General features: G+C 44.0%; 1 protein-coding gene across 2 annotated transcripts; it reads right to left on the minus strand.

The window, feature by feature from the left end:
• Nucleotides 1-123364: 123364 nt before the first annotated feature.
• On the minus strand, nucleotides 123365-243431 carry ST8SIA5 (ST8 alpha-N-acetyl-neuraminide alpha-2,8-sialyltransferase 5). 2 transcript variants are annotated; one of them, XM_089662528.1, is made up of 8 exons: nucleotides 242734-243431; nucleotides 197619-197726; nucleotides 159984-160076; nucleotides 150617-150703; nucleotides 148265-148409; nucleotides 148022-148134; nucleotides 144532-144624; nucleotides 123365-138409 (listed from the first exon to the last, which is right to left on the minus strand). In XM_089662528.1, exons 1-8 carry the CDS (start codon nucleotides 242862-242864, stop codon nucleotides 137947-137949), a joined length of 1233 nt encoding a protein of 410 aa, XP_089518654.1. In that variant the 5' UTR covers nucleotides 242865-243431; the 3' UTR covers nucleotides 123365-137946. The 2 variants fall into 2 exon arrangements, with proteins under 2 accessions (XP_089518654.1, XP_089518655.1); XM_089662529.1 differs by lacking the exon at nucleotides 197619-197726.
• Between the last annotated feature and the right edge of the window lie 36592 nt (nucleotides 243432-280023).

Genomic DNA, 280023 nt, shown 5'->3' on the forward strand with positions numbered 1-280023 from the left:
TAACGATCTATCGCCCTCAGTCTAGAGCTCCATGCAAGGTTTCTCCTCATGGGGTAAGGATGATTATGAGAAAAGTGAGGGATCAGCCCAGAACTACGCGGGAGGAGCTTGTGAATGATCTCAATACAGTTGGGACCACAGTCCCCAAACAAACCATTGGTACCAAAATACACCACCATGGATTGAAATCTTGCAGAACCCACAAGTCCCCCTCCTCAGGAATTCACATGTACAGGCCTGTCTGAAGTTTGCCAATGAACATCTAAAATGATTCCGAGAAGGATTGGTAGAAAATGTTGTGGTCAGATGAGACCAAAATTGAGCTCTTTGGCATTAACTCGACTCGAGGTTTGGAGGAAGAAGAATGCTGTCTATGACCCTAAGAAAACCATCCCTACAGTCAAGCACGGAGGAGGAAATGTTATGCTTTGGGGCTGTTTCTCTGCTAAAGGTACAGGCAGACTTTGCCGCATTGAGGGGCCAATGGACGGGGCCGTGTATTGTGTTGGATGAGAACCTTCTTCCTTCAGCCAGAACACTGATGAAGGGTTGTGGTTGGCTCTTCCAGCATGACAATGACCCAAAACATACCGCCAAGGCAACAAAGGAGTGGTTGAAGAAGAAGCACATTAACTGCTTCCCGACTGCCCTATATATATGCGCAATATCACGTATATATATGTGATTTTGTATTTTACGGGTATCACCAGGTCCTGGCCGGTGATTGCTCGTCAGCACCCGGTGATTACCGAGGATCTCTGACGGGGAGGACTGTTTTGTTTATTAACAGTTCTTCTCCCTGTCAGCTCAGGCACACTGCTTTGGATGGCTGTGCACAGCACAGCCATCCAAAGCAGTGTGATTACAGACACTGTCCCCTAGTAAAGCACTCCCTGCACACAGTTAACCCTTTGATCACCCCACATGTTAACCCCTTCCTGCCCAGTGCCATTAGTACAGTTTCAGTGCTTTTTATTAGCACTGATCACTGTATTGGTGTCACTGGGTATGTTAGTGACACCAAGTCAGTCCCCCTCCCCAGTGTCAGAATGTCCACCACAGTCCTGCTATAAGTCGCTAATCGCTGCCATTACTAGTAAAAATAAACAAACAAAAAAAAATCCCAGTATATATACCACCATTTGTAAATGCTATAACTTTCACTTAAACCAATTAATTTACATGTATTGGGATTTCCTTTTAGCAGACATGGAGCAGAATACATTTTGGACTAAATTTATGATGAAATTAGATTTTTTAAAATTTTTTACTGGACAGGTTTAATAGCAAAAATTCAAAAAATATTGTTTTTTTTTCTCAAAATTGTCAGTCTTTTTTTTTAGCGCAAAAAATAAAAAATGCACAGGCAATCAAATACCACCGAAAGAAAGCTCAATTCGTGGGAAAAAAAGGATGTAAATTTAATTTGGGTGCAGGGTTGCATGACCGCGCAATTGTCAGTTACGCAGCGCCGTAATGCAAAACATGGTCTGGTCAGGAAGGGGGAGAAATCCTCTGGAGGGCAAGTCCTTGCAATGTGCATAGATCAGCCAGAGGGAATTGTTTTTTTTCTCAACAAAAGCGGAGTCACTTTAATTCGAAAACATTTGTTATTTATTATTATTTATTAGTATTTTTTTTAATTATAAGTGGGGGGGGGGTCACATAGAGGTTGGTTCCCAATGGCAGTAATGGAGAAACTAGAAGGAGAGAGATGGAAAATGTTTCTCAAATGCACACATTTCCAACACTTATGCAGGCCATAGATGGGTCGAAAATCGGCAGATTTTTCGGCCGAAAAAAAAATCGGCCAATTTTTGCACTGTTAATGGGTTAATTGGTCGGCCGTTTTTCTGGATTTTCGCACATTTTTTTGATCGGTAAAGTTGGAAATAAATCGGCCGATTTTCGCGGCAATGATGGGCAAATCGGCCAATCTTTTTACCGATAAAAAATCTACGAATGAGCCGTGACCTGCAAGAAGAACAAAAAGAAGAAAAAGAAGAATTCCAGTCCGCTATTACATTTGACATGAAAAAGTATTGTGGTTGCAACATTGTATCTATTTGTATCCGAATAAAAACATCTGTATCCGAAATGGATACAAATAGATACAATATTGCAGCCGCAATACTTTTTCATGTCAAATATAATAGCAGAGCTGTAGATGGGCCGAAAATTGGCTGATTTTTTTTACCGTTGGTGGTAACGTCGGCCTATTGAACGACAGATTTTTCTTTTTTTGTTAAAAAAACGGCCGGTTTTCGACCAATCTATGGCCTGCATTAGACTAGGTTCACTCAATTGCGATATATCGCATGGGATTCACACAGGAAACGCATACCTGTGCCAATCACATGCGATTTGTGTGCGGTACGATCAGAGCCGTACATTTTGTATGTCTCTAATCGCACCGCACCCACACCAAAAAGGTGCACAACCCTTTTTTGGGTCCGCGCTAGAATCGGATCACACAGGTATTCACACTCGCAGCGGTTCACATGAACAGGGTGCGATTCTGATGCGTTGCCGAATTCACACAGAAAATGCTGAGAATTCCGCACCGCATCAGTGTGAACCCGGGCTAAAAGTGGTTTTAATACAGTGGCAGGGCGGCACTCAGGCGCAAAACCATGTTTTAAAACGGGTTCCGCGCTCCCTACGCTTTCGCCAGCAGTGGGCGCGCGCGCGTGCTCCCGCCGACCCCCGGGTGACATCATTCGATCCCGGAGGGATCAATCATTAGATTTCAGCCAGTGATGTCTGGCTGAACTCAGATGATCGGTCCCTGTCCTATCCTGTCCTTTGTTGACATTTACACAGGACAGGATATGATGTCATTCTTCTCTGCCTGGACACATTCCGTTCCAGACAGAGAAGAAGACACAGTAAAAGTGAGTACAAAGCACTACACTAACAGAACACACCTAGGACACATTTAACCCCCTGATCGCCCCCACCCCCAGTTAACCCCTTCACTGCCCTGTCACCAGTGTCACTGATCAGTGAACCGATTTTTACTGATCACTGTATCAGTGTCGCTGGCGACTTCTGATAGTGTTAGTGCCCCTCCCAGATAGCGCCAGTTTGCCCGCCAGTACACCAGTATTCCCGTTTAACCCCTTAATCCCCCCCCCCAGTTAACCCCTTCACTGCCCTGTCACCAGTGTCACTGATCAGTGAACCGACTTTTACTGATCACTGTATCAGTGTCGCTGGCGACTTCCGATAGGGTTAGCGCCCCTCCCAGATAGCGCAAGATTTCCTGCCAGTACACCAGTAATCCCGTTTAACCCCTTGATCGCCCCCCCCCCCCAGTTAACCCCTTGACTGCCCTGTCACCAGTGTCACTGATCAGTGAACCGATTTTTACTGATCACTGTATCAGTGTCGCTGGCGACTTTCGATAGGGTTAGCGCCCCTCCCAGATAGCACCAGTTTGCCCGCTAGTACACCAGTAATCCCATTTAACCCCTTAATCTCTCCCACCCCCCCCAAGTTAACCCTTTCACTGCCCTGTCACCAGTGTCACTGATCAGTGAACCGATTTTTACTGATCACTGTATCAGTGTCGCTGGCGACTTCCGATAGTGTTAGCGCCCCTCCCAGATAGCGCCAGATTTCCCGCTAATACACCAGTAATCCCGTCTAAACCCTTGATCGCCCCCCCCCGAGTTAACCCCTTCACTGCCCTGTCACCAGTGTCATTGATCAGTGAACAGATTTTTACTGATCACTGTATCAGTGTCGCTGGCGACTTTCAATAGTGTTAGCGCCCCTCCCAGATAGCGCCAGTTTGCCCGCCAGTACACCAGTAATCCCATTTAACCCCTTGATCACCCCCCACCCCCCCCCCCCCAGTTAACCCCTTCACTGCCCTGTCACCAGTATCATTGATTACAGTGAACAGATTTTTACTGATCACTGTATTAGTGTCACTGGTGACTTCCGATAGTGCCCTTCCCAGATAGCACCAGTTTGCCTGCTAATGCACGGGATTTTTTTTACCAAAAACATGTAGCAGAATACATTTTGGCTTAAATTTATGACTAACTTTGAGTTTACGATATATTTTTTATAGCTGAAAGTAGAAAATATTGTTTTTTTTTTCAAAATTTTTGTGTTTTTTTTGTTTATAGCGCAAAAAAAAAAGAGCGCACAGCTGATAAAATACCACCAAAAGAAAACTCTATTTGTGTAAAAAAAAGGACGTAAATTTCGTTTGGGTGCAGCATTGCATGACCGCGCAATTATCAGTTGAATTAGTGCAGCGCCAAACAGCAAAAAAAGGCCTGGTCATTAAGGGGGGTAAATCCTCAGGAGCTCAAGTGGTTAATTTGGGAGTTTATATTCATTCCAAACAGCGAGGGTTGAAAGCTAATAAAAATGTTGAATGGCATTCGCCAAATCATCGACTGTCCAGATGAGAATTTTTAAATGTTCTCAAAAATTCGTACACATTCATCTGAATGTTCCTACAAACGTTCGTTCAGAAATCTACTAGGATATGGCTGGTTTAAGAAGGAGTCCTAAATGCAGTTTTTTTCCAGTTTTGGATAGAGTAAAGGTGCAACTCGTGGGTCTGTATCTCATTGGGGGGGATTTCCCTACACTTCCTGTTTTGGCTCTGGGACAGAAGAAATCCCTTCAAAGTGAGGGAATCCAAGGTGGCACCAGAACTAGTGTTCCCATTGGAAGGCTTCTCCCTCTATTCCTGCTCTGGGGACAACACAAAATGTTGAAATTTCTTTCACTTTCACTCTCGGTGATAATGGTCACCAGGACAAATAGAGCGAATCTCCCCAACAGGGGGCACAGAATGAAGACCTAAAGAACTGAAAAGACGGGAGTGCCATACTGGTTGGTATAGTCCATAAAAGATTTGATTTGACAAAGGCCAACGTGTTTCAGGGGATCGGCATTCCCTCTTCATCAGGGCTTGTAGAATAACAAGCATAGGGTGAGGGATACCATCCTGGACTGTAAGTTGGAGCCAAAGTAGGTGATAAAGTCCAACGCCACACAGCTAAAAGAAGATATCTCTGGTTTAGGTCTCCAAACTTTCTAAATAAGAAGCCAGTTTACTGTCCTTCAGAAAATGCCCCATCAATGGTGTCAGTAGGAGAAACAGTGCCCCAATAATGGTGTCAGTGGGAGAAATAGTGCCCCATAAATGGTGTCAGTCGGAGAAATAGAGCCCCATTGATGATGTTAGCGGAAAGAATTGTGCACAATTGATGGTGTCAGTGGAAGGAATAATGCCCCATCAATGGTGTCAGTGGGAGGAATAGTGCCCCATCATTGGTGTCAGTGGGAGGAATAGTGACCCATCAATAGTGTCAGTGGAAGAAATACTGCCTCATTAATGGTGTCAGTGGGAGGAATAGTGCCCCATCAATGGTGTCAGTGGGAGGAATGGTGCCCCATCAATAGTGTCAGTGGGAAGAATAGTGCCCCATCACTGGTGTCAGTGGGAAAAATAGTAGTGCCCCACTGATGGTTTTAGCGGGAAGAATAGTGCCCCATCTATGGTGTCAGTGGGAAGAATAGTAGTGCCCCATTGATGGTTCTAGTGGGAGGAATAGTGCCCCATCTATGGTGTCAGTGGGAAGAATAGTTCACCATCACTAGTGTCAGTGGGAGGAACAGTGCCCTAAGGGCTGGATAGAGGCAAGCAGAGGGCCACATCCAGCCCCTGGGCCACAGTTTGGAGACCACCAGTCTAGGGGAACAATAAAAGGAGATTTATTTACCTGTTCCCTGGATGTGAGAATGCCAAAGGACAGTCCACCGGCAGAAAGTGGGGGAGAGAAAGCTGTCTGAGAAAACGTAGGGAACAATAAAAAGATGTACTTACCTTATCTCCTGATCCTGCCCGCTGCTAGACCAGACCCTGCGGCATCTTCTCCCCAAGCTCCAGTGGTCTAGGCGCCTGATGTCATCAAGACCAAAGCAGGGTTCATAGCCCTGCACAGGATGTGATGACACTGAGGGACAGTCCACCACCAGAGGATGGGGAGGGGGGAGCCATCTGCCGGGGAAGGGGTGCAGGATTGGCTAAGTAAAAGTGTTTCTCCTTCAATTAACTCTTGCAGTGCAGATGTAGTCCTCCTGCAAGGGATCATTTCCATGTTTCCTGGAGTCGGGCTGCAGCTGGATGCCATGACCCCAGTACTAACATTTACAGCAGCTAAAAGTGATCCGAAGGGGCTGATTAGCCACTGGATCACTTTTAGAAGCGGTGGGAGGGGTTGCCCCCTCCCAACTCTTTCCAGTGAAACCGAACCGGTGATCGCAGCAGCAGGCCATAGAGATTAGCTGAGGAGAGATGGCCTCAGCTAATCTCTATGACCTAGGAGGACTGGAGCAACGTGATGATGTCACTTCCATTTCCGGCTGAATGTAAAAAAGGCCATTTTTTGGGGGGGGGGGGGGAGCATTAGATAAATGGAGGTTTTTTTCTGATCTAATACTTTCCATTGTAGAGGAGAGATGTGGGTTCTTATCCCCTTGGCGCTGACGTCACACAAATACGCGACCTCACAGAACTGGGCTTTTTCCCGTGGGGGCCGCATATTTGCGTACCTGTCTTTCTGCTGGGAGTGCGCCACACGGCGCGCTTCCAGCACAAAGAACGCAGTGTCCCTGAGAGCACCGCGGTGTTCTAACAATCGGTACCCGGGACTCCCGATTCCAGGTCACATGATTGCTGTGATAGCCTCTGATTGGTTATCACAGTGATCAGTCACTGACAGCCCGGCCCCCTTGTTTTTTTTCTCTCTCTCTATGAATGGAGCAGAGAGATACAGTGTATCTCTCTAACTCCTGGCATAGAGGAGAAAAAAATGTTTGTAAAAAAAAAAAGAAATCAATAAATAAATATTAAAAAATAAAATAAAAAATAAAGAAAGAATACCTAGATCAAGGTTTGATCTAGTTCAGTACCAGGGTTAGTGTTTGGGTCAAGGTCAGGGTCAAAGTCAAAAGGTCAGGGTCAAATGTCAGGATTTAAAAAAAAATTTGGTATCAGTGTCAGTTAGTGTCAGTGTGTAAAAAAAAAGACAAAAACAAAATGCGCACTATTGTTTCTGGGTTGTACTCCGGGTACAAACAACAAATAACATACACATATATGGCATTGCTGCGATTGTCAAGAGCTGGAGAATTTATTTTGGGTTGTTTTTTGGTGGTAGGTTATGGTAGTAACAAGAAACACACAGCTAAATGAAAAAAATGATTTTTTTTTTACTATTTTGGGCCAGTTTTCCTTTAATAATAAAAAAAATTCAGGAGATATCCATTACCATTTACCACCAAATGAAAGCCCAATTTGACCTGAAAATGCGGTATAATTCACCTGAATGTACAAAGTAGTTGTGATGATATGTATGGATTTACTAACACATGTCAACGTTGCAAAATTGTGCTTAGGTGTTAAGATTTATTTTACCCTTAGGCGTGAAGGGGTTAAAGACCCCAGATCCCTCCAAAAAGAGGACCTGTCATGATTTATTGTTATAGCGAAGGGAGGTTTACAATTGCTGCAATAGCAATAAAAGTGATATCAAACTTCCAATTTATTGAAATATTGAAAAATCTGAAGAATATATTTAAAAATATATATATTTTTAAAAATATTTTTCATAGATTTTGTAACATAAAATATGCATTTCAACATGCAGTATATATATTTATATGTGTTTAATTATAGCTTGAAATATATTGAATACGGCCACAATTGTAGCATTTCAAATATATGTCAATATATTTGTCAAATAATATATTTTGGGAAGAATGTTTTTAAAATATATTTCAAATATATATTTTTTCCATGTGGGTAAGTAATTTTCTAGCAAAAAACTCCTCGAAAAAACTGATTGTTACGTGCAAACATAAAGTGCCAGAAAAAGTCGAGTCCTTAAGTGGTTAAAGAGGAGGTATGAGAACAAAAAGGTACATATGTTACATACACTATTATAAAATAAAAATAAATAAAATATTATAAAATTGTAAAATTACTATTTTACAATTTTATAATATTTTTTTTTTTTTTATCTTTTTGTTTTATAATGGTGTATATAACATATGTACCTTTTTGTTCTCATACCTCCTCTTAACTTATACCATGTAGTAAACAAACAACCCCCTCCCCAAAAAAACAAAAAACATTAAAAAAAAAAAAAAAAAGAAAAAATCACGGCATAAGTCCGCTTTAAACATCGAGTAGAACTAGGAGGTTAGATTTGAGGAGGTTAGGTTGTGACTATATATTACTATTTTACAATTTTATATTATTTTATATATATTTTTTTTTATTTTATAATAGTATATATAACATATGTACCTTTTTGTTCTCATACCTCCTCTTTAACTTATACTGTGTAGTAAACAAGCAACCCTCCCCCCCAAAAAATAAACAAAAAACATTGAAAAAAAAACCCAAAAAAAGAAAAAAACACTGTATAAGTCCGCTTTAAACATCGAGTAAAACTAGGAGGTTCGATTTGAGGAGGTTAGGTTGTGACTATATACAGTTGCAAGAAAAAGTATGTGAACCCCTTGGGATTACGTGGAGTTTTGCATGAATTGCTGCCTCAGGGCATTCTGCGTTGTGCTCTTGCAGTCATTTTTACAGGACGACCGCGCCTAGGGAGAGTAGCAACAGTGCTAAACTTTCTCCATTTGTAGACGGTCTGTCTTACCGTGGACACATGAACATCAAGGCTTTTGGAGATACTTTTGTAACCCTTTCCAGCTTCATGCAAGTCAACAATTCTTGATCGTAGGTCTTCTGAGAGCTCTTTTCTGCGAGGCATGGTTCACATCAGACAGTGCTTCTTGAAACCAGTAAACCCAAAACAGGTGTGTGTTTTTTAAGGGCAGGACAGCTGTCAGCAACACATCCAATATCATCACACTGATTGGAGTCAAGGTTGGCTCACTCCTGGCTCCAATTAGCTCTGGGAGAAGTCATTAAGCTAGGGCCTCACATACTTTTTCCTCCCTGCACTGTGAATGTTTACATGTTATGTGCAATTAAACCATGGCAACATCTAATGTTTGTGTAGTATTATGTTCAGCAGACTGTGTTCTTCTATTGTTGTGACTTAGATGACATTCAGAGCACAGTTTATGCCCAATTCATGCAAAACTCCACGTAATCCCAAGGGGTTCACATACTTTTTCTAGCAACCGTATTACTATTTTACAATTTTATATTATTTTATATATTTTTTTTATTTTATAATAGTGTATATAACATATGTACCGTTTTGTTCTCATACCTCCTTTTTAACTTATACCATGTAGTAAACAAACAACCCCCCCCAAAAAAAAACATAAAAAAAAAAACAAAAAAAGAAAAAAACACGGTATAAGTCCGCTTTAAACATCAAGTAGAACTAGGAGGTTAGGTTTGAGGAGGTTAGGTTGTGACTATATATTACTATTTTACAATTTTATATATTTTTTTCTTATAATAGTGTATATAACATGTGTACCTTTTTGTTCTCATACCTTCTCTTTAACTTATACCATGTAGTAAACAAACAACCCCCCCCCCCAAAAAACCAAAAAACATTGAAAAATAAACCCCAAAAAAAGAAAAAAACACGGTATAAGTCCGCTTTAAACATCAAGTAGAACTAGGAGGTTGGGTTTGAGAAGGTTAGGTTGTGACTATATATTACTATTTTACAATTTTATATTCTTTTATATATTTTTTTAAATTTTATAATGGTATATATAACATATGTACCTTTTTGTTCTCATACCTCCTCTTTAACTTATACTGTGTAATAAACAAACAACCCCCCCCCCCCAAAGAAAAAAAAAAACATTATTAAAAAAACCCAAAAAAAGAAAAAAAACACAGCATAAGTCCGCTTTAAACATCGAGTAGAACTAGGAGGTTAGGTTTGAGGAGGTTAGGTTGTGACCATCTATGATGTGCTAAGTTCCTAGGAAGTTAGGTCGAGCTTCCTGGAGCAGGCATGTACTGAACAGCCCAACATATAGAAATGCTCCATTCACCGTCCTGATGACGTGTCTGCTTCCAGGGTTCTCCCTCTGAAATCAGAGACGACATGTCAGCGCAGCAAGCTGAATCTGTTGACATGGAACGGAAAAGACGCGCTCCCTCTCCTCGCCTCTATAAATAACAGTCAGGGCCACATCCAGCGCGTCACATGCGCACTGCCTACGCTATTTTCTGGGCAGATGGCTGATAACAAAAGGAGGTATTGGAGCATAGAGGAAAACTGGGAAATGGACCAAGACGCTGGTGGGAGACGGTAGTTACACTTGTCAAGTGTATTTATATCCGCTTATTATCTTGTTATTGTTGATGATAACAGGTGTGCGGTGCCTACTCAGCAAATTGTGCCAAGGTCTACCCTGCCGAACGGCGGGGACTGATTCCAGCACCGCGCAAACCACACGCCCCCGCCCATTCAGTCCCATTGCCTGCCGCTTGAAGGACGCGTATTTAAAGTAGGTGTGAACCCGTTCCATTTAAAATAGAAATAAAAGGTAAAACATTTGTGTATCAAATACATTTTTCCCTCTTTTTTAAATATGTGATCACATACAGTCATTTCTCAGCTGCTTAAGGAACTAGGGGAGGAGAAACAGTGGCACATTGATCTTCCCAGTGAATGGCTGCGCAAGGGCGGGAGGGGGGTGGCATGTCAGTAGAAGTCTGATCGTTGGAGGAGAGCAGGTTGAGTTCTCAGTCCAGCCAGAGAACTGACCACGCTGTGCTCTCCTGCCTAGTGTGGTCAGTTTTTAATAGGAAAGCAGAGGGACTGGCAGGAGCTCTGGGGATTTCACACAAAGGAAGCAATACAAAGGGAACAGGATAACTTTTCTCTCATGCTGTGCTCTCCTGACTAGTGTGGTCAGTTTTTAATAGGAAAGCAGAGAGACTGGCAGGAACTCTGGGGATTTCACACAAAAGGAAGCAATACAAAGGGAACAGGATAACGTATCTCTCACGCTGTGCTCTCCTGACTAGTGTGGTCAGTTTTTAATAGGAAAGCAGAGGGACTGGCAGGAACTCCAGGGATTTCGCACAAAGGAAGCAATACAAAGGGAACAGGATAACCTTTCTCTCACACTGTGCTCTCCTGACTAGTGTGGTCAGTTTTTATTAGGAAAGCAGAGGGACTGGCAGAAACTCCAGGGATTTCACACAAAGGAAGCAATACAAAGAGAACAGGATAGATTTTCAGGCAGATATCAGGAATATAAAATGTTAACATAGAAAAGTGACGGCAGAAAAAGACCAAGTGGTCCATCAAGTCTGCCCATTTTTTGTTTTTTTCGTTTTTTAATGTTTTTTTTTTGGGGGGGGGGGGGTTGTTATTGTTTTGTTTGTTTGTTTTTTGGGGGGGTGTGTTTGTTTTTTTTTTGTTAACATTTTATCAGGAATATGAAAGGTTAACATAGAAACATAGAAAAGTGACAGCAGAAAAAGACCAAGTGGTCCATCGAGCCTGCCCGGTTTTCTTTTTTGGGTTTTTTTTTTTTTTATGTTTTGGAGTTTTTTTGTTTTTGTTTGTTTTTTGGGGGGGGGGTGGTTTTTTTTTGTTAACATTTTATCAGGAATATGAAAGGTTAACATAGAAACAGAAAAGTGAAGGAAGAAAAAGACCAAGTGGTCCATCGAGTCTGCCCGGTTTTTGTTTTTTTTTTCTTTTTCAGGGTTATTTTTTATGTTTTGGAGTTTTTTTGTTTTTGTTTTGTTTGTTTTTTGGGGGGTGTGGTTTTTTTTTGTTAACATTTTATCAGGAATATGAAAGGTTAACATAGAAACATAGAAAAGTGAAGGAAGAAAAAGACCAAGTGGTCCATCGAGTCTGCCCGGTTTTTGTTTTTTTTTTTCTTTTTCAGGGTTATTTTTTATGTTTTGGGGTTTTTTTTGTTTTTGTATTGTTTTTTTTGGGGGGGGGCGTGTTTGTTTTTTTTTGTTAACATTTTATCAGGAATATGAAAGGTTAACATAGAAACATAGAAAAGTGAAGGAAGAAAAAGACCAAGTGGTCCATCGAGCCTGCCCGGTTTTCTTTTTTGGGGTTTTTTTTTTTTATGTTTTGGAGTTTTTTTGTTTTTGTTTGTTTTTTTGGGGGGTGTGGTTTTTTTTTGTTAACATTTTATCAGGAATATGAAAGGTTAACATAGAAACAGAAAAGTGAAGGAAGAAAAAGACCAAGTGGTCCATCGAGTCTGCCCGGTTTTTGTTTTTTTTTTCTTTTTCAGGGTTATTTTTTATGTTTTGGAGTTTTTTGTTTTTGTTTTGTTTGTTTTTTGGGGGGGTGTGGTTTTTTTTTGTTAACATTTTATCAGGAATATGAAAGGTTAACATAGAAACATAGAAAAGTGAAGGAAGAAAAAGACCAAGTGGTCCATCGAGTCTGCCCGGTTTTTGTTTTTTTTTTCTTTTTCAGGGTTATTTTTTATGTTTTGGGGTTTTTTTTGTTTTTGTATTGTTTTTTTTGGGGGGGGGCGTGTTTGTTTTTTTTTGTTAACATTTTATCAGGAATATGAAAGGTTAACATAAAACCATAGAAAAGTGACGGCAGAAAAAGACCGAGTGGTCCATCGAGTCTGCCCATTTTTTTTTTGTTTCTTTCCTTTTTTGTTTTTTTTTTTTTAATGTTTTGGGGGTTTTTTGTTTTTGTTTTTTTTTTTTGTTTTTTTGGGGGGGCATGTTTGTTTTTTTTTTGTTAACATTTTATCAGCAATATGAAAGGTTAACATAGAAACATAGAAAAGTGACGGCAGAAAAAGTCCGAGTGGTCCATCGAGTCTGCCCATTTTTTGTTTAGTTTTTTTTGGGGTTTTTTTTTTTTAATGTTTTGGAGGGTTTTTTTTGTTTTTTGTTTTTTTTTTGGGGGGGGGGGTGTTTGTTTTTTTTGTTAACATTTTATCAGTAATATGAAAGGTTAACATAGAACCATAGAAAAGTGACGGCAGAAAAAGATCGAGTGGTACATCGAGTCTGCTCGTTTTTTGTTTTTTGTTTTTCTTTTTTGGGTTTTTTTTTTAATGTTTTGGGGGGTTTTCTGTTTTTGTTTAGTTTTTTTTGTTTTTTTTGGGGGGGCGTGTTTGTTTGTTTTTTGTTAACATTTTATCAGCAATATGAAAGGTTAACATAGAAACATAGAAAAGTGACAGCAGAAAAAGATCGAGTGGTACACCGAGTCTGCCCATTTTTTTTCTTTTTTGGGTTTTTTTTTAATGTTGTGGGGGGTTTTTTGTTTTTGTTTTGTTTGTTTTTTTTGGGGGGGGGGCGTTTGTTTTTTTTTTGTTAACATTTTATCAGGAATATGAAAGGTTAACATAGAAACATAGAAAACTGACGACAGAAAAAGACCGAGTGGCCCATCAAGTCTGCCTGTGGTTTTTTTTTATGTGATGTTTTTTTTTTTTTTTGTTCTGTTTTCTTTGGGGGGGGGTTGTTTGTTTTTTTTTGGGGGGGACGTGTTTGTTTTTTTGGGGGGGAACGTGTTTGTTTTTTCTTTTGTTAATTTTTTATCAGGAATATGAAATGTCAACATAGCAACATAGAAAAGTGATGGCAGAAAAAGATCGAGTGGTCCATCAAGTCTGCCTGTTTTTTCTTTTTTTTTTATGTTTTGTTCTTTGGGGGGGGTTTGGTTTTTTTTGTTTGTTTTTTTTTGGGGCGGGGGAATGTTTGTTTTTTTGTTAACTTTTTATCAGGAATATGAAATGGTAACATAGAAAAGTGACAGCAGAAAAAGACCGAGTAGTTCATCGAGTCTACCCATTTTTTAAAATTTTTTTTTTTTTTTTGGTAAAAGAAAAAAAAATCCCAATAAGGCGTACCTCAGTTTACGAACACCTCAGTTAATGTAATTTTCGGTTTACAAATGAAAATCCATTGAAAATAATGACTCAGTTTACAATTTTTTTTCGCTATATGAAGCAAGTTTCCCCAGGATGCATTGCGCCTGGGGGGCTTATAGCGCTGGCCCCATGCATGCTGGAGTCTGAGGGTAGCATTGAGTTTTGGAGTCATTCTGAAAATTTTCAATCACATCCCTGTACAGTATTTATGCCTTTAAAGTGCACTTTATAAAGAGTTTTGAACAGATAAAAAACTGTTTTAAAACTTTTTTCTGACCTCCGGAACGGATTAATTGGTTTTCAATACATTTCTATGGGAAACCGCGTTTCGGTTTACAAATTTTTCGCAATATGAAACGTCCCGCTTGTATACTGATTGGTCTACATCACGGGTGTCAAACTGCCAGCCCTCCAGCTGCTGCCAAACTACAAGTCCCATGAGGCATTGCAAGATTGGCAGTTACAAGCATGACTCCTAAAGCAGAGGCATGATGGGACTTGTAGTTTCGCAACAGCTGGAGGGCCGCCAGTTTGACACCCCTGCTCTACATGAAAGTTACAGTGTCTACAAACTATGGGATATATACTGGATTTTTTTTATACTACAAATGGCGGTGATCAGCGAATTATAATGGGACTGTGATAGTGCAGCGGGCAATCCGACACTAACTGACGCTGGGGGGGAACTGACTAACTGCTACTGACATCACCAGTGACATGATTACAGTACAGTAATCAGCGATGATGCTATACACTGTCACTGTATGACACTGGCTGGGAAGGGGTTAATATCTAGGGTGACCAAGGGGTTAAATATGTGCCTGGCAATGTGTGCTGCTTTTACAGTCCAGGTTCACACCTATGCAGGTTGCGTTTGAGCCGTTTCTGCATTGCGTTTTGCACCTGCATTTTGACGCGTTTTGAAGCTTTGTTTTTTCTAAAATGAGATAAAGTGATTAGAGCCCATTTCCAGCAGCTTCTTTATCTTTGAGGGCCGGTTCACACCATAGAAACGCAGTCCAGGTGCGTGCCGGATGTGTTTCCACATGTGCAGTTTATGTGCACTCCAATGTGTTTCGGTTCATTTTCATCCCTCTCTTTTTCTTCAATTTAAATAGGGACATGTGCGTTCCAGTGCGTTTTTGGTGTGTTTTGGTGCATTCTGATGCATTTTTGATGCATTTTTGATTTGTTCCAGTGCACTTTTGATACATTCTGGTTCATGTTTTACCCTTCTTTTTCTTCAATTCAAATAGGGACATGTGTTTTCCAGTGCATTCTGGTGCGTTACGGTGCGATTTTGGTGTGTTATGGTGCATTCTGGTGCGTTACGGTGCATTTTGGTGCGTTACGGTGCGATTTTGGTGTGTTATGGTGCATTCTGGTGCGTTACGGTGCGATTTTGGTGTGTTATGGTGCATTCCGGTGCGTTTTTGGTGTCTTCCAGTGCATTTTTGATGCGTTCCAGTGCACTTTTGATGTGTTCTGGTTAATTTTTTACCCCTCTCTTTTTCTTCAATTCAAATAGGGACATGTGTGTTCCAGTGCGTTACGGTGCGATTTTGGTGTGTTATGGTGCATTCCGGTGCATTTTTGGTGTGTTATGGTGCGTTCCAGTGCGTTTTTGGTGCGTTTTGGTGCATTTTTGATGTGTTCCAGTGCACTTTTGATACGTTCCAGGTTTTACCCCTCTCTTTTTCTTCAATTTAAATAGGGACATGTGTGTTCCAGTGCGTTTTTGGTGTCTTCCAGTGCACTTTTGATGTGTTCCGGTTAATTTTTCCCCCTCTCTTTTTCTTCAATTTAAATAGGAACATGTGCATTTTGGTGCACTCCAGTGCGTTTTTGATGAGTGTTTGATGTGTTCCTGTTCATTTTTTCTCCTCTTTTTTTTTCAATTTAATTAGGGACATGTGAATTCCAGTGCATTTTCGGTGCGTTTTTGTGCATTCCAGTGCGTTTTGGGTGCGTTTTGGTGCATTCAGGTGCATTTTTGGTGCGTTTTTGGTGTGTTCCAGTTCATTTTTCCCCCCTCTCTTTTTCTTCAATTTAAATAGGAACATGTGTGTTCCAGTGCGTTTTGGTGCACTCCAGCGCGTTTTTGATGAGTGTTTGATGTGTTCCAGTGCACTTTTGATGTGTTCCGGTTCATTTTTTCCCCTCTCTTTTTTTTTCAATTTAAATAGGGACATGTGCATTCCAGTGCATTTTCGGTGCGTTTTTGTGCATTCCAGTGTGTTTTGGGTGCGTTTTGGTGCATTTTTGTTGCGTTTTTGATGTGTTCCAGTGCATTTTTCATGTGTTCCGGTTCATTTTTCCCCCTCTCTTTTTATTCAATTTAAATAGGGACATGTGCATTCCAGTGCGTTTTTGGTGCATTTTGGTGCATTCAGGTGCATTTTTGTTGCACTTTTGATGTGTTCCGGTTCATTTTTTCCGCTCTCTTTTTATTCAATTAAATAGGGACATGTGCGTTCTGGTGGGTTTTTGGTGCGTTCCGGTGCATTTTTGGTGCGTTCCGGTGGGTTTTTGATGTGTTCCGGTTCATTTTTCCCCTCTCTTTTTCCTCAATTTAAATAGGACATGTGCGTTCCAGTGTGTTTTTGCATTTTTGATACGTTCCAGTGCACTTTTGATGTGTTCCGGTTAATTTTCCCCCCTCTCTTTTTCTTCAATTTAAATAGGGACATGTGCATTCCAGTGCGTTTTTGTTGCGTTTTTGATGTGTTCCAGTGCACTTTTGATGTGTTCCAGTTCATTGTTTTAGTTATGTTGTGTGAATGGGAACATATAACAAATAGGAAATAGTTCGGCTGCCAATTTGGCTGCCAAAGTGGAAATGCACTTTAAATGAATCCTCTATCTAGTTTTACAATTAGCCCCTTTGTGACCTGATACAAGAGCAGAGATCCAGGAATGGCACCTTATCTATGAATCCAATACCTGGGGCTGGACCCTTTGTAGAGGTGTATTTCCAGGATGGCAGAGCTGTGATGTGACCAGGACTCCCTCTGCTGGCCGATCGACAATTACACTCTATAGGGCCTGATACATCGAGCGTTCTGAAGCGCCACCGGTGCATTATTGTGTGCACTACGGAGCCGTGCTGTGCTGCAGTGTGCTGGGTACATCATTGTACTGCTTCCTTTTTTAAACTTCTCAAGATATTAATATACATTTTTGCATCTCCATAAACCCTCCATGTATGAAGATACTTATTTATCTATTGATTTTACATTCCTACATTCAAATATCATGGTTAAAATACTACACTATGGGTATTATAATTCTTGCTCTGCATTGAGCACTTAAATCCCCCAGAGCTCCCCCTGGTGACCTTCCCAATCTACTGAAGAGGCTGCACCCGAGTCCTTAAAGAGGACCTCCGGTTGAATTACTACCCTGACAATATCCATTCACTCTGGGCAGACTCCGATTCCATCCTGAGAGGGATTCCCTGGCAGACCTCCATTTATTTACACTGCGCAATATCTTTGTGCATCTGGTGAGTGCGCATTTTATCTGTTTCCTGCCTCTCACCGAATTTTACCGATTGATGAAATTGGGAATATCGAAGTCACCTTGAGCTTTTATACGGACTGCAATTATATTTCTGAGATATATGTTTTATATACTTTAGGATAATATATATACTTTAGCATTGCACAAATATTTTATTATGAGGAGGAAACCGCACAAAAGCCATAAATTGGAAATAATTTGTTCAATACACACCAACAACGTGTGAACTGGAACCACAAAACATCATGCAAATAGACTTGTGCTTGTCTTAGGCAATAGCCACAGAGGATATATATATATATGTATCTATATTGGTGCAGCGCTACCCTGGTTATTGCCATAATAATAAACTAGCTAAACCAAAATTCCAATTGTGTGATAAAGGCAACTTATGAGTGACTAATCATAACCTATAGTGTATACAGTGGATAAATATACCACATATCACCATCATGAAGTGAACTGATCCAATAAGGGATCTAAAGTGAGACAAAGAAGTGAATAAACATGGCAACGAAAAAGGAACCAGTGAGAACAATATAAAAGTCCAATTTGGACTTTTCTATTGTTCTCACTGGTTCCTTTTTCCCCCTCCATTCTATGTCATTGTTTATTTAGTTCTTGCCTGAGGAACATTCGGCCCATTGGAATGGTGTAATTTTAGTATAGGAACAGTCTCTATATTGTTCACTGAATTTGGGAAGAGGCATCATTATGGAGAAACCAGAGCATTCATATATATACACTATATTGCCAAAAGTATTGGGCCAGCCTTCCAAATCATGTGATTCAGGTGTTCCAATCACCTCCATGGCCACAGGTGTATAAAATCATCACCTAGGCATGCAGACTGCTTCTACAAACATTGGTGAAATAATGGGTCGCTCTCAGGAGCTCAGTGACTCCAAGCGTGGTCCCGTGATCCGTGACATTTCCTGGCTACTAAATATTCCACACTCAACTGTTAGTGGGATTATAACAAAGTGGAAGCAACTGGGAACACCAGCAACTCAGCCACCAAGTGGTAGGCCACGTCACATGACAGAGCGGGGGCAGCGCATGCTGAAGCGCACAGTGCGCAGAAGTCACCAACTGTCTGCAGAGTCAATAGCTAAAGACCTCCAAACTTGGTGTGGCCTTCAGATTAGCACAACAGCAGTGTGTAGAGAGCTTCATGGAATGGGTGTCCATGGCCCAGCAGCTGCATCTAAGCCTTACATCACCAAGTGCCATGCAAAGCGTCGGATGCCATGGTGTAAAGCATGCCGCCACTGGACTCTAGAGCAGTGGAGACGTGTTCTCAGCAGTGACCAATCACTCTTCTCTGTCTGGCAATCCAATTGACATGTCTGGGTTTGGCGGTTGCCAGGAGAAAAGAACTTGCCTGACTGCAATGTGCCAAGTGTAAAGTTTGGTGGAGGGGGGATTATCGTGTAGGGTTGTTTTTCAGGGGTTGGGCTTGGCCCCTTAGTTCCAGTGAAGGGAACTCTTAAGGCATCAGCATACCAAGACATTTTGGACAATTTCATGCTCCCAACTTTGTGGGAAGAGTTTGGGGATGGCCCCTTCCTGTCCCAACATGACTGCATACCAGTGCACAAAGCAAGGTCCATAAAGACATGGAGGAGCCAGTTTGGGGTGGAGGAACTTGACTGTCCTGCACAGAGTCCTGACTTCAACCCCATAGAACACCTTTGGGATGAATTAGAGTGGAGACTGTGAGCCAGGCCTCCTCCCCCGACATCAGTGCCTGACCTCACAAATGTGCTTCTGGAAGAATGGTCCAACCTTCCCATAGACACCCTCCTAAACCTTGTGGACGGCCTTCCCAGAAGAGTTGAAGCTGTTATAGCTGCAAAGGGTGGGGCCAACTCAATATTGAACCCTACGGACTAAGATTGGGAGGCCATTAAAGTTCATGTGTGTGGAAAGGCCGGCGGACCAATACTTTTGGCAATATAATGTAAATGTTTTCTGTAAACCAAATGTCTTTAAAAACCTACATATTATTTTTTAAAAGTACAAGTGACATCATCAGAGAGCAAAGCTGTGGGAGGGGCCCAGAAGGCCCCACCTACTACAGCCTGCCTACAGAAAACTACAGGACAGGGCAGAGACAAGACCAGTCACCCTGCACAAGGATTGAGAGTAGCAGTGACTGGTCTTTATTACAGGAAGCAACAGCACAGGTCTCACTGGATTACTTCACTGATCTGGAAGACATACACAAAGCACACCAAGATTCATGGACGAATATACAAAACAAATGTATTTAGGCTGCTAAATAATGCTAAAAGTAAAAAAAAATACTATAATACTGGTTAACACATAACTTGAAGTCCAACTTTGGGCTCCCCTTGCAGAGGACCCCGTCTACACATCAATGCCCCCATCAGCAGTATGTTATGCTTTAATGGTTAGCATTTCCACCTAGCAGTACAAGGGTCATTAGTTCCAATCCTGTTTTCCCTGTGCCTGCGTGGGTTTCCTCCGGGTACTCCGGTTTCCTCCCACACTCCAAAGACATGCTGGTAGGTGAATTGACTCCTGTCTTAATTGTCCCTAGTATGTGTATGTATGAATGTGAGTTAGGGACCTTAGATTATATATCCCTTGAGGGTTAGGGACTGATGTGAATGTACAATATATATGTAAAGTGCTGCGTAAATTGACGCGCTATGTAAGGACCTGAAATAAATTGATTAATTAAATAAATAAATATATTTTTCTTCCATATGGATAATATTGTATTTTCCACATTCAAACATTGAGACTGTGGAGAATATAACCTGAGAACATTCGATTTTGCATTATTCGCACTGAACAAATTTTCATGTCATTTTGATAGACAAACAGCTATACAATATTTTTTACACCCCTCAGTATTTGCAAGCCAATATTTCCAAATAAATAATAAATAAATGACGTCCTCAGTATTTCCAAGCCAATATTTCCAAATAAATAATAAATAAATGACGTCCTGCACACTCAGTCTGTCCTCAGTCTACCAAATGAAAATGGGATGTCATGCAACCTAGAAGACTGAGGACATCTTGTGGTGGAAAACAAGTACTGCAACAGACAGCTCTGGATTATTGTAGTAACAGATATTTGTTTATAGCCTGTAGTTGGGCATTAAAGGGTAACTCCACTTTCTTGGAAAAAAAAATAGCAAATATATGATAAAATATAGCATATACACCTGTGACACAAGTTATGTTGTAATTGAATGTTATTAAAAATCACATTTCCTTTTCAGTCTTTAATTTTCTGTAAATTGAAAAATGGCAACCTGGAGGTGTTCCTGTACACAGATGGGATACAGAACACCCCCCCCTAGAAATGTAATTCCCTGTTTGCGTGATTGGCTTACTGTGTTTTCTCATAAGTCCACAGTAAGTTACAAATCAGATTTTGAGCCTCCCCTGCAACAAAAATGTCATTTTTGGTGAGATACTCCCAATGGGAAATCCCATCTGCTGGGATGCAGACCCTGCCACTTTCCATTTTGGGAATGTGTTAGATTTGACTTTTTGTTTGTTTGTGTGTCATACCAAGACAAATAAAAGTAATAAACATGAGAATGCTGAACCATTTGTAATTTCAACAATTTTCTGGGTGAAGTGGTGCATTATCTGCCAGAAATGCCGAGGTGCCAATATTTTTGGCCATCACTGTATGCCATAGAGAAGTTCCATTTTTTTTAAATGACTGAGCTGAGATCTGTGCATGTCTATTAGCTCTGTATACAGTAAGTAAAGCCCATCACAAAAAAATGTTCTCCCAATGCAATGCGGTGAGGCTGTGCCCATACTGCACGGGTCAACGGCTTGCTTTGTCTAGGGATGAGTAAAAAGCTCATACTCTCCCGAGCGGTGCACTGTTCCTGGTCTATGGACCCTGCACTGGGCGTGATGACATCAGGAACCGTCCACAAGAACGCTGGAGCACGAGGGTGCTGGATCAGTCTTCTTCTGGGAGGACCGTAGAAAGAGGTAAGTATATCTCTCCTCTCCCATAGCAAAAAATGAACAGTTACCGTGTGCAGTGTGGGCACAACCCACATTACATGGGAATTTTTTTTTTTTTTTGCCAGAAGTTGGGCTTTAGGTATTTGAAAGGGTTGGACAGTCTAATGCCACAGATGGGAACATGAGGTAAGTCTTGGAATAGTCTAAGGACTCACAGAAGACCATGAGGCAGGTCAGCCTCAACACAGCCAACCATAAAGAGAAACCTTCGGCCCATTCATATTGAAATCCTGCTGTGGCTCATTCATATGCAAAACGGAGGGAAGCTCCTCCTTGGCTCCAGTCACATTATATAGCTGAAAGGAGGACTTCCTGCTGCCACAGCAGCTGTCCATTGCATCTGGTGAGTGAGCTCCAGGGATTGAGAGGGGTCTGCACTAGTGCAGGGGGAGGGGGGGTTGTATTGGAGTAAGGAGGTCTGTACTGGTGAGAAGGAGAGAGGTCTACAATGGAGGGGAGGGGTGGTCTGTACTGGTGAGAAGGTAGGGTGTCTATACTGAAGGGAGGAGGTCTGTACTGGTGGGAAGGAGAGAGGTCTACAATGGAGGGGAGGGGGGGTCTGTACTGGTGAGAAGGTAGGGTGTCTATACTGAAGGGAGGAGGTCTGTACTGGTGGGGAGGAGGGAGGTGTATAATGGAGGGGGGGAGTCCTGTACTGGTGAGAAGGTAAAGTGTCTATACTGAAGGGAGGAGGACTGTACTGGTGGGGAGGACGGAGGATTATAATGGAGGGGGGGAGTCCTGTACTGGTGAGAAGGTAAAGTGTCTATACTGACGGGATGAGGACTGTACTGGTGGGGAGGAGGGAGGTCTATAATGGAGGGGGGTTCTGTACTGGTGAGAAGGTAAGGTGTCTATACTGAAGGGAGGAGGACTGTACTGGTGGGGAGGACGGAGGACTATAATGGAGGGGGGTTCTGTACTGGTGAGAAGTTAGGGTGTCTATACTGAAGGGAGGAGAACTGTACTGGTGGGGAGGAGGGAGGTCTATAATAGAGGGGGGGGGGGTTCTGTACTGGTGAGAAGTTAGGGTGTCTATACTGAAGGGAGGAGGTATGTACTAGAAGAGAGGATCTGTACTTCTGGGGAAGGAAAGGGGTCTGTACTAGAGGGAGGGTCTGTAGTGGTGGAGGGGTATTCTGTACTGTGAAGGAGGGGGTAGGTACTGAAAAAAGTCTGGGGAAGGTGGAGGGGGGGGGGGGATCTAAGCTAAGGGAAGTTTAAGGCTGTGGGAAGAAATGTGTACTGGAAGTGAGATTTCGGGCTGTCAGGGTTGATCTGTACTGGGAGCATATGGGCTTGGGGTAGAGGAGGGATTTGTACTGGGAGGAAGGGGTGATGCTTTGGTTGTACTCTGTACACTGGTCTGTAAATTATATATTTATAACCTCTGTATTCCACATTCCTCTTTACTCTACAGTGCTCAGTATAAATGAGTACACTCCAACAGATTTGCCAGAAAACCTTTCCTTTCCTTTCAGAATCAACCTTTTCTATGGGACACCATACTACAAAATACTCCCACAAATGCCGGGTATTGATTGCAAACAAGATTTGATAATTTGCACATATAAAAAAGTATTTTTCCTAATAAATTCATTCAAGACATTGTTGCAGAAATGAATACACCCCAATGAAAGTCTAGGAGCAAAGCGAAATTTTAGACAACAAAAACCTAATTAACAAAAATTCAGCTACAGGTGAGCCTAATCATTCATTAAACAGGTGCCCAGCAGACAGTTGATTATAAAAGGGCGTTACTTAACAAAGAAAAGGACTGAGAAAGAAAATTATTTCTTTACACAAGAAAGGTGAAGACTACAAGAAGATTAGCAAAGCTTTACTTATCAGTCAGAATACTATAGTTTTAAGTGATACAAAAATTTAACAAAGATGGAATTGCAACCATCTCACAGAGACGTCCAGGCCATCCACAGACGTTAACACCTTGACAGGAGTGTCTTCTGATGAGAAGGGTTGAAGAAAATCACCATGCAAGTTCACTGCAGTTAGTTAAGAAGTAGAAAGCTAAACTGGGGTGACTGTTTCCCAAGACACTGCAGAGGAATGGCATGCATGGGTGTCGTTCACAAAGGAAGCCTCTCCTAAGCCCATGCACAAAAAAGCCCGCCTAGAATTTGCCAGGGCCCGTGCTGAAAAAAAAGAAGACTACTGGGACTCTGTACTGTGCTGCTGGTGTCGGGAGCTGCATTTTATTGATGGTATCATGAATTCACACATGTTATGCTCTATATTGAAAGAGAAGATGCTCCCATCACTCCATGCCCTTGGTTGTCGTGCACTTTTCCAACATGACAATGATCCAAAACACACATCTAAGGCCACTGTTGCATTTGTGAAGAACAGGGTGAAAGTGATTCAGTGGCCAAATATGTCTCCTGTTATGAACCCAATCGAACACCTATGGAGAATTCTGAAGAGACAAGTTGAGCATCACTCTCCATCCAGCATCCAGGCTCTAAAATAGGTCATTCTTGAAGAATGGAAAGAGATCAATGTTGCAATAGGTCACCAACATGTTCATTCCATGCCTAGAAGACTTTGTCCTGTCCTTACAAATCATTGAGGTCATACAAAATACTAGATTTAGTAATTTTTGTTGTGGGGTGTATTAATTTTTGCATCAACTAATTTGAGTAAAAAAAAAGTTATATTATTAACATTATTGTCATGATATGAGCTAAACAAATATTCTATAACATTCAGTTTTGTCAAAATTTTGGAAATTGTTCTTGTGTTCATTGAGATATGGATTAAAATCTTACTTTCAAAAAGGGGTGTACTCATTTATGCTGAGCACTGTACATGATAACCACTCCTGAGCCCTGCACTTGGTGCATTTTGCATTCCTGAGCCCTGCACTCTGTGCAATAACCAGTCTAATCCCTGCACTCTATGTGTTACACACCTCTGGCCCCTGAATTCTGCACACTCCTGACCCCTGTATTTTATGCATTAGGCACTCCAGGCCCCTGCACCCTGGGCAATTCGCACTTACGACAGACAAGTTGTACATTTAATGAGAATCTCCCGGTCATAGCACTCTATGTACATTATATACTCCAGAAGTTCATCTTTAAGGTAGGATGCTTGCAGAAAACAATATGTGATGGAAGAGTTTCATTTTAAAAAAAATACGTTTTCTGAGGTTTAAATGTTTCTGTTAGACTGTCACTTATATTGTGTTTAAAGGGACTGTGGCATACAGGGCTCAGCATAAGTCCATGGGATGTGGTTGTGGAATGGGATCATTTATATAATTTAGGGTTCAGGACTAGACAGGGGCGGACTGACCATTTGGAAACTCGGGCACTGCCCGAGGGCCCGGGGTCAGTAGGGGGCCCCATGAGATGCCCCTGGTACCTTTTTCATAGGCTTTTTTGAGTTTGGGCAAGGACACAGGGGCCCCATGATCCCCTATTGCCCGGGGGCCCCATGAGTTGTCAGTCCGCCCCTGGGACTAGACAACTTTTACAGCTATGAGATCTTTCTAGGTATCACTACATGGTCTATTCTAAAGAATATATTATGGCGTGCGGAGTAGTATGCAGAGCCTAGCAAGGTTGGGTTAAGTTCCACTGGAGCATCCATATTACTATATTTACGCAGTGGTTCTTTAAAGCATTGAGACTCTCCATGAGATGTGGTTGTGGAATGGGTTAATTTATATAATTTAGGGTTCAGGACTACACAACTTTCATAGCTATGAGATCTTTCTAGGTATCACTACATGGTCTAATCTAAAGAATATATTATGGCGTGTGGAGTAGTATGTAGAGTTGTGCTTGGTTGGGTTAAGTTCCACAGGGGAATCCATATTACTATTGTTATGCGGTGGTTCTATAAAGCATTGAGAATCTCCATGGGACATGGTTGTGGAATGGGATCATTTATACACTGCTCAAAAAAATTAAAGGAACACTTTGAAAACACATCAGATCTCAATAGGGAAAAATCTCCTGCTGGATATCTATACTGATATGGACTGGGTAATGTGTTAGGAACATAAGGATGCCCCATCGGTCAGTGCAGGGCTCAGGAGTGGTTATCATATGCAGTGCTCAGCATTAATAAGTACTCCCCTTTTGAAAAGTAAGATTTTAATCAATATCTCAAAGAATACAGGAACAATATCCAAAATGTTGACAAAGCTGAGTTTTATAGAACATTTGTTTCGCTCATTACATGAAAGTAAGGTTAACAATATAACTTAGATTACAAAATCTTTCGTTTTACTCAAATTAGTTGATGCAAAAATGAATCCACCCCACAACAAAAACTACTCCATCTTTTGTATGACCTCCATGATTTGTAAGGACAGGACCAAGTCTTCTAAGCATGGAATGAGCAAGTTGGCGACATTTTGCAACATTGCATGTCACATGCTGCCCCTTTAAAAATTGCCTCTCTTTGTCAAGTTCAAGAGTTGTATTTAGCTGTTTGCTTGAAATTCGGCTTTTAATGCAGTACGATGAATGGGCATGTGTGTAGCAAGTTAGCGCAACAGGTCTGGGGTCTGAGAAAATATATTACATAAACAGTGATTGCTACTGAAAATAACAATGGCAAGAAATTAGATGAAGGAATAACGATTGTGGTCACTAGATGGTGCACTCTATTTGTTTAGAAATGAGTTCTTCCACCTACATACTGAAAGTAATGCTGATAGGATTCTACGTCGCAATACAACCTTGTATGCTGCCCAAAGGGTTGTGGGAGAAGGGACTGATCCAGTGTTAAGACCAGGGGCGGACTGACCATTTGGAAACTTGGGCACTGCCCGAGGGCCTGGGGTCAGTAGGGGGCCCCATGAGATGCCCCTGGTACCTTTTTCATAGGCTTTTTTGAGTTTGGGCAAGGACCCAGGGGCCCCATGATCCCCTATTGCCCGGGGGCCCCATGAGTTGTCAGTCCGCCCCTGCATGGGACTGTAAATATGAAGGTGGTGGAAATGAACTATAAATGTTTAGCAAGGTGGTATATTACACTGAGCGTAGCACATAGACAAGGTTGAGATAATTCACCTTTGTGTTGGCGTGGATGTGGGGAAAGGGGCACAATGGCACATATCTGGGGGGAATGTCCTAAAATCCAGGAGTACTGGGAGGGAATAATTCACCAGATTCAGGAGATAACTGGGATTAAAATTCCAAAAGACCCAGGGGTCTGTCTTCTTCATGGAACTGAGCTTACAGTGGAAAAATATGAAAACTCTGGGCTATTTTATTTTATGAATGCAGCAAAAGGTTTGATACCCAAATTCTGGAAGGAACAAGAGGTACCAAAAATAAAGGACTGGATAGGAAGGGTGGACTATATGTATAGAATGGAGGAACTTTATCATATAGACGAAGATAAAATGGAGAGATTCTGTAAAAGGTGGGAAAAATGGGATGATTTTAAGAGATCTAATCAATATGCGGAAATTAGAGAAATAGAGATGAAAGGATGTGTATAATTAAAGGTAGAAAGTAAGTGGGGGAAGGAGGGAAAGGGAAGGAAAGGGAAAGAGAAATGAAGAAAAGAAAAAAAAAAGAGGAAAAGTGGAAGAGGAAATCCTGAGGACTTCCATGAGGGGTGAAGAACGTGGAGCTAGGAAAAAAGAGAAAGGAAACAGAGAATGGGGGAGGAGGGAGTTGGGGGAGTGGTGAGGGTTGGGATGGGTTTTATATGGGGGGAAGATAAAATTGTATTTTGATTGTGTATTTGTATGTTAATAATGTGATTTAATGATATGAGAGCTTATTTTTATTGTATGAAATAGCTGAAATTGGAACACTAATAAAATATTAAAAAAAAAAAAATCAAGTCAAGATTTTGTTGGAGGATATAGCTGGGAGATCGTTCCTATATATTACTACATGGTCTATTTTCAAAGAATACATTGTGACGTGAAGAGTAGTATGTGGGCTCATGCATGACTGGGTTTAGTTCCATTGGGGTATCCACATGACCATATTTACACAATGGTTCTTTAAAGCGCTGAGAATCTCTATGGAACATGGTTGCAGAATGGGATCATTTATCTAATTTAGGGTTCAGAACTAGATTTGAGTCTCAATACAGAAATACCAAGCTTTTTTTTATGTGTAGAAATTCCATAATACTGGGGGAAAAGGGTGTTTTTTTCTTTTTCCTCTGTTCTGGGCATGATAGGTGATTTCAGAACCCTGCGGAAGATCTGATAGAACAGGAGAGTCTGCTGTTTATTGCATTGGAAGGACATTAGTATTGGAACAACTATGTACTTCATCAGGGCGGGTGTTAGGAGGACCTATAAGGACATGGGGGAAAAAATAGGCTGGGGTGGAAGTAAGTACCTGCGTGGAGTTTGCGTGCTCTCCCTGTGCCTGCGTGGGTTTCCTCCGAGTACTCCGGTTTCCTTCCACACTCCAAAGAAATGCTGGTAGGTTAATTGGCTCCTGTCTAAATTGTCCCTAGTATGTGTATGTATGTATGTGAGTTAGGGACCTTAGATTGTACACCCCTTGAGGGTTAGGGACTGATGTGAATGTACAATATATGTAAAGTTATCGGCGCTATATAAGTACCTGAAAAAATAAGAAGAAGAAGAAAAATGAAAAACGTGTTTCCTGCAGACAGGCAACATCTGCTTTTTTAGAGCACAGAAATTTGAACTCGGTGTTACATTTGGCTGAGGAGTTCCATCGCTGCGTGTTAAGCCAATAAACTGAGCAGCATGTTGGAGGGGTCGGGGTAACTGGCTATTGTTTGAGGGTCATGATTGCCCATATGATCTATAAGATATTGGGGAATGTTCATCCTGAGGGTCGCACCAAGGGGTGAGGATGGAGAAGGTGGGTAGAAAAGAGAGTAAAAAAACTAAGAGTGGGGAAAGTGTTACATAAGAACACGTATGTAGGTGTAACATTATGGATTCTGTCACCTTTGATATGATGTGGGAGTTTGTCTGCACTGCAATATGCGGTGTATTCCAGGTACATGGAGACGTAGATTGCATCTGCTCAGGACACAAAGAATGGTATAATAAGCACATAAATAAAAGCTGAGAGATAAGGTAGGCTATCCAGGTATAGGAAGGGATCATCAATAATGAAATATCTGCTCATGAGAGATGATGTAAGGGTTGGCAAAGTATCAACTGCAGATACTGTATCAACAGGTCAAAAGCATGATTTGTTTTGGTTCCCTGAGCTATGAGTGCTACTCAGGGCTTTTTTTCGGGGTAACGTGGGGGAACGCAGTTCCGGCACTTCCAGCACCGAATGTATGCAATGGAAAGAGGTGCTGTAGGGTCTATTGTTGCTGGGTTTTGGGGGATCTATTGTCCCTGAAGGGGATCTATTTTTGTGTGATGGTCTATTGTTGCTGGGGAGATCTATTGTTGCTGGTGGGGGGTCTATTATTGCTGGTGGGGAGGTCTATTGTTGATGGTGGGGGGTCTATTGCTGCTGGTGGGGGGGTCTATTGTTGATGGGGGTCAATTGCTGCAGGAAGGGATCTACTGCTCAGGGAGGGGCGGACTGACAACTCATGGGGCCCCCGGGCAATAGGGGATCATGGGGCCCCTGTGTCCTTGCCCAAACTCAAAAAAGCCTAAGAAAAAGATACCAGGGGCATCTCATGGGGCCCCCTACTGACCCAGGGCCCTTGGGCAGTCCCCGAGTTTCCAAATGGTCAGTCCGCCCCTGGTGAGGTGTCTATTGTCTATTGTTGCTAGCTGCTGGAGAGTCTATTGATGCTGGCTTCCGGGAGATTTGTTGTACTTGCTGGGGGTCTAATTTTGCTGGAGTAGTATTTTGTTTTGGGGGTCCATTGTTGCTGGAGGAATCTATTGTTGTTGGGGGAGGGGGATCTATCTGCTTGTCTTATCATTAACAAATTCCATATAAATTATTTGGCACCACAAAATTATACTTGGCTCTGTATTCTCTAAAATGGGCAGCACGGTGGCTAAATGGTTAGCACTTCAGCTTGGCAGTACTAGGGTCATTGGTTTGAGTCCCAACCATGGCACCAACCTGCCTGGAGTTTGCATGTTCTCCCCGTGCCTGCGTGGGTTTCCTCCGGGTCATCTCTGGTTTCCTTCCACACTCCAAAGACATGCTGGTAGGTGAATTGGCTCCCGTCTAAATTGTCCCTAGTATGTGTATGTATGAATGTGAGTTAGGGACCTTAGATTGTACGCCACTTGAGGGTTAGGGACTGATGTGAATGTACAATATATATGTAAAGCGCTACGTAAACTGATGGCGCTATATAAGTACCTGCAAAAAGAGCCCTACTGGGAATTAAGTAGGGGGGGCGGAGACATAAAGTGACTCAGAAGGGGGGAGTTCCTGCACCCAGGGAAAAAAAGCCCAGGTGCTACTATATAAACACACGTTAAGGGTTGGTAATGGGTAAGGCTACATTCACACCAGCGACTTAGGCCACTGCAAATTGTAGCTGCTCTAAGCGGGTAGGTGCGGCCGCTGGCCCCCGTTGACAGGTCGCCGGCAGTGGCAGGTATTCGCGGCTGTCTGTACAACCAGACATTATCTGCCGTGATCGCTGCTGGACACACACAAAGTGCATCCAGCATCGGTCATCACAGGTAATCCAGGCTGTGTAGAGAGCCGCGAATACAGTGGGGCAAAAAAGTATTTAGTCAGCCACCAATTGTGCAAGTTCTCCCACTTACAAAGATGAGAGAGGCCTGTAATTGGCATCATAGGTAGACCTCAACTATGAGAGACAAAATGAGAAAAAAAATCCAGACAATCACATTGGCTGATTTGGAAAGAATTTATTTGCAAATTATGGTGGAAAATAAGTATTTGGTCAATATCAAAAGTTCATCTCAATACTTTGTTATATATCCTTTGTTGGCAATGACAGAGGTCAAACGTTTCCTGTAAGTCTTCCCAAGGTTGGCACACACTGTTGCTGGTATGTTGGCCCATCCTCCATGCAGATCTCCTCTAGAGCAGTGATGTTTTGGGGCTGTCGCTGGGCAACACGGACTTTCAACTCCCTCCAAAGGTTTTCTATGGGATTGAGATCTGGAGACTGGCTAGGCTACTCCAGGACCTTGAAATGCTTCTTACGAAGCCACTCCTTCGTTGCCCGGGCGGTATGTTTGGGATCATTGTCATGTTGGAAGACCCAGCCACATTTCATCTTCAATGCCCTTGCTGATGGAAGGGGGTTTGCACTCAAAATCTCACGATACATGGTCCCATTCATTCTGTCCTGTACATGGATCAGTCGTCCTGGTCCCTTTGCGGAGAAACAGCCCCAAAGCATGATGTTGCCACCCCCATGCTTACAGTAGGTATGGTGTTCTTTGGATGCAACTCAGCATTCTCTACCCTCCAAACACGTAACCAAACAGTTCTATTTTGGTTTCATCTGACCATATGACATTCTCCCAATCCTCTTCTGGATCATCCAAATGCTCTCTAGCAAACTTCAGATGGGCCCGGACATGTACTGGCTTAAGCAGGGGGACACATCTGGCACTGCAGGATCTGAGTCCCTGGCGGCGTAGTGTGTTACTGATGGTAGCCTTTGTTACATTGGTCCCAGCTCTCTGCAGGTCATTCACTAGGTCCCCCCGTGTGGTCCTGGGATTTTTGCTCATCGTTCTTGTGATCATTTTGACCCCACAGGGTGAGATCTTGCGTGGAGCCCCAGATCGAGGGAGATTATCAGTGGTCTTGTATGTCTTCCATTTTCTAATTATTGCTCCCACAGTTGATTTGTTCACACCAAGCTGCTTGCCTATTGTAGATTCAGTCTTCCCAGCCTGGTGCAGGTCTACAATTTTGCTTCTGGTGTCCTTCAACAGCTCTTTGGTCTTCACCATAGTGGAGTTTGGAGTGTGACTGTTTGAGGTTGTGGACAGGTGTCTTTTATACTGATAACAATTTCAAACAGGTGCCATTGATACAGGTAATGAGTGCAGGACAGAGGAGCCTCTTAAAGAAGAAGGTACAGGTCTGTGAGAGCCAGAAATCTTGCTTGTTTGTAGGTGACCAAATACTTATTTTCCACCATAATTTGCAAATAAATTCTTTCCAAATCAGCCAATGTGATTGTCTGGATTTGTTTTCTCATTTTGTCTCTCATAGTTGAGGTCTACCTATGATGCCAATTACAGGCCTCTCTCATCTTTTTAAGTGGGAGAACTTGTACAATTGGTGGCTGACTAAATACTTTTTTACCCCACTGTAGTTGTGACCACCGGCAACCTGTCATTATAATGTATGGGGCCGGCAGCCTCCCTTACCCGCTCAGAGCCGGAGCGGGAATCAGAAGATTCCGGCTGCTACAAGTTACATTGGCCTAAATCGCTGGTATGAATGGAGCCTAGGGCACACAAGTTACATCTTCCAGCTGGCAGGGAGAACATAAGCATTACGTTGTTAAAGACAATGTTACAAGAATGGTAAAATAAGGGACTCCAACATCTGCAATAGGGGGTCACATGGAGAGCCAAGAGAATGAGACCTTAGGAAAAACTTAGACAGACAGTGAGGACACAGCTGGACCGAGGAGCCGGTAGGACCAAGGAGCAGGTAGGACTGAGGAGCAGGTAGGATGGAGGAGCAGGTAGGATGGAGGAGCAGGTTCTGCTGCACAGAAGAGCCAAGCGGCCGGCTTGGTATTCTAACACATCGGTGGCGGGAATACCGGGACGGTCACTCCATATTCGCTCTATAAGACGCACAAACATTTTCCCCCATTTTTTGGGGGGAAAAAAGTGCATCGTATGGAGTGAAAAATACGGTAATTAAAATGAAAAAAGATAAAGAATACATTGCACTGTATAGTGTACAATGATGGCGATTCACCCATGTCCAGACCTCAAGGATTCCAGCATGTCATCGGATCATATCACACCAGGATATGCGCTGCAACACAAGCTCCCTCTGTATAGTGATCATCACTTACTAGACAGATCTCCATTCTTCCTACATTTCACATTACCTGACAATGGCCATAGATCCATCCTCCATCATCCCTGTACTTATGCCCCATACCTGCTGTACACACAGCCAATGCATTGACTATGGTCAGTGAACCTGAATACAGAACAGCATCTGGTACTGAAATTCTTCGTATCCAGTGTCAAGAAAAGGCAAACCGGTATGGAGAAAAAGGAAAGAATTGCCTGTATCCTTCTGCTTGTTCCTGCCAAGCTTCAGAATCGTGCAGTGTGGTCAGTGTCATAGTGTATGAATGCATTATTCATCATGGCCCACACCTAGGCTGTAAATGTACACCGAGCATCACCCACAGCCATATACCATTTGTAATCATCAGACAGTTAAACAATGCTGGATACATGCTTTACTAAGCTATGACATTTATGAAAGCAGTACTGCATCACAGTGATTGAACTTAGCAGTGCGCACGCCATTGTAACCCACACAGCCACCCCCCATTCATCTATGCATGAGCTAATCATCTATGTCAGGGGTGTCAAACTGGCAGCCCTCCAGGTGTTGCGCAACTACAAGTCCCATCATGCCTCTGCCTTTGGGAGTCATGCTTGTAACTGTCAATCTTGCTATGCCTCATGGGACTTGTAGTTTGGCAACAGCTGGAGGGCCGCCAGTTTGACACCCATGCTCTAGACCAGGGGCGGACTGACAACTCATGGGGCCCCCGGGCAATAGGGGATCATGGGGCCCCTGTGTCTTTGCCCAAACTCAAAAAAGCCTATGGAAAAGGTACCAGGGGCATCTCATGGGGCCCCCTACTGACCCCGGGCCCTCGGGCGGCGCCCGAGTTTCCAAATGGTCAGTCCACCCCTGCTCTAGACCAGGGGTGTCAAACTGGCAGCCCTCCAGGTGTTGCGCAACTACAAGTCCCATCATGCCTCTTGCCTTTGGGAGTCATGCTTGTAACTGTCAATCTTGCAATGCCTCATGAGACTTATAGTTTGGCAACAGCTGGAGGGCCGCCAGTTTGACACCCATGCTCTAGGCCAGGGGTGTCAAACTGGCAGCCTTCCAGGTGTTGCGCAACTATAAGTCCCATCATGCCTCTGCCTTTTGGAGTCATGCTTGTCAATCTTGCAATGCCTCATGGGACTTGTAGTTTGGCAACAGCTGGAGGGCCACCAGTTTGACACTTGTGATCTATGTAATGTGTTTTAGGGACAGACATTAGAGGATGCAGGACCAGGGATGATCTCCCATGTGCAGCCTCTACACACCTCCTATGATCCCAGTGATATCCATGCAATGCGCCATGCAGGCTACACATGTAGTAAATATCGTAAAAAAAAAAAAAAAAAAAATCAATGAAAAAAAAAAAAGAATATTTTTTAATTATTAAATTTCTTTTCTTTTTTTTTTACAAAGTGTCATCAGTCAGTGTCCCTGCTCACTGCCACACCAGTTTTATGATGTATTGCGCTGGTGACAGTATGTAAAAAAAAAAAATTATACAAAATTATAGAAAACATTTTTTTTTTAATTTATTCATTTTCTAAAAAATTGTGACAAAAAAATTACAACTTCCAAAAACCCACATCCGTGCATGTAGGCCCGCAACATTTGTATAATCTCAGTTTGCAGGAGTCAGGAATGTCAGCTCAGGCTGTGTCAGTCTGACTGATAAATGTGGCCCTGTCCTCTTCCAGCCTCCGTTTGACTGAACCGCGCTCTACCACTGCTGGTTACGTAACGACAGTCGCCCTGCTGGCCAAACAAAGGAAGCTGTGGGTGAGAGGAGACTCAGGAGGAGCCTGTCTGTTACATAGTTATGCAGGCCATAGACGGGTCGAAAATCGGCTGATTTTTCGGCCGAAAAAAAAAAAACCCAGATTTTCGCACCATTAGTGGGTTAATTTTTCGGGATTTTGGCACATTTTTTTATCAGTGAAGTTGGAAAAAAATTGGCCGATTTTGCTGGCAATGATGGGCAAATCGGCTGACCTTTTTACTGATAAAAAATCTGCGCATGAGCTGTGACCTGCAAGAAGAAGAAAAAGAAGAAGGAAAAGAAGAAAAAGAAGAATTCCAGTCCGCCATTATATTTGACATGAAAAAGTATTGCGGTTGCAACATTGTATCTATTTGTATCCAAATAAAACCATCTGGATATGGATACAAATGGATACATTGTTGCAACCGCAATACTTTTTCATGTCAAATATAATAGCGGAGCTCTCTGTAGGGACAGAAGTAATTAAATGCCAGCCGTAGACGGGACGAAAATCGGCTGATTTATTTTACCGTTGGTGGTAACGTCGGCCTATTGAATGACCGATTTTTCGTTTTTTTGTTAAAAAAACGGCTGGTTTTCGACCAATCTATGGCCTGCATTAGACTAGGTTCACTCAATTGTGATTCACACAGGAACCGCATACCTGTGCCAATCGCATGCGATTTGTGTGCGGTACAATCGGAGCAGTACTTTTTTTTTTTTAAAGAATGGCCGGTTTTTGACCCGTTTATGGCCTGCATAAGTCTGGCTGAAAAAAGACAAAATTCCATCCAGTTCAACCATTAAAAAAAAAAAAAAATGTATAATCCTACACCCACAGTTGATCCAGAGGAAAGCAAAAAAAACCCAGCAAAGCATGATCCAATTTGCTCCTGCTGGGAAAAAATTCCTTCCTGATCCCCCGAGAGGCAATCGGATATTCCCTGGATCAACTTTACCTGGATCAACTTTACCTGTTGAGCTAAGTTCTCCCTATTCTAGTGAAAGAAAATACAGCGGAGCAGGCAGTTCGGTACGCCCGCACCCCCTACGTGTGTATGGGACCGTCTGCCTCCCCTATGCTGATGCTGAGCTCTCCCCTCCAACCATTAGGCATATTAGGTGGCCACGAAGCCCCTGTGAACTTGAGGCCTTAGGCGACTGCCTAATTCGCCTAATTAAAGAGCAGCCTCTGCAAGGCAATATTATGTATGTACTCAAAGGAATGATTGGGGGGGGGGGGGGGTACAGTAGGGTAATAAAGTGCATATGAAGTTTTGAGATTTCGAACACATACAACCTATTTGTGTTTGGGATTAGGATTCACTTTACTGAAGTATGATGAGCGATTAGATCATCGCGTTCGATCAGCTTTGTGGCTTACACCATTAACCACTTATTTAATAGTTTCCTTTTTCACTATGTGCACTATATGTGTTTTTTCTGTTAGGTTTATAGCCACTACTAGTTGGCACACAGTATACCTGAAGGTATATTTTCACATCACAGCAGTATTTTAGTGCATATTTAGCACTGTTGTGGTGGGATCCTATTTTTGGTATTATCACATTTATCACATTTATGTTGGCACCATTTATGGTTAATAAGGATTGTCGCCTACAGTGGTTAATAAAAAAATAAATAAATAAAACCAAAGTGTTAATTATGGCCCAAATTAAACATACATACATGATTCAGCTTGTCAGTAGCATTAACACAGAAGTATTGGTTATTTTCTGAGTTCCCCTGTAACAATGTTTTATTACCTGGTGAGCCAGCCAGTAAGTCTGTTGTTTTTCAGCTTCCTTTAACAGCCCAAGTTGGCCAGCAAAGGTGGCAGTTAGAGAGTTGAGACAAATCATTTAAAACTGATAGGTGTGCTTACAAAGGTCAGCTGTTAATTATTTATGTAAAACCATTATCCCTAAGGGAAAACAAAAACTATTGATGTAACTGCGTATACAGTGTTAGCTGGAGCTGGGCTCTGCATTGTTAGCCAATGTAAAAGTTCATCTCCTGTTCCAGGGGTAGGCAACCTGAGAGCCGCAGGACTACAAGTTCCATCATGCCTCTGCAAGTCATAGCTGTAGCTGTTAGTTTTGTAATCTTTGCAATGCCTCATGGGAAATGTAGTTCCACAACAGATAGCGAGCCGCAGGTTGCCTACCCCTGTAGTCTATCCAAACACTACCCTCTCCACTGACTGACAACGCTGCTGTCCAAGGATATGCTGCTCCTCCATAGATGCAGTGGAGTGGATGTAGCCAAGAGGTGTGTTACCAGGTGAAAATAAATAGAAAAAAGCCAGAAAAAAAAACTAATGCAGCCAATATTTAGTAAGCCACAATACGTAAACTTTTTGTTTTTAGGTTTAGTTATACTTAGGTTGCACACTAGCATTTATTTTAAACTGAAAAAATGGTGGATGAAAACCGCTGGTAATAGCGTTTTTAGTAGCATTTTATTAGCGCTTTTATGTGAAGGAAAAATTTCTGATACTGTATGTGCCTGCTGGTACTTATATATATATATATACAGTATACACAAATGTTTTGCCTTTCATTTCTTCCTTAAACTGAATGGGTTGTTTTACAAGGTGAGGGTTTATGTATACTTTAAAGTGTTACTAAACCCCCAACAGTACAATCAGTCTGTAGATGCAGTAAAGCATGCTTGTTATACTCACTGTGGAACCTAAGGGGTTAATACTCTGCATTGTGTAAAAAGGTTGTTTGATCCTATCTTCTCTGATCCTCCCCTTTTTCCATGGTCCCTGACTCATCTCCTGATAGAACAGAGCCTTGGCATCATTTTGCACATGCTCAGTTTGGTGTGTATTGCTAGAGAGTTTTTTATTTTCTTCTGAGAGTACATGTGATCAGCACAGGGCCAATCAGCACTGTCCAGACAGAGGGTCAGGGGTTATGCAGTCTGTCCTGCAGTCTCACAGGACAGTGAGCAGAGAATGAAAACTCCTCCTACAAGCTTTAACCAGTGCTCTGCTGGACACTAATAGAAGTCACAAGACTGCTAAATGCTGATGAGAAAAGGTATTTAGCAGTTTATATTTACTAAACTAATTGCATTTTTATGTTGTGTGTACTGTGAGAGACCAGATATAGTGAATGCAGGGTCCGGCGAGACCGGATATAGTGAATGCAGGGTCCTGGGAGCCCGGATATAGTGAATGCAGGGTCCGAGGAGAGCGGATATAGTGAATGCAGGGTCCGGGGAGAGCGGATATAGTGAATGCAGGGTCCGGGGAGACCAGATATAGTGAATGCAGGGTCCGGGGAGAGCGGATATAGTGAATGCAGGGTCCGGGGAGACCAGATATAGTGAATGCAGGGTCCTGGGAGCCCGGATATAGTGAATGCAGGGTCCGAGGAGAGCGGATATAGTGAATGCAGGGTCCGGGGAGAGCGGATATAGTGAATGCAGGGTCCGGGGAGACCAGATATAGTGAATGCAGGGTCCGGGGAGAGCGGATATAGTGAATGCAGGGTCCGGGGAGACCGGATATAGTGAATGCAGGGTCCTGGGAGCCCGGATATAGTGAATGCAGGGTCCGAGGAGAGCGGATATAGTGAATGCGGGGTCCGGGGAGACCGGCTATAGTGAATGCAGGGTCCTGGGAGAGCGGATATAGTGAATGCAGGGTCCGGGGAGAGCGGATATAGTGAATGCAGGGTCCAGGGAGAGCGGATATAGTGAATGCAGGGTCCGGGGAGACCGGATATAGTGAATGCAGGGTCCGGGAAGACCAGCTATAGTGAATGCAGGGTCCGGGGAGAGCGGATATAGTGAATGCAGGGTCTGGGATTTAGTAACACTTTAAGTGGTTGCACTGTTCCATACCTACCATGGTGTGGTTGTATGTTTATAATCTTGTCACCAGTGAATATTAGCGCTGCACTCTCTAATTTCTGACGTTATGTAATTTGTTGGTTGCATTGTGCTAGCTGCTTTTATTCTCTATAATTTAGTATTTTGTGCCTTAGCGCATATATTATCTGTGTTTTAGACACATACAACAACCTGCACTAAACACAAGCAACATACGTTGTAACCCTCCCCTTCCTATTAGAAAAATTGCCCAAAAGAGAGAGAGGTTTTTTTTATTACTTCCTGTTTTTGTGACACCCTGGACAGGAAGTAAGCAGAAATATCTTCAGGGGGGACACAGCAATAAAAAAACTGAGAGGTTCTCACCCTATCCCTACTCCATCTAAAACTTAGAAAAAAGTGTTGCTTGAAGCTGGGCTTTAACATGTGGTGTGCTTGCTGAAAATATATTATAGCTTTCCTTCACAGTGTACAGTATATGTGTCAAAAACACTTTCCTAGACACACAGTAGAAAGTGAAAGTAAATCTCTATGAAATGAGGGGAAATCTCCCTTTGGACAGTTGTCACTGAAACAGGTGACCTCAATGAAGGATTCCCCCTCACCTCTTGTTTCACTGACAACTATAATATTTTGGATGTCCAGGGGTGGACTGACCATTTGGAAACTCGGGCACTGCCCGAGGACCCGGGGTCAGTAGGGGGCCCCATGAGATGCCCCTGGTACCTTTTTCATAGGCTTTTTTTAGTTTGGGCAAGGACACAGGGGCCCCATGATCCCCTATTGCCCGGGGGCCCCATGAGTTGTCAGTCCGCCCCTGTGGATGTCCCATCACTTTTTATCTCAATGGCAGTGGTGACAATGGCAAATAGATGGGACAATCCCCCCCAGTGGGGACAGACAACGATAAAGAAAGCTTCATAGTGGCTCTAATCCTATACTACTCCAAAATCTACAAACAATTGGCTAGACTCCTATGAATGGAAATAGGACTGGATGCTACGGTCTAAGTCCCACCACTGCCTTTATGGAAGAAGCCCGTTCCTGCTCTCAGAAGGTTTCCAAGAACAACTCAAGGCAACAACACATCTCCTACCGGTCTCCCGACTTTGGTGTCTCTTCTTCCACCACATCACAGGTGTCAGTAACGTACGTCCTACTGTCAATTGATCAGGTGTCAGGGATATTGTCAGATCAGACTGACTGAAGGCAGCCCATGACTTTTAAAGTCTCCTTGCGCATGGATTTCTAGGCACGGCAATCCATGAAGCCAGGGAGGAGAAAGGTACCCAAGCTGTCACATATGGTATTTAGCTACGCTGCCTTGCTAAATGAGAAGCCTCTCAAGTTTAATGAGTTCTTTAAAAAAATATGAAGCTTGAAGGGAGCGAAGGAACCTCGGGAGAGCGTGACGGATGGAAGGATGCCGAGAGGCCAACGTGACTTAGAAATGACTTTCTATTGCCCGGTTTCCATCTATTGACATATTTCCACTCCTACTACGGCGCCGGCTCCCTTTCCCGTCTCAAAGGCTTACGTTACCTTTTGTTTACACATCTTAACAAAACGACGGCGCTCGGCTAAGGTTCCTTGCATGGATTAAATTCTTTTCCAGAGACACTGCCATTAGGAAGCCACTAGTGTTTTTAAAGTAGATGGAAACTCTAATTGGATGACATTTGGTTTGCTAAAGCAATGTGTACACTCAACGGCCACTTTATTAGGTCCACCTTGCTAGTGTCCAGAAAATATCACCCACACCATGACACCACCACCACCCCCAGCCTGAACCGTTGATACAAGGCAGGATGGATCCTCCACACCATGACACCACCACCACCCCCAACCTGAACCATTGATACAAGGCAGGATGGATGCACCACACCATGACACCACCACAACCACCACCACCAGCCTGAACCGTTGATACAAGGCAGGATGGATCCTCCACACTATGACACCACCACCACCACCAGCCTGAACCACTGATACAAGGCAGGATGGATCCACCAAACCATGACACCACCACCAGCCTGAACCGTTGATACAAAGCAGGATGGATCCACCACACCATGACACCACTACCACCAGCCTGAAACGTTGATACAAAGCAGGATGGATCCACCACACCATGACACCACTACCACCAGCCTGAAACGTTGATACAAAGCAGGATGGATCCACCACACCATGACACCACCACCACCAGCCTGAAACATTGATACAAAGCAGGATGGATCCCCCACACCATGACACCACCACCACCAGCCTGAACCGTTGATACAAGGCAGGATGGATCCACCAAAACATGACACCACCACCACCAGCCTGAAACATTGATACAAAGCAGGATGGATCCACCACACCATGACACCACTACCACCAGCCTGAACTGTTGATACAAGGCAGGATGGATCCATGTTTTCATCAAATTCTGACCCTACCATCTGAATGTCGCAGCTGAAATCCAGACTCATCAGATCAGGCAACGTTTGTCCAATCTTCTATTGTCCAATTTTAGTGAGCCTTTCCAAATTGTAGCCTCCGTTTCCTGTTTTCAGCTGACAGGAGTGGCACCCGGTGTGGTCTTCTTTATCTGTAGCCCATCTGATTCAAGGTTGGACGTGTTGTGCGTTCAGAGATCGTATTCTGCATACCTTGGCTGTAACGAGTGGTTATTTGAGTTACTGTTGCCTTTCTATCATCTCGAACCAGTCTGCCCATTCTCCTCTGACCTCTGACATCAAGAAGGCATTTTCATCTACACAACTGCCCCTCACTGGATATTTACTCTTTTTTGGACCATTCCTTGTAAACCCTAGAGATAGCTGTGCGTGAAAATCCCAGTAGATCAGCAGTTTTTGAAATACTCAGACCAGCCCGTCTGGCGCCAACAACCATGCCACCTTCAAAGTCACTTAAATCCAGGGGCGTCCCTAGGGTTGGTGTCACCTGGTGCGGTAACACTTGGTGTCAGCCCTCCGAGGATCCCAGCAGGATGGATTGGATCTGCGGATTAAGCATAATGGATCGGAGTCCGCACACCGCGTTCACTATATCCGCTCTCCCCGTACCCTGCATTCACTATATCTTGATCCCCGGACCCTGCATTCACTATATCTGCTCTCCCCGCACCCCGCGTTCACTATATCCGCTCTCCCTGTACCCTGCATTCACTATATCTTGATCCCCGGACCCTGAATTCACTATATCCGCTCTCCCTGGACCCTGCATTCAATATATCCGCTCTCCCCATACCCTGCATTCAATGTATCTGGTCTCCTCAGACCCTGCATTCACTATATCTGGTCTCCGAGGACCCTGCATTCACTATATCCGCTCTCCCAGGACCCTGCATTCACTATATCCGCTCTCCCCGAACCCTGCATTCACTATATGCGCTCTCCTCGGTCCCTGCATTCACTATATGCGGTCTCCCCGGACCCTGCATTCACTATATCCGTTCTCCCCGGACCCCTGTATTAGAGCGCCCCCACTCTGAATGAAGGAACACAGGGGACATATTTGGACAGCAGCCTTGTCAGTCTGGAAGGAGAGAGTGTTTGATGATCTAACAAATTTAAATACAGTAATAAATCGACGCTAAACTCCAGCTAACACTTTATAATCAGTTACAGCAACCTGTTTTTTTTTTACTTTGGGGATAAAGGTTTACCATAAATAAATAAAAGCTGATAATTTTAAGCACCCCTGCCAGTAAACGGTTTGTCTCAAAACAAAAGACTTATTGGCTGGATCACCAGAAGAAAGTAGAAGAAAGAAAGCCTAAAAAAGGAAACGAATGCAGGCATCACATTTAAGAATTGGTAAGCTGCAATATAATAAATGTTTGCTTTTGGGTTTAATACAGCTTTAATAAAAGTGATAACGATTTTATAAATTGTTTGCATCATAGAGATATATATATATATATACTGTATATGTATATACACACTGTATTGCCAAAAGTATTGTCCCCGCCCTCCAAATCATGTGATTCAGGTGTTCCAATCCCCTCCATGGCCACAGGTGTATACAATCAAGCCCCTAGGCATGCAGACTGCTTCTACAAACATTGGTGAAAGAATGGGTCGCTCTCAGGAGCTCAGTGACTCCAAGCGTGGTCCCGTGATAGGTGGCCACCTGGGCAATAAGTCCATCTGGGACATTTCCTGGCTACTAAATATTCCACGCTCAACTGTTAGTGGGATTATAACAAAGTGGAAGCAACTGGGAACAACAGCAACTCAGCCACCAAGTGGTAGGCCATGTCACATGACAGAGCGGGGTCAGCGCATGCTGAAGCGCACAGTGCGCAGAAGTCACCAACTGTCTGCAGAGTCAATAGCTAAAGACCTCCAAACTTGGTGTGGCCTTCAGATGAGCCCAACAACAGTGCGTAGAGAGCTTCGTGGAATGGGTTTCCATGGCCGAGCAGCTGCATCCAAGCCTTACATCACCAAGTGCAATGCAAAGCGTCAGATGCCATGGTGTAAAGCACGCTGCCACTGGACTCTAGAGCAGTAGAGACGTGTTCTCTGGAGTGACCAATCGCGCTTCTCTGGCTGGCAATCCGATGGAAATTTCTGGGTTTGGCGGTTACCAGGAGAACGGTACTTACCTGACTGCATTGTGCCAAGTGTAACATTTGGTGGAATGGGAATTATGGTGTGGGGTTGTTTTTCAGGGGTTGGGCTTGGCCCCCTAGTTCCAGTGAAGGGAACTCTTAAGGTGTTGGCATACCAAGACATTTTGGACAATTTCATGCTCCCAACTTTGTGGGAACAGTTTGGGGATGGCCCCTTCCTGTCCCAACATGACTGCACACCAGTGCACAAAGCAAGGCCCATAAAGACATGGAGGAGCCAGTTTGGGGTGGAGGAACTTGCCTGTCCTGCACAGAGTCCTGACCTCAACCCCATAGAACACCTTTGGGATGAATTAGAGCGGAGACTGTGAGCCAGGCCTCCTCCCCCAATATCAGTGCCTGACCTCACAAATGTGCTTCTGGAAGAATGGTCCAACCTTCCCATAGACACCCTCCTAAACCTTGTGGACGGCCTTCCCAGAAGAGTTGAAGCTGTTATAGCTGCAAAGGGCGGGGCCAACTCAATATTGAACCCTACAGACTAAGACTGGGGGGCCATTAAAGGTCATGTGCGTGGAAAGGCCGGCCGACCAATACTTTTGGCAATAGTGTATATAGATAGACAGTATATATGTGTGTGTGTATATACACTTTCATTTTTTTATGTAAATTCAGCAGCAATAAAGCGATACATTTCCCCAAGGCAACAATTTGCAGCTTTGATAACGCACTCCTACAGTTTTTCTTTATGACATATAGTAACGACGGCGTATTTTACACACTACATATTTATTTTCCTAGATTGTAAGCTCCCAGGATCAGGGCCCTCCTATCCAGGGGCGGACTGAAAACTCATGGGGCCCCCCGGGCAATAGGAGATCATGGGGCCCCTGTGTCCTTGCCCAAACTCAAAAAAGCCTATGAAAAAGGTACCAGGGGCATCTCATGGGGCCCCCTACTGACCCCGGGCTCTCGGGCAGTGCCCGAGTTTCCAAATGGTCAGTCCGCCCCTGCTCCTATCCCTCTTGTATTGAACTGTATTGTTGCTGTATTGTCTCCTGTTATATTGTAAAGTGCTGAGCAAACTGTTGGCGCCATATAAATCCTGTATAATAATAATAATAATATAAATCCTGTATAATAATAATAATAATAATATAAATCCTGTATAATAGTAATAATATATAAATCCTGTATAATAATAATATATATAAATCCTGTATAATAATAATATATAAATCCTGTATAATAATAATAATAATAATATAAATCCTGTATAATAATAATAATAATATATAAATCCTGTATAATAATAATATATATAAATCCTGTATAATAATAATATATATAAATCCTGTATAATAATAATATATAAATCCTGTATAATAATAATAATAATAATATAAATCCTGTATAATAATAATAATAATATATAAATCCTGTATAATAATAATAATAATATATAAATCCTGTATAATAATAATATATATAAATCCTGTATAATAATAATATATAAATCCTGTATAATAATAATATATAAATCCTGTATAATAATAATAATGTATAAATCCTGTATAATAATAATAATATATAAATCCTGTATAATAATAATAATATATAAATCCTGTATAATAATAATATGTATTCTTCTTCCCCAGCCATAGTTATGATGGATGTTCCAGATTTGAAAATACAGCACAGGAAAAATCTGTTAGAGAAGGAGACGTGGAGAAGAGTAATGTGTCCGGGACTTGGACATTTCTGGACGGTAACGTGATCTGCAGCTTGGCGTCTTGCTGTTATCCGTGTAACAACGGCGGTCATGTTACAGGTGCAATGTGCAACACAGATGTAGATTGGAGCACAGCACTGACAGATAACCGTGCCGCTCATACACTCCTATGTACTGATACATAATAGTACAGCCATCTGCATTATGTCAGGAGATGTTTATTGTCAGGAAATCACCTAGGTAGGCATTCGTCCACATTGTGGCTGGCTGTCTTAAGCAGGCCATACACTATACAATCAGATTGTACAATCTCTGCACAATCTTCTTTAATTCTGACTCTAGCCCATGCAGTTTACATCTTTCAATGCTGCTGGCTGTTTCTCTCTCAGTGCTGCTTCCCTGAACTTCCAGTCTTTACAGGAAAGGGATCAGTGGACAGTGCAGTCTGGAGCTGGTCAGTTATTTATTTATTTCAGGTACTTATATAGCGCCGTCAATTTATGCAGCACTTTACATATATATTGTACATTCACATCAGTCCCTAACCCTCAAGGGGTGTACAATCTAAGGTCCCTAACTCACATTCATACATACACATACTGGGCCAATTTAGACAGGAGCCAATTCACCTACCAGCATGTCTTTGGAGTGTGGGAGGAAACCGGAGTACCTGGAAGAAACTCACACAGGCACAGGGAGAACATGCAAACTCCAGGCAGGTGGTGCCGTGGCTGGGATTCGAACCAACGACCCGAGTACTGCCAGGCAGAAGTGCTAACCATTTAGCCACTGTGCTGCCCACTTATGCAAGCCATAGACGGTTAGTTTATCGGCCGATTTTTCGTATGAAAGAATAATTGGCCGCTTTTCGCACCGTTAGTGGGGCAATGTCATCGGGCGATTTTCGCAGTTCCTCCTCATTTCTTCTATCGGTCATGCTGGAAAATATGCGAAAAACGGCTGATTTTTGCAATCATTGGTGGCAACAGAGCGACCGATGTTTCATTTTTCATCCAAAAAATCAGCCAATAAATGAACCGTCTATTGCAGGCCATAGAGGAGTCAATTATCGGCCGAATTTTCATCCGCACGAAAAATTGGCCGATATTCACGCCGTTAGTGGGGCCAGCCTGTCGGACGTTTTTTCGCGGATCTTCTCGTTTAGTTTTATTGGTCATGCTGGAAAATCCACAAAAAACGTCTATTTTTCATGGACATGGGTGGCAGCATTGTCAACGGGGCCGACCGATTTTTCGTTTATCGTCTGGGCCTGCCTATGGCCTGCATTAGTTTGGAGGAGGAGCTAGACAGTGCTTTGTCATCTTAGATTATGGGGCTGTGTGTTTCTATTGATGTACACAGTGTAGGGAGACACAACTCCCTGCATGTAAGAGTAAAGCTGCCCATTTACATGTAGATTTTCGGATGAGAATATTCCTGAGAAAAGTTGTACGAAAATTCTTTGAACAGTCGATGAATGACAAATGACAGTCAAAAAATTGTCTTTTGATTTTAAAATGAATTTAATTTCTGAACGATAACCACATACACTGGTGGAAAATCCGTTTGATCCAGAAAAGCTTTCCTTCCTGCCCCTTTGAATTTTCCCGTCACTGCTGTCGAAAACGAACATCGATTTGACCCCACTAGTGATTAGAAGTTCAAACGAATATTCTTGAAATGAAAATTCTCGAAAGAAAATCTATACGTGTATGGCCAACTTAATTACATAGAATGCTGCAGGAAGAAAGCCACCCTGAAACAGGAAACCTGGGGCAGCGGCCATGGCACCAGCCTGAAATGGAACATAGGCAAAGAGTAAAGCCAGGTTCACACCTATGCAGTTTGTGTTTGATCCGTTTCTGCAGTGTGTTTTGTGTTTTTGCCACGTTTTACTTTTTTTTTTGAACTTGCTGGGCAGATTAAAAAGCAAAACGTAACAAAAACGTACTACATGCTTTTCTGCAGAGTCTTCATTGAAGTCTATAGAACCAAAGTTTTGTGTTTAAAAAAGTCCCTGACCCTTTCCAAAAAACGCACCGGGTGAAAACGCGGAGATGTGAACCTGTCCTATAGGAAATCATGTTAAATGGACTGCTGGTGTGTCCGCAAAACGCAGCGGAAAATGCATAGGTGTGAACCTAGACTTAAAGATGAAAACAATAAAATATTTTTTGGGGGGGGTCATTAAAGTGTTAGCAAACCCCGGACCCTGCATTCACTACATCCGGTCTCCCCGGACCCTGCACTCACTACATCCGGTCTCCCCGGACCCTGCATTCACTACATCCGCTCTCCCCGGACCCTGCATTCACTATATCCGGTCTCCCCGGACCCTGCATTCACTATATCTGGTCTCCCCGGACCCTGCATTCACTATATCTGGTCTCCCCGGACCCTGCATTCACTATATCTGGTCTCCCCGGACCCTGCATTCACTATATCCGCTCTCCCCGGACCCTGCATTCACTACATCCGGTCTCCCCGGACCCTGCATTCACTACATCCGCTCTCCCCGGACCCTGCATTCACTATATCTGGTCTCCCCAGACCCTGCATTCACTATATCCGCTCTCCCCGGACCCTACATTCACTATATCCGGTCTCCCCGGACCCTGCATTCACTATATCTGGTCTCCCCAGACTCTGCATTCACTATATCCGGTCTCCCCGGACCCTGCGTTCACTATATCTGGTCTCCCACAGTACACAGAACATGGAAATGCAATTATTTTAGTAAATACAAACTACTAAATACTTTTTCTCATCAGCAATTTTGTGACTTCTATCAGTGTCCGTTGAGCACTGGTTAATCTTGTAGGAGGAGTTTTCATTCTCCTCTGACTGTTCTATGAGGCTGCATAACCCCTGACCCTCTGTCTGGCCAGTACTGTTTGGCCCTGTGCTGATCACAAGCACCCTCCCAAAGAAAAAAAAACTCTCTAGCAATACACACCAAACTGAGCATGTGCAGGCTTGGCACTGTTGCTTTGTACTGTCAGCTCAGCAGATGGATTGGAGACAGTAGAAGAAGGGGAGGATCAGACAAGACAGCCTTTTTACACAGCGAAGAGGATTAACCCCTTAGTTTCCACAGTGAGTATAACAAGCATGCTTTACTGCATCTACAGACTGATTGTACTGCTGTGGGTTTGGTAACACTTTAACACCTAGGTGTTGCAGTAATGCATGTTACCAAAACGCGTGTCAATGCAGAGCTCTATGTGCAGTACATTATAAATTGTAAATGGCACCCCAATGCACTTTACAGCTGCTGCTAATGCACAGCAGCACACCACCAACCATACAACGCACTTACCATACAATGAACATACTATGCAGCGTAGGGAGTTGCAGTGTGGTGCCAAAAAGGTGCAAGTCCATTAATGTTTCCTTGGAGGGTGTTAGGATCCCATTCAGAATGCATGGACTGCCTTAACTATATAGATGTTAAAGCTCAATCATTATCATTTTTATTTTAGTTTTTTTCCCTATGGGGCAAAGTACATATGGTATTTGTCTCAAGTTTATAAGTGATTTCTAACCCTAGTTATGAGGTCAGATCTGCACCCCCTCCTCCTTTTATAGCTGATCCGACAACTGCTCTGAAGGAGATGGCTGATTCATAGCTGCAGTGAGCATTCTACAGAGACAAGCAATGGTAAGAAGAATGTAGAGGGAGGGGGGACTTGTCATTTCTCCTGCCATTGCTTGTCTGGGGAAAATGTCAGAACAGAGACAACCTGTAGCTATGAATCAGCCATCTCCTTCACAGCTGTTTGCCAGATCGGCTGCAGCAAGAAGGGGGGGGGGCAAGTCAGTCTTCATAAGTAGGGTTAGAAAGAACTAAGAAACCTGGGTTTCATACTGTACCCCAATTGTCTGCTCCCAATGGGACAAAGTACATATAGTATTTGTCTATAGTTATGAGGTTGGACCTGCACTCGCCCGCATGTCGTAGCCGATCTGACAACTGCTCTGAAGAAGATGGCTGATTCATAGCTTCAGTGAGCTTTCTACAGAGACAAGCAATGGCAAGAAGGAAGGGGAGACGTGTCAGCCTTTGCATTTCTCTTACCATTGCTTGTCTCGAGAAAATGCTCACTGCAGCTATGAATCAGCCATCTCCATTAGAGCAGTTGTCAGATCGGCTACGACAGCAGGGCAAGTTCAGGTCCAGTCTAATAACTAGGGTTAGAAAGCACTTAGAAACCATAGACAATGACAAAAATGCAGGGGGGGAGCCTTTGCATTTCTCTTGCCATTGTTTTTCTTGGGAAATATTAAGAGAGGAAACCAGCTACAGTGATGAATCAGCCGTCTCCTTCACAGCTGTTGTAGGATCGGCTGCAGCAGGAGGGGAGGGGGGGGCAGGTCAGTCCTCATAAGTAGGGTTAGAAAGCACTAATAAACCTTGGTTTCATACCCAAACTGTCTGCTCCCAATGGCACAATGTACATGAAGTATTTGTCTATAGTTTCTAAGTGCTTTCCAACCCTAGTTATGAGGTTGGACCTGCACTCGCCCGCATGTCGTAGCCGATCTGACAACTGCTCTGAAGAAGATGGCTGATTCATAGCTGCAGTGAGCTTTCTACAGAGACAAGCAATGGCAAGAAGGAAGGGGAGACGGGTCAACCTTTGCATTTCTCTTACCAGTGCTTGTCTCAAGAAAATGCTCACTGCAGCTATGAATCAGCCATCTCCATTAGAGCAGTTGTCACATCGGCTACGACAGCAGGGCAAGTTCACGTACAGTCTCATAACTAGGGTTAGAAAGCACTTAGAAACCATAGACAATGACAAAAATGCAGAGAGGGAGCCTTTGCATTTCTCTTGTAATTGTTTTTCTTGGGAAATATTAAGATAGGAAACCAGCTACAGTGATGAATCAGCCGTCTCCTTCACAGTTGTTGTAGGATCGGCTGAAGCAGGAGGGGAGGGGGGGGCAGGTCAGTCCTCATAAGTAGGGTTAGAAAGCACTAATAAACCTTGGTTTCATACCCAAACTGTCTGCTCCCAATGGCACAATGTACATGAAGTATTTGTCTATAGTTTCTAAGTGCTTTCCAACCCTAGTTATGAGGTTGGACCTGCACTCGCCCGCATGTCGTAGCCGATCTGACAACTGCTCTGAAGAAGATGGCTGATTCATAGCTGCAGTGAGCTTTCTACAGAGACAAGCAATGGCAAGAAGGAAGGGGAGACGGGTCAGCCTTTGCATTTCTCTTACCATTGCTTGTCTCAAGAAAATGCTCACTGCAGCTATGAATCAGCCATCTCCATTAGAGCAGTTGTCACATCGGCTACGACAGCAGGGCAAGTTCAGGTCCAGTCTAATAACTAGGGTTAGAAAGCACTTAGAAACCATAGACAATGACAAAAATGCAGGGGGGAGCCTTTGCATTTCTCTTACCATTGCTTGTCTCGAGAAAATGCTCACTGCAGCTATGAATCAGCCATCTCCATTAGAGCAGTTGTCAGATCGGCTACGACAGCAGGGCAAGTTCAGGTCCAGTCTAATAACTAGGGTTAGAAAGCACTTAGAAACCATAAACAATGACAAAAATGCAGGGGGGGAGCCTTTGCATTTCTCTTGCCATTGCTTGTCTTGGGAAATATTAAGAGAGGAAACCAGCTACAGTGATGAATCAGCCATCTCCTTCACAGCTGTTGTAGGATCGGCTGAAGCAGGAGGGGAGGGGGGGGCAGGTCAGTCCTCATAAGTAGGGTTAGAAAGCACTAATAAACCTTGGTTTCATACCCCAACTGTCTGCTCCCAATGGGACAATGTACATGAAGTATTTGTCTATAGTTTCTAAGTGCTTTCCAACCCTAGTTATCAGGTTGGACCTGAACTCGCCTTAATGTTGCAGTCGATCAGATAACTACTAATTTATTTATTTATAATTTGGGATGAAAGCTGTGTACTAATGGTCAGGTTATCATATGATGGATTTTTCGATGACGATTTTCTGATCGTGTGTACTAGGCTTATGTCTCTGACTTGGAACAAAGTATGCAGGTTAGGAGTTTTGTCTAGACTTTTGCTTGAAGCCAGAGAGATCCAGGCAGTTGGCATTCACTGTAGGCCAGCAATGGCAGATTACGAACTTTTCTCAGCACAGAAACCATTTAAAGTGTATTGAACTGTCAGTTTTGGATCCAGGTACATTTAGAAGGACAGGCTCTGCCTCTTACCAGTATGGTCGGCCGCTTTCCCATCCAGCTGGTGCTGAGAAGTTTTACTGCCGGGCGTTAGGGTTCGGCTGAGCTGGCAGTCGGTATGGTACAGGGAGAACCATCGGCGGCACGGGAAGTGCCATGACTTGTCTCGGTTTGTGTTGGCGACGACGACTTCATCCACATACCAGGCGTGTTGTTGTTCCAAGCCGTCATGCTGTGCAAAAAAAAACAAGAACGAACTTTATAATCCTTCGCGCCATCTTAATAAAGATGCAGCGCATCCAGATTTGACAACTGAATTGTTCTATGCTTTTACATTTGGCCTCATACGTTTTTGTACATTAGAGTATGTTTTTACATAGTTAGTCTGGCTGAAAAAAGACAAAAGTCCATCCAGTTCAACCATAAAAAAAAAAAAAAGTTATAATCCTACACCCACAGTTGATCCAGAGGAAGGCAAAAAACCCAGCAAAGCACGATCCAATTTGCTCCTGCAGGGGAAAAAATTCCTTCCTGATCCCCCGAGAGGCAATCGGATATTCCCTGGATCAACTTCACCTATAAATGTTATATCCAGTTATATTCTGTGTATCCAAGAAACAATCCAGGACTTTTTTAACCCCTTGCCCACCAGGCACTTCTACCCCCTTCCTGCCCAGGCCACTTTTCAGCTTTCAGCACTGTCGCACTTTGAATAACAATTGCGCGGTCATGCAACATTGTACGCATATGACATTTTTATTGTTTTTTTTTTAGACAGATAGAGTTTTCTTTTGGTGGTATTTAATCACCTCTGGGTTTTTTATTTTTTTGCTAAACAAACCATAAACTACTGAAAATTTGGAAAAAAAAAGTTTTTTCTTAGTTTCTGTTATAAAATTTTGTAAATAAGTGACTTTCTCCTTCAATGATGTGCGCTAATGAGGCTGCAGTGATGGGCACTGATAGGCTGCACTGATGGCTGATGAGGAGGCACTGGTAGGTGGCACTGATGGGCATTGACAGGCATCACTGATGGGCACTGAAAGGCAGCACTCGCATATGGCACTGTTAGGCAGCACTGACGGGCACTGATAGGTGACACTGATAGGTGTCACTGACTGGCACTGATAGGCGGCACTGATAGGTGGCACTGAAAAGCAGCTCAGATGGGCACTGAAATGTGGCACTGATGTGGCACTGATGGGCACTGGCAGGTGGCATTGATGAGCACCGACATCTGGCATTGATGGACACTGACAGGTGTCACTGCTGGGGCTACACTGATCATCAGTGCCCTGAAGATCAGTGTAGATGTCCCCTCCGAGGAATGCCGATTACCTGCTCTCCTCTCGAGCTGTCAGCGTGACCGATAACCGGCATTTCCTTATTTACATGTGATCATCTGTCATTGGACACAGCTGATCACATGACCGAGCAGACGTCATCGGCTCTTTCCATTGATCGGTGATCCGCTGTGACCCAGGAACACAGCACGCCCCCCGGGGGAGCGCATGTGTGCTTAGAGTGGGAGGACGTCATGTGAAGTCCTCCCAGAACGAGAAAACCACCTTGCGCCCGTCATTACCTTATATGGTGGGCAGGAGGCGGTTAAAGCAATCCACTGGGCTGGCCAGAACCAACTCTTGAGGGAGTCTATTCCACATTTTCACAGCTTTTACTGTGAAGAAACCTTTCCGTGTTTGGAGATTAATTTTTTTTTCCTCCAGATGTAAAGAGTGCCCCCTTGTCCTCTGTGATTTACCTTTTATTAATTTTGCTACTACACATTTATAGGTAATAACACCGGAGATTGTTGATCCAGAGAATATCGGATAACTTTCAGGGGATCAGGAAGGAACTTTTTCCCCCACTGGAGAATACTGGATCAAGCTTTACATGTACCCAGTGAAGTGACTGGCCTCAGGTGATACACAGAGATCAAACAAATCCTCCTACATAAGTTGTACTTGTTTATCTGCAGTAATCTCTTCTCTATGTCCATTCAAAGTTGAGAATTTATATAGCTTGTCTGAGCTTTCAGAAAGCAGGGGGCGGTGAGCTGAAGTTACACTCTGCAGAGCTCAGTGAGAGCCGATTGGAGGAAAGGGACACACCTCCCTTCACACAGCACCCAGGAACAGAGCTGAGGCTGTCAATCACAGGCTGTGTGCTGGAGCTCCCTCCCCTGTCACCTTTTATCTCTTGGTGTCAGGAAAACTTGTCAGAATTCATGCAGCTAACAGAGGAATGAAGCAGCAGACAGAAATGGCACTTAGTGCTCTGGATTGAGACAAGTACACACTATATGATTTGTTGTTGGCAGTTTATAACCACTTTAAAGTATTATTATTATACAGGATTTATATATTATTATTATTATACAGGATTTATATATTATTATTATACAGGATTTATATATTATTATTATTATACAGGATTTATATATTATTATTATACAGGATTTATATGGCGCCAACAGTTTGTGCAGTGCTTTACAATATAAGGGAGACAGTACAATTACAATACATTTCAGTACAAAAGGAATAGGAGGGCCCGGCTCGTGCAGCTTCCAATCTAAAGGAAGTATGAGGCTTGGTTCACACTGCCGTGACTTGGGGTCCGACTTGTGAGACCCCAGGTCACATGCAGGGGTGGACTGACAACTCATGGGGCCCCCGGGAAATAGGGGATCATAGGGCCCCTGTGTCCTTGCCCAAACTCAAAAAAGCCTATGAAAAAGGTACCAGGGGCATCTCATGGGGCCCCCTACTGACCGTGGGCCCTTGGGCAGCGCCCGGGTTTCCAAATGTTCAGTCCGCCCCTGGTCACATGACATGTGAAATCCCATGTTAGTCAATGAGAGCGGTCCTAATCAGCGCTACTGAAGTCGCTCCGACTTTAGAAAAGGTTCCTGTACTACTTCAAGGCGACTTCTATCCGACTTGTGCCCATAGACTTCAATGGAAGTCGCCTCCAATTTGGATCCTCATCTATATTGATGTGATTTGGATCCGACACACCTTTTTTTTTGACCAATTGGAAAAATATCAGTTTTCTTATTAAATTTCATTGCATTTATTGAATTTCTAACGAAATCCTAATTTTCAGAATGAATGGAAGTCATATTCTGTGTAAAGAATACCTAGTTGCTAAGAGGAGCGGGAAGCCTCTGGCTGTGGGTGTAGGATTATAACTTTTCTTTTTATGGTTGAACTGGATGGACTTTTGTCTTTTTTCAGCCAGACTAAGTCCTCATGATGTTTTTACAGCGGCTGTTTTTGGTTTTTGACATTTTTTTCTACAGCCAGTAACCCCCCGGCATGTTATCCTATGTGTCCATCCCCGGCATGTTATCCTATGTGTCCATCCCCGGCATGTTATCCTCTGTGTCCATCCCCGGCATGTTATCCTATGTGTCCATCCCCGGCATGTTCTCCTATGTGTCCATCCCCGGCATGTTATCCTGTGTGTCCATCCCCGGCATGTTCTCCTATGTGTCCATCCCCGGCATGTTCTCCTATGTGTCCATCCCCGGCATGTTATCCTGTGTGTCCATCCCCGGCATGTTATCCTGTGTGTCCATCCCCGGCATGTTATCCTGTGTGTCCATCCCCGGCATGTTCTCCTGTGTGTCCATCCCCGCCATGTTATCCCGTGTGTCCATCCCCGGCATGTTATCCCGTGTGTCCATCCCCGGCATGTTATCCCGTGTGTCCATCCCCGGCATGTTATCCCGTGTGTCCATCCCCGGCATGTTATCCCGTGTGTCCATCCCCGGCATGTTATCCCGTGTGTCCATCCCCGGCATGTTATCCCGTGTGTCCATCCCCGGCATGTTATCCCGTGTGTCCATCCCCGGCATGTTATCCCGTGTGTCCATCCCCGGCATGTTATCCCGTGTGTCCATCCCCGGCATGTTATCCCGTGTGTCCATCCCCGGCATGTTATCCCGTGTGTCCATCCCCGGCATGTTATCCCGTGTGTCCATCCCCGGCATGTTATCCCGTGTGTCCATCCCCGGCATGTTATCTCGTGTGTCCATCCCCGGCATGTTATCCCGTGTGTCCATCCCCGGCATGTTATCCCGTGTGTCCATCCCCGGCATGTTATCCCGTGTGTCCATCCCCGGCATGTTATCCCGTGTGTCCATCCCCGGCATGTTATCCCGTGTGTCCATCCCCGGCATGTTATCCCGTGTGTCCATCCCCGGCATGTTATCCCGTGTGTCCATCCCCGGCATGTTATCCCATGTGTCCATCCCCGGCATGTTATCCTATGTGTGTCCATCTCCGGCATGTTATCCCATGTGTCCATCCCCGGCATGTTATCCCATGTGTCCATCCCCGGCATGTTATCCCATGTGTCCATCCCCAGCATGTTATCCCATGTGTCCATCCCCGGCATGTTCTCCCATGCGTCCATCCCCGGCATGTTATCCTATGTGTGTCCATCCCCAGCATGTTATCCCATGTGTCCATCCCCGGCATGTTCTCCTATGTGTCCATCCCCGGCATGTTCTCCTATGTGTCCATCCCCGGCATGTTCTCCTATGCGTCCATCCCCGGCATGTTATCCTATGTGTGTCCATCCCCGGCATGTTATCCCATGTGTCCATCCCCGGCATGTTCTCCTACGTGCCCATCCCCGGCATGTTATCCTATGTGTGTCCATCCCCGGCATGTTATCCCATGCGTCCATCCCCGGCATGTTCTCCCATGCGTCCATCCCCGGCATGTTATCCTATGTGTGTCCATCCCCGGCATGTTATCCCATGCGTCCATCCCCGGCATGTTCTCCCATGCGTCCATCCCCGGCATGTTATCCTATGTGTGTCCATCCCCGGCATGTTATCCCATGTGTCCATCCCCGGCATGTTCTTCTATGTGTCCATCCCCGGCATGTTATCCCATGTGTCCATCCCCGGCATGTCATCCCATGTGTCCATCCCCAGCATGTTATCCCATGTGTCCATCCCCAGCATGTTCTCCTATGTGTCCATCCCCGGCATGTTATCCCATGTGTCCATCCCCGGCATGTTCTCCCATGTGTCCATCCCCGGCATGTTCTCCCATGTGTCCATCCCCGGCATGTTATCCTATGTGTCCATCTCCGGCATGTTATCCTATGTGTCCATCCCCGGCATGTTCTCCCATGTGTCCATCCCCGGCATGTTCTCCTATGTGTCCATCCCCGGCATGTTATCCTATGTGTCCATCCCCGGCATGTTATCCTATGTGTCCATCCCCGGCATGTTATCCTATGTGTCCATCCCCGGCATGTTATCCCATGTGTCCATCCACGGCATGTTATCCTATGTGTCCTTACACACATACATAGACTGGAATCAACGGTTTTTGGCTGGAAAAAAAAAACAGAACTAGTGGGTTTCTAGAGTTTTTTTTCAGTAAAAACGATCTGATGCTGAAAAACCCAATAAAACGCCGCAAACCGGTGTTTCTGGACTTTTTTCACCAAAAAAAATATTTTTTTGGTCGAAAAAAAAAATGCTAAAAACTGCAAACGCGGAAAAATGCGTGAAAACGAAAACATTGCTAAACGCTAACACAAAAACACTTAAAAACTCACATTTTTAATATGGCTTTACACAGCTAACGTTACAAAGCTCTGCAAAAAAAATCGGGTTGATTTACTAAAACTGCATGCTGCAAAATCTGGTGCAACTATGTACAGAAACCAATCAGCTTCCAGGTTTTATTGCCAAAGCTTCAGCCCTCATGCACACGGGGCGTTTTGAGAACGCTGGTAATGTTAGCTGTGTAAAGTCACTAGAGATGAGCGAATTTCTCAAAAATTCGATTCGGCTGATTCGGCGAATTCCAGTATGAAATTCGATTCGATGCGAATTAATTCGCTACGAAGTTAACTTATTAAAAGGGTTTCTAGGCTTCAGAGAGCCTTTAAATTAGTGCAGAACACTGTACCTTTAATTTAAATGCCCTTGGAGATGAGGAAGGAGAAGGAGAAGGATGAGAAGAAGGAGAAGGAGAAGGATGAGAAGAAGGAGAAGGAGAAGGATGAGAAGAAGGAGAAGGAGAAGGAGAAGGATGAGAAGAAGGAGAAGGATGAGAAGAAGGAGAAGGAGAAGGAGAAGGATGAGAAGAAGGAGAAGGAGAAGGATGAGAAGATGGAGAAGGAGAAGGATGAGAAGAAGGAGAAGGATGAGAAGAAGGAGAAGGAGAAGGATGAGAAGAAGGAGAAGGAGAAGGATGAGAAGAAGGAGAAGGATGAGAAGAAGGAGAAGGAGAAGGAGAAGGATGAGAAGAAGGAGAAGGATGAGAAGAAGGAGAAGGAGAAGGATGAGAAGAAGGAGAAGGATGAGAAGAAGGATGAGAAGAAGGATGAGAAGAAGGAGAAGGATGAGAAGAAGGAGAAGGAGAAGGATGAGAAGAAGGAGAAGGATGAGAAGAAGGAGAAGGATGAGAAGAAGGAGAAGGAGAAGGATGAGAAGAAGGAGAAGGATGAGAAGAAGGAGAAGGAGAAGGAGAAGGAGTAGGAGAAGGAGAAGGATGAGAAGAAGGAGAAGGATGAGAAGATGGAGAAGGAGAAGGATGAGAAGGATGAGAAGGATGAGAAGAAGGAGAAGGATGAGAAGAAGGAGAAGGAGAAGGATGAGAAGAAGGAGAAGGAGAAGGATGAGAAGAAGGAGAAGGATGAGAAGAAGGAGAAGGAGAAGGATGAGAAGAAGGAGAAGGATGAGAAGAAGGAGAAGGATGAGAAGAAGGAGAAGGATGAGAAGAAGAAGAAGGATGAGAAGAAGGATAAGGATGAGAAGAAGGATGAGAAGAAGGAGAAGGATGAGAAGAAGGAGAAGGAGAAGGATGAGAAGAAGGAGAAGGATGAGAAGAAGGAGAAGGATGAGAAGAAGGAGAAGGAGAAGGATGAGAAGAAGGAGAAGGAGAAGGATGAGAAGAAGGAGAAGGATGAGAAGAAGGAGAAGGATGAGAAGAAGGAGAAGGATGAGAAGAAGGAGAAGGATGAGAAGAAAGAGAAGGAGAAGGAGAAGGAGAAGGATGAGAAGAAGGAGAAGGAGAAGGATGAGAAGAAGGAGAAGGAGAAGGATGAGAAGAAGGAGAAGGAGAAGGATGAGAAGAAGGAGAAGGATGAGAAGAAGGAGAAGGATGAGAAGAAGGAGAAGGAGAAGGAGAAGGATGAGAAGAAGGAGAAGGAGAAGGATGAGAAGATGGAGAAGGAGAAGGATGAGAAGAAGGAGAAGGATGAGAAGAAGGAGAAGGAGAAGGATGAGAAGAAGGAGAAGGAGAAGGATGAGAAGAAGGAGAAGGAGAAGGATGAGAAGAAGGAGAAGGATGAGAAGAAGGAGAAGGAGAAGGATGAGAAGAAGGAGAAGGATGAGAAGAAGAAGGATGAGAAGAAGGAGAAGGATGAGAAGAAGGATGAGAAGAAGGAGAAGGATGAGAAGAAGGAGAAGGAGAAGGATGAGAAGAAGGAGAAGGATGAGAAGAAGGAGAAGGATGAGAAGAAGGAGAAGGAGAAGGAGAAGGATGAGAAGAAGGAGAAGGATGAGAAGAAGGAGAAGGAGAAGGAGAAGGATGAGAAGAAGGAGAAGGATGAGAAGAAGGAGAAGGATGAGAAGAAAGAGAAGGAGAAGGAGAAGGAGAAGGATGAGAAGAAGGAGAAGGAGAATGATGAGAAGATGGAGAAGGAGAAGGATGAGAAGAAGGAGAAGGATGAGAAGAAGGAGAAAGATGAGAAGAAGGAGAAGGATGAGAAGAAGGATGAGAAGAAGGATGAGAAGAAGGAGAAGGATGAGAAGAAGGACAGTTCTGTGACAGTTTCTGTCTATTTCTGACAGTTCTGGGACATTCACTCCATACAGCGGTTGAAACATTGTATCTATTTGTTTCCATAAATGGATCCATTTATGGAAACAAATAGATACAATGTTTCAACCGCTGTATGGAAGGAATGTCCCAGAACTGTCAGAAACAGTCTATTTCTGACAGTTCTGGGACATTCCCTCCATACAGCGGTTTCCGGCAAAAAGTGTATGTGCAGAGTTCCTCTATTCTGCAGATACACTTAGAGGAGCTCTGCAGATACACTTTTTGCCGGCTTGGAATTATTCTTATTTTCATCCTACTTCTTCTTCTTCTTCATCCTCATCCTCAACCTCTTCTTCTTCTTCTGAGGATGAGGATGAAGAAGAAGAAGAAGAAGTAGGATGAAAATAAGATTAATTCCAAGCCGGCAAAAAGTGTATGTGCAGAGCTCCTCTAAGTGTATGTGCAGAGCTCCTCTAAGTGTATGTGCAGAGCTCCTCTAAGTGTATCTGCAGAATAGAGGAACTCTGCACATACACTTTTTGCCGGCTTGGAATTATTCTTATTTTCATCCTACTTCTTCTTCTTCTTCTTCTTCATCCTCATCCTCTTCTTCTTCTTCTGAGGATGAGGATGAAGAAGAAGAAGAAGTAGGATGAAAATAAGATTAATTCCAAGCCGGCAAAAAGTGTATGTGCAGAGCTCCTCTAAGTGTATCTGCAGAGCTCCTCTAAGTGTATCTGCAGAATAGAGGAGCGCTGCACATACACTTTTTGCCGGCTTGGAATTATTCTTATTTTCATCCTACTTCTTCTTCTTCATCCTCATCCTCAGAAGAAGAGGATGAGGATGAGGATGAAGAAGAAGAAGAAGAAGAAGAAGTAGGATGAAAATAAGAATAATTCCAAGCCGGCAAGAAGTGTATGTGCAGAGTTCCTCTATTTCTGACAGTTCTCTGACAGCTTCTTCACATGTACAGCGGTTGAAACATCTGTATCCTAAATGGAAACTAATAGATACAATGTTTCAACCGCTAAACATGTGTTCCTTCTGTCAGAGAACTGTCAGAAATAGCGGAGCTCACTGCAGGGACACTTTTGCCGGCTGATCGGGAAATATTCGATTCGCGCACCCGAAGTAGGCAAAATTTTGGATTCGACGCGAATCGAATATTTCCTGAAATTCGACTCGAATTCCGGTTCGCCTGGTTCGATTCGCTCATCTCTAAAAGTCACGTTAAAAACAGGAGTTTTTCAGCATTTTTATAGCATTTTTTCATTAGCAATTTTTCTTTACCAAAAAAGAAAATTTTTTTTGGTAAAAAAAAGTCCAAAAACTCCGGTTTGTGGCATTTTCCCACATTTTCTGCGTTTGCTTTTTTAACATTTTTTTTTACCAAAGAAAAATCCAAAAACTCCGGTTTGCTGCGTCTTGCCGCGTTTAGAGTGTTTTTAAAGCTAAAAAACTCCTCTAGAAACCCACTAGTTCTGGGGTTTTTTTCCAGCCAAAAAACGTTGATTCCAGTCTGTGTGCGTATGGACACATGGGATAACATGTTGGGGGGTTTACTGACTGTAGAAAAAAACATCAAAAGCCAAAAACAGTCGCTGTAAAAATGTCCCGTGTGCATGAGGGCTACATCCCAACTGGGTTGTCACCAGAACAGGAATAGAGGAGAATCTTTCCAATAAGGACACTAGTTCTGGTGACAACCAGAGATGTCCTCACTTTGGAGGGATTTCCTCCTCTTCCTTTTAGCTATGGGACAGGAAGTAAAGGGAAATTTCTCCAATGGGGACAAAAAAAACTGACGGGGGTCAGTTACTCTATTCAAAATGAAACAGGCGGTTAAGCAGTGACAAAGCAAAATCCCCTCCCCATCATGTTCAGTGGGAAGTACCACTGCTGCATGCAACCTATTTGAGTGAATGGGGCCATGATGTAACCAGAAGCTTTTTGCTTGTGGTTGCAGTGCGCCCAATTCACTCGTACGATTTGGCGATCATTGCGGCGAAAATCGGTCGTTTTCCACGAATTTAACAACATGACTGATAATCCAAACGTGCAAAAACCTGAAAACCGGCCAACCAAGTAACCCGCTAACAGTGCGAAAATCGGCCGATTTTGGAACCGTCTATGGCCGGCATTAGTGTTAGTTTTTTTATTTCCCAACAAAAAGGTTTTATTGAAAGCACATAAAATAACAATTACATAGTAACATACATAGGACACTACCCTGCACCTTTCCAGAAAACGCTGCCCACACTGGGAACCGCACTACAGTGGATGGCTGGAGCTGCGGGACGGAGCTGCGGGACGGTGCTGCGGGACGGAGTGCAGGGCGGAGTGCGGGATGGAGCTGCGGGATGGAGCTGCGGGATGGAGCTGCGGGACGGAGCTGCGGGATGGAGTGCGGGACGGAGTGCGGGACGGAGTGCGGGTCCCGCAGCGGCTTCCATCCGCACTAGTGTGAACAGAACCTACATACATACACTGATTTCTTTCCCAGCAAAACAGTGCTGCTGCCTTGACTTGAAAATCAGGAAAATGCAGGTGGCCATTAGGCCCCATTTATATCTGCGCATTTAACACATGTCACTTCACTTGAACGGGCTGCCCTACGACAAACGCCCCAAAGAAGTTCCTGTATTTTTTTTTGTGCATTTGCAGCTCGTTGTTGCACAAGAAAACATGCCTCCACTACCCGCGCTAGGGGGGCCATTAACATTTAAAGTGTTACTAAACCCACAACAGTACATTCAGTCTGTAGATGCAGTAAAGCATGCTTGTTATACTCACTGTGGAAATAAGGGGTTAATCCTCTGCATTGTGTAAAAAGGCTGTTTGATCCTGTCTTCCCTGATCCTTCCCTTCTTCCAGTGTCTCCGTCTTATCTCTTGATAGGACATATGGTGTGGAGTCACTCTGCACATGCTCAGTTTGGTGTGTATTGATATAGAGGGGTTTTTTTTTTCTTGGGAGAATGCATGTGATCAGCACAGGGCCAATAAGCACTGCCCAGACAGAGGTCAGGGGTTCTGCATCCTCCTACAGTAGAATGAAAACTCCTCCTACAAGCTATAATCAGTACACAGCTGAAGTCACAAGACTGTTCTAACTGATGATGAGAAAAGATATTTAGTAGTTTATATTTACTAAATAATTGGATTTCCATGTTGTGTGTACTGTGGGAGACCAGATATAGTGAATGAAGGGTCCAGGGAGACCGGATATAGTGAATGCAGGGTCCAGGGAGACCGGATATAGTGAATGCAGGGTCCAGGGAGACCGGATATAGTGAATGCAGGGTCCAGGGAGACCGGATATAGTGAATGCAGGGTCCAGGGAGACCGGATATAGTGAATGCAGGGTCCAGGGAGACCAGATATAGTGAATGCAGGGTCCGGGGAGACCAGATATAGTGAATGCAGGGTCCGGGGAGAGCGGATATAGTGAATGCAGGGTCCGGGGAGAGCGGATATAGTGAATGCAGGGTCCGGGGAGAGCGGATATAGTGAATGCAGGGTCCGGGGAGACCGGATATAGTGAATGCAGGGTCCGGGGAGAGCAGATATAGTGAATGCAGGGTCCGGGGAGACCAGATGTAGTGAATGCAGGGTCCGGGGAGAGCGGATGTAGTGAATGCAGGGTCCGGGGAGAGCGGATGTAGTGAATGCAGGGTCCGGGGAGAGCGGATGTAATGAATGCAGGGTCCTGGGAGAGCAGATGTAGTGAATGCAGGGTCCGGGGAGAGCAGATGTAGTGAATGCAGGGTCCTGGGAGACCAGATATAGTGAATGCAGGGTCCGGGGAGACCAGATATAGTGAATGCAGGGTCCAGGGAGACCGGATATAGTGAATGCAGGGTCCAGGGAGACCAGATATAGTGAATGCAGGGTCCGGGGAGACCAGATATAGTGAATGCAGGGTCCGGGGAGAGCGGATATAGTGAATGCAGGGTCCGGGGAGAGCGGATATAGTGAATGCAGGGTCCGGGGAGAGCGGATATAGTGAATGCAGGGTCCGGGGAGACCGGATATAGTGAATGCAGGGTCCGGGGAGAGCAGATATAGTGAATGCAGGGTCCGGGGAGACCAGATGTAGTGAATGCAGGGTCCGGGGAGAGCGGATGTAGTGAATGCAGGGTCCGGGGAGAGCGGATGTAGTGAATGCAGGGTCCGGGGAGAGCGGATGTAATGAATGCAGGGTCCTGGGAGAGCAGATGTAGTGAATGCAGGGTCCGGGGAGAGCAGATGTAGTGAATGCAGGGTCCTGGGAGACCAGATATAGTGAATGCAGGGTCCGGGGAGACCGTATATAGTGAATGCAGGGTCCGGGGAGAGCGGATATAGTGAATGCAGGGTCCGGGGAGACCAGATATAGTGAATGCGGGGTTCGGGAGACCAGATATAGTGAATGTAGGGTCCGGGGAGAGCGGATATAGTGAGTGCAGAGTCCGGGGAGAGCGGATATAGTGAATGCAGGGTCCGGGAGAGCGGATATAGTGAATGCAGGGTCCGGGGAGAGCGGATATAGTGAATGCAGGGTCCGGGGAGAGCGGATATAGTGAATGTGGGGTCCGGGGAGACAGATATAGTGAATGCGGGGTCCGGGGAGAGCAGATATAATGAATGCAGTGTCCGGGGAGACCGGATATAGTGAATGCAGGGTCCGGGGAGACTGGATATAGTGAATGCAGGGTCCGGGGAGAGCGGATATAGTGAATGCGGGGTCTGGGGAGAGCGGATATAGTGAATGCGGGGTCCGGGGAGAGCGGATATAGTGAATGCAGGGTCCGGGGAGAGCGGATATAGTGAATGCAGGGTCCTGGGAGAGCAGATATAGTGAATGCAGGGTCCGGGGAGAGCGGATATAGTGAATGCAGGGTCCGGGGAGAGCGGATATAGTGAATGCAGGGTCCGGGGAGACCGGATATAGTGAATGCAGGGTCCAAGGAGACCGGATATAGTGAATGCAGGGTCCGGGGAGACCAGATATAGTGAATGCAGGGTCCGGAGAGACCAGATATAATGAATGCGGGGTCCGGAGAGACCAGATATAGTGAATGCGGGGTCCGGGGAGACCGGATATAGTGAATGCAGGGTCCGGGGAGACCGGATATAGTGAATGCAGGGTCCGGGGAGACCAGATATAGTGAATGCAGGGTCCGGGGAGACCAGATATAGTGAATGCAGGGTCCGGGGAGACCAGATGTAGTGAATGCAGGGTCCGGGGAGACCGGATGTAGTGAATGCAGGGTCCGGGGAGAGCAGATATAGTTAATGCAGGGTCACACTTTAATGGCACTGTAAGCTCAATGCGCGTTCGCACTGCATTTCTGAATGCAGGGTCCGGGGAGAGCGGATATAGTGAATGTGGGGTCTGGGGAGAGCGGATATAGTGAATGCGGGGTCCGCGGAGAGCGGATATAGTGAATGCAGGGTCCGGGGAGAGCGGATATAGTGAATGCAGGGTCCGGGGAGAGCGGATGTAGTGAATGCAGGGTCCTGGGAGAGCAGATATAGTGAATGCAGGGTCCGGGGAGAGCGGATATAGTGAATGCAGGGTCCAGGGAGAGCGGATATAGTGAATGCAGGGTCCGGGGAGACCGGATATAGTGAATGCAGGGTCCAAGGAGACCGGATATAGTGAATGCAGGGTCCGGGGAGACCAGATATAGTGAATGCAGGGTCCGGGGAGACCAGATATAATGAATGCGGGGTCCGGGGAGACCAGATATAGTGAATGCAGGGTCCGGGGAGACCGGATATAGTGAATGCAGGGTCCGGGGAGACCGGATATAGTGAATGCAGGGTCCGGGGAGACCGGATATAGTGAATGCAGGGTCCGGGGAGATCGGATATAGTGAATGCAGGGTCCGGGGAGACCGGATGTAGTGAATGCAGGGTCCGGGGAGACCGGATATAGTGAATGCAGGGTCCGGGGAGACCGGATGTAGTGAATGCAGGGTCCGGGGAGACCGGATGTAGTGAATGCAGGGTCCGGGGAGAGCAGATATAGTTAATGCAGGGTCACACTTTAATGGCACTGTAAGCTCAATGCGCGTTCGCACTGCATTTCTGAAGCACTCAGCAAAGTGTGTGTTTTCTGTGCAGTTTGCTGTGGGTTCGGAAACACATAGATGTGAACATGGACTCAGGTCAGTTGAGTGTTTCCTCCTGTAAGTACCTACCTCCAGAGTTATGCTCTTCATGTCCCCGATCTCTGGCCCGTATACTTTGAAGGTGTGAGTTGAACCTTTGCTGAATGTAAATTCGGAGCCTGGAGTGGATTTTTTATACAACTGGGTCTTGTTCACCTTCCCTTTGCTTCCTTTCATCTGTATGTAGACCTGGGCAAACAATATCATAAAACACAATGTAAGGTGGACCTAGCATCGGATATATTTGTATGGCAGTGTAGTGATAATGATAGATGTGGTATATATGGTACCAGGGGCGGACTGACAACTCATGGGGCCCCCGGGCAATAGGGGATCATGGGGCCCCTGTGTCTTTGCCAAAACTCAAAAAAGCCTATTAAAAAGGTACCAGGGGCATCTCATGGGGCTCCCTACTGACCCCGGGCCCTCAGGCAGTGCCCGAGTTTCCAAACGGTCAGTCCGCCCCTGTATGGTAGTACATGCATACTAACGCATGAGATGGTATCAAAAGGTTTCAAGACCAGTTTTGTAACACGCCAACAGATGGCAGCATAAGGCTGCACACGCAGTCACAGGGAGCATCGACCTTCTTAAGTCAGTGTGCCAAAAGACATCGTCCTGTGTACATCGGGAGCTGTGCAACTGGTGCTATTCTTACCACATCTGCTATTTCATCATGGGCCCCAAGTTAGAACAAAAAGCAAACGTGAAATTCTGCGTGAAACTGGGAAGATCTGCCACAGAGAAGTTTGACATGAATCTGCAACTTTACGGCGATGCTGCAATGAGTTGTTCGAGGTGTTTTGAGCAGCACACGCACTTCAAGAGCGGAAGAACACCACTGGAAGACAACGAGAGATCAGGAAGACCTTCAACGAGCTCAACCCCCCCAAAATTTCCCTCTTCCTGAAGATGAAGATCCAGCTCAAAGGTCGTCACTTCAACAACATTGCGGAGACCCAGCGATTTTTCCATGTTTCATGTTTGCTCTTTGTTGTAACTTGCTGTCCATGATGAAATAGCAGACGTGGTAACGCACGTGGTCAGAATAGCACCAGTCGCACAGCTCCCGATGTACACAGGAGGATGTCTTTTGGCACACTGACGTACGAAGGTCGGTGCTCCCTGTGAATGTGCGTGCAGCCTTGTGCTGTCATCTCTTGGCGTGTTACATGTCTTGAAACTTTTTGATAACGCCTCCGATCGGTATAGCACTCCCATCTTTGTTCAGGTGCCATCTTTGTTCAGGCATCATACATGGTCACCATCTACTTGGGATGGGATAACAAATAAACAAATGTTAATATTAAAGAATACATATATAAATATTAATAAACAAGAAAAAGAGCGAGGTCTTCTTTCTGCCGTCACTCTTCTATGTTTGTAAATTGACGCTGGTATGGGGCAACCTGTAAGTTGGTGCAAAATGCGCAAAGGCCAAAAATTTCTTTGGTAGTCTTCAGAAAAAAAAAAAAGTTTTCTTTGAATTGTAAAACTAGAATAAAAAAGTGAGTGTGCTAAAAGGTAACAGCTACAGCACTAAAGGTAAACAATATAAAAACCTCATCAATACTTGAAATAAATAAATAAGTGCAGCGCTAATAATGATAAATATAATAGTCCATTTATAGAAATATGCTAAATGAAGCAATCCAAAAGTGACAGTCTGTGCAGGTCTAGGTGAAAATAATAACAAGATCCAGTGTCGGTGCTCCAAGACAGTGTGGTAGGAATACGCACTCACCAGATGCGTAATGTAAACACGCAGTAGAGGTCCCCTTTAGGAGTCGGATATGATCCTGAGAAAGGATAATCCTCCCTCTGGGCAAAGGTGGTGCTGTCAGAGCTCACAGGTGGTAAGGGATCCAGTCAGCCAGAGTTCCCCTTAAGGGATGGGTGGGTGTAGATGCCTGTATGCCAGGAACTCCCTTCTCTGGATACTGCAGTGGGCTGGATCAGGTGGGCTCTACAAATGAATTGCTCCGCATGGGAAGCCATAAAAAGTGCCCATAGTGTAGAAGGTAAAATCAATAAAATGTATTAATTAATCGAATTTACAAATTCCATAAAACAAGTGTCATCAGAGTACATGAATGTAAGCAGCTAATGAAGCATGGACTAACCGTCCAGAAAGCAAGATGGCCGCCGGGCCTCCATGTGGCTCCGGCAGCATGACATCACGGTATATTGGCTCCTCCTAACGTGTTTCATGCGCACGCACTTCCTTCCATTTATTTATTTCAAGTTTTCTTTGAATTACTTGAACCACATCTCATTATATAAAAAAATGATATAAAAGCTCATCAAGGTGAATAGAGCTAAAATTATTAACTACGAGGAAGGGGGTTCCTCAGGGGAAATTCAAAGAAAAAAATGCGACTACTCAACCCCCACCACTACCTGTCCCTAAAAATTCTTGGGCAGGGCGATGTCTGCCATGCTGGCTTTGTTCCCGTGTTCCCAAATCCAACACAACCCCTCCCCCACCCCCCACGGATGTGGCTTTGTGGCTCACCCTTGCGCTGGTGCCGCATCTCTTCTTCTCTCCCGTCTTCACCGCTACTTTGTAGAGGACCTTATTGGTTGATGCAGAATGGGGGCGGAGCCCAGATCTGCTGGCGGGAGCACTGCTTGCACGCTTCTACAAAACAAATTCAACATTTATGAAATCAATATTTCCAAACTCCTTAAGGTGGACGCAGCCGGTTGTGGAAAACATTTACTATTTTTAGATTTTAAAAGACTTCCCAAGATAGAAACACATTGTTGTGGAAATGCTAGTTGCCTGGCTGTCATAATGAGCCTCTGGCAGACTTTCTGATTCAGCGGTCTTGGAATGAATATTCATCAAGTCAGGATGGACAATTAAATTAATAAAAACGGATGGAAAATCCTGTTTTTAACTTTTTTTTTTCTTCCTTTATTGCATCTCTGTGCAGCTCGGCAGACTGATCAGCTCTGGCACTCTGCTCTCTCCCCCTATCAGCATTTTTGCTTGTTAATACATAAGCGCTGTGGCACATCTGACGGATTTATTGTGCTTTGTTGTACAGTGGACTGCAAAAGACTGATCCCCAGTCAAATTCAGGGACTTGGAGCTTCAGCCTGGGTTCACACTGATGCAGTGCGGCATATCGCATGTGATTCACACAGGAACTGCACCGCGTTCCTGTGCAAATCACATGCGATTTGTGCGCGGTGCAATTTAAACTCAAATCGCACCGCATTCTCACCAAAATAATGCAGGACCCTTTTTTTTGTCCGCACCAGAATTGGATCGCATGGGTATTCACACCTATGTGATCCAATTCATCACATCGCACTGTTTTGCAAACCGATTTTGGGGTGCTGTTAACTTAAAAAACACCCCCACAGCGGGTCGCATGAACGGGATGCGATTATGATGCGGTGCGGAAATCACACAGAAACCGGTGCAAATTCCGCACAGCAACAGTGTCAACCTGGGCTCACTCGCCAAAACGTCTTTACCTCACTGCAACCCCCTCCCTCTTCTCCATTACAGAAAAAGGGTATATTATATTTCATATTTGTTAACTTTTTACTTTTTTTTTTATCCAGCCTGCCCTGAACAGAGCTGGTGCACGTCATCAGGGGCTGGCTGCCTGAACCTAGAAGAAGCAACTGGCTTCCAATGATAGAAGAGGACCAAAATGGTGGTATGTGGACCCCAGCTGTAGTACCTGAGCAGCAGAACACAGCAGGACCTTGATGGATTTGTTGGGCAGGTAAGTATCTGAAACAAGGACAACCCAGCATAACAGGCAGGGGATTAAACAAAAGAAAAAAAGAAAAGAAATGCCTCTTTAACTTTGCATGCATTAAAAAAAATACGCTTAACCTCCCTGGCGGTATGATTATTTCAGATTTTTGGTGCTGAAAGCGGTACATTATTTTGCATGGAAATATGTTGTTTTTTTATTGTAGGCTGTAATTTTTAGGAATAACTCACTGAAATCTGTCCGAACAAGAGTCCAGTAAACATCCCGGGTATGATAAAATTTGAAACACAAAATCATAAATTATAATTTAATAAATAATCATAAAAAATAATAATATAATAATAATACATTTAATTCAATAATATAATCAAACCAAAAACACTGAAATGTGAAATAGAGCGCCAAGTTCGCACATCACTGAGCAAAGTCGCAGAATCGTTTTCAGTGTCTGATGAGGAATTTCCCCCACGAATCATTATCACTCAATTCTGCAAGTGGTTCTGATTTACTATCGCTGTTCTCTAGCCGGTCTAAAACCGCTTTTGACCTAAAGGGACACTTTTTGGACGCCATGGACGTTTCTCAGTTTCCAGGCAGAAAGGACAGACAAAATGCAGGCAGGGCGCCGGACAAAGCACTCGGGACAAAATGTATGTGACATGGGTTGAAACAGCAATGTTTTACTATGAAAAATTTGTTTTGAAAAAAATGACATTTTTTAAAATTTTCAAATTTCCCGCCGGCGGCGCCCGTACATCCCGACGTCACAGGGACCGGAACACAGAAGCCGGATGCCGGCATTGGCCGGAGGAGATGGCCGGGGACACTGCAGGGGACACATCGCGGGAGCGAAGGACAAGGTAAGCTCTGCAGGGACTCCCTATGCAGCGCCGCATGGTAACCCCGAGGGTAGCTCGGGGTTACCACTTTTGGTACTGACATTTTACCCCGAGCAACACTCGGGAATACCGCCAGGGAGGTTAATGATGCATTCATGATTGCAGAGCTGCATTAATTTGATTGTTAACCTCTTCCCGCCGGCACCTCCCGGCCCTTTAAGAGTTTCAGAAGCCGGGAGGTGGGATGGGGTTTAAGAATCATGTGACCGCCGTGACGCATCGTCACGGCGGTCACATGATCGTTAAAGGTCCCGATCGAAAGAGCAGACCAGGACCTTTCCGTGAGTACCGGACACGTGTGCTGGGAGTGCGCAGGGCGCACGCTCTCAGCACATATGTTTTTTGTTAATTGCACGCAAATGTGCGGCCGCTCGGCGTCTAGGCCCAGACGCTGGGTGGCCGCACATTTGTGTGCGGCTGGCGTGAAGAGGTTAAATGTATTAGCAGATTTCAATACACTAACTAACTGAAGCAAAAGTCCAGCTCACATTTTATAATCAGCAAATGTTTTTTTCCTTTTGGGATAAATAAAAGCTGATCATTTTACTCACCCCTGCCAGTATTAAATGGTTTATCTTATCCATGTAAACTGATACATTCTGCTGGACAGCCTGAGCGTTTGAAAAGCAACAGACTTACTGGCTGGATCTCCAAATGAAATTATCAGAAAGAAAGAAGTGTCTGCCATCCTTCTCTGCCAACCCCTCCACTGGCTTCCGCTCACCCAGCGAATTAAATTCAAGATACTTACAACTTATAAAGCCATCCACAACTCAGCCCCTAGCTGCATCACTTACCTGGTTTCAAAATACCGACCAAATCATTCTCTTCGTTCCTCCCAGGACCTCCTGCTCTCTAGCTCCCTTGTCACCTCCTTCCATGCCTGCCTCCAGGACTTCTCCAGAGCTGCTCCTGTCCTCTGGAACTCCCTTCCCCAATGTGTCTGACCATTTCCTACTCTGTCCACTCTTAGACGATCCCTAAAAACTCATCTCTCCAGAGAGGCCTATCCTGCCCCCACCTAGCAACTGTACAGCTGTTTTCTTCATCAGTCCATCCCCCACAGTTATTACCTTTTGTAACAACTGACCCTCCCTCTTAGATTTTAAGCTTTTACTAGCCGGGCCCTCTGATCCCCCCGTATTGATTTGTAGTGTAATTGTACTGTCTGCCCTTATGTTGTAAAGTGCTACGTAAACTGTTAGCGCTATATAAATCCTGTATAATAATAAAAACAAAAAAGAAAATAAATGCAGTCATCACATCTAAGAACTAGTAAGCTGCAAATAAATGTTTGCTTTGGGGTTTAATACTGCTTCAATACGTTGGATCCAACTCAATTTTGCTTTACCTAATTGTAGTACAAAGGATGTTTTTCCAGTCCTTGGAAGTGTAAGAAGACAATGGCTTTCCTAAGCCCCATCTCTGCGAATAAAAAACACCAACTGAGGGAGCAAGAAAGAAGTGGGGAGGGTCTAGCCAGCACTAAACTAACTAGCACTAAACAGGAAGGGAGGACAGAGGGAGAAACCCAAATCACATGTAGTGGCTAAAAGCCACCACCAGATGTCAGCAGTACAAAAAATGTTTATCTAATCTTTTGAAAAGTAAGAAGACAATGGCTTTCCTAAGCCCCATCTCTGTGAATAAAATACACCAACTGAGGGAGCAAGAAAGAAGTGGGGAGGATCTAGCTAGGACTAAACTAACTAGCACTAAAAAGGAGGGGGAGAAACCCAAATCACATGTAGTGGCTAAAAGCCACCACTAGATGTCAGCAGTACAAAAATGTTTATCCAGTCTTTTGAAAAGTAAGAAGACAATGACTTTCCTAAGCCCCATCTCTGCGAATAAAAAACACAGACTGAGGGAGCAAGAAAGAAGTGGGGAGGGTCTAGCTAGGACTAAACTAACTAGCATTAAACAGGAGGGGGAGAAACCCGAATCATATGTAGTGGCTAAAAGCCACCACTAGATGTCAGCATACAAAAGATGTTTATCCAGTCTTTTGAAAAGTAAGAAGACAATGACTTTCCTAAGCCCCATCTCTGCGAATAAAAAACACCGACTGGGGGAGCAAGAAAGAAGCGGGGAGGGTCTAGCTTGGACTAAACTAACTAGCATTAAACAGGAGGGGAGGACAGAGGGAGAAACCCAAATTACATGTAGTGACTAAATGCCACCACTAGATGTCAGCATACTACAGAACAATGATAACTTCATGCAGTACTAAGACAGGGAAGTGGGACAGAACAACCCACGATTTTCTTTTGCTTTCAGTGACAACAGTGAACAGGACCAATATAGAGGGTGAATCTCCCCAATGGGGGGCACAGACAGCAATAAAAACCCAGCAGGGGTTCTAATCCCTCTCAATTCTATCAAAAACTAAAAAAAAAAAAAAAAAAAAAAGGTTTTGCCTTTAGTTATACTTTAGTAGACTAGACTGAATGGACGGTTCCTCCGGATCAGAGACTTTCCTTCTCCCGTATTGTGGGTCAAAGCTGCCGGTGTTTGGAAGAGGTCCCGTGTGATGGACACGTGTCTTTTTTCAACCTTATTAGCTATGTAAGCGTGTAGGTCAGAAGCGCTCATCTGTGTACTCGTCTCGGGTCACTGACTCAGAAAGTACCGGGAGATGGTCCAGTGCTTACACAGCTCAGCTCATTGCACTGGGAGATAATATAGGAAAGTACAGCAGGGCAGACTGACATTCTCAGGAAGCTTTCAGGGACTCCTCATCCTAGAACAGACATTTCACAAAGCTGGACAATTTTGTACCGACATAATACACTATATTGCCAAAAGTATTGGGCCCGCCCTTCAAATTATTATTATTATTATAATAGACAATACAGCAACAATACAGTTCAATGCAAGAGGGATAGGAGGGCCCTGATCCTGGGAGCTTACAATCTAAGAGGGAGGGGCTAGTGTTACAAAAGGTAGTAACTGAGGGGGATGGACTGGTAGGAAGAGTAGAAGATTCCATTATTAGCTGAGGGCAGGATAGGTTTCCCTGAAGAGAGAGGTTGTCAGAGATCGCCTAAAAGTGAGCAGAGTAGGCGATAGTCTGATAAATTGGGGTAGAGAGTTCCAGAGGATGGAGGAAGCTCTGGAGAAGTCCTGGGGATGAGCATGGGAGGAGGAGACAAGGGAGCTAGAGAGCAGGAGGTCGTGGGAGAAGCGGAGAGGACGGTTTGGGTGATATTTGGAGACAAGATTGGTGATGTAATTTGGGGCAGAGTTATAAATGGCTTTATATCATGTGATTCAGATGTTCCAATCCCCTCCATGGCCACAGGTGTATACAATCAAGCCCCTAGGCACGCAGACTGCTTCTACAAACATTGGTGAAAGAATGGGTCGCTCTCAGGAGCCCAGTGACTCCAAGCGTGGTCCCGTGATAGGTGGCCACCTGTGTAATAAGTCCACCTGTGACATTTCCTGGCTACTAAATATTCCACGCTCAACTGTTAGTGGGATTATAACAAAGTGGAAGCAACTGGGAACAACAGCAACTCAGCCACCAAGTGGTAGGCCATGTCACATGACAGAGCGGGGTCAGCGCATGCTGAAGCGCACAGTGCGCAGAAGTCACCAACTGTCTGCAGAGTCAACAGCTAAAGACCTCCAAACTGGGTGTGGCCTTCAGATGAGCCCAACAACAGTGTGTAGAGAGCTTCATGGAATGGGTTTCCATGGCCGAGCAGCTGCATCCAAGCCTTACATCACCAAGTGCAATGCAAAGCGTCGGATGTCGTGGTGTAAAGCACGCCACCACTGGACTCTAGAGCAGTGGAACGTGTTCTCTGGAGTGACCAATCACGCTTCTCTGTCTGGCAATCTGATGGACGTGTCTGGGTTTGGTGGTTGCCCGGAGAGTGGTACTTGCTTGACTGCATTGTGCCAAGTGTAAAGTTTGGTGGAGGGGGGATTATGGTGTGGGGTTGTTTGTCAGTCTCCCTAGGTCTGGTGCACCATACAAGATCTCACCTCATGGAGTGTCAATGTTCATGAGAACAGTGAGGAATCATCCCAGAACTACACGTGAGGATCTTGTCAATGATCTCCAGGCAGCTGGGACCACAGTCACCAAGAAAACAATTGGTAACACACTACGCCAACAAGGATTGAAATCCTGCAGTGCCCGCAAGGTCCCTCTGCTCAGGAAGGCACATGTCCAGGCCCATCTGAAGTTTGCCACTGAACATCTGAATGATGCAGAGGAGGACTGATTGGAAGTGTTGAGGTCAGATGAGAACAAAATCGAGCTCTTTGGCATCAACTCAACTCGCCGTGTTTGGAGGAGGAGGAATGCTGCCTATGACCCCAAGAACACCATCCCAACTGTCAAACATGGTGGTGGAAACATTCTGCTTTGGGGGTGTTTTTCTGCTAAGGGGACAGGACAACTGCACTGCATCAAAGGGATGATGGACGGGGCAATGTACCATCAAATCTTGGGCGAGAACCTTCTTCCCTCAGCCAGGGCATTGAAAATGGGTGGTGGATGGGTGTTCCAGCATGACAATGACCCAAAACACACGGCCAAGGCAACAAAGGAGTGGCTCAAGAAGAAGCACATTAACCCCTTCACGCCGGCTGCGCACAAATGTGCGGCCTCCTGGCATCTGGGCCTAGACGCCGAGCGGCCGCACATTTGCATTCAGGTAAGAAAAAACATGTGCTGAGAGCGCACGCCCTGCGCACTCCCAGCACACATGTCCGGTACTCACAGAAAGGTCCCGGTCTGTTCTTTCGATCGGAACCTTTCCCGATCTTGTGACCGCCGTGGCTGTGGCGGTCACATGATCGCTAAACCAAGCCCCGCCTGCCCCGCCTCCCAGCTTCTTAAACTCTTAAAGGGCCGGGAGGCGCCGGCGGGAAGGGGTTAAGGTCCTGGAGTGGCCTAGCCAGTTTCCAGACCTTAATCCGATTGAAAATCTGTGGAGGGAGCTGAAAGTTGGCAAATGTCAGCCACCAAACCTTAATGACTTGGAGAGGATCTGCCAAGAGGAGTGGGCCAAAATCCCTCCTGAGATGTGTGCGAACCTGGGGGCCAACTCCAGGAAACGTCTGACCTCTGTGATTGCCAACAAGGGATTTGCCACCAAGTACTAAGTCATGTTTTGTGAAGGGGATCAAATACTTATTTCCCTCATGAACATGCAAATCAGTCATCATTTGGTAGACATGAATTTCTTTTTAATTTTTTGTTGCTATTCTGTCTCAGTGTTACAATACACCAAACATTCCATTTATAGACTGATCATTTCTTTGTGAGGGGCAAACATTCAAAATCAGCAGGGGAGCAAATACGCATTTCCTTCACTGTGTATATATATATCATTTTTTTTAAATATATTGAATACGGCCAAAATTGTAGTATTTCACATATATGTCAATATATTTGGGAAGAATATTTTTAAAATATATTTCAAATATATTTTTCTTCCATGTGGGGTGGTACATGTCTGTTCCTGTGGTAGGCTCACATAGTGTCAGCTTTCTGTCTCCATTCGGTGTGCAGCAAAGAATATATCATGAAAGAGTTTACTTTTTTCAAAATAGTTGATTTGTTTTATTGGGCTGCCCTACAAGTGACAAACGCGTCAAAAAAAAGGCTCAGCTATAATTTTGTGCTTTGCGCGTTTTTTTTTTAGCCGTGCGTTTTGCTGTGTCTTACTTGGGGTTTCATTGACAATGAATGGCACCGCAAGTGCGACAAATGTTATGCGTTTTGTGAAAGAGCACAAAATCCCCGATGTTGTTCACATGCTAGCGCAAATCAAATCTTACCAGAGTGTAGGGTCTGGGGTCAGTCTGCAGCCCAAACTTCTTGGCATAGTAGTCATACAAATGGGGGTCGTTCATGGGGCTATAAGATGGCAGGGTGTCCATGTGCCCGTTTCTATACCGATACCCCCCGGGATTGGCACTCATGGTCCGAGCTGGGAACACAGAACAACATAATAATGAATGAAAAGAATACATTCCACATAAAGGTGAACAACTACAATCAGTGAACTTACTAAGGTATCAATATTATTATTATTATACAGGATTTATATAGCGCCAACAGTTTGCTCAGCACTTTACAATATAATGGGAGACAATACAAGAGGGATAGGAGGGCCCTAATCCTTGGAGCTTACAATCTAAGAGGGAGGGGCTGGTGGTACAAAAGGTAATACCTGTGGGGGATGGACTGGTAGAAGAAATAGATGATTCCATTATTAGCTGACGCCAGGATAGGCTTCCCTGAAGAGATAGGTTTTCAGAGATCGCCTAAACGTGAGCAGAGTAGGTGATAGTCTGATAAATTGGGGTAGAGAATTCCAGAGGATGGGGGAAGCTCTGAAGCTTGTCCTGGAGACAAGTATGGGAGGAGGAGACAAGGGAGCCAGAGAGCGGGAGGTCTTGCGAGGAGCGGAGAGGAAAGTTTGGCTAATATTTGGAGACAAGATTGGTGATGTCATTTGGGGCGGAGTTATAAATGGCTTATTAAAATATATATAAGTGCTGCATCCCTAATATTGTATCTTTGAACTTGAAAAAAGACCTAAGAATGGGGACTTTTGAGGCACAACACAGGCATAAAAACATCATTTATTATATATCAAAATCCAACATATGTGACATCATTCTGTTTCACATCAACAATACTGAATCGTATAAAAAGTAAACGTTCACAACATTGAGGATCAGCATATCTCTTCTCACACGATCCGATTCCTTGCAAACTTTAGGCTCGTTCTTTTATAGGCTTACGCTCGACGCGTTTCATGGACTTGATCCACTTCTTTTTTATGCCTATGTTGTACCTCAAAAGTCCCCATTAATAGGTCTTAATAAGGTATTGGTTTAGGGCAGGGGTCTCCAAACTTTATAAACAAAGGACCAGTTTACTGTCCTGATTTTGAGGGGGCCGGACCACAGCCAGCGTAAGGAGAAAATGCCTTTGTGTCAATGGGAGTAAAAAATGCCCCATCATTGGTGTCAATGGGAGTAAAAAATGCCCCATCATTGGTGTCAATGGGAGTAAAAAATGCCCCATCATTGGCATTAATGGGAACAATAAAGCCCATTGTTGGTGTCAGTGGGAGGAATAGTGCCCCATCATTGGTGTCAGTGGGAGGAATAGTGCCCCATCATTGGTGTCAGTGGGAGGAATAGTGCCCCATCATTGGTGTCAGTGGGAGGAATAGTGCCCCATCATTGGTATCGGTGGGAGAAATAGTGCCCCATCATTGGTGTCAGAGGGAGGAATAGTTCCCCATCATTGGTGTCAGTGGGAGGATTAGTGCCCCATCATTGGTGTCGGAGGGAGGAATAGTTCCCCATCATTGGTGTCAGTGGGAGGAATAGTGCCCCATCATTGGTGTCAGTGGGAGGAATAGTGCCCCATCATTGGTGTCAGAGGGAGGAATAGTACCCCATCATTGGTATCAGTGGGAGGAATAGTGCCCCATCATTGGTGTCAGAGGGAGGAATAGTACCCCATCACTGATGTCAGTGGGAGGAATAGTACCCCATCATTGGTGTCAGTGGGAGGAATAGTTCCCCATCATTGGTATCAGTGGGAGGAATAGTGCCCCATCATTGGTGTCAGAGGGAGGAATAGTACCCCATCACTGATGTCAGTGGGAGGAATAGTACCCCATCATTGGTGTCAGTGGGAGGAATAGTACCCCATCATTGGTGTCAGTGGGAGGATTAGTGCCCCATCATTGGTGTCAGAGGGAGGAATAGTGCCCCATCATTGGTATCAGTGGGAGGAATAGTTCCCCGTTATTGGTGTCAGTAGGAGGAATAGTTCCCCATCAATGGTGTCAGTGGAAGGAATAGTACCCCATCATTGGTGTCAGTGGGAGGAATAGTGCCCCATCCTTGGTGTCAGAGGGAGGAATAGAGCCCCATCATTGATGTCAGTGGGAGGGATAGTGCCCCATCATCAATGTCAAAGGAAGGAGTAGTTCCCCATCATTGGTATCAGTGGGAGGAATAGTGCCCCATCATTGGTGTCAGTGGGAGGAATAGTGCCCCATCATCGATGTCAAAGGAAGGAGTATTGCCCCATCATTGGTGTCAGTATGAGGAATAGTGCCCCATCATTGGTGTCAGTGAGAGGAATAGTGTTCCATTATTGGTATCAGTGGGAGGAATAGTGCCCCATCATTGGTGTCAGTGGGAGGAATAGTGCCCCATCATTGGTGTCAGAGGGAGGAATAGTGCCCCATCATTGGTTTCAGAGGGAGGAATAGTGCCCCATCCTTGGTGTCAGAGGGAGGAATAGTGCCCCATCATTGGTGTCAGAGAGAGGAATAGTGCCCCATCATTGGTGTCAGAGAGAGGAATAGTGCCCCATCATTGATGTCAGTGGGAGGAATAGTGCCCCATCATTGGTATCAGTGGGAGGAATAGTGTCCCATCATTGGTATCAGTGGGAGGAATAGTGCTCCATCATTGATGTCAGTGGGAGGAATAGTGCCCCCTCATTGGTGTCAGTGGGAGGAATAGTGCCCCATCATTGATGTCAGTGGGAGGAATAGTGCCCCCTCATTGGTGTCAGTGGGAGGAATAGTGCCCCATTCATGGTGTCAGTGGGAGGAATAGTGCTCTGAGGGCCAGATAAAAGCAATCCCCCGGGCCGCAGTTTGGAGACCCCTGGTTTGGGGGATGGGTTACTTTGGTGTTAGTATCAGGGGTTAAGGTGTTTCATTTTATGTGTATCTACACCCAAGAGCAAATATGTAATTAATTGCAGCTCACAAGCCCCTAGGGGTGGTGGTTTGCCTTTGTTTTTCTTTTTCAGGCATCCTTTCCTTTATGGGGGGGATAATGCCACTACCTGTCCTAGGGTGACCGTGTTCACTCACCGTATTCTATCTATTGCCAACCCTGGACAGGACTACAGAACATCTGCCCCTCTTCTCTTCTCCCCAACACAGGGAGGAGGTATTCTACAGTCCATAAAGATGACTGGGAGCAAAGTCAGCTGATATCTTCCAGCAGAGGCAGAGAACACAGGACATTCATGCAGGGAACGCAAATGTCATCCAAGTCATCAGACATCACTGATGCAACCTGGCGGTTAATCTAGGCAGGGAATATTTTTGTTCATTATATGTACAGTACCTTGAAAAAGTATTCATACCCCACATACCCCACATTTTGTCATGGTACAACCAAAAACGTAAATGTATTGGGATTTTATGCGGTAGTTGCAGTTGTGCCATACTCTTTCCATTTTCGGATGATGGATTGAACAGTGCTCCGTGAGATGTTCAGAGCTTTGGATACTTCTTATAACCTAACCCTGCTTTAAACATCTCCACAACTTTATCCCTGACCTGTCTGGTGTGTTCCTTGGCCTTCATGATGCTGTTTGTTCACTAATGTTCTCCAACAGAAGGCAATTGGTTCCACTAGATTTTAGTTAGGGGGGCTGAATACAAATGCACTCCACACTTTTCAGATATTTATTTGTAAAAAATTTTGAAACCCATTTATCATTTTCCTTCCACTTCACAATTATGTGCCACATTGTGTTGGTCTATCACATAAAATCCCAATAAAATACATTTACGTTTTTGGTTGCAACATGACAAAGTGTGGAAAATGTCAAGGGGTATGAAGACTTTTTCAAGGCACTGTATATTACATTTGTTTAATTTCACTCTCTTTTGTTATGGGGGGATCTGGACTGGTGAGTGGAGACCAGGTCCAGATGGCCCATGTAGCTGCAAAAGATCACTTCTAACAGGGATCTATTGCTGGCTCCTATGGAGTGATCTGTAGAAGTAGGAGTTGGCCATTTCAGCTCCTGGGCTTTGTGTTGCACCCCCACTAACAGCTGGGGCCCATAGGAGCCCCATTCAATCAGACATTCAATCTGTGCATCTGGCCATGGTGTCCTTTGCAACATTTTGTGTTCTTCATTTGTTATATATAGTGTATATATATATATATATATATATATATATATATATATATATACACACACACACACACTAAATATATATATATATATATATATATATGCGTACCTTGGTTTACGAATTTAATGCCTTCTGCGGGATTTTTCGTACTGCGAAAAATTTGTAAATCGAAAAACGGAATGAATTGAAAACCAATTAATCTGTTCCGGAGGTCAGAAAAAAGTTAAAAAAAAAGTCTTTTACCTGTTCAAAACTCTTTATAAAGTGCACTTTAACCTCCTTAGCGGTTTTCCCGAGTGTAGCTCGGGGTAGAATTTCTATACCACAAGCGGTATCCCCGAGCTACACTCGGGCTTACCATGCGGCGCTGCTCTGGGGGTCCCTGCAGCACTTACCTTGTCCTTCGTTCCCACGATGTCCCCCCTGCAGCGTCCCCGGCCATCTCCTCCGGCCGATGCCGGCATCCGGCTTCTGTGTTCCGGTCCCTGTGACGTCGGGACGTACCGGCGTCGCCGGCGGCGGGAAATTTAAAAAATTTAAAAAATGTCATTTTTTTTTTTTCAATTTTAAATAGTAAAACATTGCTGTTTCATCCCATTTCACATACATTTTGTCCCGAGTGCTTTGTCCGGCGCCCTTCCTGCATTTTGTCTGTTCTTTCTGCCTGGAAACTTAGAAAAGTCCATGGCGTCCAAAAAGCGTCCCTTTACGTCAAAAGCGGTTTTAGACCGGCTAGAGAACAGCGATAGTAAATCAGAACCACTTACAGAATTGAGTGATAATGATTTGTGGGGAAATTTTCCTAAAAATTACAGCCTACAATAAAAAACTATTTCCATGCAAAAAAATGGTACCGCTTTCAGCACAAAAAATCAGGAGGAATCATACCGCCAAGGAGGTTAAAGGCATACATACTGTACAGGGACGTGATTAAAAAGTAATTTGTAAATGCATTGAAAACCAATTAATCCGTTCATATTGCGAAAAAAAATTGTAAATGCATTGAAAACCAATTAATCCATTCCAGAGGTCAGAAAATAAGTAAAAAAAAGTCTTTCATCTGTTCAAAACTCTTTATAAAGTGCACTTTAAAGGCATAAGTACTGTACAGGAACATGATTAAAAATTAATTTGTAAATGCAGTGAAAACCAATTAATCCGTTGCGGAGGTCAGGACAAAGTAAGAAAAAAAGTCTTTTATCTGTTCAAAACTCTTTATAAAGTGCACTTTAAAGGCATAAATACTGTACAGGGACATGATTAAAAATGAATTCGTAAATGCATTGAAAACCAATTAATCCGTTCGTATTGCGAAAAAAAATTGTAAATGCATTGAAAACCAATTAATCCGTTCCCGAGCTCAGAAAAAAGTAAAAAAAAAGTCTTATCTGTTAATTTTTTGCAATGGATTTTCATTCGTAAACCGAAAATTACATTAACCGAGGCGCTCGTAAACCGAGGTACGCCTGTATATATATATATATGTACACAGTATATATTTTTTATGATTTTTAAACCTGAACAGGGTCATGGTGCAATACATTTTCTCAACACTAGAAGGCAGAATTCAGAAATCATCTTGTGGTATTCTGGGATTGGTTTTGTATATCTTCCCGCAGTAAATGTACAGGTTAGTACTGGGCAATACCTGCAAATGGCGCCTTTTTACTCAGTACGGATTGCACCGGCCGGTGATTCAGGCTGGATTTGAATCTCCGTAATGAGTTTGCGAATTCCTCTGTCTTCCGCGAATCATTCCACACTGGCTTACCCCGAGGAGGGGACACATCTCTGAACTGAAATCCTGGAAACAGACAAAGGGAACCCAGAACAACTAATTAATTAGATCTTCAATTTTATTAAGCACAGAGCCAGTATATTATATATATATACTTTTTTTCAATAATTATTATTTTTTTTAATTATTATTATTATTTATTTATTTTTACTTATTTTTTAACCTATTTTGCTCATAATAAGTAATGTTTGGAATATCTGTCAGGTTTTAGTTTTCAGTCACACCAAATCTGACTTCACTTGAACTCGCACAATTTCAAAGTCGGATGTGAGTGCGACTTCAGGTGCGACTTGGAAGACATCTGTTTGACTTCATGCACAGAGATCGTATCTGAACTTGCAAAAAGTAGTGCATGAAGTACTTCAAAATCTGTGCGACTCGATGTGAATCGATCAAATCGCATGACAAGTCGCACCGGGGGGCTTATTGCTGTTTCTGAAGCCATTGTGGAGATTTTCCCTCACTTCCTGTCTGCTCACTGATATAGGAAGTAAGCACAGTCTATCCATCAGGAGTACAAGTAACAGACACAGTACAAGTACAGACAGTAACAAAACATTTTTAACTAAGGCCTCTTTCACACGGGCATTGCGAATGTCCGTTTTTCATCTGTCCATTAATGGATGAAAAACGGACACCCATGTATTTCTATGGACTTGCAGATGTAAACGGATGATCATCTGTTTACATCCGTTAATGTCCACGTCCGTTAACATCTGTTTTTTCGAACGGAAGAAAACCGTATTTTTCTTCCGTTAAAAAAACCTGGAATGAACAAAAATAACAGATGAAAACTGACAAAAAAACAAATGCAAACGGATGTAAACGGATCTAAAAAGACAAAAAAAATAGATGAATACGGATGTAAACGGATGAAAAACATATGTAAATGGACAAAAAAAAAACAGATGAAAACAGATGTAAACTGACAAAAAGAGGATGAAAAATGGATGTAAACTGATGAAAAGCGGACACCCATGTATTTCAATGAACTAGCGGATGTAAATGGATCATCATCTGTTTACATTTGTTAATGGCCGTATCCATGAAAAATGGATGTAAACAGACAAAATCGGATGTAAACGGACAAAAAAATGAATGAAAATAGATGTAAACGGATGAAAAATGGATGTAAATGGATGAAAACAGATGTAAACAGATCAAAACCGGATGAAAACGGACAAAAAAAGGATGAAAAATGGATGTAAATGGACAAAAGGAGGATGAAAAACTAATGGAAATAAATGAAAATGGATGTAAACTGTTGAAAAATGGACACCCATGTATTTCTATGGACTAGCAGATGTAAATGGATGATCATCTGTTTACATCTGTTTACATCTGTTAATGTCCACACCCGTTAACATACGTTTTTTGAACGGAAGAAAACCCTATTTTTCTTCTGTTAAAAAAACTGGAATGGACGAAAAACGGATGTAAACGGACAAAAATGGATATAAACGGACAACAAAATGGATGAAAATAGATGTAAGTGGACAAAAAATGGATGAAAACAGATGTAAACAGATGACAAACGGATAAAAACGGACAAAAAAAGATGAAAAATGGATGTAAATGGACAAAAGAAGGAAGAAAAATAATGTAAATGAATGAAAATGGATGTAAACTGTTGAAAAATGGACCCCCATGTATTTCTGTGGACTAGCGGATGTAAATGGATCATCATCTGTGTACATCTGTTAATGTCCGCATCTGTTAACATCCGTTTTTTTTGAACAGAAGAAAACCCTATTTTTCTTCCGTTCAAAAAAAATGGATGAAAAACGGATGTAAACGGACAAAAATGGATGTAAATGGACAAAAACAGATGTAAACAAAAAATGGATGAAAACAGATATAAACAAACAGATGCAAACGGATGTAAATGGTTCTAAACAGACAAAAAAATGGATGAATATGGATGTAAATGGACAAAACGGATGTAAACGGACAAAAAATTATTGTAAACAGTTGAAAAACGGATGTAAATGGACAAAAAAATGGATGAAAAAAGATGAAAAACAGATGTAAACAGATGAAAAAAGGATGACAAATGGATGTAAATGGACAAAAACGGATGTAAATGGACCAAAAATAGATGAAAATAGATGTAAACGGATGTAAATGGACAAAAAAAATGGATGAACAGATGAAAAACAAATGTAAACAGACAAAAAGAGGATGAAAAATGGATGTAACCGGATTTAAAAAAAACAGATGTAAATGGGCAAAAGAAGGATGAAAGACAAATGTAAACAGATGTAAACTGTTGAAAAGCGGACACCCATGTATTTCTATGAACTAGCGCATGTAAACGGATGATCATCTGTTTACATCCGTTAATGTCTGTCTCCATAAAAAAAACGGGAAAAAACGGATGTAAACGGACAAAAATATGGAAGAAAAATGAACACAAAACGGATGTAAACTGATGAAAAATAGATCATGAAATGGAGTTTGACACCCCTGATCTAACCCTTTCCTCCCCAGAAGAGCTCCTTTAGACCTTCATATCCCGGGGTGCCTATGTCCATGATTGGAATTAATCTTCCTTCTTACCACCAACATCTTGGCATTTTAACCCTAAAAAGGTAAAACTGCCAAAGTGCACCCCTCAATGCTAGGTATAGGTTGCAGGCCCTTCCCTTTTTTGTGCCCCAACCCCCCTTTGTAAGTGTCCAAGGCAGCTGCCTGTTCTGCCTACCCCTGCGGTTGTATGATGTTACCTGTAGCGGGTCGGATGCGCGGTACGGTTGCGGTGGGGTAGACATCTCTTGGCCGGGCTAATGCTGAAGAATCCGACACATGGTGAGGCTGCAGGATGCCGGTGATGGATGGCGAGGAGTTATAATACTGCATCTGGGAGGGCATTTTGTCTTCACTGCATTAAACAGCGTCCTGTAAAAACATTCAGAGTAATCATTTCCTGAATTAGTGGAATAGAAACTACAAGTGCTGGTGGTGTTCAGTGTTGGTGTCATAACCAGCATTGTCCTCAACCCCCCGCCCCCCAGAGGATTTACCCCCCCTTTTTTGCGTTACGGCGCTGCGTTACTTTACCTGCCAATTGCGCGGTCATGCAGCGCTGCACCCAAATGAAATTTCCGCCCTTTTTTACCACAAATTGAGCTTTCTATCGGAGGTATTTGATTGCCTGTGCGAATTTTATTTTTTGCGCTATATTGCACAATATTTTTCACTTTTTGCTATTAAACATGTCCAGTAAAAAAAAATTAAAAAAAATCTCATTATATTCGGCCAAAATGTATTCTGCTCCGTGTCTGTGCTGAAAATCTATCCCAATACTTGTAAATTAATTGGTTTACGTGAAAGTTATAGCGTTTACAAATGGCGGTATAGGTACTGGGATTTTTTTTTCTACTAGTTCAGCGACTTTTAGCAGGACTGCGGCGGACATTCTGACACTGGGGGGGACTGACATGGTGTCACTGACATCCCCAGTGACACCAATACAGTGATCAGTGCTAAAAAAAAGCACTGACACTGTACTAATGGCACTGGGCAAGAAGGGGTTAACATCAGGGGCGAATAAAGGGTTAATGCCGGCCATAGACTGTTCGAAAAGCGCACAATTTTTCATCAAAGAATAATCGGCTGATTTTCGCACTGTTAGCGGGTTAATTGGTCGGCCGGTTTTCGGGTTTTTTGCACTTTTGGATTATCGGTCATGTTGGAAAATTTGTGGAAAACGGACGATTTTCGCGGCAATGATGGCCAAATCGGACGATCGTTTTAACGAAAAAAAAATATGCGCATGAGCCGTGACCTGGAAGGAACAGAAGTTTGGCTGTTATATGGGGTGAACTTTATGACTTGGTTGGCCGATTTTTGTAATCGTTAGTGATAACGGCGGTTTAACAGACGACCGATTTTTCGTTTATCGTTCGACAAATTGGCCGATCTTCGACCCATCTATGGCCTGCATAACTATATGTAGGGAGTGTTTTACTAGGGGGCGGGGGGGTGTGCTTCACTGTAAGCACACTGCTCTGGATGGCTGTTCTGTGCAGTGTGCTCGAACTGACAGGGAGGAAGACTGTAAACAAAACAGTCTTCCTCCCCGTCGGAGATGCTCTGTAATCACCGGGTGCCGGCGGGTACCTGGTGATTGACACCTGCGGCCACATATGGCCCTACCCGGAAATGCAAAATCACGTATATATACGTGATTTTGCGCACCGTGCCGCCCCGTAGCAGTATATCTGCTACAGGGCGGTCAGAAAGCAGTTAAAACCCGAACACATTAATTACGCAGATCTGTGGCTGATTAAGGTTGTAATTAAACTCACTTAGGCCGGCCAGATATGAGTTGATTTCTGAACGATTTTTAATTCGAAAATCGGACCTAAGAATAATCGGAAGATTTTCGCTCTGTTAATGGGGCAATGGCATCGGATGATTTTCATGGTTTCTTCCCATTTTGTTTATGCTGGAAAATTTGTGAAAAGCGACCGATTTTCAAAATCATTGGTGGCACCATTGGATTACAGAACGAACAACGTTTTTGATTTTTGATCAAAAAATCGTTCGAAATTCGACCCATATATGGCCTGCTTTAGTGCCTTATCTGCATTAAATCAGCCTCACAACCTGTGTCATAAATGTGTCATTACCTCCTCCCTCCACGCCGCCAAACAAGCCTACTTCCTGACCCTCATCAAGACCCTCTCCTCCAATCCTCGCCGACTCTTCTCCACCTTCAACTTTCTACTCTCTCCACCTCCACCCAGCACCTCACTCACCGCCCTTGAGATTGCCAATCACTTCAAAAACAAGACTGACACAATTCACAAGAACATCACCCCAGCTCACACTCCCTCCAGACCCGCCCCCTCTCACACAGCTACCCCCTCATCACCCCTCTCCCTCGACACAATCCGCAGAGACTTCGTCACTTCTCAAACTCCATCCAACCCCGTTCCCTCTCACACAGCTACCCTCTCATCACCCCTCTCCCACGGCCCCACCACTGCTCTGACCTCCACCCCACCCAACATTCCTCACACTGAAGCCCCCTCCACACTCCACACCTTCGACCTCACTACCACTGAGGAGGTCTCCAAGGTCTTCTCTGATGCCCGCCTCACCACCAGCCCCCTCAACACTATCCCCTCACAACTCCTACAACCTCCTTCCCCCTCCATCCTATGCTCCCTCACCCACATCTTTAATCTCTCCCTCTCTTCCGGCACATTCCCCTCCCCTCTGAAACATGCACACATCACCCCCATACTTAAAAAGCCCTCCCTGGACCCCAATGACCCGAACAACCTCAGACCCAATCTTCCTGCTCCCATTCACATCCAAACTCCTCGAGCGCCTAGTCTACACCCGCCTAAGCTCTCACCTCAACGACAACAACCTCCTCGACCCCCTACAGTCCGGCTTTCGTCCCCTACACTCCACCGAAACCGCCTTACTCAAACTCTCCAACGACCTGCTAACCGCCAATGCTAATGGCCACTATTCAGTGCTCCTACTCCTTGACCTCTCCGTGGCCTTCGAAACAGTCGACCACCCCCTCCTCCTCAAAAAACTACACTCCCTCGGCCTCAGAGATTCTGCTCTCTCCTGGCTCTCATCCTACCTGTCACAACGCTCCTTCAGCATTACCTATAATGCTACCACCTCCCCCTCACTCCCCCTCTCTGTTGGGGTCCCTCAAGGCTCTGTCCTCGGGCCCCTTCTCTTCTCCATCTACACCTCCTCCCTTGGCCAACTCATACACTCTCATGGCTTCAACTACCACCTCTATGCCGACGACACACAAATCTATCTCTCAACCCCCCACCTCACCCCCTCGGTCTCTGCCTGAATCACACACCTACTGAGCGACATATCAGACTGGATGTCACTCCACTTCCTTAAACTGAACCTCTCCAAAACCGAGTTTCTTGTCTTCCCCCCCAGCCCGGACCCCACCCCCCATTGACTTCTCCATCACATCCAACAACGCTACCATCAAACCCGCCCTGCAGGCCAGAGTACTTGGTGTCATTCTGGACTCCAACCTATCCTTCCAGCCCCAAGTCCAATCTTTAACAAACTCATGCAGACTCCACCTCCGCAACATCGCCAAAATCCGCACGTTCCTAACCCCAGAAACCACTAAACAGCTCATCCACTCCCTCATCATATCACGACTCGACTACTGCAACTCCCTCCTCACTGGCCTGCCTCGCCACAGGCTATCCCCCCTTCAGTCGATCCTGAATACGGCTGCCAGACTCATTCACCTTTCCAACAGCTCAGTTTCCGCCAACCCCCCTCTGCCAATCCCTCCACTGGCTTCCGATTGCCCAACGGATCAAATTCAAAATCCTAACACTGACGTACAAAGCCGTCCACCATACTGCCCCAAACTACATCACTGACCCAATATCCAAGTACCGCCCAGCACGCACACTCCGCTCCTCACAAGACCTCCTTCTCTCTAGTTCCCTGGTCTCCTCCTCCAATGCCCGCCTCCAGGACTTCTCCAGGGTGTCACCCATCCTCTGGAACTCCCTGCCCCAACCCATCAGTCTATCACCTACTTTCCTCTCCTTTAGGCGCACCCTGAAAACCCATCTCTTCAGGGAAGCCTACCCCACCCCCTGCTAACTTGCCGACCTCCTCCACTCTTCCTACCACTCCATCCCCCACAGTTATTTCCTCTTGTGCCACCATCCCCTCCCTCCTAGATTGTAAGCTCGAAAGAGCAGGGCCCTCGATCCCCTCATGAATCACATTGTATTGGTATTGTTCTGTCACATGTTCTGTACCCCTTTGTAATGTACAGCGCTGAGCGAACTATTGGCGCTTTATAAATACTGTATAATAATAATAATAATATGTGTTCAGGTTTAAAGGGATGAGGTGGCCACCCTAAGCTGTGCTCATAGGTTTGCATACCCTGGCAGAAATCGTGACATTTTGGACTCTATATTGTATGAATCCATTTATTATCACATAGTTGTTTGGTTCCTTTTTAAATCCTAATGATAACAGAAATCACCCGAATGGATCAGATCAAACGTTTCCCACCCCTGGAATGTTTGGCCTTGGTACAGACACACAAGGGGACACACACGGGTTAAAATGGCAATTAAAGGTTAAATTCCCACATCTGTGGCTTTTTAACCACTTCCAGTCCGGACACTTTCACCCCTTCCTGCCCAGGCCAATTTTCAGCTTTCAGCGCTATCACACTTTGAATGACAATTGCGCGGTCATGCAACACTGTACCCATATGAATTTTTTAGAATTTTTTTTTTAGACAGATAAAGCTTTATGTTGGTGGTATTTATTCATCACTGGGATTTTTATTTTATTTTTTGCTATGTAAATGAAAAAGTCAACAAATTTAGAAAAAAAGTGCAAATAAATAATATTTCATCATAAATCTTGGCCAAAATTTATTACGTTATCCTTTTAGTAAAAAAAAATAACCCAAATTAGTTTATAACCAAAAATTATAGTTTTTAAACTTTTTTTTACATTTTTATTTTTTATATTATTATTTATGTTTTTTATTTTTTTACATACTGTCACCCTAGCAGTACTACTTGTGGGGGGTGATGAAGATTTTTTTTTTTTTACACTGATTGCTTTTACACCCATAAAGGCTGTAAAAGCAATCATTTCTCCTTCTCTCTGGCTGCATTCTTGCATCTATAGAGAACTACTGTGTGAGCTGTGATTGGTCACAGCTTGTCACATGGTACAAGGCTGTTATGAATAACCCTGTACCATGTGATCTCTGTGATCGTTCACAGATTTCACATGTAGCAAGCAATGATGTCAGAAGTAACATCTTGCTTACTACTCTGCATGTGATCATTGATAGACCAATCAGTTATCACATGATCGGGACCTTACACAGAGGACACAGCGGGCACCGGATCGCGGTTCTGCGTGCTCCCAGGGAACGTGCACAAGCAGGGGGTGGGGAGGCCGTTTATAAACGGCCACCCGCCCCTGCACTGCCACCGTCCGGCCATTTCTATACATGGGGCAGACAGGAAGTGGTTAAATTGCAATTACTGTCAGTGTATAACTAGTGAATAGGTTTGTTAGCTCTCATGTGGATGCACTGAGCAGGCTAGATACTGAGCCATGGGGAAAATAGCTGTCAAAAGACCTGCGTAACAAGACAATGAAACTTTATAAAGATGGAAAAGGACATAAAAAGATATCCAAAGCCTTGAATATGCCAATCAGTACTGTTCAATCACTTATTAAGAAGTGGAAAATTCAAGGATACCAAGCCAAGGTCAGGTAGACCAAGAAAGATTGCTGCCACAACTGCCAGAAGAATTGTTTAGGGTACAAAAAAAACTCAGAAGTACAAGCTGCTCTGGAAAAAGACAGTGTGGTTGTTTCAAGAAGCACAATACGACAATTGAACAAAAATAAGCTGCATGGCCGAGTTGCCAGAAAGAGGCCTTTACTACACAAATGCCAAGAAAGCTTGTTGAGGTATGCCAAGGTGTTTTCAGGCATATTGTAACCGGGCTTTTGACTTGTCGGTGACTCACGCAGATAGCAGAGGACAGAGGCAGCACACAAAATGACACTTAGTGCTCTGGACTGAGACAGATACACACTATAGAGGGATGTGCTTTGTTCATATTTCATGTCTGAGGTTTACAACCACTAACTGCACAATATGGATGCATTTGTTACATTTTTACAAAATGGCTTTAAAAGCCAAAGATCTGTAAGCATGGATGTGATATATCTTCATCTCAGTAACATAGGGGGAGGTGGTTCGTAGTCCACAGGGAGAACTGGGAACAACTCTGATAACAGTGTACTAAGAATGCCTACTCGCCTCTGAATATAGCAACGGCTAATTAACTGGGGGGACTGCTGTGTGTTCTGTGCAACTGTGGGGCTCCTGCAGCTGGTGGGCATACGACTAGTAAGACACTTCAACATTCAGGGCCCATTCACACCACTGCGCTGCGCTGTCATTCATTGTGCACCCCCATAAACCTGTTACATAGTTAGTCTGGCTGAAAAAAGACAAAAGTTCATCCAGTTCAACCATTAAAAAAAAAAAGTTATAATCCTATACCCACAGTTGATCCAGAGGAAGGCAAAAAAACCCCCAGCAAAGTATGATCCAATTTGCTCCTGCAGGGGAAAAAAAATTCCTTCCTGATCCCCCGAGAGGCAATCGGATATTCCCTGGATCAACTTTACCTATAAATGTTATATCCAGTTATATTCTGTGTATCCAAAAAAGAATCCAGGACTTTCCTACAGCAATCCACTGAGCTGGCCAGAACCAACTCTTGAAGGAGTCTATTCCACATTTTCACAGCTCTTACTGTGAAGAAACCTTTCTGTGTTTGGAGATTAAATCTCTTTTCCTCCAGACATAAAGAGCGCCCCCATGTCCTCTGTGATGACCTCAGGGTGAATAACTCTACACCGAGTTCACTATATGAACCACTGATGTATTTATACATGGAGATCATATCCCCCCTTATGTATTATACATGGAGATCATATCCCCCTTATGTATTATACATGGAGATCATATCCCCCCTTATGTATTATACATGGAGATCATATCCCCCCTTATGTATTATACATGGAGATCATATCCCCCCTTATGTATTATACATGGAGATCATATCCCCCCTTATGTATTATACATGGAGATCATATCCCCCTTATGTATTATACATGGAGATCATATCCCCCCTTATGTATTATACATGGTGATCATATCCCCCCTTATGTATTATACATGGAGATCATATCCCCCCTTATGTATTATACATGGAGATCATATCCCCCCTTATGTATTATACATGGAGATCATATCCCCCCTTATGTATTATACATGGAGATCATATCCCCCCTTATGTATTATACATGGAAATCATATCCCCCCTTATGTATTATACATGGAGATCATATCCCCCTTATGTATTATACATGGAGATCATATCCCCCTTATGTATTATACATGGAGATCATATCCCCCCTTATGTATTATACATGGAGATCATATCCCCCCCTTATGTATTATACATGGAGATCATATCCCCCCTTATGTATTATACATGGAGATCATATCCCCCCTTATGTATTATACATGGAGATCATATCCCCCTTATGTATTATACATGATGATCATATCCCCCCTTATGTATTATACATGGAGATCATACCCCCCCTTATGTATTATACATGGAGATCATATCCCCCCTTATGTATTATACATGGAGATCATACCCCCCCCTTATGTATTATACATGGAGATCATATCCCCCCTTATGTATTATACATGGAGATCATATCCCCCTTATGTATTATACATGGTGATCATATCCCCCCTTATGTATTATACATGGAGATCATATCCCCCTTAGGTATTATACATGGAGATCATATCCCCCCTTATGTATTATACATGGAGATCATATCCCCCCTTATGTATTATACATGGAGATCATACCCCCCCTTATGTATTATACATGGTGATCATATCCCCCCTTATGTATTATACATGGAGATCATATCCCCCCTTATGTATTATACATGGAGATCATATCCCCACTATGTAGTATACGTGTTTATCATATCCCCCTTTTTCACCTAACAGCATGTCTTTGGATTGTGGGAGGAAACAGGAGTACCAGGAAGAAACCCATGCAGGCACAGGGAGAACATGCAAACTCCAGGCAGGTGGTGTTGTGGCTGGTTATTTATTTTACACACACTTTGTTTTTTTCTTTCTCTCTGAACACCCCGCTCACACTGGGTGCGACTTGGCATGCGATTTGCATTTTGCATGCCATGCAACTTGCAAATCGAATGCCAAGTCACACCCTATTGTCCGCAATTACTTGGTCTGAGACGCACCGATTTCTAAAGTAGTACATGCACTATTTTTGGTGCGATTTGCATAGACATCTGTGTCAGATGTCTTGCAAATCGCACCTGAAATCGGCATGTCGCTCGACTTTGAAATCGTGCGACCTCACTGTAAGTCGCACGATTTCAAAGTCAGGCTTGATGTGACCGGGGGGGAAAAGGATGAGAGAGATACATTGTGTCTCTCTCCTCCATTCAGAAAGAGAAAACTGATCACTGCGATAGCCAATCAGAGGCTGACAAGTATACCTTATGGCTCCAAGCTATGGATGGAAGGAAAAAGATCACCCCACAGGCAAGTGAATAGAGGGGAGCATGAGTCCGAGCGATTCCAGTGTCAGCCAATGCAAGTGAAGGGATAAACGCTCTTCAACCAACCCCACGAGTCCAATGTTGAGGCCAATCGTCAATGTTGGACTCCTGGGGTCCGTTGAGCAGCATCCATCTCTTCACTTCTATTAGCCAATCAGAGGCTATCACAGTGATTAGGTGACCCGGAATCGGAAGTTCTTGGTCCCGGTCGTTAGAATGGGACCCAGGGCTTTCGGTGAGACCCCTATCTCTGTGCTGGGAACACGCCACTTCGCACACTCCCAGCACAGAGACAGGTACACAGATTAGCGGCCCCACGGAAAAAACGCCCAGTCCAGTGGGGCTGCTAATTTGCGTTTGGTCGGCGTGAAGGGGCTAATTGAACAAGCTGATTGACTACCATACACAGCTGTACCGGATTTTGCGCTTTTAGTCCTCATTCACACTGGGCGTTGTTAAAATGCCAGCAGCGTTAGCTGTATAAGTCACATTTTTCTGTATTTTTTAGCGTTAGCCACATTTTTACACGTTTTTCCGCAGTTTTTAAGTGGCTTTTACATGAAAAAACTACATTTTGGCTCACAAAAACACCTTTTACTGCGTTTTACCGCATTTCCACGCACATGGGATGTTTTGATAATCCTGGTAATGTCAGCTGTGTAAAATCACATTAAAAACTTGAGTTTTTTAGCATTTTTGCATTAGCATTTTGTGCAGCGTTTAGTGGCGTTTTCCCACGTTTTTCCGTGTTTGCAGTTTTTAGCTTTTTTGTTTTACAAAAAAAAGTCCAAAAAATGCCGGTTTGCGGCATTTTACCACATTTTAGGACCGGTTTTTGCCACGTTTTTCAGCGGTAGAGTGTTTTTACAGCTGAAAAACTCCTCTAGAAACCTACCAGTTCTGGGGTTTTTTCCAGCCAAAAACGTTGATTCCAGTTTATGTGTGTATGGACACATAGGATAACATGCTGGGGGGGTTTTCTGGCTGCAGAAAAGAACGTCAGAAGCCAAAAACAGCCACTGTAAAAATGTCCCGTGTGCGTGAGGACTTATGCCGGCCATAGACAAGTCAAAAATAGGCCAATTTTTCAGCCGATAAAAAAATCCGCTGATTTTTGCACTGTTAGTGGGTTAATTGGTCGGCCGTTTTTCGGGGGTTTTGCACATTTTTTATATCAGCCATGTTGGAAAATGCGCAGCCGTTTTTGACGATCGGCCGATTTTCCCGGCAGTGATGGGCAAATCGGCCGATCGTTTTACCGATAAAAAATCTGCGCATGAGCCGTGACCTGCAAGAAGAAGAAGAAAAAGAAGAAGAAGAATTCCAGTCCGCTATTATATTTATATGAAAAAGTCTTGCGGTTCCAACAAATGTATCCATTTGTATCCAAATTATTATTATTATACAGGACTTATATAGCGCCAACATTTTGCTCAGCGCTTTACATTATCCAAATAAATACATCTGTATCCAAATAATGTATTATATGTTTTTATTTGGATACAAATGAATACATTTGTTGCAATCGCAAGACTTTTTCAGAGACACCGCTCTCTCCTGGTTCTCCTCTTACCTATCCCGACGCTCCTTCAGCATTTCCTACAACGGTGCCACCTCCCCTTCCCTCCCCCTCTCTGTTGGGGTCCCCCAGGGCTCTGTCCTTGGACCCCTTCTCTTCTCCATCTACACCTCCTCCCTTGGCCAACTCATACACTCCCACGGCTTCAATTACCACCTCTACGCTGATGACACTCAAATTTACCTCTCCACCCCTCACCTCACCCCTACATTCTCCACCCGCATCACTCACCTCCTAAACGACATCTCAGACTGGATGTCGCTCCATTTCCTCAAGCTTAACCTCTCCAAAACCGAGCTTCTCGTCTTCCCCCCAGCCCGCGCCCCCCCCCCCATCCTATCCATCACTACCAACATCACCACCATCAATCCCGCCCCGCAAGCCAAAGTCCTTGGCGTCATTCTGGATTCCAACCTTTCCTTCCAACCTCACGTCAAATCACTTACAAACACATGCAGGCTCCACCTCCGGAACATCGCCAAGATACGCTCCTTCCTTACCCCAGACACCACTAAACTACTCGTACACTCCCTGATTATCTCACGCCTCGACTACTGCAACTCCCTCCTCACCGGCCTACCCCAGTGCAGGCTCTCCCCGCTTCAGACCATCCTCAACTCAGCGGCTAGACTCATCCACCTCACCACCCGCTCCACCTCTGCCACCCCCCTCTGCCTATCCCTCCACTGGCTCCCTATCGCCCAACGCATCAAATTCAAACTACTCAAACTACCATTCACAACACTGCCCCTGACTACCTCACCAACCTGATTCCCAGGTACCACCCTACCCGTACCTTTCGCTCCTCACAGGACCTCCTTCTATCTTGCTCCCTGGTCTCCTCCTCCCACGCACGACTGCAAGACTTCTCCAGGTCCTCCCCCATCCTCTGGAACTCACTACCCCAATCCATCAGACTGTCACCTTCCCTCCTCACCTTCAGGCACTCCCTGAAAACCCACCTCTTCAGGGAAACCTACCCCACCCTCACCTAACAGCCATTCTCCTTCATTCCTCCTACCACTCCATCCCCCACAGCCACTTCCTCCTGTACCACTACCCCCTCCCCCCTAGATTGTAAGCTCGAAAGAGTAGGGCCCTCTAACCCCTCGTGTGCTGTTTGTAGTTGCTGTAATGTGCCATGTATTGTCCCCCCCCTCTATTGTACAGCGCTGAGCAAACCCTTTGGCGCCATATAAACTCGATGTAATAATAATAATAATAATATAAATATGATAGCGGACTGGAATTATTCTTCTTCTTCTGTATTTCTGTCATAATGTAAGGTGTGCTCCCCTGTCACATTGTATGGTGTGCTCCCCTGTCACATTGTATGGTGTGCTCCCCTGTCACATTGTATGGTGTGCTCCCCTGTCACATTGTATGGTGTGCTCCCCTGTCACATTGTATGGTGTGCTCCCCTGTCACATTGTATGGTGTGCTCCCCTGTCTCTGCAAGGGACAGAAGTTATGGGGTTAATGCCGGCCATAGACGGGATGAAAATCAGCCGATTTTTTTTAACGTTGGTGGTAACGTCGGCCGATCAAACAACCGATTTTTGGGTTTTTTTTTTAAAAATCCACCGATTTTCAACCCGTCTATGGCCTGCATTAGTAACATTTATTTACAACTAAAAAACTCCTCTAGAAACCTACTAGTTCTGGTTTTATTTCCAGCCAAAAAATGCTGATTACTGTAAAGCCTACGTATGCACGGACACATAACATGCTGGGGAGTTTACTGGTTGTCAGGGGCGGACTGACCATTAGAGCACTCGGGCACTGCCCGAGGGCCCGGGGTCAGTAGGGGGCCCCATGAAATGCCCCTTTTACCTTTCTATATCTTTTTTTGGGGGTGCTTTGAGTGTGGGCAAGGACACAGGGGCCCCATGATCCCCTAAAGCCCGGGGGCCCCATAAGTTGTCACTCCGCCCCTGCTGGCTGTAGAAAAAAATGCCAGTGTGCATGAGGACTTAAGCGGGCCATACATGGATCGAATTCTGAAATCTTTTCTAAGAATTTTTGTTCGCACCATTGGTGGGCCACAGAAATGGCCGATTTTCGTGTGACCATCGAATATGATTGATCGGGCATGTTGGAAATTTTTTTAAAAACGAACGAATAGCTAATCGATGAGAAAATCGTGCAAGAAATATAATTGAAAAAGAAACCAGCATGAGCTGTGACCTGGAAAGAAAAAAAAAATTCTTGGCCACGAAAATTCTTTTCTAAAGCAACATGTGAAATCGATAGCTTGGTTGGTTGAATTTCAAAATCAATGACGACACGTTTTATTAAAGGCACAAAATTTCCTATATTCTAAAGAAAGTGCGTTTGGAATTTGACTCATGTATGGCCTGCGTTAGTAAATCAACCCCAGTGTGCTAATGTTTGTGCACTTAAAATGCCGCAAAAATTGAAACAAAAAAAAAAACAAAGTTAGGTAGAACGACCCAGTAATGAACCAGTAATGATATACAGCGTGGACTATACTTTACCCCAGGTTCACACCTAAGCATTTTCCGCAGCATTTTGCAGAAACGCAGTACAGTCCATGTAACATGATTTCCTATGGGACAGGTTCACATCTGTGCGTTTTCACCCGGTGCTGTTTTTTGGAAAGGGTCAGGGACCTTTTTAACCTCTTCCCTACAACGCTATAGCCGAAAGACGGCTACAGGGCGGTTGTCTGGTTTTGGGCCGACGTCCATGGATGTCATTCCAGAACACGCCCCCAGCGGCATGCACCCGGCGCTGGCAGTGATCGCTGTGTCCTATGGACACAGCTGATCACGTGATACGGTAAACGGCCAATGACACAGCAGGTCACCGGGTAAATACAGTTGCCGGCTATCGGCTGCAATTTCCTCACGCTGTCACAGCATGAGGAAAGTACTGCCGACAACCGGCAATTGTCAGAGAAGTGATCGGCACTGATGATCAGTGCCCAGCAGTGCCGCCCACCTGTGTCACTCACCTGTGCCCATCAGTGCTGCCCACCTGTATCCATCAGTGCTGCCCACCTGTACCCATCAGTGCCACCCCCTGTACCCAGCAGTGCCACCCCCCTGTACCCAGCAGTGCCACCCACCTGTACCCGGCAGTGCCACCCATCAGTGCCCAGAAGCAGGGGCGTATTTACCACAAGGTAAACAAGGCATTTGCCTAGGGTGGCATTTTCTAGGGGGGCAGCACTGCCCCCCTAGAAAAAAAGAACATATGCGGCATGGGGACCAGGTGGGATCCGAGATAGGCTGTGGGCTGCTGGTTGGTGTATGCAGAGCCCGATTGTCACTGCAGAGCTGTGAAGGTGAGTGCCTTTCCTTCTGTTGCCGGTGGGGGGGGGGGGGGTAGGTATTAGTGGAAGGCTCTCTCGGTTGGGGGTGGGGGCAGGGCAGGGGTGTTGTTGGTCACTGTCAGGCTCTCTCCGCCAGGGAGGAGGGGGGCGTCTGATTTTTGTGTTGCCTAGGGCAGCACAAAACCTAAATACACCACTGTCCAGCAGTGCCGCCTTACAGTGCCCATCAGTGCTGCCTATCAGTGCAGCATCATGAGTGCCAGCTCATCAGTGCTGCCTATCAGTGCCTCCTATCAGTGCCCATCAGTGGTGCCTATCAGTGCCTCCTATCAGTGCCCATCAATGCTGCCTATCCGTGCCACCTCATCAGTGCCCATCAGTGCTGCCTATCAGTGCAGCCTCATCAGGAAGGGGGTATAAGTGCCCGGTAGGCAAGTGGCTAAACGCAAAAAATTGTGTTTTCGGTTCTATAGACTTCAATGGAAATGCTGCAGAAAAGGATTTTTGATGCATTTTGCGTTTTAAATCTGCCTAGCAACAAGCTAAAAAAACCAGCGAAATGTCTAAAAAATGCGGCAAAAAAGGCAAAACGTACTACAGAAACAGATCAAACACAACCTGCATAGGGGTGAACCTAGCCTGAGCGGCCCGAGGCTGTGTACAGATCATACACAAGCACAGTATGTAGCCCAGTAATACCTTTACTAGCACAGCAATCATCTATATTGGTGTTTGACAGTTTCCAGGTGAACTCTTTATTTTCAAAGTCAACAGATTCAGATCAGCCGCCCCGCCCCGTGTAAACACATGGACTCCACATTACTGCAATGTACTAGAACACGGTGAATACAACGCGACACGCTCTGTAACAGACGCAGCTGATCACATTTCAAGCGCAATCTGTACCCTACACAGGGGCGGACTGACAACTGATGGGGCCCCGGGCCATAGGGGATCATGGGGCCCCTGTGTCCTCGCCCACACTCAAACCACACCCACAAAAGCCTATGAAAGGTACCAGGGGCACCTCATGGGGCCCCCTACTGACCCTGGGCCCTCGGGCAGTGCCCGAGTACCCAAATGGTCAGTCCACCCCTGACCCTACACGAGCTCCCCGACATACAACGATTCAGTCATCTGAGCGCACAGAACAATACCAAGCCCACATTATCCTCCACTGAGCCCGGCATCCAACAATCACCAACAGTACAAGGCCAGCGTTCACACACAGATGTCAGCGCGCTCAGCTATGGATCGTTGTACAATGCAACCCACCAGCCGTATGTTCCTGGGGATGGATCGAATCAAACGATGATTATTGATTAGGATGTATCATTGGGCAGCTGATCGATTCAGCCATCCAGTCCGCTTGTGTCCCCGGTGCCCAACCTGTGGCCCAGGGACTGGATACAGCCGTCTGACAGGTTTTATGTGGCCCTCGGGGGCCCCTGCAGATGCTAATCTGTGTTTCCCTTTTCCTCTGTTATAGCAGTGATCTCTAGCAACCTCATGTAATATGTATTAAGTCTATGACTGACTGTTGAAGCATAGTACCAGTCTACAACTACATCATGTTCGCAGTCTCAGACTTCTCCTGAAGCAAAACTGCAGTCTCTGGCCATCTCATGTATGATGTCTTCAGTCTCTGACTATCTTTTGTATCATGTCCGCAGTCTCTGACCATCTCTTGTATCGTGCCTGCAGTCTCTGACCATCTCTTGTATCATGCCTGCAGTCTCTGACCATCTCTTGTATCATGTCCGCAGTCTCTGACCATCTCTTGTATCATGCCTGCAGTCTCTGACCATCTCTTGTATCATGCCTGCAGTCTCTGACCATCTCTTGTATCATGCCTGCAGTCTCTGACCATCTCTTGTATCATGCCTGCAGTCTCTGACCATCTCTTGTATCATGCCTGCAGTCTCTGACCATCTCTTGTATCATGCCTGCAGTCTCTGACCATCTCTTGTATCATGCCTGCAGTCTCTGACCATCTCTTGTATCATGCCTGCAGTCTCTGACTATCTCTTGTATCATGCCTGCAATCTCTGACTATCTCTTGTAACATCTCTGTAGTCTCTGACCATCTCTTGTGTCACGTTTGCAGACTCTGACCATCTTTTTTATCATATCTGCTTTCTTTGGCCATCTCTTGTACCATGTCTGTAGTCTCTGACCATCTTTTGTATCATGCCTTCAGTCTCTCACCATCTTTTGTATCATATCTGCATTCTCTGGCCATGTCTTGTACCATGTCTGTAGTCTCTGACCATTTCTTGTATTATGCCTGCATTCTCTGACCATCTCTTGTATCATGTCTGCAGTCTCTCACCATCTTTTTTTATCATGTCTTCATTCTCTGGCCATCTATTGTATCATGCCTGCAGTCTCTGATCATCTTTATATCATGTCCGTTTGCTCTGACCATCTCTTGTATCATGTCCATAGTCTCTGACCAGTCTCTTGTAATATGTCTGCAGTCTCTCACTATCTCTTGTAGCCTGCCTGCAGTCTCTGACCATCTCCTGTAATATGTTTGCAGCCTCTCACCATCTCTTATACCATGTCTGCCCCCTCTCACCATCTCTTGTACCATGTCTGCCCCCTCTCACCATCTCTTGTACCATGTCTGCCCCCTCTCACCATCTCTTGTGCCATGTCTGCCACCTCTCACCATCTCTTGTACCATGTCTGCCACCTCTCACCATCTCTTGTACCATGTCTGCCGCCTCTCACCATCTCTTGTACCATGTCTGCAGCCTCTCACCATCTCTTGTACCATGTCTGCCACCTCTCACCATCTCTTGTACCATGTCTGCCACCTCTCACCATCTCTTGTACCATGTCTGCCACCTCTCACCATCTCTTGTACCATGTCTGCCACCTCTCACCATCTCTTGTACCATGTCTGCCACCTCTCACCATCTCTTGTACCATGTCTGCCGCCTCTCACCATCTCTTGTACCATGTCTGCCGCCTCTCACCATCTCTTGTACCATGTCTGCAGCCTCTCACCATCTCTTGTATCATGGCCACAGCCCCAGATCATCTCCCATCTATCTATCATGCCCGTAGTCTTTTACTATATCCTGTTGTGTGTCTGCTGTCTCTGAGACTGAATATTCACTTATGTTTTGCGTGGCCCTTTGGTGATGTCAGGGACCACATTTGAGGCCCCCATATCAAGAAAATCGACCACTACTGGCCTATCTACTGAAAAAGTCACAGGAACCAGAGCAGGCAATGTCATCTAGGTGATGCGCTGGTGTCCAGAGCTGACCCAAAACCCCCCAAAATGAGTACAAATCCAGCTAAACCTTTTTTTTTTCAGCTGTACAGAAGAGTGTGAAAGGGTTAATACCTCCTTTGGGTTGAGATCTTCTAAACAGGGACACCAGAAAGCAAGTTCTGGAAGTTCTGGAAGTTCATAAGAAGAAGACAGAAGGCAGCAGCCAGGAGCAGACTGACCATTTGAAAACTCGGGCACTGCCCCAGGGCCCCGGGGTCAGTAGGGGGTCCCATGAGATGCCCCTGGTACCTTTTTCATAGGCTTTTTTAAGTTTGGGCAAGGACACAGGGGCCCCATGATCCCCTATTGCCCGGGGGCCCCATGAGTTGTCAGTCCACACCTGGCAGCAGCTATCCTGAATGTTGAAGTGGCTTATACGTATCATGCATGCTGTCGTAGCCATAAAGAGTTTGAATCAAGTCTAGGTGTAGGATATTCCTACAGGATGGTGCAATTACATGAAAAGCTCAGAGTTAAGAGAACCTGTCACCAACAATAGAAGATTGCTTATAAGTCTACAGGAAAATCAAATATTTCAACGTTTGCAGCGTTGTTCTTTACATTAAATTATTTTTTAAAAACTTGCAAATGTTCCTTTTGCAAGTTCTAGAAAAATGATTACTCCAGGAAGAATCTATTGCCTAGCACAGCCCCTCATTCCTTGCATATCAGAGCCCTCTCCTCTTCTGGAAGTGTCTAATTACTCTCTATGCTGACCCAGCTCCTTCACCCATCACATCACCACCCTACATAACTTTTCATGTAACTACCAGATAGAATAAAAACTGAAAGAAAAAATGGGATCCCCTGCAAACACACATTGAATTAGTATGTAGGTAATATGCCGACTTAACTACCAGATAGGAGTGAAGGGGAATACTGTAGAGCAGGCTTTCTCAACCTTTTTACCCCAAAAGAACGCATTAAATAATTTTCAGGTCTCAGGGAACCACTGCTAAAGTTATTTCATTGGGGGTCAGCAGGAATATTGCCCCTACAGTGGTGGTCCGAAGGCCACCCTTAGAGAAAGTGAAAAAAGATCATTGGCGCCATGCCACTGAGGCCACCAAGTAGCATTGGCTCCAGATCTATGTATGCACCATCAGATGGGAGGTCTATCAACCACAGCTGATAGAACCCCTACCAACCTCTAGTGGAACCCTAGTTAGGGTGGAGCTGAAGTAATCCCTACCAATCTCTAGTAGAACCTGGATGGAACACTAGTTAAGATTGGAGCTGAAGGAACCTCCACCAAACTCTAGTGGAACCCTAGTTAAGGTTGGAGCTGAAGAAATCCCGGCCAATCTCTAGTGCAACCCTAGTTAAGGTGGGAGCTGAAGGAACTGCTATCAAACTCTAGTGCAACCCTAGTTAGGGTTGGGGCTGAAGAGACCCCTACCAACCTCTAGTGGATCCTAGTTAAGGTAGGAGCTGAAGGAAACCCTACCAACCTCTAGTGGAACCCTAGTTAAGGTCAGAGCTGAAAGAACTGCTGCCAAACTTTAGTGGAACCCTAGTCAAGGTTGGAGCTGAAGGAACCCCTACCAACCTCTAGTGGAACCCTAGTTATGGTTGCAGCTGAGGGAACCCCTACCAACTTCTAGTGGAACCCTAGATAAGTTTGAGGCTGAAGAAACCTCTACCAACTTCTTGTGGAACCCTAGTTAAGGTTGCAGCTGAAGGAACCCCTACCAACTTCTAGTGGAACCCTAGATAAGGTTGAGGCTGAAGGAACCTCTACTAAATTCTAGTGGAACCCAAGTTAAGGTTGGAGCTGAAGATACCCCTACCAACCTCTAGTGAATCCTAGTTAAGGTAGGAGCTGAAGGAACCCCTACCAACCTCTAGTGGAACCCTAGTTAAGGTTGCAGCTGAAGGAACCCCTGCCAACTTCTAGTGGAACACTAGATAAGGTTGAGGCTGAAGGAACCCCCTACCAATCTGTAGTGGAACCCTAGTTAATTTTGGCTGCTACAGAGTTTAAATTGAGTGACAGCTCTGACATCACATCCAGGATGGCAGCATTCCCCAGCACTCTCATGGCTTTTGGATGTCCACACATGGGGGGCTTTTACAGGTAAATAACTAGCATAAAATACATTAAATGCACATGTAATCCTATGAATGAAAACATTGTTGAAATCAATGGTCTGGAGACAGGGTCTCTTAAACGTAGTTGTTTATTCTGGTCCTATATTTAAAGGCCAGTAGTCATGCTACATATACCGCTACAAGTCTACATGGGCATCTGACCAGTACCATTAAGAAAAAATGGCTTGCATTTGATATCTGTTTGAGATCCACTTGGCATGCATTCCGGATGAATTTCAGAATAACTTGCATGAAGTATTTACACCAAAGCATGATGCAAGACAAAGGCAACAATAAACACAAGTGTACACTTATAGGTAAAAAACAATTCAAAATTTATGCCACACCCAGCAGAAATTATATACAATCTGATGTCAGAGGTAAAATGCAAATATCTGTATACATAAAAAGGAGCGTGAAAAGAATGTGAAATCCCATTGTCTACAGATAAGGTAACAATTCATGACCTTAAACTAGAAGGAGGAAAGATCAAAACTAACCCTAGAAAGTACTTTAACGGCAGAGTAGTTGATGCTTGGAACAAATTTCCAGCAGAGGTAGCAAGTCAGTCAACAGACACTCCAGGAAAAAAAAGAATTACCCTTGCAATGGGGAAAGGGAGAAGCCTGTTAAGCTTTGGGGTAGAAGAATAAACTGTAATACTTCCCAGGTTCCTCTCTCTTGCTTCATCGCAACTGGTCCCCCAAAGGAGCTCCAACCAACAGTCGCAGTGATGTCATCACATACAATGTAAAACCAAAAAATCCACATTGTGCGTGAAGTTGCCAAGGATCCAGCCACAACCTGATGCATCAAAAAGAAGATCGCCAGTGCACAGGAGAACATGGAATAAGGTAAGTATTACAGCCTTCTCCTCCACCCCCTAACCTAACCAGTATTTACATTTTCAGTGAGGGTAAGGGTTTTTAATCCCTGAGTTTAACTTTAAACATTTTTGGAGCGAACACAATCTATACTCAGACAAAAAGGTTAAAAAAGTAAACAAATAGAAGAAAAAAAAAGAGAGAGGAAAGAATGAAGGAAGGTAGACAGGAAAGAATGAAGGATCGAGCAGTTGTGATGGGGCACTTGGCTTTTTTCCATCATTGGTCTTCTATGGTTCTGTGCTTCAGTTCTCATACCCAGTGGTGTATTTAGGTTTCGTGCTGCCCTAGGCAATTCAAAAATCAGCTCACCACCACGGAGAGACCCTGACACTGACCAACACCCCCCTCCCATCAAGAAGCTCATACCCTCTCTCAGATCCCACTTGGTCGCCATGCTGCATGTGTCTCTTCTTCCATCCCTTCTCTTAGGGGGGCACCTCCTTAAAAATGCTGCTGCCCCCCTTAAAAATGCCACCCTAGGCAAATTCCTTGTTTGCCTTGTGGTAAATACACCCCTGCTCATACCTATCCAACTCAACTGCCTGGATTATCGATGCATCTTTTATGAGCTACTCATTAACATCTGAAGGATTGTTAACCTTGACTGCAGTCTGACTGTCCCATTACCGTGAATGTTATATGTAGGCTCACAGGATTGAGGGTTCTGGATGACGGTCTTTCAGTTTTTGCCTTGTGCAGGTCACAGAAGCTGACAGTCTCACACAGATAATCTCAGCCTTATATATCTTAGAAGAAACTTCGGGGAAAGTTCCAGTGCCTCCCTCCAGAACAGTTGACAGTTCTCTCTTTGTCACTCCCTAGAGACAGAAATACAAATTCTCCCTCATGACAGCAACAAGCAAACATCCACCTACTAGCAATTACTACGGGGACCTGTCTGTGTCACTAAACAACCTGTTAGTAGAGTCACGCTTTCATTAGACACTCAACAAAAAACAAAAATGAAAAAAATTGTTTGTGATACATTTAAACAATGTAAACCCCACAAGTAGCTCTATTGACCATCCCATTTGGATCCGATGCCACGATCTCCAAGTCTCTGCTTTACTTCTTCATTTCTGCTATGCACGGAATAATCCCCAGGCACTGGGTGACCCTCAAGCCAAAGACTGGGTCGCCGAGGTTTGCTTCCTAAAAAATGGAAAACCCGATGACCAACCTACATATTACTCAAGACAAATTCAATGCAGTATGGAGCCCCTGGGTTTATGGACATGACATCATTTACACCCCTCACCTTCTCCTGACTTTGACAGGCCCCAAACCTTCACTACCTAAACTTTCAATGATGGTCCACAGACCATTATCTCAACTTGAGCCAGCTAGAGTCCCAATAGGGCAGGGTTTCTTAACCTGGGGTCTATGAACCCCTAAATGGTCCATGGATGGGTTTCAGGGGGTCTGTGAGGGTCGAAATACAAAAAAAAAAATTTACATTCATTATACAGCCCTACCCTTGTCCCAGTCAATCGTATCCCATTGAAGGAAATTAAACTGGAACTACATCTGAGAACCACAGATCACGATAGTGACGGGAGTGACTTTTGGGGTTGGGGGGACCTCTGTCTCAGCTCCCCATATTCCTCTTATGTGTAAGCCACCCTGTGCCTGTTAGGGGTACAGGGTGATATGTCCTAGTATTGTGTGGACATGTATAGGTGGGGTGTGGGGGTTGTTCATTGTTCACTGCCACATGCTGCATCCCATTGTTCTATCATGTCTTGCTTGCCAGCAAACTATTATGGGATGTATGTGTTCCTGTATTGTCTACTGCCATGTGGTGTATCCCATTGTTCTATTTTGTGTCTTGGTTTGGTGGGGGGTGTTTCCGGCAGCCCGTCCCCCTGTTTGGCAGCATGCCCAAGAATTGGCAGTGGAAATTCCAGAGACTGGGGATTTGATAGACTTCTCTGCTGAGGAAACACAACCTGGTAAGCCTCCAGCAGAAAAGCTGGCAACAGAGCCAAACATTACTGAACTCTGCCCAGCACTGGTAACGTCTTCTGAGTTCCATGGACAGGAGATGATGAACCCCTATCCCCAAACACCAGTTCCAGAGACTGGGGATTTGATTGACTTTTCTGCTGAGGAGGAACCAGCTGGCATGCCTCCTGCAAAAGAGCTGGCACCAGGGCATGGCACTGTTGACCTCTGCCCACAACAATCAGCACCGCAGGAGCTACAGGAAGAGGATGCAATCCACACCTCACAATGGCAGCTTGAGCTGATGTCCATGGATGGGACTTCGGTCTCCACTGACACAACCCCAGAAAAGGGTCTGGCATTGGGACAAGAGGATGTCAGCCTTACTTTGCGAACACTGGGGGATGTCCATCAAGTCAAAGTGGATGAGACTACAGTCGCCACCTGGATACCCCAGGGATGCTGGGCAGTTGGCCCAGATCCACCAGCCACATGATGGAGCCGGCCCAGCCACCCTGTCTTCTCCCCAGCGGCTGAGAGGACTTCAGAGAGAAGGACCAGTCCATGCTTCTCCCCAGAGGCGGGTATATTCTACGGGAGAGGCAGAGGTTGGCTGGGTGAGTAATGCTTGGTGTGGGACAATTTTTTTAGGTTACTGTGTGGGTGATGGCATTGGGGGACTGAAAGTACAGACTAACGTCGGAGTCCATCCGTCTGGGATTTAGTCCTGCGTTAGCCTCCTGCCGAAAGGGGAGATATGTGACGGGAGTGACTTTTGGGGGTGGGGGGACCCCTGTCTCAGCTCCCCATATTCCTCTTATGTTTAAGCCACCCTTTGCCTGTTAGGGGTACAGGGTGATATGTCCTAGTATTGTGTGGACATGTATAGGTGGGGTGTGGGGGTTGTTCATTGTTCGCTGCCATCTGCTGTATCCCATTGTTCTATCATGTCTTGCATGCCAGCAAACTATTATGGGATGTATGTGTTCCTGTATTGTCTACTGCCATGTGGTGTATCCCATTGTTCTATTGTGTGTCTTGGTTTGGTGGGGGTGTTTCCGGCAGCCCTTCCCCCTGATGAGACGGCCTGCTGATGTGTTTCCTGTTACTGAATGTATTTCCCCCCCCTGTGTATATATCTTGTGTTTGTGTTAAAATAAAGCAGTTTTACTTCCTGTATTAAGAAGCCTGGTGTGTCTCGTCCTGTATGGTGGGGTCCGTGGATAATGTTCGGACAGGGAAGCGGGAGTCTAACGGAAATACCCTAGCGCAGTCAGGGTCCGGTTCCGTTACAACGATCTCCAAGACTCTGCTTTACGTCTTCATTTCTGCCATGCACACAATAATCCCCAGGCATTGGGTGTCCCTCAAGCCAAAAACTGGGTCGCAGAGGTTTGCCTCCTAAAAAATGGAAATCCCGATTACCTACATCCATATTACTCAAGACCAATTCAATGCAGTATGAAGCCCCTGGGTGTATGGACATGCCATAATTTACACCCCTCACCTTCTCCTGACTTTGACAGGCCCCAAACTTTCACTAAACATTCAATGATGGTCCTCAGACCATTATCTCAACTTGAGCCAGCTAGAGTCCCACTAGGGCAGAGGTTTTTAACCTGGGGTCTATGAGCCCCTAAATGGTCCATGGATGGGTTTCAGGAGGTCTGTGAGGGTCGAATTACAAAAAAAAAATTTACATCCACTATACAGCCCTACCCTTGTCCCAGTCAACCGTATCCCATTGAAGGAAATTAAAGTGGAACTGCATTGCATCTGAGGACCACAGACCTAAGACTCTATTTAATTCATTTTTAATATCTGAAGCAAGCTCACCCATCTATTATGTCTCCATGCTTTATTTTGTTGAGAAATCACACTGAAAACACACCCCCCCCCTAACATTTCTGGCTGAGGCCATCTTGACTACTGCTACTGTTTATAGCACCGATTGCTAAGCATTTCATGACTCGCTGGGCCATGTTTACCATTTACATTTGTATCATTCTCTGCCCAACCGCCATCTTGTGCCACTCCACAATAGCAAGTATTAATTCTCATAAGTAGTAGTAGCAGATCTGAGCAGGATTAAATTGTTGATTATTTTACACAAAGTGATTGCATTTTGTTTTTATGTTGAGTGGCCATTACTTTTTGCAAGAAAAGGAGTTTCTTGTGAAGATTGTTTACGTTATTTATACTTTGTGCATATCTTATATAAGCAATCAAATTTCAATAAAATAAAGTACATATATTTTTATACAGGATTTATATAGCGCCAACATGAGGGAAGATAGTACGATTACAATACAATTCAATACAGTAGGAAACAGAGGGCCATGCTCCTTTATAATCTAAAGTGGAGGGTCAATTGAGGGTCAATTGATATAAAAGGTAATAACTGTGGGGGATGCGCTGATGGAGCAAATAAAACACAGATATTGGTTGAGGGCAGGAAAGGCTTGTGTGAAGAGAAGGGTTTTCAGGTATCGTCTAAATGTAGACAGAATAGGAGACAGTCAGACAGATTGGGGTAGGATATTCCACAGGATGGGAGAAGCTCGGGAGAAGTCCTGGAGGCGAGCATGGGGAGGAGGTGACAAGGGAGCTAGAGAGCAGGAGGTCTTGGGAGGAAAAGAGAGAACGATTTGGTTGGTATTTTGAGACCAGGTTGGTGATGTACCTGGGGGCCAAGTTGTGGATGGCTTTATAAATTGTTGTTAGTATTTTGAATTTTATTTGTGGAATCCAGCGAAGGGATTGGCAAAGAGGAGTAGCAGACGCTGAATGGTTGGTAAGGTGGATGAGCCTGGCAGCAGCATTCATGATGGAATGAAGGGAGGCTAGCCTATGTAAAGGTAACCCAAGGAGAAGGGAGTTGCAGTAGTATTCATTGCATGCAACGTTGTGTATATGTCACTATTTCTAGGAAGCGGGTCCAAACCTTTAATTAGATCCTTATATCCAGCAAAGGGTAAGAAAGGCTTCACTAGGGTCTGTGTTACAGGATCTGGCAACAAACACATCCCCATGCCTCCCTTTCATCTCATATCTCATTTCATCACCTCCGTCTCAACTTTTCAGGTTCTCTTGCTTCTCCACTGGTCTGTTTCTTACTGCTGGTTAGTGGGTCGGCATCTCAAGTTGATGCTACCATCGGCATTGGTCCAAATGTTCACTTTATAGCACTAGTTGTGTCATTAGCTGTCCCTCAAGTCAAAGACTCCTGAGGAGGATGGAAAAGCTAACAGCCTACCTCCATAATACCCAAGGCCCAAATCAATGCAGAATGGAGCCCCTGGGTTCTCTTCAATTCGGTATTTGAGTCCTTCACCGTCTCCTCACTCTGATAGGACCCAAGCTTTCACTACCTAGATTCTCAATGATAGTCAACAGACACATTTTACAGCTTGGGCCAGCTAGAGTCCAACTATGGACTATGTTACCAGTTTTGGTCCACTCGACATGCACATTTCTTCCCCCCTTCATCTCTAACTCTTTTGACTTTTCAGGCTCTCTTGCCTCTTCACTAGACTGAGAACACCAGTTTGTGAGTCTACACCTCACGCTGATACTTCCAACAAAATGGGTCCAAATGTTCACTGTACAGTGAAGGAAATGCGTATTTGCTCCCCTGCTGATTTTGAATGTTTACCCACTCACAAAGAAATGATCAGTCTAAAAATCGAATGTTCGGTGTATTGTAACACTGAGAGACAGAATAGCAACAACAAATTCAAAAGAAATGCATTTCTAACAAATGATGCACTGATTTGCATGTTCATCAGGGAAATAAGTATTTGATCCCCTATCATTCAGCAGGATTTCTGGCTACCAGGTGTCTTTCATACAGGTAACAAGCTGAGATTAGAAGCAGTCTCTTAAAGGGAGTGCTGCTAATCTCATTTTGTTACCTGTATAAAAGACACCTGTCCACAGGAGCAATCAAACAATCCGATTCCAAACTCTCCACCATGGCAAAGACCAAAGAGCTGTCCAAGGATGTCAGGGACAAGATTGTAGACCTACACAAAGCTGGACTGGGCTACCAAACTATTGCCAAGCAGCTTGGTGAGAAGGTGACAACAGTTGGTGCAATCATTCGCAAATGGAAGAAACACAAAACAACTGTCAGTCTCCCTAGGTCTGGGGGATCAAATACTTATTTCCTTCACTGTATATCACTGATTGTAATAGTCTGATGTTGTGATATACTTATGAATGGTGATTATGGCTGCCTTTTGTAGCCACAAGAAAGTCTGAGCACAGACCTTTTTGTGTTTCCAAGAAAATCTTGGAAGGTTTGTTCTGGCCTTGCTGTTTTTATCATTTTAATCTTTTTTTTGTTAAATAGTTTAGGAAAAACCTTTATAGAAGTTCATGTTGCAGATACTGAGAGGAAAAATGGGATGTGAATGCTGGCTTATTCTTGTAAAGTAAGTAGTTTGTTAGAAGATGTAGGTGCTTCATGTTTGGTCACTTAACCACGAGTGCCCAAAAGCTGCTGCCTACTTTGCTGCCTTGAAATTACCGGTATGTCCTATTCTTGAATGCAGCTTTATGAAGGAGGTTGTTGTTGCATGCTGGTGATTAGGATTACTACTGACCAGGTGGCAGTGCAGTAAGTGAGGAATCCTCAGATCACCCACTCACCTCTGGCATTAGGGGAACCCTGCAGAAGATTGTCCTGTCTGGGCTTCCGACAGCCATTTTGGGGGAGCCGGTGTCAGATTTGGCCCAGAGCTCTCTCGATATTTGGCCCACCATATTGCACTCAGAGGGGCTTTATATAGCACCTGCTGGATCATTTTGGCACATCCCGCAAAATGGAGAGCATCAAGATAGGGAGAACTTTATACTGGTTAGGAAAAAGTAAGATTACTGCCGAGAAAGCTTCCCACGTGGAAGAAAAATATATTTTAAATATATTTTAAAAATATTATTCCCAAATATATTGACATATATTTGAAATACTACAGTTTTGGCCATATTCAATATATTTCAAAATATATTTCAATAAATATACATAAAAAAAATTTGAAGAATATATTTAAAAAAAGTATTGTTTTTAAATATATTCTTCAGATTTTTTTTAACATATAAAAAAGTCAGTTTAACATATATTTTTACATATATTTGTAAATGCATTCCAAAAATGTAGATCTGTATTTTTAAAGACATACAGTATATATGAAATGTATTTTTAAAAATATTTTTCATATATTTTGTAATAAAAATTTCAACATGCAGTGTGTGTATATCTACAGTTGCAAGAAAAAGTATGTGAACCCCTTGGGATTATGTGGAGTTTTGCATGAATTGGGCATAAAATGTGCTCTGAACGTCATCTAAGTCACAACAATAGAAGAACACAGTCTGCTGAACATAATACTACACAAACATTAAATGTTGCCATGGTTTAATTGCATGTAAACATTCACAGTGCAGGGAGGAAAAAGTATGTGAGGCCCTAGCTTAATGACTTCTCCCAGAGCTAATTGGAGCCAGGAGTGAGCCAACCTTGACTCCAATCAGTGTGATGATATTGGATGTGTTGCTGCAAAACTCCACGAGCATCATGGTTTGGGACTGCTTTGCTGCCTCAGGGCCTGGACGGATTGTTGTCATTGATGGGAAAATAAATTCCAGAGTTTATCAAGACATTTTGCAGGAAAACGTACGATCATCTGTCCGCCAACTGAAGCTCCGCAGAGGACGGGTGATGCAACAGGACAATGATCCAAAGCATACAAGTAATTCAACAAAACAATGGCTGCAACAGCACAGAATACGCCTTCTGGAGTGGCCCAGTCAGAGTCCTGACCTCAACCCGATTGAAATGCTGTGGCATGACCTTAAGAGAGCGATTCACACCAGACATCCTAAGAATATTGCTACACTGAAACAGTTTTGTGAAGAGGAGTGGTCCAAAATGACTCCAGATCATTGTGCAGGTCTGATCTGCAACTACAGGAAACGTTTGGTTGAGGTTATTGCTGCCAAAGGAGGGTCAACCAATTATTAAGTCCAAAGGTTCACATACTTTTTCCTCCCTGCACTGTGAATGTTTACATGTTATGTGCAATTAAACCATGGCAACATCTAATGTTTGTGTAGTATTATGTTCAGCAGACTGTGTTCTTCTATTGTTGTGACTTAGATGACGTTCAGAGCACATTTTATGCCCAATTCATGCAAAACTTCACGTAATCCCAAGGGGTTCACATACTTTTTCTTGCAACTGTATATATATAATATATATAGATATACCGGTATATATCTATATATATATACACATATACAGTATATTTTAAAAATATTTTTCCCAAATATATTGACATATATTTGAAATACTACAATTTTGGCCATATTCAATATATTTCAAAATATATTTAAATATATATATATACAGTTGTGCTCAAAAGTTTCCCTCCCCTGGCAGAAATTGTGAAATTTTGGCATTGGTATTGAAAATATGACTGATCATGCCAATAATGCTCTTTTATTGAAGGATGATGATGGTATGAAGCCATTTATTATCAAATAGTTGTTTGGCGCCTTTTTAAATCATAATGATAACAGAAATCACCCAAATGGCCCGGATCAACGTTTCCCTCCCCTGGAATGTTTGCCCTTGGTACAGACACACAAGGGGACACACACGGGTTACAATGCCAATTAGAGGTTAATGTTCCACATCTGTGGCTTTTTAAATTGCAATTAGTGTCAGTGTATAAATAGTCAATGAGTTTGTTATCTCTTACATGGAAGCACTGACTAGGCTAGGTACTGAGCCATGGGGATCAGAATAGAACTGTCAAATGTCCTGCGTAACAAGGTAATGGAACTTTATAAAGATGGAAGAGGATATAAAAAGATGTCCAAACCATAAGAAATGTATATTTCCTATGGTTAATAATATTTTTTTTGAATGTATAGCGCTGCACACTTATGTTTATTTATTGTGAGTGAGTACGATACTTACTTTTTATCCTTCCAATAAAATAAAATTTGTAAACAAAACAGTTCTCCTCCCTGTCAGCTCGTGAACACTGCTTTGGATGGCTGTGCACAGCACAGCCACCCAAAGAAGTGTGCTTACAGTGAAGCACACACACAGCACATAGTGAAACAGCACAAAGTTAACCCTTTCATCGCCCTATCATGTTAACCCCTTCCTGCCCACTGCCATTAGTACAGTGTCAGTGTTTTTTTTTTAGCACTGATCACTCTACTGGTGTCACTAGGGATGTCAGTGACACCAAGTCAGTGCCCCCCAGTGCCAGAATGCCCGCCGCAGTCCCGCTATAAGTCGCTGATCGACACCATTACTAGTAAAAAGAAAAAGAAAAAAATCCCAGTATATACAGTATACTGCCATTTTCTAGCAAAGACGTGCCACAGAATACATTTTGTCCTAAATTTATGACAAAATTAAATTTTTAAAATTTTTTTACTGGACAAAGCGGAGTTCCACTCACTCTGTAAAAAAATAAAAGTCAGCAGCTACAAAAACTGTAGCTGCTGACTGTTAAAAAACAGCCTCTCACCTGTCCCATGAACCCGCGTTGCCCGTTTCACCGGTCGTCCTGTATTCCAGGAGGCATCTTCAGTGTGGGTTTCCGGCTGTGACAGCTTGCGGCTTCACCGCCGGGTGCCCACTGCACATGTGCGAGTAGCTCTGCGCTTCCTGAATGGCCCCCGTCATCTTCTGGGACCTCTCATGTGTCCCACAAGACTACGGGGAGGGAGGGTAGGAGGACAACTTCCGCTTCTGATCACCTAGGCGATCGCAGCGGAAGTGGGAGCGGATACCTGTCAAATTCGGGTACCCGTTCCCCCCACGCTCCCCAAAGGTGCCAATCCTTAATGGGGAGCAGGGGACCAATCTTTTGGATGGAGCTCCGCTTTAATAGAAAAAAGTCTTTGCAAAAATAGCAAAACGTTTTTTCTCAAAATTGTCGGGTTTTTTTATTTATAGCACAAAAAATGAAAAACGGCGAACAAATACCACTGCAAGAAAGCTCTATTTGTGGGGGAAAAGGACATAAATTTAATTTTGGAGCTGCGTTGCATGACCGCTCAATTGTCAGTTAAAGTAACGCAGCACAGCTGCATTTGTTTTCTTTTTTTTTACATAGGCAAAAAGGATGTCTACATATTTTTTTTAATGTGGCCTTTATGGTAAATTGTGGCCCTATTTCTGCAACTGGGATGCACAGCTGCAGTGTCTGGTCACCTATAGCAATGAATGGCTGTATGCTAGCAGAATGTGGGTCCGCCATGCACGGGTGTAAATACCATGGTACTTGTGCGTTCACCACTTTATGCCGCTGTATGTATGTGAGTTTAGGCAATCACGGTGTACCCCCCCCCCTACAGCTAATGTACAACCATTCATCACTGCTGTATGGGTGAGAAGGTACACCCACAATTAAAGCTCCATGCACACTAGTAGGTTTTGTTTTTTTTAAGCTCAAAAAAAAATTCTGGAAAAAATAATAAAATGCTAAACGCATCTAAACGCTAATAAAATGTTGCTAAAAAAAACGCTAATGCCAGCAATTTTTAATCACTTGCCAACTGCGCTATAGCCGAATGACGGTTGTCCAGTTCTGGGAGGGCGTTAAATGACGTTCTACCAGAATGGGCCCTCCTGCGCACCCCTAGGGGCACGCACCCAGTGATCTCCATGATCAGGTGATGTGGTAGAAGGCCAATCACAGCGGCCTTTTACCACGTGATTAGCCGTGTCCAATGACACACTGATCACCGGGTAAATGCAGTTGCTGGTTATCGGCTGCTCTTTCCTCACGCTGTCACAGCATAAGGAAAGTACTGCTGATAACTGGCTGATAACCGGCAATTGTCAGAGAACAAATCGGCACCGATGATCAGTGATCAGTACTCTGATGATCAGTGCCCAGCAGTGCCACCCACCAGTGCCGCCAATCAGTGCCCGGTAGTGCCACCCACCTGTGCCCATCAGTGCCCAGCAGTGCCACCCATCAGTGCCACCCACCTGTGCCCACCAGTGTCTAGTAGTGCCGCCCATCAGTGCCCATCAGTACCACCCACCTGTGCCCATCAGTGCCCAGCAGTGCCACCCAGCAGTGCCCAGCAGTGCCACCCACCTGTGCCCATCAATGCTTAGTAGTGCCACCTACCTGTGCCCAGCAGTGCCACCCACCAGTGCCCCCCATCAATGCCATCAGTCAGTGCCCCCTATCAGTGCCCATCAGTGTTGCATATCAGTGCAGCAACATCAGTGCCACCTCATTAATGCCAGCTCATCAGTGCTGCCTATCAGTGCTGCCTATCTGTGCCTCATCAGTGCTGGCTATCAGTGCTGCCTATCTGTGCCTCCTCATCAGTGCTGGCTATCAGTGCTGCCTATCCGTGCCTCCTCATCAGTGCTGCCTATCCATGCCTCCTCATCAGTGCTGCCTATCCGTGCCTCCTCATCAGTGCTGCCTATCCATGCCTCCTCATCAGTGCTGCCTATCCATGCCACCTCATCAGTGCTGCCTCATCAATGCCAGCTCATCAGTGCTGCCTATCAGTGCCCATCAGTGCTGCCTATCAGTGCCCATCAGTGCTGCCTATCAGTGCCCATCAGTGCTGCCTATCAGTGCAGCCTCATCAACGCATATCAGTGAAAGAGAAAAATTACCTGTTTGCAGAATGTTATAATAGAAGCAAAAAAAACTTTTTAAAAAAATTTTTGCTCTTTTTTTGTTTATAGCCCAAAAAATAAAACACCCAGCGGCGATTAAATACCACTGCTTTATTCGTGTGAAAAAAATTATAAAAACTTCATATGAGTACAGGGTTGCATAACCGCGCAATTGTCATGCAAAGTGCGACAGCACTGAAAATTGGCCTGGGCAGGAAGGAGGGGGGGGGGGAGTGCCCGGTAGGCGAGGGTTTGGCTGAAAAAAAACGCTAATGTGAATGGAGCCTTATGGCTCCTAACAGCTTATTTTCTGCCTGTGCTAAAAAAACGCTAATAAAACACTGATGCTTCCAGACACTACTAAAAAAACGCTATTACCAGTGTTTTTTTAGCTGAAAAAAACCCGTTAGTGTGCATGGAGCCTTATGCTGGATGCCTGAAAGTGTGCCTATGAGGCCTCGGATGGGAATCCCCCCCCCCCCCTCACTTTGGGAGATTTCCTCCAACTTCCTGCTGTGTCTCTGGAACAGGAAGTGAAGGGAAGTTTCCCTCAGGGGACACAGGTTTGCACGCAAAAAAAAGGTTTTGTTTTCTTTTTGTTTTTTTTATTCCATTTAAAGCAACAACACGTGTCTATACACAGACTTTAGCTGACGAGGAAAAGCTCATTAAAAAAAAAAAATAAAATCTGAGACATACCTGTAGGGCAGGTAAGTGCTCCCCAGTCATGGGGGGATACAGGGAATCCGGGCACAGCGACACCTAGCAGAGATCCCGAGGAACTGCAGGCAGCCTGGGTAATACTGTGATTGACAGCCGATGTCCCGCGGTGCTGCCGCCAGATCGGAGCGGTGATCGGTCACTGTGTGTGCTCTATGGGGGGCGGTATTGTCGGAGGAGAGCGGACACAGGCGGGGGGGTGCAGAGTGTGGGGGGAGCTCTGCTCTCCTCCGGGAATCGGCCGATACTGGGCTCTGCCGGTTGCTGTTACACAGGAGACTGGGGGTTGCTAAGGACGCACATGTGTGGGCGGGGAGGAGGAGGGGTGACGGCAGGATACACGGGTGACACCACACACAGCGATCCACGGTACACACAACACACAGGGATACACGGGTGACACCACACACAGGGATACAGGGGTGACACCAAACACAGCGATCCACGGAAGACACCACACACAGGGATACACGGGTGACACCACACGCAGGGATACAGGGGTGACACCAAACACAGCGATCCACGGAAGACAGAACACACAGGGATACACGGGTGACACCACACGCAGGGGTACACGGGTGACACCACGCGCAGGGATACATGGGTGACACCATGCACAGCGATCCACAGAAGACACAACACACGGGATACACGGGTGACACCACACAAAGAGATACATGGGTGACTGGCGGCACTGATGTACAATGACTGGCGGCACGGATGGACAATGGCTGGTGACACTGATGGACACTGTTGGGACCGCACTGATGGACACTGACTAGCAGCACTGATGGACACTGTTAGGACTGCACTGATGGACAGTGACTGGTAGCACTGATGGACAGTGTTGAGGCTGTACTGATGGAAACTTTTGGGGCTGATGGACACTGACGGGTAGCACTGATAGACACTGTTGGGATTGATGGACACTGACTGGTAGCACTGACGGACACTGTTGGGGCTGCACTGACGGACACTGTTGGGGCTGCACTGATGGGCACTGACTGGTAGCACTGATGGACACTGTTGGGACTGCACTGATGTCCTGATGTGTATATACAGTTGCTGATTACGGCTCTCCTCTCTCCTGATGGGCTGACAGTGTGAGGAGAGTGCAGCTGATAACCGGCAACTGTATTTACATTGTGATCAGCCGTGTCATTGGACACAGCTGATCACATGGTAAAAGGCAGCTGTGATTGGCCCTTTACCATGTCATGTGATCAACTGTGTCCAAAAGACACAGCAATCACAGAGCTCACTAGGTGCAGAGGGGGCATGCAAGAGGCGTGGTTCTGGAGGACGACATATGACGCCCTCCCAGAACTAGACAATCGTCATTTGGCTATAGCCCGGTCATCGATGGGTTAAGGATAGTGATCATAGGAAGCCATTTATTATCACACAGATGTTTGGCTCCTTTTTGAACCCTTTGATTGCCCCCCCCCCAGCCAGTGTCAGCTAGCATCAGATTGCCCGCACACTAGCGCTCTCACGCTTTAGGTCGCTGATCACCCCCATCACTAGTACAGTGTTTGTACGGATCAATATATTGATTATGAACAGAACTATACTAGTGCCTGCTTAGTACAGTGTCCCCAAAAACGCAGAGTTAGCAGGATCGGCCCCGTTCACTGCCAGCACTAGCGTCTAGCCCCTCCGCTGTTTTTCACGGAAGATTTGTACCAATTGATTGTGGGCCAAGGCAATTTATACGCACAACAATACATGGCCACCCAAATTCAGCCCTTACCAGACAATTGGCATGGAAACCTATCGCAGTTTCTGAATTTAAAACTCTTTTGGGCCGAACCCTCAACATGGACATTACAGAAAAGAATGAATTGCGGTCATATTGGTCCACAGATCTGATTCATCGTATGCCCGTGTTGTCTGCGGTCACATACACCCTGTTCCAAATTATTATGCAAATTCTATTTAAGTGTCACAAAGATGAAATATTTTGTTTTTCAGTGTAACTCATGGATGGCATTGTGTGTCAGGGCTCTTTTGATCACTGAAAACAATCTGGGACACCTGTGATAATTAGATTGGCCGGTGAGCACAATTTAGGGAAAAACTACTAAAGGAGGGCGTTCCACATTATTAAGCAGAGCACCATTTTCAAGCAATATGTGAAAGAAAAAAGGATCTCTCTGTTCCTGAAAAGAGTGAAATAGTTCAATGCCTTGGACGAGGTATGAAAACATTAGATATTTCACGAAAACGTAAGCGTGATCATCGCACTATGAAGAGATTTGTGGCTGATTCAGAGCACAGACGGGTTGGTGCAGATAAAGGCACATTGAGGAAGATTTCTGCCAGATCCATGCATCGGATCAAGAGAGCAGCTGCTAAAATACCATTACATAGCAGCAAACAGATATTTGATGCTGCTGGTGCCTCTGGAGTCCCACGGACATCAAGGTGTAGAGTCCTCCAGAGTCTTGCAACTGTGCATAAACCTTCTATTCGGCCACCACTAACCAATGCTCACAAGCAGAAACGGCTGCATTGGGCAGAAAAATACATGAAGACTAATTTTCAAAACAGTCCTGTTCACTGATGAGTGCCGTGCAACCCTGGATGGTCCAGATGGATGGAGTAGTGGATGGTTGGTGGATGGCCACCCTGTTCCAACAAGGCTGTGACGTCAGCATGGCGGTGGTGGAGTCATGTTTTGGACCGGAATCATGGAAACAGAGCTGGTCGGCCCCTTTAGGGGCCCCAAAGGTGTAAAGATGACCTCTGCAAAGTATGTGGAGTTTATGACTGACCACTTTCTTCCCTGGTACAGAAGGAAGAACTATGCTTTCCATAATAAAATCATCTTCATGCATGACAATGCACCATCTCATGCTGCACAGAGTACCTCTGCATCAATGGCTGCTATGGGGATAAAAGGAGAGAAAGTCATGGTGTGGCCTCCATCCTCCCCTGACCTCAATCCTATTGAGAACCTTTGGAGCATCCTCAAGCAAAAGATCTATGAGGGTTGGAGGCAGTTTACATCCAAACAGCAGCTCTGGGAGGCTATTCTGACATCTTGCAAACAAATTCAAGCAGAAACTGTCCAAAAACTCACAAGTTCAATGGATGCGAGACTTGTGAAGCTGCTATCAGATAAGGGGCCCTATGTTACAATGTAACGTGACCTGTTCAAATGTTTAAAAAGTTAAAATGTTATTAAAAGTTTGATTGAAATAGCTTTTGATTTCAGTAAATATGCTGCAAACACAACAAATGACAATTTTCAGTTCTTTACAACCTATAAAGTGTTTTGAAACTTACTGTGCGGAATAATTTGGAACACAAATCCTGTTATCATTAGGAGGTTTGTTCAATAAAATGTGAATTGTACTCTTAATAGTTGATAACATGAGAATTATGCTGACTGTTATTTACATCAATTATTTAGGTAAGTGAGAAAAATATCATTTGCATAATAATTTGGAACAGGGTATGTATGTCCGACATGGACCAGCAATGTACTGGCACATCACTGGACTTTGGTTATACCGGGATGATGCCTGCAGCTACAGCCATCATCCTGGTATCGTTTTTCAATGGCGGTCGCCTTCATGTAAAAGCAATTCTAGTGGCCAATTAGCCGATTTTACAATCAGCCGCTACCTTCCACATTTTTCTTTCTTGGGCTCCACGTCCCACTGAGGAACCTGAGAATGCAACTGCCAGCAGTTCCGCCAGCTCACCATAGAGCTGATCAGAGACCAGAATGGCTCCAATCATCTCTATGGTCTAAGAGACTGGAAGTAATGAGTATTTCATCATTTCTGTTTCGTAGAATATTAACAGCACCATTTGTAAATTGGGAAAGCATCTGATCACACTGACCCTGGTGTGATCAGATGATGTAAGGGCAGAGGAGAGATCTAGAGTCTGATAGACCCCAGATTTCTCAGAAAAGAGTACCTGTCACTGTTTATTGCTATCACAGGGAACATTTACATTGCCTGTGATAACAATAAAAGAACAAAAAAAATGAAAGGGACAGTGTAAAAATAAAAAAAGCAAAATATATAATTAAAAAAAAATTCACCCCCATGCTGACGCGCAAAGCCAAACGCAGGCGGTGGTCCCGTGTTGGTATGTAAACAGAGTTTGCACCAAGCATGTGAGGTATCACCACGGACGTCATGTTGAGGGCAGTAATTCTAGCGCTAGACCTCCTATGTAAATATAAATTGGTGACCTGTAAAGGCTTTTAAAGCGTTGCCTATGGATATTAAAAATGTACATAGTTTGTTGCCATTGTTACATAGTTACATACAGTAGTTAGTCTGGCTGAAAAAAGACAAAAGTCCATCCAGTTCAACCATTTAAAAAAAAAAGTTATAATCCTACACCCACAGTTGATCCAGAGGAAGGCAAAAATTTGCTCCTGCAGGGGAAAAAGTTCCTTCCTGTTGTGTGCGCAATTTTAAAGCATGTCATGTTTAGTATCCATTTACTCTGCATAACATCATCTTTTATTATGTATCAAACAATTGGGCAATATATTGTGTTTTTGTGCATTAAAATTCTAAAAGTGTATTTTTTCCCCAAAAAATATGCGTTTTGAAAAATCGCTGCACAAATACTGTGTGAAGTAAAAAATGTAAACACCCACCATTTTATTCTCTAGGGCCTCTGCTTTAAAAAAAAAATATATATATATATAATGTTTGTGAGTTCAACGTAATGTTCTGGCAAAAAAAAATGTTTTTTCATGTGTACAGAAAGTATCAGAAAAGGCTTGGTCTTCAAGTGGTTAGAAGAGTGGTGATGTGTGGCAGAAGTGCTGATGTTGGCCCCAAAATGTCAGAATATTAGAAGCTCCCCTCCCCAAATTACCCCTTTTTGGAAAGTAAACACTCCATGGTATTTGCTAAGAGACATGGAGAGTGTTTTGCAGATCTCATTTGTTGCCACATGTTTTTGGAAAACAAAAATGTATTTTTTTCTTTTCTTTTTTTTCTTTTTCAAAACACTGTGACAAAAATATCTGCAAAATACTCACCATGCCTCTTAGCAAATTCCTTGGGGTGTCTACTTTCCAAAAAGGGGTCATTTGGGGGGTGTTTGTACTACCCTGGCATTTTAGGGCCTCCAAAACTGTGATAGGTATTGAGGAAGTGATATGAGGAAATATGCCCTTTGAAAGCCTGGAGGTGATCATTGGATTTTGGGGGCCTGTATGTAGCTAGGCTGCCAAAAAGTCTCTCACATGTGGTATCTCCATACTCGGGAGAAGTAGGAGAATGTGTTCTGGGGTGTTAGTCCACATATACCCATGGCATGCATGAGCAATATATAATTTAAGTGAAAATTTGTGTTTAAAAAAAAAGTAATTTTCCAAAGATTTGTTGTAAAAAATAAAATCTTCCATGGACTTTGGTTTTTTTTTTTTATTGCTCTGAAATTTTAGCATCTCAAGAAATGTGAAAGCTGCGTAAATTCCAATATATATAACATAGTTTGTAGACGCTATAACTTTCACACAAAGCAATTAATATATATGTATTGGGATTTTGTTTTACCAAAGACGTAGCAAAATACATTTTGGCCTAAATTTATCACTAACTGTGAGTTTGCTGGACATTTTTTATAACCAAAAGTAGAAAACATTGTTTTGTTTTTTTTTCTCAAAAGTTTCAGTCTTTTTTCGTTTATATCACAAAAAACCTATCGGTGATCAATTACCACCAAAACAGCTTTGTGTTAAAAAAAAGGACATATATTTTGTTTGGGAACAGTGTTGCATGACCGCACAATTTCCTGTTGAAATAGAGCAGTGCCGAATAGCAAAAAATGGCCTGATCATTAATGGGGGTAAATCTTCCGGAGGGCAAGTGGTAAACACAAATTTCAGAGGTCAGTAGTATGTTACACATAGCGCAGGGGTCAAGGAAATATCACAGAGTTTAGAGGTCAGTAGTATGTTACACATAGTGCAGGGGTCAAGGGTAAGTAACTGTGTTCAGAGGTCAGTAGTATGTTACATGTAGTGCAGGGGTCAAGGGTAAGTAACTGTGTTCAGAGGTCAGTAGTATGTTACATGTAGTGCAGGGGTCAAGGGTAACAGTGTTGAGAGGTCAGTAGTATGTTACACGTAGTGCAGGGGCCAGAAGTAATTAACACAATTTTCAGAGGTCAGTAGTAGTATGTTATACATAGCGCAGGGCTCAAGGGTAATTATCACCGAGTTGAGAGGTCAGTAGTATGTTACACATAGCGCAGGGGTCAAAGAAGTATCACAGAGTTTACAGGTCAGTAGTATGCTACACATAGCGCAGGGGTCAAGGAAGTATCACAGAGTTTAGAGGTCAGTAATATGTTAAACATAGTGCACGGGTCCAGGGTAAGTAACACAGTGTTCAGAGGTCAGTAGTATTTTACACATAGTGCAGGGATCAAGCGTAATAATCACAGAGTTCAGAGGTCAGTAGTATGTTACACGTAGTGCAGGGGCCAGAAGTACTTAACACAATTTTCAGAGGTCAGTAGTAGCATAGTGCAGGGGTCAAGGGTAATTATCACAGAGTTCAGAGGTCAGTAGTATTTTACACATAGCGCAGGGGTCAAGGAAGCATCACAGAGTTTAGAGGTCAGTATTATGTTACACAAATTTCCGGGGTCAAGAGTAAGTAATGCAGAGTTCAGAGGTCAGTAGTATGTTATACATAGCGCAGGGGTATGTAACGCAGAGTGCAGAGGTCAGTATTATGTTATACATAGCGCAGGGGTATGTAACGCAGAGTTCAGAGGTCAGTAGTATGTTATACATAGCGCAGGGTATGTAACGCAGAGGTCAGTAGTATGTTATACATAGCGCAGGGTATGTAACGCAGAGTTTAGAGGTCAATATTATGGTACACATAGTGCAGGGGTCAAGAGTAAGTAATACAGAGTTCAGAGGTCAGTAGTATGTTATACATAGCACAAGGGTCAAGAGTAAGTAATGTAGAGTTCAGAGGTCAGTAGTATGTTATACATAGCGCAGGGGTCAAGAGTAAGTAATGCAGAGCTCAGAGGTCAGTAGTATGTTATACATAGCGCAGGGGTCAAGAGTAAGTAATGTAGAGTTCAGTAGTATGTTATACATAGTGCAGGGGTATGTAACGCAGAGTTTAGAGGTCAGTAGTATGTTATACATAGCGCAGGGGTCAAGAGTAAGTAATGCAGAGTTCAGAGGTCAGTAGTATGTTATACATAGAGCAGGGGTCAGGGGTATGTAACGCAGAGTTTAGAGGTCAGTAGTATTTTACACATAGCGCAGGGGTCAAGGGTAAGTATTTCAAAGGTCAGTAGTATGTTACACAAAGCACAGGTGTCAAGGGAAAGTATCACAGAGGTCAGTAGTATGTTACACGGAGTGCAGGGGTCAAGGGTAAGTAACACAGAGGTCAGTAGTATGTAAAGCAAAATGCAGGGGTCAGGAGTAAGTACACAAAGTGTAGAGGTCAGTATTATGTAAAACAGAGTTCAGAGGTCATGTGTAAGTAAAGCAAAGTGCAGGAGTCAGTAGTAAACAATGTGAGCATAAGAACTGTGGAGGAACCTAGAACTTCCCTTGGCTCTGCATTGCCTTTTATCGCTTTGATCTGAGGTCTGAAAGGCAGTGGGTGGGGCCTGAAGCTGGCAGCAATTGAGGGGTACATCATAATTGTCATGGTTTCTGACCACCACTTTAGGATTTTCTTTCCCCCTAAAAGGGACGCTTTAAAAACCATGAACAGGAACAAGTCGTTTTAACACACATCGATCAGGTTCTACATGTTAAGTTGATCACATCCACATTTATATCTAAAAAAAGAATGTATGTCCAATAAAACAATCTAAAAACACGAAAAAAGTCAACACATACAATTTTTATTTATCATTTATGTCTTTATTTTCATCCTTTCATAGTCCAATAGAATCACACATACAAGTCCCCTCTGACCACAGTGACAGTAGAGGATTACCCTGATCACAGTCTGCATTGTATGGCTTACATCAATATAGGCTCATCTCAGAACAAAGACTACAACACTGGTCTCAGGCCGTACAGTCAGACGTTACATAAAGCGGACATCAGATGGAGGACACCCATGTCACCAATTCAATTGACACCCATCATGCCAGGTGACATGACTAGAAATATTAGCTGTGATTTATGACCTTGCAATTCTGGTCCAGTACAAATATTCTACCAAGTGGGTTTTAGGCCCTCATTCTGTAATCTTCTCTGAACCCACCAACCTTTTTTCCCCAAAAGGGTCCCTTGTCGTCTTTTAGAAGATCCAACAAGTTCAAGTTACTCTTTGAGCACTCCCTAACAGCCACCCTCATGGTTCAATTGCAGGGGCGGACTGACCATTCGGCACTCAGGCACTGCCCGAGGGCCCAGGGTCATTAGGAGGCCCCATGAGATGCCCCTAGCTCCTTTCATCGGCTTTTTTGGGTGTGGTTTAAGTGTGGGTGAGGACACAGGGGCCCCATGATCCCTCTATTGCCCAGGGGCCCTATGAGTTGTCAGTATGCCCCTGTTCAATTGTCATAATCCCATTTTTGGGATTTGCTGCTTCAGTCGCCTGTTGGCAAACAAGCACCAGACAATAAAGACCGCACCATGATGAGATGGCTTTCAAGGAATACCCAGATCTGTTTCAAGAGACAAACTTTGAAGTAGCTCAGGTCAGTATAGACCAACTGTGCTAATTGTCAGGGAATGTATGCCCTGCACCCTGAATATGACAGCAACAGACACATCCTGGAGGGCGGGGATGTATGAGCACTGCTTTGGGTGCATAGGTGCAGTTCTTCTATGGCTTGGCGGAGTTCTTTTTTAAAGAATAATTCCAGGAATTGGCATGGAATACATACACTGCTCAGCCCTAACATTATGACCAACGACAGGTAAAGTGAAAATCAATGATTATTTCATCAAAAGGGCATCTGAAAGTGGGATATATTAGGCAGCAAGTGAACATGTTGTCCCTGAAGTTGAAAACAGAAAAAAATGTGCAAGTGTAAGGAATTGAGGGACTTTGACAAGGGTCAAATTGTAATAGCTGGATGACTGGGTTAGAGCAACTCCAAAACTACAGCTTTTGTGGGATGTTCCTGGTCTGCAGTGATCAGGAATGACCAAAAGTGGTCCAAGGAAGGAAAACGGACGACAGGATCATGGGCAGCCAAGGCACATTGATGTACGTGGGCAGCAAAGGCTGGCCCATATAGTCCGATCCAACAGAAGAGCTACTGAAGCTCAAATTGCTTAAAAAAAGAGTTAATGCTGGTTCTGATAGAAAGGTGTCAGAACACACAGTGCATCGCAGTTTGCAGTGTAGCCACAGACCAGTCAGGGTGCCCATGCTGACCCGTCACCACAGCCAATAGCGTCTACAATTGGTATGTGAGCATCAGAACTGAACCATGGAGCAATGGAAGAAGGTGACCTGGTCAGACGAATTCAACAATGGTTGGGGAACACAATAAAAAGTTTGAGGTGTTGACTTCAAAACCTCCAACTTCTCCAGATCTCAATCCATCAAACATGTTTGGGATGTGCTGAGAAAACAAGTCCAATCCATGGAGGCCCCACCTCGCGACTTACAGGACTTAAAAGGCCCTGCTACTGACAGCTTGGTGCCCAATATCACAGCATACCTTCGGAGGTCTATGGTGGGTGGTTATAATAGTATGGCTGATCGGTGTAGTTCCATTGGTCCAGCTTCAACCGGTGTAACTATCTACATAACATACCTGGCTGATGCCCCTGGAAGCTGAATATGACTGAAGTTGACACCGCTATTCCAGTGATCTCCACTTGTTTCTGGGTCTTGTGCTGACCCGTTAGCCTGCACACAGGAGGTTGGCTGCTCAGCACAGGCACCATCCATTGCTGAATGAATGCAAAGCGTTCTCTGATTGGACAAGGTGGAGAGCATGAGGTCACTGCTCTGCTTCTTCACCTCATCCAATCACAAAACTGTTTGCATTCATTTAAAGAATGCAAAACACACTTAATGGCACCTGTGCTGAGCGGCTTACCTCCTGTGGTCAAAATGCAGGAGAGCAGCTTATCAGCACAGGACCTGGAAGCAAGTGGAGATCACTGGAGTAGTGGTGTCAACTTCAGTCATTTTCAACGTCTAACAACATCAGCCAGGTATGTCATATAGATAACTACATTGGTCCAAGCCGGATCAAGGTAACTATGTATAATATGCCGATGCCTGGAATTATTCTTTAACCAATCTTTAACACTGGAATTAAAGCAGAACTCCATTTTTTCTCCCATGCAGTGGGGCTGTGCCTGCACTGCATGGGATAACTGCTTGTTTTGTCCAGGGGTACACAGAAAGACTATACTTACCTGATCCTTCGATCCTCCGGAAAACAGCATTCCCCCACGTCCAGCGGTGGACTGTTCCTGCCATCCTCACACCCAAAGTCAATCTATGGGCATGATGATGTCAGGAACAGTCCATACACAGGATTGCTAGCATGCAGGGGGCAGGAGAGGCAGGGACCGGTCTTGCGGTCTGAGGATCGAAGACAAGGCAGGAACAAGGGGTGGGCAGGAGGTTCGGCTGCCCTGGGCACACCAGTTTACTGCATGGATGGGGGGGCCAGTGAGCTCTTTCTGATACAAGGCATTTTGACAAGGGGATGACTGCTGGGGGGGTAGCATCCCCTAAACCAGTGGTCTCCAAACTGTGGCCCGGGGGACAGATTCCTCACACTGATACCAATGATGGGACACTGTTCCTCCCACTGACACCAATGATGGGGCACTATTCCTCCCACTGACACCAATGATGGTGCACTATTCCTCCCACTGACACCAATGATGGGGCACTATTCCTCCCACTGACACCAATGATGGGACACTATTCCTCCCACTGACACCAATGATGGGGCATTAATCCTCCCACTGACACCAATGATGGGGCACTATTCCTCCCACTGACACCAATGATGGGGCATTAATCCTCCCACTGACACCAATGATGGGGCACTATTCCTCCCACTGACACCAATGATGGGGCACTATTCCTCCCACTGATACCAATGATGGGGCACTATTCCTCCCACTGACACCAATGATGGTGCACTATTCCTTCCACTGATACCAATGATGGGGCACTATTCCTCCCACTGATACCAATGATGGGGCACTATTCATCCCACTGATACCAATGATGGGGCACTATTCCTCCCACTGATACCAATGATGGGGCACTATTCTTCCCACTGACACCAATGATGGGGCACTATTCCTCTCACTGACATCAATGATGGGACACTATTCTTCCCACTGATACCAATGATGGGGCACTGTTCCTCCCACTGGCACCAATGGTGGGTTACTATTCTTCCCACTGACACCAGTGATGGGGCACTATTCCTCCCACTGACACCAACAATGGGGCTTTATTGTTCCCATTAATGCCAATGATGGGGCATTTTTTACTCCCATTGATGCAAGGGCATTTTCTCCTTACACTGGCCGTGGTCCAGCCCCCTCAAAATCTGAAGGACAGTAAACTGGCCCTTTGTTTAGAGAGTTTGGAGGCCTCTGCCCTAAACTGAGGAGTTTTGCTTCATTGCCCTGGGCGACGGATGACCTTGTCCCGGGACTGATCGACAAATTAGGTAAGTATAGCTCTGCTATCTGAACCCCTAGACAAAAACAAGAATGCCATGTACTGCAGGCACAACCTCACTGCATAGGAAAAATATATTTGCTTTTACTTTCTTAAAAGCTGAACTCCACTAAATACACTTTTGAAATATATGGAAATGATTTTATGCCAAAGCACCTCTGTTCTTTTCAGCAAGTTCTCCACACCGTTTGGAAAGCTGACACCACTCTTCACTACTGCAGACTATCACATGCTTTGCACGCGATCGATCCCACTGCTGAATCGTTAGGTGCGCAGAGGACCTGCAGCTTTCCTGTGGGTTAGCTGTGCTTTGCAAAAGACTGCTATTATACAGTTAGGTCCATATATATTTGGACACAGGCACAATTTTAGTTTTTTTTTAGGTATTTACCAAAACATATTCAAGCCATAGTTCTATAATAGATATGGGCTGAAAGTGCACACTCTCAGGTTTAATTTGAGGGTATGTACATCCAAATTGGAGGAAGGGTTTAGGAATTACAGCTCTTAAGAGTAGCCATCCCTTCGTTTTCAAGGGACCAAAAGTAATTGGACAAATGAATATAATCATAAATAAAATGTTCATTTGTAATATTTTGTTGAGAATCCTTTACTGGCAATGACTGCCTGAAGTCTGGAAACCATGGACATTAGACTGGGTTTCCTCCTGGAGATCTTTGAGCCCCCAAAATGTAGATGTTTCCCAAATACTTCTAGGTAATCATTCATAACAAGATCACATGATCATCAAATGCATTTTGGAGGCTCAACGATACCCCCCCCCCCCCTTCTTCAGGGCTCAAATATTATATGTAGTTAGGAGGATTCAAAAACAGCACAGTCACCAAAAGTCATTATATGGAGAATAAACACATTTCAAGGGTTCACAGATCTCCCCCTTCTTCAAAGATCAAATATTATATGTAGTCAGGAGGACTCAAAAATGGCACAGTCCTCAGAAGCCATTATTTGGAGACTAGCTGTAGAAAGGACCAGGAACAGTACTGATTGTGCTGTTCCTATACTGTTCCTGGGCACTCTTGAAGTAATGACTTCTGGTGACTGAGCCATTTTTGAGTCCTCCTAACTACATATAATATTTGAGCCCTGGAGAAGGGGGAAAATCTTTGAGCCCCCAAAACGCACTGGCCGTTTTATGTCTCCTCATAAGGAATAACACCAGTAATAAAGAGTTTGGGATTCATGGCTCCTTGGTGCGGTGATCTTATCTTTTCTATGCCAAGATTGCAAATTCTGGGTCCCTTAGCTATGGGGGCCCTGTTTCTGCTAAGAGTAGTCTTAAGACTGCCATAGCACCCAATATGAATGTGAGTGACCTTCTTCAACCATGAATCAAAGACAAGCCAAATCCAATGCCTCAAATAGCCATATTCCTGAACCCTGGTGACCTAGAACAAGCATACAGGAAAACATAAGCTTTTCAGGTTTTGCTGCTTACCCTGCTTGTTCTAGGTCTGTGCCCCACCCCAGTGCTGCAAGTGACTTGTATAAGGCTCAATTCATCCAGGTGGCAAAGGAGCAGTAAAAACAGGCAGTTGATCTGCGTTTTTACCACCTATGGACAAATTTACAAGGCGGATGCTCAGGTCCATTCACATGAGTGCAATGCTTTGTGGTGAGGCGAAGGCCACTCGGTATTCGGCCTGCCAAATGCACCCATTGAAGTCAATGGGACCGTGCCGCAACCATGTGCCAAAAGCTTTCAGCATGGTATTGCAATGTAAAACCCTTTTGGGCTTAAAAAAAGAAAGGCATTCAGGAGGCAGCAGTATGCCTCCTGAACACCTTCAGACTGCCATTTCTAAAAAGCATTTCACCGTGGATCACTTTTTGGGGGTGGTGGTAAAGACCTCCACCCATTTGGAGCTACCCATGGGAGAACAGAACCCCTGCGTAAACTGATTTACCATTTTCCCTGTAGTTCTATTACCCAGTGTTGATGAACAACTACACAGCGTACAACTTCTTCATTTACTCATTTTGGACGTCATTCACACAAAAAGGACAGTTAGCAAAGCCTATTGCAATTTCACAGCTTGAACAAAGTACTTTTGAGAGTCCTTGACTGTGTCATGAATCTATTTGTAAATGGCATTCTATATTTTATTTTTATATTCCAAAAATAAAATCGGCATTATATATTTCATCTGACTGAACGGAAAATTTTTCGCCGGAACAGACGAGCACCCCTCCTCTTCTTGAACAGAACCATATAGCTAGCAAAGAAACCATAACAATCGAATACAAAAATAAACCTCTGAAAATAAATGTCTGCTAAAGAAAAATACTGTCAATTCAAAAAAGACATAAAAACCAGAAGAGATCACAGCAATGTGGTTTGCATTAGTTTGTTTAGTAGAACACAGTGCTTCGAAAAAGTTCCCCCATGGTTACACCTTATATAGGAAGAGTAAAGCCCAGTCAACAGGTGCAAATGGCCAGAGCAGCCAATTAGATTTCACTTTTCCAGAAGGCCCAGCCCACGAGGTACATTTTTAATCACATAATGTTGAAAAATCTTTCTGAAACCTTCGATTGGCTGCAACCATTTCTATGGACAATGGACACACTTCATCTTCAGGCTGGATGTCCATCATCTTCTAGCCCTTTCCTCCCCCAGCCTGACTGTCTCTGGCCCACGCCTTGCATTCAAAGGATTTCAGTTTTTGATCATTGAGGCTCAGCATCACATGTGGGGGTTACCCCAGTTTTCAGAAAGCTATGTACAGTACCCAGCCGACCTCTCCCACCAGCCGTGATCTACCTTCATTATTTAGAGAAGCACAGAGACCCAATGATGAGGTGGCTGGGTTTAAAATAAGGCATGTAATGAAAACAGGTTTTATTAATAAATTTAATTAGCATGTTGATGAGGGAGGAAAGGAGGAACCAGGCAAGGCAAAATATAGGCAGTTTAAACTTTAGCTTTAAATTCCGATGAGAACAGGAAACTCACATCTATAGGGATGCAGAATTCCATACAGCTCTGAGACTGAGCATGTGACCATACACAATCTAGCAGGTTTTTAAAAATGGCAGCAGGTGCTACACCATCATGGCCTTCAGTATTTACTGCAGCCTTTCCCCTTCCACCTTTTTACCCTGGAGGAACCCATGAAATGATTTTTTTCACATCTCAGGGAACCTCTGCTAGGATTAGTCCAATGGGGGTCATTAGAAAAATGCCCTGTATATTGGTGGCCAAGGGAAGAATGCCCCTTTACAGTGATGGCTAGAATGCCACCCAGACAGCTTTAATGATTGGTGCCATGCTACTGTCTCTGCCAAATGGCGGTGGACCTGGATCTGTGAAGGAGCCTGCGAATGGGAGGTCAATTAGCTACAGCTCAAGGAACTGCCGGCAATCTTTGGAGGAACCCTAGGGTTCCATGGAGCCCTGGATGAAAATGGCTGATCTACAAAATGGAACCAAGGTAAACGTTTGACCAAATTCTTTTGTAGTGTATGCAGTTTGACATGGTTATTGGATGCAAACGCAAACCTTTACATTAATAATGCACTTCAAAGACCCTGCAGATGACCACACCAGCCCATCTTAAGTTGGACTTTAGCACATTGGAGTGGCTGCTATGGTTGTCTGCTGGCTGCTTTTTGCATCAGTTGACTGCTTATTGCTTTTCACATGTTCTTTACTCAGTCGAACTTATAATTCTTTTGTTACTTTATACAAGGAGAAGGAGATTTTATTTCCACCTTAGTACATTGCTCCAGTACTAGAAATACAGCCCAGATGTGATATGTAGGGGCTACAAATAATTGGGGCCAATGGCGTTCACACTAGAACGCATGCTTTTTTGTACATTCTTGCGTGTTCCGTTATTTACAGTGTATTCATTGGAACGGGCTGCTAAATGCACGGGAATTTGCCAAAAGTAAGGCAGGCACTACTTTTAAAAACTGCATCACCCTACACCAGTACTATGGACTTTGCTGGATGTCTATGGGGTGCCATTGGCAAAGGCAGCATGTTCTCATGCGATGCAGGAAACACGCAACATGCCATTCCTGCCCCGCATTCTGGAGTAAACGCGCCCTTAAAAAGGCTCCTTTCACATGGGTGGCCAAGACACCATAAAATCAGACTGCCCATGAAAATTCTACAATTGCAGCCAGATGCCCAGGAGCCTCAATGTTTTTGCTTCTGCTGCAATTTTAACTTGGCTTGCAGATTCAAACTCGCCCTATAGGGTCAATGGCAGCGGGGTGCAACCACAAGCCAAACGCTTGGCTTTTGTCTGCGGAGAGATATTTCAAAACATCCCCCTTGAAAATTAAAAAAAAGCTTCCCCCAACGATAATCAGACATTTGGGAGGCATCAGCTGCCCTACCGCCCTCTGATAAGCGATCAATACACTCAGCACTGCCCTATTGTGAAAGAACCCTAAAGGAAACCTGCTATAAGAGAAATACCTAAGACCCCCCAACCCCCATATTTCATCTGGAAATGCCAGTTGTCTGACCAATCCTTTGCCTTGCACAATTTGTGAATCTCTGGCCTGGTAGATGTGTGCAGATGAGAAAGTTTGACTTTGCTCTGATTTCACTGACTCCATACTTGTCCCGATCAGCGATTCAGGGACAATTGAAGTAACAGAATTAGCATGACAATCAGACATAATGGGATCTTCAGGGGCAGGGCTTAGTAATGTGAAGGTGTGGGGCTTAATCTGACTTTGGCAGAAGTTGCATACAGCCTTCTCCAAAAGATCCAAGGGACTTCACAGGAACATGCACTACTAAAGCTCCTGAACTTCTATACTGATGTAAATCATTTTATGCCAGGTCAGGTTGACTTGACCTGACATATACCTATGGACATAACAAACATATGAAGCCACTGCCTAATTTGCATAGCAGGCACCCTCCCCTGCAGTACCGGGAGAAGGTCCTTAAGCACCCAAGGCAAAAAGGCCAAAGTGCAACCCACTATGAGCTATGAACAACTCATGCAGCATAGGTTGCACATCCTGCCCTTTTTGTGCTCCCTTCTGCTGAAGCGCCCAAGGCAGCTGCATTTGTTGCCTACCCCAAGTTATCTGGCCCTGCTTCCCTGTAAGGCATGGTGGGATGCTAGAAATCATGGTCCTCTGATCAATGACCAAATGCTGTGACTTCCAGCTCTGGCCCACCCCATCCACTTCACAATTGGCCTATCATGTTGATGGACAAATCTCTCTTACCAATAAGTTGGCACATGTAGTAAGAGAGGCTAGGTCAGAGCCAAAGTCTAAGGGAGATGGTCAAAATTCACATACCTAGTTTATTTGGGGGGGTCTCAGGAAGCACTACAGGAAATCAGATATATACCCACAGTCAGGGCTGCTGTTAGAAACCATGGGGCCCCATACAACCAACCTGACAGGCCCCCCCTAAAAAAAAGTACACAGTTTATTATGCTTCAGTTATGAATGAACACAGTGAGTGACAGGTACTGATCATTCACTGTGTTCATTCAGGGAAGGAAGCAGCTGATGTGACATATTTTACCAGACCCTTCCTCTGCTCTCCATCCTGAAGAATTCTACTGTGTGCTTGCAGCTGCCAATGAGGAGAGGAGGGAAGCCGGCAGCACTGCAGGGGGGGCATAGGCAGCAGAGGGAAATGTATGGTGCACAGGGAGGGTGACGGGTGTGGTGAGGGGACAATTACTGGAACAGATCCCCTGTATGGCTCTCTCTGCAGCAGCTGAAATCCGGCTTCTTCTCCTCTCCCTCCTGCTGGCTTTCAGCTGCTGCAGAGAGAGAGCCATTCCAGGTGAAATATGGGGGTTGGGGGGTCTTAGGTATTTCTCTTATAGCAGGTTTCCTTTAGGGCTCTTTCACAAGGGGGCAGTGCTGAGTGTATTGATCGCTTATCAGAGGGTGGTATGGCAGCTGATGCCTCCCAAATGTCTGATTATCGTTGGGGGAAGCTGAAAGCCGGCTGAAAACGGGCTTCTTCTCCTCTCCCTCCCGCTGGTTTTCAGCTGCTGCAGAGAGAGAGCCATACAGGGGTTCGGTTCCAGTAATTGCCCACCAGCCGTGCCGATCACCCTCCCTGCCCACATCCAACTCACCCAGCTGCCTAGGCCCCCCTGCTGGCCTGGGCCCCGTACAGGAGGACTGGTGGTACCCCCTCATCCACGGCCCTGCCCACAGTACAGAATAAATAACAGATCCATATGTTTTTTATGCTCACAGGTTTTCTATCCACCCCCAAATAAAAGAACCAATAAAAAAGACCCCTCCTCTACATGCCGGTAGTATAGGTTTCACAAAATGACCCGTACTTGTACATGGATACACAGGTCCACTTTCTGCACCTATGATGATGGCATAGACATAGTTCCAGCATTTGAGGCTCCTTGCTGATATTTTTTGTGAAATTTCACCCAATGCAAGAAGGCGAAAGAATCAGATTCATAGATAGTTTCAATGACATATTGTGTTTTTTCATTTCTGCACGGACTAAGCGCCCCCCTCCTCCAATGAGAACTGTGCCAGCATTGCCTACTGCCAGTGAAGCGGGATGGGGAAGGGGGGGTCTGCACTTGTCTGCAGTGATTTTTAGTTTGTTACCTGGGCACCCGTTGCCAATTTTTGCGCTTGCTCAGCATGCAATTTAAAAGGTAACTATAGTTAATATTACAATGTTATTTTCTGATGGAACGTTCACATTGTTCACATGCTTGGTGTATCACCCTTTACTGTATTATGGTCTATAGATGCTCCCATTTAATGGCATATAGAATATGGCTGTTCCCATGTACATAGATAGTATTACACTACAAGGTTTTTACATTAACACACATGAATATTTACATTTGATCAGTTTCACCCGTGTAGTTAAAAAAAACATTAAACAGACTAAAGTTTCCTTCAAGTGCAATTCTCAGATGCGCCTGTTTGCTTGTAGAATATTTAAAAGAGGTTTTAATTGTGTTTTTTTCTCATGCATTTTAAAAATCGCATGTGGTACTGCGGTCAGACTGCAGCATGCTGTTTTGAATAAACACCCTGCACCGGTGCATAGTAGTGTTCTGCAGTTGTGGAGGTGCATGCCTTTAAGGGTCAGTCAATGCAAAAGTGATATTTTTGTTGTAGGTGGTTGGTGCCAACATCTGACTACTTATGTCTTGGTTCAATGGTGGTCAATTTGTGAGGTATTGGGGGGGGGGGGGGGGCTCAGCTGTGGCTAATGACATCACCAAGGGCCCATACATAATATTTAGTATATAATGCTACAGAGGAATGTCAGAGGCTGTGGACACCCTTCAAGAGACGGTCAAAGACTGTGGATGTATTACAGGAGTGGTTGGAGACTAGAGACCTGCTGCAGGATAGAGACAGCTGAGGACATTTTACTCAAGACTGCTAGAGGTCGCTATCTTTATAGCCCTTTTCACTCTCAATACTGGCTGCTGGGTTCTGAGGGCCACTCAAGTACTAAATGGTAGGTTGGCCAGTATGGTTTGGATACTTCAAGCTCCCTGTTGTAATTCCTGGTATGGTCTTGGATACTTCAACCTCCCCGTCGTAATTCCTGGTATGGTCTTGGATACTTCAACCTCCCTGTCGTAATTCCTGGTATAGTCTTGGATACTTCAAGCTCCCTATCGTAATTCCTGGTATGGTCTTTGATACTTCAACCTCCCTGTCGTAATGCCTGGTATGGTCATGGACACTTCAACCTCCCTGTCGTAATTTCTGGTATGGTCTAGGATACTTCAACCTCCCTGTTGTAATTCCTGGTATGGTCTTGGATACTTCAACCCCCCTTTCGTAATTCCTGGTATGGTCTTAGATACTTCAACCCCCCTGTCGTAATTCCTGGTATGGTCTTGGATACTTCAACCTCCCTGTCGTACTTCCTGGTATGGTCTTGGATACTTCAACCTCCCTGTCGTAATTCCTGGTATGGTCTTGGATACTTCAACCTCCCCGTCGTAATTCCTGGTATGGTCTTGGATACTTCAACCTCCCCGTCGTAATTCCTGGTATGGTCTTGGATACTTCAACCTCCCCGTCGTAATTCCTGGTATGGTCTTGGATACTTCAACCTCCCCGTCGTAATTCCTGGTATGGTCTTGGATACTTCAACCTCCCCGTCGTAATTCCTGGTATGGTCTTGGATACTTCAACCTCCCCGTCGTAATTCCTGGTATGGTCTTGGATACTTCAACCTCCCCGTCGTAATTCCTGGTATGGTCTTGGATACTTCTACCTCCCCGTCGTAATTCCTGGTATGGTCTTGGATACTTCTACCTCCCCGTCGTAATTCCTGGTATGGTCTTGGATACTTCTCCCTCCATGTCGTAATTCCTGGTATGGTCTTGGATACTTCAACCTCCCCGTCGTAATTCCTGATATGGTCTTGGATACTTCAACCTCCCCGTCGTAATTCCTGGTATAGTCTTGGATACTTCAACCTCCCCGTCGTACTTCCTGGTATGGTCTTGGATACTTCAACCTCCCTGTCGTAATGCCTGGTATGGTCATGGATACTTCAACCTCCCTTTCGTAATTCCTGGTATGGTCTAGGATACTTCAACCTCCCTGTTGTAATTCCTGGTATGGTCTTGGATACTTCAACCTCCCTTTCGTAATTCCTGGTATGGTCTTAGATACTTCAGCCTCCCTGTTGTAATTCCTGGTATGGTCTTGGATACTTCAACCTCCCCGTCGTAATTCCTGGTATGGTCTTGGATACTTCTACCTCCCTGTCGTAATTCCTGGTATGGTCTTAGATACATCAACCTCCCTGTCGTAATTCTTGGTATGGACTTGGATACTTCAACCTCCCTGTCGTAATTCTTGGTATGGACTTGGATACTTCAACCTCCCTGTCGTAATTCTTGGTATGGACTTGGATACTTCAACCTCCCTGTCGTAATTCTTGGTATGGACTTGGATACTTCAACCTCCCTGTCGTAATTCTTGGTATGGACTTGGATACTTCAACCTCCCTGTTGTAATTCCTGATTCAGTTGTTCTGGACACTTTGGGTGTTCCTACTCACTTTTGCAAATTCCGACCCTACCTGTTACATTCTCCAGAATATAAATTAAATGAAGATACCCAGCAGGAATGGTGGGAGCCCTTAATAATGACCACATCAGGTGTGCAGGCCCAGGATCTCCCTAGTCCTTGAGATATAATAAACTGTCAGAGGGTTTAATTCTTTAGTATCTACCAAACTCTGAAATATCAGTTTTGGGTAGACTGACCCTTAAACCAGGGCTTTGAGCTAGCATATAAAAGCCCTGCACCTACTATTTTAATTTGGTAGCAAGCAAACTTTGTAAACTCAATAAACATAATAGTTAGAATGCTGTGCAGAGTTTTATCTTCGCTGAAAAGTGCATGGGAAAAACATAAGGAGTACTATATGTGGCCAAACATTTGTGGACGAAAGTGTTTGAGTTCTAGTGTTTCCATTGAATGGTACTGCTAGTAGCAGTTACTCATATTCAACTGTACTTGTTCTGTAATGTCGAAGATGTATTGCAACTTTTTCAGGAATTCTACATAAGTGTATACCCTTTGATTCATGTGGCCAAAGGCGTGAATTGGAGACTCATTGGATTAACACCTATGCAGTTCAAGGTGGTATCACAACCTTCACACCTCTCATTCTGCTCTTGGACAATCAACATCTGCCTTGATACTTTTTAATGATGATTGGATTGAGGTGTTGGTGCTCCATGTGTAGATATAAATGCTGGGGTATTTTCCTGACACTCGTTAGAACTGAAAAAGTGGCTTGGCTAAGCTATGAAACGTCTTCAACATTATAGACAAAGTCCACTTGAATGTGAATAACTACTACTAGACATACCATGACCTGGATAAATGAGAACCTTCACATTGAAGGGTATTGTTAATGGTATATAGCACACAAAGACATAACAGACAATTGTGCACTTCCGACCAGTTTGAAGAAGGTCTTTTTCTGTTCCAGTATGACTGTGCCCTTGTACGCAAAGTCAGCTCCATAAAGACATGATTTGATTTGAAGGAAATTGAGTGACCTGACGTCAATACTACTGAACACCTTTGGGCTGGACTGGTATGCCAATTGTGAGCTAGGTCTTCTCACCTGACGAAACAAATTCTCTTTTGGCTGAACGGGCACAAATTCACACAGACATACTCCAAACTCTTATGAAAACCCTTCCCAGTACAGTGGAGGCTATTATAGCCACCCATGGAGGGGAGGGGGTAAACTCCTTATTAGTGGTCATGGTTTTGGAATGGGATGTCCAACAAGCTCATATAGATATGATGATCAGATGCCCACAAACATTGGCCCATATATAGTATATTACATTCTGCTTTTAAAGATGGTTATTTCACTGCCCCACCTTATATTATGAAATTTGCCAAAGAGTAGAGTAATGCTGTAAAAAAAAATCCAAAAGTTGGGTAATAAAACAATGATTTTGGAATTGTACTTCCTCATTATTGTCTTTCCCTTTCCTATCCTGACATGGTATCTTAAAAGCTTTCATGGCAGATGCTGGTACATACAGTGTGTGCTATGTTGTCTTATGTGCTTTGTCGATTTGTAGCTGTCCAACCAGTGCTGATGGCGATGCATTATTTTCTGTTTGGCTTTTCTATTATCTTTAACACTGATGCAAGTCTTAGATAGCAGTGCTGGCGAGAGCCAGACCACCTGGAGGCCTTATCCTATGAAGTTTGCTCAAATCAATTATTGCATAATTTCAGTTCCACAAGCGGCATATTCGTGGCATGTGCAAAGATGGACTCCTAGCTGCACATGCCCGTGTGTACGCGTAAAATGCCCTTACTGTGCATATGAATGAAGTTGAAGATCTCCGAAGGCATGGCATGGAAGCCTGGTCGAGGCTTCACGTTGTCATAGTAGTGGTGGGTAATAAAGATCCCCGAGGGATTCATGGGGAAACCCCAAAATCCATAGAGGTGGACCTCATCACACAGCTCCAGAGCAGCTGTCACCAGGATCAGTCCGCTGCTGATGCGTTTCGCACGCACACCTTGGATAAGCCAGAAACGGGAGACGTTGATGAGATACTGGGGATGGAAATAGTAGACAGACTGCTGGGTCTCAAAGTCATCCAAGACGTACTTGACTCGAATGGACACATCTGTGTTGCGGGTGTTGTAGAAGGCAGGGAGGAGGATAGAGGCGTTCTCATAACCCTGTAGCACGTCATAGAAAGGTTTTCGCCATTTCTCCAGCTTCTGGAACCTGGAATCCAAGGAACAGTCATCAGTATCCAGCCTTTATTAGTTTTATAGGGACGCTGATATTTTTGCCATTCATAACAATGACAGTGTCTACTGATAGCCCACCCATAATAAGTTATACTCACCAATCCAAGCTCCTTTTTTGGGTCTTCTGGGTATGAAGGAGCATGTGACCTCTCCCATGTGACGCTGGTCATGCCAAATGCTACACCTTGACATGGCATCATGGCGACCATAAATCTTACCCAGGGTGGACTCCTCCAGCAGAGAGGCAACGAAAGAGCATGGATAGGTGAATATACCTTGCCAGAGGAGATTAGACAAGCCAAATCTTTTTTTTCCTTACTTTGACAGTGGTTACACCCCTTTCATTCAGTTTTTAGTGTAGTCTGTATCCTTGGGATTTTTACCCTCTCTATTTGTCCTGGTGACTGTTGTCATTGGAACAGACAGTGATGAGAAATCCAATATTTTACCAACAGCTCAAAACCTGTCCCTTTAGGACTTAACCCCCTAAATTTAAAACTTAGCCCAACTGATCAACTTATAATGGTTGTAAACCCTGACATATACCCAATGAAGTCACCTCAGGTCATACACAGAGATGAAACAAAACCTCTACATAAGTTGTACCTGTTTATCTGCAGCCTCTCCTCTCTACAGCTGTTCAAAGTGCAGAGTTTATACAGCTTGTCTGAGGTTTCAAAACGCAGGGGGTGGGGATCTGAACTTACGCTCTACAGAGTGGTGGGAAGGGACACACCTCCCTCACACAGCACACAGGAACAAAGCTGAGGCTGTCAATCACTGAGGAGCTCCCTCCCCTGTCACCTTTTGTTAGGAAAACTTGTCAGAAGTGCATATAGCAGAGAAAGGAGGCAGCAGACAGAAATTACACTTAGTGCTCTGGATTGAGACAAATAAAAACAAAAATGTAACTTGCGAGCCACTCACTGCTATTACAGGATCGCAAACATACAACATATCCTCTTTAAATGTGCAAATAATTCAAAAACATAAAAACAACATGTTGCGCTCCTTCTTTGAATATTAAATCAATACATATTTCCAATAAATGTATAAAAAAATCAATATTAATAAACTTGTGAAAAACAGAAAATCATGTGAAATCAAAATGTTATCCCGTGCTCATCATACAAAAAAATAAATATAATATAAAAAATATATAAAAATGAATCAGTCTTCAATGAAAAAAATATATGTGACTTTTCCCAGTGATTCAAATCAAATGAATAATTCCAGGTGACTTCCTTAGTGAGTATAAGATGTGCGCCCACCTCCAGATTAGCCTGTAACAGGCTAATAACGCTTTTTGTCCACTCAATGGGACTGATGTTTGTTGCACCAAATGAAGAGTGGTGGGTCCCTCTCAGGCTGCTTCCCGTCTCCTACTCCTGCTGGGATCTTACTCCTATACTGCTTATCTGAAGGTGAGCGCACATCTTATACTCATTAAGGAAGTCACCTGGAATTATTGATTCGATTCACTGGGAAAAGTCACATATATTTTTTTCATTGATGACTGATTAATTTTTATATATTTTTTATATTATATAGTTTTCTGTATGATGAGCACGGGGTGACATTTTGATTTCACATGATTTTCTGTTTTACACAAGTTTATTAATATTGATTTTTTTATATATTTATTGGAAATATGTATTGATTTAATATTCAAAGAAGGAGCGCAACATATTGTTTTTATGTTTCTGGATTGAGACAAGCACACACTATAGAGGGATCTGCTTTGTTCATATTTCATAACAGAGGTTTATAAACTTGTACCTGTAGCGAGAAACATTACTCTGTGATGCCATTATCTTGCTTGTAAAATTTTTGCTGGGGCAGCTGCTAGGAGGTTAGTTCATATTGATGCAGACATGTCCCCAGAACTACATCCCCCAACAGTCCTTTCCCTACACACAGGTGGTCTGATATACTAAAGGAAAGAATTTTCACTCAATACATTTGAAATAAATAAACAGGGATTTGCTTTTCATGTGACTGGTCTACCGATCGACTTCTGTACAACCAGCCTGTCCAGTGGCGGACTGACCATTTGGAAACTTGGGCACTGCCCGAGGGCCCAGGGTCAGTAGGGGGCCCCATGAGATGCCCCTGGTACCTTTTTCAAAGGCTTTTTTGAGTTTGGGCAAGGACACAGGGGCCCCATGATACCCTATTGCCCGGGGGCCCCATGAGTTGTCAATCCGCCCCTGAGCCTGTCATTTTTTTCCCGAACGATCAGTGCCGCTGGCTATAGCCAGCAACACAGACCAATGTGTTCTGATGGCAGGGAGTCTTCCCCAGAACACAATAGCATAGCAGGAGTGATTCCCCCATCCATATCAAATGTGCCAATGTGTGGACAGGGGAATCAGGTCTTTTTTTTTTTTTCATTCCCCACCCAAAAGAAAAACCTTTTAAAAGGATAGTTTACCGTTGGGACGCACATAGCCCCCAGGTATGACAGCTGCGTTATTGAAGACTTTTAAAAGCTTCTAAGTTTATTGTTAACTACTGGGACTTGTGGAAGACATACAGGTGTATTGACCCTTTACATTTTTTAATGGTAATTCAGGTTTTTCTTGCTTGTTACATCATCGTTCTCCTTTAGTGAAATGGACTGTGCCTGGGAGTCATGGGGAGGATCTAGGCAGGCGGTTCACATCACATCCAATATGTTTCCTAGGGGGAAATAATGTGGTTTGCTTGCGGTGGACAGTGCTGTGCAATGTAGAGCAGCTATCTTCATAGCTGCCAATCAATGGCTGTAGGCGGGTTGCTGACCGGGTGCTGTGCAGCCGGTCCCACCAAAAAAAATTCATACATAACAGCGCACCACTGCTCTTCTTCTGTATACTACACAGGGAGGAGACAAAACCAGGAGCCATTCCTCCATAGGGAGCACAAAGTGGAAGCGGCCCTAATAATGAGGCACAAGGTACAACTTTGGGCAGGAAGAAGTATAAAACCAATGGATAGAAATGGAGATAGGTAAGCAAGTGGTTTTTGCTCATGTAGCGCTAACCTCTGAAAGGTCCACTGGAAATGCCCAGGTCTCCCTTACATGTTCAGAGGCTCCCAGACAGAGGTACCAGTTCCAAAGCACACCGACAAACACAGGCTCACTCTAGGGGTGCCTTTTTGTAGATTTATTGTTGTAATTGAACAGGAGAGAGGGATGCAGGTGCAAGATAAACCAAAAACACAAAAAACAGGTACAGCCAGGGCTGCTGATAGAAAACACGGGGCCCCATACAGCCAACCTGACAGGGCCCTACCCCCTTAAAAAAAAAAAAAAAAACACTGTTTACTATGCTTCAGTTATGAATGAACACAGTGAGTGATTAATACCGATCACTCATTGTGTTCATTCAGGAAACAAAGGGGCTGGTAAATGTGACATATTTACCGGGCCCTTCCCCCACTCTCCATCCTTAAAGATCCTATTGTGTGCTCGCAGATGTTGGTGAAAAGGAGGAGGGAAGCTGGTAGCACTGTGGTGGTGGGGGCACACAGGGGAAACGTATGATGCAAAGGGAGGGTGATGGGTGTGGCAGGGGGCAATTACTGGAACTGATACCCTGTAGGGCTCTCTCTGCAGCAGCTGCCCGCGGGACAGAGAGGAGAAGAAGCCAGCTTTCAGTTGCTGCAGAGAGAGTCCTACAGGGGATCGGTTCCAGTAATAGCCCCCCACTGTGTCGATCACCCTCCCTGCCCACATCCAATTCACCCAGCTGCCTGGGCCCCCCTGCTGGCCTGGGCCCCGTACAGGAGGACTGGTGGTACCCCCTTATCCACGGCCCTGGGTACAGCCTTGAATGTTTCTGCAGGCAAAGGGGGGGCACATCTGGAGTCCTAGGTAAAGGGTCCTACTCACAATGTCCAAGGACAGCTGTCTCCAATCAGCTTCCCTGTGACACTCTTCAGTGAAAGGGGGGTTCTTCTCCAGCCCAGTTTCCTTAGGTAGTGTCCTCCAGCAAATGTATTTAAATCCAGGTTTCTCCAAGCCCCTCCAAGGCCAAGCACATGCTGAGGCTCAGCAGCAACAGCTCCTCAATAATACAGCTGCCTCCCAAGCCAGAGATCCAGGATAGAGAGAGCTCTGAACAAGCCTTCCCAAACACTTATCTCCTCCTCAGTCTACTTCTGGGCATCTCCTCCCAGGGATTGGCTAAAGTCAGTTCAATATTCATAGCCCAAAGATTGATCCTCTCACTCTATTTCTGGAAGCTTCTTCCAGAGGCAGACAGGAGCAATCAAAAACCAGGCATAGGGATAGACCTGACAAGACCTAGAAAGTGGATTGCTACTTAACAGGGTACAACAGAGTAAAAAATTTTGAATTATCTAGCCTAGGGCAGGGAGCTACACCAATAATATTGTGAGCTTCCTGGTTAGAGTCTTTAGGGATGGGGAAATCCAAATGGTGCCAAGGGAGAATAGATCAGGAGGAACATCTGGGTCAATCAGGTTGACCAAAGGGTTTCAAAAATGGCAAATATACCAATTATTTCCATCTATATCCATTTATAAATCTCCTACAACTACAGACCATAATTACAAGCATTATTTTTTCACCAATGAAACCTTATGAAGTTATTACCCACCATTGATGGTTTTATACATGGTTCCTTTGCCTGTTCAAGTTTCACATGCACAATGACGCAGCACGATTAGCACTGCTGCTTCACAGAACAGGGGTCCCAATTAAGACACTATATGCATGGAGTTTGCATCTTCTCCATTTCTCATATGGGTTTCCGCCTACTCCCCAAAGATATGTTGGTAGGTTAATTGGCTCCATTCAAATTTGGCCCAAATATGTGTGCGCATGTGTAGCACCCTCCTAGGTAGGTACCAGGATTTGTATAGTTAGTTTAAGCATAGCTGTGTTTCTCTGCTTAACAGCCTTCCAGAACATAGGTAGGGGCTAGGCCAGGGGTAGGCAACCTGTGGCTCTCTAGCTGTTGTGGAACTACATTTCCCATGAGGCATTGCAACATTACAAAACTGACAGTTACAGCTATGAATTGCAGAGGCATGATGGAACTTGTAGTCCTGCAACAGCTGGAAAGCCACAGGTTGCCTACCCCTGGGCTAGGCAAAAGAATAACATGCTGGAAGTGGTATTTATGTTCTGTGAGCACATAGGTTCAATGTCTTTCCTGGGAGAGGATTGAACCAAACCAGGCTTGAGGCAGGCTTGCCTTGCCTGGTACCAGATGCCATGCAGGCCTCAGGTGGTCGACATGAGGGCCTGAAGTTAGAGAGAGTGACCCTGGTTCTACAGCATGCTGACTGAGGGTAGCTGTCTGCCAAAGCTCTGTCTGGTACCACTGGAGGGTTTCGCTGGAAAGAGGCAACCATTCTGTCCTTGGGCCTTATGAATACAGACCTTGAGGAATTTGGGGGCTCTCTGTGCTTGCTACCCCCCTGGTGCTTGATAGTCAGCTTATGTCTGAAAAGGAAAGGGAACGCTGTCTAGTGTTCTAAAGAGCTTGTCCAATTGTTGCTACTGCAAAGGACTTTCCTCAGCTACGTTACCTTCAGGCTGACGCAGTCTGCTTAACTGGCTTACACCTGAGGAGCTCAGCCCTGTAACTACTACTACTGCAAAATGGGACTTTGCTCACTTATAAACCACTTGCTGCTACAATTTAAAGAGAAGTCTGCTATCTGCTTTCAGCCAGGACTTCAAAAGTGCTCAACTAAGAGATCATCTAGATGTCCTCAGTGTGAATAGTTCTAATTTTGGAGTATCCTACTGAATTCCCTATCCCTATCCCCAGTTCTACAATAAACTCCAAAAACAAACATCCCCTATACTGAAGACAACGAGCAGAAGTGTGTGTGTACCTGGCTGTGCAAAATACCTAGTGCCTAGCTATGGGACGAAGAATGGGAGAAACCTGGGCAAAAATACAAGCAGCAAGAGGGTAGCGTTACACGTGTATGTATCCATGTGGGATAGGGACCTTAGATTGTAAGCTCCTTGAAGCCACGGATTGATGTGATGGCACAATATGTAAAAGCTCTGCATAAATTGGCGCAGCTATATAAATACCCATAGTAAATAAATGCATGAAAATTTCTGACCTTTCTGTTATAATGCTCGGGTTGATTGTCACCACATCTGTCTTCATCCCGACATCCGCCACATATTTTTCAGAGATGGGAGGTAAATTGCACCTTAAATCACAAAAATGAACACACAGGTCATTTTAGAATTTTGGATTATAGAAGGTTCTGCCAATTTCAAGTGTGAGGGACATTCAGTTCCACTACCGCCTGTGCAAGTATGAAAGAGTTAATACTGTCAACTTTCATCGACTACTAAATGAATGTTGAAATGTTTACTAAATGGTTAGCACTTCCGCCTGGCAGTACTCGGGTCGTTGGTTCAAATCCCAGCCACGGCACCTCCTGCCTGGAGTTTGCATGTTCTCCCTGTGCCTGCGTGGGTTTCCTCCGGGTACTCCAGTTTCCTCCCACACTCCAAAGACATGCTGGAAGGTTAATTGGCTCCTGTCTAAATTGTCCCTAGTATGTGTATGTATGAATGTGAGTTAGGGACCTTAGATTGTACGCCCCTTGAGGGTTAGGGACTGATGTGAATGTACAATATATATGTAAAGCACTGTGTAAATTGATGGCGCAATATAAGTACCTGTAATAAATAAAATATGGCCACCATCGCACATCACACTGCATTTCGCGGACCGATTTCAGGGTGTTGTTCACTTAACATACACACCCGCAGCGGTTCGCATGAACGGGGTGCAATTCTGATACGGTGTGGAATTCGCACTGAAAATGCTGCAAATTCCGCACTGCATCAGTGCAAACCAGGGCTCAATGATCAGATGTAAAGTGCTGCGTAAATTAACAGCGCTATATAAGTGCCTGAAATAAATAAATAAAATGTGTACCCAATGTGTAGATCAGTGTTTCTCAAATTTTTTTCAGTCAAGGCACCCTTTAATATTATGGACAGTCCCGAGGCACCCCATTCTAAAATGTGAAAAACTATTCTAATAGTTTATATAACGCAGCAAAATCCACACATGTAGGACACCCAACATTAGAGGTGATTTATTCTTCCAAAGCAAATACGCTTTTGCACACTGGTACTGACTAGTATTCCAATGTTTCTCTTCTCCCGCAGTTTATTTCCATCACTGAACTAATGTGACCCCAGCACTGATGGAGAGGGGCAGGGGAGGGTCAAACTAGGATGCTGTGCAGGCAGCTGACATCCTCCTTATCAACTGATGATGTCATTGGTTGTCAGGATGCCGGCGGATAGAAGGTCGTAATGGAGAGCAATGAAAACCTGTGGGCTTTGTGTAGATAAAAGGAAGGCTTGATTCACTTGCTGGTTTGTATACGAGTTTTTGGCAATTTTTAGAAATTTTGCCAGGGCCCCCCTGAAGAAACCTCAAGGCACCCCGGGGTGCCTGGGCACCCTGGTTGAGAAACGCTGATGTGGATGCTCTAAGGCAGTCGGTATTGTGATGCCTAAAGATACTCATTTTGTTGTCCAGTATAAAAATAAAAATCTACAATAAAAGGAGAATATAGTGTAATATCAGCAGCATATATTTTGAGTAACTATTTAGTTTTCTTCTAAAGTCCTTTCTATACATAGTTAGTCTGGTTGAAAAAAAAAGACACAAGTTCATCCAGTTCAACCAATATACCTTACTGTATATACGACTTTCATGTTTTTCAAAAGCATGCTCTTACAAATTTATGTCATCAGGACAGTTGCTTTGTCTCTACAATTACACAGACCTCCCTGCTTAAAGCTGAGTTCCGGCCCCCGTCACCTCCCAAAAAAAGAAAATGAAGTCAGCAGCTACAAATACTGTGGCTGCTGACTTTTAATAGTAGGACACTTACCTGTCCAGCGGTTTCCTCACCCCAAGCTGATTCTTCAGTCTGCTGTCAGGTGCTGGCGCCACCATCTTGACTAAGGGAAACTCAATGGGAAAAAAATCTCCTGATGGGTATCTATACTGATATGAACGGGGTAATGTGTAACTTAAGGATGCCCCATCGGTTGATGGAAATGAAAGTGATCGAACTACAGAGGACTGAATTCAAAGACACCCCAAAAATCAAAGTGAAAAAATGATGCAGAAGGCGAGTCCATTTTGCTGAAATGTCATTGCAGCAACTCAGAATGGTCCTCAGTAGTTTGTATGGCCCCCACGTGCTTGTATGCATGACTGACAACATTGGGGCATGCTCCTAATGAAATGACGGATGGTGCCCTCGGGGATTTCCTCCCAGACCTGGACCAGGGCATCACTGAGCTCCTGGACAGTCTGAGCTGGATGGACTGAAACATGACATCTCAGAAATGTTGTATTGGATTTAGGTCAGGCGACCGTGGGGGCCATTCAATGGTATCAATTCCTTCATCCTCCAAAAACTGCCTGCATACTGTCGCTACATGAGGCTGGGTATTGTCGTGCACCAGGAGGAACCCAGGACCCACAGCATCAGCGTAGGGTCTGACAATGGGTCCAAGGATTTCATCCTGATACCTAATGGCAGTCAGGGTGCCATTGTCTAGCCTGTAGAGGTCTGTGCGTCCCTCCATGGATATACCTCCCCAGACCATCACTGACCCACCACCAAAACGGTCATGCTGAACAATGTTACAGGCAGCAGAACGTTCTCCGCGGCTTCTCCAGGCCCTTTTACGTCTGTGACATGTGCTCAGGGTGAACTTGCTCTCATCTGTGAAAAGCAGAGGGCACCAGTGGTGGACCTGCCAATTCTGGTGTTCAATGACAAATGCCAATCAAGCTCTATGGTGCTGGGCAGTGAGCATTAGAAGAAGTCGAGCCTTCAGGCCACCCTCATGAAGTCATGAAGTTTCTGATTGTTTGGTCAGAGACATCCACACCACTGGCCTGCTGGAGGTCATTTTGTAGGGCTCTGGCAGCGCTCATCCTGTTGCTCCTTGCACAAAGTGGCAGATACCGGTCCTACTGATGGGTTAAGGACCTTCTACGGCCCTGTCCAGCTCTCCTAGAGTAACTGCCTGTCTCCTGGAATCTCCTCCATGCTCTTGAGACTGTGATGGGAGGCACAGCAAGCCATCTGGCAATGGGATGTGTTGATGTGCCATCCTGGAGGAGTTTGACTGCCTGTACAACCTCTGTAGGGTCCAGGTATCACCTCATGCTACCAGTAGTGACACTGACCCTAGCCAAATGCAAAACTAGTGAAAAACAGTCAGAAAAGATGAGTAGGGCAAAAATGTCAGTGGCCTCCTCCTGTAAAACCATTTTTGTTTTTGGGGTCGTCTCATTGTTGCCCATCTAGTGCACCTGTTGTTAATCAATTTCAGCTGATTTGGTGTTAATAAAATTAACAACCCCCTCTGCTACTTAACTGACCAGATCAATATCCCAGGAGTTTCACTGACTTGATGCTAGACTCTGAAAAACTGTTCCTTTAATTTTTTTTGAGCAGTGTATAAAAGACCATGAATATAATTCTTGATGCTTAGGATGTACACACCCCACACTGGACGCCAGTCAAAGATGGGAATGATTTGAATATAAATTACCTGTAGACAAAATCTGCACTGTCTATTTCTTTTCCACATTTGCTTTTTTTCAATATTCCTCCATTGCCCACCACAGCACACTTCTTAAATTGGGAGCGAGAATAAGGCATATCCTATGTAAAATAAGACACAACAAGCATCATGATAGACCCAACGGCACACGAGCCTGGAGTTCTTCCTTAATAGATCACAGACAGTAAATATTACCGTGTGCAGTCTGACACAACGGACATTCTAAGATACCTTGGGGAAGATATTGAAGATTTCAGGGCTGATCTGAAATATACCGCTGGTGTCAACTTCATATCGCAGTTTTGTCCCAAGTGGCGTGTTCTTCTGGGTGGTGAAAAGGATAGAAGGCGCATTGCAACATCTGGAGAGTGCATTTCTAGTGCAAAACACAAAACAGCACGTTACATCTCTGCAGGAAAAATCCTAAATGTCTTAAGAAATGTTTTAATAAATATATACTTCCATCCTGTGCGCAGCAACAAGATGGCGCTTTCGTTGACTTTTGGAAAAAGCCCTCGGTGCTCATGCCCCTGGAGCGGCAGTCAAGGGGTTCCTGAATAACTGGCTTTGGGGTAACCCATCATGTTTTTAGTGTGGCACCATGGTCTCGGCAGTTTCAGCAAACTTTTTTTCCACACTTATCTTCGGGGCTGAGCCTTTTGGCTAAGGCTGGAGGCCCCAAAGGGCCAGCCATTGTCCTGCACTTTGACCCCCCCCCCCCAAAAGCACTTCTTTGCAAAAGATGTATGCACTTTACTCACCTCTGATTAATAGGGTGTATGTCCTGAACATCTAGTGGGGGAAGGCATGTGGACTTATGGTCAGGTTCTTCCTCCTGCAAAGGTGTCTTCCTGCAGGGAAGCCCCACCTAGTCTTTGGGTAGACCTTGCCTCAGCAGGTCGCCTGATGAATAGGGGGTCCACCTCGTTTCACCCTGGTGGATCATGAGTATCCCAGTCCCCTTCAGGAGTCTGTCACCAAAGTTCTTGCTATTCAACGGAGGACCATGTGTACACCCAGTGCATTTTTTTGTGTACTTCACTTTATACCCACATGAAAGAAAAATATATTTGAAATATATTTTAAGAATATTCTTCCCAAATATATTGACAAACTACAAATTTCTCCATATTCAATATATATATATATATATATATATATATATATCCATTTTTTTGTATCTGACCCTTGGAAATTGCATGGAACATCACTTGTAAGTGACTTTTTCCATGAATTCTCTTAGCAATTATTTTACAGGGTAGGTTGCCAGGTCTTTCCTCAACCCCTACCATGCAGGAGATCCCACATGGCCAGGGATGAAACTAGGACAACTTAGACACGAGCCAATTAACATACCAGCATGTTGTTGGAGTGTGGGAGGAAACTCACGTGAACACAGGGAGAACATGCAAACTCCATGCAGGAGGCGCCATGGTTGGGAATCGAACCCATGACCCAATTACTGCAAGGCAGAAGTGCTAACCACTAAGATATATATATATATATATATATATATATGCGATCTTTGAAAACTCACTTATTCAGGGAAGCCTGCCCCACCTCCACCTAAGAACTGTACTTGAATCACCTCCTCCAGATCATCCCCCGCAGTTATCACCTTTTGTATCACCTCCCCCTTCCTTTAGATTGTAAACTCCAGGAGTCGGGCCCTCCTATTCCTTCTGTACTGAAAGTATTGTAATTGTACTGTCTCCCTTATATTGTAAAGCGCTGAGCAAACTGTTGGCGCCATATAAATCCTGTATAATAATAATATACATATATATATATATATATATATATATATATAAACAATATTTTTTAAAATACTGCATGTCTTTAAAAATACAAATCTACATTTCTGGAATGCATTTACAAATCTATGTTACAATGACTTTTTGATATGTTACAAAAAATCTGAAGAATATATTTTAAAAATATATATATTTTTTTAAATATATTCTTATTTTTTTACATTTTTGAGCATTTGTTAGCCTTTAAGTAAAACAAAGCATTTTTTTTTTTTCTGTGAAAAGAGTTTACTAAATAAAAACTTTATATGCCCTTAAAAGTTTATGTATAAAAATAATTTAGGTAGGTAAATCAGTTATTGTTAAGCTATGAAAAAATGTGGCCTCCACATCTAGGTATCAATGACATCGGGGCGCAAATGGGTTAATAAAGGATCAAGTCACATTTGTGTCAACACAAATTAGTTTGATGAAATTATTTTCAAAGGCTGGCAGTCACAATAATTGGTTACAGTATATGTGACCCTGACCCAATAAGCAGTAGTGCCATGCAGAGATTCCAGGTTTGTTTTTAGATTTTTTTTTTAAATGTGATTTTTAACTTTTAGCAATAGGATGTCCATCAAGGTCACAAAGATGGGATGGTCAGATGCCCACACACCTTTTGACCATATTTTTCCTTACCCAGGGAGGTCCACACGGATACTTTCCAATGCTGATGGTGGTACACATGTGGCACTTTTGACCGTCCCACAGACAAGCGAATGGCCAGACTCCACTCAAACTGAGATTTTTAATTTCCCCCACGATGGCTGGAGCATACCGGACTTACTTGAAATTGTTGGCTTCGGTCACATTCATCTCCCACTTGCAGATCTGAAGGCTCTTCCATCTTTCAAAGAGCTCTGTCTCTTTCACCCTGCGGTAAAGAGAAAATCCACACATGTCAGAATAGCAATCAGGTTCTTACTTACATACAATCTGACAAAAGCCCCAGTGTGGCGTGCCACTGAAGGCAGGGCCCTCTTAGTAGCATCATGGGCCCCTGGGCAAAGTAATGCAGTGGGGCTCCTACCAGCCTGCCCCAAATTCCACACCGACTCTCAAGAGAGAGATATCATTCCCCCGCTACAAATCATTAGTAACACCTCATCTGCAATATGCAGTTCAGTTTTGGGCACCAATTCACCAAAAGAACATTGGGGAACTGGAGGAAGTACAGAGAAGGGCAACCAAACTGATACGAGGCATGGAGGAGATCAGCTATGAGGAAAGATTAGAGGAACTGAATTTATTCTTACTTGAGAAGAGGAGATTAAGGGGGGATATGATCTGCATGTATAATACATAAGGAGGGGATATGATCTCCATGTATAATACATAAGGGGGGATATGATCTCCATGTATAATACATAAGGGGGGATATGATCTCCATGTATAATACATAAGGGGGGATATGATCTCCATGTATAATACATAAGGGGGGATATGATCACCATGTATAATACATAAGGGGGGATATGATCACCATGTATAATACATAAGGAGGATATGATCTCCATGTATAATACATAAGGGGGATATGATCTCCATGTATAATACATAAGGGGGGATATGATCTCCATGTATAATATATAAGGGGGGATATGATCTCCATGTATAATACATAAGGGGGATATGATCTCCATGTATAATACATAAGGGGGGATATGATCTCCATGTATAATACATAAGGGGGGATATGATCACCATATATAATACATAAGGGGGGATATGATCACCATGTATAATACATAAGGAGGATATGATCTCCATGTATAATACATAAGGGATGGATATGATCTCCATGTATAATACATAAGGGGGGATATGATCACCATATATAATACATAAGGGGGATATGATCTCCATGTATAATACATAAGGGGGGATATGATCACCATGTATAATACATAAGGAGGATATGATCTCCATGTATAATACATAAGGGGGATATGATCTCCATGTATAATACATAAGGGGGGATTTGATCTCCATGTACAATACATAAGGGGGGATTTGATCTCCACGTATAATACATAAGGGGGATATGATCTCCACGTATAATACATAAGGGGGGATATGATCTCCATGTATAATACATAAGGGATGGATATGATCTCCATGTATAATACATAAGGGGGGATATGATCTCCACGTATAATACATAAGGGGGGATATGATCTCCACGTATAATACATAAGGGGGGATATGATCTCCATGTATAATACATAAGGGGGGGATATGATCTCCATGTATAATACATAAGGGGGGATATGATCTCCATGTATAATACATAAGGGGGGGATATGATCTCCATGTATAAAACATAAGGGGGATATGATCTCAATGTATAATACATAAGGGGGGATATGATCTCCATGTATAATACATATGGGGGATATGATCTCCATGTATAATACATAAGGGGGGATATGATCTCCATGTATAATACATAAGGGGGGGATATGATCTCCATGTATAATACATAAGGGGGGATATGATCTCCATGTATAATACATAAGGGGGGATATGATCTCCATGTATAATACATAAGGGGGGATATGATCTCCATGTATAATACATAAGGGGGGATATGATCACCATGTATAATACATAAGGGGGGATATGATCTCCATGTATAATACATAAGGGGGGAAATGATCTCCATGTATAATACATAAGGGGGGATATGATCTCCATGTATAATACATAAGGGGGATATGATCTCCATGTATAATACATAAGGGGGGATATGATCTCCATGTATAATACATAAGGGAGGATATGATCTCCATGTATAATATATAAGGGGGATATGATCTCCATGTATAATACATAAGGGGGGGATATGATCACCATGTATAATACATAAGAGGGGATATGATCTCCATGTATAATACATAAGGGGGGATATGATCTCCATGTATAATACATAAGGGGGGATATGATCTCCATGTATAATACATAAGGAGGGATATGATCTCCATGTATAATACATAAGGGGGGATATGATCTCCATGTATAATACATAAGGGGGGATATGATCTCCATGTATAATACATAAGGGGGGATATGATCTCCATGTATAATACATAAGGAGGGATATGATCTCCATGTATAATACATAAGGGGGATATGATCACCATGTATAATACATAAGGGGGGATATGATCTCCCGTATAATACATAAGGGGGGATATGATCTCCATGTATAATACATCATACAGTGAACTCAGTGTAGAGTTATTCACCCTAATGTTATCACAGAGGACAAGGGGGCACTGTTCCTGATCCCCCAAGAGAGGTAAAGAGTGCCCCCTTGTGACATCACTGGACCAGCCAGAAAATAACTGGAAATAAGTTATGTATGTAAGGATTAAAGAAAAAAAATAGGTGCAGGGGCGGGGTTTAGGAAAGAATGCTGAAGGACTGGGATGGGATCATTTCTGGAATTAAAAAGTGTTGTATTTTAGACACTAATGAGTGAAACACATATCTCTAGCCATCATGTTAGTTTTGAAGGGACACCCCACCTAAAGTTGGTCCCTCAATTTTTCCCAGAGAGCTGGACTTTGGTAGAGAGATCTCCCAGGTGGTGCACCTACCTTGGTAAGGTGCCCCACTCTGCCGCCACACTCTAAGGTGGGCGGGAACACCAAAATGTCACACTAGACAACCTCAGAACCAGAAGAAGAGGGAGGGATTTCACCACTGAGAGCTCCAAGGTTCAACAGAAGCCAGTGGCTGACTCATCCAACTAAGGTATGTATATCACTTCTGCATGGATTGTCCCTTTAAGAAGCTCCCAAAGGGTGTTTTTTTTTTTTTTTTTTTACATGGTCCTGCATAATCCCTCTAAGAGCAGTCTCGTTTCAAAAGCAGGATGTTAAAAATAGGGGCAATTCTTTATTTAATTATACATTGTTGAGCTTTCAAAAGGAACAGAGATGAGTCAGCACCGCTATTAAGTGCCTTAAGTGGCAGCCAAACTGCGATAATCTTGGCACAGCTGTTTCGAAACATTCCGGCCATGCTATGTGGTAAGAGGAACACAGGAATAATGGAGTGACGTTTTCCTCCTGCGTTCTGGGGGCTTTGGCTTCGCGGATGAAAGAATAATGGATAATTGTGTACGGGGGGGGCGGGCAATCAAAAGAAAATCTTACCACGTTACAGGGAATTTATACTGATTTGTGCATCATTTTAAGGTGCTGGCAACTAAAAATTGTTCATTTCTTTTTTAATTTCCTTTTAATAAATACGAATAAATATGAAATATTGCCATTTTATGTAACTTGAAATTAAATGGGGGGGGGGGTTGTTATATCTGCAAACAGTCATTTGAAAGCAGTCCTCTTTTCCTTTAAGACTTGGTTCACACCTGTGCAGTTTGATTTTGGTCTGTTTCTGCAGTGCTATTTGCGGTGCGTTTTTCGCACGTTTTTGATGTGTTTTGCGTCTGTTATGCTCTATTTTTGCCGAATTTGTTGTTGGGCTGAATAAAAACTGCAAAACACAAAATACGTCAAAAATGCATCAAAAACGCACTCTTTCTGCTTTTCTGCAGTGTGCCCATTAAAGTCTATTGAACCCAAAAACTCATTTGCATTTAAAAAAGTCCCTGAGTCCTTGTTCAAACCAATGTGTTGTGCTTTTGGTCCGTTTTGCAACACTTTTCGCTGTGCGTTTTCGCATGCGCATTTTTACAGCGTTTTTCCATTTTTTAGCTTTTTTGGTCAAAGTGGAAATTTTTTTGTTGCTGAGCAGAATAAAAATGCAAAATGCGGCAAAAATGCACTACACGCGTTTCAGCAGCTTCTCCATGGAACTATTGTAGCAAAAACTTTGCTTTTTGCTTTTAGGTTTGGTTCATACCTGTGCAGTTTGATTTTGATCCGTTTCTGCAGTGCTTTTTGCGGTGCGTTTTTGCACACACTTTTTGATGTGTTTTGCGTTTTTTATGGGTTTTTTTACCCAATTTGTTGTTGGGCAGAATAAAAGCTGCAAAACACAAAATGCGTAAAAAATGCATCAAAAATGCACTCTCTTTCTACTTTTCTGCAGTGTTCATTAAAGTCTATTGAACCCAAAAATGCACCATTTTGCATTTAAAAAAGTCCCTGATTCCTTGTTCAAACCAATGTGTTGTGCTTTTGGTCTGTTTTGCAGCACTTTTTGCTGTGCGTTTTCGCATGCGCATTTTTATGGCGTTTTTCCATTTTTTTGTGTTTTTTTTTTATTTCTTTTTTCATTTCTTTTTAATAAATATGAAATATTGCCATTTGCCGTAACTTGAAATTAAATGGGGGGGGGGGGAGGGGTTGTTATATCTGCAAACAATCATTTTAAAGTAGTCCTAGTTTCCTTTAAGACTTGGATCACACCTGTGCAGTTTGATTTTGGTCCATTTCTGCAATGCTTTTTGCACACGCGTTTTTCACACGTTTTTGATGTGTTTTGCGTCTTTTGTGCTTTTTTTTACCCAATTTGTTGTTGGGCAGAATAAAAAAACTACAAAATACAAAATGCATCAAAAATGCATCAAAAAATCACTCTTTCTGCGTTTCTGCAGTTTGTCCATTAACTTCATTAGCGGTCTGATTATGTCCATATTTCTGTGCTCAAAGTGGTACATTTTTTTGCATGGAAATATGTTGTTTTTTTTATTGTAGGCTGTAATTTGTAGGAATAACTCACTGAAATCTGTCCAAACAAGAGTCTAGTAAACATCCCGGGTATGATAAAATTTGAAACACGAAATCATAAATTATAATTTAATAAATAATCATAAAAAATAATAATATAATAATAATAAATTTAATTCAATAATATAATCAAACCAAAAACACTGAAATTTGAAATAGAGCGCCAAGTTCGCACATCACTGAGCAAAGTCGCAGAATCATTTTCAGTGTCTGATGAGGAATTTCCCCCACGAATCATTATCACTCAATTCTGCAAGTGGTTCTGATTTACTATCGCTGTTCTCTAGCCGGTCGAAAACCGCTTTTGACCTAAAGGGACGCTTTTTGGACGCCATGGACGTTTCTCAGTTTCCAGGCAGAAAGAACAGTAATAATGCAGGCAGGGCGCCGGACAAAGCACTCGGGACAAAATGTATGTGAAATGGTTTGATACAGGAATGTTATACTGTGTGATTTTAGTGTATTTAGTGAATGTCACTTTTTAACATTTTTAAATTTCCCGCCGGTTCCGTCCCCCGTACGTCCCGACGTCGCAGGGAACGGAACCCGGAAGACAGATGCCGGCATCCGCCGGAGGACATTGCCGGGGACACTGCAGGGGGGACATCGCGGGAGCGCAGGACAAGGTAAGTGAAGAAGAGATCCCGGAGCAGCGCTGCAGTGTATTCCCGAGTGTGGCTCGGGGTTACCGCTTGTGGTGCTGAAACTTTACCCCGAGCTACACTCGGGAATACCTTCACACCTGTGCAGTTTGATTTTGATCCGTTTCTGCAGTGCTTTTCGCGGTGCGTTCTTGCACACAGGTTTTTCACACGTTTTTGATGTGTTTTGTTATGCCTTTTTTTACCCAATTTGTTGTTGGGCAAGATAAACACTGCAAAACACAAAATGCGTCAAGAATGCGTCAAAAACGCACTCTTTCTGCTTTTCTGCAGTGTGTCCATTAAAGTCTATTGAACCCAAAGATGCACCATTTTGCATTTAGAAATGTCCCTGAGGCCTTGTTCAAACTAATGTATTGTGCTTTTTGTCCGTTTTGCAGCACTTATCGCTGTGCGTTTTTGCATGGGCATTTTTACCGTGTTTTGCATTTTTTCAGGTTTTTGGGGTTTTTTTGGTCAAAGCGGAAATTTTTTTGTTGCCAAGCAAAATAAAAATGCAAAACGCAGCAAAAATGCACTACACGCGTTTCAGCAGCTTCTCCATGGAATTATTGTAGCAAAAACTTTGCATTTTACTTTTAGGTTTGGTTCACACCTGTGCAGTTTGATTTTTGTATTGTGCTTTCCAATGTTGAAATGTGTTTACATGTGCGTTTTTGCTATGTTTTGTGCTTATTGCAGCTTTGTTTTGTTAGCCCTCATGCACACGGGACGTTTTTACAGCGGCTGTTTTTGGCTTTTGATGTTTTTTTCTACAGCCAGTAACCCCCCAGCATGTTATCCTATGTGTCCATCCCCGGCATGTTATCCTATGTGTCCATCCCCGGCATGTTATCCTATGTGTCCATCCCCGGCGTGTTATCCTATGTGTCCATCCCCGGCATGTTATCCCGTGTGTCCATCCCCGGCGTGTTATCCCATGTGTCCATCCCCGGCGTGTTATCCTATGTGTCCATCCCCGGCGTGTTCTCCTATGTGTCCATCCCCGGCGTGTTCTCCTATGTGTCCATCCCCGGCGTGTTATCCTATGTGTCCATCCCCGGCGTGTTATCCTATGTGTCCATCCCCGGCATGTTATCCTATGTGTCCATCCCCGGCATGTTATCCCATGTGTCCATCCCCGGCATGTTATCCCATGTGTCCATCCCCGGCATGTTATCCCATGTGTCCATCCCCGGCATGTTCTCCCATGTGTCCATCCCCGGCATGTTCTCCCATGTGTCCATCCCCGGCATGTTCTCCCATGTGTCCATCCCCGGCATGTTCTCCTATGTGTCCATCCCCGGCATGTTCTCCTATGTGTCCATCCCCGGCATGTTCTCCTATGTGTCCATCCCCGGCATGTTCTCCTATGTGTCCATCCCCGGCATGTTCTCCTATGTGTCCATCCCCGGCATGTTCTCCTATGTGTCCATCCCCGGCATGTTATCCTATGTGTCCATCCCCGGCATGTTATCCTATGTGTCCATCCCCAGCATGTTATCCTATGTGTCCATCCCCGGCATGTTATCCTATGTGTCCATCCCCGGCATGTTATCCTATATCTAGGGAGACCGGATATAGTGAATGCAGGGTCTGGGGAGACCAGATATAGTGAATGCAGGGTCCGGGGAGACCGGATATAGTGAATGCAGGGTCTGGGGAGACCAGATATAGTGAATGCAGGGGTCCGGGGAGAGCGGATATATGAATGCAGGGTCCGGGGAGACTGGATATAATGAATGCAGGGTCCGGGGAGACCAGATATAGTGAATGCAGGGACCGGGGAGAGCGGATATAGTGAATGCAGGGTCCGGGGAGAGCGGATATAGTGAATGCAGGGTCCGGGGAGACCAGATATAGTGAATGCAGGGTCCGGGGAGACCGGATATAGTGAATGCAGGGTCCGGGGAGACCGGATATAGTGAATGCAGGGTCCGGGGAGACCGGATATAGTGAATGCAGGGTCCGGGGAGACCGGATATAGTGAATGCAGGGTCCAGGGTTTAGTAACACTTTAAATAATTTTTTTGGGGTTTTGATATGTAATAAACAAGCAGTAGGATTGCCAACGCAGAGACTAGCAATGACGTGTAATGAAAATAGGCTTACATATAAGCAAGGACGGCATAACAAAGACTTTGAAAGCCAGTCAAGGACTATCATGGCAGCAATAATTCACACATATTAGTAGGCTCAAATGGTATAGGGCCAAGAAGGACCTCCCAGCGGCAGCTGGGTGTCCCCGAGTCTGTCAATACCCATGTCATACACGTCACCTTCTAGGTCACAGAAAAAAAGGTTCGTCTGCTCTCCCCTCCACCCGCCATGGTGATCCACGGGCCTGCAGATGGGCAAGCGGGGCTGGATAAATGGTGGAAGTGAGCAAGCGGGGGGGGGGGGGGGTCACCAGTACAAGGGGTTGTGGAAATGATTGTTTCCACAGGAGTCTGCCTGCCGGTTTTAGACGTAAAACCCCTCCCCCGTTGTCATGTCCATACAACATACAGACCTGGCAGCAAAAGGGTTCCGGAGGCAGAAAAGAAGGGTGTGTCTATGTGATGCACCATTTCAGACTAATCTCTTTCAAATAACTATTTTTAATCCATATGCTGCTAACATTCGTAAATAGATAGGAAGGTATATTATATTTACTAGTTTTTAACTTTTTTTTACATTTCTTCAGTTGTATCCTGGTTTCTGGCCTAGGTCAAAATACTGTTGTACATCCCAGGAGTCTTCATTGGCATTCTTTTTCTTTCTTTGGGTACAGGGGCTTTCTCAGCTAAGCACAACCTCGTGCCTGAGCTATGGGTAGGTGGATTCCTGGAAGTAAATGCTACATGAATAACCGGTCCTTACTCAAGATGGCTGTGGCTAGAAATGCTTTGAAAGAGAGGGTTCTTAAAAAAATAAAGTATGGAGATATGGATGGATGGGGGATTTTGCTTTTGAATATTAAAAATGGATTAAAAGCATTTTTGGTTTGTGGTGCTCAGATACAAGCCACATGGAAGAAGAATATATTTTAAATATATTTTAAAAATATTCTTCCCAAATATATTGACATATATTTGAAACACTACAATTGTGGCCGTATTCAATATATTTCTATATCTATCTATATCTATCTATATCTATATCTATATATATATATATATATATATATATATATATTTATATTAATACATATATACACTGTGTGTTGAAATGCATTTTTTATATATTCCAAAATATATGAAAAACATTTTTAAACATATGTATTTTTAAAATATATTCTTAAGATTTTTTTTAACATATAGAAAAGTCATTTTAACATATATTTTTACATATATTTGTAAATCCATTCCAAAAATGTAGATTAAATGTAGTTTTAAAGACATACAGTATATTTGAAAACTTATTTTTTAAAATATTTTACATATATTTTGTAATAAATAAAAAAAAGCATTTCAACATACAATATATATATATATATTGAATACGGCCAAAATTGTAGTATTTCAAATATATGTCAGTATATTTGGGAAGAATATTTTTAACATATATTTAAAATATATTTTTCTTCCATGTGGGAATTTAGTTCCACTTAAAAAGGAGGGCGATGATGTCATCAGATGTTGAGGGTTTTCTGTAGATAGGGTCAACATTCATAAAAAAAGGGGTTTTCTAGAGAGCGGAGGGAGGTTTTGGGGTTACAAATCTTGGCCATAGATTGGCATCAGTGATTTTAATGATTGTTTATTAATTAATAGACAAACCCAAAGCAAGTTAAGAGGAAACAGGAAAGTCAGCATGATGGCCAACTCACATAGAGAGAACCTTCACATTCATGATGTCCTGTCTCAGCTCCAGGCACTTCGTAGAATTGAAATCTAAAGGACCTTCATAGAACTCAAAGTACCTGAAAGACAGTGAGAGTTATAGTTACTCGATGGATTATAGTGGTTATATGAAAGAAAAAAAAAAAGTTGAAATTATTTTTTTTTTTAAGCAGAGCTGAATAATAATAATAATATAATAACAACATTAATAATAATAATAATAATTCTTATTATTCGTATTATAACAATAATAATATAATAACAACAACATTATTATTATTAATAATAATAATATAACAACAATAATAATAATATTAATAGTAATAATAATAATATAACAACAATAATAATATTAATAGTAATAATAATAATAATAATATAACAATAATAATATTAATAGTAATAATAATAATAATAATAATAATATAACAATAATAATATTAATAGTAATAATAATAATAATATAACAATAATAATAAAATAATAGTAATAATAATAATAGTATATATTTTAAAAGCAAAGTACTAGAATTTGACTTGGTATCCGAATCTTGCAATCCAGGTAATGTAAATACCTGAATTTGACTTGATATCAGCCTTTTGCAATCCACTGTAACCCCAGGTTCACACCTAAGCGTTTTCAGCCGCGTTTTGCAGAAACGCACTACAGTCCATTAAACATGGTTTCCTATGGGACCCATTCACATCTCCACGTTTTCATCTGGTGTGTTTTTTGGAAAGGTTCAGCCTGGGTTCACACTGATGCAGTGTGGCACATCGCATGCCTGTGCTAATCACATGCGATCTCTCTGCGGTGCGATTTGAGCAGTATATTTTGTATGGCTCAAACCGCACCACATCGGCAACAAAAAAGTGCAGGACCCTTTTTTAGTCCGCACTAGAATCGGATTGCATGGGTGTTTGTGTTTCGGGGTGTCATTAACTTACAATACACGCCTGCAGTGCTTTGTATGAATGGGATTCGATCATAATTCGGTGCGGCAATCGCACAGAAACCGGTACAAATTCCACACCGCATCAGTGTGACCCAGGCTCCAGGACTTTTTTTAATGCAAAAAGTTGCATTTTTGGTTCTGTAGACTTCAATGGAAACGCTGCAGAAAAGCATGAGTTGCGTTTTTGCACTTGCGTTTGCGCAACAAAAAAAACACAAAACGCATAAAAAATGTCGCAAAAACACATCAAAATGCAAAACGCAACACAAAACGCACCGCAGAAACGGATCAAACGCAAACCTGCATAGGCGTGAACTAAGCCTCAAAGGGTCCTAACACCTGGTGTCACTACCTGCTGTACCAGACACTATTTTGCTATTGAGCCACCTAGTGGCAAAGTAGCTAACTACACCTGCCTACAGGCTGTAATAATCGATACTAGGACCATGGCTGCAGCTGCACCACTTGTTCCCGAGGATGTATGGGTATGTCCTAGGGGCGAGAAGTGGTAAAAGAAATATATTTAATCATTAGTTCGTTCATTTGTGTCTTCTATATCTGCTTGAAGGATTTTGAATTGTTTTAGCAGACAGCCTAAATGCCAACAGCCACTAGATCAGCAAAACTAATGAAGATCTCCTGCGCTACTATTACGTGATAAATTAGGTGAGTGGGAGCTGCTAGCACCTAACCATATACCATGTGGAAATAAAAAATAACAAAACCAAAATGATGCAGCGCTACCCTAATAATAAAATAATACAATATGGCAAAAACAAACAAAGTGATAAATATATATATGTGACAAAAAAATCAGTGGATTGATCCTCTCTGGGATCTCAATATAAAGTGACATAAAATATATATACGTGCCAATAAATCAGTGGATTGATCCTGTCTGGGGATCTCAATATAAAGTGACATAAAATATATATACGTGTCAATAAATCAGTGGATTGATCCTGTCTGGGATCTCAATATAAAGTGACGTAAATATATATACGACAAGAAATCAGTGGATTGATCCTCTCTGGGATCTCAATATAAAGTGATGTAAATATATATATATATGCCAATAAATCAGTGGATTGATCCTCTCTGGGATCTCAATATAAAGTGACATAAATATATATACGTGCCAATAAATCAGTGGATTGATCCTCTCTGGGATCTCAAGTGAAAAAGTGATCACACCTGGTATAAAAAACCAGGAACCAATACCCCCACTGTCCAAAATAGGATCATACACAAAATGAAATAAAACACAAATAAGCGTGAATCCCTAAATAGGGATCAATAAATTCATGCAAATGATGGTGAAAATGAGAACGTGAACCCCTAACAGGGATCAACAATATTACGCAGATCGTGACAAATAATGGCTAAATTAAACCAAAAAGTAAATAGTGACATAAAATGGATCCCTAAATGTGGGATTCAAGGCACCTTGAAAAAGTCATGTGATGGCGTGACGTAATACGTAGGACGTGAGCGTGGTGACGTACTTCCGGCGCGGATGCCATCTTGCTGCACCCAATGAGTTCCCATGCAAGTACACCTTTAGCATGAGGTCTTTTGAAAAGCTTTTCACCATCATTTGCATTAATTTATTGATCCCTATTTAGGGATTCACGCTTATTTGTGTTTTATTTTATTTTGTGTATGATCCTATTTTGGATAGTGGGGGTATTGGTTCCTGTTTTTTTTTATACCAGGTGTGATCACTTTTTCACTTGAGATCCCAGAGAGGATCAATCCACTGATTTATTGGCACGTATATATATTTTATGTCACTTTATATTGAGATCCCCGGAGAGGATCGATCCACTGATTTATTGGCACGTATATATATTTTATGTCACTTTATATTGAGATCCCCGGAGAGGATCGATCCACTGATTTATTGGCACGTATATATATTTACGTCACTTTATATTGAGATCCCCAGACAGGATCAATCCACTGATTTATTGGCACGTATATATATTTACATCACTTTATATTGAGATCCCAGAGAGGATCAATCCACTGATTTATTGGCACGTATATATATTTTATGTCACTTTTTATTGAGATCCCAGAGAGGATCAATCCACTGATTTATTGGCACGTATATATATTTTATGTCACTTTATATTGAGATTCCCAGAGAGGATCAATCCACTGATTTATTGACACGTATATATATTTTATGTCACTTTATATTGAGATCCCCAGACAGGATCAATCCACTGATTTATTGGCACATATATATATTTTATGTCACTTTATATTGAGATCCCCAGAGAGGATCAATCCACTGATTTATTGACACGTATATATATTTTAATGTCACTTTATATTGAGATCCCCAGAGAGGATCAATCCACTGATTTATTGGCACGTATATATATTTTATGTCACTTTATATTGAGATCCCCAGAGAGGATCAATCCACTGATTTATTGTCACGTATATATATTTTATGTCACTTTATATTGAGATCCCCAGAGAGGATCAATCCACTGATTTATTGACACATATATATATTTTATGTCACTTTATATTGAGATTCCCAGAGAGGATCAATCCACTGATTTATTGTCACGTATATATATTTTATGTCACTTTATATTGAGATCCCCAGACAGGATCAATCCACTGATTTATTGGCACGTATATATATTTTATGTCACTTTATATTGAGATCCTAGAGAGGATCAATCCACTGATTTCTTGGCACGTATATATATTTTATGTCACTTTATATTGAGATCCCCAGAGAGGATCAATCCACTGATTTATTGACACGTATATATATTTGTCACTTTATATTGAGATCCCCAGAGAGGATCAATCCACTGATTTATTGACACGTATATATATTTTAATGTCACTTTATATTGAGATCCCCAGAGAGGATCAATCCACTGATTTATTGGCACGTATATATATTTTATGTCACTTTATATTGAGATCCCCAGAGAGGATCAATCCACTGATTTATTGTCACGTATATATATTTTATGTCACTTTATATTGAGATCCCCAGAGAGGATCAATCCACTGATTTATTGACACATATATATATTTTATGTCACTTTATATTGAGATTCCCAGAGAGGATCAATCCACTGATTTATTGTCACGTATATATATTTTATGTCACTTTATATTGAGATCCCCAGACAGGATCAATCCACTGATTTATTGGCACGTATATATATTTTATGTCACTTTATATTGAGATCCTAGAGAGGATCAATCCACTGATTTCTTGGCACGTATATATATTTTATGTCACTTTATATTGAGATCCCCAGAGAGGATCAATCCACTGATTTATTGACACGTATATATATTTGTCACTTTATATTGAGATCCCCAGAGAGGATCAATCCACTGATTTATTGACACGTATATATATTTTAATGTCACTTTATATTGAGATCCCCAGAGAGGATCAATCCACTGATTTATTGTCACGTATATATATTTTATGTCACTTTATATTGAGATCCCCAGAGAGGATCAATCCACTGATTTATTGACACATATATATATTTTATGTCACTTTATATTGAGATCCCAGAGAGGATCAATCCACTGATTTATTGTCACATATATATATTTTATGTCACTTTATATTGAGATCCCAGAGAGGATCAATCCACTGATTTATTGGCACGTATATATATTTTATGTCACTTTATATTGAGATTCCCAGAGAGGATCAATCCACTGATTTATTGTCACGTATATATATTTATGTCACTTTATATTGAGATCCCCAGAGAGGATCAATCCACTGATTTATTGGCACGTATATATATTTTATGTCACTTTATATTGAGATCCCCAGACAGGATCAATCCACTGATTTATTGGCACGTATATATATTTTATGTCACTTTATATTGAGATCCTAGAGAGGATCAATCCACTGATTTCTTGGCACGTATATATATTTTATGTCACTTTATATTGAGATCCCCAGACAGGATCAATCCACTGATTTATTGACACGTATATATAGATTTTATGTCGCTTTATATTGAGATCCCCAGAGAGGATCAATCCACTGATTTATTGACACGTATATATATTTTAATGTCACTTTATATTGAGATCCCCAGACAGGATCAATCCACTGATTTATTGGCACGTATATATATTTTATGTCACTTTATATTGAGATCCCCAGAGAGGATCAATCCACTGATTTATTGTCACGTATATATATTTTATGTCACTTTATATTGAGATCCCCAGAGAGGATCAATCCACTGATTTATTGACACATATATATATTTTATGTCACTTTATATTGAGATCCCAGAGAGGATCAATCCACTGATTTATTGTCACATATATATATTTTATGTCACTTTATATTGATATCCCCAGAGAGGATCAATCCACTGATTTATTGGCACGTATATATATTTATGTCACTTTATATTGATATCCCAGAGAGGATCAATCCACTGATTTATTGGCACGTATATATATTTATGTCACTTTATATTGAGATCCCCGGAGAGGATCAATCCACTGATTTTTTTGTCACATATATATATTTATGTCACTTTGTTTGTTTTTGCCATATTGTATTATTTTATTATTAGGGTAGCGCTGCATTATTTTGGTTTCGTTAGCCACTAGATCAGAATTCTCTGCAGCTAAAACTATAATCAGGTATATTTAACATTTCCAGCATTTAAAGGGAAAATGATTTTTACAAAATGTGCCCCTTTGGACTAGACAAATTGGGGAATTTTCCACTTATTCCCATGGCGATCAGCACTTTTTGGCATTACCATCCATACTCTCCCCGCACATTTGCCCCCCCACATTCATGGCTCATATTCATCCTCTGCAACGTTTGCTGGAAAGTATAATAAATCCTCTGAACGTATGATCCCGACCTCTATAAATCAGAAGGTGCAATAGCCGGTGTCTGTGCCCCAGAAGTGCAGAGCTGGCAGTCCTGGATGGACACCCAGTTCTTGTGAAGTCCCTGCCTCGTCTCAGCTTCCATTCATGAGCACCTTCTTCCGGAGCAATGTGTGTGGCTCAGCGAGCTCGCATGTCACGCTTCTCCCAGCAGACAGAAATGATCCGAGCCGCTTTTAGGGACCAGCTGACATTAATAGGTTGGATATTATTATTCAGCAAATCCTAACTATTTTAATTCTTTCCTGTTGACCCAGAGCTGTGTGTCCTGATCGGGAAGTGACTGAGAGATCAGCTGTATTGGTGCTGGCCAGACTCTACCACCTTTACCTCCTCTCTACTTAAAGGGTCAGTCCATCCCAATCTAATATTTCAGTGTTTGGTAGGTGCTGGAGAGGTAAACCATCTGACAGTTTCCTCTATTTCTCAAAGACCTTTTTGGGGAGACCTGTGTGCCCATTATGAGGGGTTCCCACCATCCCCGTGCTTGGTTCCCAGGTCTGTACACCTGCTGTGCCCATTATGAGGGGTTCCCACCTTGCCTGTGCTAAGTTCCCAGGTGTGTACACCCGCTGTGCCCATTATGAGGGGTTTCCACCATCCCTGTGCTGGGTTATGGGGTCTGTACACCTGCTGTGCCCATTATGAGGGGTTCCCACCATCCCTATGCTGAGTTTCCAGGTCTGTACACCTGCTGTGCTCATTATGAGGGGTTGACTCCACCCCTGTGCTGATTTCCCAGGTCTGTACAAGGTCTGCGTGTGTCTGTACTGGGGGGAGGAGGAGATCTGTACTGGTGGTGTTTGAAATTGGTGGGGAGTAGACTGTACTGGGCGGGTCTGTAGTGGAGGTGTTTGTATTGGGAGGTGTCTGTATTGGGGGAGGATCTGTTCTGAGAAGGTCTGCACTAGGGGTGTCTGTACTGGGGGGGGGGGGGATTTGTACTGGGGGTGCCTGTAATTGGGGGGGAGTAGTCTGTACTGGGGGGGTCTGTAATGGGGGTGTTTGTACTGGGAGGTGTCTGTATTGGGGACAGGGTCTGGTCTGAGAAGGTCTGCACTGGGGGTCTCTGTACTTAGGGAATGGGGGAAGGGGGGGAGATCTGTACTAGGCATGCCTTTAATTGGGGGGAAGTAGACTGTACTAAGGTGGTCTGTAGTGGGGGTGTCTGTAATGGGAGGGTCTGTTCTGAGAAGGTCTGCACTGGGCGTGTCTGTACTGGGAGGGAGAGATCTGCACTGGGGGTGTCTGTACTGGGAGGAGGAGATCTGCACTGGGGGTGTCTGTACTGGGAGGAGGAGATCTGCACTGGGGGTATCTGAAATTGGTGGGGGATGTAGTCTGCACTGAGGGGGTCTGTACTGGGATGTATTTGTATTGGGGGGAGGGTCTGTTCTGAGAAGGTCTGCACAGGAGGTGTCTGTACTGGGGGGGGGATCTGTACGGGGGTGCCTGTAATTGGGGGGGGAGTAGTCTGTACTGGGGGGGTTTGTAGTGGGGGTGTTTGTACTGGGAGGTGTCTGTATTGAGGGCAGGGTCTGGTCTGAGAAGGTCTGCACTGGGGGTGTCTGTATTAGGGAATGGGGGGAGTAGAGATCTGTACTAGGCATGCCTGTAATTGGGGGGCAGTAGTCTGTACTAAGGTGGTCTGTAGTGGGGGTGTCTGTACTGGGAGGTGTCTGTATTGGGGAGAGGGTCTGTTCTGAGAAGGTCTGCACTGGGCGTGTCTGTACTGGGAGGAGGAGATATGCACTGGGGGTGTCTGAAATTGGTGGGGGGAGTAGTCTGTACTGAGGGGGTCTGTACGGGGGGTGTCTGTACTGGGAGGTATTTTTATTGGGGGGGAGAGTCTGTTCTGAGAAGGTCTGCACAGGAGGTGTCTGTACTGGGGGGGGGGGGAGATCTGTACTGGGGTTGCCTGTAATTGGGGGGGGGGGGGGAGTAGTCTGTACTGGGGGGTCTGTAGTGGGGGTGTTTGTACTGGGAGGTGTCTGTATTGGGGGCAGGGTCTGGTCTGAGAAGGTCTGCACTGGGGGTGACTGTACTGGGAAGGGGGGAGGAGATCTTTTTTCTGAGGACGTCTGTACTGGGGGGGAGAGTAGTCTGTACTGAGGGGGTCTGTAATGGGGGTGTTTGTACTGGTATATGTCTGTATTGGTGGAAGGGTTGCTGTACTGAGAATGTCTGCACTGGGGGTGTCTGTACTGGGGGGGGGGCGGGAGAACTGTACTGGGGTGTATGTACTGGCGGAGGGGGGTAGTCTGTACTGAGGGGTCTGTAGTGGGGATGTTTGTACTGGGAGGTGTCAGTATTGGGGGGAAGGGGGGCTGTACCGAGAAGGTCTGCACTGGGGGTGTCAGTATTGGGGGAGAGATCTGTACTGGAGGTGTATGTACTGGCGGGGGGAGTACTCCGTATTGAAGGGGTCTGTAGTGGAGTGTCTGTATTGGGAGGTGTCTGTACTGAGAAGGTCTGCACTGGGGTGTATCTGTACTGGGAAGGGGGGTGGAGATCTTTACTGAGGATGTGTATACTGGGGGGAGAGTAGTCTGTACTGAGCAGGGTGGATAAAAATCAATGATTTTTTTAAAAAAAAATAATAAAAATCTGATTTTTTTTATTTAAATTGGATTTTTTTTTAATAAAATGCTTTTTGAGGAAAATATATTACCATCCAAAGGTTATTCCATCATGAAATAAAGATTACTTTTTTAATTATGTAGAATAAGGCTGTATATAATGTTTTTGGTAAATAAATTCCATGAATCCATTCACAATGTCATGCTCTTCCAGAGGTGTTTGTAAGATTATTGGGCAGTTTCTCTGCCTACAAGATATTATCACAGATGATCGGTTTACTTTTGCAGTTCTCAAAACTGAATCTGACTCAGCGGAGATCACATGCCTCTTCTTCACAGCAAAAATGTTATAACATGAACAGAGCTAAGAAAAAGACCTTCATCCTAACTTCTACAAACCTATGAATACAGAATCAACCCCTTCAGTGCTAAGTTTCAAGAAGTTCAGTGAATAGAATAGAAACAATATTTTTCTGATTGTTTGGAGTGGAATAGATCTGCACAAGAAGAAAGTGAAACTAAGTGTGAGGGGGAGGGGCTGACAGTCTAAGTCTCTTAAAATATATAGATTTTGTTTAGCCAAATTAGTGAACAAACACGGATGTTTAAGCAAATCACATATGCTGGAATGTTATTGTTTTAGTTGAATAAATCTATTTAAATTGTTATTATTAAGGTAATGATTATTTTTTTCCTTCCTAAGTACAACAGAAAAGTTGTCCAAATACGAATGATTAACCTATTAAACTGGGGATAAAAAAACTAATATGAAAAGTTGTTATTCTAAAAATCTTCATCTACTTGCATTTTAAAGTTATACCAGCAAGAATTAGTCTTTATGTAGAAAACTAGGATTTAAATCAAGCCTTACTGACTAGTGATTTAAATCGTGATTTAAATCAGTTTGATTTAAATCAAATCCACCCTGGTACTGCGGGTGTCTGTACTGGGAAAAGGGGGGGGGGGGGTCTGTACTGAGGGGTTAAGCAGAGAACATAAAGGGCTCCGAGCAGAGCTCTTTTCCAGGTTCTCTGCGTGGAGGAGAGGTCAGCATGTGATCCCCGCCAGAGTGTGCTCCCCACACAGGGGCGGACTGACCATTTGGAAACTCTGGCACTGCCCAAGGGCCCGGGGTCAGTAGGGGGCCCCATGAGATGCCCCTGCTACCTTTTTCATAGGCTTTTTTGAGTTTGGGCAAGGACACAGGGGACCCATGATCCCCTATTGCCCGGGGGCCCCATGAGTTGTCAGTCCACCCCTGTCCCCACCAGGCAACCTGAAACTGCTTGTTGTGGAACCATCTCTAGCAACAAAAAGGTATAAAAGTCCACTAATCTCCTTTAGGTCCTATTCACAATTTTGCAGTAATGAGCATATTTGCATGCATTTTACATGGCACCACAACGCACTACGGGCCTGTGTTGGCAGTCATTTGTTTGGTCCAAACGGGTTATGCATGCCCATGCAAGTCTATCGTCCATCTAAAGCAGGTTGTAATACAGGCCAGAAGGAGACCAAATGCAGGTCAATTTGCAGGATCTCGGAAGCGTCTCAGACTGATGCCATCAACAAAAACCCAAGACCCGTTAACACAAACCCTACTACTGCGATGAATAATATACCCACGTGGCACCACACCACATATTGCCTATATGAATTTTGGTTAGATGCTTCAGAGAAAATGGCGCATGTCCACATTTGGCTGCATTGTTGTGTGTTGGCAGCCCATTCAAAATAAGTGGGTTGCTTGATCCCAACTCATTGCCAAAGTGTGAATGGGCCCTTATGGTATTTTGTTCTTGAGGTTTAGAAGCTTGGAGTCATCTTTGGGAAGATATATTTTTTTGTCTCTGTACTGCATGGTGTTAGGGATGAGCAAAATTGAGTTTCCCGAAAGTTCGACAAAAACCAACAAAATTTTTTTCATTTTGGTGAAATGAATTGGAATCGTCATGGAAGGTAAAATGATGGTGGTTTTTAAGGGTGCAATTGGCTTCAAATGGCTTCTAAGGGTTACCAAAGTACCTTTTTTAATTCATATTTTTTATTTCACAGCACAATATAGAAGGTATTCACATGACTCATATCATCACATATACCAAAAATCAGAGGATTTTTTTTGCGACAAATCATTGCTTTATGCCTCAAACAGCCAATGAACCCACGCGGAAGAAAAATATATTTTAAATATATTTTTAAAATATTCTTCCCAAATATATTGACATCTATTTGAAATACTACACTTTTGGCCGTATTCAATCTATTTCAGAAATATATTTCAATATATATACCGTATGTTGAAATGCGTTTTTTATATATTAAAAAATATACAAAAAATATTTTTAAAAACACATTTTCAAAGATATGTCTTTGAAAATACATTTAATCTACATTTTTTTGGAATGCATTTACAAATATATGTAAAAATAGATGTTAAAATGACTTTTTTTATATGTTGAAAAAATCTGAAGGATATATTTAAAAATATATATATATTTTTCAATATATGCCTTTAGGAAATATATTTAAATTTACATTTTTTAGAATACATGTTAAAATATATTAGCATAGGCCAATATATTGTAAATATATGTCACTTATATCATTTTTTTCTAAATATATTGGAAATATATTTCTCTTCCATGTGGTGGTTCTTGGTGTAAAGTGCCTAATGTTACAGAACCATTTATTCCATACTGCTTACAGCTGTTTCAGGCTGTTTGGTCATCATCAGTGCAGTATATGGAAACTAAGCAGTGAATAAAGCTAAAAAAAAAAAAAAATTATACAAATTAAAGTGGTAGTACATACATAATCAAACATGCAAGAAAATTTGAGAGTATTCACTCTCAGAATTGTGGAGACTGCAAAATCACTCCATCCACCTCTAATGTCCACACTGCCTAACAAACCCAGACCCCAGTCCTGACACTGCGAGGATGGATGGGGGGGGGGGGTGATTAGTGGCACATAACTATCACTGACAGGTTATTTAGTAATCTGCTCCCTTCAGCTGTGCACCCCAGATACAGTTTCAAAGGATCAGGAAGGACAAGCTGAACCTGACACGGATCACTGAACCCCCCCCCCCCCCCCCTGCTCACAGCATTCAGCACCCCCTGTGTTCAAAAGCAGTTAGATGGACTGATTTAGTCAAAATTCTAAGCAGATAGAAAATACACAAATGCAGCATTGTAATGATTAATAAATCATTAAATGTCTTTTTGTAATGAAAGCAAGTGCATGTACCTGCATTTGATCTGATATCCCACATGGAAGAAAAATATATTTGAAATATATTTTAAAAATATTCTTCCCAAATATATTGACATATGTTTGACATACTACAATTTTGGCCATATTCAATATATTTTAATAAATACATATGTATATATATATATATATATTAATATTAATTACTGTATGTTGAAATGTGTTTTTATTACAAAATATATGAAAAATATTTTTAAAAATAAATTTTCAAATATTATTATTAATATTATTATTATAATACAAGATTTTTATAGCACCAACAGTTTGCTCAGCGCTTTACAATATAAATATACTGTATGTCTTTAAAAATACAAATCTACATTTTTGGAATGCATTTACAAATATATGTAAAAATATATGATGAAATTACTTTTTTATATATTAAAAAATATCTGAAGAATATTTTTAAAAATATATTTTTTTTTCAAATATATTCTTCATATTTTTTTTAAGGTATAAAAGTCATTTTAACATATATTTTTACATATATTTGTAAATGCATTCCAAAAATGTAGATTTGTATTTTTAAAGACATACAGTATATTTGAAAATTTATTTTTAAAAATATTTTTCATATATTTTGTAATAACAACGCATTTCAACATACAGTATGTGTATGTATGTATGTGTATATATATATATATATATATATATATATTGAATATGGGCAAAATTGTATATTTTTAAAATATATTTCAAATATATTTTTCTTCCATATGGGATCAGCCTCTTGCATGCCCTGGGCTGGAGTGAGAGGAAGAATCAACATTAGCAGCCAACCAGTTCATCTTCTGTGGGCAGCACAGGGGCTAAATGGTTTGCATTTCCACCTGACAGTACTAGGGTTGTTGGTTCTAATCCCAACCACGGCACCACCTGCCTGTATGTTCTCCCTGTGCCTGCATAGGTTTCCTCCGGGTACTCAGCTTTCCTCCCACACTCCAAAGACATGCTGGTAGGTTAATTGGCTCCTGTCTAAATTGTCCCTAGTATGTGTATGTATGAATGTGAGTTAGGGACCTTAGATTGTACACCTCTTGAGGGTTACCCACATGGAAGAAAATATATTTTAAAAATACATTCTTAATATATTCTTCCCAAATATATTGGCATATATTTCAAATACTACAATTTTGGCCGTGTTCATTATATTTCAAAAATATACATCAATATATTTGTGAATATATTATTAAAAATGTATTCAGAACACATGCTGAAATATATTTCAAAGTGTAATTTGGAATGCATTTACAAGTATATTTAAAAATCTATGTTTAAATGCATTTTTTTTAGATTTCAAAAATATCTGGAAAATATATTTAAGAAAATATATTTTTAAATATATTTGGAATATATATATGGAAAATATATTTTAATTTACATTTTTGGAATACATGTTAAAATATATTCGTGTCGGCCAATATATTGTAAATATATGTTGCATGTATAATTTTTTTTTCTAAATATATTGGAAATAGATTTCTCTTCCATATTGGTAGGGACTGATGTTGAGTGCCCCCATAGTAAGCAGATTGCTATGGGGGCACTCAAGCAGGCTCGCTCCCTAGCTGCTGTTCTGTGTGTCCATTCACACACTTCAAAATCTAGTTTTCCCAACATACACATTCCTGCAAGTGGCTGTAAATGGTATTTGGGTGCTGCAGTGACACCGGGCTGGGAACCACAAACAATCCAGAAAGAAGAATGCCACCGGCACACAGGGGCGGACTGACCATTTGGAAACTCGGGCACTGCCCGAGGGCCCGGGGTCAGTAGGGGGCCCCATGAGATGCCCCTGGTACCTTTTTCATAGTCATTTTTGAGTTTGGGCAAGGACACAGGGGCCCCATGATCCCCTATTGCCCGGGGGCCCCATGCGTTGTCAGTCCGCCCCTGCCGGCACACCAAGGAATCCTCAAAAGGGTCCAAAGCTCTATTTAGTGGTCACATAATATCAACAGTGGCAACGTTTCGGAGCCACGCAGGGTCCCTTTGTCAGGCAAGTCACTAAAGTGGCCACTAAATAAAGCTTCGGAGGCTTTTGAGGATTTTTTAATGTGCTGGTGACATTTTTCTTTCTACATTCACACAGTAGCGTGGCTCGGCCCCGCCCCCTGCTGTCTCCTCATTGGCTCACTGGCTGTGATTTACAGTAGTGGGAGCCAATGGCTCCTGCTGCTGTCTCAGCCAATGAAAAGGAAGAGTACCCTGAGAGCCGTTGCTCTCATGGATATCCTAGGGGAGGGGGGGGGGACTCAGGTAAGTATTAGAGAGGGGCTGCTGCACACAAAAAGTTATTTACCTTCATGCATAGAATGCATAGACACTTTACAACCGCTTTAAAGGGAACTTTTCCAGCAACACTCCCTCCCAAAGCAGAATTTCTGGAATTTGTTATATTTTTTCCATCTATTTTATTATTTTGGCCCTGCCCCTTTGCAGCCACTTGGAATACTTACATCACATCACAAGATTGGCAAACCCCCCCAGGCGACGTGCGTGCGCACGAAACGCGTAGGAGGAGCCAGCAACGCCGTGACGTCACGCCGCCGGAGCATCGTGGAGATCCGGCGGCCATCTTTAACACTGGACGGTTAGTCCATGAAATTGCTTGCACATATATTTTATACTATATATACCCTCGTTTTGCCCCAATAAAGTATCAATTTACTACACTATGGAGATGTCTCTGCTTTGACTCCCTTGGGGAGTATCAATCCACAGCCATCCACCTGACCACTGGAGAAGGAGTTTTTCCTATTACCACAGAGCAGTCCATAGGCTACTATCTGAGGGGTATACTGGACCACCTTGATACAAATCGAGGACCTTTGAAGGAAGGATATCGGATCCCAGAGAACACCTTGATCAGCAGATGACCTCAGGAGAAAAATATATATACATAAAACGCTCATTTTACTGTGCGTTCTGGTGAGTGTGCATTCTTTCTGCACTTTATCTCACAGCACCTTACCACTAGAAGAATACAACTATATGAGAGCACCTGATGTCACTTGAAATCACCATATGAACTGTTTATTCATTTAATTATCTAAACATCTATAGTGTGTTTTCTAGCGCTGCACTTTTTTGATTTATATAACTTACATCACATCTACCAGGAGGCTGAAGGATTGGCTCAAAAGCAGCACGTGGGCGGCCCATGGGGGTTGTTCCAGCGCATCCTTGCAGCAGCCTGCCTGCATCCGGAAAAGGCAGCCAGCTAAAGAGGACCAAGAAGGGGGGGCGGAACCTGCTGCTTGACACCCAAACATATGTTGGCAAGTGCCTATTGCATCACATCCCTTGAAACATTGAGGGGAGGAATTTGACAGGTATGACTATATGGGGGACTGGACTGTAACCAGTGGGAGTAGCAAATGCCCCGACATGAGATGGAGAAGACAATGTCTCAGGCTTGGTGGTCAGTGAGAGTAAAAAACAATACATAGTGCATGTGGTCAGTAGGAGAGGGAATGGTCCCCATCATTGGTATCAGTAGGAGGAATTATGCACCATTGCTGGTGCCCAAGGAAGGAATAGTGCCCCATCGTTAGTATCAATGGAAGGAATAGTGCCCCATCATTGGTGTCAGTGGAAGGAATAGTGCCCCATCATTGGTGTCAGTGGAAGGATTAGTGCCTCATCATTGGTGTCAGTGGATTGAATAGTGCCCCATCGTTTGCATCAGTAGGAGGAATTATGCACCATCACTGGTGCCCAAGGAAGTCATAGTGCCCCATCGTTCGTATCAGTGGAAGGAATAGTGCCCCATTGTTGGTGTCAGTGGGGAGAATAGTGCCTTATTGTTGGTGTCAGTGGATTGAATAGTGCCCCATCATTGATATCAGTAGGAGGAATTATGCACCATCGCTGGTGCCCATGGGAGGAATAGTGTCCCTATTGTTGGTATCAATGGAAGGAATAGTGCCCCATCGTTGGTAACAGTGAATTTAATAGGACCCCATTGTTGGTGTCAGGAGAAAGAATAGTGCCTCATCGTTGGTGTCAGTGGATTGAATAGTGCCCCATCATTGGTATCAGTAGGAGGAATTATGCACCACCACTGGTGCCCATGGGAGGAATAGTGTCCCATTGTTGGTATAAGTGGAAGGAATAGTACCCCAACGTTGGTGTCAGTGAATTGAACAGTGCCCCATCACTGGTGTCAGTGGAAGGAATAGTGCCCCATCACTGGTGTCAGTGGTAAGAATAGTGCCTTATCATTGGTGTCAGTGGAATGAATAGTGCCCCATCATTGGTATCAGGAGGAATTATGCACCATCGCTGGTGCCCATGGGAAGAATAGTGTCCAATTGTTGGTATCAGTGGAAGGAATAGTGCCCCATCATTGGTGTCAGTGAACTGTATTGTGTGCCATCGTTGGTGTCAGTGTAAAGAACAGTGCCTCATTGTTGGAGTCAGTGGATTGAATAGTGCCCCATCATTGGTATCAGTAGGAGGAATTATGCACCATTATTGGTGCCCATGGGAGGAATAGTGTCCAGTTGTTGGTATCAGTGGAAGGAATAGTGCCCCATTGTTGGTGTCAGTGAATTGAATAGTGCCCCATCATTGGTGTCAGGAGAAAGAATAGTGCCTCATTGTTTGTGTCAGTGGATTGAATAGTGCCCCATCATTGGTATCAGTGGGAGGAATTATGCACCATTGCAGGTGCCCAAGGAAGGAATAGTGTCCCATTGTTGGTATCAGTGGAAGGAATAGTGCCCCATCATTGGTGTCAGTGAATTGAAAAGTGTGCCATCGTTGGAGTCAGTGGATTGAATAGTGCTCCATCGTTGGTGTCAGAGGATTGAATAGTGCCCCAGTGGAGGGACTGGGGCCTTGTATCAGTGTGAAGAACAATGCCCCAAGGGCTGGATAAAGGTCAGCAAAGGGCCTTCAATTTGGAGACCACTGGTGTAAAGCAGTAAAACCCTAGCAGCTGCCATAATGATTTCATATGGGTGTGGCTAGTTTTGGCTCAGACAACACTGCCTGAAATGGATAATGTGTTCCTGAAGGGCTCAATGGTGTCACAAGCATCATGGTAAACCACAACCGGACGGGGCACCTTTTAGATTTTATGCCACACAGTACATACAAAGTACACCAAGTCATCAGCTATTCCTATGGGTTGTTATAAAATTGGGTACATTTGTCTGGACTTTTCCCTTCGGATGCAGTGGAGCAGACAACAGCATGTGAGCAGCGGCTGCAGATTAGAGTTAGCCCCACTTCTGCTGGCAGTGCCTGGGGTACCGGCGAGGGGAGGGCAGTTGGGTTCAGCGCAGGCGAGGCAGAAGGAGACAGAGCTGATCTGTCAGAGGATTATATAATTCTGGGGGCTCAGCGTTCAGCTGCGGCCGAGTTTCCAGCACAATGAACTCGCAGCCAGATTCCAGAACCTGCGGCATGACTGCCAGATGATCTTGTCACGGTTGGGACGATCTGCTTAATGACCTCTGTGCGTACTTCCCTACATTTTCCAATCCCCCCCTCCTTCTCCAATCCACGTTACGCAGAGCCTGTGCGCAGCTACCTCGGCCGTGTGCTCTCCCCCCCTCCCAGCCCTCAGTGATCTTGTCTCATATAATTACTTACACAGCATCTACGAATTCTGCCAAGCAGTATAAAGAAAGCATAAAATTCTATACTACAGTCCTATGAGTCAATGCCTCCATAGGTAGTAAAGCCAAGAGGTAAAACTTCGGTAGCGGATGAGGGTGACGGCTCCAAAGCAGGGCCATCTTCATAGCAGCATGGGCCCCTGGGCAATGTAATGCACTGGGGCCCCTACCAGCCTGTCCCGAATAATGCACCTGCTCTCAAGAGTTAAAGTGTAAATATTTGATAGAATTCAACATATATTTATTAGCACTTTCAATAAAATTTAATTTAAACAATAAGAAAACATACCATAAATAAAAGACTAATCAACACAATAGGCAAAGTATGGGGGGGGGGCTACAGTACAGGGGGGAGTCAGGAGGGCACAATACTGGGATCACAAGGGCACATTACAGGTTCTGAGAGGCTTCCTGGACCATCACGGAACAGCTTAGTAAAAAGCGTGACTGTCCAGGAAAATCGGGGACAGATGGCAAAGTACGGGGGGGCAGAAGGACACATTACAGGGGGAGTCAGGAGGGTACAATACTGGAATCATGAGGGCACAGTACAGGTTCTGGGAAGCTTCCTGGACCATCATGGGACAGCTTAGTAAAAAGCGTGACTGTCCTGGAAAATCAGGGACAGATGGCAAAGTACGGGGGGGGGGGGGCAGAAGGACACAGGGGGAGTCAGGAGGACACAATACTGGAATCACGAAAGCACAGTACAGGTTTTGGGAGGCTGCCCGGACCATCATAGGACAGCTTAGCTTAGTAAAAAGCGTGACTGTCCTGGAAAAATCGGGGACAGAGGGAAAAGTACAGGGGGGGGGGCAGAAGGACACATTACAGGGGGAGTCAGGAGGGCACAATACTGGAATCATGAGGGCACAGTACAGGTTTTGGGAGGCTGCCCGGACCATCACGGGACAGCTTAGTAAAAAGTGTGACTGTCCTGGCAAATCCGGGACAGGTAACAAGCAGGATATAAGGCAAGATTACCATCGGGCCCCCATGCACTTGGGGCCCCTGGGCAGTGCCCAGTGGTACCCGTGCATTAAGACAGCCCTGCTCCAAAGTCTTCAGCTTATCAAACCTAATCAGCAATGGCAGCTCCAATATTTCTATCCTAACAGATCCACTTTAAGTGAGAACTTTAGATTGTTTTAGAGGGCTTCATCTTTTTCGGGAGTGAGTTTGGCCTCATGCCCATCAGTGTCAAATCCTAGAGTTTTCAGCTTATGGCAGGCTGAAATATGCAGCAGCTGGACAATGTACCCAGCATTTAGGACCCTAAGCATTAAGGAACAGAGTTTAATTTGGGGTGTACAGTGTTCTGTTTGGGGCATACGGCCCTGAACACATATGGCCCTAAGTGAGTATTTCGGCGTGTGATAGATTTTGAATAGATGTTGCACATGTGCCACCAGAATGGTAAAAAACACTGAGATTTGATGCTGATGGGCCAGTGCACCCATGTGTAGGTAGCTTTTGGAGTAGGCCCACAGCCTGGAAACCCGGTAGAGCCAACAACAGTTTTGATTTTTTGGCATCAAAATGCTAAGCTTCTCACCTTTCCAACAGAGCTAGAGGACTGTCAGGAATGGACTCAGCACTGGTGGTGGGACTCACCTGCCGTGTGGGCTGCAGTACCAGGGCTGACCAGCGGGTGCTCTCAGCAGCCAGAAGCTCACTCCTGCAGTCAGCCAACACCTGGGGCTGATTGCAGGAGGTGTATTTAAGGAATGACCAGGCCTGTGATCAGGGCCTTGGTGTATGTTTCCCATGAGCCCCTGTACCTGGTATCCTGTGTTCCTGCCTATCTGCTGACCCTGCTTGCCTGACCATCCTTCTGCCTGATCCTCTGTACCGTGCTGCCCGTGAGTTACTGAACCCGGCTTGTGACCCTGACTATTCTCTGCCTGCTCCTCCGGTACCTCACTGCCTGCACGTTGCTGACCTGGCCTGCCTGACTACGCCTGACGCTACCCAGACGATCCATCCATCCCGCACGGATCCAGCCACTACTGTCCAAACCTGCCAGCCCCTTCACATCAGGCTTTCCCCCGTTACATACCCTCGGCGGACCCCTCTACCACAGTTGGGTGCACTCATGGGCCGCGACCTGGTCTCAGTCCTGCGCCAAGTCCATCCCCACCATCAGGGGCTCTGGTGAAAAGGCAGACTGGGGCTTAGACTCCGTGCCCTGGGGAATCCTGTTCTGTGGGTCACTAGAGATCCCGCCGGGCGGTGCCTGACTGTACCTTATGGCCCGCCTGACCATTCCACCTCTCCAGCCCTGACTACGCCTGTGTTCCTGAAGCCTGCTACTTCCCTGTGTCAGTCCACACATTTCTGGTCATACCCGGATCCCTAACAAGGACTTTGAGTATTGACAGAATAAAACCTGACCCTGACCACTACTTGTGAATCAGTGAAAATCGTCTTCATCTATGATAAATGTGTTGCAGTTGGCTGCCCAGGTTTACAGGCACATGGTTGTAGATACACAGTTACAAAAACTTTGCGAAAAGAGAGGAAAAAAAAAAGAATTGTGGTGCTGGACACTGATTCTTAGGCAAAGTTAAGATTTGAGCTTGAGCTCTTCAAGCGATATGGAGTGTTTTTTTGTTTGTGTGATTGTACAGTTTTCTTTTCAGGCTTTAGGGTTTTTGCATTAGCGAATGGAAAGTTAGTTACTAAGAGAAGGAGAGGCAAGAAGGTGCTCAAATGCTTGGGCGTTTCCAGGCTGACTCATTATCTATAGAAGCCATTCTCACCCAGGGTTTCATGGAACCCTAACGTTCCTCCAGAGGTTGCTAGGGGTTAATTTGAGCTGAGGCTGATTGACCTCCCATCTGGATAGTTTTGAGTCCACACCACTTGACAGAACCAACAGCATGACACCAATTATCTTTTTTTTTAGCTGTCTGTAAGGGTTCCATGACCCTGACCATCACTGTAACTAGTGCATTCTTCCCACTGACCCCCAATTAAATTTAGTTCCCTGAGACTGAAAAATTATTTAATGGGTTCTCCCATGATAAAAAGATTGAGAAAGGCTGGTCTATAAAGACTAAAATGCATGGCTCTTCCCCAACGAAGCTCATGTACTTTTTCAAGCAACAAGCTTCAGTCAACACAAGGGTTCCCTTTGTATCCGATGGTGCCCGTTCACACTCAGGCGTGAACGGGCACCATAGGATACAAAGGGAACCCTTGCTGAAGTGCCTCTAGAAAAGAACTTCAAATCTCCCAGATGTGAACTAGTGCTTAGACAGTAGAAATAAAATGTGTCTACAAAGTTGTCCTCCTCCAGAGGCAGGGTGGATAAAAATCAATGATTTTTAAAAAAAAAAATAAAAAAAATTGGATTTTTTTTATTTAAATCGGATTTTTTTTATTTAAATCAGATTTTTTTAAATAAAATGCTTTTTGAGGAAAATATATTACCATCCAAATGTTATTCCATCATGAAATAAAGATTCGTTTTTTAATTATGTAGAAAAAGGCTGTATATGTTTAATTTTTTTGGTAAATAAATTCCATGAATCCATTCACAATGTCATGCTCTTCCAGAGGTTTTTGTAAGATTATTGGGCAGTTTCTCTGCCTACAAGATATTATCACAGATGCTCGGTTTACTTTTGCAGTTCTCAAAACTGAATTTGACTCAGCGGAGATCACATGCCTCTTCTTCACAGCAAAAATTTTATAACATGAACAGAGTTAAGAAAAAGACCTTCATCCTAACTTCTACAAACCTATGAATACAGAATCAACCCCTTCACTGCTAAGGTTCAAGAAGTTCAGTGAATAGAATAGAAACAATATTTTTCTGATTGTTTGGAGTGGAATAGATCTGCACAAGAAGAAAGTGAAACGAAGTGTGAGGAGGAGGGGCTGACAGTGTGAGGAGGGAGGGGCTGACAGTGTGAGGAGGGAGGGGCTGACAGTCTAAGTTTCTTAAAATATATATATTTTGTTTAGCCAAATTAGTTAACAAACATGGATGTTTAAGCAAATCACATATGCTGGGATGTTATTGTTTCAGTTGAATAAATCTATTTAACCGCTTGCCGCCCTGCCACTGTGTATATACGTGTGCAGGGCGGCAGTGGAGCGCAAAACCACGTTTAAAAACGGGTTCCGCGCTCCCGACACTTTCGCCGGCAGGGGGCGCGCGCGCGCGCTCCCGCCGACCCGCGGGTGATCCGATTCGATCCAGGAGGGATCAATCATTAGATTTCAGCCAGTGATTTCTGGCTGAAATCGGATGATCGGTCCCTGTCCTATCCTGTCCTGTGTTGATATTTACACAGGGCAGGATATGATGTCATTCTTCTCTGCCTGGACACATTCCGTTCCAGACAGAGAAGAAGAGACATTTAAACGTAAGTAAAACAGCACACTGACAGTTAGAACACAGTCTAGGACACATTTAACCCCCTGATTGCCCCCCCCCAGTTAACCCTTCACTGCCCTGTCACCAGTGTCACTGATCAGTGAAGCGATTTTTATTGATCACTGTATCAGTGTCGCTGGCGACTTCCAATAGTGCTAGCGCCCCTCCCAGATAGCGCCAGTTTGCCCCCCAGTACACCAATAAAGCCATTTAACCCCTTAATTCCCCCCCACCCCCCCAGTTAACCCCTTAACTGCCCTGTCACCAGTGTCACTGATCAGTGAAGCGATTTTTACTGATCACTGTATCAGTGTCGCTGGCGACTTCCGATAGTGTTAGCGCCCCTCCCATATAGCGCCAGATTGCCCACTAATACACCAGTAGTCCCGTCTAACCCCTTGATCGCCCCCCCCCCCCCCCCCTGAGTTGACCCCTTCACTGCCCTCTCACCAGTGTCACTGATCAGTGAACCAATTTTTACTGATCACTGTATCAGTGTCGCTGGCGACTTCCGTTAGTGTTAGCGCCCCTCCCAGATAGCGCCAGATTGCCCGTTAATACACCAGTAGTCCCGTCTAACCCCTTGATCGCCCCCCCCCCCTCCCTGAGTTGACCCCTTCACTGCCCTGTCACCAGTGTCACTGATCAGTGAACCAATTTTTACTGATCACTGTATCAGTGTCGCAGGCGACTTCCGTTAGTGTTAGCGCCCCTCCCAGATAGCGCCAGATTGCCCGCTAATACACCAGTAGTCCCGTCTAACCCCTTGATCGCGCCCCCCCCCCCCTGAGTTGACCCCTTCACTGCCCTGTCACCAGTGTCACTGATCAGTGAACCAATTTTTACTGATCACTGTATCAGTGTCGCTGGCGACTTCCAATAGTGTTAGCGCCCCTCCCAGATAGCGCCAGTTTACCCGCCAGTACATCAGTAATCCCATTTAACCCCTTGATCGCCCCCCCCCCCCCAGTTAACCCCTTCACTGCCCTGTCACCAGTGTCATTGATTACAGTGAACAGATTTTTACTGATCACTGTATTGGTACTGGTGACTTGGTACTGGTGACTTCCGATAGTTTTAGCGCCCCTCCCAGATAGCACCAGTTTGCCCGCTAGTACACAAATAATCACATTTGACCCCTTGATTGCCAGGAACACGCTTACTTGCACGCTAAACCTTCATTGCTAGTATAGTGTCTGATTGGATCAATATCTTTGATCAGATCAGCGCTATACCAGCATTCACATTACTTTAGTATCCCCAAAAACGCAGTGTTAGCGGGATCAGCCCCAACACCTGCCAGCACCTGCGTTTAGCCCCTACGCCCCCCCTTCTCCCCCGGCAAGTGCAGTGTCAGTAGATAACTGTCACTTGATACATATTACACACAAAACCGCAGTGTTCACAGAATCAGGCCTGATATCTGTTAGCACTTGTCGGTAAATTTTTTGTAGCGGTTCAAGCAGTCCCTGACAGCCAGGTGCTCTTTTTCCCGTGAGTCGCACTAGGTACCTGTAAATTTAGTGGCCAAAATGTCTAAGCAAAGGTACTCTAGTGAAGAGGCCTATAGGATTCTGAGCATGTCAAGTGAGAGCGAAGGGGAAAACTCACTGGCAGAACCAGGCTCAGAATACGAACCTATAGACAGCAGCGGCACCCTGACAGCTAGCTCAGACGACGAGGAAGTGGTCCCTGCTAAGGTCAGGCGTACCCGATCCCATTCACAGGTTGCTGAGGTGGTACAAATGCATGATGACTCTCATATGCAGCAGAGTGCCAGTACTAGTGCCGCAGTATCTTTTGGTGAACTGGCGAGCACCAGCGGCCTAGTACGTCCTGGTCGTAGGCATACCAGCACTGCAGTATCACTTGGTGACGTGGCGAGTCCCATAAGTGCAGTACAAGCTGGTGCGGTGGCGAGCACAAGTAGTGTCCCGCGGCCACCAAGAATTCGCAGACAGGCCCGTAGAGCCCCTAGTGTCCTTCCGGATGTGCTTGCAAATCCCGATTGGCAGCCCACAAATTCTGCAGCACCCGTACTTCCCCCATTCACTGCCCAACCCGGAATTCAGGTGGAAACAGCAAATTTAAATACTCCCCTTAATTTTTTTGAGCTGTTTTTCACAGAAGATCTTTATGCATTGATTGTGGATCAAAGCAATTTATATGCACGCCAATTTATCGCCGCCAACCCAAATTCAAACCTTGCCAGACCATTCGCATGGAAACCCATTACGGTTTCCGAATTTAAAGTTTTTTTGGGCCTAACCCTCAACATGGGCATTAATGATAAAAATCAATTGCGGTTGTATTGGTCCACCGACCCTCTTGTTCACATGTCCGTGTTCTCTGCTGCCATGGCCAGGCATAGATATGAGACGATAAGGCGTTTTATGCACTTCTACGACAACTCACTCAGTCGTCCTCAGGGTGACCCTGAATTTGACCGGCTCCACAAAATTCGGCCCCTCGTAAATCACTTTAACCAAAAATTTGCAGATGTGTATACTCCCCAGAAAAACATCTGCATCGATGAGTCCCTCATTCAATATTCTGGCCGCCTTGTAATCAAACAATATCTCCCCAGCAAGCGTGCCAGATATGGGATCAAGATGTATAAGACCTGTGAGAGGGCAACAGGCTATACATGTAAGTTTCGGATTTACGAGGGAAAAGATAGTTACTTGGAGCCCCCCGGATGCCCAGACTACATGGGGAGCAGTGGCAAGATAGTTTGGGACTTGGCGTCATCCTATTTCCATATGGGGTACCACTTATACGTGGACAATTTTTATTCAAGCGTGCCACTATTTAGACATTTGTTCAATTTGGGAATTTGCACATGTGGCACTGTGCGATCTAATCGCCGAGGCTTCCCCCAACGGCTTGTAAATACCCGTCTTAAAAAGGGGGAAAAAGCCTGCTTGAGAAATGAAGAATTGCTCGCAGTGAAGTGGAAGGACAAACGGGATGTTTACCTCCTGTCTTCCATTCACGCAGATACGACCGTCCAAATTACCACGGCAGCTGGTGTTGTTGAGAAGCCCCTCTGTGTCCACGATTATAACCTTAACATGGGAGGGGTGGACTTCAATGACCAGATGATGCAGCCGTATTTAGTTTCCCGAAAATCCAAACGCTGGTACATAAAAGTGTCAGTTTATTTATTTCAATTGGCTCTATATAATGCTTTTGTTCTCTATAAAGCAACTGGACATAGTGGATCATACCTAAATTTCCAGTTAGAGAACATCAGGGCCCTTTTGTATCCAGAAGGTGCTGCGCCCCAAATCCCTCTCCCAGATGCAGTTAGCCGTCTGCATGAGAGACATTTTCTCGATACCATTCCTGGTACCCCAACCCAAAGAAGACCCCAAAAAAGATGTCGTGTCTGCAGCAAACGTGGAATTAGGCGTGACAGCCGCTATTGTTGTCCCTCCTGTCCTGGCCAACCTGGCCTCTGCATCAAGCCCTGCTTCCGCCTCTACCATACACTAGTGAACTATTAGTATAGGGTACAGCACGGCACAGATCAGGGCACATTTACACAGGGTCTCAAAAGATGTTAGGTAGTCAGGAAACTGGCTATCGCATTTGGAGAGACCCTACCAGCTGTTTAAATGTTTGAAGTTTGGAAAAAAAAAGTTAAAAAAATAAAAAAAATAAATAAAAGTACAAATACCCCCCAAAAAAATAAAAAAATATAAAAACCAAAAATAGTTATAGTTTTTTTTGTTGTTGTCATTTTTGTGATTGTTCGACTTTCACTGGTTTATTGTTGTTTTATTGTTAACCATTTCTGTTTGCAGGAATGCTTTCAGCTGCAGCGTTGACCTGTTTATTCTGACAGCAACAGGAACTTGCTCTCAGAATAGACATAAGTCAGCGTGGGCAGCGCTGTTGGATGAGATTTTTCATCCGCAGTTATAAAAAACAGAATATATGCCAAAGCATGGGGGCCTGGGGTGGCCAGTGGGTGGATGGCCCCTATGCTTCGGCATATATATTTTATATTTGTTGGCACATTTCATATGTGCCCACCATTAGAAGTGGGTGGATTGAGGGAGGTTTCTAATGGTGGGCATACCACCACACACTTTTCCTTATAAAGTTGTTTTATTGAGTTTATGTTTTATTGTTAACCATTGTTGATTTCTTTGCAGGAACGTCAAACTGCAGCACTGACCTGTTTATTCTGACAGCAACAGGGTCTTGCTTTCAGAATAGACATAAGTAGGTGTGTGCAGTGCTGTTGGATGAGATTTTTCATCCGCAGTTAAAAAAAAGAGAATATATGCCAAAGCATGGGGGCCTGGGGTGGCCAGTGGGTGGATGGCCCCTATGCTTCGGCATATATATTTTATATTTGTTGGCACATTTCATGTGTGCCCACCATTAGAAGTGGGTGGATTGAGGGAGGTTTCTAATGGTGGGCATACCACCACACAGTTTTCCTTATAAAGTTGTTTTATTGAGTTTATGTTTTATTGTTAACCATTGTTGATTTCTTTGCAGGAACGTCAAACTGCAGCACTGACCTGTTTATTATGACAGCAACAGGGTCTTGCTTTCAGAATAGACATAAGTAGGTGTGTGCAGTGCTGTCGGATGAGATTTTTCATCCGCAGTTAAAAAAAAGAGAATGTATGCCAAAGCATGGGGGCCTGGGGTGGCCAGTGGGTGGATGGCCCCCATGCTTCGGCATATATATTTTATATTTGTTGGCACATTTCATATGTGCCCACCATTAGAAGTGGGTGGATTGAGGGAGGTTTCTAATGGTGGGCATACCACACACTTTTTCTGGCAGAGATTTCTTCTCTTTTTTTTCATTCAGCCCACAGGCTGCATAAAGAAAAAAAGAACATAGCATATACACCCAACAAGGACCAGTGACGTATTGGTACATCACTGGACTTTGAATGGTTATACCAGGGTGATGCCTGCAGCTGCAGGCATCATCCTGGTTTTATTTTTTTCAGCCGGCAATGGGCTTTCATGTAAAAGCATTCCTAGTGGTTAATTAGCTGCAGAATTGCCTTTACAAGCAGCGGGAGAAAATGGCCCCCCCTCCCCCTCCCTGAGATAGCATTAAAAGTGATTAAAAAATAAATAAATTAAAGGGACAGTGTAAAAATAATTAAATAAATCAGAAAAAAAGAAAAAAAAAAAAAAGAAAAAAAAAAAGGACCCTCGCCCATCCGCGCACGCGCACACCTGCGTCCGTGAGCGTTGACCCTTTCCCAGTATGGAAACAGCGATTGCACCATGCATGTGAGGTATCGCCACGAACGTCAGAACAAGGGCAGTAATTATAGCTCTAGACCTCCTCTGTAAATCTAAAATGGTAGCTTGTAAAGGCTTTTAAAGCGTTGCCTATAGATATTAAAAATGTATGCAGTTTGTCGCCATTGCACAGGGCATGCGTAATTTTAAAGCATGTCATGTTTGGTATCTATTTACTCAGCATAGCATCATCTTTTATATCATACCAAATAATTGGCCAATATATTGTAATTTTGTGCATTAAAATTAAAAAAGTGTATATTTTTCAAAAAAATTGCGTTTGAAAAATCGCTGTGTAAGTAATATGTGAGATAAAAAATTGCACCACCCACCATTTTATTTACTAGGGTGTCTGCTCTAAGAAAATATATAATGTTTGGGGGTTCACTTTAATTTCCTAGCAAAAATACAGATTTTTTTAATGTGAACAAAAAGTGTCAGAAAAGGCTTGGTCTTCAGGTGGTTAGAAGAGTGAGTGATGTGTGGCATAAACCTCTAATGCTGGGCATAAAATGCCCCCACCCCTCAAAATGACCCCTTTTTGGAAAGTAGACACCCCAAACTATTTGCTGAGAGGCATGTTGAATCAATAGAAGAATTTATTTTTTTACCACAAGTTTTTGGAAAATGAAGAAAGAAAATAAAAATATATTTTTTCTTTTCTTTTTTATATTTCAAAACCTTGTGAGAAAAAATTAGATCTGCAAAATACTTACCATGCCTCTTTTTAAATTCCTTGGAGTGTCTACTTTCCAAAAAGGGGTCATTTGGGGGGGTTTGGTGCTATCCTGGCATGTCAGGGCCTCCAAAACTGTGATAGGTAGTGGGGAAGTGAAATGAAGAAGTTACGCACTTTCAGGCTTTCAAAGTGCTCATTGGATTTCAGGCTCCTGTATGTGGCTAGGCTCCCAAAAAGTGTCACATGTGTGGTATCCTCATACTCGGTAGAAGTAGCAGAATGTATTTTGGGGTATAATTCCACATATACCCATGGCTTGTGCAAGAAATAAATCATTTAAATGACAATTTTGTGTAAAAAAAAAAACAAAAAAAAAGTTTTTGTCATTTTCCAGAAACTTGTGGAAAAAAAATAAATCTTCCATGGACACAATATGTCTCTCAGCAGATAGCTTAGGGTGTCTGCTTTCCAAAAAGGGGTCATTTGGGGGTGTTTGTTCTATCCTGGTATTTTAGCACCTCAAGAGATGTGATGGGCGGTCAGAAAGTAAAAGCTGTGTAAATTTCAAATTATCTATACCATAGTTTGTAGACGCTATAACGTTCACACAAAGCAATCAATATACACTTATTGGGATTTTTTTTACCAAAAACATGTAGCAGAATACATTTTGGCTTAAATTTATGACTAACTTTGAGTTTACGATATATTTTTTATAGCTGAAAGTAGAAAAAATTGTTTTTTTTTCAAGATTTTCGTGTTTTTTTGTTTATAGCGCCAAAAATAAAAAGCGCACAGGTGATCAAATACCACCAAAAGAAAGCTCTATTTGTGTGAAAAAAAAACCATAAATTTCGATTGGGTACAGCATTGCATGACCGCGCAATTATCATTTGAATTAGTGCAGTGCTGTATAGCAAAAAAAGGCATAAATTACAGTATCTATACCATAGTTTGTAGACGCTATAACGTTCACACAAAGCAATCAATATACACTTATTGGGATTTTTTTTACCAAAAACATGTAGCAGAATACATTTTGGCTGAAATTTATGACTAACTTTGAGTTTACGATATATTTTTTATAGCTGAAAGTAGAAAAAATTGTTTTTTTTCAAAATTTTCGTGTTTTTTTTGTTTATAGCGCAGAAAATAAAAAGCGCACAGGTGATCAAATACCACCAAAAGAAAGCTCCATTTGTGTGAAGAAAAGGACGTAAATTTTGTTTGGGTACAGCATTGCATGACCGCGCAATTATCATTTGAATTAGTGCAGCGCCAAACAGCAAAAAAAGGCCTGGTCATTAAGGGGGGTAAATCCTCTGGGGCTCAAGTGGTTAAATTGTTATTATTAAGGTAATGATTATTTTTCTCCTTCCTAAGTACAACAGGAAAGTTGTCCAAATACGAATGATTAACCTATTAAACTGGGGATAAAAAAACTAATATGAAAAGTTGTTATTCTAAAAATCTTCATCTATTGCATATTAAAGTTATACCAGCAAGAATGAGTCTTTATGTAGAAAACTAGGATTTAGATCAAGCCTTACTGACTAGTGATTTAAATCAAATCCACCCTGTCCAGAGGTACGGTTTACCCAGCTTGAGAAGTCAATGTGTAGTTGATCCAGAAAGAGCATCAAACGTTTCAAGAATCCAAATTAATTTTGATTCCACAAATGGCAATATGGTAATAGGAAGCAGACAATGCGTATCGGGGGCCAGTAAATCTCCTGGGATAACTCCAGGGCAGGGGCGGACTGATAACTCATGGGACCCCCGGGCAATAGGAGATCATGGGGCCCCTGTGTCCTTGCCCAAACTCAAAAAAGCCTATGAAAAAGGTACCAGGGGCATCTCATGGGGCCCCCTACTGACCCCGGGCCCTCGGGCAGTGCCCGAGTTTCAAAATGGTCAGTCCGCCCCTGCTCCAGGGCCAAAAAAAAAAAACAGGCAACTGGAAGATGCACTTCAACGACACAATGGAGGACATTATTCAAGCAAATTGGCAACCTAGTTTGACCCAAATCAGAAAATCGTATGCAACAGTTTTCCTGAGGATTTGTAACAAGTGTGCCAGTAAACCGGCTATTGAAAGTACTAATAAATATAATTCTATCAACTATTTATACTTTCATTCTTGAGAGTAGGTGTGTAGGAGAGAGTAGGAGGGCCCCAGTGCAGTACTTTGCCCAGGGGCCCATGATGCTATTAAGACGGCCCTGCCCCTTGTCTCTGCTTCCTACCCGCCTTTGAGCACCACCCCCTTGGATCCACCCCCTTCCCACCTCCAGTACCGCCCCTTTTAGAGAATACAGACCATGTATCATTTTGTGGTGCTAAGTATTTGTATGGAATTTGTTAATGATAACAAGAAAAGCAATCATATAGACCCCCCTGCAACCAGAAACAATAGATCCCATCAGCAACAATAAACTGCCCCAGCAACAACAGACCCCAGGCAACAAAACAACCCCCACAACAATAGATCCTCGCCAGCAACAACAGACCCCAGGTAACAAAACAACCCCCACAACAATAGATCCTCGCCAGCAACAACAGACCCCAGGTAACAAAACACCCCCACAACAATAGACCCTCCAGCAACAACAGACCCCAGGCAACAAAACAACCGCCCGCAACAATAGATCCTCCCCAGCAACAAAAGACCCATGCCATCAACAATAGTTCTCCCAGCAACAATAGACCCTTTGCAGCAAAATATCCTGCAACAAAAATAGACTGCCCCAGCAACCCTAGGCCCCTCAGCAACAAAATAAGGAACAATAGATCCACCCATGCAACAAAAGACACGTCAGCAACAATAGATCCCCTCAGCGACAATAAACTGCCCCAGCAACAACAGATCCCCCGCAACAAAATACAGCAACAACAGACCGCCCCAGCATCAATAGACCCTTGTAGTAAAATATCCTGTAGCAACAATAGACTGCCCCAGCAACTCGACCCCATCCGCAACAATCGATCCAGCCTCTGCAACAAAAGACATAGGCCAGCAACAAAAGACTCAGGCTAGCAACAATAGATCCCCCAGCAACAATAGGTCCCCTAAACAACAATAAAATGCCGCAGCAACAACAACAAAAAACCCCCCAGCAACAATAGACCCTTCCTGGCAACAATAGACCACCCAACAACAATAGCCTCCTTGCAGCAAAATACCCTCTAGCAACAATAGACTGCCCCAGCAACTATAGACCCCTCAACTATAGACCCTTCAGCAACAAAATTATAAACAATAGATCCACCCCTGCAACAAATGGCCCACGCCTGCAACAATAGATACCCCAGCAACAATAGATCTCCTCAACAACAATAAACTGCCCCAGCAAAAACAGACCCCCCCGTAACAAAATACCCCCAGTGACAACAGACCCTATGCAGCAAAATATCCTCTAGCAATAGACTGCCCCAGCAACTATAGACCCCTCAGCAACAAAATAGGAAACAATAGATTCACCCCTGCAACAAATGACCCACACCAACAAAAATAGTTTCCCTAGCAACAATAGATCCTCCTAGCAACAATAAACTGCCCCAGCAACAAGAGACGCCACGCAACAAAATACTCCCAGCAACAACAGACCCTCCCCAGCAACAATAGACCCCCTGCAGCAAAATATCTTCTAGCAACAATAGACTGCCCCAGCAACTATAGATCCCTCAGCAACAAAATAGGAAACAATAGATCCATCCCTGCAACAAATGACCCACACCAGTAACATAAGATCCCCCAGCAACTATAGATCTTTCAGCGACAAAATAGGAAACAATAGATCCACCCCTGCAACAAATGACCCACACCAGTAACATAACATCCCCCAGCAACTATAGATCTTTCAGCAACAAAATAAGAAACAATAGATCCACTCCTGCTACAAATGACCCACGCCAGCAACAATAGGTCCCCTCGGCAACAATAAACTGCCCCAGCAACAACAGACACCCTCCCCGCAACAAAATACCCCCAGCAACAATAGACTCTTCCCAGCAAAAATAGACCCCCTGCAGCAAAATATCCTCTAGTAACAATAGACTTCCCCAGCAACTATAGATCCCTCAGAAACAAAATAAGAAACAATAGATCCACCCCTGCAACAAATGATCCACGCCAGTAACATAAGATCCCCCAGCAACAACAGACCCTCGCAACAAAACACCCTCACAGAAACAATTGACCTCCACCAGCAACAATAGGTCCCCCAGCAACAACAGACCCTCGCAACAAAACACCCTCGCAGAAACAACTGACCTCCACCAGCAACAATAGATCTCCCAGCAGCCTGCATCAATGAACCCACCACCAGCCAGCAATAATAGATCCCTCCCAGCAATAATTGACCCCCCAGCAACATAACCGCACCTCCAGCAACAATGAATCTCCACCTGCAAAAATAGACGTCCCCATCGTAATTAGCCCCCCCCCCCCCACAAGAGATCACCCCCCACCAAGAATAGACTCCTATCCATAGACCCTCCAGCACATGCCAGCACCCGCTGCCATTCCATACATTCAGTGCTGGAGTTCCCCCTGATCCTATCAACGCCATTTTATTCCAGCCGCGGCAGCACACAGACTTTTCCAAAGACAGATTTCCTTCAGCCCGGGTTCACACTGACGCGGTGCAGCGTTTTCAGTGCGAATTCCACACCGCATCAGAGTCGCACCCCATTCATGCGAACCGCTGCGAGTGTGTATGTTAAGTTAACAACACCCCGAAATCGGTCCGCAAAACGCGGTGCGATGTGCAGAATCGAATCTCATAGGTGTGAATATCCATGCGATCCGATTCTAGCGCGGACCCAAAAAAGGGTCCTGTGCATTTTTGGTGCGGTGGTACAAAATGTACGGCTCCGATCGCACCGCACACAAATCGCATGTGATATGCATAGGAATGCGGTGTGGTTCCTGTGTGAATCACATGCAATATACCGCACCGCATGTATGTGAACCCGGGCTTAAATTTGTCAGGGAAGAGGGGGATGGGCGATTTTAACATTTTAAGACAAAAATCCAGCAGAAAGAGTAAAGCCGGCCATACACGGGTCACATTCCAAAATACATTTATTTAAAAAATATTTCCTTCGGCTTTTCGTTCGAATTTCACACTATTAGTGGGGCCACAGCAACAGACGAATTTTCGTGCGGCCATCGAATTTGAGTGATTGGGCACGTTGGAAATTTTTTTGAAAAACGAATGAATTTCTAATTAATGATGGGAGAATTGTGCGAGAAATTTAATCGAAAAAGAAATTAGCGTGAGCTGTGACCTGGAAAGAAAAGAAAATTCTTGGCCGCGAAAATTCTTTTCTGTAGCAACATGTGAAATTGAAGGCTTGGCTGGTTGAATTTGGAAATCAATGGTGGCAGCACCGCATTACAAAACGCACAAAGATTCCTATTTTCTAAAGAAAATTTGCTCAGAATTCAACCCGTGTATGGTCTGTTTCAGGAGCGGACTGACCATTTGGAAACTCGGGCACTGCCCGAGGGCCCGGGGTCAGTAGGGGGCCCCATGAGATGCCCCTGGTACCTTTTTCATAGGCTTTTTTGAGTTTGGGCAAGGGCACAGGGGCCCCATGATCCCCTATTGCCCGGGGGCCCCATGAGTTGTCAATTATCTGTTCAATTTCTGCCCAATTTCCTTTAGATTTACCTTCAACTATGTAGTGCAAGTGCCTGTCTGATTGGATACAATTGAAAGTGTTGTTTAGATTTGACCTCCTATTATATGGTTTTTGGTAAATCTAAAGCAATGTTCTAAAGAAAATTGTATAATGTATGACCAGCCTAATGCAGGCCATAGACAGGTCGAAAACCGGCCGTTTTTAAAAAAAAAAACAAAACGAAAAATCGGTCGTTCGATCGGCCGTTACCACCAACGGTAAAAAAAATCGGGCAATTTTCGTCCCGTCTACGGCCGGCATTTAATTACTTCTGTCCCTGCAGAGAGCTCCGCTATTATATTTGACATGAAAAAGTATTGCGGTTGCAACAATGTATCCATTTGTATCTATTTGTATCTATTTCGGATACAGATGTTTTTATTTGGATACAAATAGATACATTGTTGCAACCGCAAGACTTTTTCATACCAAATATAATAGCGAACTGGAATTCTTCTTCTATTTCTTCTTCTTCTTGCAGGTCACGGCTCATGCGCAGATTTTTTTTATCGGTAAAAAGATCAGCCGATTTGCCCATCATTGCCGCGAAAATCGGCCAATCGGCAAAATCAGCTGATTTTTTTCCAACTTTACCGAAAAAAAAAATGTGCCAAAATCCCGAAAAACGGCCGACCAATTAACCCACTAACAGTGCAAAAATCGGCCAATTTTGTTTTCGGCTGAAAAATTGGCCAATTTTCGACCCGTCTATGGCCTGCATAAGACCCCTCCAGTATGGGTCAGACAGGTGGGCGGAGCTGGGAACACAGGTGTCGGTGATCTTATTGTCGTAGGAATAAGAAGTCAGCAACTGATTTAGCTTCTAATATTTAGGGCCGGTTCACACTATAGATGCATTCCAGATGCGTTTCTGCATGTGCGTTTTTTATGCATTCCAGTTCATTCTTCCCCCCTCTCTTTTTCTTTAATTTAAATAGGGACATGTGCATTCCGGTGCATTTTTGATGCGTTTTCGACGCATTCCAGTGCGTTTTTTTATGCATTCCAGTTCATTTTTTCCCCTCCCTTTTTCTTCATTTAAATACGGACATGTGCGTTTCGGTGCGTTTTTGATGCGTCTTTGACGCATTCCAGTGCGATTTTTATGCATTATAGTTAATTTTTCCGTCTTTTTCTTCAATTTATATAGGGACATGTGCGTTGCGTTTTCGATGCGTGTTTGCTGCAATCCAGTGCGTTTTTTTATGCATTCCAGTTCATTTTTCCCCCTCCCTTTTTCTTCAATTTATATAGGGACATGTGCATTGCAGTGTGTTTTTGATGCGTGTTTGACGCATTCCAGTGCATTTTTTACGCATTCTAGTTAATTTTTTCCATCTTTTTCTTCAATTTATATAGGGACATGTGCGTTGCGGTGCGTTTTTGATGCAACTGACGCATTCCAGTGCATTTTTTATGCATTCCAGTTCATTTTTTCCGTCTTTTCTTCAATTTATATAGGGACATGTGCGTTGCGGTGGTTTTTGATGCGTGTTTGACGCATTCCAGTGCGGTTTTTTATGCATTCCAGTTTATTTTTCCCCCTCCCTTTTTCTTCAATTCAAATAGGGACATGTGCGTTCTGGTGCATTTTTTATGCATTTTACAGCTTTCCAGTACAGTTCTGTGCAGAAAAAATGCAGCCTGTTTTTTTTTTTATTCTGCATCTGGAACACATTGGAACTACAAGCACTGATGTGAACTATGACACTGACAACCATATCACCTACTTTCTGTGCGTTTTGGAAGCAGAAAAAAAGCAACTGTATGGAGTATGGAGTGTGAACTGGTCCTTACACCCCGGTCACATCAAGCCCGACTTTGAAATCGTGTGACTTACAGTGAGTCAGGAGACATGCTGATTTTGGGTGCAATTTGCAAGACATCTGACACAGATGTCTATGCAAATCGCACCATAAGTAGTGCATGTACTACTTTAGAAATAGGTGCGGCTCCGACCAAGTCAGGACGGCACCGATATGACCGCTGTAATAGGGTGCGACTTGGCATGCGATTTGCAAGTTGCACGGCATTCAAATCACATGCCAAGTCACACCCAGTGCGACCGGGGTCTTAGTGCCTGCTCATAGGAGGTGTGATTTGTGAATTGAAATCGCACCTGAAATTGTATCTAATGAATGTGAACGTCAGTGTCTTATGCCGGCCATAGACGGTTTGAAAATCATCCTGTTTTTCGTCCGAAAGAATAATAGGCCGATTTTTGCACTGTTAGCGGGTTAATTGGCCGGCCAGATTTCGGGTTTTTTGCACTTTTGGATTATCGGTCATGTTGGAAAATTTGTGGAAAACGACCAATTTTCACGTCAATGATGGCCAAATCGTAGGATTGTTTTTATGGAAAAAAATATGCACATGAGCTGTGACCTGGAAGGAACAGAAGTTTTGGCTGTTATATGGGGTGAGCTTTATGACTTGGTCGACCGATTATTGTAATCGTTAGTGGTTACCAGGGGCGGACTGACCATTTGGAAACTCGGGCACTGCTCGAGGACCCGGGGTCAGTAGGGGGCCCCATGAGATGCCCCTGGTACCTTTTTCATAGGCTTTTTTGAGTTTGGGCAAGGACACAGGGGCACCATGATCCCCTATTGCCCGGGGTCCCATGAGTTGTCAGTCCGCCCCTGGTGGTTACGTCAGTTTAACGAACGTCCGATTTTTCGTTTATCGTTCGAAAAAACGCACGGTTTTCGAGCCGTCTATGGCCTGCATAAGCATGTGTGATTTGCTGCAGTAAAGTAGTTCCTGCATGACTTTTTCTGAATTGCGATTTCACATACATAGAATATAATGGAAATCGCACTGCAAATCGCCTAAAAATCATTGAAAAAGTCGCAATAAAGTCTTCAGAAATCGCACACAAATCACGTGTTAAATTCGCAGTGGCGTGACCGGTGACTCAGAGCCTGATCATGCCGCCACCAGTGTGTTAGCACACACGTGTCGAGGACTGTTATGCGGCATGTCAGGGTGCACACACGTGTCGAGGACTGTTATGCGGCGTGTCGGGGTGCGCACACACGTCGAGGACTGTTATGCGGCGTGTCGGGGTGCTCACACGAGTCGAGGACTGTTATGTGGCGTGTTGGGGTGCGCACACGCCTCAAGGACTGTTATGCGGCGTGTCGGTGTACGCACACGTGTCAAGGACTGTTATGCGGAGTGCCGGTGTGCGCACACGTGTCGAAGACTGTTATGGGACGTGTCAGGGTGCGCACACGTGTCGAGGACTGTTATGGGACGTGTCAGGGTGTGCACACGTGTCGAGGACTGTTATGCGGCGTGTCGGGGTGCGCACACGTGTCGAGGACTGTTATGCGGCGTGTTGGGGTGCGCACACGTGTTGAGGACTGCTATGCGGCGTGTCGGGGTGTGCACATGTATCGTGGACTGTTATGCGGCGTGTCGGGGTGCGCACACATGTCTAGGACTGTTATGCGGTGTGTCGGGGTGCGCACACATGTCTAGGACTGTTATGCGGTGTGTCGGGGTGCGCGCACATGTCTAGGACTGTTATGCGGTGTGTCGGGGTGCGCACACATGTCTAGGACTGTTATGCGGTGTGTCGGGGAGCGCACACGTGTCGAGGACTGTTATACGGCATCGGGGTGCGCACACGTGTCTAGGACTGTTATGCGGCGTGTTGGGGTGCGCACACGTGTCGAGCACTGTTAAGTGGCGTGTCGGGGTGCATTGAATTGTCAAAATGAATGAGCTGCCAGTGCAGCAGACGTGATGTATTAAACATTCCCAGAAGTGAACCGCGCTGCAGTGTGCCCCTTGCATTGCACTTGCGACACGCATCCATCTGTGTTGGGGTACCAGCAGGGGCGCACTGACCATTTGGAAACTCGGGCACTGCCCGAGGGCCCGGGGTCAGCAGGGGGCCCCATGAGATGCCCCTGGTACCTTTTTCATAGGCTTTTTTGATTCTGGGCAAGGACACAAGGGCTCCATGATCCCCTATTGCCCCATGAGGTGTCAGTCCGCCCCTGGGTACCAGAATGAATGGCACTGCATGGCACCTAACATGAAACATGCATGGCTCATTACTGTAGCGTGTGAATGGGCCCATGGAGGGAGGAACGACCCTTCTAGCCGGTGCTGGAAGAGCAGCAGACATTGTGTGGCGGATTGCATTGTATGGTCTGTTGTGCGCTGCGATCCATTGTCATTCTGCGGGAGTCTGTACCTGCCGCTTGCGTCACTCCCCGTCTTCGCTGCTCCGTCATCCGTGAAATTAAAGATCCTAGTCCAATTTCCCAACTCCTCTCCGCTCTGCCAGCTAAACTGCAGGCCTCTAGTAAGAAAAGCAGGCAATTTACAATGCGCTCCTCCGGGCTCATATTGCAGCATTTTTTACATTGGAAATGTACAGCAGAATATCACACAATCATTGTAAGCATGGATAGATGACCCGTCCCCACCGATCCCCAGATCTGAGGCAGGGCAGCAAAATAACCGGATTCACAAAGTGTTACCCAACCCCCAACAGTACAATCAGTCTGTAGATGCAGCAAAGCATGCTTGTTATACTCACTGGGGAACCTAAGGGGTTAATCCTCTGTATTGTGTCTTCTCTGATCCTCCCCTTCTTCTACTGTCCCCAATCCATCTGCTGATAGAACAGAGCCTTGGGGGCAAGCTGTGCATGCTCAGTTTGGTGTGTATTGCTAGAGAGGGGTTTTTTGTTTTTTTTTCTTGGGAGAGTGCATGTGATCAGCACAGGACCAACCAGCACTGTCCAGACAGAAGTCAGTTCTGCATCCTCCTAGAGCAGAATGAAAACTCCTCCTACAAGCTTTAACCAGTGCTCTGCTGGACACTGATAGAAGTCACAAGACTGCTATATACTGAGTGAGTATAGTGAATGCAGGGTCCGGGGAGACCGGATATAGTGAATGCAGGGTCCGGGGAGACCGGATATAGTGAATGCAGGATCTGGGGAGACCAGATATAGTGAATGCAGGGTCCGGGGAGACCAGATATAGTGAATGCAGGGTCCGGGGAGAACGGATATAGTGAATGCAGGGTCCGGGGAGACCAGATATAGTGAGTGCAGGGCCCAGGGAGACCGGATATAGTGAATGAAGGGTCCGGGGAGACCGGATATAGTGAATGCAGGGCCCAGGGAGACCGGATTTAGTGAATGAAGGGTCCGGGGAGGGCAGATATAGTGAATGCAGGGTCCGGGGAGAGCAGATATAGTGAATGCAGGGTCCGGGGAGACCGGATATAATGAATTCAGGATCCGGGGAGACCAGATATAGGAAGTGAAGGGTCTGGGGGGACCAGATATAGTGAATGCAGGGTCCGGGGAGACCGGATATAGTGGATGCAGGGTCCGGGGAGACCGGATATAGTGAATGCAGGGTCCGGGGAGACCGGATATAGTGAATGCAGGGTCCGGGGAGAGCGGATATAGTGAATGCAGGGTCCGGGGAGAGCGGATATAGTGAATGCAGGGTCCGGGGAGAGCGGATATAGTGAATGCAGGGTCCGGGGAGAGCAGATATAGTGAATGCAGGGTCCGGGGAGACCGGATATAGGGAATGCAGGGTCCGGGGAGACCGGATATAGTGAATGCAGGGTCTGGGGAGACCAGATATAGTGAATGCAGGGTCCGGGGACACCAGATATAGTGAATGCAGGCTCCGGGGAGACCAGATATAGTGAATGCAGGGTCCGGGGAGACCAGATATAGTGAGTGCAGGGTCCTGGGAGACCAGATATAGTGAATGCAGGGTCCTGGGTTTAGGAACACTGTAATTAGTATTCATAACCTGTTTTCTTATAGGGCACCTAAAGGATATCTAAACCCAAAAACAAAACTTCCAGTCCTTAGACATGGTGACTGCATTCGTTTTCCTTTAGATTAGGTTCATACCTATGCAGTTTGCGTTTGATCCGTTTTTGCATTGCGTTTTTTTTTGCACATGCGTTTTTGGCGTGTTTTTGATGCTTTTTTCCCTCGTTGCTAGGCAGATTAAAAATGCAAAATGCATCAAAAACATAAAAAACACAGTTATTGATCGGTGTCAGGCTCTCTCTCTGCCCGGGTGGGCGTCCGATTTTTGCATTGCCTAGGGCAGCACAGAACCTAAATACACCACTGACTTAATGTGTTTTGCCACGTCCCAGATGCATTCCATGCAGAAAAAATGTAACATGTTCTACTTTTGTTGTCTGCACTGGAACGCACTGCACTGGTGTTGTAGTAGCACCTTTGTGAATACCAGGTAAAACTCCGGACATGAACTTGTGGAAAGCAAGCTTTATTAACCAGCTGGGACTTAGCAAGGACTAATGTCTGCAAGCTAAGTGCCTTCAAAAGCCTCTTACATGGTGTATATACCAACAATTACATCACAATGCATATATTTCCTCTTTCACTTTCTGTACATTCAAAAGACTTTCTAAACTGTGCAGTATACAGTATGGCCTTGAGTACCAGCTACAGATAAGAATACCAGCTACAGACTGGCACACATTACTTCACAGGAAATAAGGGAGGGGGGAGGTGAGCTGATAACCTTGCTTTTACGAACAGAGGCTGTTAAAAATGTTAAAGTTTAAAGGGAAACTCTGCAATATCTGGGTGCTGCCACATTGTGAACTAGGGCCATTGGAATCCATGATAAGCACTGCCCATGCATTTTTGATGAAGGGAAAAAAAATGCAGTGGACTGCATCTGGCGTGAGCCGACCCTTAACGCGAAAGAAACCTGTTTCTTCTGTACAGGGGCAGACTGACAACTCATGGGGCCCCCGGGCAACAGGGGATCATGGGGCCCCTGTTTCCTTGCCCACACTCAAAGCACACCCAAAAAAGCCTATAAAAAGGTACCAGGGGCCTTTCATGGGGCCCCCTACTGACCCTGGGCCCTCGGGCAGTACCCGAGCGCTTGATTGGTCAGTCCGCCCCTGCAAAAAACTACACCTACCGGCCTGCTCACAGCGATCCCTGGACTGTAGACTGAGTTGTGCATGCGCAGCTCAGCTTACAGCAGCCACCCAGCGTAGGAGTGATGTCATCCAGCGCTGGCCAATGAAGATGGCTGAAAACCGACACACAGGGGAAGATGCGGCGAGGGACCATTGGAAAGGTGAGTATTAACCCTTTAGTTCCAGTTTCAGAACCTGTAAGCTGCAATATATTACATTGTTGTTTGTACATTGTGTAGATATACTATACTGCTCCCATTAACAGGCATTTTTTGTTGCATGTGCAAGCTTTGCATTGTATGGACCCATTCCTTTTATATTAGCCATCTACGTATATCCAGGGGCCAATAGAAACAAACAACCTCTTTTTTTCCAACACGCAACGCATGTGACTTCATACGTGTGTGTTGTGGGGTTTCAACGCTCCATCTGCACTGTTTCTGCATTGACATGCATTGGAAGCCTAAAAGAAATGGAAGAGATGTCCCCCATAATTTATGCACATTGCTCATTAGCCGTTTTCCTGCCGCCCTATAGCAGAAATACTGCAACAGGGAGGCAGGACTGCGCAAAATCACATATATATATATATGTGAGTTTGCATTTCTGCGTAGGGGGTGGGCGCGCTGCCCTACCTGCGTCGCCATTGGCGGCCTCAGCTGTCGATCACCAGGTCCCGACCGGTGATTCCTTGCCGGCACCCGGCAAGTATCACTGACAGGGGAGAGGTCTGTATGTAAACAATACAGATCTCTCCCCTGTCAGCTCCTGCACACTGCTTTGTATGGCTCTGCATAGCACTGCCATAGAAAGTAGCATGCTTACACAATAAAAGACACAAACAGCACACTGTTAACCCTTTGTTCGCCCCAGATGTTAACCCCTTCCTACTCAGTGCCATTAGTAAAGTGTCAGTGCTTTTTATTAGCACTGATCACTGTATTGGTGTCACTGGGGATGTCAGTGGCAGTTGGTCAGTTCCCCCCCAGTGTCAGAATGCCAGCCGCAGTCCCGCTATAAGTCGCTGATCGCCACCATACCTAGTATAAAAAAAAATTTGAAGTATATATACCGCCATTTGTAAACGCTATAACTTTCACGTAAACCAATTGGTGTATTATTTATTTATTTCAGGTATTTATATATCGCCGTCAATTTACACAGCACTTTAACTTTACATATATATTGTACATTCACATCAGTCCCTAACCCTCAAGGGGTGTACAATCTAAGGTCCCTAACTCACATTCATATACTAGGGCCAATTTAGACAGGACCCAATTAACCTACCAGCATGTCTTTGGAGCGTGGGAGGAAACCAGAGTACCCAGAGGAAACCCACACAGGCAGAACATGCAAACTCCAGGCAGGTGGGCTGTGGCTGGGATTCAAACCAACAACCCTAGTACTGCCAGACAGAAGTGCTAACCATTTAGCCACTGTACATCCCCATCAGTCCCTAACCCTCAAGGGGTGTACAATCTAAGGTCCCTAACTCGCATTCATACATACACATATTAGGGACAATTTAGACAGGACCCAATTAACCTACCAGCATGTCTTTGGAGTGGGAGAAAACCGGAGTACCTGGAGGAAACCCACACAAGCAGAACATGCAAACTCCAGGCAGGTGGTGCTGTGGCTGGGACTCGAACCAACAACCCTAGTACTGCCAGACGGAAGTGCTAACCATTTAGCCCCTGTGCATTCACATCAGCCCCTAACCCTCAAGGGGCGTACAATCTAAGGTTTACACGTATTGGGATTTTGTTTAGCAAAGACATGGAGCAGAATACATTTTGCCCTAAATTTATGACGAAATTAGAATTTTTAAATTTTTACTGGACATGTTGAATATCAAAAAGTCAAAAAATATTGTTTTTTTCTCAAAATTGTCATCTTCTTTTGCTTATAGCACAAAAAATAAAAAATGCACAGGCAATCAAATACCACCGAAAGAAAGCTCTCTTCGTAGGGAAAAAAGGACGTAAATTTCATTTGGGTGCAGCGTTGCATGATTGCGCAATTGTCAGTTAAAGTAACACAGCGCTGTATCATGAAAAATGGCCTGGTCAGGAAGAGGGAAGTTCCTCTGGAGGTGGAGTGGTTAATACACAAAAAATGCCGAGTAATGCTCAGGGTGTACAGGGGTGACTCCATCAACTACTGTAGTTTGTGGAAAAAATTCCCATTTTCTTTATTGGCATTGGGAAAGGCAGACAGTTGGGAAGCTTGGTCTGTTAGGATCATATGTATAAGGACGGCTCTGGGCAGCTAACAACCCTTCATCAGTTTATGATTGGATTCAACAGAACAAGAAATGATAACTGTAAGAAACACATACATACAAAGCCTTGACAAAGTATTCATACCCCTTGAAATGTCCCCCATGTTGTCGTGTTACAACCAAAACGTAAATGTATTTTATGGGATTTGATTTGAAAGAAAATGAGAAATGGTTTTCAAACTTTTTTACAAATATCTGACAAGTGTGGCGGCATTTGTATTCGGCCCCCCGGAGTCAATACTTTGTAGGACCACCTTTCTCTGCAATACCAGCTGCAAGTCTTTTTGGGGATGTCTCTCCCAGCTTTGCACATCTAGAGAGGGACATTTCTGCCCATTCTTCTTTGCAGAATCACTCAAGCTCCGTCAGATTGAATGGAGAGCGTCTGGGAAGACCAATTTTCAAGTCTTGCCACAGATTCTCCATTGGATTTAGGTCTGGACTGTGACTGGGCCATTCTAACACATGAATATACTTTGATCTAATCCATTCCATTGTATCTCTGGCTGGATGTTTCGGGTCGTTGTCTTGCTGGAAGGGGAACCTTCGCCGGTCTCAAGTCTTTTGCAGACTCTAACAGGTTTTCTTCTAAGATTGCCCTGTATTTGGCTCCATCCATCTTCCCATCAACTCTGACGAGCTTCCCTGTCCTTGCTGAAGAAAAACATACCCACAACATGATGCTGCCACCACCATGTTTCACGGTGGGGATGGTGTGTTCAGGGTGATGCGCAGTGTTAGTTTTCTGCCAGACAAAGTTTTGCTTTTAGGCCAAAAAGTAAAATTTTGGTCTCATCTGACCAGAGCCCCTTCTTCCACGTTTGCTATACCCCCCACATGGCTTCTCACAAACTACAAATGGGACTTCTAATGGCTTTCTTTCAACAATGGCTTTCTTCTTGCCACCCTTCTATTGAGTCCAGATTTGTGGACTAATAGTTGTCCTGTGGACAGATTCTCCCACCTGAACTGTGGATCTCTGCAGCTCCTCCAGAGTTACCATGGTCCTCTTGGCTGCTTCTCTGATGAATGCTCTCCTTGCCCGGCCTGTCAGTTTAGGTGGACGGACATGTCTTTGTAGGTTTGCAGTTGTTCCATACTCTTTCCATTTTCGGATGATGGATTGAACAGTGCTCCATGAGATGTTCAAAGCTTGGGATGTTTTTTTTATAACCTAACCCTGCTTTACACTTCTCCACAACTTTATCCCTCACCTGTCTGGTGTGTTTCTTGGCATTCATGATGCTGTTTGTTCACTAATGTTCTCTAACAAACCTCTGAGGACCTCACAGAACAGCTATATTTATACTGTGATTAAATTACGCACAGGTGGACTCTATTTGCTGATTAGGTGACGTCTGAAGGCAATTGGTTCCACTAGATTTTAGTTAGAGGTATCAGAGTAAAGGGGGCTGAATACAAATGCATGCCACACTTTTCAGATATTTATTTGTAAAAAATATTAATTATCATTTTCCTTCCACTTCACAATTATGTGGCACTTTGTGTTGGTCTATCACATAAAATCCCAATAAAATACATTTACATTTTTGGTTGTAACATGACAAAATGAGGAAAATTTCAAGTGGTATGAATACTTTTTCATGGCACTGTATAATGCACGGCCAGCCTAATTCTTTCAATTCCCATAACCATGCTACACATTATTCTCACAGGGTGCTGCCACTTTTAAGTAGCTTCCTGCCTCATTTTCTCTGCCTCTAACATTCACAGTGGACTAATGAGCATCACCCAAATTGTGAAGTGCTGCCCATGCTCATATCTCCTAAAAGCCTGCCTAAACATCTGCCCTCCCCCCAGCCTGAAATATGAGGTGGTGTCAAAAAGTTTCGAGACAGTTTTGTAACATTCCAACACAAGGCTGCACACACAGTCACAGGGAGCATCTACCTTCATAAGTCAGTGTGCCAAAAGACATTGTCCTGTGTACTTTGGGAGCTGTGCAACTGGTGCTATTCTGACCATGTGTGTTACCACATCTGCTAATTCATCAGGAACAGCAAGTTAGAACAAAGACTAAATGTGAAAGTTTGCATGAAACTGGGCAAATCTAGCACCGAGACATTTGACATGATTCAGCAAGTTTTCGGCGATGCTGCAATGAGTCGTTCAAGGGGTTTTGAGTGCTACGCGCACTTCAAGAGTGGAACGTCACTGGAAGATGATGAGAAATCAGGAAGACCTTCAACGAGTTCAACCCCTGAAAATGCCCTCTTTCTGATGATAAAGATCCAGCTAAAAGGTTATCACTTTGAGAACATTGTGGAGATCCAGCGATATGCCAAATTTTCACACAGACATTCCTGGTTTCTCTTTGTTCTAACTTCCTGTTCATGATGAAATAGTAGACGTGGTAATGCACGTGGTCAGAATAGCACCAGTTGCACAGCTCCCAATGTACACAGGACAATGTCTTTTGGCACACTGACTTATGAATGTTGGTGCTCCCTGTGACTATGCGTGCAGCCCTGTGCTGCCATCTGTTGGCATGTTACAAAACTAGTTTTTAAACTTTTGATACCACCTCGTATGTTAAGATGACACCACTGTGCAATGCCTCCTTCTCCCAGCCAAACTGATTTTCATTACTTAGAAATCTGCACCTTTGATTAACCACTTGAGTACCAGTCTGTATATACCTCTTTTCATTGACCTGTCAGTCAAAACCTGTGAGGGAAAGGGGCTAAGCTGTGCTGTGTGTGCCTATAGGCGCACACAGCCCGGCTTGGGGAAACCCACACGTGTGCCCCCATAGCATATGGCTTGCTAGGGGGTAGAACACAGAAGAGGAGGAGGGGCAGCAGTGGACTCTAGAAGAAGAGGTAAGGGACTGTGAGCAGGTCAGTGTAAGCCTCTGTTTTATTTTAATGAAAACAAAATTGACTTTAAAACCACTATAAGATAAGAGATAAAAGATAGAAAGGGATAAAAGGAGAGAGAGATGGGAGAGAGGGATAAAAGGAGAGAGAGATGGGAGAGAGAGAGAGAGATGGGAGAGAGAGAGAGAGATGGGAGAGAGAGAGAGAGATGGGAGAGAGAGAGAGAGATGGGAGAGAGAGAGAGAGAGATGGGAGAGAGAGAGAGAGAGATGGGAGAGAGAGAGAGAGAGATGGGAGAGAGAGAGAGAGAGATGGGAGAGAGAGAGAGAGAGATGGGAGAGAGAGAGAGAGAGATGGGAGAGAGAGAGAGAGAGATGGGAGAGAGAGAGAGAGAGATGGGAGAGAGAGAGAGAGAGAGATGGGAGAGAGAGAGAGAGATGGGAGAGAGAGAGAGATGGGAGAGACGGAAGAGAGAAGAGAGAGACGGAAGAGAGAAGAGAGAGACGAGAGAGAGAGAGACGGAAAAGCGAGAGAGAGACGGGAGAGAGAGAGGCGGAAGAGAGAGAGAGGGGAGAGAGACGGAAGAGAGAGAGAGAGAGACGGAAGAGAGAGAGAGAGAGACGGAAGAGAGAGAGAGAGACGGAAGAGAGAGAGGCGGAAGAGAGAGAGAGGGGAGAGAGACGGAAGAGAGAGAGAGAGAGACGGAAGAGAGAGAGAGAGACGGAAGAGAGAGAGAGACGGAAGAGAGAGAGGAAAGAGAGAGAGGAGAGAGACAGAGATAGATAGATAATAAAGCAGATAGACACAGTTTGGCCCCTTGATGTGATTTCTTGCTGCATGTGTAGTGTGACTGGAGGGTCCTTATAGGAACAGATAACATAGAAGTCCCCCCTTGAAGTGAATTGTGTATATTTGTGAAGCTTTATGTGAAAGTTCTTGAAGCTGAGAGAGAGAGACAAGTGAGTGACAAGTTATATGATTTCTTAAATTGTTTCCAGATATTGGGCCCAGTGCCTAGAACGCCGCCAAAGCAGCTCCATAGAGATAGAAGTTAATTATATGCTCAGATCTTTCTATAATTCACATGTAGTCAGCGGAAGGCAACCTGGTAATTTTACTGGGTATCAAGCACACAGTGTTTGAAAACCAACATTCTGACAGCTCTGGGGGAATAAAGCTGTATTTGTGTCAACCAGTTTACCTGCGCATCCTTTTTTTTTCCACTCGGTGATATATGTACTGCTAATGTTTATCTTGAAGGAGAACATTAGTAGAAACCCTTTGCATCTAAACACAATTTCAGAAAAAACAACCCTAACTGTGAAAGAAAAAAAAAATTTCAAATAACTCATGTCAGAAGATTAAAAAACTGGAGTTGTGCAAAGTCACTTCTTTCCCAAGGATCAATGGATGTTTTCCTTGCTGTACTTCAAATATACGTCACAATGATGCCCCCCCCTCCTTCTCCTTCCCCATGCCTCCCAGTGATGTTGACAGGGCCATGATGTTCTGCGAAAGCTAGAAAGAGGTTCACTTTTGGTGTCCCCTTCATGGTTTATGTAGGATACGTCTGTGGCATTGTCTAACTGAATCCTGGTCAGTTGACCCCAAAGTTGAGTGGTCCAGCGTTGCAGGGACAATTCCAGAATGTTGATGAGAAACCAGTCTTCTGCCAATGACCAAGTCCCCTCTACCAAAAAGGCATCCAGGATTCTTGCACAGCATTACAGGCTGGTATCCATGTTCAGCACCTTCCAAGCCATTGGGAGAGAGAACTTCCCAGTGAATATCCACCATGCTAGGGCAAGCCTAGTTTTCCTGATCAGGTTAATGGCACAATCCAGACACTTGAGCCTGCTTGTCCCACATGGCCAGAGAGTATCAACCCCAAGACCCTCCTGTAAAAGAGAATGGTGAACTATAGGGTCTGAATGTGGGAGAGGAGGGTAAGGAACTTGTCAGCAGGGGAAAAAAAACAGAATTGGGCTGGATACTCCAAGTAGTGGGGAGATTGAGGATGTTAGATTAGAATCTCTTTAATCCTCTCTTTTACTGTAAATGGGGCAATGACCCCCTGAAAGATCCGTCTGCTATATGGGGAAGACAGCATGTTTGACTGTTTATAGCCTCTGGATACAACCTTCTGAATACAGACATCTAAAATGTCCTGCACCCAAATTGCTGTGAAGACCAACAAGCACCCCTACCCCACTCTGACAAACGGGGGAACCCCTAATTGTTCACAGACTTGATGGGCTTGGAGGTCCAATTCTAAGGGCAGAAATGTGAGCCAGGCTTATACCTGGAGGCCTGAGAGAAAAGAAAGGTACTCCATCAACGATGTAGAGAGCTAAAAGGTGGAAGTCACACAAGCAGCTAGTTGTCAAGGTCCTACCTTTTCCCTGAGGTTATGTTACTCCATGTGCTGGCGTCCATCTTGGATTCTGCTGTGCATGATGGGAATCCTTTTATGCCTTCAGGTCTCTGTGGTCCATCCCCCAGAGGGGTGTGGCTGATGACATATAAGCCTGTGGCCCGCACATGCTCTTTGCACTTGTGTCTTTGTGTTGCTATTACTCTGTTCTGACGCTCGTGACTCTCCTGGTATCTGATTCGGCTTGTGACTTGACTATTCTTTGTATTCTCCTTTGATCTGACCCTCTGTTGCTGAACCCGGCTCGTGACCTGTGATTCTCGTCTGCTGTCCTGTACGGTTTTGTCCTGTTGTTGTTGACCCGGCTTGTCTGACTACTCTTTTGTCTCTTCCACCAGCTACACGCCATTGGCGGCAGCCATTACCGCAGCTGAGGTGTCTCGGGGGCCGCGACCTGGTTCCTGGCTGCGTCAAGTCCATCCCCACCATCAGGGGCCCTGGTGAAGGGCAGCCTGGGACTTAGACTCCGCGCCCTGAGGGACTTCGGTCTGTGGGTGGTGGTTGTCGTCAGCCAGTGCATTACATTGTTAGGCCTGCCTGTCCGTTCCTCGGCCCCTGCCCTGACACTAGTAAAGAAAAGCCTTGATACAAAAGCAGCAAAAAAATTGGTTAGAGCCCAGAGAAGAGGTTAATAACGGAAGGACACTAGCAAAAAATCTAAGCCTTGCTGGGAGTGCCAGTGTCCAATAACCTGAAGATAGCAGCAAAGCCCATGTTCTTGGAACAGGGATCCTGTATCCTGTATTTTTTACCAAACCTGTACCTAACATTTTTCTTGAAGTCTTCTAGCCATACTGATGACGTCACAAGAGGTTATTCTTCTGGCAGTGGCAGGTATTATTCCAAGATTTAGAAGCTCTCATGTGAATATAGTTCTGGAGTACTTTGAACTCAGTTTGCGTGATGAAATGTTTCTTGGGGGGGATTTAAACAACAGACTGGGTTTATAGAAAATGGCAGAATCTTAGAGTGCTCTTTTGTCCTGAAAAGGACCGATATGGGGGAAAGGGGGTTGCAAAAGATATTGCTATGGGTGGAAGGCAGTTGGAGGACAGTGACCAAGTCCCCTCTACCAAAAAGGTATCCAGGACTCTTCCACAGCATTACAGGCTGGTATCCATGTTGAGCACCTTCCAAGCCATTGGGACAGAGAACTTCCCAGTGTGTATCCACCACGCTAGGGCAAGCCTAGTTTTCCTGATCAGGTAAATGGCACAATCCAGACACTTGAGCCTGCTTGTCCCACATGGCCAGAGAGTATCAACCCCAAGACCCTCCTGTAAAAGGGAATGGTGGACTATAGGGTCTGAATGAGGGCAGTTGGAGGACAGTCAGAGGAGGAAGTTGGGGACAGTGCTGGAGTGTGAAGAGGGTAAATAAAGATTAGAACTTTTTATTTTTTTTTATGGAGGGGAACATCAAGTAATAAAAAAAAAAATCTGGCGTTCTGCTTTAACGATTTTATTGAATCATTCCACTCTGAACTGGAAGACATAGTTGTGAGTTTCAGGTATCCAGAAATTACTTTTCCATTCAAAAAGCACAGTTATCCTTTGAACACTGTGGAGTTCATTGTAACAGTCATGAATAAACTGAATATCTTTTTTTCTTTCTCAATAGACATTCAAACAATTATAAATAAAATGAAATCACAAAGCACACACAAGCCTTTTCCGGAGACTTTTCTCCCATGCAGGGTGTGTGGGAGCAGGTGAGAGAATTTCATGTCCTCGGCGCACAGATGAAGCACATGACCGAAGGCTCGCTCCTTAAGGAAATTACATCTCTTTTTTTTTTTTCCGGTGGAAAGTGAGAAAGCTAATCTAAGTGACTCTAAACCCTACAGATAAAGGCGGTTTATGTGGAGTTGAATTCAGCCCACTGAAAGAGCTTATTAATCAAGCTAAAAAGAAAAAAGGCTTCTGAAAAATGACTTGTTTTATCTGGCAAATGAGTATAAAGCTGTTTTGGAATGAACTGAGACATTTTCTTCTCTGGATTCCTGCTGAACGTAGACTTTTCTGCTCCCCAGGGAAAACTGATGACATATTAAATGTATTACCTGGGCCCGTCCAGGTGCCTATGGTTCAAATTTCAGGAATGCGTGAGGTCCATGTTACTGAGGTTCTGAGAAATTGGCCTAATGAGAGTAAACTAAGGTGTCCAGAGTTGTTGACCAACCAGACATTTACAGAATCAGTGAAATAAATGTAGTTTGATGTGAAGATGGGGGATTCTGCCCCTCCTGGACAAAGTAGGGGGGAACATGAGGAAGTTCTCACTCCATTGCAGAACAGAAGGACTTGCTAGAGACAAAACATGATATTCCAGTGGCCAACCAAGGATCCTTCGATTTCTAAGTCCTACTTTTTTGGTCACTCATGTCACCGGGTATCCTCAGGCCCTAGAATAAGATCAGTTGTACTAAGCAGTAGTACGTATGTAGCAGTACCCCCGCAGGAGCTGCTATAATTAACTGGTTCTTTCCCAAAACTAGTGCAGAGGCAGCCAGTCACACAGCAACAGTTTCCACTCTTGGATATCAAAACTTGGACAGGGTTCAGGGTAATATGGGATACCCCAAAATCACTAAACGGTAACAAGAGGACACACTTCACTGTCCTCAGCTTCTCTCAACAGTCTCTATGCCAAGAGTAAAGGGAGAAATAGTGAGTATTGAGAACTTGAAAGAACTAGACTGCAGGGTCGGACTGACAACTCATGGGGCCCCCGGGCAACAGAGGAGCATGGGGCCCCTGTGTCCTTGCCCAAACTCAAAAAAGCCTATGAAAAAGGTACCAGGGGCATCTCATGGGGCCCCCTACTGACCCCAGGCCCTCGAGCAGTGTCCGAGTTTCCAAATGGTCAGTCCGCCCCTGCTAGACTGTCTCAATTAAAGCTACCACTGGCACTTTCATCCACAGGTAAACTGTCACTAGGATCTTGAGCTCGGGTCAGTACTCACAACGTCACAGGATCATCAGATGTCTCCTTCATGTATCCACCAGACAGTTTCCAGTGAGGGAGAGGTTAAAGCTCACAATGCCCCAGGACAGCTGAACTCCTTTCAACTTCCACCAGGAACCTTTCCATGAGGTCTCCAGACCAGATCCTAGCTCAGCAAGAATTTTAGAAGTAGGCCCCTCAGCTATGCCATTGCTGGGACCTCGATGATCAGACAGCAAATTCCAGCAGTCTGTCCAGAAGGACAGAGCTCCTCCAGGCTGAGGATTTCGTTTTCATGTACACTGCAGCTGATAAACTGACGTTCAGGAACTTTTCTGCATTTTTTTCAGCAGCCCCTGAACTCTCCCTAATGTTTTCCTATGTGTCCATGTACACATCATCATTTACAGGCAGTTGAGTTTACAGTCTTTTTTTTTTTAATGCAACAAAGGAGTAGATTTTATCAGCGTATTAAACGCCAAACGCTTGTAAACAGCTAACCGAGTTTATAAGCCTTTGCATTTAAAAGCGTTTTTTAACTGTTCCATATCCAAATGCTGCCCAGAGCCTTTTCTCATCATCAGAAATGCATGCAAAGCATTTTCCATGTATTCAAATGGACCCGGTACACCAGCGCAGTCAGTTCCAGGTTTTGCGTGAAGGAAAAAATGGTAGAGTGTGCCGCATTATGCTCATGATGGGATCCAAAGTGACTACAACCAGAAAAGGCAGGTCATCTCAACACATACTGCTCTCTCTGCTTCTGCTCGCTCTATTTCTCTCAATATGTCTGAAATTGTTAATTATTTACTATTTTTCAGTGCATTCTGGGCATTTTGGAAGGTCTCCTGAGGATATCTTAAAAAAACGCTTCTAAACAAACGCGCATAAACACGGTATGCAAACGCGGCTAAACAGCAGTTTTTTAACCTACATTTTCCAGCAGTCAGTTTCCATTGTTCAGAAGTGTTTTCCAAACGTTTCTGCTCTCAGGCTATTTATGTGTTCTTCAGCCACCTACTGGACACATCTCCCCAGGGATTGGATGAGGCACCATTAATATTCAGACTGCTCATCTGACTTGCTCCACTCCTATATTCTGGAACTTTCCAGAAGATGGGAAAGCAATCAGCCCAAAGCAATCAACAACTGCTCAACTAATTAGAGAGGAACCAAAAGGAAATTTAATGTACTTAACATCCTAGCACCTAACCAGGGGCGGACTGACAACTCATGGGGCCCCCGGGGAATAGGGGATCATGGGGCCCCTGTGTCCTTGCCCAAACTCAAAAAAGCCTATGAAAAAGGTACCAGGGGCATCTCACGGGGCCCCCTACTGACCCCGGGCAGTTCCAGAGTTTCCAAATGGTCAGTCCGCCGCTGCACCTAACTAGGAGAGTTAGCAGGGCTAATGCTCTGTGCTTCATAGTAGTCATGGGTAATAGCTGCCCTTGTTCAGGGTGCCTGGAAAACCTCAACAAATATTTTACTGGTCAGTGGCCTTGGTAAGACAAAGTAGTTTTGTGTGAGGGGTGTCTCTCTGTCAGGACCAGGTAAGCACTGCTCTACAGCTATGGCTGCCATTTTTTGAGAATGATGTTTTGTGCACATGCACTGATACTCAGGTACCCTAGAACCCTTTCACTGCCAGGTCCGTACACCGTACAGACCCGACAGCAGGGGATTTTATACACAATTCAGTGGCTACGGCAACTGGGATTGTGCATAAATCTGACAGGCAGACTCCTGCCTATCAGGTGGAAGTGGTCAAGTGGCTCCACTGCCTCCGATAGCTTCCACCTGCCGCCCCCTTAAAAATTGCCGCCCTAGGCAAACGCCTTGTTTGCTTCACGGTAGATACGCCCCTGGTGGACATCCCATAATCCCTGTTACCTTATCCAAGTTACATCCCCTAATAAAAATAACAAAAACCAAACACATGGGACTATTCACTGACTGTGGATGCAAGTGTGGAAAATGCATGTTGACTGGCTGAACGACATTTAGGGGGATCCAGAAACACAGCGGCCCTCAAGAGGGTTGTGCTACACATGGGACAGGGCACATTACATGGGAAAAAGCACATTACATGGGACAGAGCACATTACATGGGACAGAGCACAGGGCACATTACATGGGACAGAGCACAGGGCACATTACATGGGACAGAGCACAGGGCACATTACATGGGACCGGGCACATTACAGGGGACAAAGCACATTACACGGGACAGAGCACATTACAAGGGACAAAGCAAATTACAAGGGACAGAGCACAGGGCACATTACATGGGACAGGGCACATTACATGAGACAGAACACATTACATGGGACAGAGCACATTACATGGGACAGGGCACATTACATGGGACAGAGCACAGGGCACATTACATGAGACAGAGCACATTACATGGGACAGAGCACATTACATGAGACAGGGAACATTACATGAGACACAACCAGGGGCGGACTGACCATTTGGAAACTCGGACACTGCCCGAGGGCCCGGGATCAGTAGGGGGCCCCATGAGATGCCCGTTGTACATTTTTCATTGGCTTTTTTGAGTTTGGGCAAGGACACAGGGGCCCCATGAACCCCTATTGCCTGGGGGCCCCATGAGTTGTCAGTCTGCCCCTGGACAGAACCCATTACATGAGACAGGGCACATAGCATGGGACAGAGTACATTACATGGGACAGAGCACAGGGCGCATTACATGGGACAGGGCACATTACATGGGACAGAGCACAGGGCACATTACATGGGACAGGGCATATTACATGAGACAGGAAAAATTACATGGGAAAGGGCACAGAACACATTACATGCAACTGCCTAATTTGCCTAATTAACCGCTTAAGGACCGCCCTATAGCAGATATACTACTACAGGGCGGTACCTGTGCGCAGAATCATGTATATATATGTGATTTCGCATTTCCGGGTAGGGGGCACGTACTAGCCACACGCGCGAGCCCTACCCGCACCGCCATTTGTGGCCATGGATGTCAATCACCGGATCCCAAGGTCATCACAGAGGACAAGGGGACACTCTTTACATCTGGAGGAAAAGAAATGTAATCTCCAAACACGGAAAGGTTTCTTCACAGTGAGAGCTGTGAAAATGTGGAATAGACTCCCTCAGAGTTGGTTCTGACCAGCTCAGTGGATTGCTTCAAAAAAGTCCTGAATTCTTTCTTGGATACACAGAATATAACTGGATATAACATTTATAGGTAAAGTTGATCGAGGGAATATTCAATTGCCTCTCGGGGGATCAGGAAGGAATTTTTTTCCCTGCAGGAGCAAATTGGATCATGCTTTGCTGGGTTTTTTGCCTTCCTCTGGATCAACCGTGGGTGTAGGATTATAACTTTTTTTTTTTTTTTTTTTCAATGGTTGAACTGGATGGACTTTTGTCTTTTTTCAGCCAGGCTAACTATGTAACTATCTCCGACTGGGAGGAAGTTTTTTTGTTTACAAACAATCTTCCTCCCTGTCAGCTCAAGCGCACTGCTCAGGATGGTTGTGCACAGTACAGCCATCTAAAGCAGTGTACTTACAGTGAAGAACACACCCCGCCCACTAGTAAACCACTCCCAGCACACAGTTAACCCTTTGATCGCCCCTCACATTAACCCCTTCCTGCCCAGTGCCATTAGTACAGTGTCAGTGCTTTTTTTTAGCACTGATCACTCTATTGGTGTCACTGGGGTGTTAGTGACACCAAGTTAGTTCCCCCCAGTGTAAGAATGTCCGCCACAGTCCCGCTAATAGTCGCTAATCTCTGCCACTACTAGTAGGAAAATCTAATTAACTTTCACGTAAACCAATTAATTTACACGCATTGGGATTTTTTTTTAGCAAAGACATGTCGCAGAATACATTTTGGCCGAAATTTATGACCAAATTTGATTTTTAAAATTTTTTTACTGGACATGTTTAATAGCAAAATGTCCAAAATATTGTTTTTTTATCAAAATTGCTGGCCTTTTTTTGCTTATAGCGCAAAAAATAAAAAATGCACAGGTGCTCAAATACCACCAAAAGAAAACTCAATCTGTGGGAAAAAAGGACGTAAATTTAATTTGGGTGCAGCGTTGCATGACCGCGTAATTGTCAAAGTAACGCAGCACCGTAACGCAAAAAATGGCCTGGTCAGGAAGGGGGTAAATCCTCAGGAGGGCAAGAGGTTAAAGATCCGCCTCTGATGAGCAATGTTTGTCGGCAACCCTTAAAGCAGAACTCCAGCTAAGAATAACAAGATAAATATAAATAGCCCATTAAGTAGGAAGCTGATCGATCAGAATGCAGACGTGAGTGCACTAGGAACACACTCTTGTAGGAGGATAGTATGCTTGCGCATATACAGTAGGTACCGCATCAGGCGTATAGACTCTGAAGGCAAGTTTGCAACCACGGCACCACCTGCCTGGAGTTTGCATGTTCTCCCTGTGCGGTTTTCCTCCGGGTACTCCGGTTTCCTCCCACACTCCAAAGACATGCTGGTAGGTGAATTGGTTTCGGTCTAAATTGTCCCTAGTATGTGTATGTATGAATGTGAGTTAGGGACCTTAGATTGTACACCCCTTGAGGGTTAGGGACTGATGTGAATGTACAATATACATGTAAAGCGCTACGTAAATTGATGCTGCTATATAAGTACCTGAAATAAATAATAAATTACAGGAAGCCATGGGACCCAAGAAGTGTGTCAGAGGAATTTTGAGTAGATGGAGCCAGAAGAGCCGAGTGTACAGTATATGCAAAGTGGATGGTTATCTCAGCACAAACGTTCAAGGGAAAACTCAGTGGATGGTGGATGCCCTTCAAGGATGGGAGGGCCATACAGCCCTAAGGCTAGTCACAGGTGACTTGAACTTCAGCCAATTCCCCAGGAACATTCGAGATGTGGTTGGCTCTGGAAGCACCATCCAGCTCAAAAAAAATGTCGACTGAGCCAAATGGATAATGGTAGGCCAAACCATCCTATCAGATGTAGTCACTGTTCTGCAGAATCGCTGTATTCAGGCAGCTGCTGGTGCCTTGGCTAAGGAATACAATGGACAGCAGTGGAGGTTTCTGGATCCCCACTGTTTAGCGTGGATGAAGGAAACGATTGAGTTTTTCTTGCTCAGCCTGCAGGGACATTGAGGACCCTTGGGTTCAGACAGACAACGGACAGGCCCTGTAAAATAGAGAACCTCTGTATGGGGGCAATTAAGGACAGCTCCAAGCAAAGGTTATCACCTTCATGTAGACGAGATAGGGGTACGGGTGAAAGTATTGCAAGTCTGATGGGGGTTAAATTGTTTTGAAGATGGAGTCTTCTTTTGTGAGCCGTGAACAAGGAAGAGCCTTCCAGCAAGGTGAGAAACCTGATTAGGCCCATTTATGTTTTCTGTTTCTAAATGAGGTGAAATTGATTTTGCTAGGTCTTAGAGATTGATCAGGGAGGCCTTCTGTAGAATAGTTTGGCAGCTTGGCCTTTTTATTTAAGAAAGGATTTATTTTATCCTATTACGGAACCTAAATGTGTGAAAGGAAAAATGGTATTCGGCTTATTATGTTCTTACTGGAAAATGATGGCCATCTCCATGACATAGATAGTGTGGTTATAGTTGGATCCCTAGGCATTGCCATAGGCATGGCTGCTGTTAGAAATCATGGGGCCCCGTACAGCCAACCTGACAGGGCCCCCTCAAAAAAAAAAAAAAAAAAACAGTTTACTATGCTTCAGTTATGATTGATCAGTACCGATCACTCATTGCGTTCATTCAGGAAAAGAAGGGAATATTAAATGTGACATATTTACCAAACCCTTCCCTCAGTCTGCATCCTGAAGGACCCTTTTTCATGACTGCAGTAGCCAGTGGAAAGGAGAGGAGGGAAGCCAGCAGCACTGCAGGGGTGGGGGCACACAGGGGGGCCTGGGCAGCAGAGGGAAACGTATGGTGTACAGGGAGGAGATGGGTGCAGCGGGGGGGGGGGGAGATTACTGGAACTAATCCCATTTATGGCTCTCTGCAGCAGATGAAAGCGAGTGGATGGGAGAGGAGAAGAAGCCATCTTTCAGCTGCTACAGAGAGCTATACAGGGGATTGGTTCCAGTAATTGCCCCCCGCCATACCAATCACCATCCCTGCCCACAAATCTGATTCACCCAGCTGCCTGGGCCCCTCTGCTGGCCTGGGCCCCGTACAGGAGGACTGGTGGTACCCCCTTATCCACGGCCCTGGCCATGGGCAGTGCAGTGGTTAGCACTTCTGCCCGGCAGCACTAGGGTTGTTTGTTCGAATCCCAACCATGCCACTATCTGCTTGGAGTTTGCATGTTCTCCCTGTGACAGCGTGGGTTTCCTCCTACACTCCAAGGACATGTTGGTAGGTTAACTGGCTCCTGTCTAAATTGGGCCCATTATGTGTATGAATGTGAGTTAGGGACCTTAGATTGTACGCTCCTTGAGGGCAGGGACTGATGAGAATGTGCAATATATAAAAGATATATGTAAAGAGCTGTGTACATTGTTGGCACAACATAAGTATCTGTAATAAATTAGAAGTTGTAGGCTTTCAGGAAGATACAAAAGCTAGTGAAAGTAGTGAAAGAGTAGTTGATGCTTGGAATAAACGTCCAAAAGAGGTATTGAGACAGTCAACAGCTTCAAACATGCTTGGGACAAGCCAAGATCTATACTCAGACAAATAAAAAGTTAACAAAAAAAAAAGAAAAAATGGGCAGACTCCATGGACCACTCTGTCTTTTTTTGCTGTCACTTTTCTATGTTTCTAGTGCCCAGATGTCATCAGAGCTCCAAGTAGTGGGTTAAAGTGCATGCCAGGCAAACAGCTAAATACACATATGAAGTAAAGTACACATAATGAAGCTTTTTCATCTGCCAACAGATTTGTATTCCTGTCCACCGTGTCCTGAGAGTTACTCAGCCCTACCACATAGACGAGTGGTGACCGATCTGAGTGCTGGCCCATTGTTTGTCTGCTGCAGTTATGGAACACTTACAGGTCTTGTCCCTCCCCCAGCCTGTGACTGGACAGTGAAAGGAGAAGCAGCAGACCCAGGAGCTCATCTCAGGACAGGGTTTAATCATAAGTGGTATGTATGGGTGCTGGATCACAACATGACCCTCTAAAATACACTGAAATCAATGTAAACTGAAAAAACATGGGCTAGGACTTACTTATCATTCCCATCTTGTACTTTAGAACAGTGGGTTTGATTTACTAAAACAGGAGAGTGCCAAATCTGGTGAAACTGTACATAGAAACCAATCCATTTTCTTTTGTCAAAGTGTTACTAAATCCAGGACCCTGCATTCACTATATCTGGTCTCCCTGGACCCTGCATTCACTATATTTGATCTCCCCGGACCCTGCATTCACTATATCTGGTCTCCCCAGACCCTGCATTCACTATATCTGGTCTCCCCGGACCCTGCATTCACTATATCTGGTCTCCCTGGACCCTGCATTCACTATATCTGGTCTCCCCAGACCCTGCATTCCTTTTCTCATCAGCAGTATATAGCAGTCTTGCGACTTCTATCAGTGTGCAGCTGAGCACTCGTTAAAGCTTGCAGGAGGAGTTTTAATTCTGCTCTAGGAGGATGCAGAACCCCTGACCTCTGTCCAGAGATATTTTACTAAAAAAAAAAATCTTGCAAGGAGTTTTAATTCTGCTCTAGGAGGATGCAGAACCCCTGACCTCTGTCTGGAGATATTTTATTAAAAATAAAAATCTTGCATGTTTTTTTTTACAAATGTACAAAAATACAAAAGAATAAATACAAGCCATCATACAGCAATCAAATAACTGGAAAAAGAAAACTGAATATACCTCCATACAATTAGATTAGACCATTAAAGATGGGAAACAAAAAACTTTGGCCCTTATGGCCCTAATATCTGGAAAAACCTGACCTCTGTCTGAACAATGCTGATTAGCCCTGTGTTGATCACATGCACCCTTTCAAAGAAAGAAAAACTCTCTAGCAATACACACCAAACTGTGAATGTGCAGAGTGATTTCTAGAGCTCTGTACTATCAGCAGATGGATTGGGGACAGTATAAGAAGGGGAGGATCAGAGAAGACAGGATCATACAGCCATTTTACACAAAGCAAAGAATTATCCCCTTAGGTTCCACAGTGAGTATAACAAGCATGCTTTACTGCATCTACAGACTGATTGTACTGTTGGGGGTTTAACCAATACATGCCCGGCAAATAGCCAAATGGCGTCCTCCCGCACATGCGCACTTTTCGTGCTTGCAGAGCCGCGCAGCAGCGCGAGCTGTCACCGGCCGTGTACCTCGGACACGGCCGATGACAGATCTGAGTAACGGCCCCGTTGCCGGTACCATGTGACCTGCTGTGACCAATCACAGCAGGTCACATGACAGTTGTATACAATGGATGGCTTCATTCATGTCATCCATTGTATACTAGTGTCTAGCTGTGAATGGTCACAGCTAATCACATGCACATGTCATGTGATTAGCTGTGGCCAAATCACACCTAAGCACAAAAAAAAAAAAAAAAAAAAAACCCTGAATGAATCGATGTCATTCAGGTAAATGCTTGCTTATAGCAAAGTAATTCTTTGCTATAAGCAAATTGTGTAAAAAAAAAATACTGATCACTTCCCCAAAGTAGTACAATGTTACTATGGTAACATTGTACTACTTTGGACATAGTGAAATATGAAATAAAATCTTAAAAAAAAAAAAAAGTAATAAAAAATTTAAAATAATAAAAAAAATTAAATATATATATATATATATATATATATATTTATTTATTTTTTCATACTGTCACCAGTCAGTGTCCCTGATCACCGCCATGCCAGTTATATGAAGACACTGTACTGCACTGGTGACAGTATGTAAAAAAAAAATATTAAAATAATTTTTTGCATTTTTTCATTTTCTGAAAAATTATGACAAAAAAATACAGCTTCAAAAAACTCGCCATGCCTCTTATGAAGTACGTCGGACTATCTACTCTGCAAAAAGGGGTCATTTGGGGGATATCTGTACCGTTCTGACATTTGGGGGATATCTGTACTGTCCTGACATTTGGGGGATATCTGTACTGTTCTGACATTTGGGGGATATCTGTACCGTCCTGACATTTGGGGGATATCTGTACCATCCTGACATTTGGGGGATATCTGTACCGTCCTGACATTTGGGGGATATCTGTACCGTCCTGTCATTTGGGGGATATCTGTACTGTCCTGACATTTGGGGGATATCTGTACTGTCCTGACATTTGGGGGGATATCTGTACTGTCCTGACATTTGGGGGATATCTGTACTGTTCTGACATTCTTGGACCTCAAGAAATTAGATTGGCTGTCAGTACTTCAGGATTGATCAATATTCAGATCTATACCATAGTTTGTGAACTCTATAACTTTCCTACAGACTAAATAATACATCCTAATTTGGGTTAGTTTCCCCAAAGACATGTAGCAGAATACATCTCGGCCTAAATTTATGAAGAACAATTATTTATTTGCAAACTTTTATAACAGAAACAAAGAAAAATGTGGTTTTTTTTCAAAATTTTCGGTCTTTTTTTGATAATTTAGCAAAAAATAAAATCCCTGGCGGTGATTAAATACCACCAAAAAAAAGCCCTAGTTGTGTGAAGAAAATGATAAAATTTTAGTTTGGGTACAATGTTGTATGACCGCGCAATTGTCATTCAAAGTGTGAGAGCGCTGAAACCTGAAAACTGGCCTGGGCCGGAAGGTGTAAAATTGCCCGGTATTGAAATGGTTAAATGAACAAGCTAAAGTTGGAAGCTGATTGGCTACCATGTACAGCTGCAGGAGATTTTGAACTCTGCAGTTTTAGTAAATCAACCCCATTGCTTGCTTCCGAGCTGCTAGTATACTTCTTAGAAGTCTGGATTAAATGTCTTTTAAAGACAGATTGTGACACATGGGATGACAGTGGGCTCTGTATACCAACACGGTGAAGGTCACCGGAACACACGGTGTAAGAGAGGGCCAATGAAAGCTCAGTATTTAAATGTGTCACTAACGTAGCTCCATCAAAACATAATAAATGATGTCAGAGCATTACAATCCTCCAGCTACCGAGCAATGTCACACAGAGGAGACAGCCCAACGAGATTAAAACTACACCAACATCAGACTGCACTGCAGAGCATGCCGGCCGCCACGACATAACACATACCATTGATTGTTTCAGTTGACTTTGATTTGGTTGGTCACACAAAAAAAAAATCAACTAATGAAATTACAACAATTTAGGTTAAAAATGAGATCAGCTAATGGGGTTATCAGCTGATCTCATTTTTAACCTAAATAGAAGATATTTGATTTGATATTAAAATGAGGTTTCAGTTTAATTTCCTGTTTAAGGTGGCTACAGACAGACAGATATCTACCTGAGAACGGCAGGCAAGAAGATATCTAGATACAGGGGCGGACTGACCAAGGGCCCGGGGTCAGTAGGGGGCCCCATGAGATGCCCCTGGTACCGTTTTCATAGGCTTTTTTGAGTTTGGGCAAGGACACAGGGGCCCCATGATCCCCTATTGCCCGGGGGCCCCATGAGTTGTCAGTCCTCCCCTGTCTAGATGTTAATAATCAGGTCATCAGAGCTCTAGAATCGTCAACTGATGTGACAGCAGCACACTTTACTTCTTCTGCTCAGCAGAGGATTGACACCACTTATGGACCTCCCATGGTCACCTTCTCAGACCACAGGAGATGCTTATTATCACCCCCTAGGAGATAAGAAAAGACCGGAATATTCCTGCCAATCCCTTCACTGGCTTCCACTAACCCAGTGTTTCTCAACTCCAGTCCTCATGGACCCCCAACAGGTCATGTTTTCAGGATTTCCCTCAGATGAAACAGCTGTGGTAATTACTAAGCCAGTGAAACTGATCAAATCACCTGTGCAAAATAATGGAAATCCTGAAAACATGACCTGTTGGAGGTCCATGAGGACTGGAGTTGAGAAACACTGCACTAACCCAACGTATAAAATTCAAAATACTAACCACAGCTTACAAAGCCATCCACAACACTGCCCCTAGCTACATCGCCAACCTCATCCACAGATATCGTCCAAATCGCCCACTCTGCTCCTCCCATGATGTCCTCCTCTCTAGCTCCCTCATCCCCTCCTCCCACGCTCACCTCCAGGACTTCTCAAGAGCCTCTCCCGTCCTCTGGAACTCCCTACCACAGTATGTCCGCTCAGCCCCCACCCTGTCTGTCTTTAGGCGATCTTTGAAAACTCACTTCTTCAGGAAAGCCTACCCCACCTCCACCTAAGAACTGTACTTGAATCACCTCCACCAGATCATCCCCCGCAGCTATCACCTTTTGTATCACCTCCCCCTTCCTTTAGATTGTAAGCTCCACGAGCCGGGCCCTCCTATTCCTTCTGTACTGAAATGTATTGTAATTGTATTGTCTCCCTTATATTGTAAAGCTCTGAGCAAACTGTTGGCGCCATATAAATCCTGTATAATAATAATAATTCCTGCCAATACCAGCCAATCCTACAGAGAACTGGGCCTACACAAGAATGAGAATATTATATGATATATGAGCAATAATTTTAAAGGGACACTATCACCTTGATCAAAAATTTTCAAAGGGCTCACTCTACTTGCCCAGGGGTGTATTTACCACAAGGCAAACAAGGCACTTGCCTAGGGCGGAATTTTTCAGGGGGGCAGCACATCCCCCCAGAAGAAGGGATGGAAGAAGTGACACGTGCACCATGGGAGCCAGGTGGGATCCGAGAGAGGCTGCGGGCTGATTGATGGTGTATGTACAGCCTGACTCTCGTGCCCATGGATGTCCGGAGCTGTGAAGATGGGTGTCTTTCTCTCTATTGCAGGCCCCCCCCGCAATAGAGAGAAAGATACCCATCTTCACAGCTCAACACCCCTGCCCCCCACCTGGGAGAACCTTCCACTACCCCCCCCCCCGGTGGGTAGTGGAAGGCTCTCCCAAGTGGGGGGCAGGGGTGTTGTTGGTCAATGTCAGGCTCTCTCTGTAGGAGGAGGAGGGGGGGGGGTGTTGGTCGGTGTCCGCGGGGGCAGACGATTTTTGTGTTGCCTAGGGCGGCACAAAACCTAAATACACCACTGTACTTGCCTGCACTCTATCCCAGTGCTTTCGTCTATGGGGGAACACATGACCTGCTTCCCTGTGACAGTGCTTGGGCCTAGCAGCCTGTTGCTACAACCAATGGCAATTAAAATGGCCAAAATAGTGAATACACCTCTCCCCCCAGAGTTGCAAGCAATGCTGATTGGAGTGCCTGTTGTGATGAAGGAAAGGTGCAGCACGAAACCTCAGAAAAGATGAGTATGCAATATTTGGGGTAGGGCCTTTGCAGAGACACTGTTGCTGTCACTTCTGCCATGTGTAGCACCCTCCTAGGCAGCTAGGGGGTGCTAGATAAATAAATTGTTAGACAGGGGCTAAGTAGCAGCCCAGGTGCAACAGTCAGAGAGGGTTCAAATTGTGGCTCTGCACATCAGTTCTCTGAGACTTCCCCCTGCACTAGAACTTTGGAGAAAGTTCCAGAAGCAGTGGGCGGAGGTAAGGAGTGGCTGATCTGCACTTTTGAGGGATCCTGGCCAATCCCCAACCAGAGGCTTGGCATAGGGTCAGGACAGCCAAGTGACAGAGACTGCTCAGCAGCAGGAGAGTTTGGGTGGAGGATGGAGAAGTGAGGCTGGACAGCAGGAGCCTGGGAGGGGGCTCAGATGGAGAGGAGCTCACCTACAGGCAGGGAAGCTTGGAAGGAGGACAGCTCAGGACTTCACCAGCCCCCAGTGTGAGGACCACCTATACAGCAGGGAAGAAATGGTCCAGCTAGAATTCCTGGTAGCAGCCACCGACCCACCAGCAGCATAGGAGAAGGCCTGAGTGAGTAGACCTGCACCCCCTGGGTCAGTATGGAGAAGGAGCACTTTGGTGGGAAAATGGACTAGCTTGCTACCCAGGACTGTCTTCTTTTAAAGTGGCAGATACTGGAACCCCTGCTCAGGGATTCACCCAGAACAGTTGGACGAAGACAATCTGAGATCTGGGGTGGTACTACAGGAGATGCTGGCTAGCTCTCCAGAAGATCATTTTTGCTGTAAAGACTTGTATATAGTTTCAGGAAAGTTTGTCCTTGTTGCTGTTACCCTTGGACATCCCCTACGCCATCCAAGTTGAAATATCCTAATAAAATGCAAAAAACAAGATCAAGGACGAGTTACTGTCTCCTGCATGCAAGTCTGTGTGGAAAATACGTGTTGCCTGGCTGTGCAGGACTATAGGGGGACCCAAAAATTTAGCGACTTTTAAGGGGGTAGTGCTACACATGCATAGAAAGCATGGCAGAAACATGAATTCCAGACATGGTAGCTCTTACATAGTTACAGTGGTCCAGCTTGGACCAATGTAAGGCAGGCAATAGATGATGACCATGGGTTGCAGGAAAGAAAATCAGTGTTGATGGGGGAATACGTCCCGTGAATCTATTGTATTCTCCTGGGGGGAGGAGGGATGGGGCGGTTGGCTATCCCTGCTGGGAGAACACTTATAGAAATCAGACATGCTGTTTGTACCCAAGTCGATCCAACGACTCAGCCTGTCCATAGATGGATCAAATCTCTTCTAGTCCCTGCTGAACCAACCCAGATTCAATCCATCTATGTCGGACCTACATATGTATGTGCCATACTTGTGGGATCCCCATGGAAGCTGAAAATCATTGTAGTAGATAGTAGGGGGAGGGGGGGTTATTCGGCAAAGTATGGCATATTCATAGTTACATTGGTCCAAGATGGCTGAAAGCTTCATCCCCTAAATTTATTGAGCATTTAACCCTTGCAGCAATGGGGGAGGGTGGTGGCCCATTGCAAGGGATGGGGTTTTTTTTGGTAATTCCAATTCCTGAAGTTGGGCTTTACTTGCTTCTATGTTCTGAATATCAGGTTTATTCATTTATTTGTTTATTTATTTTAGTATTCCATTTAACCCCTTGCCTTCCTGAGGATTCTCCCCCCCCCCCCCCTCCCTGACCAGGCCATTTTTTGCATTACGGTGCTGTGTTACTTTAACTGACAATTGTGCAGTCATGCACCCAAATGAAATTTACATCCTTTTTTCCCCACAAATCTTTTTCCCCTCTTTCGGTGGTATTTGATCGCCTGTGCGTTTTTTATTTTTTGCTCTATAAAAAAAAAAGCGACAATTTTGAGAAAAAAATAATATTGCTATTAAACATGTCCAGTAAAAAAATTTCAAAAATCAAATTTCGTCATAAATTTCGGCCAAAATGTATTCTGCTCCATGTCTTTGCTAAAAAAAAAATCTCAATACGTGTAAATTAATTGGTTGAAGTAAAAGTTATAGCGTTTACAAATGGCGGTATATATGCTGGGATTTTTTTGTTACTAGTAATGGCGGCGATCAGCGACTTATAGTGGGACTGCGGTGGGCATTCTGACACTGGGGGGAACTGACTTGGTGTCACTGACATCCCCAGTGACACCGATACAGTGATCAGTGCTAAAAAAAAAAGCACTGACACTGTACTTATGGCACTGGGCAGGAAGGGGTTAACATGAGAGGCGATCAAAGGGTTAACAGTGTGCTGTTTTACTAAGTGCTGTGTCCGTGTGCTTCACTGTAAGCACACTACTTTGCATGGCTGTACCGTGCACAGCCATGCAAAGCAGTGTACAGGAGCTGACGGCCGAGACTCAGTGATTGACAGCCGCGGCCACGAATGGCAGCACAGGTAGGACGCGCACGTGCCTCCAGCGCCCCCTACTTGGAAATGCAAAATCACATAAATATACGTTATTTTGCGCAACCGTACCACCCTGTAGCAGTATTTCTGCTATAGGGCGGTCGGGAAGCGGTTAAACATAAGAAGTCCTTTAGTACTGGTGTAGGTTCCAATAGCTAAACATTTCCACTGTTGGACCAAAATGGTTTGTCGTGATAAGAACGTCTCGGAGAATGTAAGTTCCTGTAGGTGCAAGGTGACCAACTACAGGTGTACCTCGGTTTACGAATGCATCAGTTAATGTAATTTTCGGTTTACAAATGAAAATCCATTGAAAATAATGCCTTGGTTTACTAATTCTTTCGCAATACAAACGGATTAATTAATTTTTAATGCATTTACAAATTTTTTTTAATCACGTCCCTGTACAGTATTTGTGCCTTTAAAGTGCACTTTATAAAGAGTTTTGAACAGATAAGACTTTTTTTTTACTTTTTTCTGACCTCCGGAACGGATTAATTGGTTTTCAATGCATTCCTATGGGAAACCGCGTTTTAGCTTACGAATTTTTCACAATACGAAAAGTCCTGCAGAACGCATTAAATTCGTAATCCGAGGTACGCCTGTAATGCCTATTAGCACTGAGCTTTCTACTCTATTTCAAGAGCCATTCATCTCTGGTTTGTTCTATTTGTAGTGACTCGACAACAAGTTCAACTGCAAGTAAAGTGCAAGTAAAATCTACAAGACATGCACTCGATGGAAATATACTAGTGTTGCCCTCTAAGATGATCAACAGAAGACAAGTTGGTATTTGCAGATAACATGATCCTTGAGCTTGGGTGGTCTCGGACGAAGGAGGTTGGAGGTGAGCATGAACTTTGGGTTCTCTGGGAAGGTCGACTTTGGTTCCAGTTTCCTTCTTCCAGTATTTTTTTACCTGTTGATCATCCGGTGTAGATTTAATTAGCTAAACATTGCCACTGTTGGACCAAAATGGTTTGTCGTGATAAGAACGTCTCGGTGAATGTACGTTCCTGTAGGTACACGGTGACCAAATAATGTCTATGAGCACTGAGCTTCCTTCTCTATTTCAAGAGCCATTCATCTCTGGTTTGTTCTATTTGTAGTGACTCGACAACAAGTTCAAGTGCAAGTAAAGTGCAAGTAAAATCTACAAGACATGCACTCAATGGAAATATACCAGTGTTGCCCTCTAAAATGATAAACAGAAGACAAGTTGGTATTTGCAGATAACGAACCCTGAGCTTGGGTGGTCCCGGAGGAAGGAGGTTGGAGGTGAGCATGAACTTTGGGTTCCCTGGGAAGGTCGGCTTTGGTTCTAGTTTCCTTCTTCCGGTATTTTTTTTTTCTGTTAATCATCTGGTGTAGGTTCAAATAGCTAAACATTGCGACTGTTGGACCAAAATGATTTGTCGTGATAAGAACATCTTGGTGAATGTAAGTTCCTGTAGGTACACGGTGACCAAGTAATGCCTATTAGCACTGAGCTTTCTTCTCTATTTCAAGAGCCATTTATCTCTGGTTTGTTCTATTTGTAGTGACTCGACAACAAGTTCAACTGCAAGTAAAGTGCAAGTAAAATCTACAAGACATGCACTTGATGGAAATATACTAGTGTTGCCCTCTAAGATGATCAACGGAAGACAAGTTGGTATTTGCAGATAACATGATCCTTGAGCTTGGGTGGTCTCGGACGAAGGAGGTTGGAGGTGAGCTTGAACTTTGGGTTCTCTGGGAAGGTCGACTTTGGTTCCAGTTTCCTTCTTCCAGTATTTTTTTTTTCCTGTTAATCATCTCCTGTACTTGGCTTACAGTCAAATCCAGGATGGAAAATCAATATCTTAACAGACTTTTTTTTTCATGGACAACCTTAATTAGCCTGCATTTTTCAAAGACCATCTGTAAATCTTTGGATGGATTGACATACTATTTGGTGTCTCCAAATGTGAGCGGATTTCCCCGAAAGGAAACTGCAGTAGGCAGCAAACCTCTGACTATGACCAGAAGCGGCCTGCGATCGATGGCTTTCTAGTATTTTATCATGACAATGTCACATCAAGGTTGCACATAGAAAAGGAGGACCTGGAAGACCAATCAGAGCAGCCGCGATAAGAACGCCGTGAGTATATACAGCAACCGACGTCACAGAAAAACCCTTCGCGGAAAAGTGAAAGTGTCCACGTAACACGATCGATAAAGCTGCGTAGTAATTTCACAAAGCGCCAGGAAAGGGCTCCGGATTTGGCTGTAATGCAGGATACAAACCCCCCGAGACGCCTGTACGGGAAGACACATTAGTCTGCAGCCGCATATAGCAACCCCAGTGTCAGCTATTGGGAGAGCTGGAGGATGCTGCAGAAGATTTCCTATATAGATCACTTAGGCTGGTTATACTCCGGATGATTTTTGGAAGCCAAGATTGTTGAGGGCACCAGACTGGGGAGTTCCTTAGCTGTTCTCTTGTTAAAAAAGAAAGTTAAAATGTTAAGTGCCTATATTTAATGATTTCCCTAGCTCCCTGTTTTAAAGTTCAATTCTGGGAAATGTAAAAATAATCCCTCGCAGTGGGGCTGCGGCGGCATTGCAGGGGTTAACTGCTTGTTTAGTTTAGTCCAGGGGAGAGTTTTGCTGCTTTACTTTCTCGATCCTCTGCTCCCCTGGCAGATAACGAGCTCCCCTATACTCCAGGTGGTGGACTGTCCCTTGGCGTCATCATGTCCAGTGCAGGGCTGTTGACCCTGCATTGGCCTTGATGACGTCAGGACCTTAGAGCGCTGCAGCATGTAGGAGAAGATGGTGCAGGGGCCGGTCTAGCATAGCAGGGGATCAGGTAAATTGATCTTTTCTATGTCCCCTAAACTTCAACTAGGAAGTCCTGGAGTTGGGCTTAAAGTCCTTTTTCATATCTGTGAGATTCGTTGTGTGTTGGACTTTGTGACAATGCACAACAAGAGGAATCCCATTACTGTCTTTGTTGCCTGTTCACACCTATGTGTTGTTCTGCAGTGCAGCTAAGCTCCCATTCACAAGTGATACTAAACCCCGAACCCTGCATTCACTATATCTGGTCTCCCCGGACCCCGCATTCACTATATCCGGTCTCCTCGGACCCCGCATTCACTATAGCCGGTCTCCCCGCACCCCGCATTCACTATATCCGGTCTCCCCGGACCCTACATTCACTATATCCGCTCTCCCCGGACCCTGCATTCACTATATCTGCTCTCCCGGACCCCGCATTCACTATATCCGGTCTCCCAGGACCCTGCATTCACTATATCCGGTCTCCCAGGACCCTGCATTCACTATATCCGGTCTCCCCGGACCCTGCATTCACTATATCTGGTCTTCCACAGTACATACAACATGGAAATGCAATTATTTTAGTAAATATAAACTGCTAAATACCTTTTCTCATCAGCAGTTACAGCAGACTTGTGACTTCTAACATTGTCCAGAAGAGCACTGGTTAAAGCTTGTAGGAGGAGTTTTCATTCCCCTCTGATTGTCCTATGAGGCTGCATAGCCCTTGACCTGTGTCTGGACAGTGTCGATTGGCCCTGTGCTGATCACACGCACTCTCCCAAGAAAAAACAAAACTCTCTAGCAATACACACCAAACAGCATGTGCTGCTTGCCCCCAAGGCTCTGTACTATCAGCAGATAGATTGGGGACAGTAGAAGAAGGGGAGGATCAGAGAAGACAGGATCAAACATCCTTTTTACACAATGCAGATGATTAACCCCTTAGGTTGCACAGTGAGTATAACAAGCATGCTTTACTGCATCTACAGACTGATTGTACTGTTGTGGGTTTAGTAACACTTTAAGGTCTGTGGAACCAATTTTATTAAAATATGGTGCAAATGCTTCTTTTGATGCATTTTGGGACCCACAGATTTTTATAAGAGTGCATGAAAATGCATGACAACACAGTGCGAACCTAGCTAAGAATATTCTATTTTCACCCTGGTTAATTTTTTTTGTGGTCAAATCTGTACTTTTAGCCCAAACTTTTTTTTTTAACTTTTGAATAGAGTAGGGAAGGTTTAAAACCCCATTTTGTTTTCTATTGTAGAGATTTCCCCTCATTTCCTGTCCCAAATAAAAACACGCAAGAGGAAATCTCTCCAAAAGGGAAGAGAAATCCTCTCTTAAAGGGTTAATTCATCTTTGTCAAAAACTGCCTATGAAGGTAAGGGGTGTCCAGGGGCGGACTGACCATTTGGAAACTCGGGCACTGCCTGAGGGCCCGGGGTCAGTAGGGGGGCCCCATGAGATGCCCCTGGTACCTTTTTCATAGGCTTTTTTGAGTTTGGGCAAGGACACAGGGGCCCCATGATCCCCTATTGCCCGGGGGCCCCATGAGTTGTCAGTCCACCCCTGGGGGTGTCTGTAGATAAAAACAGACTGTGAAACCTTCACTAAAGTTGGATAATGCCCCAACTGTAGGTGCAGGCAATTTACACACCAAGCCTGGCCAAAAAACTCCCAGAGATGGCATCCTGTCCTGCCTTGTTGCTAAGATGTTGCTAAGACACTCTCGGCTGTTACTGTACACCCCCCAGCATTATAGGACTGAGCTCTCAAACCCCACCACATACCCGCTATAATCGCAGCGTCGCTGAGCTCAGAGATACTGTGATAGGGGAAAGAGAGAGCCGCATGCGAGGGGGTTTGAATCGGCTAGGAGTGTCTTAGCAATGTCCTAGCAACCAGTCTTTCTCAAACTTTTCGAGACAGAGGAACCCCTAAGATAAATTTCAGGTCTTGGGGACCCCCTGCTAAAAATGACTATATCTACAACTTGTGATACATTGGTGTGATGGTCAGTGGGAAGAATGCGCCATATATTGGGCAGCACAGGGGCAAAATGGTTAGCACTTCCATCTGGCAGTACTAGGGTAGTTGGTTCAAATCCCAACCACAACACCACCTGCCTGGAGTTTGCATGTTCTCCCTGTGCCTGTGTGGGTTTCCTCCAGGTACTCCGGTTTCCTCCCACTCTCCAAAGACATGCTGGTAGGTGAATTGGCTCCTGTCTAAATTGGCCCTAGTATGTGTATGTATGAATGTGAGTTAGGGACCTTAGATTGTACACCCCTTGAGGGTTAGGGACTGATGTGAATGTACAATATATATGTAAAATGCTGCGCAAATTGACGGCGCTATATAAGTACCATAAATAAATAAAAATATACTTGTGGTCATTGGGAAGAATTACCCCTCTTACAGAGACCTAAAAAGACCAATGGTGTCAGTGGGAACATATCTGAGAGGCATAAGTTGCTCATTGCTCAAGGAACCCCGAGCAACCTCTGGAGGAACCCATGGAACCCTGGTTGAGGAACCCTGGGTTAGACCCTCATAACCTGTATAAAAAGATCTGTGTACTTACCTATCTTTAATCCACTCCATTCCTGCCACACGATCCGGCAGGTCCAGCTCACAATGCCTGGAAATTCCAGGAGCCATGACGTCACTTATTAACTGCCATGGCCCAGCTGTTGTCAGAGCTGCCTTCTCCCCCCTGCAGCAGCTGCTTACTGACACAGGGGAGCTGGAGCTGCGGGATCACATGACCTAAAAATAAGTAAGCGCACACATCTTTTTTGATACAGCTTAGGCAGGATAGGTAAGAGGAGGTGAGAGGAAACATTCTTTAAGAATAGTCAGACTTTTCTTCCACGTTATTGATGCGGGTGCTTTGTCTTAGTCAGTGCCATCTTAATAGCATCAGGGGCCCCTGGGAAAATAATGCACAGGGGCCCCTACCAGGGAGACGGTGACCTGTGGCACGCGTAGCATGCTGCGGCAAACAGCGGGTGTGGCTAAATTATGCTACATATTGGGCATGGCTATTGAGTCTAAAATTTTAGCCCGATTAGAAATTTGGGTAGGATTTTTTACAATTTTTTATTTTTTTTAAATAATTTTTTAAAAAATTTTTCACAATGCTGTTGGGGGGGAGGGGGTTTTGGTGAGACAGCAGGGGTCTAAACAGACCCCTGAATTCTCACTTGTGAGACAGAGAAAGGACCGAGGATGCACTTCCCATTCCCTTTCTCTGTAGCCTCAGCTGCACTTACAGGGGCTCCTGTCCTTTCTTACCCTCGGATCACATCTATGCGGGTGGTGCTGCTGCGGATGCGCACAAAAATCCGTGCAGCCGCACCACCCGCACAGAGAATTGCGGACCCGCGGGTGTGTGCCATTAGTTCTAATGGCACGCCGCCCACACTGGAAAACGCAACCGTACTGGGAACTGAGGTTCTCGTGCGGACTGTGTTTTCCAAAGTTCAGGGACTTCTTCCCTGCGTGTCATGGGCATGGGAGTCCATTCAAATGAATGGGCTCTCGTGCCCGTGCAAACCGCGGCCCAAGGGCGGCTGAGATGTGAACCGGGGTTAAACTTCCTCTGGATCAACTGTGGGTGTAGGATTATAATTTTTTTTTTTTCAAAAATTGAACTGGATGGACTTTTGTCTTTTTTCAGCCAGACTAACTATGTAACTATGTAAGAAACACAGTTTGTTACGCTTCAGTTATGAATGAACACAGTGAGTGATTAGTACCAATCACTGTGTCCATTTAGAAAAAAATGGGCCAGTAAGTGACATGTTTACTGGCTCCTTCCTATGCTCTCCATCCTGAAGATGAATTGGAATTATGTACATTGTATTGGAATTATGTGTGTTATATTGGAATTATGTACATTGTATTGGAATTATGTGTGTTATATTGGAATTATGTACGTTATATTGTAATTATCTGTATTATATTGGAATTATGTAAATTGTATTGGAATTATGTGTGTTATATTGGAATTATGTACATTGTATTGGAATTATTTGTATTATATTGGAATTATGTACATTGTATTGGAATTATTTGTATTATATTGGAATTATGTACATTATATTGGAATTATGTGTGTTATATTGGAATTATGTACATTGTTTTGGAATAATCTGTGTTATATTGGAATTATGTACATTGTTTTGGAATTATCTGTGTTATATTGGAATTATGTACATTGTTTTGGAATTATCTGTGTTATATTGGAATTATGTACATTGTTTTGGAATTATCTGTGTTATATTGGAATTATGTACATTGTATTGGAATTATTTGTATTATATTGGAATTATGTACATTATATTGGAATTATGTGTGTTATATTGGAATTATGTACATTGTTTTGGAATAATCTGTGTTATATTGGAATTATGTACATTGTTTTGGAATTATCTGTGTTATATTGGAATTATGTACATTGTTTTGGAATTATCTGTGTTATATTGGAATTATGTACATTGTTTTGGAATTATCTGTGTTATATTGGAATTATGTACATTGTTTTGGAATTATCTGTGTTATATTGGAATTATGTACATTGTTTTGGAATTATCTGTGTTATATTGGAATTATGTACATTGTATTGGAATTATCTGTTATATTGGAATTATGTACATTAAATTGGAATTATCTGTATTATATTGGAATTATCTGTATTATATTGGAATTATGTACATTATATTGGAATTATGTGTGTTATATTGGAATTATGTACATTGTTTTGGAATAATCTGTGTTATATTGGAATTATGTACATTGTTTTGGAATTATCTGTGTTATATTGGAATTATGTACATTGTTTTGGAATTATCTGTGTTATATTGGAATTATGTACATTGTTTTGGAATTATCTGTTATATTGGAATTATGTACATTAAATTGGAATTATCTGTATTATATTGGAATTATCTGTATTATATTGGAATTATGTACATTGTTTTGGAATTATCTGTATTATATTGGAATTATGTACATTATATTGGAGCTTTTTTTTTTTGTTTTGTTTTTTTGTTACAAATGACAATAGCCGCAGCAGATGTCAACCCATTTTTAAAATAGTTTAAAACCGTTTTGTGACAAATAGCAAAAAAAAAAGAATATCCTAAAATGCATGGCACAGCTACTGCTCTGTAATGCTGAACATAAGTAATGTAAAAAGCAGATTTCCCAGTCATTACATTAAGTGGAAACTTCCTTGTAGACAGAGAACTCCCTTTATAAGCCTCTTACAGTCCTGTCACTCCTCGGACTCCCATTTCCAACACGGCTTCATTTCATCCCAATTCAGACTCAATTTAGAGTCGATGTAAACCTTATCCTTTTTTTTCTTCTGCTGATCTCACATGAACTCACTCCAGCTGGGCACCACCGATCAGGGTTGTCTTCCTGATGATGACAATGGTGGACCATGCCTGAGAAATGGATGTTGGCACAGCCGCCTGTAGCCTCCACGAAGGATACAAATGAAAGGATGACAACACAGGAGCACAGTTAGGGAGACAGTTGTCAGCCCCTAACAGGAAATGCCTGAGCAGGGTCCTTCTTGCCAGATCACAGGTAATTCTTTAGGGCCGATCCCACGCGTTTCTGTGAGGAGCGGATTTGACTGCCCATCCTTTTTAATAGGCTGCAAAACGCACTGGAACGTGGAAAAAAAAAGTAGTGCAAGCACTACTTTTTCAGAACACACCCCACCGAACCACATGGTCCTGCAGCACCATGCGATTTAGTAGCTGCAAACGCGATGCGTTTAGAGGAGGCAATAACAATTCTTTGGCACCCGCATGCCTCTCACAAGGGCAGCGCTTTCACCTGCGTACAGAACGCTCCTTTTCTACATTGCATTTTGGTGTGAATGGGCACTTAATAAAAGTTGCAGATTTAAAAGGATTGAGAATTGCTTTTGAAATGACAGCAACATTTTATAGCTTTTAGGAGATTTTAGAGTTTGGGTTTTGGTCTACCGTATGATGGTAACGCGCTTCTGTACGTGATTGATTTATTTTCTGAACAATGTCTTATCACACACAGGGAGGTGGATTGGGATCAACTGCAAACAAACAAAGGATTTCCCAGCAACACTTACCAGCCAGCCTGCAAAACAACCAATTTGGGCCAAATCGGTTGTTTTGCAGGCTGGCTGGTAAGTGTTGCTGGGAAATCCTGTGTTCATTTGCAATGTGCATTGTCCTTCCATGTGCACCTTAAAGCTAAGGCTGGGTATAGGTTGGGATGGTTGCCATATTTTTTGTGGATTGGGTTCGATAGCTCAGATATGATCTTGATATACAATCATAAGCTACCATTCACTGATTCTACTACCCACACCCTCAATAAAGTGCAATAGGTATCTTTTCTACCAGCCATTCTCACATCACAGTTACATAGGCACCAGCTCCACCAACCACACACATATTGTACAGAGCTCTATAGGTATTAGGGCTGTTACCCTATAGGTTCTAGTATGAACACTCACCTCATACCCATACTCAGTTCTATACATGCCAATAAACCCACACTATAGGGGCCAATACCCCACCCACACTGACATCATACCCAGTAATATAGGGGCCAGTACCCTCACCCACACTGACATCATATCCAGTAATATAGGGGCCAGTACCCCCGCCCACACTCACATCACACCCGCTAATATATGGGCAGTACCCTTACCCACACTGACATCATATCCAGTAATATAGGGGCCAGTACCCCCCGCCCACACTCACATCATAACCAGTAAAATAGGTGCCAGTACCCCCGCCCACACTGACATCATAACCAGTAATATAGATGTCAGTACCCCAATCCACACTCACATCATACCCAGTAATATATGGGCAAGTATCCTCACCCACACTCACACCATACCCAGTAATATAGGGACCAGTACCCCTACCCACACTCACATCATACCCAGTAATATAGGGGCCAGTACCCCTACCTACACTCACATCATACCCAGTAATATAGGGGCCAGTACCCCTACCTACACTCACATCATACCCAGTAATATAGGGGCCAGTACCCTCACCCACATATCATACCCAGTAATATAGGTGCCAGTACCCCCAATCCACACTCACATCATACCCAGAAATAGAGGTGCCAGTACCCCAATCCACACTTACAGTTGCAAGAAAAAGTATGTGAACCCCTTGGGATTACGTGGAGTTTTGCATGAACTGGGCATAAAATGTGCTCTGAACGTCATCTAAGTCACAACAATAGAAGAACACAGTCTGCTGAACATAATACTACACAAACATTAGATGTTGCCATGGTTTAATTGCACATAACATGTAAACATTCACAGTGCAGGGAGGAAAAAGTATGTGAGGCCCTAGCTTAATGACTTCTTCCAGAGCTAATTGGAGCCAGGAGTGAGCCAACCTTGACTCCAATCAGTGTGATGATATTGGATGTGTTGCTGACAGCTGTCCTGCCCTTAAAAAACACACACCTGTTTTGGGTTTACTGGTTTCAAGAAGCACTGTCTGATGTGAACCATGCCTCGCAGAAAAGAGCTCTCAGAAGACCTACGATCAAGAATTGTTGACTTACATGAAGCTGGAAAGGGTTACAAAAGTATCTCCTTGAGCCTTGATGTTCATGTGTCCACGGTAAGACAGACTGTCTACAAATGGAGAAAGTTTAGCACTGTTGCTACTCTCCCTAGGCGTGGTCGTCCTGTAAAAATGACTGCAAGAGCACAGCGCAGAATGCTGTATGAGGTAAAGAAGAATCCCAGAGTGTCAGCTAAAGAACTACAGAAATCTCTGGCACATGCTAACATTTTTGTTGACACATCTACAATAAGGAAAACATTAAACAAGAATGGAGTACATGGGAGGACACCACGGAGGAAGCCATTGCTGTCCAAAAAGAATATTGCAGCACGTTTGAAGTTTGCAAAAGAGCACCTGGATGTTCCACAGCACTACTGGCAAAATATACTGTGGACAGATGAAACCAAGATTGAGTTGTTTGGGAAGAACACACAACACTATGTGTGGAGAAAAAAAGGCACAGCACACCAACATCAAAACCTCATCCCCACTGTGAAACATGGTGGAGGGAGCATCATGGTTTGGGGCTACTTTGCTGCCTCAGGGCCTGGACGGATTGTTGTCATTGATGGGAAAATGAATTCCAGAGTTTATCAAGACATTTTGCAGGAAAACGTACGACCATCTGTCCGCCAACTGAAGCTCCGCAGAGGATGGGTGATGCAACAGGACAATGACCCAAAGCATACAAGTAATAAAACAAAACAATGGCTGCAACAGCACAGAATACACCTTCTGGAGTGGCCCAGTCAGAGTCCTGACCTCAACCCGATTGAAATGCTGTGGCATGACCTTAAGAGAGCGATTCACACCAGACATCCCAAGAATATTGCTACACTGAAACAGTTTTGTGAAGAGGAGTGGTCCAAAATGACTCCAGATCGTTGTGCAGGTTTGATCTGCAACTACAGGAAACGTTTGGTTGAGGTTATTGCTGCCAGGGGAGGGTCAACCAGTTATTAAGTCCAAAGGTTCACATACTTTTTCCTCCCTGCACTGTGAATGTTTACGTTATGTGCAATTAAACCATGGCAACATCTAATGTTTGTGTAGTATTATGTTCAGCAGACTGTGTTCTTCTATTGTTGTGACTTAGATGACATTCAGAGCACATTTTATGCCCAATTCATGCAAAACTCCACATAATCCCAAGGGTTCACATACTTTTTCTTGCAACTGTACATCATACCCGGGAATATAGGTGCCATACCTCAATCCACACTCACACCATACCCAGTAATATAGGGGCCAGTACCCCCACCCACACATCATACCCAGTAATATAAGGGCCAGTATCCCAATCCACACTCACATCATACTCAGTAATATAGGGGCCAGTACCCCAATCCACACTCACATCATACCCAGTAATATAGGGGCCAGTATCCCAATCCACACTCACACCATACCCAGTAATTTAGGGGCCAGTACCCTTACCCACACTCACACCATACCCAGTAATTTAGGGGCCAGTACCTCCGCCCACACTGACATCATACCCAGTAATATAGGTACCATACCTCAATCCACACTCACACCATACCCAGTAATATAGGGGCCAGTACCCCTACCCATACTGACATCATACCCAGTAATTTAGGGGCCAGTACCCCCACCCACACTCACACCATACCCAGTAATATAGGGGCCAGTACCCCTGCCCACACTCACATGATACCCAGTAATATAGGGGCCAGTACCCCCATCCACACTCACATCATACCCAGTAATATAGGTGCCAGTACCCCTGCTCACACATCATACCCAGTAATATAGGGGCCAGTACCCCCATCCACACTCACATCATACCCGGTAATATAGGGGCCAGTACCCCCGCCCACATTCACATCATACCCAGTATTATAGGGGCCAGTACCCAGGCCCACACTCACATCATACCCAGTAATATAGGGGCCAGTACCCTCACCCACACTCACATCATACCCATTTCTATAGGTGCCAGTACCCCCATCCACACTCACACCATACCCAGAAATATAGGGGCCAGTACCCCCGCACACACTGACATTATACCCAGTAATATAGGGGCCAGTACCCCCGCACACACTGACATTATACCCAGTAATATAGGGGCCAGTACTCCCGCCCACACTGACATCATACCCAGTGGTGTATTTAGGTTTTGTGCTGCCCTAGGCAACACAAAAATTCACGTCCCCCCCCACAGAAAAAGCCTGACATTGACCAAGAACATCCCTGCCCTCCACCTGAGCGTTCCACTACCACTGACCCCATACACCAGCCACCATCCCCCATGGTGAGAGATAGAAAGACACCTTCACAGCTCCAGACATCCCCAGGAATGAGAGTCGGGCTGTGCATACACCGTCATGAAACCCGCAGCATCTCTCGGAACCCACCAGGTCCCCATGCCACGTGTGTCCCTTCTTCCGTCCCTTCTTCCAAGGGGCAGTGCTGCCCCCCCTGAAAAATGCCACCCTAGGCAAATGCCTTGTTTGCCTTGTGGTAAATACACCCCTGATCATACCCATTTCTATAGGTGCCAGTACCCCCGTCCACACTCACATCATACCCATTTCTATAGGTGCCAGTACCCCCGCCCACACTCACATCATACCCATTTCTATAGGTGCCAGTACCCCCGCCCACACTCACATCATACCCATTTCTATAGGTGCCAGTAACCCCGCCCACATTCACATCATATCAGTTCTATAGGCACCAGCACTACCAACAACATTTCTGCTTGTACACGTTCCTATAGACACCAATATAGATCACCATGAAATGTCAGAGAACAATATGTGGAGCCCCTGCATCTTCTATACTGCCTTTCTGTTACAGATGCTGGTCTTGGAACTCACAAAACATCTCTACATGTTCAATATGTTCCCCAAACTGTATACATTAATACTTCATGCAACCCCCCTTCATCAGCGGTGACATACTGTACATATCTAACGTGACCAATAGGAATATTCAACCTTCACTAAATAAAATAGAAGAAATACCATTATTATGTAATGTAACACATAATAACAGCAATAATAATCATAAAAACAATCCGTATCTGTGCCAATGAACATTTATACACCTAGTACAGTAGTGGAAGGGGTCTACTATGCCAAGATTCCGTGCATACAGATTTTTAACCCCTATAAGGTAGAACTTCGTAACATAACAGATATATAATGTAACCATGATGAAAACAATAACAGCAATCTATATCTGTACAAAAAAACATTTTAAGCGACTAGTGCAGTGGTAGAGGTGGGTGATGGGTTACTTTGCTGCCCAAGACCTGAGATGGTGGCACTGACCCTCCAGAAATGAAGGAGATTAATGCATGCCCACCAGAAACAGAACAAGGTGGTCAATTCATACCCTCCAGAGAGAGAAGATGGTTAATGTAACACATAATAATAAAAATAATCAGTATGAGTACAAATAAACATTTTAAACACTGGCCCTTCAGGAAAGAAGGAGATAAATGCATGCCCACCAGAAACAGAAGGGGGGCAATTCATACCCACATGATAAAGGAGGAGGTTAATGTAACACTTAATAATAAAAATAATCTGTATAAGTACAAATAAACAATTTGAACCCCTATTATGATGGGTGATGAGGGGCGCAATATTATCTTGCCAGCTAAGACCTATGCTATTGGCACCAGCCCACCAAGGAAGGAAGGTGGGTAATGTAACACATAATAATAATCCATATAAGTACAAATAAATATTTTAAATCAACTTATTAATAATAGAGGGGCGGTGATGGGGGAAATATTATTTTACTGCCCAAGACCAATGCTGTTGACAGTGGCCTTCAAGGGAAAGAAGGTGGGTAATGTAATTATTAATAATAATAATAATAATAATAATAATAATAACGATCCATAGAAGTACAAATAAATATGTTAAATCCACTTTACAATAATAGAGGTTGGTGATGGGGCAATATTATCTTGCTGCCCAATACCTATGCTGTTGGCATGGACCCTCCAGGGAAAGAAGGTGGTCAATATAACACATAATAATAACAATCAGTATGAGTACAAATAAACCTCTTAAATACCTATTATTAGAGTAATGTTGGGTTGAGGAAGTGATGGGTTACCTTGCTGCCCTGAAGACCTGTGCTGGTGGCAATGGCCTACCAGGGGAAGAAGGTGGTTAATGTAACAAATAATAATGATAATAAAAATATTAATGATTCATATGAGTACAGATAAACATTTTAAACCCCTTAAACAATATATGAGGAGTGGTGATGGGGAGTAATATTATCTCGCTCCCCAAGACCTATGCTGGTGGTACCGGCCCTCCAGGGAAGGAAGATGGTTATTGTAACACTTATTATTATTATTATTATTATTATTAATAATAATAATCGATATGAATACAGACAAACATTTTAAATACCTTTTACAATATCAGAGGGGTGGTGGTGGGGAGTAATGTTATCTCACTGCCCAAGACCTATGCTGGTGGCACTGGCCCTTCAGGGAAAGAAGGTGATTAATGTAACACATAATTATAATAATAAAAATAATAGTAAGGATCCATATGAGTACAAATAAATATTGAAACCCCTTGTACAATAATAGAGGGGTAGTGATGAGGGTAATATTATCTTGCTGCCCAAGACCTATGCTGGTGGCACTGGCCTTCAGGGATGGAAGGTGATTAATGTAACTTATAATAATAATAATAATAATAATAACAATCAGTACGAGTACAAGTAAACCTCTTACACACCTATTAGAGTAGTATTGGGCTGGGGAAGTAACGGGTTACCTTGCTGCCCAAGACCTTTACTGGTGGCACTGGTCCTCCAGGGAAAGAAGGTGGTTAATGTAACACATAATTATAATAATAATAACAATAATAATGATTCATATGAGTACAAATAAATATTTAAACCCCTTGTACAAGGTAGTGATGAGGGTAATATTATCTTGCTGCCCAAGGCTATGCTGGTGGCACTGGCCTTCAGAGACGGAAGGTGGTTAATGTAACTTATACTAATAATAATAATTATAATAACAACAACAACAATTACTACAAATACAAGTAAACCTCTTACACAGCTATTAGAGTAGTATTGGGCTGGGGAAGTGATGGGTTACCTTGCTGCCCAAGACCTTTACTGGTGGAACTGGTCCTCCAGGGAAAGAAGTTGGTTATTGTAACACATAACTATAATAACAATAATATTATTATTATTATTAATAATAATAATAATAAATAATAATGATCCATATGAGTACAAATACATATTTAAACCCCTTGTACAAGGTAGGGACGAGGGTAATATTATCTTGCTGCCTAAGACCTATGCTGGTGGCACTGGCCTTCAGGGATGGAAGGTGGTTAATGTAACTTATAATAATAATAATAACAACAACAATCAGTACGAATACAAGTAAACCTCTTACACACCTATTAGAGCAGTATTGGGTTGGGGAAGTGATGGGTTACCTTGCTGCCCAAGACCTTTACTAGTTGAACTGGTCCTCCAGGGAAAGAAGGTGGTTAATGTAACACATAATAATAATATTAATAACAACAATAATAATAATGATCCATATGAGTACAAATAAATAATTAAACCCCTTGTACAAGGTAGTGATGAGGGTAATATTATCTTGCTGCCTAAGAACTATGCTGGTGGCACTGGCCTTCAGGGATGGAAGGTGGTTAATGTAACTTATAATGATAATAATAATAATAATAATAATAATAATAAAAAAGATCCATATGAGTACAAATAAATATTTAAACCCCTTGTACAAGGTAGTGATGAGGGTAATATTATCTTGCTGCCTAAGAGCTGGTGGCACTGGCCTTCAGGAATGGAAGGTGGTTAATGTAACTTATAATAATAATAATATTAATAACAATCAGTACGAATACAAGTAAACCTCTTACACAGCTATTAGAGCAGTATTGGGTTGGGGAAGTGATGGGTTACCTTGCTACCCAGGACCTTTACCGGTGGCACTGGTCCTCCAGGGAAAGAAGGTGGTTAATGTAACACATAATAATAATATTAATAACAACAATAATAATAATGATCCATATGAGTACAAATAAATAATTAAACCCCTTGTACAAGGTAGTGATGAGGGTAATATTATCTTGCTGCCTAAGAACTATGCTGGTGGCACTGGCCTTCAGGGATGGAAGGTGGTTAATGTAACTTATAATGATAATAATAATAATAATAATAATAATAATAAAAAAGATCCATATGAGTACAAATAAATATTTAAACCCCTTGTACAAGGTAGTGATGAGGGTAATATTATCTTGCTGCCTAAGAGCTGGTGGCACTGGCCTTCAGGAATGGAAGGTGGTTAATGTAACTTATAATAATAATAATATTAATAACAATCAGTACGAATACAAGTAAACCTCTTACACAGCTATTAGAGCAGTATTGGGTTGGGGAAGTGATGGGTTACCTTGCTACCCAGGACCTTTACCGGTGGCACTGGTCCTCCAGGGAAAGACGAAGGTCAATGCATGCCAACCAGCACAAGGAAAGGGTCAACTCTTGCCCTAGCAGGGTCCATGCATGCCCACCTTCCCCCCCCTTCAAGTCGCTCACCTCTTGATGTAGTTCCTGCCATACAGGATCTGTTGCAGCAAGGTCACCAGGGCGAAGGCGCAGATGAAGATGAAGAACAAAGTTCTGTTGCCCAGCAGGTCCCTGCCAGAAGAGGGGTCTGCGTACCCCATGGAGAAGGACGGATAGGGCTGGGGGGGTCGGTGGTACTGCACTGGCCCCCTGTGTATTTATGGCAGGGCTGCAGCAGGGAAGGCGTCCTTGTTGATCACAGTGGAAACATGACGAGCCCCTTGCCCAGGACAAGGTGCCCCATTGTGCAGCCTCCTCCTCCGGGGAGCCCAGGGTAAAGTTTCCAAGAGCCCAGGACGTGGGCAACATGCAAAAGCAGGCTGCTCTTCCCCTCTGGAGGGGTGGGATACATGCAGATCCCTGGCAGACCTTTTTATGGGTGGCTTCTCCTCTCCCCCCCCCACCTCTTACACCAGCCTGCTTGCAATGATGTACTCCACTCTGCAGGCTTGGTGTTCCAGATGAGTGACAGGCTCGCTGCAAGTGCCCCGGGGTGCTAGTACCGCTGCTGCATCGGTGTCACCCAGGCAGGCTATGCAGATACACTGAGACGTGCCTGGCTTGTGCTATGTGACTGATCGCATCTCCCAGCCTCCGCAATCAGTGCAGTGTGTGTGTGCGGCAATCAGTGCACGTGTCCTTCATTGTCCCCCTGATCAGAGTGGAGCACATTGAGGAATCCCCCCTCCACCCACCCACCCCATATACATCCAAGGTCACTCTGTGCCTCTGCCAAGGACACAGCTCTGGTGGATGACTGCAGCATCAACTGACAGGCAGCTCAGCCCCTCTCCCCGAGCAGCAGGAAGATTTCCTCCACACACATCCATTGATTTCCTGTCTTTTTTTTTTTTTATAGATGAGATCGGAAGGCTAGGGCGACTTTTTTTTTTGCAAGCGGTTAAGTCAAAAAAAGCGCGCCGTCACGTAGGATGGCCAATTGACCCGCCGCGACGCTAACAAATTTGAGGTCGAAAAGTTTATTCTGTAAGGAAGACAAAAATGCGGTGGTTTGCAGAATCGATCGGCTGTGCCAGTCGCAACACCAACTGACTTGAAATTTTGTGGCATCTGCAATTGCTGTCATTCCCAGCTGGTGGAAGCAATGAAAGGCAGGAATAAAAACGAGAAGGTTGGCTGTACACTATGCAATCTGATTGTACAATCTCCTTTCGTCTAGGCGTTTTCCGTTGCGTTTGGGTATATTCACTATATCTGGTCTCCCCGGACCCCGCATTCACTATATCCGCTCTCCCCGGACCCTGCATTCACTATATCCGGTCTCCCCGGACCCCGCATTCACTATATCTGGTCTCCCCAAACCCTGCATTCACTATATCTGGTCTCCCCGGACCCCGCATTCACTATATCCGCTCTCCCCGGACCCTGCATTCACTATATCTGGTCTCCCTGGACCCTGCATTCACTATATCCGGTCTCCCTGGACCCCGCATTCACTATATCCGGTCTCCCCGGACCCCGCATTCACTATATCTGGTCTCCCCGAACCCTGTATTCACTATATCTGGTCTCCTGCGACCCTGCATTCACTATATCTGGTCTACCCAGACCCTGCATTCACTATATCTGGTCTCCCCGGACCCTGCATTCACTATATCTGGCCTCCCCAGACCCTGCATTCACTATATCTGGTCTCCCCAGACCCTGCATTCACTATATCCGGTCTCCCCGGACCCTGCATTCACTATATCTGGTCTCCCCGGACCCCGCATTCTCTATATCCACTCTCCCCGGACCCCACAATCACTATATCCGCTCTCCCCGGACCCCGCATTCACTATATCTGCTCTCCCAGGACCCCGCATTCACTATATCTGCTCTCCCCGGACCCCGCATTCACTATATCCGGTCTCCCCGGACCCCTCATTCACTGTATCCGGTCTCCCCGGACCCTGCATTCACTATATCTGCTCTCCCAGGACCCCGCATTCACTATATCCGCTCTCCCCGGACCCCGCATTCACTATATCCGGTCTCCCCGGACCCCGCATTCACTATATCCGGTCTCCCCGGACCCCGCATTCACTATATCCGCTCTCCCCGGACCCTGCATTCACTATATCCGCTCTCCCCGGACCCTGCATTCACTATATCTGCTCTCCCCGGACCCTGCATTCACTATATCCGCTCTCCCCGGACCCTGCATTCACTATATCCGCTCTCCCCGGACCCTGCATTCACTATATCCGCTCTCCCCGGACCCTGCATTCACTATATCCGGTCTCCCCGGACCCCGCATTCACTATATCTGGTCTCCCCAGACCCCGCATTCACTATATCTGGTCTCCCGGACCCCGCATTCACTATATCCGCTCTCCCCGGACCCTGTATTCACTATATCCGCTCTCCCCGGACCCTACATTCACTATATCCGCTCTCCCCGGACCCTGCATTCACTATATCTAGTCTCCCAGGACCCTGCATTCACTATATCCGCTCTCCCCAGACCCTGCATTCACTATATCCGGTCTCCCCGGACCCTGCGTTTCTGCACAGCAGTCTGTTTAAAAGGATTTCCGACGGGACACGTTCACATCTTCGCACTTTCACCTAGTGCGTTTTTTTTTTATATAAAGGGTCAGGGACTTTTTTTGATGCAAAACGTTGCCTTCTTTGGTTCGATAAACTTCAATGGAGACGCTGCGGAAATGCATGTATTGCGTTTTTGATGCGTTTTGTGTTTTAATCTGCTCAGCAACAAGTTGGGGGGAAAAAAACGCATAAAAAACGCATGCGCAAAAAGCACCGTAAAAACGGATCAAACGCAAACTGCATAGGTGTAAACCTGGCCTTAGATCTACTATCTGCTATGTAGTGGAAGGTGTCAAACCCGATGGATTGCTTAGGCACGTCCTCGTATTACATCGTCTTGGCCTCATGTGCACGGGACGTCATTCCCGGCTGGTGGAAGCGATGGAGACGGCAGGAATGAAAACGAGACGGTTGGCTGTACACTATACAATCTGATTGTACAATCTGCTTTCATCTAGGCGTTTTTCATTGTGTTTTGCAGACACGCACAGCAGTACGTTTAAAATGATTTCCTAAGGGACACGTTCACATCTCCGCATTTTCACCTGGTGCGTTTTTTTTTTTTTTTTTAAAGGGTCAGGGACTTTTTTTGACGCAAAACGTTGCCTTTTTTGGTTCGATAAACTTCAATGGAGATGCTGCGGAAATGCATGTCTTGCGTTTTTGATGCGTTTTGTGTTTTAATCTGCTCAGCAACAAGTTGGGGAAAAACGCAACAAAAACGCATGCGCAAAAAGCAATGTAAAAACGGATCGAGCGCAAACTGCATAGGTGTAAACCTGGCCTTAGCTGTACTATCAGCTATGTAGTGGAAGGTATCAAACCTGATGGATTGTTTAGGCACATCCTCATATTACATCGTCTTGGCCTCATAGGCACGGGACGTTTTTTGCAGCTGCTTCCAGGGGCTTCCGGCGTTTTTTGTTTTTTTTTACTGCCTCTAAACTCCCCTCCATGTCAGTCTATGGGGGGTCCATTAACACATAAATTGTTGGAGGAGTTGGGAGGCATAAAAAAAAAAAATGGACTGCCTGTGCAGAGGATGTTTAGCTATAAAAATGCAAAACGCCTAAAAGCGCACCAAGGCGTGCCGAAACGCTAGGCGCGTTTAGTGTTTGAGCGTTCATTTATTTCATTTGAAATGATTTATTCTGGCCAATGAAATTAACACCCAAACACTTGACGCAGGTAAATGTGCGTAAACACGATACACACTTTTACAAGCGTCAAGCGTTTTTTTTTTGCCCAAAACGCTGCTGGCTGCTAGGGTAGGTAGTTAAACGTCAGCGTGCATGAGGACTAAGGGCCGGTTCACACAGCAAGAACCCACTCTGGATGCATTCCGGATACGTTTTTGCTTACCGTTCACACCACACACCGGTGCAGTCTGTTATGTTCCAGTACAGTGCAGAAAAAATGCTGCATGTTGTACTTTTTTTCTCTGCACCAGAAACTGGCTGGAACTGACTGCACTGGTGTGAACTAGGGCCATTGGAATACATAGAAAATACTGTGCATGCATTTTTGATGCAGAAAAAAAGCGCACTGAACTGCATCTAGTGTGAACTAGCCCTAAAGGAGATTGTACAATCTGATTGTAGAGTCTATAGCCAGTGTTAAAGTGTTACTAAACCCCGGACTCTGCATTCACTATATCCGGTCTCCCCGGACCCTGCATTCACTATACCTGGTCTCCTGCGACCCTGCATTCACTATATCTGGTCTCCCTGGACCCTGCATTCACTATATCTGGTCTCCCCGGACCCTGAAATCACTATATCTGGTCTCCCCGGACCCTGCATTCACTATATCTGGCCTCCCCGGACCCTGCATTCACTATATCCGGTCTCCCCGGACCCTGCATTCACTATATCTGCTCTCCCCGGACCCTGCATTCACTATATCTGGTCTCCCAGGACCCTGCATTCACTATATCTGGTCTCCCCGGACCCTGCATTCACTATATCCGCTCTCCTGGGACCCTGCATTCACTATATCCGCTCTCCCCGGACCCTGCATTCACTATATCTGGTCTCCCCGGACCCTGCATTCACTATATCTGGTCTCCCCGGACCCTGCATTCACTATATCCGCTCCCCCGGAGCCTGCATTCACTATATCCGCTCCCCCGGAGCCTGAATTCACTATATCCGGTCTCCCCGGACCCTGCACTCACTATATCCGCTCTCCCCGGACCCTGCATTGACTATATCCGGTCTCCCCGGACCCTGCATTGACTATATCTGGTCTCCCCGGACCCTGCATTCACTATATCTGGTCTCCCGGACCCTGCATTCACTATATCCGCTCTCCCCGGACCCTGCATTCACTATATCCCGTCTCCCCGGTCCCTGCATTCACTATATCTGGTCTCCCCGGACCCTGCATTCACTATATCCGGTCTCCCCGGACCCTGCATTCACTATATCCGGTCTCCCCGGACCCTGCATTCACTATATCCGGTCTCCCCTGACCCTGCATTCACTATATCCACTCTCCCCGGACCCTGCATTCACTATATCCGGTCTCCCCAGACCCTGCATTCACTATATCTGGTCTCCCCGGACCCTGCATTCACTATATCTGGTCTCCCCGGACCCTGCATTCACTATATCTGGTCTCCCCGGACCCTGCATTCACTATATCCGCTCTCCCTGGACCCTGCATTCACTATATCCCGTCTCCCCGGTCCCTGCATTCACTATATCTGGTCTCCCTGGACCCTGCATTCACTATATCCGGTCTCCCCAGACCCTGCATTCACTATATCCCGTCTCCCCGGTCCCTGCATTCACTATATCTGGTCTCCCCGGACCCTGCATTCACTATATCCGCTCTCCCCGGACCCCGCATTCACTATATCTGCTCTCCCCGGACCCTGCATTCACTATATCTGGTCTCCTGGACCCTGCATTCACTATATCTGGTCTCCCCTGCATTTAAAAATGTCCCTGACCCTCTCCAAAGAACACGTCGGGTGAAAACGCAGACGTATGAATCTGCCCCACAGGAAATCATGTTAAATGGACTGCTGTGCGTTTCTGCAAAACGCTGTGGAAAACGCATAGGTGTGAACCTATAAGTGTCATTTCTGACTGTTGCCTCCTTCCTTTGCTATCAGCATGGGTCACTTTTGAAAAGTTTTCCTGACACCAAGAGAAAAATGGTGACAGGGGACGAGCTCCAGCAGGTTGACAGCCTCAGCTCTGTTCCTGTGTACTGTGTGGAGGGGGGTGTCTCTTCCGTCCAATCAGCTCTCAGAGCTCTCCTCACTGAGCTCGGCAGTGTGTAATTTCAGCTGTCCGCCCCCTTTTTTCAGAGTTGAGAGATCCTGTGTAAATTCTGCATTTTGAATGCATGTAGGGGATAGATGGCTAATGATAAACAGGTACAACTTATGTAGGAGGATTTGTTTCATCTCTGTGTATCACCTGAGGACAGTCACTTTACTGGGTATATATGGGGGTTTACAACCACTGTCGTGCATAGATTGTACAATCAGATTATAGAATGCATGGCCACCCTTAGGTTGGCCACACATTGTACAATCTGACCATCAACTATACAGAGCCTGTCTGATTTGATAATATTTGAATGAATTGATTGGTTTGCTAAAGTAGAACTGCAGGCAATTGTTTTTTCTTTTATGAAAGAGTAAGGGACGGTTATAACCCCTCTCTGGTTTATTTTGCCATCTGTGCCCCATTGGGGAGATTTCCCTTCACTTCCTGTCTAATAGCCAAACAGGAAATGAAAGAAAATCCCTGAAAATGAAATCCATTGCTGCCCCCCCAGGTCACCAGAACTAGTGTCCTCATTGGAAGATTTCCCCTCTACTAAGGCTCTGGGGACAACCCATAATATCTTTCATTTTCTTGATGATGATAAACAGAATAGAGAAGGTGAATCTACCTAACGGGGTCACAGACAGCAATAAAAACTGACAGAGTTTCTAAACCCCCCCCCCCCATTCACTTATCGCATCCCAGTGACTTCAATGCAAAAAACGCTCCCTATTGACCGCAATGCAAAATTGGTTCTCATTGACTTCAAAGCAAAATCGCATCCCATTGACTTCAATGCAAAAACGCCCCCTATTGACCTCAATGCAAAAATGCCCCTTATTGACTTCAATGCAAAAATTAACCCTATTGAAAAATTGCGTCCCATTGACTTCAATGCAAAATTGCGCCCCATTGTCATTGTCAACGCAAAATCGGATCCCATTGACTTCAATGCAAAACGCCTCTTATTGACCTCAATGCAAAATTGCTTCTCATTGACTTCAAAGCAAAATGGCATCCCATTGACTTCAATGCAAAAAACGCCCCCCTATTGACCTCAATGCAAAAATGCCCCTTATTGACTTCAATGCAAAAATGACCCATATTGAAAAATCGCATCCCATTGACTTCAATGCAAAACGCCCCCTATTGACGTCAGTGCAAAATTGCTTCTCACTGACTTCAAAGCAAAAATCGCATCCCATTGACTTCAATGCAAAAACGCCCCCTATTGACCTCAATGCAAAAATGACCCCTATTGAAAAATCGCATCCCATTGACTTCAATGCAAAATTGTGCCCCATTGTCTTCAACGCAAAATCAGATCCCACTGACTTCAATGCAAAAATGCCCCCTATTGACCTCAATGCAAAAATGCCTCTTATTGACTTCAATGCAAAAATTCACCCTATTGAAAAATCGCATCCCATTGACTTCAATGCAAAATTGTGCCCCATTGTCTTCAACGCAAAATCGCATCCCATCGACTTCAATGCAAAAACGCCTCTTATTGACCTCAATGCAAAATTGCTTCTCATTGACTTCAAAGCCTTCCCATTGAGTTCAATGAAAAAAACGCCCCACTATTGACCTCAATGCAAAAATTACCCCTATTGAAAAATCGCATCCCATTGACTTCAATGCAAAATTGCGCCCCCCCCCCCCCCTTGTCTTCAATGTAAAATCGTGTCCTATTGACCTCAGTGCAAAATTGCTTCTCATTGACTTAAATGCAAAAACGTGTCTCGTTGATTTCAATACAAAATTGCCCCCTATTGACTTCGATGTAAAAAGAAAAATCGTGATCCCTTGCCCAGAGTAGTTTAATGTTACTATGGTAACACTGTATTGCTTTGGTCACAGCATGTTGAAAAAAATAAATTGTAAAAAAAAAGAAAATAGAATGTAATAAAAAAATTGAAAAATTTGAGAAAAAAATACAAATTAAATTATTATTTTTATTATTTTCACCAACAAAATGTAGCAGAATATATTTTGACCTGAATTTATGAAGACATTTTATATATTTGCTAAATTTTATAACAGAAACGAAGAAAAGTGCGGTTTATTTTTCAAAAGTTTCAGGTATTTTTTGTTTTATTTAGTAAAAAATAAAAAAAACTCAATGGTGATTAAATACCACCAAAAGAAAGTTCTATTTGTGTGAAAAAAATGTCATATGGGTGCAGTGTTGCATGACCGCGCAAATGTCATTCAAAGTGCGACAGCACTGAAAGTTGAACATTGGCCTGGGGGGGAGGGGGTATAAGTGCCTGGTATTGAAGGGGTACAATCACATAGCTGTGCATTGCGGCTTTCTTCCGGCATGTGCGCGCCGACCGGGAAGGCTGAGCTATCATTCTCTGCAGTACAAGCCGATCAGCGGGCCCCAGCCAATGATTTATGGCCGTCACCAGCTGATCGGCTCAGGGAATGGCAGAAGAGAGCCCTGTGCTGCTAAACAACACAGAGCCCTCTGCAGACAGCAGCAATGTGCCATTTTTTGTTTTATTCCCTGCCAAGCAGGGAGTAAAAACCAGCACATTACTTAGTAAGACAACACACAGCACCCACAGTAAACATTGCCAGGCACACATTTAACCCCTTGATCACTCTAGATGTTAACCCTTTCCCAGCCAGTGTCAGTACAGTGACAGTGTACACTCACCGGCCACTTTATTAGATACACACGTTCAATTGCTCGGTAACACAAACAGCTAATCAGCCAATCACATGGCAGCAACTCAATGCATTTAGGCATCTAGACCTGGTGAAGACGACTTGCTGAAGTTCGAACCGAGCATCAGAATGGGGAAAAAAGGGGATTTAAGTGACTTTGAACGTGGCATGGTTGTTGGTACCAGACGGGCTGGTCTGAGTATTTCAAAAACTGCTGATCTACGGGGATTTTCACGCACAACCATCTCTAGGGTTTACAGAGAATGGTCCGAAAAAGAGAAAATATCCCATGAGTGGCAGTTGTGTGGAGGAAAATGCCTTGTTGGTGTCAGAGGTCAAAGGAGAATGGGCAGACTGGTTGCTGCGACATTCAGATGGTGGAGTCAGAATTTGGTGTAAACAACATGAAAGCATGGATCCATCCTGCCTTGGTTCAGGCTGGTGGTGGTGTCATGGTGTGGTGGATCCACCCTGCCTTGTATCAATGGTTCAGGCTGGTGGTGGTGGTGGTGTCATGGTGTGGAGGATCCATCTTGCCTTGTATCAACGGTTCAGGCTGGTGGTGGTGTCATGGTGTGGAGGATCCATCCTGCCTTGTATCAACGGTTCAGGCTGGTGGTGGTGTCATGGTGTGGAGGATCCATCCTGCCTTGTATCAATGGTTCAGGCTGGTGGTGGTGGTGTCATGGTGTGGTGGATCCACCCTGCCTTGTATCAATGGTTCAGGCTGGTGGTGGTGGTGGTGTCATGGTGTGGAGGATCCATCTTGCCTTGTATCAACGGTTCAGGCTGGTGGTGGTGTCATGGTGTGGAGGATCCATCCTGCCTTGTATCAACGGTTCAGGCTGGTGGTGGTGGTGTCATGGTGTGGAGGATCCATCTTGCCTTGTATCAACGGTTCAGGCTGGTGGTGGTGTCATGGTGTGGAGGATCCATCCTGCCTTGTATCAACGGTTCAGGCTGGTGGTGGTGGTGTCATGGTGTGGTGGATCCACCCTGCCTTGTATCAATGGTTCAGGCTGGTGGTGGTGGTGGTGTCATGGTGTGGAGGATCCATCTTGCCTTGTATCAACGGTTCAGGCTGGTGGTGGTGTCATGGTGTGGAGGATCCATCCTGCCTTGTATCAACGGTTCAGGCTGGTGGTGGTGGTGTCATGGTGTGGAGGATCCATCCTGCCTTGTATCAACGGTTCAGGCTGGTGGTGGTGTCATGGTGTAGGGGAGATTTTCTTGGCACTAGCAAGGTGTACCTAATAAAGTGGCCAGTAAATGTATGTTATTAGCACTGTTGTGGTGTCACTGGAGATGTCAATGGCAGTTAGTCAGCCCCTCCTCCCCCTCAGTGTCAGTTAGTGTCAGATTGCCCGCCGCACTATCACAGTCCCACTATAAGTCGCTGATCACCGCTATTACTGGTATAAGAAAAAAATTCCAATATATATCCCACAGCTTGTAGACGATATAACTTCCACACAATCCAAATTTATGAAGAAATTATTTTTTTATTCTCTAAGTGGAAATGTTTTATTGTAGAAAGTAGAAAATATTGGGGGGGGGGGGTTTTCCAAATTATGGGTCTTTTTGTGTTTCTATGGCAAAAAATAACAAAAATCCAGTGATGATCAACCAAGAGAAAGCTGTATTTGTGTGAAAATAAATGATATAAATCTTGTTTGTGGACAGCGTTGCATGACCGCGCAATCGCCAGTTAACTTAGCGCAGTGCCAAACTGCAAAAAATAAAAATGTCGTGGTCATGAAGGGGGTGACATCTACGGGAGTGGTTAAAGCAGACCATACATCGAGCAATTTTCTTCCCTTGCACTACGGATTCAAGGAAAGAAAATCGCTCGATTCCCCAATCGACACAGTCAGTATTGATGGGGGAACCCCTCCCCCCCAGTGCTACTGTATTGTGACAGTGGGAGGTTCCCCTGCCGGCAGAATACAATGATCACCGCTGACGGCTATAGCCTGATAGCAGTAATTGTACGGGAAAAAAAAAACTCATAGATCGACTTCTGTACATCCAGCTTGCCCATAGATGAATCGAAATTCGTCTGGTTCCTGCTAAAGTGGTTGAATTTTGAGCCGTAGACGGGACGTTTATCGGCCGAATTTTTGTCCGAATGAAAAGTCGATATTCACACCATTAGTGGGGCAATGCCGTCGGCCGTTTTTCGCGGATCTTCTTGTTTCTTTTTATCGGTCTTGCTGGAAAATCCATGAAAAACAGCCGTTTTTCGTAAGCATTGGTGGCAGCAACGACCGATTTTTAATTTATTGTCCGACAACAAATAAACGGCCCGTCTATGGCCAGCCTTAGGGCGTGGCATCATGTTACATATTTTTGGTAACGCTAAAGGAGATTGCATAGAAATTGTACAATCAGCTTTAGGGCTACCATACACGTTACAATCCGAACATACAATTTCTGTACAATCAGCTTTAGGGCTACCATACACGTTACAATCCGAACATACAATTTCTGTACAATCAGCTTTAGGGCTACCATACACGTTACAATCCGAACATACAATTTCTGTACAATCAGCTTTAGGGCTACCATACATGTTACAATCTGAACATACAATTTCTGTACAATCAGCTTTAGGGCTACCATACACGTTACAATCCGAACATACAATTTCTGTACAATCAGCTTTAGGGCTACCATACACGTTACAATCCGAACATACAATTTCTGTACAATCAGCTTTAGGGCTACCATACACGTTACAATCCGAACATACAATTTCTGTACAATCAGCTTTAGGGCTACCATACATATTACAATCTGAACATACAATTTCTGTACAATCAGCTTTAGGGCTACCATACACGTTACAATCCGAACATACAATTTCTGTACAATCAGCTTTAGGGCTACCATACATATTACAATCTGAACATACAATTTCTGTACAATCAGCTTTATATTTACCATTGCCAAGATATCAGAGCCTACCTAAACTGTCCAATCCGTTTGTGACCAGGCAGACTCTTGACTACATCCTTGTTGGCAGATCTAAAGGCGGTTGTACAATCAGATTGCAACTGGAGATTTAACCGCTTGCCCACCGCCCTATAGCAGAAATACTACTACAGGGCAGCAGGGCTGCACATCTCTGGGTAGGGGGCGCACCCTACCTGCGCCCCTCACCTGTCAATCATCAGGTCCCAGCTGGTGAATACCCGGCGATCACTGAGTATCAATGACAGGGGAGAGGTCTGTATGTAAACAATACAGATCTCTCCCATCAGCTCCTGCACACTGCTTTGTATGGCTCAGCATAGCTCAGCCATACAAAGCAGTGTGGTTACAGTGTAAATCACACACAGCACACAGTTAACCCTTTGATCGCCCCAGATGTTAACCCCTTCCTGCCCAGTGCCATTAGTACAGTGTCAGTGCTTTTTATTAGCACTGATCACTGTATTGGTGTCACTGGGGATGTCAGTGACACCAAGTCAGTTCCCCCCCCCCCCAGTGTCAGATTGCCCACCGCAGTCACTGATTGCCGCCATTACTAGTATTAAAAAAAAAAAAAACCCCAGTATCTATACCGCCATTTGTAGACGCTATGACTTTCACAGAAACCAATTCATTTACACGTATTGGGATTTTTTTTAGTAAAGAAGAATACATTTTGGCTGAAATTTATGATGAAATTAGATTTTTTACATTTTTTTACTGGACATGTTTAATAGCAAAAAGTCCAAAATATAGTTTTTTCTCTCAAAATTGTCTGCCTTTTTTTGTTTATAAAATTAAAAACTCAGAGGTGATCAAATGCCACCGAAAGAAAGATCCATTTGTGGGAAAAAGGACGTAAGTTTCATTTGGGCGCAGTGTTGCATGACCGCGCAATTGTCAAAGCAACGCAGCGCCATAACGCAAAAAATGGCCGGGTCAGGAAGGGGGGAGAAATCCTCTGGAGGGCGAGGGGTTAAGCTGGGTATACAGGAACCAGACGGCTTTCGGTCCATGTGTACTCCTCTCCAGGTGCGGACTGACAACTCATGGGGCCCCCGGGCAATAGGGGATCATGGGGCCCCCGGGCAATAGGGGATCATTGGGCCCCGGGCAATAGGGGATCATGGGGCCCCCGGGCAATAGGGGATCATGGGGCCCCCGTGTCCTTGCCCAAACTCAAAAAAGCCTATGAAAAAGATACCAGGGGTATCTCATGGGGCCCCCTACTGACCCCGGGCCCTCGGGCAGTGCCCGAGTTTCCGAATGGTCAGTCCACCCCTGCTCCTCTCTGTTCAACCACTGGCTTCTGTCCATTGGTCCTGCTGGAAGACCAGCATTCAATCAGCACTTGCAGCCAATGGCCTGGCCTGTGTATTTAGATGGAGAGGGAGCCCCCTGCTGTCAGAATACAATAGCGCAGCAGAGAAGATCCCTGCATCAACTTTGTTTTGGTGTTCCGGGATCTCTTTTTTTTTTTGTTCAACCTATCAGTTTTTTTTGTTCCCCTTCCCGTTAGAATATACAGATCTGTGCTGCAGCCATTGGTCATTTAAAATACCTAAGCAATCTATTCAGTTTGTATCCAATCAGACAGACCCTATTTATTACACAGTGGATGGAAGATTTAAAGGAGATTGTACAATCAGATTCTATAGTGTATGGTGAGTTTAAAGTAGAACTATGGGCAAATATATATGGATAGAGTGAGGGAGGGTTATAACTAGTGATGCACCAATATATCGGCAGCTGAAAATTATTGGCCGGAAATAGGGTTATCAGCGTTTTGCGAATAGAAAAAGAAAAGTGCAGATAATGATAATTGTCTTCAATACAAAAATGCCCCCTTTTGAATTCAATGCAAAATTGGGCCCCACTGTCTTCAATGCAATATTGCATCCCATTGTCTTCAGTGTAATATGACATCCCATTGTCTTTAATGCAAAATCGTGCTCCATTGACTTCGAGGCAAAAACGCACCCTATTGACTTCAATGCAAAATCGCATCACAATGACTTCAATGCAAAATCGCACCCCAATGTATTCAATGCAATATCACATCCCATTGACTTCAATGCAAAACAGTGTCCCAACTGACTTCAGGGCAAAAATGCCCCCTATTGACTTCAAACACAAAATCGCGTTCCAACTGACTTCAGGGCAAAAACGCAACCTATTGACTTCAATGCAAAAATGCCCTCTATTGACTTCAATGAAAAATCGCGTCCCAGTGACTTCAATGCAATATCACATCCCACTGACTTCAATGGAAAAACGTATCCCAACTGACTTAAAGGCAAAAATGCACCCTATTGACTTCAATTAAAAAATCATGTCCCAATGATTTCAATGCAAAATCGCAGCCCATTGTCTTCAATGCAATATCACATCCCATTGTCTTCAATGCAAAATCGTGTCCCATTTACTTCAAGGCAAAAACACACCCTATTGACTTAACTGAAAAAATGCCACCTATTTACTTCAATGCAAAATCGCGTCCCACTGACATCAGTGCAAAATTGCGCCCCACTGTTTTCAATGCAATATCACATCCATTGACTTCAATGCAAAAATGCATCCCAACTGACTTCAAGGCAAAAATGCCCCCTATTGACTTCAATGAAAAATCGTGTCCCAATGACTTCAATGCAAAATCGTGCCCCATTGTCTGCAATGTAATTTTGCATCCCATTGTCTTCAATGAAATATCGCATCCCATTTTCTTCAATGCAAAATCATGTCCCATTGACTTCAAGACAAAATTACACCCTATTGACTTCAATGCAAAAATGCCCCCTACTGACTTCAATGAAAAATTGAGTCCCATTGACTTCAATGCAAAATCGGGCCCCATTGTCTTCAATGAAATATCACATCCCCTTTACTTCAATGCAAAATCGCTTCCCACTGACTACAAGGCTACAACGCACCGTACTGACTTCAATGCAAAAATGCCCCCCATTGACTTTAATATAATAAAAAAAATTGCATCCCAGTGACTTCACTGCAAAATCGCGCCCCATTGTCTACAATGCAATATCGCATCCCATTGTCAATTCAATATCGCTTCCCATTGTCTTCAATGCAAAATCGTGTTCCATTGACTTCAAGGCAACAACGCACTCTATTGAATTCAATGCAAAAATGCCCCCCACTGACTTCAATAAAAAAAAAAAAAATCGTACCCCAATGACTTCACTGCAAAATCACGTCCCATTGACTTCAATGCAAAATTGCATCCCATTAACTCCAATGCAAAATCGCATTCCATTGACTTCAAAGCAAAAATGCCCCCTATTGATTTAAATGAAAAATCGCATCCCATTTACTTCAATGCAAAAACGCGTCCCATTGATTTCAATGCAAAAATGCCCCCAATTGACTTCAATGCGAAAACCGCCCCCTATGGATTTAAATGCAAAATTGCATCCCATTGACTTCAATGCAAAAACACCTCTATTTAAGTTTTTTAAATTTCACATATATTTTGTTTTATTTCCTGTCCAATGTTTCTGTGTTACTTTCAATAAAATTATTTTACGGTACTGGATTGAATTTTTTTAAATTCACGTTCATTTAAATTCATGATAGTAATTAAAAAGTAGAATACAATTATATATAAAAAAAAATATATTTTTGAAAAAGTTGTCCATTTCGGTTTTGGTTTTGGGCCAAGTGCATCCTAAACTTTCGGTTTCGGTCCAGAATTTTTATTTCGGCCATAACCCGGGTCAGATTTATTGTCGCCTTCTGTGTCCTAATGGGGAGATTTCCCTTCACTTCCTGTCCCCATAGCCAAACAGGAAGTGAAGGGAAATCTCCACATTAGGACACAGAAGGCGACAATAAATCTGAAACAGTTAATTTCTCCAAATTAGGGGAATTCCTGACCAGAACTAGTGTCCCCATTGCAGATTTTCCCTCTGTTACAGCTCTGGGGACGTTGGGATTTTCTTTCACTTTCACTTTGCATGATGATGGTAAACAGGACAAATATAGAGGGAGAATCTCCCTAACGGGGGGGGGAGGGCACAGCCAGCGATAAAACCCGCCAGGGGTTCCAACCCCTCTGCACTCCATCCACAACTAAAAAGAAAAGTTTTGCCTTTAGTTCTACTTCAGCCCGGGTTCACACTGATGCGGTGCGGTCAGTCGCATGTGATTCTTCCACTAACCCAACGTAGAAAATTCAACATACTAACCACAGCTTACAAAGCCATCCACAACACTGCCCCCGGCTACATCACCAACGTCCTCCGCAGATATCGTCCAAATCACCCGCTCCGCTCCTCCCAAGACATCTTCCTCTCTAGCTCCCTCATCATCTCCTCCCACGCTCGCCTCCAGGACTTCACCAGAGCCTCTCCCATCCTCTGGAACTCCCTACCACAGCATATCCGGTCAGCCCCCACCCTGTCTGCCTTTAGGCGATCTTTGAAAACTCACTTCAGGGAAGCCTACCCCACCTCCACCTAAGAACTGTACTTGAGCCACCTCCACCAGATCATCCCCGCAGCTATCTCCTCTTGTACCACCTCCCCCTTCCTTTAGATTGTAAGCTTCTTGAGCCGGGCCCTCCTATTCCTTCTGTACTGAAATGTATTGTAATTGTACTGTCTCCCATTATATGTAAAGCGCTGAGCAAACTGTTGGCACCATAAATCCTGTATAATAATAATAATAATAATTCGCACAGGAACCGCACCGCATTCCTGAGCAAATCACATGCTTGGCTGAGTTCAGGTTTGAATGCAATAATTGCAGGAATATTTTATTTTTCTTTCTTCTAAGTTCAGACAAGAGTTGTGTTGCAATGTATAAACATGCAGTTGTAAAACATTCACATCAATATTTGTCCTGACACTGAAGAGTGTTATGCTGGGATATACAGTTGTGTTCAAAATTATAGCAGTCAGACATCACTAACCGGATCAATCACTGTTTTTGGTGAAAATGATATTTCTACATGGCAAATAATTTCCTAGCAGGTGTAGTAGAGTAATAGAAATCCAACAGACCCAACAGTCATGACATGCATGCTGCTGATTCTGTGTCATTGAATCACTCATTGAAAGGGGCATGTTCAAAATAATAGCAGTGTGGAGCTCTATTAGTGAGGTCATTCATTCTTTGAAAAACAGGTGGCAATTATTGCCCTTATTTAAGGTAGGAAGGCAGCAAATGTTGGACATGCTGGTTACAGTGCATTTCTCTCTGAAATTCTGAGGAAAATGGGTCGTTCCAGACATTGTTCAGAAGAACAGCGTACCTTGATTAAAAAGTTGATTGGAGAGGGGAAAACATATAAAGAAGTGCAGAAAATGATCGGCTGCTCAGCTAAAATGATCACAAATGCTTTACAATGGCAACCAAAACCTGAAAGACGCGGAAGAAAGCGAAAAACTACCATTCAAATGGATAGAAGAATAGCCAAAATGGCGCGGACTCAGCCAACAATCAGCTCCAGGAAGATGAAAGAAGGTGTGACGTTCCCTGTGAGGACTGTTACAATTAGAAGACGCCTATGTGAAGCCAAGCTATCTGCAAGAAGCCCCCGCAAAGTCCCACTGTTGGAAAAAAGACGTGTGCTGAAGAGGTTACAATTTGCCAAAGAGCACATTGACTGGCCTAAAGAGAAATGGCGCAACATTTTGTGGACTGATGGAAGTAAGATTGTTCTTTTTGGGTCTAGTGGCCGGAGACAGTTTGTCAGACGACCCCCAAACACTGAATTCAAGCCACAGTACACAGTGAAGACTGTGAAGCATGGTGGTGCAAGCATCATGATATGGGGATGTTTCTCATACTACGGTGTTGGGCCTATTTATCGCATACCAGGGATCATGGATCAGTTTGAATACATCAGAATACTTGAAGAGGTCATGCTGCCTTATGCTGAAGAGGAAATGCCCTTGAAATGGGTGTTCCAAGACAACGACCCCAAACACACCAGTAAACGTGCAACATCTTGGTTCCAGACCAACAAGATTGACGTTATGGAGTGACCAGCCCAATCCCCGGATCTTAATCCAATAGAAAACTTGTGGAGTGACATCAAAAATGCCGTTTCTGAGGCAAAACCAAGAAATAGAGAAGAACTGTGGAATGTGGTCCAATCATCCTGGGCTGGAATACCTGATCACAGGGGCCAGAAGTTGGGTGACTCCATGCAACACAGATGTACAGCAGTTCTCAGAAACAGTGCGACTACAACCAAATATTCATGAAGTCATTCAAAGGAAAGCAAAATCTTCAAACATTTCTCAGTTTATATAGTGAATGTTTGAGTTTGTAAAGAAGAATACAAACACTGCGATTTTTTTGAACCGTCTAATATTCACTTTTCTTCAATTTTTTTAGAGGAACAACACAAATTTGATCTATTTTTCTTCATGTTTTGATTTGGAATAGAATGTGTCGTGTTCCCAATGCATTTGTGTGGATGGAAATAAAAGCTATTAGAAGGATTTTGAGCTTTATTCAATTTTTTCAACACACTGCTATTATTTTGAACACAACTGTACTTGGAGACATGTACAGACTTGTGTAGAGGTGGCTGCACTCTCTATAGCTGGTATATCCAGTATCCATGTAACATCTCACTGTGTATACTAGTTAGCAAGGATTCTTATGAAGCATTCCACTGTTCTTTTGACTGTTCTGTGTGTCCAATCTAAGCATTGATAGTGTGATCTCTGTAACTTATAGTGGTGATGAGATAGCGATAACTTCAACCTCAGTTGGATACCACAGTCAGTGACTCAATCGATAAGACATCTTGTGAAGTTTATTCCATAAACTGAGAGAATCTTACAACAATGAAATTCCGTAGGTCAAAAGAACATGCTGTTTCCTGCTCCATGCCATGAGGCTTACTGCAATGCATCTCTGGGAGAGGGGGAGGGCTATCTATGCAACATTTGCTAAACTAAAGGAAAGGGAGGAGCAGAGACAAAACACTGAAAACATTTAAAGGCATATGACAGTCAATATGACAGTCATGTGAAACATGACACCCAGGGGTGTATTTACCACAAGGCAAACAAGGCACTTGCCTAGGGCGGCTTTTTTCAGGGGGGGCAGCACCTCCCTTCAGACAAAGAGATGGAAGAAAGGACATGCGAGATGGGTACCAGGTGGGATATGAGAGAGGCTGCTTGATGGTGTAAGTAGAACCTGGCTCTCATTCCCAGGGATCTTCCTTTCTATCTATATATTGGGGGGGGGGCAGGGGTGTTGTTGGCCAATGTCTGTCTCTCTGCACGAGAAGGGGGAGGGGAGTTGGTCAGTGACTGTGGCGGCACATGATTTTCTGTTGCCTAGGGCAGCACAAAACTTAAATACACCACTGATGACACCCCTCACATTAACCCCTTCCTGCTCAGTGTCATTAGTACAGTGTCAGTGCTTTTTTTTAAGAATGATCACTGGGGATGTTAGTGACACCAAGTCAGTCTCCCCCCCCCCCCCAGTGTCAGAATGTCCACCGTTGTCCCGCAGTCCCGCTATAAGTCGCTGATCGCCGCCATTACTACTAAAAATTTAAAAACGAAAATCCCAGTATATATCCCGCCATTTGTAAACACTATAACTTTCATGTAAACATCCCAGCCACAGCACCTCCTGCCTGAAGTTTGCATGTTCTCCCTGTGCCTGCGTGGGTTTCCTCCGGGTACTCCGGTTTCCTCCCACACTCCAAAGACATGCTGGTAGGTTAATTGGATCCTGTCTAAATTGGCCCTAGTATGTGTATGTAAGTTAGGGACCTTAGATTGTACTCCCCTTGAGGGTTAGGGATTGATGTGAATGTACAATATATATGTAAAGTGCTGTGTAAATTGATGGCGATATATAAGTACCTGAAATAAATAAATGCAAACCAATTAATTTACACGTATTGGGATTTTTTTTTTACCAAAGACACGGAGCACAATACATTTTGGCCTAAATTTATGACGAAATTTGATTTTTAAAATTTTTTACTGGACATGTTTAATAGCAAAAAGTCCAAAATATTGTTTTTTTTTCTCAAAATTGTTGGTCTTTTTTGTTTATAGCGCAAAAACTAAAACCGCACAGGCGATCAAATACCGCCAAGGGAAAGCTCAATTCGTGGGGAAAAAGGGTGTAAATCTCATTTGGGTGCAGCGTTGCATGACCGCGCAATTGTCACTTAAAATAAAACAGCGCTGTAACACAACAAATAGCCTGGTCAGGAAGGGGGGGGAATCCTCTGGAGGGCAAGTATCCTTTGACATCTGTTTTTTTTGAATGGAAGAAAACCCTATTTTTCTTCAGCAAAAAAAATTGGAACGGACAAAAAAAAACAATGTGAAGAGATGGAAAACTATGTAAACTGATCCGTTTTTACTTGGAAAAAACGCCACTGAACTGATGAAAAAAACGAAACACCAGTGTGAATGGGGCCTTACACGATTGGTTTAATCAGACAGATGATTGGTCGATTGGTGGATGCAGTACCAGCACAACCAGGGGCGGCCTGACTATTCGAGCTCTCAGGCACTGCCCGAGGGCCCGGGGTCAGTAGGGGGCCCCATGAAATGCCCCTGGTACCTTTTTATAGGCTTTTTTGGGTGTTCTTTGAGTTTGGGCGAGGACACAGGGGCCCCATGATCCCCTATTGCCCGGGGGCCCCATGAGTTGTCAGTCTGCCCCTGAGCACAACCCAATCATGTCAGTGGGGCCGCACAGCAACTGCGTACAATATGCACGGTTGTGACACAGAGGGCTTTTCAGAGCTAAAAAAAAGATGGTGAGGCAACAGTCGCCTGTCAACCGCCCTCTGAAATGTGATTCACCATGTGCGACTTGCTTGTGGCTTTCATGCTACTTGAGGAGTCTAACGCACACGTGACATGGAAGTCGCATCATAGTAGTGCTAGATCCTTTCTAAAGGTCACTGCGACTTGAGTCGCATGGATTGGAATGGCCGCAGATTGAAATAAATGGATGTATTATGTATAGCAAGTCACATGCAGATTCACAGAGGTGTGAGCTGGGGCTAATGCCCCATACATTACACCCCCCAACCCCACCCCCACCACCATCTACTACAATAATACATTCTGTATCTACAAATGTCCAAAACAATGATGTCATAGTCAGCAATATGGTTAGTAATTTCATACAAAGCAGCATGTCGCACTGGTAGCATACAGAGCAGTACAAAAGAAAACGGTAGAGTATGGTAGAGTACAGAAGAGTACAGAAGAGTACGGTAGAGTACAGAAGAGTACGGTAGAGTACGGAAGAGTACAGTAGAGTACGGAATAGTACAGAAGAGTACGGAAGAGTATGGTAGAGTACAGAAAAGTGCGGAAGAGTGCAGAAGAGTACAGAAGAGTACGGTAGAGTACGGTAGAGTACGGAAGAGTACGGATGAGTACAGAAGAGTACAGTAGAGTACAGAAGAGTGCGCGTAGAGTACGGATGAGTACAGAAGAGTACAGAAGAGTGCGGTAGAGTACAAGAGTACGGATGAGTACAGAAGAGTGCGGTAGAGTACAGAAGAGTACGAAAGAGTACAGAAGAGTACAGAAAAGTACAGTAGAGTTCAGAAAAGTACAGTAGAGTGCAGAAGAGTACTGTAGAGTACATAAAAGTACGGAAGAGTGCAGAAGAGTACGGTAGAGTACTGAAGAGTGCGGTAGAGTATGGTAGAGTACGGATGAGTACAGAAGAGTATGGTAGAGTACGGATGAGTACAGAAGAGTACAGAAGAGTACGGTAGAGTACGGATGAGTACAGAAGAGTACGGATGAGTACAGAAGAGTGCGGTAGAGTACAGAAGAGTACGAAAGAGTACAGAAGAGTACAGAAAAGTACAGTAGAGTGCAGAAAAGTACAGTAGAGTGCAGAAGAGTACTGTAGAGTACATAAAAGTACGGAAGAGTGCAGAAGAGTACGGTAGAGTACTGAAGAGTGCGGTAGAGTACGGTAAAGTACAGATGAGTATAGAAGAGTATGGTAGAGTACGGATGAGTACAGAAGAGTACGGAAGAGTACCGTACTCTTCTGTTCTCTTCCGTACTCTTCCGTACTCTACCATACTCTTCTGCACTTTACCGTACTTTTTTGCACTCTACTGTACTTTTCTGTACTCTTCTGTACTCTTTCGTACTCTTCTGTACTATTCTGTACCCTTCTGTATTCTTCTGTACTCATCCGTACTCTTGTACTCTACCGCACTCTTCTGTACTCTTCTGTACTCATCCGTACTCTACCGCACTCTTCTGTTCTCTACCGTACTCTTCTGTACTCATCCGTACTCTACCGTACTCTTCTGTACTCTTCTGTACTCTACCGTACTCTTCCGTATTCTTCTGTACTCTTCTGTACTCTACGGTACTCTTCTGCACTCTTCCGTACTCTTCCGTACTCTTCTGCACTCTTCTGTACTCTTCCGTACTCTACTGTACTCTTCTGCACTCTTCCGTACTTTTTTGTACTCTACCATACTCTTCTGCACTCTTCCGTACTTTTCTGTACTCTTCCGTAATCTTCTGTACTCTACCGTACTCTTCTGTTGAGTACGGTAGAGTGCGGAAAAGTACGGTAGAGTGCGGAAAAGTACGGTAGAGTGCGGAAAAGTACGGTAGAGTGCAGAAGAGTACGGAAGAGTGCAGAAGAGTACGGTAGAGTACAGAAGAGTGCAGTAGAGTACGGTAAAGTACGGATGAGTACAGAAGAGTATGGTAGAGTACGGATGAGTAGGGATGAGTACAGAAGAGTACGGATGAGTACGGTAGAGAACAGAAGAGTACGGTAGAGAACAGAAGAGTACGGAAGAGTACAGAAGAGTACGGAAGAGTACAAAAGAGTACGGCTCTGCACGGGATGCAATGCTCTTTAAGGCTGGCCATGTTCCAACAGCGTCATATGTACTACAGGGAAGTCACTGTGAGTGTATGAACCTTTGGTGACAATGTGATATTTCTGCACTTCCCTGTTTGGTTCAGGTTTGACAAATCCACAGGATCCGGTGTCAATCAATAAGCTAATATTTAAAAACATAAACAAAAGCTGTACATCAACATAAATTAAAAAAAAAAAATACAAGAAGAAAACCACTTTATAACACATTGAAATAATAATAAAACCGATACTACTAATAATAATAATATAATGAAAATAAAAATAATATTATTGATAATAATGAAAAGCATAAACAAAAAGTAATACAAATAAAATAATAAAACAACAATATAATACATAGAAATAATAATAATAGTAGAACTATAATAATGAAAATAATAATAATACAAATAAAAATTAAAAACAAACAAAATGTAGGAGATATGACACCACAGAGCAGTATATGAACAAATGAAAACAATAAACCTAGCTAGAATGATTGCCTGTCAAGCCCCAATCACTTGTACAATCAAATGTGGGAAAATCACAGCGTGCAGTAAGGCGATCCCCCGACAAGAATTCATTTGATGCGGCTTGCACCCGCCAACGCACTTGTTAACCCCTACATGGCCCAAGTGCTGCAATCCTTGTCCAATTTGGTACCCTCACCCGGCAAACATACCCAGCCTGTGTGTCCCCGGCCCCGCCCGTTTCATTGATTGGATTTCAGTTCTTTCAATCATGGCGGCTCAGTATGACATGTGGGTGTCACCTAGCCTGTTCAGGAACACCGACTCCTCCAGGGTGACATCCACACATCAGGGCATTTTGATCTTTCCATAACCCCCTCCCAAGGGCCAGCCTAATGTTGGTTCCGGGGCTCTTGAGGTGAGTACTTACACAGTGTTTAAAGGACGTTATATAAAGCACTCCCACCAGCTACAATCTGCCTGCATTGCATAGAGTAGCACAGAGACCCAGTGTTGGCACCACTGGGTCTAAAATCAGGTATGTAATGAAAATGGAAAGGTTTTTGTTACAAATGTCAGCAGCGTGTTGATGAGTGGGAACAAGAGGAACCAGGACAGCTAAAATATAGACAAATCAAACAGCTTCAAAGTCAGTCTAAAGCCAAAACCTTTTTCTTTCTTTTTTTTTTTGGATAAATTAGAATCCTTTTCTGCTTTTTTGTTGGAAATCCCAAATGTTCACTAGAACAGGAATTGAGGGTCAATCTTCCAATGGGGATGTTTATTCCCATCCAGTGGCATCCCTAGGTGGGTGCGGGAGTGGCACCTGGTGACATCTATCTCAAGGGGTGACACCAAAAAGTAAACTGACGATCCCCGCAGGATGGATCGGATCAGCGGATTGAGCGTAATGGATAGGAGTCTGATCCATTATGTTCCCCAATCCGCAGATCCGATCCATCCTGCGGGGATTGTCGGCTTGCACCCTATACGGGGTTAACTGATCTTGCAACACCGGTCCAGGGGGTGCGAGGGGGACACAGGGAGCGGAAGAGCCAGGCTGTGAGTGCAGGACAGGGACCGCCCACCTCTGGAGGGCTGACATCACATGTTACCGCAGATCCGATCCATCTTGCGCGTATCGTCGGCTTTACTTTTTGGTGTCACCCCGTGAGATAGGTGTCACCCGGTGCAACCCCCGCACCCACCCACCTAGGGATGCCACTGGATGGAAATAAACATGTGAGTGCATGACAGGGACCACCCACCTCTGGAGGAGTGACACCATATGTTACCGCAGATCCGATCCATCTTGCGTGGATCGTCGGCTTTACTTTTTGGTGTCACCCCATGAGATAGGTGTCACCCGGTGCAACCCCCGCACCCACCCACCCAGGGACGCCACTGGATGGAAATAAACATGTGAGTGCATGACAGGGACCACCCACCTCTGGAGGGGTGACACCGCGTGTTATTGCAGATCCGATCCATTCTCTGTGGATCATCGGCTTTACTTTTTGGTGTCACCCCGTGAGGTAGGTGTCACCCGGTGCAACCCCCCACCCACCTAGGGATGCCACTGGATGGAAATAAACATGTGAGTGCACAGCAGGGACCGCCCACCTCTGGAGGGGTGATACCGCGTGTTATTGCAGATCCGATCCATCCTGTGTGGATCATCGGCTTTACTTTTTGGTGTCACCCTGTGAGATAGGTGTCACCCGGTGCAACCCCCTCCCCCACCCACCTAGGGACGCCACTGGATGGAAATAAACATGTGAGTGCACGACAGGGACCGTGTGTTACCGCACCGGGTGACACCAACTCTAGGGACGCCCTTGTTCCCATCACAACCGTCTACGGAGGGATTCCCCTCACTTTGGAGAGTTTTTCTCTCACTTTTGAAGGTTATTAAACATTCGCTGGACGAATGTCACGCACATTTGTACAGGCTGCACACATCCTGACTGTTATGTCTCTCATTCATGTGATCATTAGCGCCATCTATTGGCCAGCAGGCAGTATATTGTCTCATCGGATTATTTTTTAAAACTGTTCCGCATTTTGGTCACTAGATGGCGATGACAATGCTGAGGTTCTATTAGGGCCAGCCTTTGTACAGCATACATTCGTGTGTGTGACATTCGTCCAACGAACCCCAAAGTGAGAGGAAATGAGGATTCCCTTCATTTTGGGGAGGTGAACTCTCGCTATGGAGCCTATTTAAAAAAAATAAAAAAATTAATTGGACGAATATCACACTCGTTCGTGCTGCTGCACAAATATCAAACATCATTCCTCTAATATATATTGTACATTCACATCAGTCCCTAACCCTCAAGGGGTGTACAATCTAAGGTCCCTAACTTACATTCATACATACACATACTAGGGACAATTTAGACAGGAGCCAATTCACCTACCAGCATGTCTTTGGAGGGCGGAAGGAAACCGGAGTAGCCGGAGGAAACCAATGCAGGCACAGGGAGAACATGCAAACTCCAGGCAGGGGGTGCCGTGGTTGGGTTTTAACCAGCGACCCTAGTACTGCCAGGTAGAAGTGCTAACCATTTAGCACCTGTGCTGCCCAGAATATACAACATTTTGGCACCTCCAATAGATTATAGGAATTAATCTATTGGAGAAATTGCAGCCAAAGTTCATGCAGCATGCCTGAGTATGTTTGACATTCGACCAACGAATATTTTTTCAACAGAACCCTTTCTGATGTTTCTTCACGAAATGAATTGAAGAGAAATCTCCCCCAGTAGGACAAAGGAGGCATACCACATTTTGGTCACTAGATGGAGCTAACAATTATAGGAGAAATTACAGCCAAAATTCAAGCACCATGCCTGAGTATGTTTGACATTCGTCCAACGAATATTCTTTCAATAAACTCCTTTCTGCTGTTTCTTAAGCAGAGCTCCAGCCAAAAGGGGAAGTTCTGCTTTAAGTCTTTGTCCCCCCGCTACCCATAAAGGATTGGCACCTTTGGGGAGCGGGTACCCGAATTTGACAGGTACCCACTCCCACTTCCTCTGTGATCGCCTGAGGCAATCGGAAGCGGAAATTGTCCTCCCCCCTCCCTCCCCATAGTCTTCTGGGACACGTGACAAGTCCCAAAAGATTACGGGGCCATTCACAAAGCTCAACGCTTCTCGTGCATGTGCAATGGGCACCCAGCTGTGAAGCCGCAAGCTGTCACAGCCGGGTGCCCACACTGAAGATGGCGGCGCCAGAGAGAAGAGACGGCTGGTGAATCCAGCAGTGGTGAGGACACCGCTGGACCGAGGGACAGGTAAGTGTCTGTATTTTAAAAGTCAGCAGCTACAGTTTTTTTTTTGTTTTCAGCTGGAACTTCGCTTTAAGGACAAGAATTTAAGAGAAATTTCCCCAGTAGGACAGAGGTGGCATACAAAAAAAATCAACAAAAGCAAAAAAAAAACGACATGAGTTTAACCAGTCCTTACTTTATTTAAAATGTTAAAAAATGGTATAACTAGAACTATGGGTATGATCAAAACACATATACAGTTGTGCTCAAAAGTTTGCATCCCCTGGCAGAAATCTTGACATTTTGGCATTGATATTGAAAATATGACGGATCATGCCAAAAATATGTTATTTAAGGATAGTGATCATATGAAGCCATTTATTATCAAAGAGTTGTTTGGCTCCTTTTTAAATCATAATGATAACAGAAATCACCCAAATGGCCCGGATCAAAATCTCCCATCCCCCGGAATGTTTGGCCTTGGTACAGACACACAAGGTGACACACACGGGTTAAAATGGCAATGAAAGGTTAATTTCCCACATCTGTGGCTTCTTAAATTGCAATTAGTGTCAGTGTATAAAGAGTCAATGAGTTTGTTAGCTCTTACATGGATGCACTGACTAGGCTAGATACTGAGCCATGGGGAGCAGAAAAGAAGTGTCAAAAGACCTGCATAACAAGGTAACGGAACTCTATAAAGATGGGAAAGGATATGGGCAGCACAGTGGCTAAATGGTTACCACTTCCGCCAGGCAGTACTAGGGTCGTTGGTTTGAATCCCAACCATGGCACCACCTGCCTGGAGTTTGCATGTTCTCCCTGTGCCTGTGTGGGTTTCCGCCGGGTACTCCGGTTTCCTCCCGCACTCCAAAGACATGCTGGTAGGTGAATTGGATCCTGTCTAAATTGTCCTTAGTATGTGTATGTATGAATGTGAATTAGGGACCTTAGATTGTACACTCCTCGGGGGCAGGGACTGATGTGAATGTACAATATATATGTAAAGTGCTGTGTAAATTGAAAGCGCTATATAAGTACCTGAAATAAATAAAATATAAAAAGATATCCGAAGCTTTGAATATGCCAATCAGTACTGTTCAATTGCTTATTAAGAAGTGAAAACTTCAGATATCTCTTGATACCAAGCCAAGGTCAGGTAGACCAAGGAAGATTGCACCCACAACTGCCAGAAGAATTGTTTGGGATACAAAGAAAGACCCCCCACAGGTAATCTCAGGAGAAATGTAAGCTGCTCTGGAAAAGATGGTGTGGTTGTTTCAAGAAACAATACTTGAACAAAAATTAGCTGCACGGTCGAGTTGCCAGAAAGAAGCCTTTACTGCGCCAATTCCACAAAATCGCCTGGTGAGGCGTCAAGGTTTTGTCATATTGTAACTGGGCATTTTTTGTGGCACGCAGAGAAGTCCCTGCACTTCTTCTGAAAACGCAGCCCGCACGGGAACCTCGATTCCCAGTACGATTGCATTTTCCAGTGCGGGCGGCGTGCCATTAGAACTAATGACACACACCCGCGGGTCCGCATTTCTCTGTGCGGGTGGTGTGGCTGCATGGATTTTTTTGTGGATCCGCAGCGTCACCACCCATACAGATGTGAACCTAGCCTAACTCTGGAAGGAATACAGGCCACCATCAGAGATCCTGTGGGAGAATTCCTTGTTTCGTACCAGGGGCGGACTGACAACTCATGGGGCCCCTGGGCAATAGGGGATCATGGGGCCCCTGTGTCCTTTCCCAAACTCAAAAAAGCCTATGAAAAAGGTTCCAGGGGCATCTCATGGGGCCCCCTACTGACCCCAGGCCCTCGGGCAGTGCCCGAGTTTCCAAATGGTCAGTCCGCCCCTGTTTCGTACAGTGCAGCCAGAAGTGAGGAAGCCACAAGTCATTCAGTTCTACAGTTTATTAGGGTATCCCATGCTCCCTATCAAAGTTCAAAAAGAAGCCCCTAGACTGTTCTTTGGAGCCAGTGAAAGAGTGCAGGAAATGCTGTGTGCCTGGCTGTGTGTGCTCTAAAGGGGAAATAGGACCAAATTCATCAGCAACTCTTTAGGGGACGAGCTACATACGCTCTGGTCAGTTGACTACAAAACCATCCCTCATCTACATTATTATGTATTAGTGAGCCGTGACAATGAAAATGACATTTCTCCATTACTGCACTTACCCGTACAGCCAAGAAGGTGATAACAAATGTGATCACTTCCACAAAAATAACTGTCTTCTGATCACTGCATGTGGTCTGCCTTGGCCATGAGAATAATTACCTAAAGTGGCTTTATTTTTTATTTTTTGTGACCAACAGAACAGATCTGGAGATCCATCACTATTCCAACAAAGAAGGAATGCAATCCATGGTGACCTGGACGAGTTGCTTCCCGAGTCTAAATGAATCCATGAAATAACATAAAATATTTGCAGCAACGTGCTGCATATCTTGCATTCTCAAGGAAGGCCCTGGGAGTGAATGACAGAGGAGCCACGTCTACATCTCCAAGAATGATCGCATCCCTAGATGTGCGCCTCGAAGGATAATGACCGCAATCAGACCTCCTTTGTGAAGAGCGTATGAAGACCCTGCATTGTTCTGTGTGCTGAATGCTGGGCTGTAGACCTATTATGAATATGGAATGCAGAAAGCTGGGGTTAGAATAATGGCCTACAGGAAGCTGGCCAGAAATTAGCAGAAATATCATTGACAAGGACATGTACAGTTGTGTTCAAAACAGGGGCGGACTGACAACTCATGGGGCCCCCGGGCAATAGGGGATCATGGGGCCCCTGTGTCCTTGCACAAACTCAAAAAAGCCTATGAAAAAGGTACCTTGGGCAACTCATGGGGCCCCCTACTACCCCCGGGCCCGAGTTTCCAAATGGTCAGTCCGCCCCTGGTTCAAAATAATAGCAGTGTGTTGAAAAAAGTGAATAAAGCTCAAAATCCTTCTAATAGCTTTTATTTCCATCCACACAAATGCATTGGGAACACGACACATTCTATTCCAAATCAAAACATGAAGAAAAATATATCAAATTTATGTTGTTCCTCTAAAACAAAATGAAGAAAAAAGAATATTAGACGGTTCAAAAAAATAGCAGTGTTTGTATTCTTCTTTACAAACTCAAACATTCACTATATAAACTGAGAAATGTTTGAAGATTTTGCTTTCCTTTGAATGACTTCATGAATATTTGGTTGTAGTCGCACTGTTTCTGAGAACTGCTGTACATCTGTGTTGCATGGAGTCACCCAACTTCTGGCCCCTGTGATCAGGTATTCCAGCCCAGGATGATTGGACGACATTCCACAGTTCTTCTCTATTTCTTGGTTTTGCCTCAGAAACTGCATTTTTGATGTCACCCCACAAGTTTTCTATTGGATTAAGATCCGGGGGTTGGGCTGGCCACTCCATAACATCAATCTTATTGGTCTGGAACCAAGATGTTGCACGTTTACTGGTGTGTTTGGGGTCGTTGTCTTGTTGGAACACCCATTTCAAGGGCATTTCCTCTTCAGCATAAGGCAGCATGACCTCTTCAAGTATTCTGATGTATTCAAACTGATCCATGATCCCTGGTATGCGATAAATAGGCCCAACACCTTAGTATGAGAAACATCCCCATATCATGATGCTTGCACCACCATGCTTCACTGTCTTCACAGTGTACTGTGGCTTGAATTCAGTGTTTGGGGGTCGTCTAACAAACTGTCTCCGGCCACTAGACCCAAAAAGAACAATCTTACTTTCATCAGTCCACAAAATGTTGCGCCATTTCTCTTTAGGCCAGTCAATGTGCTCTTTGGCAAATTGTAACCTCTTCAGCACATGTCTTTTTTCCAACAGTGGGACTTTGCGGGGGCTTCTTGCAGATAGCTTGGCTTCACATAGGCGTCTTCTAATTGTAACAGTCCTCACAGGGAACGTCACACCTTCTTTCATCTTCCTGGAGCTGATTGTTGGCTGAGTCCGTGCCATTTTGGCTATTCTTCTATCCATTCCAATGGTAGTTTTTCGCTTTCTTCCACGTCTTTCAGGTTTTGGTTGCCATTTTAAAGCATTTGCGATCATTTTAGCTGAGTAGCCGATCATTTTCTGCACTTCTTTATATGTTTTCCCCTCTCCAATCAACTTTTTAATCAAGGTACGCTGTTCTTCTGAACAATGTCTGGAACGACCCATTTTCCTCAGAATTTCAGAGAGAAATGCACTGTAACCAGCATGTACAACATTTGCTGCCTTCCTTCCTTAAATAAGGGCAATAATTGCCGCCTGTTTTTCAAAGAATGAATGACCTCACTAATAGAACTCCACACTGCTATTATTTTGAACATGCCCCTTTCAATGAGTGATTCAATGACACAGAATCAGCAGCATGCATGTCATGACTGTTGGGTCTGTTGGATTTCTATTACTCTACTACACCTGCTAGGAAATTATTTGCCATGTGAAATATCATTTCTACCAAAAACAGTGATTGATCCGGTTAGCGATGTCTGACTGCTATTATTTTGAACACAACTGTATCTCCTGTGATAGTGCAGAACAGCCAGAGACCACCAGCATGTCTTATCCCCCAGGTTCTTACTATGTACATCACTATCAGACTCCATGCAGAGTTACAGTCTTTGCCTTTAGAGGAATATGAAGATCTTTTTTTTTGGCTGTCTTTTTAACCTCTTGCCTACCACATAACATACACTACTGTGGAAAAGTTTAAGGCAGTTGTGAAAAAAATGCTGTAAATTAAGAATGTTTTTAGAAATAGAAGTGATAATTGTTTATTTATACCATTTAACAAAATGGAAAGTAAATGAGCAGAAGAGAAATCCAAATCAAATCAATATTTGCTGTGACCACCCTTTGACTTCAAAACAGTATCAGTTCTTCTAGGTATACTTGGACACAGTTTTTGAAGGAACTCATCAGGTAGGTTGTTCCAAACATCTTGGAGAACTAACCAGAGATCTTCTTTGGATGTAGGCTGCCTCAGATCCTTCTGTCTCATCACTTCCAGGACTCCTTCTTCTTCTTTACACTGAAGATAGTTCTTAATGACATTGGCCGTGTGTTTGGGGTCATTGTCCTGGTGCAGAATAAATATGGGGCCAATCACACGCCTTCCTGATGGTATGACATGATGGAGAAGTATCTGCCTGTATTTCTCAGCATTGAGGACACCATTGATCCTGACCAAATCTCCAACTCCATGCAGAAATGTAGCTTCAAACTTGCAAGGAACCTCCACCATGCTTCACTGTTGCCTGCAGACACTTATTCATGTACAGCATTCCAGCCCTTCTGTGAATAAACGGCATCCTTCTACAGCCAAATATTTCACATTTTCAAACCCAGAGAACCTGCTGCCATTTTTCTGCACCGCGGTTCCTATGTTTTCATGCACACTTGAGTCACTTAGCCTTGTTTCCACATTGGAGGTTTGGCTTTTTGGCCCAAATTCTGCCATGAAGACCACCTCTGGCAAGAATTCCCTGGACAGTAGATGGGTGTACCTGGGTCCTACTGGTTTTTGTCAGTTCTTTGCTGATGGCACTATTGGGCATCTTCTGATCTTGAAGGGAAGTAAATATGATGTGTCTTTCATTTGGTCCATTAAGTTTCTGTGTCCTACCACTGTGTCTACGGTCTTCAACATTGCCCGTTCTTCATGCTTCTTCAAAAGAGCTTGAACAAGCGCATCTTGAACTCTGCTTTGAAATCTTTGCCTTGGAGAGAACTTGTTGATGCAGTATAACTACCATGTGTCTCGTTGCTGTGCTCAGTCTTATCATGAAACTGTCGTCCAAATCCATACTGAAGTAGCAGAGTTTGGCTGTTCCTCACCCAGTTTTAAGCCTCCTACACAGCTGTTTCTGTTTCCGTTAATGACTGTGTTTCAACCTACATATGAAACTGATGATCATTAGCACCTGCTCAGTATAGTGGATTAATCGTACACCTTACTCTAAAAATCCTTGACTTTGTGCAAGTGTATAAAGTGTGCAAATGTAAGAATTGATGCTGGTTTGAAGCCAACGGGTAGTCATGCCAAATATTGATTTGATTTAGAGTTTCCTTCTGATCACTCACTTTGCATTTTGTAAAGTGAAAAAATATATATTTTTGAAAGCTTCCTAACTTTACAGCATTTCTTCACACCTGCCTTAAACGTTTGCCCAGTACTGTATATGCAGCAGCAGGAATAGTGGAGTTTAATGCCCAGCTGCCGTATATATACGTCTATGGCGTCCTGAGGTTGTGTGCTGAGAGTGCGTGCACTGTGCACTCCCAGTACACTGACCAAGCTGTCACCAATAGCTCTTGGTCATGGCTTCTGGTCAGGAACCAGCGGGATAGGCTCCCAATCATATGACCGCTGTGGGAGTCAATCACAGCAGTCACATGACAGAGAAGCTGTGCCACCTCCCAGGCATTAGAGCCCACTTAGCCCCTAGGAAGCATGAAGAGGTAAAATGCCAATACACAGATTATAGGTACCAGGTATATTGTTTGTTAAGATTTATATATTATTTATGATAACTTTGTTTTTTTTAGCATTTTTTTTTTTTTTTGTATTTCAATGTTTTTATTAATTTATAAACAGCTTAAGACAGGAGCAACAAAACACGCCCACGCAGGGACTATCAATTGCACATAAAAAAACAAAAAAACAAAACAGTGCTCTAACACCAACAGAGCAAAAGGTGCACCCACGCAGGGGCTATCAATGGCACATAAATGACAAAAACAGTGATATAACACCGACAGAAACTCAAACTAAAGGAAGCTATCCACTGCCACACCAAAAACAAAAAGAAAAGGAAAGAGGAGTACGAAAGGAAAAAGATAACAAGACGATAACTTTTTTTTAATTTATATAAAAAAAAGTGAAATCAGATTCAGATTTAGAATGCTTTAATAATCCCAAAAGGTAAATTAGTAAAGATTTATTTTTAAATACATTTTAATAGATTTCAATTATGATTTTAGATTAAAAAACAAAGTTATCATCCTGTAAACCATCTTGTCTAAACAAAAAAAAAATAAATAAAAGCAACAAAATGATTATAGTTTCCCTTTAAAAAGTGTGGAGATTTCTATAACCAGGGGCGGACTGACCATTTGGAAACTCAGGCACTGCCCGAGGGCCCGGGGTCAGGAGGGGGCCCCATGAGATGCCCCTGGTACCTTTTTCATAGGCTTTTATGAGTTTGGGCAAGGACACAGGGGCCCCATGATCTCCTATTGCCCGGGGGCCCCATGAGTTGTCAGTCCGCCCCTGTCTATAACCGATCGAAAATAACTCTGACAAGAAGCATCCACTGGAACTGATACTTCGGATAGATACCAGCAGTCACATGTCAGCTGTGGTGGATTTTTATTGATGGATTTGTGTCGATTGTATATAAATTTGCTAATTTCCCATTTCAGTAGCTGGTTTGCAGTCAATAATGGTGCAGAATTATAGGCAATATAAAGCAAAGGAGTTTAATTGAAAAAAGGTTTTAAAAATGTTAAAGCTGAATTTTAATCTGCTTATTTTTTTGTTTTCCCTGGTTCACCCTTCCACCCCATCAACATGCTGATGACATTTTTAAATAAAGCTTTTTGTTTTCCTGACATACCTTATTTTAGACACAGGGGTCTCTGTGCTTCTCTAAGCAATGCAGGCAGGTCATGGCTGGTGGGAGAGGCTGGCAGGGTGTCGTACATAGCTTCCTGAAAACACCACTGCACCCTGCCTCAGTACTTCTCTCAAGAGCCTCCAGCCCTGATGGCTTGATGGGTTAACAGGTGCCAGTCTAAGCTGTCAGTGGTTCAGGAAGGGGTATCAGAGGTTGGAGGTGGGTGTCAGTCTGAGCTGTCAGTAGTTGGGGGTAGGCATCATGAGCTGTTCCAAGCCTTCTCCACACTTTATTCTTCCCGTCATTCTGGTACAGATTAATCTTAGTTTCATCCGTCCAAAGAATGCTTTTCCAGAACTGGTCTGGCTTTTTTAGATGTTTTTTTGGCAAAGTCTAATCTGGCTTTTCTATTCTTCAGGCTTATGAATGGTTTGCACCTTGTGGTGAACCCTCTGTATTTGCTCTCGTGAAGTCTTCTTTTGATTGTAGACTTTGACAATGATACGCCCACCTCCTGGAGAGTGTCCTTCACTTGTCTGGATGTTGTGAATGGGTTTTTCTTTACCATAGAGAGGATCCTGCGATCATCCACCACTGTTGTCCTCCGTGGACGTCCATGTCTTTTTATGTTGCTGAGCTCACCAGTGCGTTCTTCTTTCCTCAGAATGTACCGAACTGTTGATTTGGCCTCCTAATGTTGCTGCGATCTCTCTGATGGATTTGTTTTGTTTTTGAAGCCTTACAATGGCCTGTTTCACTTCTATGGACAGCTCTTTTGAATGCATGATGTAGGTTCACAGCAATAGATTCCAAATGCAAATCCCACCCTTAGAATCAACTCCAGACCTTTTACCTGCATAATTGAAGAAATAACGAAGGAGTAGCCCACACCTGGCCATGAAACCGCTTTTGATTCAATTGTCCAATTACTTTTGGTCCCTTGAAAAAGGGGGGGTGGCTACTCTTAAGAGCTGTAATTCCTAAACCCTTCCTCCAATTTGGATGTACATACCCTCAAATTAAACCTGAGAGTGCGCACTTTCAGCCCATATCCATTATATAACTATAGCTTGAATATGTTTTGGTAAATACCTGAAAAAACTAAAATTGTGCCTGTGTCCAAATATATATGGACCTGACTGTATGTCTAGAGCTCCGAACTCTTCTGCTTGTGAAGAAGTCTCACTCCTCTTGCTGCAGCCTACATATGAAATACAAATGAGATCACATATGAGAGTAGGACACACCCTAATAGGTGAAGCAGGGATGCCAAATATCAGAAGCCTCCATTAAACATTATTACATTTTCCTTACATTTTATTTTATTTTTTTATACTTTCTGAGTTTGCTCCGATGCCAGACCCAGAGGAACTTATGGCTGCAGGATCTTACTAGGAGGCAGAACTGTCGAGACTTACCATGTGCTGCTAGCGGTACACAGGGACTGCTGGGGCTTGAGGTTCTGTATTATTCATGTGCTACTTACCTGGACACTGGAATTTGTAGTTCCATATTAGCTACATACTACTACCTGGACTGCTGGGACTAGTAGTTCAATAGAAGCTGCAAGCTATCTGGACACTGGGACTTGTAATTCCGTAGTGGCTATGTCCTTCTACCTATGGGTGACAGGAGTGCATAACGAAGTGCACTCCTGTCAGTCACCAGCTCTCTGCTCTGCCCCTCGTGTGCTCACTGAAGTGCTGGGTTGTGCCGGGGTGGGAGTGGCTGGATAAAGTCTCAGCAATGTGCTGAGAGGCTGTTTCATCTGGCGGTCCAGGCATCTGCGTGGATCCCAACATTAAAGTTGGGATCTCTCCAGAGCCTAGTCTGGCTGAATACAGGTCACAAGAGCGCATAACGAAGTGCACTCCTGTCAGTCATCAGCTAGCTGCTCTGCCCCTCCAGTGCTCACTGAAGCGTTGGGCTGTGCAGGGGGTGGGAGTGGCTGGCTAAAGTTCTCAGCAATGTGCCGAGAGGCTGACTCATCTGGCGGTCCAGGCATCTGAGTGGATCCCAACATTAAAGTGGGGATCTCTCCAGAGTCTGGCCTGGCTGAATACAGGTCACAAGAGCGCATAACGAAGTGCACTCCTGTGATCTCCAGAAGTACGGCCAAAAGAGTTTTGGCTCTTCATTTCCTTTAGGTCTGGTTCACACCTCTGCATTTTTTAGTGCTTTTTGGATTTTTCAGAAACACACTACAGTCCATTTAACATGGTTTCCTATGGGACATGTTCACATCTATGCATTTTCAGCTGCTGCAATTTTGGCAAGAGTCAGGGACTTTTTTTTGCAGCAGATTGCAAAACGTATAGGTGTGAACCAGGCCTTAATGAGCATTTAGGCTAGGTTCACACTAGAACGCGGAGTGGAAGATCCGCAATGCGTTCAAAATGCAGTGCCATTGCCTTCACCCGATCGCATGGTATAAACGTACCATGTGATTCCAGCTGCAGTGCATTTCCAAATGATATAGTGAGATTTGCACCCATTTAAAATGAATGAGCTCAAATATGGGCAGCACAGTGGCTAAGTGGTTAGCACTTCCGCCTGGCAGCACTCGGGTCATTGGTTTGAATCCCAGCCATGGCACCACCTGCCTGGGGTTTGCATGTTCTCCCTGTGCCTGCGTGGGTTTCCTCCGGGTACTCCAGTTTCCTCCCACACTCCAAAGACATGCTGGTAGGTGAATTGGCTCCTGTCTAAATTGTCCCTAGTATGTGTATGTATGAATGTGAGTTAGGGACCTTAGATTGTACGCCCCTTGAGGGTTAGGGACTGATGGGAATGTACAATATATATGTAAAGTGCTGCGCAAATTGACAGCGCTATATAATTACCTGAAATAAATAAATGCCACAGCACTGAATTGCATGTGAATCAACCAGGAATGTGCTGTGCGTTCCTGTTCACTTTATAGTGTGATCAGGGGTTTAACGGTACCTTTCAGCTTAAGGTGTTACTAAACCCCCAACAGTACAATCAGTCTGTAGATGCAGTAAAGTGTGCTTGTTATACTCACTGTGGAACCTAAGGGGTTAATCCTCTGCATTGTGTAAAATTGCTGTTTGATCCTGTCTTCTCTGATCCTCCCTTCTTCCAGTGCCACCCTCTTATCTCCTGATAAGACATATTGTGTAGGACATTCTGCACATGCTCAGTTTGGATTGCTAGGTTTTCTTTCTTTTTCTTGGGAGAGTGCATGTGATCAGCACAGGGCCAATCAGCACTGCCCAGAGGTTCTGCATCCTCCTAGAGAAAATTCTTTCTACAAACTTTAACCAGTGCTTTGCTGAACACTGATAGAAGTGACAATACTGCTGTAACTGCTGATGAGAAAAGGTATTTAACAGTTATATATGCTAAAATAATTGCATTTCGATGTTCTGTTGGAGACCAGATATAGTGAATGCAGAGTCCGGGGATAGCGGATATAGTGAATGCAGGGTCCGGGGATAGCGGATATAGTGAATGCAGGGTCCGGGGAGACCGGATATAGTGAATGCA

The sequence above is a fragment of the Staurois parvus genome, unplaced genomic scaffold, assembly GCF_062004578.1.
Source record: "Staurois parvus isolate SC_StPar_1 unplaced genomic scaffold, SC_StPar_1.0 ptg001489l, whole genome shotgun sequence".
Taxonomy (NCBI): Eukaryota; Metazoa; Chordata; class Amphibia; order Anura; family Ranidae; genus Staurois; species Staurois parvus.

Bases quoted from the DNA above. Each gene is read 5' to 3' on its own strand.
- ST8SIA5 (XM_089662528.1), bottom strand. From the start codon at position 242,864: ATGGGGTACGCAGACCCCTCTTCTGGCAGGGACCTGCTGGGCAACAGA. The intron at 148,410-150,616 runs GTAAGTCCGGTA...GTTTTGCACTAG, and splicing joins ACCGAAGCCAACAATTTCAA to AAATGCACTCTCCAGATGTT. The intron at 138,410-144,531 runs GTCAGAAATTTT...CTTGGATTCCAG, and splicing joins CCGAGCATTATAACAGAAAG to GTTCCAGAAGCTGGAGAAAT.